Raw genomic sequence first — 288358 nt, 5'->3', positions numbered from 1 at the left:
TCATAAACTAAGTTTTATCATTGGATCTAGGTGTGCATATGTTAAAAAAAAATCCCTCCTAAATCAGGGATTATTATTAGTTTTCAAAACTAACGATCAAATGAACATACGTTTTCAAAAACGAGGGTTTTCAACGAAACTCACACTCATATATACACATGTATATAATTTTATTGTGATCAAGGAATGAACAACTCATGAAAATTATAAACATCAGAAAAAAAAAGGGGGAGGGGCTTACCGGTCGGCGGCCGGACGGATGATCGGCGGTGACTGCTAGCGGCAAAGTTCCGGCATTTTTTTTACTTTCTTCCTCTGCTCGAACGTGAAGGAGATGGAGAGATCAAGGTCCTGGTCATGAGGTGAAATAAAAAAAAAGGTTTAACTCCTTTTATATCAAATTTTATTTCCAAAACCTAATTTCACGAGGATTTCCTTATTGGGCCCAGCCCGTGAATCCTAAACGACCAAGGTCCCGTCGTCCAAACCAGCGGTTCAACACCAATTTATGCTCATCGAATGATGCTATATCATGCCACTGGGATCTTCATTCAAGTCATGGTATGCTCGCACTATCAAAATCCGGTAACTTCTTGACTTACGACTAAGTTCAATTACTTATATTGTTTATGACTGGAAAATCACCATTCAATGTTGACTGAGGAACACGGCTTTCCTCACTAAGCATGGGACTTAATGTAGATGGTGGATTTTCGACAAAGGCTAAAATCGTAAACCCATAATTATACGAACTCCTGATCCAACAATCAGATGTGAGTATTGAGACACGGGTCTCTTATCGAATCCTATGACTGAGAATACTTTCTCTCGGAGTACATGCAAATATGTAGTCTCTCGGCTGGACAACGACATATCTCATGAATACTGAACACTTCAGTAATTATTTCTATATAGAATCACGAGATTGACGGCTCCTAGATAGCTTGCTCTGCTAGTATAGAGCGATAACGTCTTCAGGATACAAACAACAAGTTTTCCCTGACTATATAAAGGATATGAAGCTCCAGCAAGCTCATGTCAGAATAATTAATGCTCATAGACAGCTTGCTATGCTAGTATAGAGCCATAAGTTAATTATTCCTAAATTCTTGGATTCATCCACTGAATTTCCGAAAATATTCATATATTTTTGCAGTATTTCGTTACTTCAATCTATGGTTCTTCCCAGCAGAATTCCATGGGTTAGTAATAAATATTCAACGCACGGAGATCTGAGCTACCTCTGAGTAAGCCCCGGCTCAAAGGGTGCAAGTGTACTCAATGATGATACACTAACAATCACCGTACGAACGAGTATTTCAAAATACGACGAAACGATGAACCTATGCAAAATAGAAAAGAAAATAATAAATAATTAAAATATTGACCAAGACGCCAGGGGATTGGGCTCATCGACCGGCCGTCTGTGCCGTGGCCAATCCCATGCCAGTTTTATATTTTATCATATTTTTTGTTATTTTCCTTGATCTTATGAAAATCCTTTCATTTGAACAAATATCCCTCGTTTTGAAGAAACTCCTCAGTTTCATGGTGCATCCTTCGCACGAAGGAAATAATACAAAATTGGGAAAAATATCGTGGGGCCGTGATTGTTGGCCAACCGGCCATGCCTTGATCCCGGCCGGCCCCATACCTCGTGGTTCCTCATTATTTTATTATTATTTTCCTAATCTCATGAAAACTCCTTCATCTCATGGTATTTTCACAAATCCATGAAAAATAATATAAAATTAGGGAAACTCGTGGAACCGGGCCTCAGCCGGCCGGCCATGCCCTAGACGGTCCCACACACCCCTTTATTTTATTATTATTATCTTAAAGGTTTCCTTCATCCCATGAAACTCCTTGATTTCATGGTATTTCTCTCAAATTAGGAAAATTCCTTCAAATCATGGAAAAATACACAGAAAATACATAAAAATTAGGGAAACTCGTGGGAACGGTCGCAAGCCGGCCGGCCATGCCCTTGCCGGTCCCACACTCCCTTATTTTTATTATTTTAATATTAGTTGCTTCCTTGATCCCATGGAAACTCCTTCACTTCAAGGAAATTCCTTAATTTCAACAAATTCCTTTATTTCATGATATTTTCATAAATTCATGAAAAATAATATAAAATTAGGAAAAGCACCACCGGACTGTAGTCATTGACCGGACGGACATGCCTTGGCCTCAGCGGTCCCACGCTTCATCATTCGTTCATTTTATAATTATTTTCCTTCATCTCATGAAGTTTCCCCAGTTTCAGCAAAACCCTAATTTTGTCATATTTTCCGCCAGAAAATATCAAAATTCTCAGGACTGAGATACAGACACCATGGAGACGTGAGCATGTTACCTTGACCGACCAAGGTTGGCTCTTTGGCTTTCAAGGAGCCGGTCCCACGTATTTTCACGATTTGACCTAATTTGCGCAATTGCACGTATTAGGTCTAAAACTCTTCCAAATAATTTTGGAATTTCATGGAGTGATCGTCATTCGATCCCACGACCATCCAGGGATGGTTTCATGACCCCTTGGTCGGTCCCTCACCTCTTTATAATTAATTAGGTTTTATCACCTAAGGCTTAGACGAGCATTTTTCGAATAAATGATTAAACCAGCATTTAATCATTCTTTCATCAACAAATCACCAAATCTTCAAGAGACCTTGGTATTTGCTCACAAGAGCATATGGGAACTACATGGTCAATCCATGATCCCATGTAACCGAACCCTCCTTCGTCCCATGGTTGATTTTGAAATAAATCATCAATTGGTCATCAATTGATCAAATTAGGGTTTCTGAGTCTAAGGATCATAATTCCAGATTCGAGCACTAATAACTTTACGACGATCTCATGATCAGTATTCTTATTAATTATGCTCGGTTCAACTACCAGTATTCTAATTAATGTTTTATTTTGGTCATGTTACCAATAATTCATCAGAAGAGCAACACTTGCTCAGATGAGAAATATTTGCTCAAACCAAGGAATATTGATTCAACCTTCAATATTCAACAATTCATCGAATGAGCAATACTTGCTCACCTCAACTATCAACGTGAGAATTATACCTCTGTCTCAACAGACACGTTCAATTCATGAGCTTCAGAACATTTTGCAAAATCATGTTCAACTGAGCAAATACATGGACTCATCGTCCCATAAAGTCATGAAGTCAACAACTGACTAATTAACCACGAGACGTCAATCGTATCACACGGGGGATATCAACTAGGGTTTTGGTTTGGCGGTCTACGACACGTGTGTTCATACACACGATGGGAATATGAGCAAGTCGTGCAATCAGTTGAAGGAGTTAACAAAGTAGTGGATGGAAAATCGACCAAGTCTCCGCACGATGAGCAACTGGTTTCAAACAGTATTTCCATTTCCCCACTGTTTGATTCCATCAACTGTCACACTTCATGGGATCATGGTGTCTACAATTCCAGCAATATAAATAAGTCTCTGAAATCATGATTGGATATACAAGAATCTCACGTCTCATAGACAACACGAGATCAATACCTCATCAATTGAGCAATTACTCTCAACTGAGCAACTTCAATCATTCAGAACTTATCTTATTCAGAATATATAACACACCCACAATCTTTGATTACCATTGATTCCACACATTTCCCAGCTTCCCTCCTACAGATCAAACCATCTTCTCTTGTGACCGAATTTACTCTGGAACGGCCATTGTATTGGTTTAGGCCGGAGTACTACATATTTATCTCTCGAATTCAAAGCACTCCCTTCTTGCAGTGCATCGGTGTGAGGTTGAACATTTCGCTCGGTTCAAGGAGTCTCCTCCGTACCGTGGTCTCCTCAATTCCGTAAAAACCAGCAAATCGTTTTGCCCCATCCACAAGAAGATTTACTAGATGTTAAGACCTTTGAAGAATTCTTTATCGTCCCCGAACTCCTTGTCGTCAACAACCATTGGAACATAAGGTTCATTAAGGTAGGAGTTTATACCAATAAACCTTCTTGGCTGATGTTGTCGAACCAAGGCCTTCTGAATCTCATGAGTCTTATACACAAAAGCATTTATTTGTTGAATCTCCTTTCGCATTTCCTTCAACTCTTCAAGAACACCGGAAAACTTCTGAGAGTTTGAAGGAATGACTCTTGGCTTCCTCACATTCCTTCTTTTTCTTTTCAAGGTAGGAGATAACGGAGATTTTTCTTTTTCCTTCATGATTGATGGCTTAACAATCATATTAACATCTTTTCCATCGGAAAACATCATGCTTGGAGTATCCATAACGAATGGGTTTGTGAGAGGAAATCACAAATTGAACTCAATAAGTAGTCTTGAGATAAAAGAGGTTTTGAGGAAGGAAAAAGGAATGTAGGGTTTCGAAACCCTTAAACAGGTTCGTACACGTCCAACTCACAACTCTATAAAGAGTCGAATTGTCGATAATAACCCTCCTTTGTTGATAGACAGGAAGAACAAAAACTAAGAAAAGAAGAAAGAAAACTTTTCCTAAAGCCTGAGAGGTACAAAATCATTGTCTCTTTTGATCAGGCACATGAGACAAGATTTCCAAATCAACACAATCAAGTTGTGTTGAAGTGAACAACAATTTGTTCACCATTTTCCTCTTGAGAGGAATCCTCAGACTTCTTTCTATCAAAACGACTTGACCATACTTTCTTCTCTAATGGTCTTGGTTTATCCTTGGAAACTAACTTCTTAAACGAAGATAAGATCCTACATACCTCAGCGGTCTTCTGAGCAAGTTTAAGCTTCCTTGCTAAATGATTTGCTCTTCGTTGAACTTTGTTGACGTGCCTCAATTGGTGTTTGTACTTGTAACACCTTGAAAGTTCATGACCCTTTAGAGAAAAATACGAACACGTCAAACTAAGATATAAATCAGGCTTCTGAGATGTGTATGCAGCTAGACACATGGTGGAACCTGAAACATTACAAACAGAGTTTCCAAGAAATGGGTCAATTTTTTCTTCCAGATTAGTTGGATTATCTTCTGAAAGAATATTGAGATTGATGTATGTATTGCTACATTTATCAAAATCAATATTTTCACCAAGAAGTGCAAACTTGATTTCTCGTCTTCATTAGAATCATAGCTGTCAGACATTTCATCAAGAGTTGCAGCAAGACCTTTGTTCCCAGTGTATTTTCTATGATTTGGACACTCGTTTGCAAAATGACCAAATCCTTTACACTTAAAGCACTAAGGCATATCCTCATCATCAATCTCATATGTTTCCCTGTTTTTAGGAGGAATACGATTATGATGTTTAACTGATGCTTCAGGCTTATCTCTAGAGAACCGTTTACTTCTCTTCAATAGAAGATCTCTAAACTGTCTTGTGATCATCGAGACTGACTTGTCAAGATCTTTATCTGATGAATCTATCTCAGAATGATCATTTTCAGAGATATACACTTTTTTACTCTTATCAAGTAATTTAGTGTCCTTTTGTGCTTTGAACGCAACATCCTTAGTTTTGGATGAATGTTCGTGATCAAAGATATTAAGCTTCCCAACCAGCGTATTTCTGGAAAGATTATCAAGGTTATTTCCCTCAACGATGACATGCTTCTTGGAATCGTATCTAGATGGCAGCGATCTGAGAATTTTCATCACAACGTCCTTTTCAGGAATAGTCTTACCCAATGCAAAAGATGCATTAACAATTTCAGACACTTTGTGATTAAACTCATAAAATGTTTCTTCATCTGCCATACGAAGGTTTTCCCAATCGGAATTAAGGTTTTGAAGCCTAGCTTCCTTTTCACTGGAGTTACCTTCGAATACGGTTTCCAAGATATCCCAAGCTTCTTGCGACTTAGTGCAATTAGTCACATGGTGCTGAATATTTGGGGTAATGGCATGTATGATCGCATTTAAACCGTCGGAGTTTTGCTTTGCAGCAAGTATCTCAGCAGGGCTGTATTCGCCAATAGGTTTGGGAACGTTTACATCTCTAGCTGCCACAACGGGAGGATCATAACCATTAACAACATATACCCATGATTGAAAATCACGCGCTTGAAGAAAAGCTCGCATAGCAATTTTCCACCATAAGTAATTTGAGCCATCGAAGACTGGTGGTACGTTAACTGAGATAACACCTCTGTCCATAGAGTCAGATCGCTACAAACACAGACTTGTAAGGTCTTGAACGTGTTTGCCTGCTCTGATACCAATTGAAAAATCGGGGGTCTAACAACCACACCCAATATTTCGCTTAGCAATATGTATGGACAAACTCCAATATACTTTTATGATAATCAACTAGACATTTAGACTTAATCAATGAAAATTATATCAAAGAGTTTTATATCTCAATCTCTCGATTTGATCTTTACTCAAGCAAATAGAAATCTGCGAGTCTTTCAAAGAGAGATAACTTGGATGGTACCAAAGACCAATATCCAAGTGTCAATCAATTTAAATCAACAACCAAAAAGGTCGGATATTCTAATTGATTGAACAACGCACAACCTGTGATATTTCAATTATATAAACAAATATAATGCGGAATAGAAATAACACAAACACTAGAATTTTGTTAACAAGGAAACCGCAAATGCAGAAAACCCCTGGGACCTAGTCCAGATTGAACACACACTGTATTAAGACGCTACAGACACTAGCCTACTCCAAACTAACTTCGGTCAGGACTGTAGTTGAACCCAAATCAATCTCACACTGATCCAAGGTACAGTTATGCTCCTACGCCTCTGATCCCAGCATGATACTGCACACTTGATTCCCTTAGATGATCTCACCCACAACTAAGAGTTGCTACGACCCAAAGTCGAAGACTTTAATAGACAAATCTGTATCACACAGAAAAGTCTACGATAATAGATAAATCCGTCTCCCACGAATATACCTACGAGTTTTATCCCGTCTTTTGATAAATCAAGGTGAACATGAACCAATCAATAATACCAAACTTATATTCCCGAAGAACAACTTAGTATTATCAATCACCTCACAATAAGCTTAATCGACGCATTAAAAAAAGATATTGCGGAATCACAAACGATGATACGAAGTTTGTTTGTGATTACTTTTATATCTTGCCTATCGGAGATATAAAATCTCAAGCCAATTATTTCAATTGTACTCGTACGATAGAAGATGCAAGATCATATCACACAACTACGATAAAAGTAGTATCGGTCTGGCTTCACAATCCCAATGAAGTCTTTAAGTCGTTAACCTGGTTTAGAAGAAGAAACCAAAGGTTAAAGGAGAATCGACTCTAGCTTAGCACAACTAGTATCACACAGAATGTGTAGGGGATTAGGTTTCCCAGTTGCTAGAGTTCTCCCTTATATACACTTTCAAATCAGGGTTTGCAATCAATGTTAGCTTAGTAACAAAGCATTCAATATTCACCGTTAAATGAAAACCTGATTAGTTTCAAGATAATATTTCTCAACCGTTAGATCGAAAACTTAGCTTGTCACACACAAATGAAATGTCCAATTTTGGGTTTATGAACCGTACCCAAACATTAACATTTGTTGGTTCAACAAGTTAACCAAATGGTTATCCATATGATTACTCTCATATCAACCTTATTCTTCTTCACCATAACTAGTTCAAATGACTCAAATGAACTAGTTATAGAGTTGTTCAATTGCAAGGAAATCTTATGTAACTACACAAGACACAATTGAAGCAAAATCAGTTTGATTCACTCGAATCGGTTCATGAAATTTATAGCCACGGTTTGCAAAAGCATTCCTTAGTTTATTTAAACATTAGTTCAAGAACGACCGACTTTAGATATAACCTGCTCAAGTTCGCGGACTGGGTTCGCGGACTTAAGCTCATGGAAGGAGTACACAAACTCCAGCAGAAAATATCGAGCCGAGAAGTTCCGCAAGTTCGCGGACTTGGCTCACGCCACTTCCATTTCTCTTGATCAACAAAGTTCGCAAACTTTGGTTCAAGGAATAAGGATTTATACATGTATGTGTTTCCACAACAATGCTTATATCCTACCAATGGTTATGTAATCTAAACTCTCATTTCAATCATTGAAACATTCTCAGAGAACGTTATACAATAGTTATTCACAGACCATTTTTCGTCAGAGCAATTTTCAAAGTGATTGAAACATAACATGACTTTCATCACTTGGTATAGATGAATTCGGCTAAAGTGAAAGCTTACCAACACACATTTAGAGAAATAGATAGGCGAGATAAACTCGGCTCGAAATAGAAAATGTGTATAGTGAAAGTCTATATATCAAACAACTTTTGTCTCAAGAGTAGGAGATAGAGTAAATAGACTTTTGAGTGACAGATAAGTTCAAGTCTCCACATACCTTTTAGTCGATGAAGATCCACCAGTTCCTTGAGTAGTCCTTTGTCTTGTATGATGATTGCCATGGAGTCTTGAGCTCAACTACACTTTCTATCCTAATCCAAGACCTTTAACTATGTAGGCTAGTAATCAAGACTTACTTTTTATATCTTACCTATCGGAGATAAATCTCGAGCAAATCTTAGAGAAGATAGTACTCAATACGATAGAAAAAGTAAGATCTGAACATACAACTACAGAGAAAATAGTTGGATCTGGCTTCACGAATCCCAAATGAAGTCTTCAAGTCGTTAACCTATAATTGTTTTGGAAAAACCTAGGTTAAAGGAGAATCGACTCTAGTCGCAACTAAGACACAATAAAGTGTCGGCATTAGGTTTTCCAGTTGCTAGAGTTCTACCTTATATAGTCTTTCAAATCAGGGTTTGCATTCAATCAAAGCTAAGATAGCTTAGTAACAAAGCATTCAATATGCACCGTTAGACGAAAACCTGATTTAAGATTCAAGCTAAGTATGCTTAAAACCAAAGCAATATCTCTCCACCATTAGATATGGGTAACCGTACCTAAACGTGTATATTGAGTTGGCTCAATAACAGTTAACCGAAGTTAGCCATATGAACATCTTTGTCTTAACCACATTCATCTAACACTTTTAGATCAACTATGATGATCAATCAATCATGAAAGATATTAAAATGAATCTAATTGTGTTTTACATGGAGTTGTTCAATTGTTCACTATTTCACAGAAATACATATGAACCAATTGAAACAAAATCATGAACATTAAGCCACGGTTTGCAAAGATTGCATTCCTTAATTCATAAACGTATTTGTTCATGAGTATGAAAAACATACTTAACCTATTTTAGAACTTAAACCACTAAGTTTGCAAACAGGTACGCAAACTATAGCTTTCGGACTTTGGTCTTGTCCAGCTGTTTGCAAATGGGTATGCAAACAGCAGTCCCGGACCTAACTCAGGTAGAACTGTTCACATACTAGTATGCAAACAAGATTTCCCGGACTTTAAAATTTAAAACCATTCGTATACTAGGTATGCAAACAAGGTTTCCAGACTTGAATCATACCAAAACAGTTTACATACTAGGTACGCATACTGGTATCCAGACAAAGATTTTTGTTCTGAACGCCCATTTCAATCATTGAAACATCCTTAGAAGACAACAATAGCTGTCTCACACAAACTATTATCTTATAAGTAATTTTCAAGTGATCTAATGATCAATACGAAACATTCCGAGTCGACATCAAATGATTGTCTCACACAAATCATGTAAGATGTTTCAAGGCAATTTCCACATGATCATCTTTTGACTTATTATTTAGTTTCCAACAAATAAATTGTTTCCAACTAAACTCGTTAAGAATATGATGAACATAGCTAAAGAAAAAGCTTCCAACACATATTCCGAGAAATAGATAATCGAGATAAACTCGGCTCGAAATATCAAATGTGTATAATATAAAAGTTTATATAGCTATACGACTTAGTCTCATTAGGAGATAGAATAGAATAGACTTCTGAGTGATAGATAAGTTTTAGTCTCCATATACCTTTTGTTGATGAAGTTCCTTGAAGATCCCCTTAGTAGATATTCGTCTTCAATCGATGACCACCGTGAAATCTAAAGCTCAAGTACACATTCTATGCTAATCCAAGACATATGTATAAGTAGACTAGAAATGAATACTATAGTTTTGATCAACTAAATTTGACAAACAAGCTTGAGATAGCAACGATTGCGAGTTCGACCGAGCAGTGCTCTAACAGGTTATTTCGGTAATCAAAGTTTAGATTGAACTAACCAGACAAAGGAGTTTATTAGTTTAAATGGAAAAGCCTTTGTCAACAAAAAACGTATCTTTATAGCAAAGATTGAGTGGTTACCAAACACATTCTTCTTGTGTTGTTTGGAATACGGTCCAAAGAACTTGCTATTCACGTGCGTGACTCTAGAAGTCGAAGGCACAAGGATGCTGAGGAAACTAAGTACGCAAGGGTAGTCTACTTGGTATCAACTATACGAAGTTGGTATTAGATTTTGTATAGCGGCTTAATTCTGAGAGTATTCAAAACTGAACTAGGCCCCGGGGGTTTTTCTGCATTTGCGGTTTCCTCGTTAACAAAATCTTGCTGTTTCCGCATTATAATTGTTATTATAATTAAGTAAATTACACATGAAAATGCGGGGGGTCTAACAACCTCACCCAATATTTCGATTAGCAATCTGTATGGACTAACTCTAATTCACTTTTAAGAGAATCAACTAGATAGTCAGACTCAATCTTACTTTGACGAAATGTCCTCTAAGAATGTTTCAATGGTTGAAATGAGAGTTTAAATTAAATAACCAATGATGGATATAAGCATTGTGTGGCAACACATATATGTATAAGTCCCTTTTATTGAACCGAAGTTTGCGAACTTTGTTGATCAAGAGAACCGGAACAAGAGCCGCGAACTCAGTCTGCGAACCCAATCCGCGAACTTGCGGAAGTTCTCGACCCGAGAAAATCTGCTGGAGTTTGAGAACTCCTTCCGGGAACTTAAATTCCGCGAATTAAGTCTGCGAACTTAAGCTGGTTATATCTAAAGACGATTGTTTGTGAACTTATTTATATTAACTAAGGAATGTTAAATACAAACCGTGGCTATATAATTCATGAACCGATTCGAGTGAATCAAATCGTTTTTGTTTCGATTGTGTCTTGTGTAGTTATATAATATTTCCTTGCAATTGAACAACTCTCTAACTAGTTCATTTGAGTCATTTGAACTAGTTATGGTGAAGAAGAACATCGTTGATATGAAAGTGCTCATATGGCTAACCATTGGTTAACTATTGTTGAACCAACAAATGTTCATGTTTGGGTACGGTTACATAAGCCCAAAATAGTACATTTCATTTGTGTATAACAAGCTAAGTTTTCGATCTAACGGTTGAAAGATATTAGGTTGAATCTAATCAGGTTTTCATCTAACAGTGAATATTGAATGCTTTGTTACCAAGCTAACATTGATTCCAAACCCTGATTTGAAAGACTATATCAGGGAGAAATCTTGCAACTGGGAAACCTAATCCCCACACCTCTTGTGTGATACTAGTTGTATTAGCTAGAGTCGATTGTCCTTTAATATGGACTAGGTCCAACTAATATTTCTCAACCGTTAGATCAAAAACGTAGCTTGTCACACACAAATGAAATGTCCAATTTTGGGTTTATGAACCGTACCCAAACATTATCATTTGTTGGTTCAACAAGTTAACCAAATGGTTAGCCATATGATTACTCTCATATCAACCTTATTCTTCTTCACCATAACTAGTTCAAATGACTCAAATGAACTAGTTAGAGAGTTGTTCAATTGCAAGGAAATCTTATGTAACTTCACAAGACACAATTGAAGCAAAATCGGTTTGATTCACTTGAATCGATTCATGAACTTTATAGCCACGGTTTGCAAAGCATTCCTTAGTTTATTTAAACATCAGTTCAAGAACGACCGACTTTAGATATAACCTGCTCAAGTTCACGGACTGGGTTCGCGGACTTAAGCTCATGGAAGGAGTACACAAACTCCAGCAGAAAATCTCGGGACGAGAAGTTCCGCAAGTTCGCGGACTGAGTTCGCGGACTTGGCTAACGCCACTTCCATTTCTCTTAATCAACAAAGTTCGCAAACTTTGGTTCAAGGAATAAGGACTTATACATATATGTGTTTCCACAACAATGCTTATATCCTACCAATGGTTCTGTAATCTAAACTCTCATTTCAATCATTGAAACATTCTCAGAGAACGATATATAACCGTAATTCACAGATCATTTTTCGTCAGAGCAATTTTCAAAGTGGTTGAAACATAACATGACTTTCGTCACTTGGTAAAGATGAATTCGGCTAAAGCGAAAGCTTATTAACACACATTTTGAGAAATAGATAGGCGAGATAAACTCGGCTCGAAATAGCAAATGTGTATAATGAAAGTCTATATATCAAAACGACTTTTGTCTCAATACTAGGAGATAGAGTAAATAGACTTTTGAGTGACAGATAAGTTCAAGTCTCCACATACCTTTTAGTCGATGAAGATCCACCAGTTCCTTGAGTAGTCCTTCGTCTTGTATGATGATTGCCATGGAGTCTTGAGCTCAACTACACTTTCTATCCTAATCCAAGACCTTTAGCTATGTAGGCTAGTAATCAATACTTATAGTTTTGATCACTAACATTGACAAACATGCTTGAGATAGCAACGCATGCGAGTTCGACCGAGCAATGCTCTAACAATTATTGTGATTTCACATAGCTATGTCCAACATTTTCATCTTCATGTTTTTAGATTTATTGGTTTAAATTCTAAAATTGTTTGGAAGATGATTTTTGCAGTATTAATCTTTATGGTTTTATATATTGCAATTTTTTATGGGATATGTGTTTTTGCGTCCGTGAACTGTGATTGTCCCATACCTTGTCGAAAGTTAAGTCCTTTATATGTCGATATGCATGTGTCGATAAAAGAAGGAATGAACTTTTGACAAATACAAAAGTTAAGCCTATTATGTCAATTATTGATGGAAGATAGGTTAAAATCTTTTGTTTACAAGGATTATGTCTATTGTATGTCATTGTGCAAATGGTGATGGAAAATAGAATGAATCCTTGCTTATTCCACGGTATAAGGTCGATCTCCGATCCACAATTTGTGTGCATATACTGTGTTATTCCATAAGGTGTCTTATGTTAAGCACTATCGACTGAGTTATTTTTAGCTTAGTTGTTGCTCCGTGAGGATCTTTATGTCGAGCATGTTCAACTAAATTAATCATCCTCGTTTGGTTATTTAGTTGTTGCTCCGTAAGTTCTCTTATGTCTAGCATGACCAATTAAATTGATTACTTCTTGTGATTAATCTAATTGAGTATTTTTGAGTCTCCATAAGTTCACTTATGTTGAGCATTTCCGATTGAATTAATCATGGGTTCTCTTGTGGTTAATTTAATTGAGTATTTTGGATTCAAATTCATACTTGTATGTAATTTGTTATGTCCAAGGAAATCCTTATTTTCTTTTGAAATTAAGGTCGCTCTTGTTGTTCCTTTGGGAATGACATATTATGGGGGAGAGTTCTTAATTGAACTTGTGCTTAATTGCCAAATCTTTGTAGGGAGTGCGGATGTGGAATATTATAGGGGTTATCTTGTATCTTTATAAAACTCCTTGATGAATGCATTTAGCTTCGGCTATATGATTGCATCTAAATAATATGATATGTGCTTTCTTTTGGTCATGAAATGTCTCTTTCAGAAATTTCATTAGGATCCCGTTTTCGTACCTTTGCCAATTTTATTGACAAAAAGGGGGAGAATTAATATGTAGTTCACACTACAAATACATATGGTTTTCAGATCATTATGTAAGGGGGAGTGGTTTCCATGTAGATGGAGTATTGACTAAGGGGGAGTGATACATATCACCATAGTATTGTTGTCGAAGTTGTGATGCAATTGAACTTTGATACTATATAATGATACTATGACACTGTATAACAATGATTGAGAACTCTTGTTTTTCTCGTTGTTATAGATACGGATTTTCAACAACGATGATGTTGAACTTACAACCTTTGGGATCATTGGAATACTTGGAAGTGACGAAGATTTCGAGTAATGTTGAAGATTAGGCATGTGGAATAGGAGCTACAAAAGTTAATTCATTTATTTTTGTATTCCATATGTATTGATAGTTTTGTCACTAAAATTGACAAATGGGGAGATTGTTAGAGTATTGCTCGGTCGAACTCGCATGTGTTGCTATCTCAAGCATGTTTGTCAATGTTAGTGATCAAAACTATAAGTCTTAATCTCTAGTCTACTATAGCTAAGTCTCGGACTAGGATAGAAAGTGTAGTTGAGCTCAAGAACTCCATGGCGATCATCATACAAGACGAAGGACTACTCAAGGAACTGGTGGATCTTCATCGACTAAAAGGTATGTGGAGACTTGAACTTATCTATCACTCAAAAGTCTATCTACTCCATCTCCTATTTTGAGACAATAGTCGTTTTGCTATATAGACTTTGATTATACACATTTACTATTTCGAGCCGAGTTTATCTCACCTATCTATTTCTCGAAATATGTGTTGGTAAGCTTTTGATTTGGCCAAGTTCATCTTTACCTAGTAACGAAAGTCATGACACGTTTCAATCACCTTGAAAATTGCTTACTTTGACGAAATGTCCTTTAAGAATGTTTCAATGGTTGAAATGAGAGTTTAGATTAAATAAACAATGATGGATATAAGCAACACATATATGTATAAGTCCCTTTTCCTTGAACCGAAGTTTGCGAACTTTGTTGATCAAGAGAACCGGAACAAGAGCGGTGAACTCAGTCCGCGAACTCAATCCGCAAACCCAGTCCGCAAACTGGCGCAAGTTCTCGACTTAAGAAAATCTGCTGGAGTTTGAGAACTCCTTCTGGGAACTTAAGTCCACGAACTAAGTCTGCGAACTTAAGCTGGTTATATCTAAAGACGATTGTTTGTGAACTTATTTATATTAACTAAGGAATGCTAAATGTAAATCGTGGCTATATAGTTCATGAACCGATTCGAGTGAATCAAATCGTTTTTGCTTCGATTTTGTCTTGTGTAGTTACATAAGATTTCCTTGCAATTTAACAACTCTCTAACTAGTTCATTTGAGTCATTTGAACTAGTTGTGGTGAAGAAGAACATGGTTGATATGAAAGTGCTCATATGGCTAACCATTGGTTAACTATTGTTGAACCAACAAATGTTCATGTTTGGGTACGGTTACATAAACCCAAAATAGTACATTTCATTTGTGTATAACAAGCTAAGTTTTCGATCTAATGGTTGAAAGATATTAGCTTGAATCTAATCAAGTTTTCATCTAACGGTGAATATTGAATACTTTGTTACCAAGCTAACATTGATTGCAAACCCTGATTTGAAAGACTATATAAGGGAGAACTCTAGCAACTGGGAAAACTAATCCCCACACCTCATGTGTGATACAAGTTGTATTGGCTAGAGTTGATTCTCCTTTAACCTTAGGTTTCTTCTTGAAAACCAGGTTAACGACTTAAAGACTTCATTGGGATTGTGAAGCCAGACCGATACTACTTTCTCGTAGTTGTGTGATCTGATCTTGCTGTTCTATCGTTTTCAGTACAATCGTAACGATTGGCTTGAGATTTATATTTCGATAGGCAACATAGAAAAGTAATCACAAACATCTTTGTCTTATCGTTTGTGATTCCACGATATCTTCTTTCGCCGCGTCGATTAAGATTATTGTGAGGTGATTGATAATACTAGGCTGTTCTTCGGGAATATAAGTCCGGTTTATCAATTGGTTCATGTTCACCTTGATTTATCAAAATACGGAACAAAACTCGTAGGTATTTCTGTGGGAGACAGATTTATCTATTCTGTAAATTGTTTTGTGTGATACAGATTTGTTTATTAAAGTCTTAGACTTTGGGTCATAGCAACTCTTAGTTGTGGGTGAGATCAGCTAAGGGATTCAAGTGCGTAGTATCCTGCTGGGATCATAGACGTAAGGAGCGCAACTGTACCTTGAATCAGTGTGAGATTGATTGGGGTTCAACTACAGTCCAGACCGAAGTTAGTTTGTAGTAGGCTAGTGTCTGTAGCGACTTAAGTGTGGTGTTCAATCTGGATTAGGTCCTGGGGTTTTTCTGCATTTGCAGTTTCCTCGTTAACAAAATTTCTGGTGTCTGTGTTATTTCTATTCCGCATTATATTTTGTTATATAATTGAAATATCACAGGTTGTGCGTTGTATCGATCAATTGTGAAATCCAACCTTGGTCGTTGATTGAAAATTGATTGATCCTTGGATATTGGTCTTTGGTACCATCCAAGTTTATTATCCTTGTATTTGATAAAGACTCGCAAATTCTTATTTGCTTGAGTAAAGATCAAATCAAGTGAGAGAGAAATTAACTCCTCAATATACTTTTCTCTAGATTGAGTCTGACTGTCTAGTTGATTCTCTAGAAAGTATATTGGAGTTTGTCCATACAGATTGCTAAGCGAAATATTGGGTGTGGTTGTTGTACCCCCTTATTTTTCAAATATAGCCACTGTTTGCAAAGATTGCGTTCCTTATAATTTATTGTTTTAAGTTCATGAACTACCGATTTGAGAAATAACCAGCTTGGGTACGCGTAAGGGTATCCGTACCTTAGCTACCGGAATTGAGTTGGTTTTTGGTTTCCAAAATCAACAAAAATTTTCAGGTAGAAAACTTTCGCCAGTACGCTTACGGGTACGTGTACCTAAGGTGACTGGTTTATGAGTTCATAAACTCCAAACTCAGCAGAATTTTCCGGGAGGAAAACTTCCGCCAGTACGCGTACGGGTACGCGTACCCAACCTGTCTCCTTCAACAATACCGTATGCACACATATGCTCACACTTGGTTTCCGGTACATGGATTTATACACTAATGTGCGAACACACGATATATGCTTATATCCATAGATGGTAATCTCAACTCTACATTTCAATCATTGAAACATTCTTCTATGATGTTATAATAGTCTTTATTCACAACTATCGTCATCAAAACCATTTTCAAGACTGAAACGCCATCATGACTTTCATCACGGGTAAAGATGAAAAATGGTTAAAGCGAAAGCTTACCAACACATATTTCGAGAAAAAGATAGGCGAGTAAACTCGGCTCGAAATAACAAATGTATATGTATGAAAACTATCATACTTATACGACTTTTGTCTCAAGAGTAGGAGATAGAGTAGATAGACTTTTGAGTGATAGATAAGTTCAAGTATCCACATACCTTTTAGTCGGATGAAGTTACACTGCTTCCTTGAGTAGTTCTTCGTCTTCGTAAGATGATCTCCATGGAGTCTGGAGCTCAACTATACTTAACTATCTTAGTCCGAGACTTAGATATAAGTAGACTAGAAATCAAGACACATAGTTTTGACAACTAAATTTGAAAAACAAGATTGAGATAGCAACACTTGCGAGTTCGACCGAGCAATGCTCTAGCAATCTCCCCCTTTGTCAATTTTAGTGAAAACTATCAATACATATGGAATACAAAATAGATAAAACTTTGTAGCTTCTCGTCCACATGCTTGATCTCCTTGGTGCTTCAACATTACTCGAAAACTTCATCTTTTCCAAGTACTCCCATATTTCCATAGATGTTCAGTTTAGCATCATAGTTGTTGAAGATCCGCAGCCATAACAATGAGAAAACAAAAGCTCTCGATGAATTGTTTTTGGAGCTTTTCATGCCACGATACATTTCTAGTACGGTTCTACCCATTTCGTTATCACCAACCTCTTCTCCGGCTTCTTCTCCCTTTGGAGGAGGGATGAAACTTAGATGCTTCCAAAATGGATCAATGTCACTTAAAGGAATTACACCATGCTCGATCATTGTTATACAATGTCACAGTAGTATTACACAGTATCAAAGTTCAATTGTATCACAACTTTGACAACAATACTATGGTGATATGTATCACTCCCCCTTAGTCAATACTTTCATCTCAACATGAAAACCACTCCCCCTTACATAATGATCCGGAAACCATATGTATTTGTAGTGTGAACTACATATTAATTCTCCCCCTTTTTGTCAATAAAATTGGCAAAGGTACAAAAACGGGATCCTAATGAAATTTTCATGGAGACGCTTCAAGACTAAAGAAAAGTACATATCAACTTTATTTAGATGCAATCATAAAGCCTAAGCTAAATGTATTCATCACGGAGTTTATAAAGATATAAGATAACTCCTCAAATATTCTACAACCACACTCCCCATAAAGATATGGAAATTAAGCGCAAGTTTAAAAGAACTCTCCCCCATTTGATGTCATTCCCGAAGAATAACAAGAGCGACCTTACTTTTACGAGAAAAGAAAAATTTCTTTGGACACCAAAAACCATAAAATGATTTTGTATCCAAAGTTCTCAATTAAACTAATCACAAGAGAACCCATGATTAATTTAATCGGAATACACAACCAAATTAACCACAAACGAGTCTATGATTAGTCTAGTTGGAAATGCTCACATAAGAAGACTTATGGAGCCGCACATTATATACATAAAATATGGATCAGGGAAGATCAATACTGCAGAATAGACAAGGATTCATTCTATTTTCCATCACTATTTGCACAATGACATACAATAGACATAATCCTTGTAAACAAAAGACTTTAACCTATCTTCCATCAATAAATGACATAATAGGCTTAACTTTTGTTTGTCAAAAGTTCATCGATCTTGTATCAGTACATGCATATCGACATATGAAAGAGATAACTTTTGACATCGTATGGGACAATAATAGTTCACGGACGCAAACACACATATCCCATAACATATTGCAATATATAAAACCATAAAGATTAATACTGTAAAAATCATCTTCCAAATCAACTTTAGAATTTAAATAAATAAATCTAAAAACATTGCAAGATGAAAAACGTTGGACATAGCTATGTGTACTCACAATAATGGCTATTACAAACCCTAGTTATCCTTCTTAAACAAAACAAGAATAAAAATTCTCTTAAGAAGTTTCCTAGACAAATAAAACTCTATCCAAGACGTGTTATAAGATTTCGAACATAACCAAGTTCCTCATTAGCTTCCTTCATCTTGATCCTCACGAACTCGAGATTCCTTTTAGCGATCATGAATTGTTCTTTTAGAACCTTAAAATTTTGAAGAAGATTTCCAACCAGTTGTTGTGACAATTGAACTGGTTGCTTGTCTACATGATCAATTGCATGATAGAAATTTATAAGAACAGGGTTCTCACAAAACTCAACAATGTTATTTTTTTCATTCTCAACTTCCTTCTTATACCCTTCCATAGTTTGCACCTTTGTCTTCTTAGGAGACTACTTCGTTTACCTAACTAGTATATACCAAGAAAATATATATATATGAGATACATATAGGAAAACCCTAGGGTTACCCGAAACTGTCGCTAATGGGCCAGGTACGCAAACGCCCACAGTTATGAACCAGGTTCAAAAACCGTCTAGGCACATGAGCCTTATAAAAGGCTTTGTCGGGGAACTTTAAATCAAAAGAAGGAGCACTGAAAAGTTCAGTGTTTCAACAAAGCATGGTTTTCTCAAGAGTTCTTATGGATCAACTATGCTTCATTATGAAAAGGAGTCTAGAGTAGAATTATACTTAGAAGGAATCAATTTAAAGAACCAAACGAAAAATACAACAACCATTTTTTTCAAGACGAGATGCATCTTGACCTCTATGTGCATCCTCATAAGATTGGAACAAGAATGCACAGTAAAAGCTGGTCAAGTTGTAGACAGAGCATGTAGCTCATCATCATTTCCCTTCTCTGAATCACAAAGAGGATTAACAGGATTAATTTCAAAGGAATTATTACAAGGAGAACAAGACATACCTGAAGATGCTTTCTTCCTTAATTTTTTTTGATTTTTCGCTTGAGATTGTTTACACTGGTTCTTAAATCTGAAGCATGATTGTTGATGTGAATGTGATCGAAATTCGATACTTTGGACACATTGTGATCCTTGCGAATAGATGATATTCCTTCCTTAATTGAACTATCCTTCTTCCTTTGACGTTTTTTTCTCTTTACTGGAACATCAAACATCTTAGTTGTCCATATGACATTCTTTCCTCCATGATTGTAGAAGGGGTTAGTATCATATGTATTACTAGGAGAGACTATGTTCTCAGTATGGAGAGAAACAGGCTTGATTACTTCCTTAGATATCCATATGAGAATATTATGAAGTTTTTCATTCCTTATCCGAAAACGACATTTCCGTTCAACGTGACCCTTGTTTCCACAATAATAGCAGTTGAAGGTAGTGTTTTTAACGGCTTTCCTACGCCCTGTCTTCGAAGAATGAAAATCTTTCTTTACAGGTACATTAACTGTAATAGGTGATTTTTTATATAGCAAGTTGTTATTAGCACAGGCAAAATTGATCTTCCCAGTATTTGGAGCGTCTATTCCTTTATAGCCCAGACCACGTGTATCACGATGTTTTTTACATGCTCCTAACATGGAAGATAATTTTGTAGCGCTAGTGTTGAATCTCTTCAGATTCTCTTCTAGTGATTTTACCTTGCTGTCAGTTGTAGATAAATCATCCTTCAATTGTTTTTTTTTTGGCAAGAAAAAAGCATTCTCCGTCGTTATAATATTTCTGTTGAGAGTCATACATTGCCTCAGATTCAGCAAGTCTTTCTTTCAACATACATAAACTTTTCTGAAGTTTTTCACATTCAGCAATATTTAAATGGACTTCTTCATCTCTATCTTTAAGGATTGATTGTAAGAGATTACAGCCACTATCATATCCTTTAAAGAATTTTTTTAGTTTCCTGTTTTCACGACAGAGAGGAAACATATATTCTGCCAGGTAGGCAGTTGATCTTTTTTTTCTATGATATCGCCAAAGAGTATAATATATTATGAGACTTCTTCATCAATACTTGGTCCCTCGTATGAGTCGCTTTCATCTGAAAGCTCAACCAGTTGTACATCTAGGCGATTTTCCCAGTTGACAATGGTTCCTGACAGAGGGGAAGATATGAGAAAATTGTTCGGAGTCTCAGAAATTTGAACAGTATCTAAAGGATTCTGATCTGGTTTTGCGAAGTCAGATATATCACTGTTGTTCATAGAGTCAGATTGCTACAAACACAGACTTTTGAGGTCTTAAAAGTGTTTGCCTGCTCTGATACCAATTGAAAATGCGGGGGGTCTAACAACCTCACCCAATATTTCGATTAGCAATCTGTATGGACTAACTCTAATATACTTTTAAGATAATCAACTAGACTGTCAAACTCAATCTTAATAAAAAGTATATCAAGGAGTTAAGATCTCTATCTCTCGATTTGATCTTGTTTATGGGTGAAAACTATTTCTGCTGGTTTTGGTAATTTGGGGTATGTGGATGAGAAATGAATCTAAACCCTAAACAAATGCACTGGACGGGAGTGCTTGTGATTCGAGAAATCAATCTGTACAACTCCGCCTAAACCAAGAAATGGTCGTTCCAGACTTGCTTCGGTCACAAAGTGAAGGAAATGGGGTTGATCTTAGGGAGGGAAGCGAAGAAGGTGTTGAGATTGTAAAGGTGTTGGCTGTGTATGACTTGTATCATAAAGCTGGACTGGCTTGCAGAATGTAAGATATCAGTTCTGGTGTTTGGATACGATTGTATCAATACTTGGTTTCTGTTGTCTTGTTCTGTTTGAAAAATAGGGAGGAGAACCTATTTATACAAGTCATTAAGCCTAACCCTCGGCTCTCGTGGGAAGTGGAGGAAGTGGAGTGATGGAGTAGTGGAGTTGCGTGTGTTAGTGTCACACGATCAATCTTGCCCACTTCTCCCATCATCACTAACCGTCCATGTCTTCCTGACACGTTCTTATGATGGCGTGTTGTGCGCTGCACGCTGTAAACCGCCAGACCAATACTCTAGTATGTATCCCCCAGTTTGTGACATGATTTATGTCTCGAGTGTGTGGATCGTGGGACCCACAGAAAGTAGCATGTGATGTTAGACTAAGTTATTTAGGAAGTCGATACTTATGAAATATCGTGTGAATTCTATGCATGTAATGCATTGAATACATTCAGCATATATGAAGCATCGCTGTTTTAAGGCTAAACGGAGTAAGTCGCGGATCAAGCATCTTAAAATAGCATCACGTCCAGCCATCTTCGAGTGATCGTTTGGAGGCTGTACAGGTAACCCCCTGACTTGGCCGATCACTTTGTGTGGAAGAGTGGTGGATGGTGATCGTGGTGATGCCTCACTGGTCGCCTGACTCTTGTCTTAGGCTGTCCGTCCAAGATGGAGAAGTTGGACGGACGAGATGACTTGCGACCCACATCTGCGACCGTCGGATTAGGTTTAGGAGGTGCTCAAACACCAACCTTTAGCTTGGTCGAATCCAAGCATGGGAGACGTTTTTGGCAGGGCCGATCAGGCATGCGTGTAGACGGCATGCTGGTGTAGGCACCTATACCTCACTGTCTCATGAAGGTGCAATCTAGACCACTGAATTTGTCAGGCAAAAAGGAACGGCTGAGATTGATTTGCGACAGAAATCTCAAGCCGCAAAGGCCGCGCGTCATGCCTACTTCGGGCGCGCGTTTCGAGACGACCAAGCCTGGTCGGTATTGGCCGATCAGTCAGGCGTGCAGACGGCGGGCTGGTGTACACTCTGTACCTCATTGTCCCATAGAAACGTGATATAAACCACTCAATTTTTCCGGCGAAGTTGAGTGGTTGAGATTGGTTTGCCATGCCTAGTTTGGGCGTGCGAATCGAGGCAACCAGCCATGGTATGCCTTGGCCGATCAGGTGTGGAGATAGGTGGGCCCACAGTGATCGTGTTCATACTCACCGGACCTGCTTAGTCTATTCCTGGGCCCTCCATTCGAGCATGAGAAAATTGACGCTCGTGATCGATTTGCGACACAAACCCTAATTAGGGTTTCTTGGACGGTCGTGTGCATGCATGTTTGGCTAACCGAAAACATGTGCTACATACCTCATCCGGAGTGGACGACCATGTGGGACCCTTGCTGGGCCGGTGGTGAGCATGGTGGTATATGTCCGACCACCTCAGGCTTGATCTAAGCCATCCAACCATGGTGGTAAAGTTGGATGGTCGTGATCAATTTTAGGTTTTTAGTGGACTTTTCTGCGACACTCAATTCTCCGCGCTGACCCAACTTCGGACAATCGTATATTGCAATCTGGTCAGGTTAGGGAAGATTCGGTCATGCAGGTAGGAAGAAGGTTCGCCGTCGTACAGGACAAGCTTTGTCCAACCGGTCATGGGATAATCTACGCCGTCCAACCATGCTGGTGAAGTTGCACGGTCGTGATGAATTTGAGACTGACGTAGGCGGTCTTATGTGCACGAGCTTTTCCAAGCTGCTCCACACCAGTCTGGATATCCCATTCTGGGCTGGCGTTTGGTGATTATTTTTTCAGGCGTGATTTTGCACCTATGTGGCCGACTTGCATGGTCATGATTATTTCCAAGACTGACGTAGACAGTCCAGATGCTCGATCGGGTTAGTATAACACTCCGAGAACTGCAGCCTGTACGGGTATTTCGTATACGCTTCATTATTAACGCTTGGAGATTCGTGTTGCTCTGCTGAGAGCAACACTCAGTCGTCATGCCGCACCAATAATGAGAGTGGGGCGGAATACAAGGCTGGTCATGCATTAATTGATAATGCTATAAGTTTACAGTGAGGAAGTATTCACCATTTTATTAGTGGCTTTATCCTTTGCAGGATGTTAACGCATAATTTTGGCTTTTACAATTTTAGCCTTAAAATGAAAATCTACCATCAACAGATCTATACTCAAACAAATAGAAATCAGTGAGTCTTTATCAAATACAAGAGATATAAACTTGGATGGTACCAAAGACCAATATCCAAGGATCAATCAATTTCCAATCAACAACAAAAGGTTGGATTTCACAATTGATCGATACAACGCACAACCTGTGATATTTCAATTATATAACAAAATATAATGTGGAATAGAAATAACACAGACACCAGAAGTTTTGTTAACGAGGAAACCGCAAATGCAGAAAAATCCCAGGACCTAGTCCAGATTGAACACCACACTGTATTAAGCCGTTACAGACACTAGCCTACTACAAACTAACTTCGGTCTGGACTGTAGTTGAACCATAATCAATCTCACACTGATTCAAGGTACAGTTGCGCTCCTTACGTCTCTGATCCCAGCAGGATACTACGCACTAGATTCCTTTAGCTGATCTCACCCACAACTAAGAGTTGCTACGACCCATAGTCGAAGACTTGAATAAACAAATCTGTATCACACAGAAAATTTTACAATAATAGATAAATCTGTCTCCCACAAATAAACCTAAGAGTTTGTTCCGTCTTTTGATAGAAATCAAGGTGAACAGGAACTAATCGATAAGCCAGACTTATATTCCCGAAGAACATCCTAGAATTATCAATCACCTCACAATAATCTTAATCGTATGGTAACGAAACAAGATATTGTGGAATCACAAATGATGAGACGAAGATGTTTGTGATTTCTTCTTATCTTGCCCTATCAGAGATATAATCTCAAGTCAATTCTTTCAATTGAACTCGTACGATAGAAAATGGCAAGATCAGATCGCTCAACTACAAGAGAAGTAGTTTCGTCTGGCTTCACAATCCCAATGAAGTCTTTAAGTCGTTAACCTACAGGGTCTCGAGAAGAAACCTAAGGTTAAAGGAGAATCGACTCTAGCAAAATCAACTAGTATCACACAGGAGGTGTGGGGAATAGTTTTTCTAGTTGCTAGAGTTCTCCCTTATATAGTTTTCAAATCAGGGTTTGCAATCTATGTTAGCTTGGTAACAAAGCATTCAATATTCATCGTTAGATGAAAACCTGATTAGATACAAGCTAATATCTTTCAACCGTTAGATCGAAACTTAGCTTGTCACACACAAATGAAATGTATTTCGTTTAGGTTTGAGTAACCGTACCTAAACGTGTACACTTAGTTGGTTCACAAATAATTAACCAATGGTTAGCCATATGAGTACTGTCATATTAATCGTATTCATATTTCTCATAACTAGTTCAAATGACTCATAAGAACTAGTTCAAGAGTTTTTCAATTGCTTAGGTCTTTATTCATAGACACAATTGAAAAAAAATCGGTTTGATTCATTTGAATCAATTCATGAACAATATAGCTACGGTTTGCAAAGGTTGCATTCCTTATAATTTATTGTTTTAAGTTCATGAACTACCGATTTGAGAAATAACCATCTTGGGTACGCGTACGGGTATGCGTACCTTAGCTACCAGATTTCAGTTGGTTTTTGGTTTCCAAACTCAGCATAATTTTTCGGGTAGAAAAGTTCCGCCTGTACGCGTACGGGTACGCGTACCTAAGGTGACTGGTTTATGAGTTCGTAAACTCCAAACTCAGCAGAATTTTTCGGGAGGAAAAGTTCTGCTAGTACGTTTACGGGTACGCGTACCCAACCTGTCTCCTTCATTAATACCGTATGCACACATGCACACACTTGGTTTCCGGTACATGGATTTATACACTAATGTGCGAACACACTATATATGCTTATATCCATAGATGGTAATCTCAACTCTACATTTCAATCATTGAGAAATTCTTCTATAATGTTATAATAGTCGTTATTCACAACTATCGTCATCAAAGCCATTTTCAAGATTGAAACGCCATCATGACTTTCATCATGGGTAAAGATGAAAAATGGTTAAAGCGAAAGCTTACCAACACATATTTCGATAAAAAGATAGGCGAGTAAACTCGGCTCGAAATAGCAAATGTGTATGTATGAAAACTATCATACTTATACGAATTTTGTCTCAAGAGTAGGAGATAGAGTAGATAGACTTTTGAGTGATAGATAAGTTCAAGTCTCCACATACCTTTTAGTCGGATGAAGTTCCACTGGTTCCTTGAGTAGTTCTTCGTCTTCGTAAGATGATCGCCATGGAGTCTGGAGCTCAACTATACTTAACTATCTTAGTCCCAGACTTAGCTATAAGTAGACTAGAAATCAAGACACATAGTTTTGACAACTGAATTTGACAAACAAGCTTGAGATAGCAACGCTTGCGAGTACGACCGAGCAATACTATAACAACACACATACGTTAATTCCTTGTCACTTGATATTGATCATATAGTCTTTCGATTTTATACCGTACCTATTATCAAGTGATCACTTTATTATCGTATTGTCTCAATTTTATATCCATAGACGATCACACAAAGTGAATACATAGTTTTCGTATTGTCTCGACTTTGTCCTTAGAGGATCACCTGGTATCAGACTTATAGGTTGATATTTAAATGATTGTGGTATATTTTGGTACCCTCATCTTTTCACATATCATTTTCGAATGATAACTAGCTGAGTCATGCTTGGTATGACGGCTTTCCACCATGAGTTCATGACAGTCGAGACTTCACTCAACAACAAGTGGAAACCTTAATTTTGGATCTTTTCTGATGAAAACCTCAATTGTGAACTTCATTTGCATCAAAATAGCAACTGAATGTGCAGAGGCTCAATCAAAAGCATAAGAGGATACTAGGCGTCACCTAGGGCATGCCTCAAGAGAGTGACGTGAAGAGTAGGGTTTAATTTCCTCAATTAAACCTTTTGTAGAAAAAACTCATGACTAGGTTTCCTTATTTGAGTCAAGCTCTTTTTTTTTGCTGGTATTTTCTTCTGATTTCTTTTTCTGAATTTGTTTCCTTATCAAACATCATCTTTTATTTAATTAAACTAGTCTACGACTCATGCGCGATACGTCTGCTATACCCATTCCAACTAAATTGAACTTTTCATTCGATATTTCTTCAATCATAAATACCCATTTACACATTTTGTATGGTTTAACATTTTCTCTTGTTTCCTTTTGTGCTGACCATTGCATTAAGCAACAAATTAAGAGACATTTTGCAGCACAAACGAAATGTCATCTACTGAACGGGGATCTGTAGAAGTTTCCATGAGAACATCAACATTTTCACGAAATGCACCCAATTAAGAGTATCGTTTTTTAAATTAGGAGCACATACATCAACGAATAACAAAATTGATTATGAAGGAAGTAGAGTACTTGAGCTACACTTAAAAGAAACACCGCAAATTCATGCTTTCTTGAACTGTTTGCTACTCAAATTCAATGAGTTTGAGTACTACTCTTTGTTATCTCTCCATTAAGATACTCTCCTGTGATTTTCTTGGATTTCATACAACATAAAGTAAGGTACCAAATGAGATATACCCAAATCAATTGCTTCATTGGGGTATTTTGTCAGATAAGTGCAGCTCATTCAACAAAAGTTTGTATTTTACACAGTTCAAGTTCAACATACAACCAAAGTTGATAGTTTAATGAAAGCACCATTTCATGAGAACCATTACATATAAACCCATTCAAAATTTCATGAAAAGAATTGAAGCAACTAAAGTCGACTAATAAACACGGAGGGGTATCCTAATTTTGAGGTGATTACCTGCGGTTGAATGCTAAATTTTTAGACATTGTGTAAAAAATGTAGCAGTGCTTGTATTAGTTTCCCAACTATTTATAACATATGTGCATCAAGGTGGGGTAGAAGTACCTGTATTGGTTGATTTATGAGCTCCAAATTAGGCTATTAATTGAATAACTTGATTGTGAAATCGATTTTATGTAAAGTTAGGTTAGAGTCAAACCGAGATTTCAATTGAAATCCTAAAAATTGAATTGAGGTTGGGTTAAAAGATTAAAATGAAATAGTGAAGAGCTGATTTGATTTTGTGTTTGATCTGCGGACGAAGAAGAAAGGAGCTGGGTTTTCTGTGTTCGATTTGGGGAGAAGAAGAAAGAAGAGAAAAGAGAAGTTTATACCCCTGATATTTTTGAAATTAGCCAAAAATTGTGCAGAAAAAAAAACGGAGGGGTAATTTAGTCGTTTCCTGTGAAACCGAAGAAAATGCTTCTTTTCTTTATATTAGTTATTAGATATGAGGTATGATCCATATACAATCTTATATGTACAATATCCATAAAAGATTGAACCAATTTTTCTTTAGAGTTCAAATGCCAATGAATTTGCACTCAATATTTTTATATTATAATATGTTCCTCTTGTTAAACTCTAGATTCCTACCAAAAATGAGCACCATCCGATATATCAAATTTCATCATCTACCGATTTTAATTTCCCCCTTAATTTTCAATGATTGATATTCAAAGTGGTAGATGGTGGTGTTATATTCTCGGATTGTGCTCATTTTTGGTACAAATCTAGAGTTTAACAAGAAGAACGTATCACTAAAATATTGGGCTCAAATGCATTGTCATTTGGACTCTAAAAAATTTAGTTCTATCTTGTATGGATAGTCTACATATAAGATGGACTAAGGATCCTCCCTCATTAAGTATTCTCTTTAGTTAATTAAGGTCTTCTTATGGAATCTCTTCACTTAAATCAAAACAATTTTATGTTTTGACTCAAATTCCTTACAGACAATCACCATTGCTGCAGAGAAGAAGAGGAAGAACACAAAACAACACAGATAAATAGTCGCAGAAAACGCTACCTATACTTTGAAATTCAATTATGTCGAATTTGCAACAATTTTGTTAGTATTTCTCTGTAACAGTGTGTTCTGTGACAATCTGTTATAAACACACTGCTTTACACCTTTTCTTCTTGCAAACACCTTTTTGAGCAATGAAATCATCTTTTGAGCGTATTTCCAACGTGAGGAGTTAAACCCAATCCTTGGGGCGATGGAGGAAGCTATTCTTTCGATAAAAGTGATATATCTCTATCTTAAATTAATTATAGCAATTCTATTATGATTTTTGTATTGAATTAAGAAAATTGATTATATGATTTTGATTAGTTAGTTGTATTTTCTCTTGATAGAGCATGCTTTCTTTAGGGTTTTGATGTTCTATGCTTGCGATTAACAGTTATTCTTTTGGAAATCTACATGTCTAGGCAATACAATGAGAATCAAATTGAATGTTGAGTTGCATAATTATTATTTTATTAAATCTCTAACATCGGCCAGTGGTGGAATCCTAGCCCCAGTTTCTCCAAAATATTCTCATCACATTTTTATTTAAGTTTGCTATATTTTTAGTTCTAAAATTAAGTTTAGAATCGGCTTTCACAAGTCTTGAACGAGCCACTTACTTACCACTTGTAAAAATACCATCAATATTTGGCGTTGGCGATGCAGACTTGTCTTTAGGTTTAGAATTTTTAATTTTTAGGTTTTTTTTTGTAGTTTTTTTTTTTGTTTTTATTTTATTTTATTTGTTCTATTTTAGGTTTTTGAGTATTTGTCTTTTCACTACAAATTTTGAATTTTGGAGCGAAAGAGAAAAGAAGTTGCCAAAGCTTTTGGTGGTCAATTAAAGAATTTGGAGTCAAAAAGACAAAGCGAAAAGAACGAAGCAAAAAAAAGATAAAGAATTTTATTTGTTTATTTTTTTTAGATTTTAGTTTTATTTTATTTTGTTAGATTTTTCTCTTTGAAATTGTATTAGGAATCTTTTATTGTTGTAATTTTCTTTTTCTTTTGCACTTTCTTATTTTGGACATTGGACTTTGGACATTATTTTTTTTTTTTTTTTAAACCCTAAGGAATGGTAATTAAATATTAAACTGCACAGGGAAGGACGACAATTACGATATTGCCTCGGCCCTTCGGGTTCGTACACTGATATAGGAGTTGGTGGCCCGAGTCGTCTTCAATGGTTCATCCCCCGTCTGGTATGGGAGGTAAGTTTTTCTAAACACCCGTGAATCCCCTGTCAGCGGGTTACTGTCTTCCTTCGTATGCATATATATTGAGGAATTGAGTACGGGTTTTAATTTTTAGTAAAGGGCAAGGCTTGGTCAAATCAAGATAAGGACTCGGATTTCATCACCGTTTTCTTCTTTCCCGCCTTAGGAACACGTAACCTACGCAAACCAAAGCCTTAAAATTTTGAACAGAACGAGAACGACAGGGTAACGAGCTTAGTAGGAGATTCGTTCAAAACACATATTGGTTGCTTTATTAAGCTTAACTCGAAGTTCATGATGATTACTGTAAGTTGAGCGAACCGCCTTGTAACCCAAGGAAGTATTTTGCCAGTGAGACCTGGGTATCAAAGCTCCAATGAGATTCCCTTGTCTCTATTTAACTTACTTTAATTCAGATTCATTCCGGAGAGGTTTACTGAAATTGTTACGAATTGCCTTTCGGAAGAATATAAGCTGGTCTAGAAACAATCTAAGGGAGCCATCATGCTTTTTGTTTGCTATAATCAATAGGCTTGTTGTGGTGGAGTCAGCCTTGTGTGTATTTCTTAGAAGGGTTTAGGAATTTTTTTCTTTTTTGTTTTTTCTAGTGTATGCAAGAGGTCATTAGAGACCGGGCTTGAACAAGAGACACTCTAGGTCATTTGATTAGTGAAAAACCTAGTAGTTCTTCTGCTGAAGACGGGGAGCTCGAAGACTCTTCTTTTGAGAGCCCTGTTTTTGGAAATTTCAGCTTTGAAAACTTGACACGTAGTGAATAAATTACTCCTAGTCCTTTGGTAGTGCTATAAATGGCAACTTTGAAATATTTGTGGAACCCAACTAGGACCTCTCGTCCGTCATGTATCAAGTTAGGTGAAACTGAGGCACATTATGAACTGAAACCTGGGACCATACAGATGCTCCCAATCTTTTTAGGGAAAGAAAATGAAAACCCCTATTTTCATGTAAGAGAATTCGAGAAAATTTGTAGTACCCTCCGAATTAAAAACTTAGATGATGATGTATTAAAACTTAGGTTATTCCCATTTTCCATAAGAGATAAAGCCAAATCTTGGCTATATAGTTTGCCCTCTGAGTCAATTGAAACCTATGACCAACTTACATCTACCTTTTTACAGAAAATTTTCCCTAGGCACAAAACATCGTCTATTACGACGCACATCTGTACTTTTGCTCAACAAGAGGGAGAATCTCTATACAGGTATTTGTAAAGGTTCAATGATTTGTTATCTCAATGTCCTCAAAATGGTTTAGAGAAGGTTAGGCTAGTTCAGATCCTTTATGAGGGTTTAGATTATTCGACAATTACCATGGTTGAGTATTTGTGTTCTGGTGGGTTTGAAAATAAAACTGTTGATCAGGCGATGACATTTTTGAATGAAATCTCCGATAAGATCCAACAATGGGAAAATAGTAGGGAACCCCAGAAAACAATTCTTCTAAGTAGAGGGAATGCCAATAGGGTAGAAGGATATTTTGAATCAGATGCCAAAATAGCATCCATAGCTAAGAGGTTAGAAGCTTTAGAACTGAGTCAAACTAATGGTAGAGTAGAGCCTTTTTGGGAAGTCCAGACTATTGAAGAGCAAGCCAATGCTCTTTATAACACTAGATTTGAGAACCATCAGAAGTTTGAACCATATTCAGAAACTTATAACCCTGGCTGGAGAAACCATCCAAACCTCTCTTGGTCTAAGGGCCAGAGTCAAGGTCAGTCTAGTAACTCTCAAGTTATTCCCCCAGGTTTTGCCTATACTAAAAATCCTTCAGGTCCAACACAGTTTCAGAGCCCTTCAGATAAGAAAATCATGAGTTTAGAAGAGTCTCTTTCCTTGTTAACTCAGAACACTATAGAATTTCAGCAATCGGTTGCACAAGGCTTAGATGAAAATAAAAAGATGGTCCAGGCTATTTTCGAGTTAAAAAATCTAGGTTGGTCTAATTGCTGAGTCTTTGAGATAAAGAGAGAAAGGAAAGTTCCCTAGTCAACCATAACCCAATCCTACAGAAGTTCATCAAATATCCTTAGCTGGTGAGAAATCATCAAACCATGTGAATTCGGTAACAACCCTTAAGAGCATTATAACGGTAGACAATAAGGTAGCCATGCCTAGTGAACATACTGTAGTTCCACCTTCTACTTCCCAAGAGGAGGAACCTGTAGTTGATAAAACTGAAACGATCTCTAAGGATTCCCAAGAAATTCCTGATAGGATTACCTTTGTGTCTATAGCCCCATATCCCCAGTTGTTAGCCCCAACAAAGAAGGAGTCGACTTTCAACGAGATAATGGAAACATTTAAGCAGGTGAACATCAACATTTCGTTGTTAGAAGCAACTAGGCAGATGCCTCCTTATTCCAAGTTCCTTAAAGATATTTGTACAAGAAAGTGTAAGCTTAATGTCCATAAGAAAGCATTTTTAGCTGGTCAAGTAAGTTCAATTCTTCTGAACCAAACACCCCCTAAGTATAAGGACTCTGTATGCCCACCATATCTTGTATGATTGGTATTCATGTAGTTCATAAGGCATTGCTTGACTTAGTAGCTAGTGTTAACTTACTCCCATACCATGTGTATACCCAGCTAGATCTTGGTAAATTGAAACCGACCAAAATGACACTTGCAATTAGCATATAGGTTTGTTAAAGTACCTCGTGGTGTTATAGAATATGTTCTTATTGAGGTTGATAGGTTCATATACCCAGTGGATTTTTTTGTTCTAGATACCCAGCCTGTTCAGGACCCAAGTGCTCAAGTACCGGTGATTTTAGGTCTCCCATTTTTAGCCATATCTAATGTTGTCATCAATTGTCGAACCGGACTTATGAACACATCTTTTGGAATATTGAAAAAGCGGGGGTCTAACAACCTCACCCAATATTTCGATTAGCAATCTGTATGGACTAACTCCAATATACTTTCTAGAGAATCAACTAGACAGTCAGACTCAATCTAGATAAAAGTATATCAAAGAGTTAATATCTCAATCACTCGATTTGATCTATACTTAAGCAAATGGAAATCTGCGAGTCTTTATCAAATAATAGAGAGATAAACTTGGATGGTACCAAAGACCAATATCCAAGTGTCAATCAATTTAAATCAACAACCAAAGGTTGGATATTCTAATTGATTGATCTTAACGCACAACCCGTGATATTTCAATTATATAACAAAATATAATGCGGAATAGAAATAACACAGACACCAGAAATTTTGTTAACGAGGAAACCGCAAATGCAGAAAACCCCCGGGACCTAGTCCAGATTGAACACCACACTGTATTAAGCCACTACAGACACTAGCCTACTACAAACTAACTTCGTTCTGGACTGTAGTTGGACCCTAATCAATATCACACAGATTCAAGGTACAGTTGCGCTCCTTACGTCTCTGATCCCAGCAGGATACTACGCACTTGATTCTCTTAGATGATTTCACCCACCGTGAATACCAATATTATGCGGAGCACGTGTTACGATCTCAGTGGTCGCACACAAGATATCTGTGTATCCCTCGCTATACAGAGAAATACGAGTGATAGAGGATACCTTGGTAGATCCACTTTATCTCGTCCCATGAAAGGATGCCTCGACGGCTAAGATGAAAGAAGTAAAAGCCTAGTCTATAGGGAGGCAGCTGGCGAAGGGACAAAGGTAGATGACATATCTAATCAGCATTAAATGCACAAATCTCTTATCTACATGCACAATCAAGGCACGTGGAGAGAGATGATGTGGCGGAACCTGATTGGCAGAGGCTGGCGGTGAACGAAGGTACAATCTGTACTAAGGCTGGGAAGTTCCCGAAGGAACGTGGGTCAGCTGAGGTGGGGAGAGTTCGACTGGAGAAAGCACGCGGCGAACGAAGGTACCATCTGTATTAAAGGTATATCAGGAAAAGATGGACCCAGATGCAGCAAAGATATACTTGGAGCATAAGGGGCTATAAATACCAAGCCTCACCAACAAACTAAGGGCATTCAATACCTAGGAGAGAAGATCTAGTCTTTATCTTATACCTCTTTAATGTTTGGAACTTAAGTATTTACTTCAACTTGAGTTCTCTCTATTACTTTGGGAAGCATTTAAGATCTTTGTAACCACCATGACTTAATACAAAGCAATCACTCATTACCCCGTGGACGTAGACGAAAGTCGAACCACGTAATCTCTTGTGTCTCATGATAACTTAGCGACATTTACATTATCTTTGTATTATTAGTTATTGTTGTGATCTTGAGTATCTTTTACTACTTCGCATTATCAGTTCAACAGAGGCATCAATACTACTTAGTATCTGATTCTCTGAGCTGTATACATTACGTAGACTATGGCAAAACGAGTAGTCACAGTTTAGCGCTAGAAGGTTTTGCTCACCAGTTTGAGTTTTTTTTTTATTCCCATTTACTTTACTTACGCATCTTCTTAAACGAAGAGATCTGAGTTCAACAACGATGAATTCACTCTCTAGTGATTGGTTCGTCCGTTGTTTTCGCAAGTTCTTTGATTTCATAGCCTCTAAAGACTAGCAATCTCACAGATCTACAAAGATTTTCACAAAAGCACACTCACAAAAGGTTAAAACTTTTGTTTTGTACTAAAACAACCTTTTCCGACAAAGCATCCTTTAGATCTGAGTACCTCAGAGTGCAGAGGAATCTCAGTGAGATTTTAAGGAAAAATATCTTTTAAAGCATTTAATAACCCTGTTTTTTGGGAGATCTGACACCTCTTTTTAAATTGGTTTTCAACGTTTAAGGCTATTTCTTCCAAGGGTGTTATAAAAATTTAATACCCGTCTTTCCAAACGTCATTTCGGTCCTTTTTCTGAAAAAAACTGCTTAGCCGCCTTCTGTGTCAGAGCATTAATTGCCACTTTTGAAGAAGGCACCCAAGTAGAAGATTTTTGTCGTTTTTCTGTGACCGCAGGATAACAAAAACCGAAGGCATGCAGAAACCAAATGATGTACCAACAAGCTCACGACCAACAGTCACACGAGGAAGATCTAAAAATCCATCTCAAGAAAATCAACGAACGGAAGCAAAGGACGAGCAAAGTGAAATAACACGAAGGACAATTGCTAACAAACCACATATTCCTGCTGAAGGGATGGGGCAAACATCGGGAGCTCAACCACTTTATAGCATGCCATTACCGGAGCATCCCAATGTCACGCAGCCACCTGCGACCAACGCAAGGTTACCCAGAAACTTAGTTCCTACGGGACGAGGGTTGGGAAACCTAACTCCAATCCAGATAGATACCGATGCACCGATCCTCGACGAAGAAGTGGAGGACTCTGAGGATCCGGCCGACAACACTCCTCAGGGTGGTGGAATCCACAATGAAGATCAAATGGCAGCACAAGTAGCAGCCTTGCTACTCCAAAACAAAGAGCATGAGGATGCAATGCACGTGATGGCCTAGGAGAACCAGAACCTAAAGGATATGTTAGACATACAAAGCGAAGGTTCCCAAACTCATCCTCCGCTAAAGAGGCGTGAGAACGGATCTATCTCAGGAAGACGAATGGTGGATCTCAACCCACCAAAGGCTAATCCAGCAGGGGGAGCCAGGAGGACACGCCACGATCCAGATGAGACGGATCCAACATACAATCCCTCTCAGTCCTACTACGATGAGGCATTTTCCAAAGATTCTCACAATGTGAACATGGTTATGGAGCAAATAGAGAAAATGCGGAAGGATATACAAGGACTAAAAACCGGCCACGCAGGTGCAAGACTAGAAGAAGTGTTACAAGAGGCGACCACATCTCCATTATCTTTTCGCATTTTGAGGGAACCCATCCCTCCGAAGCGCCCGGTACCTACGTTCCAGGCATACAACGGTACCTCAGAACCCGCAGCCCACCTACGGTATTACACCCGTGTCCTCTGATGTATTTTCAAATGTTGTTGTAGATAGTGGTAAAAACTAGGTTCTTTGGAACTTGTGAAGGTAACCTTTTTTTTAGATTTAATTAAATTGTAAAGAAAATAACAAAGTGATTGAAATATTTTTGGAGGAAACCGGGGCTAAGGATTTCACTTTTCTACCAATTAAATTGATATTTCTAATATTTATTATGCAAATTTTTCCTTTAAAATAATTTTAATTATTGCAAAAACTGATTTTTTAAAATAATAACTGTAGGTTAAAAGCATGGAATATCAAAAACTCTAAGTCAAGCATAATCCATCAATCAAAATAACAATTATTTAATAAAAATCTTTGGAAAAATCCTATATACTCAAGGCAAATAATTAAATAAATTTAATTTCATAAATAATAAAAATAGAAATTACCAATTTTTTTATTGGTGGAATTGCTTCCTCCGTCGCCCCAGAGAATAAGTTTAGCTCATCATGGTGTAATGCATCTCAAAATATATATTATTGCTCCAAAGTTGATTACAAATGAGTAAACAATGCAACAGAGAAATCGCAACAGCAGTTCCTGTTGCGAAGACGATGTTGAACTGTTACAGAGAAACAATTGGTGACGGAAATTAAAGTTTTGTGGTTGAATATGCTGTTGCAAATCGGATGAAGGAACCGTGGCCGATTCCTTGTTCTTCAGAGCAGCAACAACGTGTATTTTTGTCAAGTTTTCTCTTGATGATTTCGACCTCCTAAACTCCTCCAAACACTCGCTAACCCTCTCCCCTCTAATTTTACGTCTATTTATAGTTGTTTGGGACAAAAAATCCGACCATTGATGCAGTATAATCCTCATTTAATTCACTTATTATCGCTGCCCAAAAATAAACAATAATTGCCATTTTTAGAAGATTTTCACGTCAACTTCAGTCCATCACGTTCCCAATTGTCTTCTCGACGCCTCAGCACTCTCCCAACGCTAGTAGAACTCTCCCATGCACACAGGAACTCAAATTTTGCTTGCTTACAGTGCGTGTTGCTCTGTTTTGGTTTGGTGAATCGAACCAGAAATTTTAGCCAAAATTGACCGATTCCGTCACCCATACTGTGTTCCTCAACCTATATCACATCTCTATACCAAAATTCATCCATTGAATCGACCTACCACTACTTCATTTCTTCGATCGAAAATTCTGCTGTGCTGTGAACATTTTTCCCGCCAAAATCGATATTCAAATGAAGAAGAGGGGTGTCCCCCTATCCTGTCTTGGTGTCCCCTTAGTAATTTGGGCTGAAATAGTAATTCTTGGGTTGAAATAATAATTTTTCTGGTTTCCTCCGGGACGTTTCCGGTACATTTCTGGGGTGCCTTTAGTACTTTTCTCCGGGGTGTAAATCATCACTTTTTGAGCAACTCTTTCCATACAAGGGTATTTTCTCCAAAAACACTTAAACAAACATAAAAACACCATAATGAGAACAAATGGGTACTAATAAAATACATAAAAGAGATCAAAATAGACACATAAATGCGTCTATCAAATACCCCCAAACTTATTATTTGCTAGTCCCGAGCAAATCAAAACTACAAAATAAAATAGTGACCGAGTTAATCTCGGGAGGGTTTACCAGAGGTTTACCCACAAAACGTTTACTCCAGACCCTAGCTATCTACACAGAACCTTGGAAGGCACTAAAGAACCTCATTGGTTGGCATACTTATTGATTATGGGAGGAAGAACCCTGATGCAAAATTCCAATTGTTGTACACGAGTTTGCACTCAGCATACTAAAATTCATACAAGTGACAGAGCTCTACTAAGATAGTTGCACTATGGACATCATATTCGGAGTCAAACTAATCACATGATAAGATCAAGGAGATGGATATGGAAAAATGTAGATGGTTGAAAAGTGAACGGCGTTTCACATATCTGTCTGAAGGCCTCCGCCAAGATGAAACTAACCTAAATGATCGAGATACCGGTCTGACTAATATCAGCACACTGGCATATACAAGGGAACCAGTGGTCAATAATCCTAACTCTAGGTCAACACAACTGGCATATACAAGGGTACCAGTAGTCGACTTTATTAAACACACATTTATTTAAGAACTAACAACATGATTAGATCTTGTGGATCCAAGCGCATGTCTCTTGTCAGCAGATTACATGGTAGTTCCCGTGGATCCTGCATTCCACGCTTGTTTAGGCGACGGAGACAGGGAGAACACACACATATTGTTATCCAAGTGTTAGTATTTATTCCGTTTGGTCTATTGGTCTGGTCTAATTTTTTTTTTTTTTTTTTTTGTATCTCTATCACTCTATTCCATCCTAACAATGGTAACAACTTGAATCGTGTGCCCCACCAAGTCAGTTGAAATAAAAGAAAAATAAAAATAGAACTCGAAAAGGACTCAACGAGATATGGTGAACTATCATGTTATTCCTAACACCTGAGCTCTGTGCTTTTATGAATAGACTCTATAGATGTTTCCATCTAGTCAAATTGGTTCCTCAACTCCTAAAACCAAAATGCTTCCATCCACTTAGATTGGATAGTGCCCTCCTTAATAACGATAAATTTCTAGGCTCTGGAGTTTATTTATTGAAAAACGTTTCTTCCCCACCCCAAAACTTAAATCTAACATTGTCCTCAATGTTCTAAAGATAAAATTAAAAACAGGAAGAAAGAGAAACTGTTACCACTGGAGGGAAAAGAAAGGAAGGATATTACCGAATCACTTAAAGATGAGTGCGGGAGCCTCCCAGTAAATGCTAAATTTATAGTCATTAGCTAGACATCAAGTACCTCTCAAAGAATTACCACCTTCCGAAGTCGTATACCAATAATCGAAACAATTGTGGGTCCATAAGACCAAATAGAGCTAACGCGAGTATGAGACAACTGCACTGGATTAGAAAAATGAACAAAAGGAGTACGTCCTCATCCAAGGTTTCTGTCAAGACAACTGGGTTTGCATGATTGAATTTCATATGTGTGTCTCGATAACTAGAATCTTCCGCAAAATGGGTCTCTAATACCTGGGTTACCTCCTGGACAGTATCAGGAGGGTCGGGTTGCGGAGTCTGAACAGACTCTGGTAAAATCTCGGATGTACAAGACTCGAGTCCCAAGTTAGGGACTCGAATTAGGGATACTTGACGATCACTAGAACCATCACTACCCCCAAACTTAGGGTTTTCACTACCCTCAGTCAAACCTCTAATTATTGCTTGAATTTCCGGATCATCCCAGTCCTTAAAATACTCCAGAGATTCTTCTAGTTCACTACCCCCAAACTTAGGATCCAACTCAGGGGACTCTTTTAGGGTTGACTCGGAAGCTAGTAATGGTTCGAACCTATCTTTCCATGTATCAGTATCTAACACAGGAATATAATCCAATAAAGCATTTACTTGTTCAATGTTGCTATCATCATCGAAATTCAAGCCAAAATGGGATAGAAAACTCTCTAACGGATCTTCCGATACGATGTTTGGTAATGCCTCCTGATCTAAGGTTCCTATCATGTTCACTTATTCAATATATGTGTTATCTAGCTCAGAATGTAGCTTGTTCACATTAAAAATATTCATCTCAATAGTCATATTACCAAAAGATAGGTTCATGATACCATTTCGACAATTTATGATTGCATTAGACGTAGCCAAAAATGGGCGACCTAAAATCACCGGTATCTGGTTCTCCGGGTCAGGGACATGTTGGGTATCTAGGACAACGAAATCCACAGGATAAATAAACTTGTCGACCTCAATAAGAACATCCTCTATCACACTACGAGGGATTTTAACAGACCTATCAGCTAACTGGAGTGTTATCTTGGTAGGTTTCAATTCTCCAAGTCCTAGCTTTAAGTACACATGGTATGGTAATAAATTCACACTTTCTCATAAGTCAAGTAAAGCTCTTTCTACCCGGTATTTTCCTATCGTGCAAGCAATGGTAGGTGCACCTGGGTCTTTATACTTAGGAGTGGTGTTCTGAATAATCGAACTTGCATGACAAGCTAGAAAGGCATTTTTAGGGACACTAAGCTTTCGTTTTCGCGTACACATATCCTTGAGGAAATTGGAATAAGCCGGTAGTTGCCTAATTGCTTCTAATAGTGGAAGGTTTATAGTAACTTTCTTAAAAACCTCCATTATGTCATTGAAGTTGGATTCATTTTTCGTTGGTGCTAGCAACCGTGGGAATGGGGCTCTGGGAACGAAGTCAGGCTTAACAGGACCCTCATTGGTCTCTTTTGAGACTCTATCAGTCTCTTCATTATCTGGCTCAGTAGGGTGAACTACAGCATGTTCACTATCAGGCATGGCAACCTTGTTGTCAACTTTCTTTCCACTCCTAAGGGTTGTGACAGCATTCACATGATTGTACGATTTCTCCCCTTTGGGATTAGGCTCAGTATGACTAGGGAACTTTCCATCTTCTCTCTCACTTATAAACTTAGCTATTTGTCCTACTTGAAGTTTTAATTCGGCAAGACTTTGGGAATTATCCTTCAATTCTTGCCTAGTTTCTTGTTGAAAGCTCATGTGGTTCTTTGATAGCATTATGAGATTTTCCTCTAAGGCAGAGATCTTTTTCTCGGAATTGTTCTGAAACTGAGTTTGACCCGAAGAGTTCTTAAAACCAAATCCCGGGGGAGGCTGAGGATTACTAGACTTTCCTTGATTCTGATCCTTAGACCAAGAAAAATTAGGATGGTTTCTCCAACCTGGATTGTAGGTCTCTGAGTATGGGTCAATCTTCTGACGGTTCTCAAACCTAGCATTGTTATAGACAGCATGAGCTTGCTCTTCACTAACCTGACCTTCCCAAAATGAATTATCGGGCTCTATTCCATAACTAGAGACTTGAGAGGCTCTATTAGGTTCAACAAGGGACCTATTTTTAGACTGACCCATTTCCAAATCTTCTAACCTTCTAGACAAAGCAGCAAACTTAGCATCAGACGCAAAACTCGTATCTACCACATTGGTACTACTTCTATTGACCAAGAGTCTTTTAGGGGGTTCAACACAAGATTCCCACTGTTGGGATTTTTCAGCGATAACTTCTAAGAAGGTAAAAGCATCATCAGCACTTTTACTAGTGAACTCACCAGCGCACATAGACTCAACCATGGCTTTGGTCGAATAGTCTAAACCATCATAAATAATTTGTACGAGTTTCATCTTATCAAATACATGGTGAGGACACTGAGATATGAGATCATTGAATATCTCTAAAAATCTATAAAGAGACTCTCCCTCTTGTTGCACACTAGCACTAATTTTCTGCCTAATAGTTGCAGTTTTATGCTTGGGGTAGAATTTCATATAGAAAGTAGCAATAAGTTCCTTCCATGTTTCAATGGATTCAGATGGTAGGTTGTTCAACCAGGTCTTGGCTTTATCTCTCAAGGAAAAGGGAAACATCTTAAGTTTCAAGACTTCATCAGTAAGGTCTTTTATTCTAATTGTCCCATAAATTTCCTCAAAGTCCCTAATATGGAAATAAGGGTTCTCATCATCTTTTCCTAAGAATATAGGGATCATCTGGAGAATACTAGGTTTTATCTCTAAATTAGCCGTAGTGGCTGGCAATTTAATGCATGAAGCTCGGTTGGTCATAGTTGGGAACACGTAATCTTTCAAAGTTGCCATCGTTGGCACAACTGGAGTACTAGGGGTACTTTTGTCACTTAGATATATATTCTCAAAACTGAAGTTTCCAAAAACAGGGCTCTCAAAAGAAAAATCTTCGAGCTCCCTGCTTATCTCAGAAGAACTACTAGGTTTTTCGCTAATCAATCGACCTAGAGTATCTCTTTTCCAAGCCCTATTAACGAAATCGGGCATACACTAAAAAATATCAAAAAGAAATAAAAATCCTAACGGGAAGGTTCTAGCAATCACACAGCAGGCCGACTCGACTTCACCACAACAAACCTAGAGATTTCTAGCAAACAACAAGCATGATGGCTCACTTAGATTGTTTCTAGACTAGCTTCTATCTCTCGAAGGGGAATTCGTTACAGTTTGAGAAACCCCTCTGGATCAATCCGAGCTAATGTGAGATGAAACTGAGGCGAGGGAAGCTCAATGGAGCTTTGATACCCAAGGCCTCACCGGCGTTACAAGGCGGCTTGTTTCAACTCCCAGAAGTCATCATGAACTTTGAAATTGCTTAAAAGGTAACCAATATCCTTCGAAAATTTTTCCTAACAAGCTCGATACCCTATAGGTCTCTTTCTAATCAGATTTTAAAGCTTGGGTTCGCGTTAGGTTTTGTTCTCCTAAAGCGGGCAAGAAGGGAACGGTGATGAAATCCGAACCCTTATCTTGTTTAGGCCAGGCCTTGCCCTTTACTAGGAAAAAAAATACAGTCCAAATTCGTCCTCAATCAAATGAATCACCTTAAGGAATACAGTAACTCGCTTACAGGAGATTCGCGAGGGTTTCGATGGACTTACCTCCCGTACCAGACGGGGGATGAACCGTTATCGTATACTCGGGCCACGACTCCTATGCCGTGTGCGAACCCGAGGGGCCGAGGTGATATTGTAATCATCGTCCTTCCCTGCACACAGTTTGTATTTAACTACCCTTCTGTAGGGTTTTTAAAAAAAAAAAAAAAGTCCAAGACTCCAATCCAAAGTTCAAATAAAGTAAAGTGCAAAAGAAAAAGAAAAAAATAATAACCTAAAAAATATAAAAAAATCTCTCTCTTTTTTTTTCTCTTTTCTATATATAAAACAAAAAAATTCTTCTTTCGCTCCTTCCGCTTTAAGCTTTTCCTTCCAAGGTCCTTAGTACTCCACTTCGAACCTGCGAATCAAAATCAAAAAGAAATGTAAAAAGGAAAAAAAGAATAATGAACCTAAAAAAAAAAGATTCTACCTAAGCACAGGTCCGCGTCGGCGACGCCAAAAACTTGATGTATTTTCAAATGTTGTTGTAGATAGTGGTAAAAACTAGGTTCTTTGGAACTTGTGAAGGTAACCTTTTTTTTAGATTTAATTAAATTGTAAAGAAAATAACAAAGTCATTGAAATATTTTTGGAGGAAACTGGGGCTAAGGATTTCACTTTTCTACCAATTAAATTGATATTTCTAATATTTATTATGCAAATTTTTCCTTTAAAATAATTTTAATTATTGCAAAAACTGATTTTTTAAAATAATAAATGTAAGTTAAAAGCATGGAATATCAAAAACTCTAAGTCAAGCATAATCCATCAATCAAAATAACAATTATTTAATAAAAATCTTTGGAAAAATCCTATATACTCAAGGCAAATAATTAAATAAATTTAATTGCATAAATAATAAAAATAGAAATTACCAATTTTTTTATTTGTGGAATTGCTTCCTCCGTCGCCCCATAGAATAAGTTTAGCTCATCATGGTGTAATGCATCTCAAAATATATTATTATTGCTCCAAAGTTGATTACAAATGAGTAAACAATGCAACAGAGAAATCGCAACAGCAGTTCCTGTTGCGAAGACGATGTTGAACTGTTACAGAGAAACAATTGGTGACGGAAATTAAAGTTTTGTGGTTGAATATGCTGTTGCAAATCGGATGAAGGAACCGTGGCCGATTCCTTGTTCTTCAGAGCAGCATCAACGTGTATTTCTGTCAAGTTTTCTCTTGATGATTTCGACCTCCTAAACTCCTCCAAACACTCGCTAACCCTCTCCCCTCTAATTTTACGTCTATTTATAGTTGTTTGGGACAAAAAATCCGACCATTGATGCAGTATAATCCTCATTTAATTCACTTATTATCGCTGCCCAAAAATAAACAATAATTGCCATTTTTAGAAGATTTTCACGTCAACTTCAGTCCATCACGTTCCCAATTGTCTTCTCCACGCCTCAGCACTCTCCCAACGCTAGTAGAACTCTCCCATGCACACAGGAACTCAAATTTTGCTTGCTTACAGTGCGTGTTGCTCTGTTTTGGTTTGGTGAATCGAACCAGGAATTTTAGCCAAAATTGACCGATTCCGTCACCCATACTGTGTTCCTCAACCTATATCACATCTCTATACCAAAATTCATCCATTGAATCGACCTACCACTACTTCATTTCTTCGATCGAAAATTCTGCTGTGCTGTGAACATTTTTCCCGCCAAAATCGATATTCAAATGAAGATGAGGGGTGTCCCCCTATCCTGTCTTGGTGTCCCCTTAGTAATTTGGGCTGAAATAGTAATTCTTGGGTTGAAATAGTAATTTTTCTGGTTTCCTCCGGGACGTTTCCGGTACATTTCTGGGGTGCCTTTAGTACTTTTCTCTGGGGTGTAAATCATCACTTTTTGAGCAACTCTTTCCATACAAGGGTATTTTCTCCAAAAACACCTAAACAAACATAAAAACACCATAATGAGAACAAATGGGTACTAATAAAATACATAAAAGAGATCAAAATAGACACATAAATGCGTTTATCATCCTCGCCCATTGGGAAAGAGATGAGGTAGTACTTTGTAGGTACTTCCCTGCAAGCTTGACGGGATCAACATTGGCCTGGTATGACAATTTACCAGCAAACTCAATTGATTCTTTTGAGCAATTGTCTACGGTGTTCCTGGAGACATACATGTACAACAAATCAACAAAGGAAGGGTTAGATAGGCTATTTGGTTTAGCTATCGGACCCCGCGAAACATTGATGTAATACACAGATAGGTGGGAGAAGACATGCCAAGCAATCGGGAAAGTCAATCCAGAAATTAGCATTAATTGCTATAAGTACAGACTTGATAGGACCTCAGCCATCTTCCTGGAACTCCACAACCGAGCCCTTGATTCCGAAGGAGAACTTAACGTGGTCCAAGATCGCTACATCCGACTTGAAGAAATCCAGAAGGACAACCCCAGGGCGCAATCAAAGGAGAAAACAACTCCACAATGAACCAACTCTCTGGAACCAATTCCGGAGATACCTAAGCGACAAAACGAAGCCGGGGGCAGAACCAGCTCTCGAGACAAAAGATCCAAATACGGAGATGGCAAAAGAGGAAAATGAAGAGAAGAATTTGTAGACAAAATCTACAGGAAGTTGAATACAACGTTCTCTCACATTCTAAGCAAGAAAGGAGAAAAGTCGGGCTTTCCTTACCCTAATACTAGGGGAAAGCAACCAGACAAAACAAAGGAGGCCAAGGAATATTGTGCGTACCACCAATACTACGGGCTTACAACTGACACGTGCTACCATCTGCAGAACGTGATTCAGAGATTCATAGACGAAGGCAAATTCATGGAGTACGTACAGGTATAACCGGCTGAAACCGAGGTCGCCCCGAAGAAAAGGGTAGAATTACCTCAGGATGGCAAATACATCAATATGATCACTTTCTCCAGCGGAGATCAAGAAGAACTTCTCGAAGAGATCCTCGAGTTAGCACGAAATAGAAGAAAGCTAGAAACCCACGAGGTGTTCAAACTAAGCGGATCACCCACTAGCACTTGGAAAGAATGGATGGCCACGCCATTAACATTATCAACAAAAGACGTCAATCAGGAGTTCGAAATGCACAATGATCCACTTGTGATCACTCTTCCAATACATGGATGGAACGTTACGAAGGTCCTCGTTGACGGGGGAAACTTGTTAAATATATTGTTTTACGAACCCTACCTATGCATGGGTTTGACAACGGAGCAGATGGACTCTTCCACTTGCACAATATACGGTTTCAATGGAGCAGTCTCTAGACCAAAAGGAGAAATTGTCTTGCAGGTACATACAGGACCCTTAGTAACTAATACAAGGTTCTGTGTGGTGGAAGCAGCCTCGCCCTACAATGTAATCATGGGCAGACTATGGGTCCATAGATTACGAGGAACAACTTCGACATATCATCAGTACCTTCGATTCCCAACACCCATGGGTGAAATGGGAATCAAAGGTGACCATCAAGACGCAAGGCTATGCAATCTGGCAGAAGTCAGACTCAACGAAGAAAGAGCTGCTACCCAGCAGCACGAAAGAAAAAGACGAAAGGCAAACACTAAAGAAGTGAAGGACGGAGCCTTCTCAGTACCCGAAGCCACCTCAGTTCCGGAGACAAGCACCTCCGCCACTCCAGGGGCGAACGTCTCTGCCAAATGACAATTACAGAAAAGCACTCCTCAACATCCTCAGAAACAAACCTTCTCACCGGTGGAACCAACAAAGAAAATCAACATCGGAACGGAGGCGGAACAAAAAATGATCAATATCGGTACTTTACTTGAAGAGGAAGAGGAGATGCAACTACAAAGACTATTAAGGTACTACGCAGATGTCTTTGCATGGTCAATGGAAGAAATGCCTGTAATTGACCCGAATTTGGTCTCCCACCACCTTCGGCTCAAACCAGAAATACCACCATTCAAGCACCGCATCCGTAAGGTGTCAGACATCTACCACGAAGCGGTATAAAAGGAGTTACAAAAGATACTAACCACAGGATTCATACGAGAAGTCAAGTATCCCACGTGGATATCCAACATGGTGATTGTGCCAAAGAAAAACGGAGGCGTACGCATTTGCATCGACTTTAGAAATCTCAACAAAGCATGCCCCAAAGATAGCTACCCGCTGCCAAACATTGACCAACTGGTCAATGCAACAGAAGGTCACCAGAGGCTATCCTTCATAGTTGGATACTCAGGTTACAACCAAATCTCCCTTGCAGAAGAAGACCAGGAGCATAATGTTAGAGCATAGCTCGGTCAACCTCGCATGCGTTGCTATATCAAGCATGTTTGTCAATGTTAGTGGTCAACACTATAAAGTCTTGATTTCTAGCCTATTAGCTAAGTCTCGGACTAGGATAGGAAAAGTGTAGTTGAGCTCAAGGACTTCATGGTGATTCAGCGACAACGACGAAGATCTACACCAAGGAACCGTGGAACTTCATCAACAAAAAGGTATGTGAAGACTTGAACTTATCTATCACTCGAAAGTCTATCTATTCTTCTCCTACTTCTTATCATATAAAAGTCGTATGTTATATAGACTAGATCATATACACTTGATATTTCGAGCTGAGTATTCATTGCTTATCTTTACTCGAAATCATGTGTTGGTAAAGCGTTTCGCTTTGATCAGGTTTATCTTCACCTAGTGACGAAAGACATGAAAGTTTCAATCACTTTGGAAATTGCTCTGACGAGAAAGGTCTGTTGTTCTTCACGACTGAATATCGCCCTTTGAGAATGTTTCAATGATTGAAATGAGAGTTTAGATTACATAACCATGTATTCCTTGAACCGAAATTTTCGAACTTTGTTGATCAAGAGAAATCGGGATGATTGTGGAATTGGCTTGCCAAGTCCGCGAACCCAGTCAGCAGACTCAGTCCGCGAATTGACGGAAGTTCTCGACCGAGAATTTCTGCTGGGATTTCCAAAACTCGTTTGTGTGCTAAGTCCGCGAACTGGCGGAAGTTTTCGATCCGAGAATTTCTGCTGAGTTTGGAAAACTCAACCGATTAACTTAAGTCCACGAACTTGTTTATGAGCTTAAGAGGTTATGATCTAAAGATGTGCTCTGAACATGAAACATTAATTATTAAGGAATGCTTTATGCAAACCGTGGCTATAATGTTCATGAGCCGATTCTAATCGAACCGAATCATCTTTGTTTCAATTGTGTCTTGTGTAGTTACATAAGATCTCATAGCAATTGAACAACTCTTAATTAGTTCATTTGAGTCAATTTAACTAGTTATGGTGAAGAATAACATGATTAATATGAGATGCTCATATGGTTGACCTTTTGGGTTATCATGTTGAACCAACATACGTGTACTCGGTTGGGCATGGTTTTTCTCAAACCCAGTAAACGTGTACCCAAGTGTGTATGACAAGCTATGTATTTCGATCTAACGGTTGAGAGATATTGGCTTGAATCTAAATCAGGTTTTCATCTAACGGTGAATAGAGTTTGCTTTGTACCTAAGGCAAAACCCTGATTTGAAGGCTATATAAAGGAGACATCTAGCATTGAGAAAACCTAATCCCCACATGTATGTGTGCTACTAGTGCTCTCGCTAGAGTCGATCTCCATTAACTCTTGATTATCTTCTCTAAACTCGAGTTAACGACTTAAAGACTTCATTGGGATTGTGAAGCCATACCGATACTACTTTTATCGTAGTTGTGTGATCTGATCTTGTATCTTTTATCGTACGAGTACAATCGATTGATTGGCTTGAGATCGTGAGAGTTCTCCGATAGGCAAGATAAAGAAGTCACAAACATCTTCGTCTCACTGTTTGTGATTCCTCGACAATCCGCTTTTGTACTCAGGAAGGATTGTAAGGATTGTAGAGAGGTGATTGATTAATCTAGGCTGTTCTTCGGGAATATAAGTCCGGATTGTCAATTGGTTCATGTTACCTTGATTTTATATCTAAAGACGGAACAAAACCTAGGGTTTATCTGTGGGAGATAGATTTATCCTTTGGATAGACTTTTCTGTGTGAGACGGATTCGTTTATTATCAAGTCTGTGATTTTGGGTTGCAGCAACTCTTTGTTGTGGGTGAGATCATCAAAGGGAATCAAGTACGTAGTTTCCTTATGGGATCAGAGGCGTAGTAGTACAATTGTACCTTGTATCAGTGGTAGATTGGTAGGGGTTCAACTATAGATCAGTCTGAAGTTAGCTTGGAGTAGGCTAGTGTCTGTAGCGGCTTAATACAGTGTGTATTCAATCTGGACTAGGTCCCGGGGTTTTTCTGCATTTGCGGTTTCCTCGTTAACAAAACTTCTGGTGTATGTGTTATTTCTTTTCCGCAATATATTTTATATATTAGAAATAATACAGGTTGTGCGTTCGTGATCATCGACTTCTCTAATCCAACTTTTAGTTGTTGATTGTAGTTGATTGATCCTTGGACATTGGTCTTTGGTGTCGTCCAAGTTATCTCTCTTTGATAAAGACTCGCTATTGATTTTAGCTTGAGTAGAAATCAAATCGAGAGATTGAGATAATAACTCCTAGAGATACTTTTTATTTAGATTGAATCTGACGGTCTGGTTGATTTTCTAGCAAAGTATTTCGGAGTTAGTCCATACAGATTGCTAAGCGAAATATTGGGTGGTGTTGTTAGACCCCCGCTTTTTCAATTGGTATCAGAGCATGCAAACACACTAAGACCTCATCAGTTTGTGTTTGCAGCAATCTGTGGAGAGAATCTCATACGCATACCACCTCCTAAAGTTGTCAACTTTGTCAAGTGTCTCGGAAATACCTCAAAGGGTTACTCCTTAGATGATTCTTCCAAATCCCGAGGTAAGAAGAATGTCTCATCTTGTGTGAATCATTCTTCCTCCAATGAGACATTAGATATAATGGCTAAAGCTGAAATGGAGCTCACCAGAATTTTAAAAAATTCTACAGAGTTTGTTGATCTCAAAAATCATGTACAACTCATTGATGAATTTGAAAAGTCTATTGATCGTGAACAAGTGCTCTATGACATTATATGGTCTTTCTCTAAGGAAATTGAGAAACTTCTTCAAGAAAACAATATACAGCGTGAAAAGATTTGTGTTCTTGAAAAGCTGGTCAAAGAAGGCTCAATTAGAGAAAATTGTTTGATCAAGACGCATTCATCTGATCTAGACAGACTTCGTGTTGAGAAAGATAAACTTGAAGACTCACTTGCTTTATCCCATAGACAGTGCAAATCCTTGGAAAAGGAAAACTATGTCTTAATGAAAAATTCTTCTGTACAAAAAAATTCTCATGAGTTACTGTACAGAATGAAATTTTCTCCAGATGAAGATTGTGCCGAGAAAATTTTTCATAACTTACAATCTTCTCCGGTGGATATGAAGTTTAAACAAGTACCTGTTGTTACTTCTCCTCCACGAATATGTACCTTCTGTGGAAAAGGAAATCACTATGCTATCCATTGTTTTGTTAGAAAGAAACGTGTTTCTGAACTTTACAAGTTGCTTCTTTCTACTGTCAATGGAGTATATAGTCAGACGACTACTACCGTGAAGGTCCCTTTCACAGGAAACCATGCATCTTATAATGATCTCTCTCCTAGAAATAAACACAGGACAGTTGTAAATTCTTGTGCTTATAAGATTGAATCTCATAAATCTAAGTCTAGTGTGTGGAGACAAATTTCGGAAAATCCCCTAGAACCTATCTCTAGAGGTCATAGACTTTATTATCAGAAAGGTTTCTCTCATGTGATTCCCAGAAGGACTGCTAGTCACACCCTCTTTCCTGGAAGCTGCGGTGAAAGGACAAGAAGTGCTGAGAAAAGATATCCTAGAGGAAATTACAGCTATTCTCTCAAAACCAATGGTGAGACTATGTCTCCCTCTGCTACCTAACAACAGAATGGTCTATCCTTGTGTCTAACTTGAGAGATACAAGGATGAGAATTTGAGAGATGCTCAAGTTTTGTATTATATTGTCTCTAGTTTGTATTTCCCTTGTTGTAATGATCTTATCATTGTCACTTTGATCTTTTGATGGTGGAAGTTTTGGAAGCTGAACAATATACCTCTTTGGGGCCATTTGTTTTGTCAGCCCACGAACGCCCGTATCTCCTCAAGGAAATTTAAGGTTTCTAGCCAGGGTATTCACGAACATATATAAATCTTATCTTATATGTGGTTCATTTTTCTTCAGAAAGGAGCTCTATGGAAACTGTTCCCAAAGAAGAAGTTAACCCTATGGTTGAGGATGATCTCAAAGGATGTGATTCTGGTCAAGAGTTTATACGGAAGAAAATGCTTGAAAGAAAAGAATATAATACTTGGATTGGTGAATCTGTCAAGGATCTGATTCGTGTTCAGAATGAAGTTAAGAACGAACTGGCTAACCTTCAATTGCAGATAAACCAGTTTATTGATGGACAGGCGAAAACCCTTGGTACTCAGAATATCTTGATCATAAATCAGAAGAAAGTTATCCTTGATTGTGCAAAGGATCGTCATTATGCTCGCACCATTGAACGAAAAGTCAACGTTCTAACCTTTGAACATGGTGTCTCTACGGTCAACAGAGTCAAGGATATCAGTGACTCCTACTTTGATGAACCATTTCAGAGGTATGAAATCATCAAGGAAAACTAAGTTTAGTCGCCTAGTATGTCTTCTTTTTGGAATTATATGGAAGAATAACTAGTGCTTTGAATAGCGATGATTGTGACTACACATAGATATTTTTGTTTTCATCTTCTTATGTTATTTTTTAGGGTTATTGGTTTTAAATTCTAAAAATTTGGAGGATGATGATTATTGCAGTATTTTCTTGGTTTGTTATATTGCAATATTTTTATGGGATATGTATTGTTTGCGTCCGTGAACTTGAAGGTCCCATATTACGGTTAAAAGTAAAGTCGTTCATGAATTGGTATTCGTATTGATGAAAGGACGAATGGACTTTTGACATATACAAAATCTATGCATATGCAATCATGTATTTGATGGAAAATAGGATTAAATCTTTTGTATGACAAGGATAAAGTATATTATGTTGTTATGCATATAATGATGCAAAGATAGAATAGATCCTTGTATGTTATCCACGATATTGATCTTCATTGATCCATTTTATTATGTTTTACCGTGAAGGCTCCATTATGTGTCTTATGTTGAGAACCTTACAACTAAGTCGATTTTCCTTGGCTTTGTTGGTTGTTCCGTAAGATGCTATGTGTTGCGCGTTATGAACTAAATTAATCATCCTTGGTTATTTAGTTTTGTACTCCATAAGTTTTCTTTCTTATGTTGAGTACATGTGCGGTTAAGATGGTCATGTTCCATGATAATCTTAGTCGGGGTTCCATAATCTCTTATGTTGAGCCCAAAATAATTAAATGGATTACCTCGTGATTAGTTTGGTTATTTGTTTGTTTTCCGATTAGATTAATTATAGGTTCTCTTGTAATTAAGCTAATTGAGTTTTCATATATTCCACAAGTCCTTGTGTTGAGTATATGAATGGCTACACTATCATGTTCTATTGGTTAATGTAGTCACGTATTCTGTAAGGTTTTCCTTATGTTGAGTACTTGAACGGTTAAGTTAGTCACCTCCATATGATTAACTTAGTCGTAACCTGTTGCTCCGTGAGTTTACTTATGTTGAGCACTTTCAATTAAATTGATCACTTTTGTGGTTTTGATTTAATTGCGTATTCTAATTAGAATATTCATAGGTTTACTTGTGAGTATTTTGGTTGAGTTTTGGATATAAAAAATCATTCAAATGGTTTTTGGTGTCCAAATAAAAATCCTTCTTTTCTTTCGAAATTAAGGTCGCTCTTGTTGTTCCTTTGGGAATGACATCAAATGGGGGAGAGTTCTTTTGAACTTGTGCTTGATGGTAATATCTTGCGGGGAGTGCGGTTGTGGAATTTTATAGGGGTTATCTTGCGTCTTAAAACTCCTTGATGAATGCTGTTAGCTTCGACTATAAGATTGCATCTAAATTAAGATGATATGTTGTCTTTCTTTTGGTCATGAAATGTCTCTTGTGGAAATTTCATTATGAACCCGTTCTTATATCTTTGCCAATTTTATTGACAAAAAGGGGGAGAAATATTGTAGGTCACACTACAAATACATATGGTTTTCGGATCATTGTGTAAGGGGGAGTGGTTTCCATGATCGAGATGGAGTATTGACTAAGGGGGAGTGATACATATCACCATAGTATTATTGTTAAAGTCGTGATGCAATTGGACTTTGATGTTCATAATAATACTATGACACTGTATAATAATGATCGAGAATCTCGATTTCTCTCATTGTTATAGCTATGGATCTTCAACAACAGTGATACTAAACTTACAACCTTTGGGATCATTAGAGTACTTGGAAGGACGAAGATTTCAAGGAACGTTGAAGATTGGACTATGGAATAGGAGCCACTAAAGTTTATCTTTTTTGTATTCCATATGTATTAATATTTTTGTCACTAAAATTGAGAAAGGGGGAGATTGTTAGTGCATAGCTCGGTCAACCTCGCATGCGTTGCTATATCAAGCATGTTTGTCAATGTTAGTGATCAAAACTATAAAGTCTTGATTTCTAGCCTATTAGCTAAGTCTTGGACTAGGATAGGAAAAGTGTAGTTGAGCTCAAGGACTTCATGGTGATTCAACGACAACGACGAAGATCTACACCAAGGAAACGTGGAACTTCATCAACAAAAAGGTATGTGAAGACTTGAACTTATCTATCACTCGAAAGTCTATCTATTCTTCTCCTACTTCTTATGAGACAAAAGTCGTATGTTATATAGACTAGATCATATACACTTGATATTTCAAGTTGAGTATTCATTGCTTATCTTTACTCGAAATCATGTGTTGGTAAAGCGTTTCGCTTTGATCAGGTTTATCTTCACCTAGTGACGAAAGACATGAAAGTTTCAATCACTTTGGAAATTGCTCTGACGAGAAAGGTCTGTTGTTCTTCACGACTGAATATATCCCTCTGAGAATGTTTCAATGATTGAAATGAGAGTTTAGATTATATAACCATGTTTTTCTTGAACCGAAGTTTTCGAACTCTGTTGATCAAGAGAAATCGGTAGGATTGTGGAATTGGATTGCGAAGTCCGCGAACCCAGTCCGCAGACTCGGTCCGCGAACTGACGGAAGTTCTCGACCGAGAATTTCTGCTGGGATTTCCAAAACTCATTTGTGTGCTAAGTCCGCGAACTGGTGGAAGTTCTCGACCCGAGAATTTCTGCTGAGTTTGGAAAACTCAACCGATTAACTTAAGTCCGCGAACTTGTTTGTGAGATTAAGAGGTTATGATCTAAAGATGTGCTCTGAACATGAAACATTAATTATTAAGGAATGCTTTATGCAAGCCGTGGCTATAATGTTCATGAGCCGATTCTAATCGAAGTGAATCATCTTTGTTTCAATTGTGTCTTGTGTAGTTACATAAGATCTCATAACAATTGAACAACTCTTAACTAGTTCATTTGAGTCAATTGAACTAGTTATGGTGAAGAAGAACATGATTAATATGAGATGCTCATATGGTTGACCTTTTGGGTTATCATGTTGAACCAATATATGTGTACTCGGTTGGGCATGGTTTTTCTCAAACCCAGTAAACGTGTACCCAAGTGTGTATCACAAGCTATGTTTTTCGATCTAACGGTTGAGAGATATTGGCTTGAATCTAAATCAGGTTTTCATCTAACGGTGAATAGAGTTTGCTTTCTACCTAAGGCAAAACCCTAATTTGAAGGCTATATAAAGGAGACATATAGGATTGAGCAAACCTAATACCCACACGTCTATATGCTAATATTGCTCTCGCTAGAGTCGATCTCCATTAACTCTTGAGTTTCTTCTCTAAAATCGAGTTCATGACTTAAAGAATTCATTGGTATTGTGAAGCCAGACCGATACTACTTTTATTGTAGTTATGTGATATGATCTTGCATCTTCTATCGTACGAGCACAATTGATTGATTGGCTTGAGATCGTGAGAGTTCTCCGATAGGCAAGATAAAGAAGTCACAAACATCTTCGTCTCACTGTTTGTGATTCCTCGACAATCCGCTTGTGTAGTCAGGAAGGATTGTAGAGAGGTGATTGATTAATCTAGGTTGTTCTTCGGGAATATAAGTCTGAATTGTCAATTTTTTCATGTTACCTTGGCTTTATATCTAAATACGGAACAAAACCTAGGGTTTATCTGTGGGAGACAGATTTATCCTTTGGTAGACTTTTCTGTGTGAGACAGATTCGTTTATTATCAAGTCTGTGATTTTGGGTTGCAGCAACTCTTTGTTGTGGGTGAGATCAGCAAAGGGAATCAAGTACGTAGTGTCCTGCTGGGATCAGAGGCGTAGGAGTATAACTGTATCTTGTATCAGTGGGATATTGGTAGGGGTTCAACTACAGATCAGTCCGAAGTTAGCTTGGAGTAGGCTAGTGTATGTAGCGGCTTAATACAGTGTGTATTCAATATGGACTAGGTCCCAGGGTTTTTCTGCATTTTCGGTTTCCTCGTTAACAAAACTTCTGGTGTCTGTGTTATTTCTTTTCCGCATTATATTTTTTTTATAGAAGTAATACAGGTTGTGGGTTCATCGACTTCTCTAATCCAACTTTTGGTTGTTGATTGTAGTTGATTGATCCTTGGACATTGGTCTTTGGTACCGTCCAAGTTATCTCTCTTTGATAAAGACTCGCTATTGATTTTAGCTTGAGTAGAAATCAAATCGAGAAATTGAGATAATAACTCCTTGAGATACTTTTTATCTAGATTGAGTCTGACTATCTAGTTGATTCTCTAGCAAAGTATTTTGGAGTTAGTCCATACAGATTGTTAAGAGAAATATTGGATGGCGTTGTTGGACTCCCACTTTTTCACATACTGCGTTCTTTACCCCACGAGGCTTGTATTGTTATACAAGGATGCCTTTTGGACTAAAGAACGCGGGGGCAACATATCAGCGATTGGTAGATAAAATCTAAGCCGTGGATAGGTAAGATATTGGAGGTTTACGTGGACGATATGCTTGTCAAGAGCAAAGAGGCAAAACACCACATATCAGACCTAAGGAAAATATTCGAAAGCATGAGAATCTTTCACATGAAGGTAAACCCGGATAAATGCACGTTCGGAGTAACCTCGGGAAAATTCTTAGGATACTTGGTAACTAAGCGAGGAATTGAAGTGGACCCCGAAAGGGTCAGAGCAATAATGGAAATGCCATATTCACAAACACTAAAAGGAGTACAAAAGCTAAATGGAATCTTAGGTTTCATGGGAAGATTCATAGCAAGATCATCAGATAAATGCAAAGCATTTTTCGATACACTAAGGAAAGGAAGCAGGTTCATGTGGACCACAGGGTGCGAGCAAGCCTTCCAAAAAATCAAAGAATATTTGACTTCGGTACCCATCCTACAGAAGACGAATCCAGGTGAAATTATCACCTTGTACTTAGCAGCAACAAGCTACGCTGTGACCGCAGTATTGGTACGGGACCAAGGACAAGAAGAAAAACCCATATACTACATCAACAAAACACTCAGTGCAGCAGAGCATAATTATACCAAGGTGGAGCAGCTTATATATGCCTTAGTAGAGGCAACACAGAAACTAAGGATATATTTCGACGCACATACCACCCGAGTCTTCACAAAGGCTCAGATAAGTCAAATCCTCGACAACACAGAGAAAATTGGAAGGGTGGAAAAATGGAATGCCATGATCAAGCAGTTCCACATAATCTTTGAAACAAGGAAGGCTGAGAAATTACAAATCTCACCAGACCTACCTCTCAACGACGAAGCGGAGATAGATGACATCCCAGGAATAGAGGAAGACAAGCAAGAACCAGAAGACCTCTTGGAACCTCAGAATTCACGGCGGAGGGAGATATTCGTAGATGGCTCCTCCAATGGAGAGGGCGCAGGCATAGGGATTGTAATAACAACCCCTACCGGAGACCGGCTCATCTATGCATTCAGGTTAGAATTCGAACAATGTACTAATAACATCACAGAATACGAGACAGTCATACATGTTCTACGCTTGGCACAGGGGCTAGGCTAATCAGATGTCCGTTTGGCTAGTGACTCACAGTTAGTCATTAGACAAATCGATCTCAAATATCAAACTTTGGATCTAGTACTATCTTCGTACCTAAAGCTAGCACAGGAGCATGCGTCAAAAATCAACAACGTTACATTCAGACATGTCTGTCGAAAAGATAACAGACACACAGATGCCTTAGCATTCATATCATCGATGCTAAGGGACAGAAATACCACCTCCGTGCAAATTGGAAGGATATATGAGCCTTCGATAGAATGACCATTCTCAGGAGTTGACGAGGCTATGGTCGTTCAAACTCGAGCCATGGGAGAAGCTGAGAAAGAAGACGAAGAAGAGCCAGATAACGAAGTCGTAGAATCTGACAAAGATCAACCTATTTCGGACGAAGACAACGAAGAAAAAGCGGAGGATGATTGGAGGATTCCAATTCACTAATACCTTGACAAAGGTACCTTGCCAGCAGATGTCAAGGAGGCTCGGAGACTCGAATCGAAAGCAGCAATGTATAACATGTGTGATGGAATACTGTATATAAGGTCATTTCTTGGACCTCTGATGCGGTGTCTCACGGACTGAAGACAGAAGGATACTCCATGATATACACAGCAGAGATGCTGGAAATCACAGCGGAAGAAGGTCCTTGGCAGTCAAAGCCAAAATGCAAGGATATTACTGGACGAAGATTCCAAGAACATGGTTAGCTGTGAGAGATGCTAACGCTTTGCCAGGAAAATTAAAGCACCAGCAACGGAGCTCAACTCAGTCATCAGCCCTTGGCCATTTGTCAAGTGGGGGTTGATATTGTCGGACCCTTGATAGAGGGAACCTCGAAGAAAAAATACCTTATTGTGGCTACGGATTACTTCACCAAGTGGGTGGAGGAAAAGGCTTTGGCAAGAATTAGGGACACAAATGTCTTTAAGTTCTTGTTTGAACAAATCATATGCAGGTTCGGAATACCAGCCGCCATAGTCTCTGAAAATGACAAGCAGTTGCAAGGAAAGAACATAGATATATTTTTCGATACTTTCAACATTCAGAAAAACAAGACCACTCTTATATACCCTAAGAGCAATGGACAAGCGGAGGCGACTAACAAGACAATAGCGATGAACTTGAAGAAAAATCTAGGAGCATACAAGAAAAGATGGTGCGAACAACTGCAGAATGTCATATGGGCCTACCGAACTACAAGAAGGGCGGCCACGGGAGAAACTCCATTCTTGCTAACCTACGGAGCCGAAGCGGTCATCCCAACAGAGATAATACTTCCAACAACAAAAACAGAGGCATGAGAGAAGAACCTAACGACGGACCTAATGCTAGAAAATCTCGATGATCTTGAAGAAAGGCGGGAAGTGTCTTTGCAAATATGGTAAACTATCAACGAAGGCTAGATCGCGAATACAACAAACGGGTCATCCCTAGAAACTTTTTGGACGAAGAATACGTATTACGTCAGATACCACCATATCAAAGAAAGAAGGAGTTAGGCAAGCTAGCTCCGACGTGGGACGGGCCCTACATCATACACGACATCACTGGAAAAGGGTCAAACTACCTAAGGACCCTCAAAGGTGAAGTATTACAACACCCTTGGAATGCAATTTACCTAAAAAAGTACTACCCGTAAGAGAATGGTGATCACTCAAGAGAAGAAGGGAACGGGCAATAGCCCACCATGTTCTATCCCTGATCAAAGGTATTATGAACCTTATTAATCAATGCAAGAAACTTTTTGCTAAGAGAAAGTCAATTTTTGATTAGGTACAAATTGGGTTAGAATAGACACCCTCCGTCAGGATTGACGATGAGGCAAGGCAAGACATAACTGCACATATGTCAATACTCGGATCCTCGGAGTGATAGCTCCATTCATGAGGAAATAATAAAAAGCAAGATATCCCCTATAGAGATACCTTGTCGAAGTAAAGCAGCCATCGCACTGAACGCGTAGGGTTACAGGAAAACTATTGCCCACGTAGGATCCCTTGCCACCACGGTACCTTCTGGCCAAAGGATACTTAGGTAGGACGATGAATGTTCCACCCAAGGTTAAACATACCTTAGCACCTAGTGATGACTTGAATGTGCAATCATCTAGACACAACACGTCTACAAACAAAATATTCATGCAATAATATAAGTACAATAATAATGTTACCAAAATATGACTAACATGTCTTAAAAGTTGCAGATAGCAAAGATTCAAACCATCACGAAGCATTGTTTCAAGGAAAGGAGACGACACAAAGGCCCCTTAGCTGGGGGAACCATACAACAAAGAGTTCAGTTAAGATAGACTGGACACAACATGATCAAGGATAAGGGAGACGGGGAAAGACCACACCCTCAGCTTGGAGCTCGGCCTCTGTAAAGGAATCATTAATATAATTGATAGCCTACTTTTTAAACTGCGCATTCATCTGAGCAGACTCATCCGCCAAATCGAAAGCAGAATTTTGACGAAGCTCTGTCATCTGAGAACTAAGCGGATCGTTAGCTCGCTGGAGAGCCTCAGCCTTGAACTTAGCAGCAGCATCAAACTGACGAGATATCTCCAGCGAAGATATTTGGCCTTCAAGACGGTTGATCTTGTCATTTGCACCCACCAGTTGCTCCTGGAGACCTGCGAATACGAAGGGTGTAAGAAATAAGGGGAAGCAGCAAAAGATACAAAGGATGTTGCTGGAATATAAGGACCCTAAGCTACCTCCTGCATGGCTAAGGGATTCTTCTAAACTATGCTGAGCCTCAACAAGATCCACCTCAGCGGCCTCGAGATCTTCCACAAGGGTACCACGCTCAGTCAGGAGGTCATCAACATCTATCCGGAGCGAAGCATTCTCTGAGGATAGAACTTGGTAAACATTTTCTAACTCTTCAAATTTCTTGATCAAAGATGCATGAGACATGGAAGATGATGCCGAATCAGCCTCAATAAGTTTGTTCTTAAGAGAACAGACCTCAGAAGACAAGACGTTGCGCTCTGCAGTAGCCTTAGCTAAAGAGGCACAGGCATTTTCGAAATCTGCATGAAAATTTTTGCGAATAATTTCTTGGGTTGAGAGGCGTCTCTCAACTAAGGAAATATCCTCATTTTGCTTTAAAATGAGACTCTCCTTCCAATTAAGGGCTCCATCACATTCTTGACAAAGCAAAGCCATCTGCTTCACTAAATCCGAGTTATGAGCAGATTCAAGGGAAAATTGGGCCTCATTATGGACGGTTACGTTCATCAACCTATCATACTTCTTCTGATAATACCAAACATCGGAGGTTAACTTGGATACTTGGTCCCGGAGATATCTAAGCTCACCAGAGCTACCAGCTGGCAGGCGAAGGTTTTCTTAGGACTATACAACCGAACAAGAACAACAGCAAAGCTAAGAGAAAGAAGGAACGAACCTATGGCTTTGGAGGACTCAGCAGCCAGAGCAGAATCAGCAGCTTTACGCCCGTCCTCATAAACCTTAGCAGCATTATTAGCTCTCTCGAGTGCCAGCAAACAAACCTCCAAAGATCTTTGAGTTTTCCTCAGATCATCCTCCAACAAAGATACCCTAGCAATAGAAGCAGCGTCACTGGACGAAGGTTGTTGTGTGCTAACAAGGGCATATTATTGACGAGCACACTCTAACTGAGCACTCAAGTGAATACACTTATCCCTATAGAACTTCAACAAGGTGCATCCATCATCTATCTGTTTGCAAAGCTGCAAACAAAAGAATATAAGAATAGACGGAAAAGCAAAACAAATTGTGGAGCAGTAAGGTGGGAATCACTTACTGAAAACACTGAGAGGCGAGGAAGGAAATCAGCATAGGTGTCAATGAAAGCCTCCATATCTTGAATGCTACCCCTGCGGATTTCACCAAGGCTCCGGGTCAAAGAATAGATCCTTAGTCGAACGATACTGAGCAGACAGCACGTCCAACTGCGAAGCTACTTCAAAAGAGCTATCCAGATGATGACGATCGACCTTAGTAGAAAAATGACCCCTCGAGTCCCGCATAATGGATTAAAGGATTTCATCATCAGAACTACCAAGGCTCGAGTTCTCAGGAAGCTTACCCTTGCTAGACTCAGCAACAACCCCATCAATCGCTTGAGAGCGAACATAGGGCACGACTGCTGAACCCTCACCACGACGAAGAGACGGCATGGTGGATGAGATGGGAACCGAAGAAAAAGCTTGAGCGCCACCTAAGTCCATATCACCAGCAGAAGGAAGATTGCGCAGTACGGTCCAATCTGGTGACGAAGGCGGAGATCCAACAGCTTTGCTAACGGGGGCAGTAGAAACAGACTGAGCTCCCTAATGAGGTTGACGTAGCATTGAAGGATAAGATGGACAGTAAAATCACAACCTTCTTCTTCAGCTGAGAGTCTGAACTGCTAAACCTCACCACTGGGGTAACATCCTTAGCAAGGGAACCACTTGATTGAAACGAAGTAGCAGGAGACGAAGGAAGACTCTTGGAAGCTACAACATGCAATGCTCCATCAGGGGCAGATGACGAAGGCACCTTCGAAGACAAAGTGGGAGATGGAGCTTGAACACTACAGGGTTAACAAATAGAGCACCACCACCAGCTACGAGGTTCTCACCCTCTACTGAGCCAGCACGGATGGGACTGGGGTTATCCTTGGAAAAATCTTCCTCAATATCATCCAAATGAGGGTTGAGGCCAGTATCCTCAATGTCCTTCATATCTTCACCGTCCGGCACCTCCTCCCTAGCTTTGGGATCTTCATCCGATGCCTCAAGATCAATAACAACCTTTAACTTGCCCTTTCTCTTGGAGGACTGTGGAAAAACACAAGCGCCAGCTAAGGATCAGGGGCAAGTTACTAAGGAAACTACAAACACAAAGGTATGGCAATGATCCTTACCTCCGCAGGTGTTGGCGTAGCTGTTTCAGCCGAAGCCTTCCTTTTCCTAGTCCTTGTGGCTATGGAATTACCAGCAGAACCCGGAGTAGTCTTAGCAGCAGAGCCTGGAGCAGTTCCAGCAGAAGAAGCAGGGGCAGACTGCAAAAGAAAGCCATCTGAATATCAAACAAAGATATTAAAGCAAAAACCTTCAAACAGAAACGAAGGTTACCTCATGAGAAGCAGCAGGGTTGAAAACCCAAGGTTGATATCCATCATACTTCTCAGGAAAAGAAAGAGCCGTACGAGGGGCGTTGGGATCAGCAGTAGTAAAACCGCAGGCCCAAGGACCCACCACAAGAAGAGGAGGATGAGCCCAATGATCATCATGGTCAAGACGGATGCGATCAGATTTCGGAAAAGGTAGCCTAGCAGATTAAGGGATGACAGTCAAACCAGTCTTATCGATCTCCTCCAACAAACGAAGGTTATTACCTTCCCTGATTTTCTTAGCGGTCACATGGATACGACGACGGCCAACACTCCAAGGAAGAAGATTACTTTTTTGAATAACATCAGCATACGTAGCATTGAAGTTGGCAGGGGCATAGTCCTCCTACTTATACCTTCCATCAGCAAAGGGGTCATAAGACTTCAAAGTGGTCTTTCCCTTACTACGGTACCAGCTCTCACGAAGGTCACACCAGTATACTGCATAACTCCTAGGATCTGAGTCTTGTTCGTCGGGTCATCCCTGGTAGACAAAACGTCATAGTAGAAGGGATCCTTTCTACTAAACAAATGGAGGAGCATACCTGCGGCCAACTGGCCAACACTAAACAAGAGGTTATTCTCATCATAAGGAAAACTCCGTATCAGGTCAATTATTCAATTGGACTCGTACGATATAAAATGGCACGATCAGATCGCTCAACTACAAGAGAAGTAGTTTCGTTTGGCTTCACAATCCCAATGAAGTCTTTCAGTCGTTAACCTACAGGGTCTCGAGAAGAAACCTAAGGTTAAAGGAGAATCTACTCTAGCAAAACTAACTAGTATCACACAGGAGGTGTGGGGATTAGTTTTTCCAGTTGCTAGATGTCTCATTTATATAGTTTTCAAATCAGGGTTTGCAATCCAAGTTACCTTGGTAACAAAGCATTCAGTATTCACCGTTAAATGAAAAACCTGATTTAACCAAGCTAATATCTTTCAACCGTTAGATCGAAACTTAGCTTGTCACACACAAATGAAATGTATTTCATTTAGGTTTGAGTAACCGTACCTAAACGTGTACACTTAGTTGGTTCACAAATAGTTAACCAATGGTTAGCCATATGAGTACTTCCATATTAATCATATTCATCTTCTTCACATAACTAGTTCAAATGACCCATAAGAACTAGTTGAAGAGTTGTTCAATTGCTTGGGTCTTTATGAATAGACACAATTAAAACAAAATCGGTTTGATTCACTTGAATCAATTCATGAACAATATAGCCACGGTTTGCAAAGATTGCATTCCTTATTGATTTATTGTTTAAGTTCATGAACTTCCGATTTGAGAAATATAACCAGCTTGGGTACGCGTAAGGGTACGTTTACAATAACCACCGGATTTGAGTTTAGAAACTCAGCAGAAATTTTCGATAGAAAACTTCCGTGGGTACGCGTACGGGTATGCGTACCTAAGGTGACTGGTTTAACAGTTTGCAAACTTACAAACTCAGCAGAAGGTTTGAAAACTTCCGCTGGTACGCGTACGGGTACGTGTACCCAACCTGTCTCCTTCACCAATACCTTATGCACACACTTGGTTTCCGGCACATGGATTTATACACTAGTGTGCGAACACACTATATATGCTTATATCCATAGTTGGTTACGTAATCTCAACTCTACATTTCAATCATTCAAACATTCTTCTATAATGTTATAACAGTCTTTATTCACAACTATCGTCATCAAAGTTATTTTCAAGATTGAAACGTCATCATGGCTTTCGTCACGGGTTAAGATGAAAAGTGGTTAAAACGAAAGCTTACTAACACATATTTCGAGAAAAAGATAGGCGAGTAAACTCGGCTCAAAATAACAAATGTGTATGTATGAAAATTATCATACTTATACGACTTTGTCTCAAGAGTAGGAGATAGAGTAGACTTTTGAGTGATAGATAGGTTCAAGTCTCCACATACCTTTTAGTCGGATGAAGTTCCACTACTTCCTTGAGTAGTTCTTCGTCTTCGTAAGATGATCGCCATGGAGTCTGGATCTCAACTACACTAAAGTATCCTAAACCGAGACTTAGCTATAAGTAGTCTAGAAATCAAGACATATAGTTTTGAAAACTAAACTTGACAAACATGCTTGAGATAGCAATACATGCGAGTTCGACCGAGCAATGCTCTATCAAATATGACTACTGGGCTAAATGTATTTAATGTTATTAAGTCTTCTGAGATGGATGATTTAGAAGTGGTGAACATGATAAGAACTCTGGTTCCTGATCCTTTAGCCTGCACTATGTTTGATAATCCATTCTTTCATGAACCCTTCAGTGATTCGGAGGAGGTAACCATGAAGAACACCTTAGTTGATGAGCTTATGCTAGAGATTTTCTTTGATAATCCATTATATGATGATGTTGTTCGTTTAGATGACCAGTACCCAAAAGAAGCTAGTCATTGTGCTGACTTTATGGACCCTATAATCCATCTCATAGATTTTGGTCTATTTGAGGATATTGTTCACCCTAAGTTTGGGGGTAATGATGATTCTGGTGATCGTCAAGTGACAGACACATTTTTGTGTCTAATTTAATCTCAATATTATATATTGTTGGCACTCGATTTTGTACTAATTTTGGTATTTTATGTCTTTGTAGGTGTTTTTGGGCGATAAACATTTTTTGGGAAAAATCGGCTCGAAAAGTTATTAAAGGCGCCCTGAGGCCAAGTGTTATTCGGACTCTCACTGTTGGTAAAGGGGCACTCAATTACTAAGAGGCACCTTCTTCACTATTTGCACCCCATAAGGCAAGTGCTAAAGGGATACCCGTACTATATTAGGGGGAGGACATCTTCTTCCCAACTTTGAATTCAGAAAATGGCGGGAAGAAGCTTCACATGCTACAACAGAAGTAGGGTTCGCTTTCTAGACTGGAATTAAGAAGACTCAATGGCTAAAAATATTTGTGATGACTTGATTGGGCGTAACAGTCTTGGTTCGGGTCTTTGGTTCGGCTGCAAATGACTAAATAATCGTAGAGAAGAAAATACGGCAGGGTAGTTTTCTCGGGTGTTCTGGTAAGGATTGGAAGGAGATTTAACCGGAGTTTGACACGGGATTGGAACCATATTATCTTGTTGAGTATAAACAGGTATGGTAGGTCAACTGGATTAGAGAAATTAGGGATGTTGCGTGGACTTTCATTGAAACTGGGACATAAGAATATCGGGTTTGGCTTTGTGCTGCCTCGTGTCTTCTGTGTGTTAGTCTTTTACTGGACGAGTTTCTATCAATCCTAGTCGAGTTTTCCGAAGTATGGAGTGTGCCAGCAACAATCATCAGCATGCCGTAGATAAACCAGGAAAGAAATCCTGCAGCTTAAACGGAGAATATCGTTTATTGATTGCGGGGATATTTTGGGTTGCTTTGGCTATAAAAAGGAGTCTAGAGAATCAGAAGGAGGATAGAGAGAGTTTTGGGGGGGATAGAGAACATTACAGAGGCGTGAAAATCAAGTTGCAGAATCAGCATTGATGCTGCTGCATTTTCTGAAGAACACGAAGAACAAACTATCCACAACAGTCGTTTATCAGCAGTGATAACGACACTAAGAGAGGGTCGTAGAGCTACAGTAACAGCGACGGTTTCTTTGTGTCAATATTTATAATAGTGGGCTTGCAACACCATAAAAGTGTTGCAGTTTCCTGGTTTATTCAACTCGTCTCCTTTTCATCATTTGTAAACCATTTTTGAGCAATGAAATCTTATTCTGAGTGTGTTTCCATGATGAAGAGCTAAACCCATCCTATGGGGCGACGGAGGAAGCCAAGTTTCACAAATGTGGTAATTCTATTAATTATTTTTACGACTATTTGCACTATTATTCAATTGATTTATGAGTTTCATTGAATGGTTGTGATTACAATTGATGGGTCATGCTTAACTTAGATGTTTTGATGTCTCATGCTTTAGTTTACATTCATTACTTTCAAAATTCTAACTTAGGCAATAAATTAGAGTCAATGAAACTTCATCATACGAGCCATTATTGCTTAGAATTGATATCTGAACCACATGAGTGCGGAAATTTGGTGGAATCTTGAGCCCCGGTGAATTGATGGTTATTTTCAATGATGTTGTAGTAAAAGGTTCGTTGAGACTTGTGAAGGAAGATTTTTTTAGACTTAATTTTTATAAATAAAAATAACAAACTCAATAAAAGGTGTTGAGGAAGTTATGGAGAGACCGAGGCTCAAGATTCCACCAAATTTCCGCACTCATGTGGTTCAGATATCAATTCTAAACCATAATGGCTCGTATGATGAAGTTTCATTGACTCTAATTTATTGCCTAAGGTAGAATTTCGAAAGTAATGAATGTAAAACTAAAGCATGAGACATCAAAACATCTAATTTAAGCATGACCCATCAATTGTAATCACAACCATTCAATGAAACTCATTAATCAATTGAATAACAGTGCAAATAGTCGTAAAAAGAATTAATAGAATTACCACATTTGTGAAACTTGGCTTCCTCCGTCGCCCCATAGGATGGGTTTAGCTCTTCATCATGGAAACACACTCAGAATAAGATTTCATTGCTCAAAAATGGTTTACAAATGATGAAAAGGAGACAAATTGAATAAACCAGGAAACTGTAACACTTTTATGGTGTTGCAAGCCCACAGTTACAGAGATTGACACAAAGAAACCGTCGTTTTTACTGTAGCTCTATGACCCTCTCTTAGTGTCGTTATCACTGTTGATAAACGACTGTTGTGGATAGTCTGTTCTTCGTGTTCTTCAGAAAATGCAGCAGCAGCAATGCTGATTCTGCAACTTGATTTTCACGCCTCTGTAATGTTCTCTATCCCCCACAAAACTCTCTCTATCCTCCTTCTGATTCTCTATACTCTTTTTTATAGCCAAAGCAACCCAAAATATCCCCGCAATCAATAAAAGATATTCTCCGTTTAAGCTGCGGGATTTCTTTCCTGGTTTATCTCCGGCACGCTGATGATTGTTGCTGGCACACTCCATACTTCGGGAAACTCGACTAGGATTGATAGAAACTCGTCCAGTAAAAGATTAACACACAAAAGACACGAGGCAGCACAAAGCCAAACCTGATATTCTTATGTCCCAGTTTCAATGAAAGTCCATGCAGCATCCCTAATTTCTCGAATCCAGTTGTCCTACCATACTTGTTTATACTCAACAAGATAATATGGTTCCATTCCCGTGTCAAACTCCGGTTAAATCTCCTTCCAATCCTTACCAGAACAACCGAGAAAACTACCCTGCCGTGTTTTCTTCTCTACGATTATTTAGTCATTTGCAGCCGAACCAAAGACCCGAACCAAGCCTGTTACGCCCAATCAAGTCATCACAAATATTTTTAGCCATTGAGTCTTCTTAATTCCAGTCTAGAAAGCGAACCCTACTTCTGTTGTAGCATGTGAAGCTTCTTCCCGCCATTTTCTGAATTTGAAGTTGGGAAGAAGATGTCCTCCCCCTAATCCAGTACGGGTAACCCTTTAACACTTACCTTATGGGGTGAAAATAGTGAAGAAGGTGCCCCTTAGTAATTGAGGGCCCCTTAACCAACAGTGAGAGTCCGAATAACACTTGGCCTCCGGGCGCCTTTAACAACTTTTCGAGCCGATTTTTCCTAAACAATGTTTATTGCCCAAAAACACCTACAAAGACATAAAATACCAAAATTAGTACAAAATCGAGTGCCAACAATATATAGTATTGAGATCAAATTAGACACAAAAATGTGTCTGTCATCAAGTATCCCTAATTGAAGTCCCTAACTTGGGACTAGAGCTTTGTGCCTCTAAGGTATTACTTGAGTTTCTTCAACCTCTGCTACCTGATCCTCCAGATACTTTCCATGAGGAAATGCAGTTCTTTGCGACCTGTCATTCGGCCGAACCTTTTTTTCTAAACACTCATATAGAGCCCAGAGGGAACCCCAAACAAATCTAGTTGTATTGAGATAAACCCTAGATAAGGTTGTGCTCCGTTTGTTCATTTTTCTAACAAGATGGTAGTTCTATGTTTGTGTCAGCTCTATTTGGTTCTGAGGAACCGCAGCTATTTCGTCTATTGGTATATGACTTTGGAAGGTGACAATATTTTTTGTGGTCTTTGATGTCTGGATGAATACTTTAAACTTAGCACTCCTTGGGAGGTAAACCTTGCTCATGCAACACGGTAATATTCTTACTTTTTCCTTTCCTTCAAGTGGTAACAATTTCTCCTTGTTCATGCTTTTAATTTCATCTTTAGAATATTGAGGACAACGTTAGATTTAAGTTTGGGGGTACATGAGAAACTTTTAGTTTCATTTTAAACTCCAAAGCCTAAAAATTTGTGCCAATTAAGGATAGCACTAACCGATCTAAGTGGATGGAAGCATCTTGGTTATAGGAGTTGAGGAACCAATAAAAGCATCTTGGATGGAAGCATCTTGGTTATAGAGTCTATTCATAAAAGCACATAGCTCAGGTGTTAGAAATAACATGGTAGTTTCGCCATATCTCGTTGAGTCCTTTTCACATTCTGTTTTTCTTTTATTTTAAATATGTTTCTCTAAGTGATTTGGTGGGGCACATGCATCAAATTGTTACCACTGCTAGGTTGAAATAGAGTGATTGAATACCATAAACAAAAAGAAAAAAAAAAGAAAAAGGAAAAAAAGAAAAAAGAAAAAAGAAAGTTAGACTAGACCATCAGACCAACCGGAATAAATTCAATAAAATCGACCACTGGTTCCCTTGTATATGCCAGCTGAGTTGATCTAGAGTTAGGATTATCTACCAATGGTTCCCTTGTATGTGACAGTTGCGTTGATATTAGTTAGACCGGTATCTCAGTCCATTAGGATAGATTCGTCTTGGCAGTGGCCTTCAGACAGATATGGGAAACATCGTTCACCTTTGTTAGAGCATAGCTCAGTTGAACTCACCAAGCGTTAGTATATCAAGTTTGGTTATTATATTTTAGTGTGTCAAAACTCATCTGAAATCGCTTGATTATATATTAGAGTCAACTTCGTTTATGTTAGACTAGAAAGTCTAGGAATGTTGATACATGCAAGTATTACTCCGAAGACATGAAGAATGTGAAGAAGAAGCGAACTACAACGGAAACATCATCCTTCCTCTTGAGGTTAGTAATATTGACTTGAAATGTTTCATTCCTAACGTATCTTTCAAGTCGTGCTATATTGAAAACATAACTGCGAAGTTGTATATATTGTTGTAGATGGTGGATTTTCAACAAAGGGCAAAACCGTAAAATCATGAGGCATGTTTTTGACACGGCTTTCAGGCATGCAATGATTCAGATTTTATGAAGCCATGATGAATATGTTTTCGAAAAGCCTCCACTAGTGGAGCGTTCGATCCCTGGCATTTCGTCGTGCCCTCTGTGCAGAATAATGTATTTGGGCGGTTCTCCGTAGATTGAGAGCTTAACGCCTTTAGGACGTCGATGACACTCATTGTTCCCTGACTGCAGGAGAGAGACCCACCTACACATAAAAGAATAGTTGGGCGGCGGACGCCTTCAGGACGTCGGTGATACTCACCGTTCAATGATTATGTGGAGAGAGTGCATAGATTCAGGCGGTTCTCCGTAGATTGAGAACACTAACACCTTCAGGTCGTAAACAACGTCATGACTCCCTGACTGTGCACCATTCAGAATGGATGTGACGCTTTAACTGGCTAATATCTTTTCTGAAATAGATTACTTCTGCCGTGACATTCACTACTGAATTCCCAGAATAATCTATCATTGCTCCTATCCATGGTCGAATCCACGGCCTGATCCCATGGAATGGCAATAACATTGCTCCTATTATATGGTCGAATCCACGGTCTGATCCCATGGAATGGCAATAAAAATTGCTCAGATTCTATGATCGGATCCACGGCTTGATCTCATAAAATGGCAATAAAACACAACTGTGTTATCTCATTACTCCGATTTCATGACCGAATCCACTGATCTCATGAAATAGTAATGGATAATTTTAATTACTCTGATTCTATGGTCGAATCCACGATTCCATAGGGTGGTAATGCTCATTTTATTATTCTGAATTTGTAGTCGAATCCACAGCTGATCATATGAATTAATAATGAACAACTATTCACTTTATTTTCATGAATTATTCTTCACTGAATTTCATACATTAGTAATAAATACTCAACAACCGGGCATCTGGACCATCACTGAGTAAGCCCCACAAAAATGGTGCAAGTATACTCTATAATGATGCACGACTGAGCACCCGGATGCACGAACGAGCATCCAAAAATATGAAACAATGAAGAATTCTGCACAAAACAGGAGAGCGAAAATAATAATAAAATAATGAAGAATCGCCCATGGGTCGGGCCCGCTTGTCGGCCATGTGGCAGGCCTTGAAAGGTGTATAAAAATGAGCGCAATGAAAACGGGCCTACAGTAATACCGCAAGTGCACGGTCGTCGGTTGTAGCTCGTGCAAGTACGGGTCGATCCACAGAGATCGGGTGTGTTTTGGAGTGTTTAGCTAATTGGGTTCCTAGATTTGCTTTGGGCTTAGAAGCCTTTTGGCTTAAATTGGGCTTGAGTACTAATGGGTTTGAATGCCCTTTGAATGAATTGGGCTTAGTGGGTTTGTTAAAAATAAAATGAACTGAGCTTGGGCTCAGTTATCTTTGAAGTGCAAATGGGCTTTGGTTCTGGAAACTGGTTTGAGCGTTGGGCTTAACAATTCACTTGTGAGTTGGGCTTAGTAGTGAACTAGGCTTTGGCCTTAACTGGGCTTCAGAGGCTTTTGGGAGTGAACTGAGCTTTGGGCTCAGTTGGTTGGGCCTTTAGCCTTTGGTTTCACTGAATTGGACTTGGGCTCAGGAGTGAAGTGAGCCTTGGAGAGCAAAGCAAGCAGCAGGAGTGCAAGAGAGGCAGCAGCAGCTGAAGAAGCTACAGCAGCGACAGAAAATGCACAGCAGTGCAGTAGCAACAGAGCTGTAGCAGCAGTGCAGTAAATGCAAAGCAGAAATGCAACAGAGTTGCAGGTCAAACAAGTAGTAAAGAAAGTGCAAAACAGAAATGCAAGTAGTAATGCAGCAGTGCAGGTAAAGCAAATGAGAAGTGAAAGTAAAACAAATGAAAGAAAACAAGAAAGCAAAGTTAAACAGTAGAAGATGGAATTGTGGATGAGAATGAAGGTTGATGGCAAACTAGGGCATTGATTCCACCTCTTAACCTAGACTAAGTCGGATATTCCAATTGCAACCAAATTATCCTCCCAAGGTACTAGCTATCTGATTAGAGCATAACTAGTCTGAGGTTTGGACCATAATCAATTAACATGGGCTGCTGCACTTTCAATCACAGGGGTATCCTAACTACAATGTATGCCTGACATACAATGTGAGAGCAAAGTGATGAGAGGCCAAAATTGTAGTCTCCTACACAGTGGCATTAAGGTTTCATCTTCACCCTAGTGGTGAATTAGAACATGCTAACACCTAGAACTAAACAGGAACAATTACAAATGAACAGGCATTAAACTAACAACACATCAACAATTACACAACATCAAACACAACACAGTGAACAAGAAGAAATATGCAAATGATGAAAACTGACAATGAAATTAAAATCAAACCTAACCCAATTAGGGGGAAACTTGGCTAGTCCAAGAACAAGTTTTAACATCCTACATCACTTCCCTTTTATAGCTTACAAAATATCCAAACAATAAAATTAGGGTTTCCCCCAAATTACAAATTAGGGTTTTCACCCAATTAAAAATTACCCACTGATTTTGATGTCTCTGACCCAGGTTTTCTTCTTGTCTTCTGCTTCCTCTCCTGCGCTTCTTGTCGTCTCTGAAATACTAGCTCGAGACGTTTACAAATCCCACACCCTAGGGTTCAGAGGAAGAGGTGTGAGTTATGTAAAATGTCTAGGCTAGTAGAGGGATGGGTTTTGGGGGAAGGACGGAGCTGATGGAGGTGGTGGCAGTGATAGGAATGGTTGCGGCGAGGAGACAGAGGAGGAGGTGGTGTTGCAGAGCTCTGCAACTTTTTGGGAAGAAGGGGAAGAAGAGCTCGAGAGAAGAATGGGAGAAGGGTCTGTTTGTTTGGGGTGTAGGTGTTCGGTCGCTAGGGTGTGAGTCGGGATCATCTGAAGTTGATGAGCAGCGAGGAGATCCGTTGGATACTCAGTTACTAATTGAATCGAACGGCACGATGTAAACAAGCTCTGAGAGACCGTTGGATTAGGTGATACAACGAATCTGACGGCTCCAGATGGGGTTAGGTGCTGTAGTGTAAGGCGGAGATATCAAACTTTGATGAACAGCAAGGGAGCAACCGTTGGATTCAACTACCATCTAATCGGAAGGCTTGGAATTTCAGCGCTGTGGTGCTTGGCAGAGACTTCAGATTTTGATGATCTATGAAGGAGCGACCATCGGATGATGAGATGGATCCAATCTAACGGCTGAGAATGGAGGCGGGTATGGATATAGAAAATGGGTTTGGGTAAGGGTTTTGGACCTTGGGTATGCCAAGCCCATATCTTCTTTAAGAACAATTCTTCCTTCTTGAGCCCATTCCTAGCTTTTTGGACTTGTGCGCACCATTCTTTGCGGCTTCCTTGCGTAATTTCTTCCGGCTTTTCACCACTCTTCAGCTCTTTTCCGCTCCGCAAGTCATCCAGACTTTATTTATTACCTAAAAATTAATAAAAATATTTATTCTTGAAAACAATGAAAATACAGAATATGGGATAAAATGTAGAATTACTGCACAAAAGATGAGTTAAAATGCCAACAAAAAGGGATAAATATATACAATATTTGGCACTCATCAAATACCCCCAAACCTGAATTTTACTTGTCCTCAAGTAAAACAAAACTAAGGAAATCCTAACTATACCACTGTCGCTGGTCTCTCGAATGCATTTAGCGTATGCACTAAGCCTTTTAAACCACTAAGTGTCCCTAGTGGACGAGTTGAAGTCTCGTGAAGGTTTACCAGAGGTGTGCCTACAAAACCTAAGGACAAAATATGAGCTCAGATTCCATCAAATATGACATGTGCAAAACAGTTTAAGCTCACAGCAAAATGGAGATGTCAATCTAGCTATCGAAGGCACAATCCTAGCACTGATAACAAATAAGGACATGTGATAAGAGTGTAAAGTGTATCTACACATGTGTAAAGAAAGATCTGAAGTCATGACTACTAATCACCAAGAGATAGTTTCTCAGGCTAAGAACTGAGGTCGAAATCTAGCTAGCTGTCCGGACTTTACGAGAATTGTGAATGAGTTGGAGGTATTTCACAATTACTCGCGTTGTACATCAATGGCATACACCCTTCCTTGCTTATTACAATGAAACAACAAAAGATGACTATTTACATGACTCTTATTTACATTGACTATTCTCTTTTATTTTTGGAACAAGAGATGATGGAATTGATAAATACTTGATTTTTTTTTTTTTTGTATTTTTATTTTTTTTTCTTTTTTTTTTTCTGAATATATACATCGTTTTTTTTTTTTTTTTTTTTTTTTTTTTTTTTTTTTTTTGAACAAGGAAACACTTTTGATACATATACAAAAGGAAACAAAAGATTACATGACACTTTGCAAGAGGTAGCCCTTTTTGATGCACCCAGTTAAATTCGATGGTTGTCTTTCTTAATGTAACCTCCACCTTCTATCCCAACCAACCAAAGAACAAGCTAGTCAAGTTTCGTTCAGTATTCTAAAGTGATTGGCAATCGTAACTTCCTATCCAACACCTTGAAGATCGAGGCCATACATGTATTGGTAGATCGTGCGCGTGCAAATTCTTATCACTATGTGAATTGTGCTAGAATCAGGGTGCCTAAATATCTAGACTAAGACTCCTAATAAAAATACATATTTGCACAAGAGTCAACATTTCAAGGTAAATGAGCTCCGTTTTTTTTTTTTTTTGAATTTTTTTTTTTTTAATTTTTTTTTTTTTTTTTTTTTTTTGGAATTTTCAATTTTTTTTTTTTCAAAAAGAAGAAGTTCTTGTTTTCAATTATAGCATATTATCACGGTATCTACTCTATACCCCCAAACCTAAACTAAACATTGTCCTCAATGTTTCAAAATATGGAAAGAATTATAAAACAACATATGGAAAGGGACATGCTGAGTAGAGTAAAAGGAGAGAGAATACCCGATTTCGGCGAAAGCAGAATTAAAACTCCGTTATTCAAGGCAAAAATCCAACATATTTCAGCCGAGATCATATTGGATTATCAAAATATATACAAAAGGAACAAAAAGGTTTTTAAAATTTTATCTACTGGATTATATACACAAAAATTCACCATACACTAACAATCTAAAGAGTTGAGGATCAACCCAAAAGACGAAGTGTAGACATTTCAACAGCTTCACACAATAATAAGGAAAGAAACGCAAGTGAAACTGTGAAACAAAATGAGCTACCCCCAAACCTGGATTTTACAGAAGATATAGTTTTGAAAACAAAATCGCGCAGTTTCGGGGGTTCATCATGCAAAAGGTCTAGCTCGAAATGAACTGTGCTAGGGACGGGCAAACATGCTAATTCCAACTGTGGTTCCTCAAATGTATTATATTTGGAAGCAAAATAGTCCAAGAGGACTTGGGAAGCACACAGTTCCAAACCTAGGTTAGGAATTTTCAGAAAAATTGGTTTTACAATATTGGTACAAACCAAATCTAGGTTGGGTGGAAGGCCATCAGATTGTGACTTAGGTAGAAGAATAGGCATATTATTATCAATCAAATCAAAATCTTCTAACTCATCTACACATGTCACATCATGCTCACAATCATCAATCAAATTGCCAAGATCACAATCAGAATTATCAACATCATCAACAGATTTATTCTCATGTATCGGCACATCAGGGGAAACATCACATGGAATACTAGAAGAAATATCATGCATTAAGGTCGGGGCGGAGAAGCCTAATGTATTTGAACCAACATGTTCCACAATATTTTCATGTTCTTCTAACACATCATCATAATCATCATCATCATCATGATAGGAATTTTGCAATCTAGGATAATTTTCAATCCTAAGGTCGGAGCTATTACAAGAATAAAACTCTAATTCATGAGGGTGACTCATATCATGTGGTGTTGTTCCTGTTTCCCTAACGGATTCCCATTGATGGGTTTTTTCTGCAATCTCGGCTAAAAAATTCCATGCGTCATCCACAGATTTATCAATAAACTCACCATTACACATAGACTCTACCATGGTTCGAGATTTAAAGTCTAGTCCCTCATAGAGGATGACGACGAGTCTCCACTTCTCAATTCCATGGTGCGGACATTCACTCAACAAATCATTAAAACGTTCAAAATAGTGAAAAACAGTTTCCTCATCCAATTGGACAAAACAATTGATACTTTGACGAATAGCGATGGTCCTATGGTGTGGAAAGAATTTTTTGAAAAATAGATCTGTGAGTTGGTCCCAAGTGTTGATTGATTGTGGTCTCAAACCGTAAAACCATGTTTTGGCCCTTTCCTTTAAAGAAAATGTAAACAAACGCAATTTCAGAGAGTCTTCGGACATATGATCAGGTTGCATAGTCCGACAAATTTGTTCAAACTCTCTTACATGAGTATAGGGGTTCTCAGAATCGAACCCTCGAAATATAGGAAGTATTTGTATCATGCTTGCATTTATTTTAAAAGGGTTATTAGTTTGAGGTAAGACAATACATGATAATGGAATTTGTATTGATGGATACATGTATTCATGGAGAGCACGAGGTTGGCCCATTTTGAAATGACACAAAGCCCACTATTTGGTTTTAATGGGTTTTAAAAAAATTTGGTTTTTGATGGGTTTGGATTTTTGGGAAAAATTTGGTTTTGGTGGGATATAAAAGAAATTTGGTTTAAAATTGGGAGCAAAAGAAATTTTGGTTTTTTTTTTTTTTTTTTTTTTTTTTTTTTTTTAAATAAATAAAGAATAAATTTGGTTTTTGAAATGGGAGCAAGCCCACTGTGCAAGCCTCTGATGAAATGGAAGGAAGGCTGCGGCCCACAATCGGTTATCAGCTGGGTTTAAACCCAGAGTCCAAAATACAAGTCCAATGGAAAAATTTAAACAAGCCCACACAAAATAAATACAAGCCCACAAATTGAACAACAAGCCCAAAAATAAATTATTACAAACCCAAAATAGAAAAATAAAAAGCCCAAAAAATTGGGTTAATTATTACAAGCCCACAATTAAAAAATTTGGAAGCCCACAAGTTGGGTTCTCTCAATTGAATGGGTTTAGGCTTACCTTTGTAGCACAGCCCAGCTGCTCTGATATTGTTGCAAAAACCCAGTTGGGTTTTGGTTCTTTTCCTTGGTGGCGTCCCAGCAGAGGAAAAACAGGTTCAAAACAGCAGGTCCAACAGCAAATGAAATGAAGCAGATGCAGATGCAAATGCTATGACATGAAATACAAATTAGCTAATAAAAACACAGATAAAACACAGCACCAATCCCCGGCAGCGGCGCCAAAAACTTGGCAGGCCTTGAAAGGTGTATAAAAATGAGCGCAATGAAAACGGGCCTACAGTAATACCGCAAGTGCACGGTCGTCGGTTGTAGCTCGTGCAAGTACGGGTCGATCCACAGAGATCGGGTGTGTTTTGGAGTGTTTAGCTAATTGGGTTCCTAGATTTGCTTTGGGCTTAGAAGCCTTTTGGCTTAAATTGGGCTTGAGTACTAATGGGTTTGAATGCCCTTTGAATGAATTGGGCTTAGTGGGTTTGTTAAAAATAAAATGAACTGAGCTTGGGCTCAGTTATCTTTGAAGTGCAAATGGGCTTTGGTTCTGGAAACTGGTTTGAGCGTTGGGCTTAACAATTCACTTGTGAGTTGGGCTTAGTAGTGAACTAGGCTTTGGCCTTAACTGGGCTTCAGAGGCTTTTGGGAGTGAACTGAGCTTTGGGCTCAGTTGGTTGGGCCTTTAGCCTTTGGTTTCACTGAATTGGACTTGGGCTCAGGAGTGAAGTGAGCCTTGGAGAGCAAAGCAAGCAGCAGGAGTGCAAGAGAGGCAGCAGCAGCTGAAGAAGCTACAGCAGCAACAGAAAATGCACAGCAGTGCAGTAGCAACAGAGCTGTAGCAGCAGTGCAGTAAATGCAAAGCAGAAATGCAACAGAGTTGCAGGTCAAACAAGTAGTAAAGAAAGTGCAAAACAGAAATGCAAGTAGTAATGCAGCAGTGCAGGTAAAGCAAATGAGAAGTGAAAGTAAAACAAATGAAAGAAAACAAGAAAGCAAAGTTAAACAGTAGAAGATGGAATTGTGGATGAGAATGAAGGTTGATGGCAAACTAGGGCATTGATTCCACCTCTTAACCTAGACTAAGTCGGATATTCCAATTGCAACCAAATTATCCTCCCAAGGTACTAGCTATCTGATTAGAGCATAACTAGTCTGAGGTTTGGACCATAATCAATTAACATGGGCTGCTGCACTTTCAATCACAGTGGTATCCTAACTACAATGTATGCCTGACATACAATGTGAGAGCAAAGTGATGAGAGGCCAAAATTGTAGTCTCCTACACAGTGGCATTAAGGTTTCATCTTCACCCTAGTGGTGAATTAGAACATGCTAACACCTAGAACTAAACAGGAACAATTACAAATGAACAGGAGCATTAAACTAACAACACATCAACAATTACACAACATCAAACACAACACAGTGAACAAGAAGAAAAATATGCAAATGATGAAAACTGACAATGAAATTAAAATCAAACCTAACCCAATTAGGGGGAAACTTGGCTAGTCCAAGAACAAGTTTTAACATCCTACATCACTTCCCTTTTATAGCTTACAAAATATCCAAACAATAAAATTAGGGTTTCCCCCAAATTACAAATTAGGGTTTTCACCCAATTAAAAATTACCCACTGATTTTGATGTCTCTGACCCAGGTTTTCTTCTTGTCTTCTGCTTCCTCTCCTGCGCTTCTTGTCGTCTCTGAAATACTAGCTCGAGACGTTTTACAAATCCCACACCCTAGGGTTCAGAGGAAGAGGTGTGAGTTATGTAAAATGTCTAGGCTAGTAGAGGGATGGGTTTTGGGGGAAGGACGGAGCTGATGGAGGTGGTGGCAGTGATAGGAATGGTTGCGGCAGAGGAGACAGAGGAGGAGGTGGTGTTGCAGAGCTCTGCAACTTTTTTGGGAAGAAGGGGAAGAAGAGCTCGAGAGAAGAATGGGAGAAGGGTCTGTTTGTTTGGGGTGTAGGTGTTCGGTCGCTAGGGTGTGAGTCGGGATCATCTGAAGTTGATGAGCAGCGAGGAGATCCGTTGGATACTCAGTTACTAATTGAATCGAACGGCACGATGTAAACAAGCTCTGAGAGACCGTTGGATTAGGTGATACAACGAATCTGACGGCTCCAGATGGGGTTAGGTGCTGTAGTGTAAGGCGGAGATATCAAACTTTGATGAACAGCAAGGGAGCAACCGTTGGATTCAACTACCATCTAATCGGAAGGCTTGGAATTTCAGCGCTGTGGTGCTTGGCAGAGACTTCAGATTTTGATGATCTATGAAGGAGCGACCATCGGATGATGAGATGGATCCAATCTAACGGCTGAGAATGGAGGCGGGTATGGATATAGAAAATGGGTTTGGGTAAGGGTTTTGGACCTTGGGTATGCCAAGCCCATATCTTCTTTAAGAACAATTCTTCCTTCTTGAGCCCATTCCTAGCTTTTTGGACTTGTGCGCACCATTCTTTGCGGCTTCCTTGCGTAATTTCTTCCGGCTTTTCACCACTCTTCAGCTCTTTTCCGCTCCGCAAGTCATCCAGACTTTATTTATTACCTAAAAATTAATAAAAATATTTATTCTTGAAAACAATGAAAATACAGAATATGGGATAAAATGTAGAATTACTGCACAAAAGATGAGTTAAAATGCCAACAAAAAGGGATAAATATATACAATATTTGGCACTCATCACCATGCCCTAGCCGTGGCCGGTCCCATGCTTCATCCATTATTTTTCCTTATTTTTGTGGTTTTTATAAATTCATGAAGACTTCTCCATCTTAGCAAAATTCCTTATTTGTTCAAAACTCGTGAATTCTCCATGACTTCGTGGATTCACCAAATAATATTATAAAATAAGGAAAGGTGTGCGGGACCGGGCAACCCAGTCGGCCGGCCATGCCTGGGTCGTGGTCTGTCCCACACCTCAAAATCCTTAGCTTTTTATAATTATTCCCTAATCTCATGAAACTCCTTGTTTCAACAAAAACTCATGGATTCTCCATATCTTCAAGGATTCTCCGTAACTTCAAGAATTCACAAAATAATATTATAAAATAGAGAAAGGTGTGCGGGACCGGGAAACATGGCCGGACGGCCGTGCCCTAGTCGTGGACGGTCCCACACCTTGCAATCCCTAGTCTTTCATAATTATTATTTTTCTCAACTCGTGAAACTCCTGGGGTTTGAGCAAAATTCATGATTTCTTCATATTTTCTCAAATATTGCTCGAATCACGAAAAACCAAAAGCCAACATGGTCACATGACCGGCTAGCCTCTCACGACAATTTTAAATATTAAGATATTTTAATTTTAATATTTTCAAAATATTGATGAATTGAGCATACATGCTCACTCCAACAAAAAATCGAGAATTCTCAGTCAAGATGAAACTCTTCTGAAAATTCACGATATTGCTCAAAAGCGCATCAGAAAATACTGAAACTCTCAGTATGGAGACACTGACATCATGGAAACACGTGCATGCCTCCATGACTGACCAGGTCATTCCTAGGGATTGCACGAAGCCGGTCCCACACGTTTTCGCAATTCTGACCTAATTTACTCATTTGCTCATACTGGGCCCGAACTCTCTCCAACCAACTGGAGAATCCTCCAAACGACCAACAATTGGTCGCGCGACCACCAAGGGCCGTCCCATGCCCTCTTGGTCGGTCCCCATCTCTTATACCTAGGTTTCACCACCTAGTGCTGAATCCAGCAATATTTTCAGTAAATGGTGAAACCACCATCTAACCATTATTTTTCACCAACTCTCAAACTGCGAAACCCTGGTGCGTGCTCACTCGAGCACTGGGCGCCACATGGGCGTTCCTCATCCCATGTGGTCGGCCCCCATCATTCATGATCAATTTTCAGCAGTTCCCCAATTGATGGAGGATTGATCGAAAATTAGGGTTTCGAATAAACGCTCTGTGAAACCATCATTCTGAGCAATTTCGAACACTAATGAATTTATGTTGATCCACCAATCAGCATAAAAATTAATTATACAATATTCGGTAATCTACCAATATTTTAATTAATATTTTATTGGGTCACGTCATTAGTAAATAATTCGCCAAATCGAGCAATACTTGCTCAATTGCTCGAATATTGATCAATATTCAGCAACTCATCAGTAATTTGTCGAATTGAGAAATACTTGCTCAGTTGTACGACAGACTATAAAAAATCACTAATTTGGTGAATTGAGCAATGCTTGCTCAGTTGCTCATCAAATCCTCAATATTTAGTAATTCGCAGAATTGAGCAATACTTGCTCAGTCGCTCGTCAATAATTCATCAGTGAATCAACAGTACTGACATCCCTTCAGAGAACTACATGTTCAACCCGTGAATCGCTGAGCATTCATCATCCATGCTCGATTCAACGAAACTCAGACTCATTGTCAACAATTGACTAATCAAAACACGTCTGCCCTGCAGACTCCACGACTTGTGAGATATCAATCACGTCACAAATGGGGGGATATCACGTAGGGTTTTGGTTTGGCGGTCTACCGCACGTGGATTCATCCACAACGAGAAATGTGCGTAAGTCGTGTAAACGGTTTAAGGAGTTAGCAAAGTAGTGGGTGCACGATCAGAAGTCTCCACACGACATGGAACTGACTTTACCACGATCTCCCACTTTCCCACTCTTTCACTCAAGAAACCGTCACACTTACAGGGATAAAGGTGTTCACGACTCTGACAATATAAATAAGTCTCTGAAACCATGATTGAAGAAGAGGGACTCTCGTCTACGTAGAATTTCTCGAGCTATCACTCTCAGGAATTCATCAATCCATCAGAACTTATTAGAACTTATCAGTTCACCATTATTGTAGAAACCTTCAACACACCCACAATCCTCGATCATCACTGATTCCACACAATTCTCAGCTTCCCTCCTACAGATCAACCTATCTCCCTCTTTGCGATCGAATTGATTCTGGAACTGTCATTGTATTGGTTTAGGCCGGAGTCATACAGATTGATTTCTCGAATCTAAGCACCCCCTTTGCAGCGGTGCATCTGTGTGAGGATTAACATTTTGCCCGACTGAGGACTCTCGGCAGCACGCTCGTCTCTCCACTTCCCAAAAAACCGGCGAACCGTTTTTCCCCATCCATAATTATACATATTGTATAATACTCCAGCTATGTGGCATGGTCATATTTGTATGTTCATAGTATTAGGGAATTACACTATGAAGTATAACGCTTATCTTTTGAACTTCGTAGATATGACATCGACATAATCTTGTATATACTGTTATGATTACGTGAATGGGTTATGGTAAAGATTTCATCCTAGGAAACAATGTTTTACATTTGTTTAAAGGAAGTACATTCATGAACTTGTTTTATGAACCGAAAAGGGAAATCGTTAAGCTTATTGGTACAGCTATTTATTGCAAATCTTTGGATTACCAATATGTGTGAGATGGTAGAACTGATCGTAAATTTTTTATGTATCTTGGTATAAATAATCACAATGCCTGACTTATGATTTGGTATGACTAGTTTTTATTAATTGGTGTAACCGATCCTAAGTAATCACCATGAGATGGTATGATCGATATTTGTAATTGGTGTGACCGATCACAGAGTGTTGTGTAATCGATCCTTGTAATTGGTAACTGGTCTGGTAATTGGTGTAACCGATCCTGGTAACTGGTGTCACCGATCACAAGAAATACCATGAGAATATGGTAACCGGTCCTGGTAATTAATGTAACCGATCCTGGTAACTGATGTAACCGGTCTTGGTAACTGATGTGACCGATCACAAATATTTCCATATTGAGGTATAACCGATCCTAGTGATTGGTAGAACCGATTGGACCCATGTATGTGATTTGATATTTGATCAATCACATAGTAATCTTGAAATAGAGGTGAACCAATTCTAAACTTTTTTGGAAGTGTGGTATAACCGATTCCAAGAATGTAAATCCATGTAAATATGAATAAGGATTTACAGTGAAAAGATGTCAACATACTTTGAACACGTAGAATAACTCTTATTATTTATTGTTCAAAGATATTCCTTAGTACTCAAGGAGATCCTGTGCCGAAATAAATTGAGAATCTTTTAATTAAGGTTTTTGATTTATATGCTTTAATTACCAACAATTAAATGCATATCTCTAGAGAATAACAATTATTAATGTGCATTTACTAATTGAAGATTTTCTATTGAGAGATTTCAGAAATTTTGGACAAGCATTTATTGGAATTAGGAAAACCGAATTTTGTTATTCATTGCATTATCTTGAGAATATTTTCGGTTTTGGAAATTCCTTGGTGTCCAAACATCCTTGGTTTATAAATACCTAAGTTTGCATTTCTAGCAAACTATCCTAAGAGCCAAGCAAACTTCATTCTTGTTGTTTCTGGTGGAGCTATTCGGATAGATAATTGCATTTCTTACGACTGCTCGTTTAAAGAATTCTGTGGGATCAAGAAGCTCTACGAGTATCGTTGGTGGGAAACTAGATAATTGCAGTGTTATTAGTTTTAGATTCATTTGATTGACTAACGGTTGTTGAAACTTTGATTGCACCTAGTTTATTTATTCTTGAGAATCTTCTCTTCAGATATAAGATTCATTCAAACTAGATCGAAGTATAGACGTGATCTTTAGAACTGTTTGTATATCTAAAGACATCTTGTGATAATCCATTGTTAACAGACTTCGTTCTGTATATGATTGATCACAAGAGATTGAAGTGGTGTTGTGCAAGTTTTTATTGAAGATTAAAGAAGATTTGAAGATTTGAAGACGAAGAAGATTTTTTATTTAGTTCTCATATCTTTGTGTGTGCACAAACCTTGATCGGTTGCGATCCAACTAGAATCGGATTTATTCTATTGATTAGTTGCGTGAGATCGGAATTCTCAATATATATCTTTGAGATTTATTTTGATTGAGTGTGAATCTAAACTTGCTACTTTGGTAGTTATTGGATAGGTTGATCTAACCAGGAAAATAAGTTTATTGGATTAAACGGAAGAGCCTTTGTGTATGACTTGATATATCTTTTTTATCTTGAAAGAATCGAAAGAGTTGTTACCAAACAGATTTGTTGTTCCTTTACTGTTTGGGATACGATCCAAAAAAATTGCTAGAGTGCGTGCACTCATTGAAGTCGTAAGTGCAGGGATATTTAGGAAACTAAGTGAACTAGGGGTAGTTGCTTGGTCTCAACTATACGAAGTTGGTGTAGATTTTGTATAACGGCTTAATTCTGAGAGTATTCAATTCTGAACTAGGTCCCGAAGTTTTTATGCATTTGCAGTTTTCCTCGTTAAAAAAATCTTGATGTGTCTTTTACTTTTCTATTTCAGCAATTATAATTGTTTATTATAATTAAAAGTAAAATACACAAACGTTAACTCCGCATATACTTGATAGTGATCCTATAGAATTTGGTTAAGTCCGAACCTATTATCAAGTATCATACTTTGTTGTTGTATTGTCTCGATCTTGTATCCATAGTCAATCACACAAGTTATCTTGTTGTCTTATTGTCTCGATCTCGTATCCATAGATGATCACACGAAGTGTGAACCGATTTGTTGTATTGTCTCGACTCAGTCCATAGACAACCACTTTCGGTAGAGGACTTATAGATGGATAAATAAAAGATTGTGGTGCATTTGGGTACCCTCGTCTTTTCAACCTTAGTCAACATCTAAAACCATCTATGTTTTTATTTATATCTATCTTCTTAATCTATTCATGTGATTTGTTGATTCTGTATATTGATGTCCACAATGCGACTATCTGAGTAGAACTCTGTGACTTATATATGAATTTTAGTATGAGTGCAAACTTGTGTACATCAATTAGAATTTCGCATCAGGGTACTTCCTCCTATAGTCAATGAGAGTATGCCAACCAAGGAGGTTCTTTAGTGCTATTCCAAGGTTCTGCATAGGTAGCTAAGGTTTGGAGTAAAAGGTTTTGTGGGTACACCTCTTGTAAACCCTCCTGAGACTATAGCTCGGCCACTAGGGCCACCTAGGGGTTCAAAGGCTTGTTGCACACGCTAAGTGCAATCACGCTGCTTACCACAATAAGTTAGGATTTTATTTTCTAGATTAAATTTGCTCGAGGACTAGCAAATAATAAGTTTGGGGGTATTTTGATAGACACATTTTTATGTCTAAGTTATCCTCGATTTTCTGTATTGTTGGTACTCGATTTTGTACTGATTGTGGCGTTTTATCTGTTTGTAGGTATATTTGGGAAATAAACACTTTTGGAAAATTCGGCTCGAAAAATTACTTGGGGCACCCCCGGAGGACAGCTGTTAAATGGACCCCAGTGTTGGATAATGGGAACCTCAACTGATAAGGGGCACCTTCTTTACTTTTGCACCCCTGGATATTCACACCCCCATCTCTATTAGGGGGAGTGTCATCTTATTAGGGGGAGTGTCATCTTCTTTGTTTGAAAATGAAAATTTGGTGGGAAACTGTGCTTATCAACTGCATGATTTTTGTTCAGATTTTTGGAAGAGCCTTTGAAGAGTTAAAAATAAAGTAATTATATTATATTATTAACAGGGAAGGTGACGTGTTTGGGCAACAAAAATAAAGACCAAATATCCTTGAATTTGTTAATTATCTCGAAACAGGGAAATTGTTCTTCACAAGCTGCGAGATTGCTGGAAAAGGTTTAAAAGATATTCTATGAGATTTGTTCATATAATTTGATTAGGATTGACCTGTTTCCACTAAACAGAGGAGGTAATTTCGTTGAAATCAAAAGAGGAAGGATATTTTAGCGTTTTGAAGAAAACAGGGAAGTAAACTTACCGTATGAAATATTCACGGGATTTTCCGAGCTATTTACGGTAATTTCGTGTGACATGAGTGTGTTGTAATCAATATGTTACGTGTTTGGATGATGACTCAACGTGTTGAATGGAGTTAGGCAGCTGCATACGCGTGAGAAGATAAAACAGGGAGGAAAATATTCCCGATTTAATGGTTTTGACAGCAAAAAGATTTGGGAGTTTATTACGAAGACTTTTGAGTGTTGTGACTATATAAAGGCATGTTAGGACTCACAGGGATGAAACAGAGAGATTGGTATGGAGATTGAGCGAAAAGAGGAAGTTACAGACAATCACGGTTGTTGCAGAGAAGAAGAGGAAGAACACAGATAACATATATAAACAGTCGCAGAAATCGTTACCTATACTTTCAAAATATCTTTGTAACAATTTCTGTAACAATTATGTCGAATTCGCAACAATTCTAGTGTTTCTCTGTAACAGTGTGTTCTATAACAATTATATCTGTTACAAACACACTGCTTTATACCCTTTTTTTTTTCTTCTTGCAAACACCTTTTTGAGCAATGAAATAAACTTTTGAGCGTATTTCCAACATGTGGAGTTAAACCCAATCCTTGGGGCGATGGAGGAAGCTATTGTTTCGGTAAAAGTAATACTCCCTCCGTTTTAAAAAGACCGTCCTCTATTCCATTTTCATCTGTTTCAAAATTGTGTCCAGCTTCTATTTATATTCATACTAGGTCTCAACCCGTGCTGTAATGGCACGGGAAAGGATATGTGTTTCAAATGTATCCATCGATTCATACATGTCGTAATTGTCTGAGAAGAATAGACCCGATCGATCCAGGTCTAAATGTTTTGAGGATTTGGTTAATAAACATGTCCTTATCCTCGAATCTTTTATTATTGTGTATGTAAGTCATACAACCCTTTGGGACAAACATAGTTAATCTTTAGAGCAAATCCTATGGGCAGTAAAACATTACTTCGTTCACTACTTTAAAAAAAATATCATCGAAGGTCATTCACTAAACTTGTAACAAAACTAATAACACCTAAAATTACTTTAAAATTAATTAGATTAATCTTGCAAAATCTGTTACCATTAGAATTTAATTTTTCCCTCTGATATAAATTGTTGGGTTCCCAATCTACATAGATTTGTGTTTAATCATTTTTCTTAAAATTTAAAATAATATTCAATTCTTGATCCATTTTTTTTCTTGTCTCATTACCTATTATCATGATCTATTTCTCAAGCATGCATAATTACACGAAGTTGGGGAGAAATGACAAAAACAGAAATCATGGCAAAAAAAGGGAATAAAGAGAGATGTGAGAAACTAAATCGATTACAATTAATTCACGCGTAGCCTTGGATAATCCCATGAAGTAGGGGATAAATAATGACAGAAACAGAAACCATGACCAAAAAAAGGGAATAAAGAGAGATGTGAGAAAATGAACCGATTATAATTAATTCGCGTGTAGCCTTGTGTTTGGTCAATTTTTTTTTATAGATTTCATTTTTCTTCCTGTCCCGGACCCAGCAAATCTTAAAATCACAACATCTTCTTTTTTGGAAAAATCTGGCCTTTAAAAATTGTTTTAATTTTAAAAAATAAAAAATAAAAAAATAATTTGAAAACTAAAATCAAATTAAAACAAAACAAAAAAAATTAACCAAGGGTGACTAAATAATTTACCTATCTTAGGAGACTGTTTCTCACCCTACTACCACTACTTATTCCACCATCACATTATCGTCACCACTCCACCAGTCTCACCAATACCCACCACCATTATCCCCACCGTCGATCCACCACCATCACAACCATAAAAATATATTCATTTGATTAATTAAAGAAACATTTGTTATGAAATATCAATTGAACATTTATTATTAAATTTTAATTAAACGTGATCATTTATAACAGTAGATTTATGTTCTGCAAGTTAAATTTGAACGTTCTTTATCTGGCCTAGCTTTTCTAAATTTTGTTTTGTATTCTGGAAATATAATCAATTTTAAATTAATATTAAAAACTGTGATTTATTCGATCTGGTACTATAAATAGCTGGGATCCTATTTGGGTGATCCATCGGTCATGATCATATTGTCTTATATGATTTATTATCCTCCTCCAAATATTTGTGTTTTGTCCTTACCAGTTGTGCTAAAAACATCCAACTACATCTATCATAATAAAATGTTCCCATTTTGTAAAGACACAAAACTATTATTGTCCATTAATATTCACTAACATCCACCACCGTACGTAAAAATCAGCCACACCCACTATTTTTTCCACCACCAGTAATGTTACCACTTACCACCTCCACCACTCACAAATCCTCGCCACTGTTTCCACCACCAACTGCTTCTTTCACTACCACCATTAAAAAATATTAATATAATTTTTAATCGGGGTTACTGTAGTACAGTGGTAAAGCCATTGGGTGATGATATCAGTCACCTGAGTTCGAAACTCGCCAGCACCAAATTCTTTACTGATCAATATATACTCCCTCCGTTTCTAAATAATAGGCTTGTTTGTGTGTAAATTTGCACACAAACCTGCCTATTTTTTAGAAACAGAGGGAGTATATAGTTTTTAATAAACTTAATTATTTATTAATAAACATATGTATTTATTAAATTCATTAAATGAACATTTATCATGAAAAATTAATTAATCATTCATCATAAGCAATTAATATGATACTAATTAATAATGTATTTGTAATGGTTAGTTGAAAAAACCACGACCGTAGATTTATCCCTCCTAGACAAATCCTGGCCGCTCTTTATCTAGCCTAACTTAGCCAAGCTTTGTTTTGTATTATAGATATTTCCAATGAACTCTTTAATATACCCTTAAATTTTTTATACTCATAAATTTATTTTTAACGAGGCCCGATCTAAAATATTAAAGAAATTTGTATAATTGAGGAAACAAATATATCCTTCATTCCTTTTAAGAGAATATATATTTAGATCCAAAAATTAAATTCCTTATAAAGTTCCTACTTCATAAATTCAATATTTTTTAATTTTTTTCCTTTTATATTTCGTATTTATAGTCTTCCTAACAATTTTAGGTAGTTTTTCTTGTTTACATTTTTTATGAAAATAAAATAGGTAAGTAACTATGGGTAGTCAAGTAAAATACTATAGTCTCCTTAATATTTTGACAAAGTCAAAGCGGACAGTCTTTTTAAAACGGAGGGAGTATATCTCTATTTTAAATTAACTATAACAATTTTATTATGATTTTTGCATTGAACTAAAAAAATTGATTATATGATTTTGATTAGTTAGTTGTATTTTCTCTTGATAGAGCATGCTTGCTTTAGGGTTTTGATGTTCTATGCTTGCGATTAATAGTTATTCTTTTGGAAATCTACATGTCTAGGCAATACAATTAGAATCAAATTGAATGTTGAGTTGCATAATTATTATTTTATTAAATCACTAACATCGACCAGCGGTGGAATCCTAGCCCCTAGTATCTCTCATCACCTTTTTATTTAAGTTTGCTATATTTTTTAGTTCTAAAATTAAGTCTAGAATCTGCTTTCACAAGTCTTGAACGAACCACTTACCACTTGTAAAAATACCATCACCCCCGTAGTGAACATAAAAGGACTCCCTCCCTTAGGTCGGTCGTCCAATAAATCCGGTACATATTACAATTTGAATCGGCATAATTAGCCCTGGTTTTGAAAAATCTCCAATATTTTTGATTCCATGCAACCTGTATTAGAGCACTGCTCGGTCTAACTCGAAAGTTTTGCTATCTCAAGCTTGTTGATGCACAAAACTATATCTTGATTTTTAGTCTACTAAAGTCAATTCTCGGACTAGGTTTAGAAGTTGGTAGTTGAGTATCATACGTCACTGAATAACCCTCCAAGATTGAAGACTGAAAATCAACGAAGACATTTGGAAAACTTCATCAACAAGAGATATGTGAATACTGGACCATTCTATTTACTCATATGAATTACCATTATATATATAAAACTATATCGTATGACTTCTAGTATATTCGGTGTTGCAAAGAAGATGTTTCGAGTCAAGATTGTCTTGTTAAACATCTCTAAATATGATTCAAGCAATGGATGTTTATGCATCCTTAACAATTTTAGTCTGAAGCAATTTATTGTTCAAGTACTATGTTTGTGTTATATGGATCATTTGTAAATTTCCCAAGCAATGTTATTTTATATCCATGGAATTTGTGGATGTTTCAAAACATGAAAAGATAGTTTCAAGAACTTACTGAAATCTAGACTCAGGGTAGATACACGTACCTAGTATGCATACAATGGATATATGAGTTTCTGGAATGTAGGTAGGTACGCATAGTAGAGGTTCTGGATTCGTGAATGGGTATAGTACCCGTACCTAGTATGCGTACTGTAAAAGATGTGAGTTCGTGAACAACCTTGCGGTACACATACCTAGTACGTGTATTGTTTGTCCCTGAATTCAAAAACTGCTCATAGGTACGTGTACCGCTTCGCATACCTACCCAGTACGAATCAACAAGATGCTTATAGACTATTTTACAAAATATGTTTAGCATTGTTATGACTATCATAAGCACTTCTAAGACATCATTGGTCACTAAAACACTTTATGTTGGGAATCATTATTTAAGTCATAAGTGTTTAATGATATTTTTGGGGACAACAACTCTTTAATTAAGTTCGAAAGGCATATTTTCTAAGAACTATCAATACACGGTTCTGATACCATGACCATTATGTATATTCTTTTATGTGATTTCAAGACATATTTCTCACATGCTTATGTGGACTCCTCAAAAGAGTTTCATATAAACAAAGAAAGTGTTTACTTGCATCTCAAGTTATCTTAGATTGAATTCTAAACAATCCTCAGTCTTAAAAATCTATAAATAGAGAGACTCAAGTACCCGGGAAATTCAATCCCCAATACTTTTTTATCCTAGTTGTTTGCTAGAGTCGTTCTATTTAAAACTAGTGTTAGAGCATAGCTCGGTTGTACTCACCAAGCGTTGGTATGTCAAGTTTGGTTGTCATATTTTAGTGTGTCAAAATTCATCTAAAATCGCTTGATTATATACTAGAATCAACTTCGTTTAGGATAGACTAGAAAGTCTAGGAATGTTGAGACATACAAGTATTACTCCGAAGACGTGAAGAATGTGAAGAAGAAGCGAACTACAACGACAACATCATCCTTCCTCTTGAGGTTAGTAATATTGACTTGAATTGTTTCATTCCTAACGTATTTTTCAAATCATGCTATATTGAAAACATAACTGCGAAGCTGTACATACTGTACATATTATATAATACTCTATTGATATTACATGGTCATATTTGTATGATCATAGTATTAGGGAATTAGACTACGAAGTATAACGCTTATCTTTTGAACTTCGTATATATGGCATCGACATAATCTTGCATATACTTTTATGATTATCTGAATGGGTTATGGTGAAGATTTCATCTTAGGAAATAATGCTTTACATTTGTTTAAAGGAAGTACATTCATGAACTTGTTTTATGAATCGAAGGGGAAATCATTAGGCTTATTGGTACGGCTATTCATAACAAATCTTTGGATTACCAATATGTGTGAGATGGTAGATCCGATCGTAACCTTGTTATGTATCTTGGTATAATTGATCATAATGCCTGACTTATGATTTGGTATAACTAGTTTTTATTAATTGGTGTAACCGATCCTAAGTAATCACCATGAGATGGTATGACCGACATTTATAATTGGTGTGACCGATCACAGAGTGTTGTGTAATCGATCCTTGTAATTGGTAACCGGTCATGGTAATTGGCGTGACCGATCACTAGTAATACCATGAGAATATGGTAACTGGTACTGGTAATTGATGTAACCGATCCTGGTAACTGTTGTAACCGGTCCTGGTAACTTGTGTGACCGATCACAAGTATTTCCATATTGAGGTTTAACCAATCCTAATGATTGGTAGAACCGGTTGAACCCATTGATGCGATTTGATATTTGATCAATCACATAGTAATCTTGGAATACAGATGAACCAATTCTAAACTTGTTTAGAAGTGTGGTATAACCGATTCCAAGAATGTAAATCCATGTAAATATGAATAAGGATTTACAGTGAAAAGATGTCAACATACTTTGAACACGTAGAATAACTCTTATTATTTATTGTTCAAAGATATTCCTTAGTAATCAAGGAGATCATGTGCCAAAATAAATTGAGAATCTTTTAATCAAGGTTTTTGGTTTTATATGCTTTTGTTAGAGCACTTCTCGGTCGAGTTTAGTTGCCAAAACTATAAGTCTTGATTTTTAGTCTACTTATAGTTAAGTCTCGGACTAGGATAGAAAGTGTAGTTGAGCTCTAGACTCCACGACGTTCATTATACAAAGACGAAGAACTACTCAAGGAACTAGTGGAACTTCATCGACTAAAAGGTATGTGGAGACTTGAACTTATCTATCACTCAAAAGTCTATCTACTCTATCTCCTATATTGAGACAAAAGTCGTATTGCTATATAGACTTCGAATATACACATTTGCTATTTCGAGCCGAGTTTATCTCTCTTATCTATTTCTCGAAATATGTGTTGGTAAGCTTTCGCTTTGGCCAAGTTCATCTTTACAAGTGACGAAAGTCATGTTGATTATTTTAATATCTTGAAAATCGCTTTGATGAAAAATAGTGTGTGAATAACCTCTATTTAACATCCCCTAAGAATGTTTCAATGATTGAAATGAGAGTTTAGAATATATAACCTTGAATGGTTATAAACATTGTATGTGAACTCATACTTGTGTAAGTCCAAAATCCTTGAACTAAAGTATGCGTACTTTACTGGTTCAGGAAGTCCGGAAGCTAAGTCCGGGTACCCGTACTGCCGAAAGTTCACATCCCGTGAATTTCTGCTGGAGTTTGTGAACTGAAAACAAACTCAAACCGAGTACTTAAGTATGCATACCAGTATGCATACTTGAGTGTGTTATTTTCTAAAAATGGTTTATTCGTGAACTAAGACATATATAAACTAAGGAATGCAATCTTTGCAAACCGTGGCTATAATGTTCATGAATTGATTTGAGTGAATCAAAGTCGTTTTTGCTTCGATTGTGTCTTATATACTTTTGAGTCATTTGTTATGGTGAAGATGAATAAGGTTGATATGAAAGTGCTCATATGGCTAACCATTTGGTTAACTACTGTTGAACCAACTAAGTGTACATGTTTAGGTACGGTTACACAAACCTAAATGAACGTGCATTTCATTTATATATATCAAGCTAAGTTCGATATAACAGTTGAAAGATATTAGCTTGAATCTAATCAGGTTTTCATCTAACGGTGAATATTGAATGCTTTGTTACCAAGGTAACTTAGATTGCAAACCCTGATTTGGAGACTATATAAAGGAGAACTTTAGCCACTGGGAAACCTAATCCTCACACCTCCTGTGTGATAATAGTTGTATAAGCTAGAGTCGATTCTTCTTTAACCTTAGGTTTCTACCAAGACCCCGTAGGTTAACGACTTGAAGACTTCATTGGGATTGTGAATCCAGACCTAACTATTTTCTCTGTAGTTGTGTGATCTGATCTTGCTGTTTCTATCGTATTGAGTGCAATTGAAATATTTGGCTCGAGATTAATATCTCTGATAAGCAAGATAAAAAGTAGTCACAAACATCTTCGTCTCATCGTTTGTGATTCCACAATATCTTATTTCGCTAGTCGATTAAGATTATTGTGAGGTGATTGATATTTCTAGGATGTTCTTCGGGAATATAAGTCTGGTATATCAATTGGTTCTTGTTCACCTTGATTTATCAAAAGAAGGAACAAAACTCGTAGGTATTTTTATGGGAGACAGATTTATCTATTCATGTAGACTTTTTTGTGTGATACAGATTTGTTTATTAAAGTCTTCAACTTTGGTCGTAGCAACTCTTAGTTGTGGATGAGATAAGCTAAGGGAATCAAGTGTGTAGTATCCTGCTGGGATCAGAGATGTAAGGAGCGGAACTGTACCTTGGATTAGTGTGAGATTGATTAGGGTTCAACTAAAGTCCAGACCAAAGTTAGTTTGTAGTAGGCTAGTGTCTGTAGCGGCTAAATATAGTGTGTGTTCAATCTGGACTAGGTCCCGGGGTTTTTCTGCATTTGCGGATTCCTCATTAGCAAAACTTCTGGTGTCTGTGTTATTTCTTTTCCGCATTATATTTTGTTATATAATTTAAATATTATAGGTTGTGCGTTGAATCGATCAATTGGTAAATCCAACCTTAGCTTGTTGATTGAAATTGACTGATCCTTGAACATTGGTCTTTGGTATCGTTCAAGGTAATTTCTCTTGTATTCAATTAGACTCGCAGATTGTTATTTGCTTGAGTAAGTATTGAATCGAGAAATTGAGATATAACTCTTTAATATACTTTTTGTTAAGATTGAGTATGACTGTCTAGTTGATTCTCTTAAAAGTATATTGGAGTTAGTCCATACAGATTGCTAAGCGAAATATTGGGTGAGGTTGTTGTACCCCCCACTTTTTCAATTGGTATCAGAGCAGGAAAACACGTTCAAAGACCTTATAAGTCTGTGTTTGTAGCGATTTGTCTCTGTGGACGGAAGATTATCTCTTGCTGTTGTGCACACCAAAATGTCCTCCAAAGCTTTCAATTATGCCAAATGTCTTGGAATTACCTTAAAGGATAACTCCTTAGCTGATTCTTCCGAATCCCGAGGTAGAAAGGATTTTATATCAAATTTTAATAACATTCCCTCAAATGAGACATTTGACACTCTGTCGAAAGCCGAAAGGGATATCACCAGAATCTTAAAAAATTCGACTGTGGCTATTTATTTTCATAATCATGCTCAGCTTATTGATGAATTTGAGAAGTCTCTTGGTTAAGAACGGGAACTCTATAGTATAATTGAAGCCTTCTGCAACAATATCGAAAAACTTATTCAAGAAACTACCCTTCAGCGTGAAAAAATTAGCGTTCTTGAGAATATTATTAAAGAAGACTCAATTAGAGAAAAAAGTTTGATCGAGACGCATTCGTTTGATCTAAACAGACTTCGTGTTGAAAAAGAGAAACTAGGTGCCTCCCTTATTCTAGCCCAAGAACAGTGCAAATCCTTGAAAAAAGAAAACTCTGTTTTAATGAGGAATTCTTTTGTACCGATGATCAATTCTCAGACAAAATTACAGTACATGAAGAGATGTTCTCCCAAGGAAGTTTCTGCTAAGAAGTGTCTATATAACTTGCAATCTTCTAATAGGGATGTGAGTTCAAAACAGGCTCCTGTAAATGTTTCTCCTCCACGAACCTTCTCCTTCTGTAGGAAAAAGAATCATTATGTTCATCATTGTTTTGCTAGAAAGAAACAGATTTCTGATCTTCAAAATCTACTTTTATTCACTTTCGACAGAGTAAACTCTCTAATGACCACTGCAATGGATTTCATCCCTGCAGAAAAACGGGATTCTCATAAGATGGATTTCAATGGTCACTCAACTCAAAATCCCCACAGGAATAGTGTTTCCCCAAATGGTGCAAAATTACACATTCCCAGCATTTGTGAGAATAAGTCTGGTAATGTCTAGATGGTGGAGACATGTCTCTTCTAATTCTCTGGAACCGATTTCTAGAGGTCCTAGACTTAATCCTCAGAAAAATACTTCTGATGGATCACCTAACAAGGTTATGTTGAATTCTTATGGAATAAAAAATAACCGAAGGAGGATAAGAAATACCAGGTTCAAACCTTCAGATGGAGTTTACAAATCATATTTCAATACTCATAGTGAGATTACATCTCACTTGACTGCCTAATCACATGCATTCTTATTCTTGTATCTAACTTGAGAGATGCAAGAATGACTTTTGGGAGATACTCAAGTCTGCTATAGTTTTACATCTGTATTGTGTTTGACTATACTGTTTTTTTTAGTGTGAAAGTAGTCAATTGACTCCTTGTCGCTATGTATCTCACTCTTATGCTCTTATTAATTTTTAATTATTAAGTCATGATGAAGTGGGATATATGAAAACATAAGTATTTTGTTCTTTTTGAATCTCATCTGTTCTGATCAACCAGTCCAGGAACGTCCGTGTCTCTCTTGGGAGTTTAGGATTTCCACAAAAATGGCGTCACTCTCTTGCTTAAAACACACACACATATATATATATAATATTATTTTAACCTCTCTAATAATATAAAAAAGGGGTATGGAAAACTCCTCAAGACCTCAAGAAGTTGTGAATCTTGAGATGGAAGAAAACTCTAAAGGATGCGATTTTGTTCAAGAACTTGTCTTGAAAAGGATGAAGGAAAGGAAAGAGTACAACTCCTGGGTTGGAGAATCTGTCAAGGATGTATTTCTTTTTCAGAATAAATCTAGGGTTGATGATGCGTCGTAACCACAACAAATTAATTAAGATATTTCCCGCTAATTAACTGGTAATATAGAGGTAGTAAGAGATCGTTCCCACAGAGAGTTATGTAATTGATAGGTTATTTATATTAGAAAATCAAAACAAAGGGGGATTGTTTAAAAGTCAAATAAAAAGAAACAAATAATGAAAAGATGATCAAGGAGTCCTTCGTCGTTACCAAACATTGACTAAATATTATACTTATCAATCTTCATTAGAACCATTCATCACCAACCGTAGGAAAGCAGTTAGAGCAGTGCTATCCCCAAAGTCCCTCTTGTAACCGGATACCGAAGCGCTCACATATCAAGTTCTATCCAACTGAACCACCAAGTAGTAGCGCACTCAAGGCGTAACCCAGCCGGAAGCTTTAAGTTATGTGAACTTAGGTTGATCCTAACAATTAGACTCTTAGCGCAAGGTCCACTTACTAGTGTTGTCTTCACACACGATTGCTCCACAGAATCCCTCTGCGAGGTCTCACGTTCTCTACTTGTTAAGGATTATTCAACAATTACACGAATATCCTAACCCTTTACTAGCAATAGAATGATCAATAGATTAATCTAGCGTGCACTCCAAACAATCTAGTTAATCAATCATAAACCCTAATAATAATGAAAACAAACGATGATGTGATTAAAACTCCGAATAACTTGTATTAAACAATAAAGATCACGTCTAGAACATTGAATTCCTCCTTAATCAGTCAAAGGTTTAGCTACACATGATTACAAAAGAATGGGTTCCTCCTAAAGGGGTAAACCCTAGGTTTTGATGTAGAAGATGTAATATGTGAGATAGAGATGTGTCTCCCAAGGTGTCTAGCTCCCTTCTTAATTTCTTGAGGGTCTTCTTATATAGTGCTCACATGGTCTAGGGTTTAGAACCCGTTCGGGACCGCGTATTCCTTGATTTAGAAGGCCAAACTCGTGCCAAATACCTTAGTTACGGTTGGGTTCAACCCGGACGTAACTCTGATAATAAAATTGTGATAAAACTCCCAGAGTTACAGTTGGGTCTGGACCTGGCCGTAATTCTTCCTGTATACTTTTTGTCTTTCGCCATTTCGGTCGTAACTTCTTCATCCGATGTCCGATTGACCTCATTATTTTTGGTTTGTGTTCGTGTCGTCGTCCTCTATAACATAAAAATGACCAAATATTCATATATCTTCACTTAATTTTACGGTTGGGTTGTACCTAGCCGTAACTCCTTGTGCAAATTGTAGTAGAAATTCTTCTCTTTTACGGTTGGGTTTGGGGATGCTTTTCCCAACCGTAAATTTTCCTGGAACTTGTATCCAAGAGTTGTCTTTGCACCTTAAAACTTCTTCTTTTCATGCGGGAATGAACTCCTTTCCTCTTATCTTCTTTTAACTCCATTTCCATTGATTTCGGATGATTCACCTGTTATGACACATAAACTCAAAAGTAATCATAATAACAAGTAATATGCAAGAATTATAGCTCAAACAAGTACGAAATTGACACTCTAAACATGTAAATTAATGACCTATCAAATTCCCCCACACTTAGCTTTTGCTAGTCCTCGAGCAAACTACGTAAATAAATACAAAAACTCCATGTCGTTGAGGATACAGATGTACTTAGCAAATGCAACATGCCTTTAAACCCCTAGGTGTCCCTAGTGGACGAGTTATAGTCTCGTGAGGGCTTACGAGAGGTATACCCACAAAACCTACTCCAACTTCAAAGCGTTCCATCTTCCCAAGCATCCAAAGAGCTATGAGGACATAGAGTTTCTGCATGCTAGTAATAAGAAGTTAGAAATACCAAAAAACATATTCTCATTCTTAAATGTTGAGTGAGAAATAACCACACCATAATGAGAGAACGCGTGTTTGAGAGCGATCAATAAGCATTTCGCCTCGACTTCTGCCTCACTTAAAAGGATTTTATGATAATTGCACTCAATAAGACGGATTTTATGGGTCTCACATGTGTGCAGGTAGGAATGAATGGAGAATCCTACACACGTTGAATGGTGGGAAGGAAACCTTCCGAATTATTTCTGGAGACTCCACAAAATCGTGGAAAATAAAGATATTTTTCTGATGATCTCTAAGAAAGGAAATCAACCATTATTATTGAGGATGGGAGCACTTACCACCTTCACATCTGATTGCAATGATGATAACACCACTCTCACAGCATCCAATAGAAACATAGTCTTCAGCTCGTTTTCTTCATCTTCTTGGTCTTCGGTCTTCAACTGTTGATGATAAACTCTTGAATTTCGTAGAACTTCGACAATTTGTAACTCTTTTCCTCAAATTTCTTGTTGCTTGAAACTTCTTTATATATTTTTCTTCCCCATGGCCTTATTAAATAAACAAAATAACAAATTTTTCTCGTTTTTTTTTAAGACAAGAAAAATAATACAAAAATAACAATGAAAATGGCCAAGGTGAAGTACTTTACCGCTTGATTCTTCACAACTTGTATTGTCTCTTATCATAAACTTCAATAACTTTCATCTTTTGATTTTCTTCGCTACTTAAACCTTCAATTTTGATACAGAACTCCGCCCTTATGTGTAAGTCTTCAACATGTATATAAAAATATGCTCATTGTATGTTGCTTTACTTGGATATGAAATTTTGCTCTTCCTTGTATTGTTGCTTGTAAACCTCAAACGTCTTCAACTTCCCTTGTAGATTTTGGTGTCGCTCCCTTATTGATGATGTTGGTGTTTCTATGGAACTGTTGTTGGTGAGAGAGAGAATGGTGCTTGTTAGAGCATTGCTCGGTCGAACTCACATGCGTTGCTATCTCAAGCATGTTTGTCAAGTTTAGTTGTCAAAACTATATGTCTTGATTTCTAGACTACTTATAGCTAAGTCTCGGTTTAAGACAGTTTAGTGTAGTTGAGCTCCAGAATCCATGGAGATCATCTTACGAAGACGAAGAACTACTCAAGGAACCAGTGGAACTTCATCCGACTAAAAGGTATGTGGAGACTTGAACTTATCTACCACTCAAAAGTCTATCTACTCTATCTCCTACTCTTGAGACGAAGTCGTATAAGTATGATAGTTTTCATACATAGACATTTGCTATTCGAGCTGAGTTTACTCGCCTATCTTTTTCTCGAAATATGTGTTGTTAAGCTTTCGATTTAACCACTTTTCATCTTAACCCGTGACAAAAGTCATGATAACGTTTCAATCTTGAAAATAGCTTTGATGACGATAGTTGTGAATAACGACTGTTATAACATTGTAGAAGAATGTTTCAATGATTGAAATGTAGAGTTGAGATTATGTAACCAACTACGGATATAAGCATATATAGTGTGTTCGCACATTAGTGTATAAATCCATGTGCCGGAAAGCAAGTGTGTGCATATGTGTGCATACGGTATTGGTGAAGGAGACAGGTTGGGTACGCGTACCAGCGGAAGTTTTTGAACCCAAAATTTCTGTTGAGCTTGTAAGTTTCCAAACTTTTAAACCAGTCACCTTAGGTACGCACACCCGTACGCGTACCCACGAAAGTTTTCGACCGAAAATAACTGCTGAGTTTCTAAACTGAAATCCGGTAGCTATGGTACACGTACCCGTACGCGTACCCAAGATGGTTATATTTCTCACATCGGAAATTCATGAACTTAAAGAATAAATCAATAAGGAATGCAATCTTTGCAAATCGTGGCTATATTGTTCATGAATTGATTCAAGTGAATCAAACCGATTTTATTTTAATTGTGTGTATTCATAAAGACCTAAGCAATTGAACAACTCTTCAACTAGTTCTTATGAGTCATTTGAACTAGTTATGTGAAGAAGATGAATAAGGTTAATATGGAAGTACTCATATGGCTAACCATTGGTTAACTATTTGTGAACCAACTAAGTGTACACGTTTAGGTACGGTTACTCAAACCTAAATGAAATACATTTCATTTGTGTATGACAAGCTAAGTTTCGATCTAACGGTTGAAAGATATTAGCTTGGTTAAATCAGGTTTTTCATCTAACGGTGAATATTGAATGCTTTGTTACCAAGGTAACTTGGATTGCAAACCCTGATTTGAAAACTATATAAAGGAGACATCTAGCGACTGCAAAAACTAAACCCCAGACCTACTGTGTGATACTAGTTGGTTTTGCTAGAGTCGATTCTCCTTTAACCTTTGGTTTCTTCTTGAGTCCCTATAGGTGAATGACTGAAAGACTTCATTGGGATTGTGAAGCCAGACGAAACTACTTCTCTTATAGTCGAGCGATCTGATCTTTCCATTTTCTATCGTACGAGTTCAATTGAATAATTGACTTGAGATTCTATATCCGATAGGGCAAGATAAAAAGAAATCACAAACATCTTGTCTCATCGTTTGTGATTCCAAAATATCTAGTTTCGCTACCATACAATTTAGATTATTGTGAGGTGGTTGATAATTCTTGGTTGTTCTTCGGGAATATAAGTCCGGGTTATCAGTTGGTTTCTGTTCACCTTGATTTTATCAAAAGACGAAACAAAACTCTTAGGTTTATCTGTGGGAGACAGATTTATCAATCATCGTAGACTTTTCTGTGTGATACAGATTTGTTTATTAAAGTCTTTGACTTTGAGTCGTAGCAACTCTTGGTTGTGGGTGAGATCAGCTAAGGGAATCAAGTGCGTAGTATCCTGCTGGGATCAGAGACTTAAGGAGCGCAAATGTACCTTAAATCAGTGTGATATTGATTAGGGTTCAACTACAGTCCAGACCGAAGTTGATTTGTAGTAGGCTAGTGTCTGTAGCGGATTAATACAGTGTGGTGTTCAATCTGGACTAGGTCCCGAGGTTTTTCTGCATTTGCGGTTTCCTCGTTAACAAAATTTCTGGTGTCTGTGTTATTTCTATTTCGCATAATATTTTGTTATATAATTGAAATATCACAGGTTGTGCGTTAAGATCAATCAATTAGAATATCCAACCTTTGGTTGTTGATTTAAATTGATTGACACTTGTATATTGGTCTTTGGTACCATCCAAGTTTATCTCTCTAGTATTTGATAAAGACTCGTAGATTTCCATTTGCTTGAGTATAGATCAAATCGAGAGATTGAGATATTAACTCTTTGATATACTTTTATCTAGATTGAGTCTGGATGTCTAGTTGATTTTCTAGAAAGTATATTGGAGTTAGTCCATACAAATTGCTAATCAAAATATTGGGTGAGGTTGTTAGACCCCCACTTTTTCAGTGCTAACTGCAAATCAAACTACAAGAAGGTGGTTTTCATCTATAGACGTCACCCTCATGATTGACAAAATTAGCACTCAAGAAATCAAAATAGTGCTTCTGTTGGTGGGAGGTTGGGTAGCTCACCATTCTACCCAGAATTAATGTACGGTGACACACACTCAAAAGAAATCTCTTTAGTCAGCTACAAAGAAATCTGGTCGGGTGCCTCAGTTGATATGAAAATAGGTAGTCTCCACTAATGATTGATCATCAACTCTAATAATGCATTTCTCCCTGCTCCTAATTTGCATCACCGACATGATTAAATCCATTATTTAACACTCTAACAAGCAAGAGATCCGAACGTAGTTCCCTAACACTTCCAAGTTCAGTTATGTCGGTCAAAATTCTCTATGTAAACATACCTAGAAGTATGCTAGCGACTCTAAAATATCTACAAGTTGGAGTTTTTTTTTTATGCAATATGTACAAATTTTTTGAAAAACTCTATATGCAAAATATCCAAACACTCCCCCACACTTAAACTTTACACTGTCCTCAATGTAATTGACTCGTCCTAAGTAAAATCAAGATGGGAAATCCTAATATGATATGCAAAAAAAAAATAAAAAAAATGATAGAAAATACAAAACTTATGGGTTGCCTCCCATTCAACGCTTAGTTTAATGTCCTCAGCCTGACTCGCTGGTTATCGTCCATACACCAACAATCTGAAAATTTGGTAGTCTACCCCGACAACAATCTGCAATTCTAATAACAGCTTCATGAAAATATTAGCACAAGATATAAATATTGAAGCTATCACTTTATTGAAGTTTCCCCCACACTTAGTCTTTTTTACACTCGGAAGTGGATAAAGAACATAAAACATGGGTACTTCAAAAGGTTCTTCAGCATGACGAACCTGCAAACTATTAGAATCAAACACATCAAGTGGTGGATACTTAAAAGCAAAATAATCCGTTAAAACTTTGGAAGCACATAACTCCAATCCTAAGTGAGGTATTTTCCTAAAAGATGGGTTAACAACTCTTTGAGAAGCTACTTCAATTGGATGGAAAGGATCAACAGATATAGAATTACGCAAAGTATTAGACAAACCTTGTATCGAATCCTCATCTTTTATCTCTATTGAATTATTTACCTCAAGTATATCGTGTTCCTCTATCGAACTTTTAATTTCTGCTTCAACCGAAATCTCAGCATCATTATATTCATTGACAAGCTCAATTGGGTCTTCCACGACTTCAATCAATTTCGTTTCATTCTCAATCATCTTCTCGTCAATAACCTCGTCATCATAATCAGAATCATCTCCTAGGAAGTCTAGTTCATTGGTGCATATCTTAAAATCATTGTTTGAGTATGTTACACCATTCATAACAACGGTCATGTATTCTCCTCCTTTTGAATAGGCGAGTGATCGTTATAATGATCCGGAGTTGGAATAACTTTACCATCATTGCATGAACTTTCTAAAAGTTTCTCATCTTCATCAGAATCTTCGTCAACCTCATAATCTTCACTATTCCAACGGTACTGGAATTCCATTTTTATGGCTTTTTCAATTTCTTGAAGAGTCTCCTTTGATGCTCCATCTTCTTCCAGTTGATTGTATCTCTTATAAAGTTTTCTGATGTTTACGCGTTTTCTATCATTACTCACGATAGAATACCTAGACCGCAACCCTTCCCTTTGAATAGGTGAAATATGAGCAGTATGAGTAGGTTTGGTTACACTATCATAAGTTTTTAGTTCAAAACTCTCTGTCATCTGCACATTACTAGAAAACAATTGATCAGAAGCATAATTATCCTTCCATCCTCGTGATTGTTCACTCACATGCCTGTCATAAGGTTGTTGACATGTATGAGAATGTCCATAAGGTTCAGTGGGATATTGATTATAGCCAAAAGATTGGTTTGGATTATACCCATAGGATGGTTGGTAGTTGTTATGAGATTGAAATCCATATTGATTACCACTGTCATATATCTGATCTTGTGCTTCGTACATGTTATTTCCGTAAGGAAACATGACGACTCACAAGAAAGAGAAAATCAAAACAAAAATAAAATCTAAAAACAAAAACAAGCTAAACAAATAACAAATCAATTAGCAACTGCTCCCCGGCAGCGGCGCCAAAATTTGATGCGTCGTAACCCCAACAAATTAATTAAGATATTTCCCGCTAATTAACTGGTAATATAGCGGTAGTAAGAGATCGTTCCCACAGAGAGTTGTGTAATTGATAGGTTATTTATATTAGCAAAATCAAAACAAAGGGGGATTGTTTAAAAGTGAAATAAAAAGAAACAAATAATGAAAAGATGATTAAGGAGTCCTTCGTCGTTACCAAACGTTGACTCAATAATGTACTTATCAATCTTCATTAGAACCATTCATCACCAACCGTAGGAAAGCAGCTAGAGCAGTGATATCCCCAAAGTCCCTCTTGTTACCGGATATTGAAGCGTTCGCATATCAAGTTCTATCCAACTGAACCACCAAGTAGTAGCGCACTCAAGGTGTAACCCAACCGGAAACTTTAAGTTATGTGAACTTAGGTTGATCCTAACAGTTAGACTCTTAGCGCAAGGTCCACTTACTAGTGTTGTCTTCACACACGATTGCTCCACAGATTCCCTCTGCGAGGTCTCACGTTCTCTACTTGTGTAAGGATTATTCAACAATTGCACGGATATCCTAACCCTTTACTAGCAATAGAATGATCAATAAATTAATTTAGCGTGCACTCCAAACAATCTAATTAATCAATCATAAATCCTATTAATAATGAAAACAAACGATGATGTGATTAAAACTCCGAATAACTTGTATTAACCAATAAAGATCACGTCTAGAACATTGAATTCATCCTTAGTCAATCAAAGGTTTAGCTACACATGATTACAAAAGAATCGGTTCCTCCTAAAGGGGTAAACCCTAGGTTTTGATGTAGAAGGTGTAATATGTGGGATAGAGATGTGTCTCTCAAGGTGTCTAGCTCCCTTCTTAATTTCTTGGGGTTCTCTTATATAGTGCTCACATGGTCTAGGGTTTAGAACCTGTTTGGGACCGCGTATCCCTTGATTTAGAATCCCAAACTCGTGCCAAAAACCTTAGTTACGGTTGGGCTCAACCCGGACGTAACTCTGACAAGAAAATTGTGATAAAACTCCCATAGTTACGGCTGGGTCCGAGTCTCTTGGACCTGGCCGTAATTCTTCCTATATACTTTTTGTCTTTCGTCATTTCGGCCGTAACTTCTTCATCTGATGTCCTATTGACCTCATTCTTTTAGGGTTGTGTTCGTATCGTCGTCCTCTACAACATAACAATGACAAAATATTCATATCTCTTCACTTCATTTTACGGTTGGGTTGGACCTAGCCGTAACTCCTTGTGCAAATTGTAGTAGAAATTCTTCTCTTTTACGGTTGGGTTTTGGGATGCTTTTCCCAACCGTAAATCTTCCTGGAACTTGAATCCAAGAGTTTTCTTTGCACCTTACAACTTCTTCTTTTCATGCGGGAATGAACTTGTTTCCTCTTCTTAGCTCCTTTTAACTCCCATTGATTTCGGATGATTCACCTGTTATGACACATAAACTCAAAAGTAATCATAATAACAAGTAATATGCAAGAATTATATGTCAAACAAGTATGGAATTGACACTCTAAACATGTAAATTAAGCACCTATCAGTTGAGTTTGCAAATCTTCAACTGCAAATAAATCAACTTATTGATTAGTAGGCCAAAATCATTGATAATCAAAACACCTTGATCAGGAATCAGAAGAAGCTCATCATGGACTGTGTCAAAGCCAGACATCTTGCCCGCGTTGCTGATCGAAAATTTAATGTTCTAACTCATGAACATGGAATTTCTATCGTCAAGAAAATCAAGGACATCAGTGATACCTTTTATGATGGGCACTTTCAAAGGTATGAAGTTATCAAGGAAACTTGATTTTCTCTTTTTGCCTAGGAAAACTTCTTATGAGAATTTTATTCTTGTGTTTTTTATGAAGAATAAGTAGAGTTTGGAATAGCCATTATTGTGATTACACATAGCTATGTCCCACGATTTTCATATCCAATATTTTTAGATTTATTTGCTTAAATTTTAAAGTTTATTTGGAAGATTTTGTAGTATTAATCTTTATGGTTTTATATATTGCAATTTGTTATGAGATATGTGTGTTTGAGTCAGTGAACTATGATTGTCCCATATGTGTTCAAAAGTTATCTCTATTATGTCAGTATGAAAGTATTGATAAAGGATAGAATGAACTTTTGACCAACAAAAGTTAAAGCCTTTTATGTCATTATGCATATTTTGATGAAAGAAAGGATAAAACTTTTGTTTACAAGGATTAAGTATATTATATGTCATTGTGCAAATAGTGATGGAAAATAGAATGAATCCTTGTATATTCCGCAGTATTGGTCGATCTCCGATCCACACTTTTGTGCATATGTTGTATTGCTCCGTAAGTTCTCTTATGTTGAGCATTTCCGATTAAATTAATCATGGGTTCTCTTGTGATTAATTTAATTGAGTACTTTGGATACAAATTCATGTTTCATGTGATTTGTTATGTCAAAAAAAAAACCTTCTTTTCTTGTGAAAGTAAGGTCGCTCTTGTTGTTCTTTCGGGAATGACATTTTATGGGGGAGAGTTCTTAATTGAACTTGTGCTTAATTGTCAAATCGTTGTGGGGAGTGCGGCTGTGGAATATTATAGGGGTTATCTTGTATCTTTATAAACTCCTTGATGAATGAATTTAGTTTCGGCTATATGATTGCATCGAAAAAGTTGATATGTGCTTTGTTTTGTTCATGGAGTGTCTCTATGGAAATTTCATTAGGATCCCACTAGTTTTCGTACCTTTGCCAATTTTATTGACAAAAAGGGGGAGAATTAATGTGTAGTTCACACTACAAATACATATGTTTTTCGGATCATTATGTAAGGGGGATTGGTTTTCATGTGAGATGAAGTATTGACTAATGGGGAGTGATACATATCACGATAGTATTGTTGTCAAAGTTTTGATACAATTGAACTTTGATGATGTGTAACAATACTATAACAATGTGTAACAATGATTGAGAGCTTTTGTTTTCTCATTGTTATGGATAAGGATCTTCAACAACGATGATGCTGCATTGAATATCTTTGGAATCATTGGAGTACTTGGAAGTGAAGAAGATTTCGAGTAATGTTGAAATACCAAGGAGATCATGCATGTGAAAGAGAAGCTGTAAAGTTTATTTATTTTGTATTCCATATATATTGATAGTTTTTTCACTAAAATTGAAAAAGGGGGAGATTGTTAGAGCACTGCTCGGTTGAACTCGCAAGCGTTGCTATCTCAAGCTTGTTTGTCAAGGTTAGTTGCCAAAACTATAAATGTCTTGATTTCTAGTCTACTTATAGCTAAGTCTCGAACTAGGATAGAAAGTGTAGTTGAGCTCTAGACTCCACGGCGTTCATCATGCAAAGACGAAGAAATACTCAAGGAACTGGTGGAACTTCATCGACTAAAAGGTATGTGGAGACTTGAACTTATCTATTACTCAAAAGTCTATCTACTCTATCTCCTATCTTGAGACAAAAGTCGTATTTCCATATAGACTTCGATTATACACATTTGCTATTTAGAGCCGAGTTTATATCGCTTATCTATTTCTCTAAATATGTGTTCATAAGCTATCGCTTTGGCCAAGTTCATCTTTACAAGTGACGAAAGTCATGTTGATTATTTCAATATCTTGAAAATCGCTTTGATGAAAAATAATGTGTGAATAACCTCTGTTTAACATCCTCTAAGAATGTTTCAATGATTGAAATTAGAGTTTAGAATATATAACCTTGAATGGATATAAACATTGTATGTGAACTCATACTACTGTAAGTCCAAAATCCTTGAACTAAAGTATGCGTACTTGACTAGTTCGGGAAGTCCGGAAGCTAAGTCTGCTTACCCGTACGCGTACTGCCGGAAGTTCACATCCCGTGAATTTCTGTTGGAGTTTGTGAACTGAAAACAAACTCAAAACTTGTACTTAAGTATGTGTAGCGGTATGCATACTTGAGTGGGTTATTGTTGATGGTGGATTTTAGTTCAGGGATAAAATTTTAAAACCAGTATTCTTATGCGTTGTCACCCTGCAAAGGGAAAAGCCGATCAAGAAGTGATGAGCGCAGAAAACCTCTTCACTTTATTTATTCGAAGAAATTCAATAAATTCACAAAATTTACCCAGAATGGTGCATGCAACAGCAATCCCAATATTCTGTGAATTCTTTAGCATTATTAATTAATGCATGATTTGCCTAGTATTTCCTGTGTTGTTCCTAGACGAATTCTCATTATTAGCATGACATGACGACTGAGTGTTCACTCGCAGAAGAGTAACATGAATCTCCAAGTGCCAATTTTGAGATATGAACGAAATGCCCGTACAAGCTTCATCACTCTCTGACAAATAGAATTTCGAATCGATGCGAAACAGCTCGATCGAATGTATTTAATTTCCTTAAGGAAAATATGGACTGTCCATATCAGTCTCAGAAACAATCACGACCACGCAAGTTGACCGCATGATTTAACTAGCCTAGCTGAACCCTAGCAGGAGTAGGCGATCACTGTGATGACCACCGGTGGGCCCGCCTATGCCCTAGCCGGTCGAACACCACGCTATACCCCTAACGCCTGTCAAACGCCTTCCCCAAAGAGGGATGGCCGCGTTGCTTTGGGGAAGGCTCAAACGAGCAAGACTGCTCAAAGCAGTCTTAAAATCATCATGACCGTCGAACTTCACCAGCCTGATTGGACGGATTAGATCATCCCACGGTTGATCAGTGAAGCGCTAATGCACACATTAACGGGCCCACTCCTCACCCACCTGATCAGTTTTCTCACGACCTAGCCCTAGAGCAATGAACACTTGCTCGAAGTGTGGCTGACGTGATGCTTAAAGGGTTGTGGAAATCCCACTAGCGTCTTAAATCGATCACAACCACCCAACTTCGTCAGCATATTTGGATGGCTTAGATCACGCCTAGGACCATCGGGCAGCAACACATAAGTTCACCGTTGGCCCAACATGGGCCCACACGGTCGGTCTCCCCAAAAGATGAGCATATCCTTCCAAACCGTTTGGCCAAAGTTGCGCACGCGTGACTGATCCAAAACCCTAATTAGGGTTTGCGTCATTACATATATGTCGCAGTTTTATCACGACCATCCATCTTTGCCAGCTCGGATGGAGGGTATAGATATAGACTAAGGAGGTCCAGAGAGCATCAACATGATCACCGTGGGTCCACCTGCGCATGTAACCGGTCGGTCAAGGTGGACCATGGCCAGGCGCCTCGAAACGCGCGCCCAAAGATGGCATGCCATGGCCCCCTAAAATCCTTTTTGGCGAAGGATTTCTTTCGCAAATCGATCACGACCACTCGCCTTTGTCGGAAAAATTGAGTGGCCTAGATCGCACCTCCGCAAGACAGAGTGGCATGGACTTGTACAGCGGCAAGCCGTCTACATGCAGGCCCGGTCGGTCCCACCAAAAACTTTGTCCATGCTTTATTTCGGTCAAGCTAAAGAGTGATGCTTGTGCACCTCTTTAAAACCCTAAAATCCATCAACGGTCGCAAACATGTGTCGCAGATCATCTCGTCCGTCCAACTTTTCCAGCTTGGTCGGACAGCCTAGGCTAAGAGTTAAACAGCCAATGAGGCACCTTGGTGATCACCGTCCGTCACTCTACCACAAGGAGTGATCGGACAAGGGATGTCCCACCCATGCGGCCTTCAAACGATCACTCGAAGATGGTTGGGCGTGCAGCTATTTTAAGACGCTTAATCCGCGACTTACTCCGTTAAGCTTTAAAACAGCGATGCTTCATACATATTGATTGTATTCGATGCATTACATGCATAAAGTATACACGATATTTCATGAATATCGATTTCCTAAATAACTTAGTTATTTAACCTAGAACCATATGGTACTTCCTGTTGGTCCCACGTACGATCCACTCATTCGAGACATCAAACATGTCACAAACTGGGGGATACTTACTGGGGTATTGGTTTGGCGGTTTACAACGTGCGGCGTGCAACGCGCCCATATATAAGAACGTGTCAGGAGGTATGGACGGTTAAGATGATGAGGGAAGTGGGCTAAGACGTGATCCTGCAATCACCTACACGACCCCACTACTCCATCACTCAACTTCCTCCACTTCCTACGAGATGAGGGTTTGCGCTCAATGACTTGTATAAATAGGTCCTTCGCTTATTTCCAAACAACACGAAAAACACAGAGAAATCAAGTGTTGTCACAGTATCCAGAAAACACCCAGAACTGATAGCTTACATTGTGCAAGCCAGTTCAACATTCTGATACAAGTCATAAACATCCAACACCTTCATAATCTCAACACCTTCTTCGCTTCCCTCTCTAAGATCAACCCCATCTCCTTCACTTTGTGACCGAAGCAAGTCTGGAATGCCCATTTCTTGGTTTAGGCCAGAATTGTATAGATTGATCTCTCGAATCAAAAGCACTCCCGTGCAGTGCATTTGTTTATGGTTTAGATTCGTTTCTCATCCACACACCCAAATTTACTAAAACCAGCAGAAATAGTTTTCACCCATAAACAATTGGCGACCAGAGTGGGAGATTAATCTCTCGGTTGTGAAGTCAATTTCTTCAATACCCAATCCCATTTGGCTGATTCAAAATGGTTGGTCTTAGGACTCCCCCAACAATTTCAAATCCCGGTCGAAGTTCCTCCAATGAAGATACCCCTCTTTCCAACGGTATATCTGGTGGTGCAACCAGAAGAATCCCAACATTGATCGAGTTAGCACGGGTGCAGGAGATTTACACGAAGAACTTGGACCTGATCAAAGAAACAATAAACGGCATACTCGATCTCCTCGTCAAGATAACATCAAATATGAGCGGTTCTCCTGTCACAGATATTTCTACACTGGGGACTGATCCTCGCAACGATCCTCCTCAATTCAATAGTTTCACTATGAACCAGAGGCCAGTGGACCAGGAAGCAGCTTCTCTAGTGGAAAGTTTATGCGAACTTTTGCACCTCTTGAGGAATCAGCGGGCGAAGACGTTTGCTGCGATCAACCAGATAGCCCTAAACGTGCATTTAACTCATTTGCGTCCATAAGCCTCGAAAAAACCAGAGATATCTGTGAATAATGACACATTTAAAAAAGAAGACATGATGACGGAAGAAGGTCACAACCGGGCCCTACACGTTACTGCACGCATCAAGGATTCAGATTTCAAAAGGGATCTCATCGACACGGGAGCATCTTCGAATATGATTACTCTCAAGACACTTAGGACGTCCAAGGTTCGCCCAAGCAAGATCGTGCGACAGCCTACCACGATGACAGACTTTGAAGGAAACCAAACCAACACGTACGGGTATGCCAATCTGAATTTATCTGTAGGGCCCGTCCAATCAAAGGTGAAATTCGAAGTCATAAAAAAAGAGCCGGACTACCATATGATACTGGGGAGACCATGTCTTCATGACAATAGGATCGTCCCCTCGAAGTATCACCAATGCCTGAAGATTATGCTCAATAAAGAAGTCGTTTGTATTCCTGCATCATTGTCCCCTTATGCACCAATATGTGGAGCGGAATTATTTGAACCAAGAGAAGCTCTGCGGGAAGAATCAGACAAAGTTCATTGCACCCCACTCCCCACGTGGGCATCAATCCAAGAAGAGGACCGACTTGCATCATTGAAGGATAAATCCCACGATGCATCTTTGCCGACAAGACGTACCAATTCTTCTTTATCATGTGAAGCCACGACCTACGCTCACACTAAGAGGGAGCGAACTTTTGTGGTGAACCGTGATCAGAAAGGGAAAACCGTGTACCTGTTAGCAATTAACAGGGGAGACTGTTACCCAGTCTCTCCGCCCAACAGAATGCTACAACAACGACGAGTCACAAGAAGAAGTGCTAGATGCTCCAAGACAGCTGCATGATGACACCAACTCCACAACTGATGAGCTCGAAATTGTTAACATCGGGAATGAGGAATCTCCTAGGCCTATCTCCATCAGCTCAACCTTGTGTACGGATGAACGCACGAAGCTCGTGGAACTTCTCAAAGAGTACCATGACATATTCGCTTGGACGTATGAAGAAATTCCCGGTTTAGATGAAAAATTGGTCACCCATCATCTACATGTCATACCTGGATCTAAGCCGGTTAAACAGTCTCCGAGGAAGTTCAGACACAAGGTAGAAGAGCAAATCAAGACTGAGATTCAGAAGTTGATAGCTGCTGGCTTCATCAAACCCATTCATCATCCAACCTGATTAGCTAATGTGGTTCCGGTAAAAAAGAAAAATGGACAGATCAGGTATTGCATGGATTTCAGACTTGAACAGATGCTGCCCCAAATATGATTTTCCTCTACCTAACATCGACATGTTAATGGATGCCACCAGCGGACACGGCGTGTTCTCCTTCATGGATGGATATAGCGGCTACAATCAGATAAGGATGTATGAGCATGACACGAGTAAGACAGATTTTCGAACTCCTCTCGGAAATTTTTATTATACTGTAATGCCATTTGGTTAATTCCGGTGCAACGTATCAACGCGCTATGACGGCAATCTTCCACGACATGATGCATAAGCAAGTTGAAGACTACGTGGATGATATAGTAGTCAAATCAAAAGCTCGGGCGGCCCACACAGGAGTCTTACGACAAGTGTTCGAAAGGTGACTACTGAGGGAATCAAAGTGGACCCATCCAAGACCCAAGTTATCCTCACGATGCTGCCTCCGCGAAAACGAACTCCAAAGCTTCATGGGAAAGGTGAACTACAGTTTTATACCTGGTTTATCCCAGCTTGTTGCTTCATTCACCCCTTGCTGAAGAAAGGAGAAAGTTTCGTCTGGACCGCACTACAATAGGAAGCGTTTCGGAAGATTCAACGAATATTGTCATCTCCAAATCATCATAAATGGTTCGCCTATTATGTCAGCCCGGACGAGAGCGAACGCGGACATCTTCAGATACTGGAGCCGACACCTCAAGGGAGCAGCCTCAAGAAGATAGCGATGTCCGCATCATCATGTCGAGAAAGAATCCGCAGCTTGGGCGAATCACTCTGTCAGGCTTAAGAAGAATGCTTCAACGAAACAGCGAACATCCAAATAATTATGTCAAGAGGTCCCGAATTCAGGCACTGGAGGGTCACGATCCAAATGTGACTGAACAACAAGTGGTGTAATTGTGCATCAATAGGATGGTACATGTCTATCGTGCTTTTTCGAAGAACCTGCGCTTTCAGACATCCTCTGAACTCCGTGAAGCTGTTAAACGCTCAGTTGCGACGGCACCTGCCCTGCTAGAAAGAACAAGCCTGCCAGTAATGAAGAGCCTCATGATGTTCGTGGAAGCATACATCTCACCAACAGGCAATACAACCTTCAACCTTCTATAAGCAGTTTCGCTGAAGCAGCAAGACGAAAACCACCGAGATACAACATCCTGCGCGTCCAAAATCGCCAAGTCCAACTCCAGTACCACATCCACGACTGCCATAATGATGAAACAAATCCAAGATATTTCATATCTGTATCGACGGCAAAAACATCAATGAGAGACGCTTTCAGAATTTCGTCTCCCGTAGAAGAAGTAGTTGCGTTACCAAAGGAGATTGCACCCGGGACTTAAGAGAAACTTCCCTACTCCTCAAAGACATGATCTAAAGATGATAATGGCAAAGGAGTGTGACTAGGGACTGCTTAGCACTTCCCATCTCAAAGATTTTTAATTTAGAGAGATGCAAGCACGCTATCATTATGATTCCAAGATATCCAAAGACGAGGATATACTTAAGAGAGCAGACATATTGTCAAAGACCAGTGATGTTCCTGATGTCTATGAAACGCAATGCAGACGTAAAGACGACCTCATGAACCCAGCGTGACAACGTCTATCAAGTCGAAGGCTCAGTAGATACTCGTGGGCAGGGGACTGTCTCTCTATTTTTCATTCCATGAGGCAACATCAAGGAAGCCATCGATCCATCATTAGCTTTTCCCTCTAATAAAGAGACAAGCTCTACCACTATATGAAGACTGCCAATCCCGAGCTTCACCATAGCAACAACCACTACGGATAAAGGTAATCCGAACTTCTACATATTTTATTTTCCCATGGAGAAGTAATAGAGTCACGGAGGCGAGATGGCGATATCTTTAGTATGGTAAACCCACCGATCATACAAGATAGAACCATATAAATCACACTTGGGGACTGAGGCTCAACATGAAATTCCTACGCCGTCAGTCAAGGACTTCTTCAACACAAGAGAGATGGTCAATCAAGAAGCATGTAATTCGCAAGGGGAAGTCAAACTGAAGAAGAAGCCGCTTCAACGCTCCCTCCAGCAGAAGCCGCTTCAACGCTCTCTCCTGAAGAAGCCACTTCAACTCTCCAGAAGAAGGCGCTTCAACTCTCTCTAGAAGAAAGCGTTTCAGCTCTCTCGCCATAAGAAGCTGCTTCAAAGATCTCTCCTGGACCGCTTCGACATTCGATCCAGAATCTGCTTCAACGCTCTCTTCAGGAGACGCATCGACGTTCGCTCCGGAAGCTACATCAACGTTCTCTTTGAGTCGAGGATTACGACCTCGTCATGAATAGTTGGAGAATCCAACCAACCATATGCCTAATCTACATAGAGACAACCGACATCATGCTAGGGGAACGCTCACCTGGACGCCTCTTGAACGTGACATGCTCCAAGGACAGGACGACCCATCTTCCTGGTAACATCTAACTTTGTCTCATAATTTTTATCTTTATTTTTCACCATCTAATGCCTACCCCACAATAGTGCAACCATTATGTGCTATGCAGGGGACTTAATGTTGATGGTGGATTTTAGTTCAGAGCTAAAATTATAAAACCAGTATTCTTATGCGCTGTCACCCTGCAAAGGGAAAATCCGATCAAGAAGTTATGAGCGCAGAAAACCTCTTCACTTTATTTATTCGAAGCAATTCAATAAATACACAAAATTCACCCAGAATGGTGCATGCAACAGCAATCCCAATATTCTGTGAATTCTTTAGCATTATTAATTAATGCATGATTTGCCTAGTATTTCCTATATTGTTCCTAGACGAACTCTCATTATTAACATGACATGACGACTGAGTGTTCACTCTCAGCAGAGTAACATGAATATCCAAGTGCCAATTTTGAGATATGCACGAAATGCCCGTACAGGCTGCATCACTCTCTGACAAAGAAATTTTGAATCGACGCGAAACAGCTCGATCGAATGTATTTAATTTCCTTAAGGAAAATCTGGACTGTCCATATCAGTCTCAGAAAATATCACGGCCACGCAAGTTGACCGCATGATTTAACCAGCCTAGCCGAACCCTAGCAGGAGTAGGCGATCACTGTGATGACCACCGGAGGGCCCGTCTATGCCCTAGCCGGTCGAACACCACGCTATACCCCTAACGCCTGTCAAACGCCGTCCCCAAAGAGGAATGTCCACGTTGCTTTTGGGAAGGCTCAAATGAGCAAGACTGCTCAAAGCAGTCTTAAAATCATCATGCCTTCCAACTTCACCAGCCTGGTTGGACGGATTAGATCGTCACACGGTTGATCAGTGAAGCGCTAATGCACACATTAGCGGGCCCACTCCTCACCCACCTGATCGGTTTTCTCACGACCTAGCCCTAGAGCAATGAACGCTTGCTCGAAGTGTGGCTGACGTGATGCTTAAAGGGTTGCGGAAATCCCACTAGCGTCTTAAATCGATCACAACCATCCAACTTAGCCAACATATTTGGATGGCTTATATCACGCCCAGGACTATCGGGCAGCAACACATAAGTTCACCGTTGGCCCAACATGGGCCCTACACGGTCGGTCTCCCCAAAGGAGGAGCATAGCCTGCCAAACCGTTTGGCCAAAGTTGCGCACGCGTGACTGATCCAAAACTCTAATTAGGGTTTGCGGTATTACATATATGTCGCAGTTTTATCATGACCATCCATCTTCGCCAGCTCGGATGGAGGGTATAGATATAGATTAAGGAGGTCCAGAGAGCATCAACATGATCACCGTGGGTCCACCTGCGCATGTAACCGTTCGGCCAAGGTTGACCATGGCCAGGCGCCTCGAAACGCGTGCCCAAAGATGGCATGTCTTGGCCCCCTAAAATCCTTTGCGGCAAAGGATTTCTGTCGCAAATCGATCACGACCACTCACCTTTGCCAGACAAATTGAGTGGCCTAGATCGCACCTCCGCGAGACAGAGTGGCATGGACTTGTACACCAGCAAGCCTTCTACACGCATGCCCGGTCGGTCCCACCAAAAACTTTGTCCATGCTTGATTTCGGTCAAGCTAAAGAGTGATGCTTGCGCACCTCTTTAAAACCCTAAAATCCATCAACGGTCGCAAACATGTGTCGCAGTTCATCTCGTCCGTCCAACTTTTCCAACTTAGTCGGACAGCCTAGGCTAAGAGTTAAACGTCCAATGAGGCACCTTGGTGATCACCGTCCGTCACTCTACCACAAGGAGTGATCGGCCAAGGGATGGTCCACCCATGCGGCCTCCAAACGATCACTCGAAGATGGTTGGGCGTGCAGCTATTTTAAGACGCTTAATCCGCGACTTACTCCGTTAAGCTTTAAAACAACAATGCTTCATACATATTGATTGTATTCGATGCATTACATGCACAAAGTATACACAATATTTCATAAATATCGATTTCCTAAATAACTCAGTTATTTAACCTAGCACCGTATGCTACTTCATATGGGTCCCACGTAAGATCCACTCATTTGAGACATCAAACATGTCACAAACTAGGGGATACTTACTGGGGTATTGGTCTGGCGGTTTACAGCGTGCGGCGTGCAACGCGCCCATATATAAGAACGTGTCAGGAGGCATGGACGGTTAAGATGGTGAGGGAAGTGGGCTAAGACGTGATCATGCAATCACCTACACGACCCCACTTATTTCCAAACAAGTGATCGTGATCGTGGGCTAAGACGTGATCGTGCGAGATGAGGGTTTGCGCTCAATGACTTGTATAAATAGGTCCTTCGCTTATTTCCAAAGAACATGGAAAACACAGAGAAATCAAGTGTTGTCACAATATCCAGAAAATACCCAGAACTGATAGCTTACATTGTGCAATCCAGTTCAACATTCTGATACAAGTCATAAACATCCAACACCTTCACAATCTCAACACCTTCTTCGCTTCCCTCCCTAGGATCAACCCCATCTCCTTCACTTTGTGACCGAAGCAAGTCTGGAACGACCATTACTTGGTTTAGGCCAGAATTGTATAGATTGATCTCTCGAATCAAAAGCACTCCCGTGCAGTGCATTTGTTTGGGGTTTAGATTCGTTTCTCATCCACACACACCCAAATTTACCAAAACCAGCAGAAACAGTTTTCACCCATAAACAGTTATTTTCTAAAAACGGTTTATTCGTGAACTAAGACATATATAAATTAAGGAATGCAATCTTTGCAAACCGTGGCTATAATGTTCATGAATTGATTCGAGTGAATCAAAATTATTTTTGCTTCGATTGTGTCTTATATACTTCTATGAGATCTAAGCAATTGAACAAGTCTCTAACTAGTTCTTTTGAGTTATTTGAACTAGTTATGGTGAATATGAAAGTGCTCATATGGCTAACCATTTGGTTAACTACCGTTGAACCAACTAGGTGTACACGTTTAGGTACAGTTACACAAACCTAAATGGACATGTATTTCATTTGTATATAACAAGCTAATTCGATCTAACGGTTGAAAGATATTAGCTTGAATCTGATCAGGTTTTCATCTAACGGTGAATATTGAATGCTTTGTTATCAAGGTAACTTAGATTTCAAACCCTGATTTGGAGACTATATAAAGGAGAACTCTAGCAACTGGGAAACCTAATCCCTACACCTCCTGTGTGATACTAGTTGTATAAGCTAGAGTCGATTCTCCTTTAACCTTAGGTTTCTACCGAGACCTCGTAGGTTAACGACTTGAAAACTTCATTGGGATTATGAAGCCAGAACCAACTATTTTCTCCGTAGTTGTGGGATCTGATCTTGTTGTTTCTATCGTATTGAGTGCAATTGGAATAATTGGCTCGAGATTAGTATTTCCGATAGGCACGATAAAAAGTAGTCACAAACATCTTCGTCTCATCGTTTGTGATTCCGCAATATCTTGTTTCGCTAGTCGATTAAGATTTGTGAGGTGATTGATATTTCTAGGTTGTTCTTCGGGAATATCAGTCTGGTATATCAATTGGTTCCTGTTTACCTTGATTTATCAAAAGATGGAACAAGACTCGTAGGGTATTTCTTTGGGAGACAGATTTATCTATTTCTGTAGACTTTTCTGTGTGATACATATTTTTTTATTAAAGCATTCGGCTTTGGGTCGTAGCAACTCTTAGTTATGGGTGAGATCAGCTAAGGTAATCAAGTGCGTAGTATCCTGCTGGGATCATAGACGTATGGAGCGCAACTGTACCTTGGATCAGTGTGGGATTGATTGGGGTTCAACTACAGTCCAGACCGAAGTTAGTTTGTAGTAGGCTAGTGTCTGTAGCGGCTTAATACAGTGTGTGTTCAGTCTGGACTAGGTCCCGGGATTTTTTTGCATTTGCGGTTTCCTCGTTAACAAAACTTCTGGTGTTTGTGTTATTTATTTTCCGCATTATATTTTGTTATATAATTGAAATATCGTAGGTTGTGCGTTGAATCGATCAATTGGTAAATCCAACCTTAGGTTGTTGATTGAAATTGATTGATCCTTGAACATTGGTCTTTGGTATCGTTCAAGGTAATTTCTCTTGTATTCAATTAGACTCGGAGATTGTTATTTGCTTGAGTAAGTATTGAATCGAGAAATTGAGATATAACTCTTTAATATACTTTTTGTTAAGATTGAGTCTGACTGTCTAGTTGATTCTCTTAAAAGTATATTGGAGTTAGTCCATACAAATTGCTAAGCGAAATATTGGGTGAGGTTTTTGTACCCCCACTTTTGCAGCTTTAATTACCAACAATTAAATGCATATCTCTAGAGAATAAAAATTAGTAATGTGCATTTACTAATTGGAGATTTTCTATTGAGAGACTTCAGAAATTTTGGACAAGCATTTATTGGAATTAGGAAAACCAAATTTTGCTATTCGTTGCATATCTTGAGAATATTTTCGGTTTTGGAAATTCCTTAGTGTCCAAACATCCTTGGTCTATAAATACCAAAGTTTTCATTTCTAGCAAACTATCCCAAGAGCCAGGCAAACTTCATTCTTGTTGTTTCTGGTGGAGCCGTCTATTCGGAGAGGAAAGTATCCTACTTAGGTGAAATCGCTTACAACCGCTCGTTTAAAGACTTCTATGGGATCATAATCTCTACGAGTATCGTTGGTGGGAAACTAGATAATTGCAGTGATATTAGTTTTCGATTGATTTGATTGACTAACTTTTGTTGAAACATTGATTTCACCTTGTTTGTTTATTCTTGAGAATCTTCTCTTCTGATATAAGATTCACTCAAACCAGATCGAAGTATCGACGTGATCTTTAGAACTGTTGTTAGATCTATAAACATCTTGTGTTAATCCATTTTTAACAGACTCCGTTCTGCGTGTGATTGATCACAAGAGATTTAAGTGGTGTTGTGCAGGTTATTTGAAGATTAAAGAATATTTGGGGACGAAGAAGATTTCTTATTGGTTTTCGTATCTTATTGTGTGCACAAACCTTGATCGGCTGGGATCCAACTAGAATCAGATTTATTTGATTGATTAGTTGCGTGAGATCGGTATCACTTTATAGTTTCTCTTTGAGATCTATACTGATTGATTGCGAATCTACACTTGATTATTTCGATAGTTAAAGTTAGATTGATCTAACCAGGAAAAAGAGTTTATTAGATTAAATGGAAGAGCCTTTGTGTATGACTTGAGATATCTTTATCTTGAAAGAATCGAAAGAGTTGTTACCAAACTGATTTGTTGTTCTTTTACTGTTTGGAATAGGAAGAGCATGGATACTGAGGAAACTAAGTGAACTATGGGTAGTTGCTTGGTCTCAACTATACGGAGTTGGTGTAGATTTTGTATAACGACTTAATTCTGAGAGTATTCAATTCTGGACTAGGTCCCGGGGTCATTTGCAGTTTTACTCGTTAACAAAATCTTGTTGTGTCTTTTACTTTTCTATTTCCGCAATTATAATTGTTCATTATAACTAAAAGTAAAATACAAACGTTAACTTCGCATATACTTGATAGTAATCCTATAGAGTTTGGTTAAGTCCGAACCTATTATCAAGTATCATACTTCGTTGTTGTATTATCTCGATCTTGTATCCATGGTCGATCATACAAGTTATCTTGTTGTCTTATTGTATCGATCTCGTATCCATAGACAATCACACGAAGTGTGAACCGATTTGTTGCATTGTCTCAAATCAGTCCATAGACAATCACTTTCGGTACAGGACTTATTGGCGGATAAATAAAAGATTGTGGTGTATTTGGGTACCCTCGTCTTTTCAACTAGGTTTCCTATGACAAACATAATTAGGTTTACGACTTAAAGACTTCACTTGGGATTCGTGAAACCAGGTACGACTATCTTTCCCTTGATAGTTCGTGTATCCCGATCTTGTTCATTATGTTATCGAGGTTTTAGTAGTCTCTTTCAGGGACATAACAGATAGAAATCGCAAAGTTCTCTTCGTCCCAGACTTTGTGATTCCTCATTTTAGCTATCTAAAACTCTTCTTAATTGATCGATTTAAGGTTATTCTTGGGAGGTGGTTAATAATCCAGGCTTAGAGTTGCACAAGAACCGACCCATCAAACCGAAACTGCCCGCACCCGATGCAACCGTGGGTTTTTAAACCGAATTCGCCCATAGTGGCTTAGTATATGGTAATAAATCTAAAACCCCGATATAGATGGTTCGGTTTATGGTTTGATGTTAAAACCGACATAACCCCTCCCTAGTAAATCCATAGTTATAGTCGTTAATAAAAATTAATCCTGGCCCTCCAATTTTTTATCCCCTATAATCTAAAACATGTGTATGGGTATATGAATGATCAATGAATATATGGAAAGTACAAATATACACATTATAGGTGAAAAACTAGTAGGAAAATATGAAGTAGTCTTGCCACGGAACATATGGCAGGTACATTTTTTTTAATTTTCTTTTTACTAGAACCTTAACCAGGTTAACCCGCATTGAAACCAAAAACCGACCAACCCGTATCAGGCGGGTTTAAACCTGAACCGAAAATAAGTCGGGGAAGAGTTGGTTTTTAATTATAGGTACTGGCGATTTGGTTCTTGATTCTTGGTGATACCCAAACCAACCTCCAATTTGCAGCTCTATCCAGGCTTCTCAGCTAACTGAGTGCAAGTGTTCCACATTTGTGGGGTTTGCTAGCTTTGTATGTTGCAAACAAATTTGCAAGCCTTGATTTATAGATCTAAAGGAAAATTAAATAGGCTTATCTTCTAGAGGAAGATTGGTATGAAAAGCCTTCACTTAGCTGAAGCAATTCTTGGGCTATAAAGAACTCTATCTAAGGGAATCAATTGTGTAGAGCCTTGCGAGGTTCAAGAGACGTAAGGAACATGACCGCAATTGAATTTCTTGGAGGGTAAATTCGGTACCAACTACATTCCAGTTTGAAGTCTGATAGTAGGCTAGTGTCTATAACGACTTAATGATGTTCAAATATGGAAGAGGTCCCGAGGTTTTTATGCAAAGGCAGTTTTCCTCGTTAACAAAGCTGTTGGTGTCTTGTGTGTTTTATATTTCCACATTATATTATTTTATATTTATAATAGGAATAACAGAAGTAGTACATAATCAATTCTAGTAGATAACTCCATATTAATTATGATTAATTAAGAGACTCGTTCTTATTGAATTTGTATCTTGAAAGACAAATTACAAGTTTCATACTTGGCAGAATTCAGATTCAATTATTTGGATACGACTAGATTGATCTTGGATATTGATTTTTGAGATCATTCAAGTACTCTTCTAAATAATCAGCCTCACGATTATCTGAACTTTTCAATTGTGAAGAATTATAGATGTAAACACTATATACACATTGTCAAGGATCATTAAATTGGTCTACTTGGAATTATATTAGGTTTTGTCCATACATGTTACAAAAAGAAAAAGTTGGTGGTGTACTTGGCACCTTCTTCTTTTCATCTGGTATCAGAGCAGAAAAACACCTTTAGACCAAATAAGTATGTATTTGTGGCGATCTGAATCCACGGACAAGAGTGCAATCTCTATAAACGTACCACCAGCCTTCGGTTGCACAAATTAATTATGGTGAAAAATAGTTGTGTGTTCATTTTTACAAGCCCATGACTTTAATACAGGATTCTTGTTGTAAAGAGCTATAATGAGCCAACAGCTACAAAAAGGCAGAAGAACTGTTGCAAAACAAATAGTTGATTTTAGAAATGATAAAATCAGTAATGCTAAGCATAATTTTGACGGACTAAATGCTATCATGCATTCCACAAGCCAAGGCCTTCAACGTCATGTTTTTACGTGCACTACATCGAAACAAGCTTGTGGTATGTTAGAAACTATACTTCAATGGAATACTGCAGAGAAAGAAGCAAGGCTTCAAAACCTAACTTCTAACTGGAAAACCTTCATATGTCACAAGTTTTCCAATATAGTATATGCTTGTCATGCGCTAGGAAGGATTATTCCTAAAAGGGACATTATGATGAAAATTATGAAATCTTTGCATGCTCGGTACGAGTCTAAGAAACATGCCATCACTGAGGGAATCGATTTTACAACACTTTCCAGAAGCATCCTCGTTGGAAAGTTAAAGATCTTTGATCATGAACAGCAAAAAAAAGATGGAAAAAATGTTTCCCTCGAAAGTATTGAAGAACTTGACAAAAGCGAAAGTGTTGTTATCTCTGAGAAAGATCTTATTGATGATCATGAATTATCATATGAGGATCTTGAAAATTCCGTATATCTTATCACAAGACAGTTTAGAGACCTTCTTAGGAAGAGAAATAATTATTTTTCCAGAGTAAAACCCTCATCGTTAGATAGGCCACATAGTCTTTTCCCTCTTAAAAATAGGGATTCTAACGATAGTGATGATGAGGATATGCCTCAGTGCTTCAAGTGTAGAGGATTCCGTCACTTTGCTAATGAGTGTCCAAATCGCTGAAAATACCCTGACAACAAGGATTTTGCTGCGAACCTTGACGAGACATCCGATCATTATGATTCAGGGGAAGATGTTTCAAGCGTAGCTCTCTTGGTTAAAGCTGTCAACTTCAATGATTGTAGCAACACTCATGTTAATCTTGACAACTTCCTTGATGATTCTTCATCAAACACTTTGGAGGATACAATTGACTTTTCACCTACTTATGAAAACTTTGTTGTTCTATTGTGTTGGCTTAGAAAATGGTGATATTCCTGAATCTCTCTCCAACTGGACATGTCCTTACTATACTAATGAAGGTCACGAACTCAAGCAATGCTTTAAGTACAAGCAAAAAGTAAGATATTCAACAAACTAAAGCGGATGGCTAGTGATGTGATCTCAATAATGTTGTAGTAAAAAGGTTCGTTGAGGCTTGTGAAAGCAATGGATTTTTAGACCTATACAACTTAAAAGTAAAGAAAACTTATTACAAAATTGACTTCAAGATATTAGAAAACAACCAAGACACTGATTTCACTATTACACATGAATAAATTATGGTAAACAATCCAAAACTCTAATTATCTTTTAAGACTCTTATTTCTTAATTCACAAATAATCTGGAAAATTCTCAAAAATTAATTGTATCCCTAAGCATAGATTATCTAAACAAAGCATAACCTATCTAATTGAATCACAACTAATGAAGAAATTTTTTGCAAAAAATTAAAAACTCTGCAAAAGCAGTGATTGAGTGAATTATAAATTATAAATTAGAGGAAATAAATGATTACCAATTATTCATGCGTAAATAGCTTCCTCATTGCCTTGGTTGTGGGAGAAATTAGCCTCTCATCATGTTGGAAACACGTTCAAAAGTTGATTTCATTTATGCTCAAAGATGGGTTTACAAATGATAAAAGTGTGAAAATAATTAAAGTTACAGAGAATGATATATGTTGACTGTCGCTGTCACTGTAACAAATAAGACTGTCCTGCGACAGTCGCTGAAACTGTAGCTTTTAAGACTGTTTTGTAACAGTCGTAATCACTGTAGCATAAACGACACAAGGGTGTGTGTCTTATGTTCTTCGTGTTCTTCAGCAGCAGCAGAAAATTGGCAGCTCTGTAACTTGATTTTTTTCGACTTTCTGGTGCTCTAAAACTCTCCCAAACTATCCTGCTTGTCCGAATTCAGGCAACTCTATTTATACTCACAGGACCCATATATCTCGTTGTGAATGCAAATAATCTTCCAAATCTTCTCATTAACGCTCGGGAATAATTCCATTTGTTTCTCTTCTACATGCGCCTGTAGGTGTCTAGCACACACCAACTCAAAGCAGCACGAATCAGAATATACTGAACATGCTTCTTCCGCAAGATTTCTTTCCAAAACAATCAACCAAAAACCCGAGATATCCTCAAGATACGTATCTTCCTCTGTTTTGCTTAATCTCGTGTAAATCTTCTTTATATTCAAATTCAAGGCACGTACCTCCCCTGTTTAGATAAAACAGGGTCAAAGCAATCCAAACACTGCAAGAATCTCGCTAAATAACTCCACAAATTCTCACGGAATAAATGCAGGAGAAACCCGAGCTTGCTTCCTGTTTTGCTTCCCAACGATTATCCAGCCCAACTTAACTCAACCGAACACCCATACCAGCATTGTATACCCAAAACAGGTCTAAACCATGAGAATCAGCGATTGAATCTCATTAAATCCCGTCCAAATCACAAACCCTAATCTGGATAGATGCTGCTACATTTTCCCGCCAAAAATATAATTCAAATGGAGAAGATGATCTCCCCCTAATCCTGTACGGGCGTCCCTTTAGCACTTGCCTTATGGTGTGTAAATAGCAGCTGGTGTGCCCCTTAGTAATTTGATGCCCCATAATAATGGGTTGCCCCATATCCAAAACTGCGAGTCCGGATAACATGTGTCCTCCGGGTGCCTTTAGCAACTTTTCGAACCGAATTTTCCAAAGATGTTTATTGCCCAAAAATACCTACAAACACACAAAAAAACCATAATAAGGACGAAAACGAGTACTAACAATACGAAACATTGAGGACAAATTAGACACATAAATGCATATATCAGCTAGTTGTTTGAAAATTGTGCTTCAATTGTTTCAAAAGTCAAAATCAATCCAAGGTATGTAAGAATGTTCCTTCTTATCTTAAAAGTTTGAATGATTCTATAGAAAATGATAAAACTAAAGGAAATAAGAGATCTAGATCTAAACGATCAATGTAAATGGACGTTGACAACCCTATGTGGTGACCTAGTGGTGAGATCATTAATGGCCACCTCAACATAAATTAATTGTGTTGAAATGTGCATTATTGTCTCATGTGCCCTCAAAAATAGACAAGAAATATGCACAATAAGGGCTTCGGGTCAAAGTATACGTAGTTTGTGTCTTGAATACTATTACTTGTATTTTCACCTTTTTGATTCTTATTGGTTATAGTGTGGGAACTCTAGGTTTGATATCATTTGTCAACTGTAGCCATTAAAAAAAACTGAGAATAACAATAGTTCATTGAATCTAGTCCAGGGTATGCTCTTGCATCAAATCTGGTTTTTCACCCAGTTACACGACTGGAATGTTTATTCTACATACATCTTCAAAAAGTTTATGACTTGATGCTAGCACATCATAATAAAAAGTCCAAAACGTAAAATGACTTGATGTGGATACCAATTAATTAATCTGATGCTCTCAGTATAGAATTATCCTCGCCTATCTGACTCCTAAGAAAGATACGAGAACAAGATCCATGAGAATTTTTACTTGACTAGCTAAGATTCCATGCATGCTCTTAGAAATCTAACCATACAAATTGGTATAAACTTAAAAGTTCTGGCATGAGTTCATAGGTTTCATACTCTTGAGACACATGCCATTCTCAATTTACATATCTTCCCTCTTCACTACCTTTCAAATATTGGCATTGAAAAGACGTTCCCTACAAACTTTAAGGAAAGATAAAATTGAATTTTCATCATTTTAGCTTGAAAGCAATATTCTAGTTTGTGAACAGAATCCTTAAGCTTAAGAACTCCTTCAGTTCCGAAACTTCACACGGTTTCTCAGTCTTCCTTTTCTTGTGTCTCACTATTTTTGGAATTCTTCCAAAAGGGTTGCTTATGAAGTGTTATATATATGTGCCCTTGTGAACACAAGCTCATATTAGTAAGAACTCTGGAGCCTTCAAACACGATCTCTTCTAATGAGACTTGTATTCCTATGGTTGTTGATAATCTCACAACTATGAAAGAAAAATAGAAGCCCTACCCTAAGGACAAAGATTCTCTCTTTAAAATGAAGAAGAAAAATATGAAGAAGCCAAGAGTAAATTTCTCTAACCAACAAATATTCTGCAGAAATCGTTTGAGATTCAAGAAACACTTGTCAAACAACAACCTAATAAGTTTGAAGGAGTTAACACTCTTATTCGTAAACCCTATGTTCTAATGCCGGTTGGTGACAGCGAGTTCGGAAACAATGAAGAATTATTTAAGGATATATTTATTAGGTAACTCCTTATAAGGACTTATTCTTATTGTTTAAGGAGGACAACTAGAGTTTGAGGTAGCATATTATGTGGTTACACTAGATATTTCAAACAATAACATCTTGCATGTTTAAATTTTATTTTGGAAGACGACTCGCGGTTACCTAATTATATGGATTACATATATGTATTGCTTATTTTGTCAGATTTGTTCTTTGCTATCATATTTTTGGTGATTGGAACAAACATCTCATATGTTCTCATAGGTTAAGCTCTTAAGTCTCTGTGTTCGTCACTAGCTAAAAGAGAAATAAACTATTTTGAGAATTCCAATATTGATCTTCCCAAATTACGCTTTTTGTGATTATATTGCATGGGACTCCATAAGATGTTCTTAGTAACCGACTTTCCACCTTGAACGGATAACTGGTAGGGTATAAGTTCCATAACTTTAATCTCTACGTCTGTATATGGCTAGAGAAGATAGAATTCTCATATTGAGTCATATCGCATAAATGGTTCTCTTTGTTCCTAACTAACCTAGAGAATAATTTGTGTCGATGATTATTTTTCTCACGAAAATATTGTGTTTTAGTGCCTCTAACATTAAGTGTTATTTTTAACTTATTTGTTCGTAACTGGCGAGAAGAGAGAAAAATTTGGATACAAACCTACTTTGTTCTTAACTGTCGAGTAAATCTGTTAGTGTCCAAAGAAAATCATTCTCTTATGATTAGAATAAGATCGCTCAAATGGATTATCTCCAACTCTGTCTCTCCCTCTTTCTCACTCCTTCTTCTTCTTCAACAAAGCCATCGAGAACAACCCTTCTCTGCTCAGATCTGAGTAGTTTTCTTCACTATTTCTTGTTTTCTAGGTTGGTTAGTAGTTTTAGCTTAGTTTTTATCATGTTTTCTACTTATCCACACCAAATGGCGGTTTTTGGTTACTGGTATTGTGTGTACCCTATGTAAATTATAGGAGGCAAGGGTCATCCCAAGCTGCCAGCCATAGCCCTGGCTACAACTACGGTCACAGTTAATATTTCATGTGCAAACTTATCTCGTAAACCCTATGGAAGACTCGAGAAAGTTCTAGAATCAATCTGGTCATAGGTCATAGGTTGGATAAGTAACATGGGCGGAGATGTCGCAATAGAGCCTTCTTACCTATAGACTCTTTTAACTTATAAAAGGATGACAAAAATCCTAACAAAGGTATGCCTCCAAACCCTAAAAACTCTATGCTAACTTGAGCGTCGGAGGGCTTTTTGCACGTATCCCCATTCCATTTATCAGGAGGAAAAGATCGAGCATCAACTTCAATTGAGATTTTTTGTGGCGAAGATCAATTTTTGCCCAAACAGGTATGTTCTTCTTACTTTGCATCCTCTTATTTTCGATCTAAACTCATTGTACCCTCGATCTTTAATTAATGAAAAAAAAAATGAATTATCTCCCGGTTTGCTTATGTCATATAAGTATCCAAGTATCTTTTTCAAATTAAAAAAAAAAAAAAGAGTACCTAAATGATTGACCACGGTGCCCAAATAAGCACACGTGCGGAAAATGAAGTTGATGAATACTGTACAGCGCATATAGCAGCAATGTGACAGATGAATTTTCTAGAACAGAAGATAGAACAGAACAGAACAGAAGAGGAGACCCTCTCTGAAACACTCTGAATCTGATGGCTACTCCTCTGCTTCTGAGAGGGATTCCATTACTTCGTCTACAACTTGAGACTAGAAACTTACCCATTAGATTCTTAGCACCATTTTGGAAGCCTTCATTTTGTACAGCCATCAAAACATCAAATTTTCATGATAATGTTACCACCACCACTCTTTTAACTGATGATAACAATACTACCACTACTGATACTAGAGATTTGCCCAATTACCCTAGATGGGATAATCCAGATTTTAGGCATTGGAAAGATAAGGAGTCAGAAATTCTTAACGATATTGAACCCATTATTCTTCTCACTAAAGAAATTCTTCACTCAGACAGGTAATTTTTGTACCCAACTTCAATTAGAATGGATTGTTTTGAAAAACTTCGTGGTTTTGAATGAGAAAGTTTGAATTTTTAGTGGTTAAGGATGACCTATATCTAGAATTTTGTTATGTAGTTTGGCATGCGGATAATGTAGGGTTTTGTGCATAACATGTAGATATTTAATTGTGATATTTCTCATTTGCTGTTCTTGGATGTAAGAAGCATAAATTTGAGCAACATATATGTATTTTTGGGCTTATGGTAAATTTTGCTTTGTTTGATATAGCCATCTGTGTGATAGTAAAGTCTTCTGTTGGTACTCACTTAGTAACTTGTAATACATCTACTCGAAAAACTAAGCTGGCTACTAGCACCAATCGAAGTTTGAAATAATTATTGTATGTACATCACATTCGGAGGGTTGATTATCAGTATCACCTGCTCAGCATTTAGGTTTATAGATATATAGCCTCTACAAATGCATGATTTGATGCGACAGCCAGTGTTGGTAAGAACTTTGTTTTTGGAATTCTAGGAGGTCTCTACTTGCTTATGAATGGAAATGCATCATTGCATCTTACAAAATAGACTGCAGTAAAATTTTCATATGTTTGAAGTTTAAATACGCAGATGTTCACATATGTTTATGAAATAGTCAGCTACATGCTGCTTCCTTTTGAATCTGTTGGTTTGCAATGTCGAGACTGGCAGCAATGTCGATTCCATGTTATTCAAACTTCGCTGAGTACATACCAGAGAGCAATTGTGTTATTCAATCCAATTTTGTTTTGATTAAGTAGGTTTACTATGAGGTATCAGACTAATATGTTGAAATTCCAACAGCGGATTAGGATGCTATCCAATTATCTATACTTGTAAAGGTACTTTGGATTTTCTTACCCTTTGAAGCCGCTAGTCCTTATCTGATCAATAGCGGTTTCTTCAGTAAGTCATCCTTGACTCCTTGCATTCTGCCTTGAATTGTTGATCTCATGCATGAACAGTTTATTCCGTGAAATGATTATACAATTATCTGTGGTTTAGTAACTATCTTATCCAAATTCAAAGATGCATAGCCAAGAGTCTGGTTCGATGGCTCTATACAAATTACCCGTTTTTGATCTTTTTCTCAAGACTCATCCGTGATTAGTTAACCACCTCAAATCTAGTTTGGCTTTTGGAGCCAATCTATAATATTCTTGATTTCTGTCTAGAAATCTTACTTTATGAGTGGTTACTTGGTGCCAGGTATATGGATGGGGAAACCCTATCGGCCGAGGATGAAAAAGCTGTGGTAGAGAAACTTCTTAGTTATCATCCACATTCTGCTGATAAAATCGGCTCCGGACTCGATTCCATCATGGTATGCTGCGGCATCTTGTAAATCTTTCATAAAATATTTCAACATTTCTTGGTACAGGTGAATCTTGTGCTGTCTATACACTGTACATGCTTCTGCAGGTTTGAGCATGAGGTTTTTATTAGCTGTGTAAGTGTCGCACAATCCACATGGAAACTCAAGTGTGCTCTATGACTGTATCTGCTAGGAATTTCTCCTGTTAAACTGTACTGAAAAATGAAACAAATAAAACAAAAATTAAAAAAAATGTTGTGCATAAGGAGTCTGCAACTCCACTGTGCTTTTGTATACTCCACTTTGGATACTGACTCATATGCAACTATTTACATGATGCTTTATATTGACTTGACTAGAGTAAGAGCAATAAGCCATTGATGCACATACGAGAACCATACTCTTGCTGCTGTGAATGCCACTGTAATTTCCCTCTATGACGTTGCATGTGCCATATTGTTACACATAATACTTGCAAATTTTTAAACAGCATGTCCTAGAGTACCAACCATTTCCCAGTGTTGGACTTGGCGACCTTCTACTAAGCCGATGTGTCAGGGTTACAGGGGTTTGTGTCTGCTTCAAGTAGTTCCACATTACCTGATGAGAGATGTGGTTAAGATTCTCAGTTTTTGACCTCATTTCTTGTGTTGCATGAGGCCCATTTGATGTGTTCTACAAAAACCTATATTGCGAGCAATTGCAAAGCTGAAACAGTATCAGGTGGCACTGGGAGAGGGTTGTTAAATTTACTTCACTCGTGGCCTGCTTGATTTTTTATTTTCAAAGAAAATTGAGGTTGTCTTCAGAGAAACATGAGTGTCAGAACATTAGTTTATGTTGCTCTTCTTCACTTGAACTGCTTTCTAACTTTGGTATTGCTTACCTCCTCTATATCAACCTATCTGTTAGTAGATTCTCTACTTGATTCTATGTGCAGTTGATTATGTTTTTTTTTTCCTTTCGTCAAAATAAATCTGCAAAAAACTGAACACCTGATATCTAACAAACTCTTTTCTACTTGATAGGTAGACCGACATCCACAGTTTAAGTACTCGAGATGCTTGTTTGTTGTCCGAACAGACGGTGGATGGATTGACTTCTCCTACCAGAAGTGCCTCCGTGCTTACATTCGAGATAAATACCCATCATATGCAGAAAGGTTCATTAGAGAGCATTTCAAACGTACCAGTACCTAATGGCTGATAGGTCTTCCGCCTTATCTAAGAAGAAAGGTTATATGCAGCAGAGATTTAGTTCGCTGTTCGACCAAGTGCAGATGTTCCTGTTATTGGAATGCTGAATCCCAAAAATGCTAGGTATTTGAATTGAATCGTGGCAGCCCTGCACTGACTGCTTAAAATGAAAAGCCTTGCTTATTAAGGACCTACGAACGTCATCGAATGAGCTATGATCTGATACTTGTGTAAAAAACACCATCTTTATCCTCAGATTTTCTATATACCTGTAAGTTTACTTGTGCTATAACTGTAAACAGTTCTGTTTTTATTCTCTCTTAAGTCGCTAGGTTCGTTTTGTAAAATATGGCCATTGCGCTGTTCAATTGCAGTGTCACAAACAAGATGTACTTACTACTTAGCAAGGTGAAATTTTACTCTTACTGTATTGTATTCCACGCAATTTTTTTCTTTTTTCTAGGTGTGGTTTTTTTTTGGTTCGCATGGAATTGTTTTCCATGTAGGTTTTGTGGATTCCACTGAATCGAATAAACTTATTGCCATAATGGTTCGGAGAGCCGTAGTAGACATAACACCAGAATTTTCTTTTGCAAGCTGCGGCAGAGTTTGCAAATGCAATTGGGCTGCAAATTTGTTATTCCTTTGTGTTGATTCAGGATCTTAATTCTTTCATATCCTGGACAGATTTCTACCTGTTGTTATGGAAAAACGTTCTTCTAGGGACTGAGCAAGATCACTGAGACAGGTATTGGCTGGGGCAACTGCTCCGTGCAGGGCAGTCTTTGGAAAAGCTAGGCGGTCGCTTAAACCTCGAATACTATTAGAAGCCCAAAATGTTGAACATTCCGAGTCTCTGACATGGTAGTAATTATAATTAGTATAGAATATGTCAATTTTGTTATGTACAGTGCAGAAACTCTTAGCTGGAAGATCAATTAAACTTAGGTCGGCCACCGGCGGTGGTCGTCTTGCTGTCTACCTAAAGTATTTAAGTATGTGTAAATGTGATGGTATAACTATCAGCCATTAAACGTTACACTGTGCATGAGTGTCACACCACGTCCCTACACTGGTATGATTAACACTGGTCGACTGAGTAAAATGGGTCAGAGACTCAGAGGTGTGTGCGTGAGAATCAGGAAGCTCTTAAGAGTGGGCACAGCAGATGACTTTGACTAAAAAAATGACAAGTCCTGATCAACAATAAGGGAGACATGGTATGATAGTTGTGTGTTTTTGGTGATAATTTGATGTTCGGTAAAAGATGGAAAAAAAAGTAAGAAATGATTATACGACTAGATCGAGATAGTTTTGATAGGCTGGTTTTTAGTTGACAGTGGGTTTGTTTCGCTACAGATGACTATTGGGGCTTAAAGCAAAAGCCTTGAAAATAGGAGCAGTTGTTTTTTTGCTCGGGAAGTAAACATTTGATCTTCTTATCAGGATCTGCATATGGTTCGAATCGCGTTGGTTAGTGCCCATCAAAAATGAAGTACTACTATTGTCTATTGAACAGTTTCACTCTTCATTCTAGTAGAGTGGTGACGACTGTCGGAAGCCGATATGGTAGCTTTAGTTAGAACTTAAAGAGTTATATTTAATATCCAAAATCACTTGAAATGAAATCAATCTTGATTATTAGTCTAAAACACAAGTTGATAATAGCAGTTCCCATCGGAACTGCGAAAATTGTTATTAGCCGAACCATGTACGAGTAGATAAATAAATGCGCTTTTCCCCTATGGGACAAGTAACTCGCCGACAGAGAAGAGAGACATAGCATATGTGAGGACGCGCGACATAACAAGAGTCATCGGCTGTTGAATAAGTGCCTCCAACAGGTTACCTGCCAACGATATTTTTAAACACTATAAATTTATTTATTTCAATCATTTTCACCCTACTCCATATTTCTTAACTTCTCTAAACAAAATCTTTTATTTGTTCTCTACAATTGTGAAAGGACAATAGTCCCACATGGATACAATCCGCTTAATTAATTTAAATATAATACGGAAGGACCGCTCCACCGATTACCAATTGGTTTTGCCCGCGGACTTTAACATGGTATCAGACCCAAGTCCCAGACTCATATCTGCGTACGTCAGGTGTAGGCCGAATTACTGGCCGAAGTGTTTATCCGATTTTGTCACTTGTATATTTGGGGTGTAGGTCGATACTGTACTGACCGAGGTGGTACTGACCGAGGTGGTCACTCACCTGTACAGATTTTGTCACTTGTACATTCGGGGTGTAGGCCGATACTGTACTGGCCGAGGTGTTACACCCCGATTTAGTCACTCACTTGTACACCTGTTACCGATTGACTGGTTACTCGTACGTAGGTCCACGTGGTAGGCCGAGTGACTGGCCTTACACGTGAGGGAAGTGTGAAAGGACACTAGTCTCACATCGCTAGAATCCGCTTAATTAACTTAAATATAATATGGAAGGGCCGCTCTATCCATTGCCAATTGGTTTTGAGTTGGATGCCCGCCGACTTTAACAACGATTCTTAGTAAAACTAGCTTACAAAATAAATAGCACCACTTTAAGGGGAAAAAGAAAGCATAAAAATGAAGTAACAAAAGTCGCTTGCAACAGATGTCAATTGCGAACAAAATAATGTCCTAGAGTCTGGTTTACCAAATTCAATTGTTGGTTTAGAGTGAATTCAAGTCATATGTTAGTACGTCGAGACCGGTCAAGATATCACGTAATGAAAGGCGGTTACAAAGAATTAGATATTGTTTATTTATGCCTATCATGTCCAGTCCGAGAGAGAGCAGATAGATATCCTTGGCATCAATTTTACTTCATAAATTCCAAAAAGCACTCCAACGTAATTGTTCATATATTGCTATAAAAGTGGTGGCTTACGATACAAACATTTCATTTTAAAATTGGTACGATTCAAAATTATTTTTATATGCATATGATGTCAATTATATTATCTTTTAAAAATTGTTTATTAAACCAAACAATTAAAATCCTGTCGTTGTTTTTATAGGAATTACCCTCCTTGATCTGTATTTTATTTGTGGAATATCAAGTGGTGCAGGAGTCCATATCATTTAAGCAAAATGAATGGTTGGTAAATGAAAATTGGAAGACGACTCTTCCATTGTTTTTGCAATCTCTCATACAAGCGGATCATAAAAAGTTGAAAGGAGATAGAATACACTGTTCAACGTTGAAGGCTTTCCTACAATCAAAGGAACGTTCAATTAATGAAGCGGAATATGATGAAATCGAAAAAGTGTTTGTGCTATGTTTAACGGGCCAAACATTCTTTCCTAACTCAACAAGTGCTTCAAAAGTTGGTTGGCTTGAAGCGTTACAAAATGCGTGAGGCGTCATATCATGATCATGGGTCTGTAATTTTGACAAAAATATACTTAAGCCTCAATACAACATTCATAGGCAGCACAAATTTTTATGGCATCCGGGACATCATAGAGATAAATGTATGAATTCTGCTTTTAAAATTGAGTAATTTTTTTTTGGTAAAAACAAAGTTAAAAACTAATATATTTTTTAAATACTAAATCATGAACTTATTTTCAGTACTGGTGGTATAACTATTTTTGTGCTAGTAAACCATCTCTTATTGACAACACCCAAAGAGTTCAAATAGTGGACATGTACATCAAGAACAACTGGCAAAAGAAACCCTAGTAGAATGCTTTCCATTCAAAGAGTTGCCAAAATGATTCGTCCTTAAAATGGTTTCGCTGAGTTTGCAGATTATGAGGTGCAACATATTCTTCATTATTCACCAAGAAGAGTTATTTTATTCAACTTGATATCGAACTATGTTGTTATGCATCTAGGGGAAAGGCTTATTTTCCAGTTACAGAGTACTAAGAGCCATTAATCCCCCAAGAAAAACCCACGTCTATGCTCATATTATAACATAAGCCATGGAAACGATCTGATGAAAACGACAAAATGAATATTACAGAATCACAATATCTCAAATGGTGTCAGACAACTGCAAAGCTGGTAATTGGTGTTAACATTAGGCATATGTATGGATTTGGTATGTCGAGGTTAGCTCGGATCGGCAGCGATAAGTCAATCATTCTTACCCAGAAACCTCTATAAAAACCCCGCGCAATGGCTTACCCCATAGATGGAAGTTATTCATTTTCTTCATCAAATATGCCTGAAGTAAACCAGGGGTTGCCAAGTATACCTTCACAGGGGATATAATCACGATCCCAATAGTTTCGGCAACTATCGAACGTGCTTATCGATTAAGATTCATAGTTGCAGCCATTAATTTCACTTTTCATTTTATGCCTCTATAATTTTAAATCGATTCAAATCACAAAATCGAAACCTTATGAAAGAATTCTAAAACCAAATCACCACAAGGAAAACTAGACAAAAAACTTGAAAACCCTAATTTTTCTCTGTTAAGTCCACAAAGACGAAGGTGGTTCTAAATCTCAAAAACCCTATAAAGGCCAAAAGAAAAGTGGGAATTGAATAAATATCCTTTGTTTTAGTGGGCCTTCATAAATATCCCTATCAACAATATTTATATCCTTCCATCTTTAAGAAGAATATGATTTTATTAATAATCCCACAAATATCCTCTAGACATTAATAATTCCATAATACTTTTCAATTTTAGATCTGAAACTTTCTCTCTTCTCCTCATCATCACCTCCGCCTTCACCATCTTCTCCACCTCCTTTTCTGCCGGACTGAATTGTGATGATGGTGGTGGAAGAAATCAAATCGCAACCACAACCAGCAACGCCACCACCATTTCAGAGTCATAGAAAAATATTTTAGAGAGAAGATTTTTAAGATCGAGAGGGAGGGATCTTCAATTGAAAATCAAACCAAACCCAGCACCACCGCCATCTTCATCATCGCCACCTCTGCAAATACTCCCACCTTCGTCGCCGCCAACTGGTTCAAAATTCAATCGATAAGTATCAGGAACAAGGGATGAAACCTCCTTCTTCTTCTACGATTGATTTTTAAAATCAGATCTGAAAAGACGAGGGTACCCAAATATACCTCAATCTAAAACTTTTCGACCTATAAGTCCTTTCTCCGAAAGTGATTGTCTATAGACCAAGTCGAGACAATACAACTAATCGGTTCACACTGCGTGTGATCGTCTATGGATACGAGATCGAGACAATGCGACAACAAGATAACTTGTGTGACTGACTTTGGATACAAGATCGAGACAATACAACAACGAAGTATGTTTACTTGATAAAAGGTTCGGACATAACCAAACACAATAGGATTACTATCAAGTAAATATGAATTAACGTTTGCGTATTTTACTTCTAATTATAATAAAAATAATTATGATTACGGAAACAGAAAAGTAAAAGACATGGCAAGATTTTGTTAACGAGGAAACCGCAAATGCAGAAAAACCCCGGGACCTTGTCCAGAATTGAATACTCTCAGGATTAAGCCGCTATACAAAATCAAACCAACTTCGTATAGTTGATACCAAGCAACTAAACCTATAGTTCACCTAGTTCCGTCTGTATTCCCACGCCTCCAACTTGTAATAAGTCACGTAATTGGAACATTTCTTTTGGTTCGTATTCCAAATAGTAAAGGAACAACAAATCTGTTTGGTAACAACTCTTTTCAACCAAGTTAAGTGAGTTCGACAAAAGGCTCTTCCGTTTATCCCAATAAACTCCTTTGTCAGGTTCTTAGATCTATCTAATAACAACTACCAAAGTAATTGTCAAGATTTTGCAATCAATAATCACAAAGAATTGTATTGATGTCGATCTACTCAACTTATCAATCCAATCTATCACAAGGATAAACCGATTATAGTTGGATCCTCTTTAACCGAAACAAGTATTGTGCACACCAAAGATTATGAACCCAAATCAGAAATCTTCTTCGTCTTCAAATCTTCTTATATCTTCAATAAATACCCACACACAATCAACTTGAATCTCTTGTGATCAATCACACACAGAGCGGAGTCTGTTAACAATGGATTATCACAAGACGTCTTTAGATCTACAAACAGTCTAAAGGTCCCTGTCCAAACTTCGATCTAGTTTGAGTGAATCTTATATCAGAAGAGAAGATTCTCAAGCATAAACAAAGAGGTGCAATCAAAGTTCAACAACCGTTAGTCAATCAAATCAATTGAAAACTAATAATAAACCACAATTATCTAGTTTCCCACAAACGGTACTAATAGAGCTTATCAATCCCAAAGAAGTCTTTAAACTGAGCGGTCGTAAGAGATTTCGCCTAATTAGGTTAATTTCCTCTCCGAATAGGCGGATCCACCAGTAACAACATAACTAGGTAGTTTTGCTGGCTCTGAAGATTAGTTTGCTCGAAATGCAAACTTTGATATTTATAGACCAAGGAAATTTGGACACCAAGGAATTTCCAAAACCGAAAATATTCTCAAGATATGCAATATATTTCCAAATTCGGTTTCCATAATTCCTGGAAATGCTTTGTCCAAAAAATGACCGAAAATCTCTTAGAAAATCTCCAAACAGTAAATGCACATTACTTATTTTCATTTTCTAAAAATAAAATTAAATTTGAGTCACCCTGGTCGGAAGAAGAAAGAAAAAACCTTAATTGAAAGATTCTCAATTTATTTTTTCAATCCGAGATTTTCCTTTAGCTATTAAGGAATATATTTGAACAATAAGATATGCGTTACTGCACATGTTCAAAGTATGTCGACATCTTTACTTTGTAAGTCCTCTTTCATACTTACAATCTTGATACCGATTTGCCACACTTCCAAACAAGTTTAGAATTAGTTCATATGTCTTTCAAGAACTATGTGATTGATTAAGAACACTCAATCACCAAACATGGGTTTCACGGTTCTACCAAAACATGTTTCGGTTCTACCTCCATGTGGGTACTGGAATTAGTCACACTAGCTTTCCAAAATTCGGTTGACTAGGTACTAGGATCGGTTCCCACATATATATGGTATCTAACTTGTATTTGTTGCACATGTCCATATGATCGGTTCCCAATATCTAAAAACGTTTTGCACATGTTCATAGGATCGGTTCCCAATATCTAGAAACTTGTTGCACCTCTTACAAGGATCGATTCCCCTTTGTGATCGGTTGCACCTCTTACTAGGATCGGTTCCCCTTTGCCTAGAGTTAGTCATACCAATTACAACAAATCGATCATACCATCTCAGGTGATTACTTAAGATCGGTTTCACTAATAAAAGTCATACCAATACAAATGTGAATAGTTTTACCAAGAATATAAACAAATCATGAGCGGTTATACTAATCACACATATCGGTAATTCAAAAGATATGCAATGAATAACAATACCAATAAGCCTAGCGATTTCCCTTTCGATTCACAAAACGAGTTTATGAACTTACTTCCTTTAAAAGAATGTAAAACATTGTTTCCTAGGATGAAATCTTCACCTCATACCCATACATAATCACAATAGCATTCAAACGATTATGTTGATGTCTTATATACGAAGTTCAAAAGATAAATGTTATACTTCGTATTGTATTCCTTAATACTACGTCTACCTAGAGTATAATCATGCATGCTTCACAGTTATGTTTTCAATATGCACGACTTGAAAGATACGTTAGGGAATGAAACAGTTCAAGTCAAATATTACTAACCTCAAGTGGAAGGATGATGTTGTCGTTTTAGCTCCTTACTTCTTCAAGTCTTCATGTAATACTTGTAATGTCTCATATCCTGATACTTTCAAGCTAACCTATACGAAGTTGACTCTAGTACATAATCAAGCGACTCTTTAAATGAGTTTTGGCTCACTAAAATATGCCAACCAAACTGGACATACCAACGCTTGGTGGGTTCAACCGAGCTATGCTCTAACAATCTCCCCCTTTGTCAATTTTAGTGACAAAACTCTTACATCATATGTATAAACAAATTACAAGAATTCATTACACATACGCTTGATTCGCGAATTCAACAGAACAATAACCTGTATACATTCAATCCATAAATTCCGTTGTTGACATAATAATAACAAAGGTAATACTCCCCCTAAAGGTAAGATAGGTATATTTTCAATCCGCGCGTCTTTGTTATTCTTTTGTAGTCCATATAACTACAAGTATCATATGATATGCTACTCCCCCTTAGTCTATGCTTTACTCTTTCGTTAGATAAAACGTTTAAGCACCAACGTCCTTTCCCTTAGTGATACCAATCAATATAAATCAATACCAATATCACTTGTTTACTCCATATATTTCTCCCCCTGTTTTTCACAAAATGACAAAGGTACGAACAAATAAAGGACAAACCGAAAGGATCTTCCAAATCTCACAAGACTCGCAACCTATAGAGTTAAGCACGAGGGTTCCACACACCATTTTTGATAACCAATATCAAAACTGAAACTACAAAGTAATATTGTTTTGATATGTTACCAAGGAAACAATTGCCCGAAGCAATTTTCCTTAATAGTTTAGCAAACCAAAAATCGACTAAGTACTTTAGTTCCTTTGCTAAACCGATTGTACAAATACAATCGCTTATTCAATAAGACCAAAATAAAGATAACTCTATTTTTCTCATCAGGTTCTAATTATCCATATAACTTAGACCTTTCACTTTTAAATAAGACAAGTACTAGGTTAGTTAACTGATAGACGCATTTATGTGTCTAATATAGCTCATTTGTATATATTGTTAGTACTCGATATTGTACTTATTTGGTTATTTTATGTATTTGTAGGTGTTTTTGGAAAATAATCTCTTGCGGCGAATTTGGCTAAAAAATGGTTTTTGCGCCCGTGGGAGAAAATTACTATACGGACTCTCATTTTGGATAAGGAGTAACCTAACTACTAAGGGGTGACCCATTTCCAGGCATCTGCTAAAGGGAGACCGGAACTGGATAGGGGGAGGTCATCTTCAAAGTTTCAAAACTGGATTTTGGCGGGAAAAAAGGCAGCAGCGTCAACAGTTTTGGATCAAGGATTTGAGCGACCTAGCAGGCGATTCAATGGGCAAATTTGGTACCCAAGGACTCTACAAGACATAAGGAACCTGTTAGAATCGATTTGACCCATCTAATTGGGCTGAATAAGTCAGAAAATCCACACAAAGTCAAGACAGTGCACACGGTCCCTGTTTAGGGTTTTGAATTGGTTTGAAAGATTTGGGAGATATTCTTGCGTGGAATATACTTCAAAACAGTTGAGTTCAAGTCAGAGAAGATTTTGGGAGCAATATAATAGCTCACAGACGCATACAAAGATCGACAGATGGAATTATTGTTCAAACTGCACGTGAAGAATAAGAGATTTATTCTTGAATTTGATCGAGTCTCTAGGGAATCTGAAGGCTATATAAGTGTTGGTTTACATCAAAGAAAGGTTAGAAACCTTTAGGAGAGAGTTTAGAGTCGATGAGAGCCTAGGAGAAGCAATTATAGAGGAGACAACGCTGCTGCTGCTGCTGCCATTAAAGCTTCTGAAGAACACGAAGAACAGACTCGCAGAGTCAGTCGTTCTTCAGCAGACTTATTTTCATACCACTGTTGTTGTTTCACAGCAGTAGATAGTTATCGTTTACAGCAGTCTTAAATTACCATACCCCTTTGTAACAGTGGCGCTGTAACACCATTACAGCGTTGCAAATTTCTGTTTCATCTTATATTCATCAATAAAAACACCTATTTTAGCCATGAATTCATCTTGTGAGTGTGTCTTTGGGATGAGGAGCTAAACCCATTAGCCGAGACGACGGAGGAAGCCATTGGTCCATATTGATTGGTATAATTCTAATTTTATTATTTATTTGCAATATTATTATTTGATTATTTGCATGGAATTGAATTTAAAATATTAGTTTTTATTGAATAGTTGTGAATTATTTTGATGAAGCATGCTGGGTTTTAAAAACTTTTGATGTTTTATACTTTGTGATTACAATTATTACTTCAAAAATATATTTGAGGCAAATATTAGAATTATTTTTAAAGATAGAATTGCATGAATATTATTTAGAATTTATTATTTAATTGGTTAATGGTGGAATCCTAGTCTTGGTATTTTCTCTAAAGGTTTGAACTATTTTATTTATTTGCCTGTTTAATTTAAATCTAGAAAAATTGTTTTCTTCACAAGTCTGAAAAGACCCTGTTTTTACCACTACTACAATTACTATTTGAAAAACCATCAAATTTTTGGCGCCGCCGACGCGGACCTGTGTTTAGTTAGCATTTTTTTTTTAGATTTTTATTATTTTTATTATTTTTGTTCTTCTTTACGTTTTTGGTTTTTTTTGTTTCCTTGCAGATTTTTGAAGATTGGAGCGAAAGACAATTTTGCCAAAGCTTGTGGTGATTTACTTAAAGTTTGGGAGCGAAAAGCAAAGCTAAAGGAGCGAAAGAAGAAGAATTTTATTTATTTATTTTGATAAAAAGAGAGAAAAAAAAAAGAGAGACATTTTTTTTTGTAATTTTTTTTTATTAGACTTTCTTTTCTTTTGTATTTTTTTTTTTTTATGGACTTTGGACATTAATTTTGGGACATTTTTATTTTTATTTTTAAACCCTACGGAAGGGTACCCTTAAATATAAACTGTTTGCAGGGAAGGACGACGATTACAATATCGTCTCGGCCCCTCGGGTTCGCACACGACATAGGAGTCGTGGCCCGAGTCGACTTCAGCGGTTCTTCGCCCGTCTGGTACGGGAGGTAAAATTCTAAACACCCGCGAATCTCCTGCAAGCGGGTTACTGCACTCCTTAAGGTGAATATATGTTGAGGACTTGAATATGGACTGTTTTTAAATTCCTAGTAAAGGGCAAGGACTGGACCATATAAGATAAGGGTTCGGATTTCATCACCGCTCCCTTCTTGCCCGCCTTAGGAAAACGAAAACTAAAGCGAACCTAAGCCTAAAATTTGGACTAGAAAGAGACCTATAGGGTATCGAGCTTAACAGGACAATCATTCGAAAAATATTGGTTACTCTTTTAAGCACACCTTGAAGTTCTTGACGGTTACTGCGAGTTGAATGCGTGACTGCGCCGCATTGGATCGGTGAGGTTTTGGGTATCAAAGCTCCATTGAGCTTCCCTCGCCTCGATTCAACTTGCTTTAACTCGGATTGATTCCAGAGGGGTTTGCTCAAATTGTAACGAATTCCCTTTCGAAGGATTAGAAGCTGGTCTAGAAACAATCTAAGTGGAGCCATCATGCTTGTTGTTTGCTAGAAATCTTTAGGTTTGCTGTGGTAAATTCGAGTCAGCCTGCTGTGTGATTGCTAGAACCTTCCTGTTAGGATTTTTATTTCTTTTTGAATTCTTTTTAGTGTATGCCCGATTTTGTTAGGGCTTGGAAAAGAGATACTCTAGGTCGATTGATTAGCGAAAAACCTAGTAGTTCTTCTGATTTAAGCAGGGAGCTCGAAGATTCTTCTTTTGAGAGCCCTGTTTTTGGAAACTTCTGTTTTGAGAATCTGTCTCTTTGTGAGGAAGTACCCCTAGTACTTCTGTTGTGCCAGCGATGGAAACTTTGAAAGATTACATGTTCCCAACTAGGACCAACCGAGCTTCATGCATTAAATTGCCAGCCACTACGGCTAATTTGAGATAAAACCTAGTATTCTTCAATGATCCCTATATTCTTAGGAAAAGATGATGAGAACCCTTATTTTCATATTAGGGACTTTGAGGAAATCTGTGGGACAATTAGGATAAAGGACCTTACGATGAAGTCTTGAAACTTAAGATGTTTCCCTTTTCCTTGAGAGATAAAGCCAAGACCTGGCTAACAACCTACCGTCTGAATCCATAGAAACATGGCAGGAACTTATCGCTGCCTTCTATATGAAATTCTACCCTAAGCATAAAACTGCAGCTGTTAGGCAGAAAATTAGTGCTAGTGTGCAACAAGAGGGAGAGTCTCTTTATAGGTTTTTAGAGCGATTCAATGATCTCCTATCTCAGTGTCCTCACCATGGATTTGATAATATGAAACTTGTACAGATTATTTATGATGGTTTAGACTATTCGACCAAAGCCATGGTTGAGTCTATGTGCGCTGGTGAGTTCACTAGTAAAAATGCTGATGATGCTTTTACCTTCTTAGGAGCTATCGCTGAAAAATCCCAACAGTGGGAATCTTGTGTTGAACCCCCTAAAAGACTCTTGGTCAATAGAAGTAGCACCAATATGGTAGATACGAGTTTTGCGTCAGATGCTAAGTTTGCTGCTTTGTCCAGAAGGTTAGAAGCTTTAGAAATGGGTCAGTCTAAAAATAGGTCCCTTGTTGAACCTAATAGAGCCTCTCAAGTCTCTAGTTGTGGAATAGAGCCCGATAATTCATTTTGGGAAGGTCAGTTAGTGAAGAACAAGCCCATGCTGTCTATAACAACTCTAGGTTTGAGAACCGTCAGAAGTTTGACCCATACTCAGAAACCTACAACCCTGGTTGGAGAAACCATCCTAATTTCTCTTGGTCTAAGGGCCAGAGTCAAGGCCAGTCTAGCAATTCTCAGCCTCCCCCAGGTTTTGGTTTTAAGAACTCTTCAGGTCAAACCCAGTTTCAGAACACTTCCGAGAAAAAGATCTCTACCTTAGAGGAACTCTCACTATGTTAGCAAATAACCATGAAATGCTAACAAAGAACCACATGAGCTTTCAACAAGAAACTAGGCAAGAATTGAAGAATAATTCCCAGAGTCTTGCCAAGTTAGAACTTCAAGTAGGACAAATAGCTAAGTTATAAGTGAGAGAGAAATGGAAGGTTCCCTAGTCATACTGATCCTAACCCAAAGGAGAGAAATCGTACAATCATGTGAATGCTGTCACAACCCTAAGAAGTGGAAAGAAAGTTGACAACAAGGTCGCCATGCCTGATAGTGAACATGCTGTAGTTCACCCTGCTGAGCCAGAAAATGAGGAGACTGATAGAGTCTCCAAGAGACCAATGAGGGTCCTGTTGAGCCTCACTTTGTTCCCAGAGCCCCGTTTCCCCAGCTGCTAGTTCCGACTAAGAGGGAGTCCAACTTTAATGATATATTGGAGGTTTTTAAGCAGGTTAATATCAACCTTCCATTATTAGATGCAATTAGGCAGATTCCCTCTTATGCCAAGTTCCTTAAGGACTTGTGTACGCGAAAGCGTAAGCTCAGTGTCCAGAAGAAAGCCTTCATAGCTAGTCATGTGAGTTCTATTATTCAGAATACCACTACTCCTAAGTATAAAGACCCAGGGTCCCCTACCATTTCTTGTACAATAGGTAAGTACCGTGTTGAGAAAGCGTTGCTTGACTTAGGAGCCAGTGTGAACTTACTGCCATACCATGTGTACCTTAAGCTAGGACTTGGTGAGATGAAACCTACCCAGATAACACTCCAGTTAGCTGATAGGTCCGTTAAAATCCCTCGTGGTGTGATCGAGGATGTTCTTATTGAGGTCGACAAGTTTATTTATCCAGTGGATTTCGTGGTCCTAGATACCCAACCTGTCCCCGACCCAGAGAACCAAATACCTGTGATTTTAGGTCGCCCATTCTTAGCTACGTCTAATGCGATCATAAACTGTCGAAATGGTATTATGAATCTATCTTTTGGTAATATGACTATTGAGCTGAATATTTTTAATGTAAACAAGCTACATTCTGAGCTAGATAGCACATGTATTGAAGAGGTGAACATGATAGGAACCTTAGTTCAGGAGTCATTACCAAACATCGTACCGGAAAATACATTGGAGAGTTGTTTATCCCATTTTAGCCTGGATTTCGACGATGATAGTAACATTGAACAAGTAAATGCTCTGTTGGATTCTGTTCCTATGTTAGATATTGATATATGGAAAGATAGGTTCGAACCATTACTAGCTTCTGAGTCTATCTTAATACCTTATTTAAAAGAGCCTCCTGAGTTGGAGTCTAATTATACATTTTTAGGCCCACCCGAGTCTTTCCCTGTGATTATAGCCTCCGATTTGGATAGTGATCAGGAAAGTAGTCCAGAGACCGTGCTTCAAGAAAATAAGGAAGCCTTAGAGTGGACCATAGAAGATATGAAGCAAGCTGAGGATGAACCACCTGATTATGACTTAGAGAAAGCAATTGACCTTTTTCAAGAACCCGATGGTCTAGAAATTAGGAACATTGTGACTAGTCATTGTAGAGGCACCCAAAATTCTAAGTTTGGGGGTAGAGATTGTCAATTATCCCCAATAGAAGTCCCTAACTTGGGACTCAAGCCTAGTGCATCTGAGGTATCGCTTGAGTGTATTCAGACTCCACAACCTGATCCGCCTGATAATGTCCAGGAGAAAATCCAAATGTTAGAGACCCGTTTTTCGGATGAATCTGTTTGCCGAGACACTCATATGAAGCCCAAGTGGGCACCTCAGATAAATCCAGTTGTCTTGCGAGAAACTTTAGATCAGGTTGTGCTCTATCTGCTCATTTTTCTGATCTTGAGCATTTGTCTCCTATTTGTGGCAGTTCTATTTGGTCTTATGGACCCACAATTATTTCGACTATTGGTATACGACTTTGGAAGGTGAAATTTTTTTGCGGTATTTGCAGGTCTAGCTAATGACTATAAATTTAGCATTTACTGGGAGGCTCCCGCGTTCATGTGATACGGTAATATCCTTCCTTATTTCTTTTCCCTCCAGTGGTAATAGTTTCTCCTTGTTCATGCTTTTATTTTCATCCTTAGAACATTGAGGACAATGTAAGATTTAAGTTTGGGGGTGGGGAAGAAACACTTTTTGTTAGCTTTTAGTTGCAATAAATAAACTCCAGAGCCTAGAAATTTATGCCTATTGAGGATTGCACTAACTAATCTAAGTGGATGGAAGCATTTTGATTGTAGGAGTTTGAGGAACCAATCTGATTAGATGGAAACATCTAAAGAGTCTATTCATAAAAGCACAGAGCTCAGATGTTAGAAATAACATGATAGTTTCACCATATCTCGTTGAGTCCTTTTCACTTCTATTTTTATTTTATTTTGTTTTTAAACTATGTTTCTCTAAGTGATAGGTGGGGCCCACGATTCAAGTTGTTACCAATGCTAGGGTGAATTAGAGTGATTGAGATACCATGAAAAAAAAAAAAAAAAAAAAAAGTTGAAAAAAAAAGAGATGAAAAAAAAAAAAAAAAAAAAAAAAAAAAGATGAAAAGAAAAAAAGAGATGAAAAAAAAAAAGAAAAAAGAAAGAAAGAAAGAAAGAAATTGAGACCAGACCATTTGACCAAAAGGAATAAATTCAATAAAGTCGACCACTGGTACCCTTGTATATGCCAGTTGTGTTGACCTAGAGTTAGGTTATCGACCACTGATACCCTTGTATATGCCAGTGTGTTGATATTAGTCAGACTAGTATCTCAATCCATTAGGATAGGTTCATTTTGGCGGAGGCCTTCAGACAGATATGGGAAACGTCGTTCACTTAGTAAACATCAAAACCATCTATGTTTTTCTATATCCATCTCTTAATCTTTCAATGTGATTAGTTTGACTCCGAATATGATGTCCATAGTACAACTATCTGAGTAGAGCTCTGTCACTTTATGTGAATTTTAGTATACTTGAGTGCAAACTCGTGTACAACAATTGGAATTTCGCATCAGGGTACTTCTTCCTGTAGTCAATAAGTATGCCAACCAAGGAGATTCTTTAGTGCCTTCCAAGGTTCTGCGTAGATAGCTAAGGTCTGGAGTACAGGTTTTGTGGGTATATCTCTGGTAAGCCCTCCCGAGACTATAACTCGGCCACTAGGGCCACCTAGGGGTTTAAAGGATTATTGCATACGCTAAATGCAATCGACGATGCCTGCGACAGTGAGTTAGGATTTTATTTTGTAGTTTTGATTTGCTCGGGACTAGCAAATAATAAGTTTGGGGGTATTTGATAGACACATTTATGTGTCTAATATAGCTCATTTGTATATATTGTTAGTACTCGATATTGTACTTATTTGGTTATTTTATGTATTTGTAGGTGTTTTTGGAAAATAATCTCTTGCGGCGAATTTGGCTAAAAAATGGTTTTTGCGCCCGTGGGAGAAAATTACTATACGGACTCTCATTTTGGATAAGGAGTAACCTAACTACTAAGGGGTGACCCATTTCCAGGCATCTGCTAAAGGGAGACCGGAACTGGATAGGGGGAGGTCATCTTCAAAGTTTCAAAACTGGATTTTGGCGGGAAAAAAGGCAGCAGCGTCAACAGTTTTGGATCAAGGATTTGAGCGACCTAGCAGGCGATTCAATGGGCAAATTTGGTACCCAAGGACTCTACAAGACATAAGGAACCTGTTAGAATCGATTTGACCCATCTAATTGGGCTGAATAAGTCAGAAAATCCACACAAAGTCAAGACAGTGCACACGGTCCCTGTTTAGGGTTTTGAATTGGTTTGAAAGATTTGGGAGATATTCTTGCGTGGAATATACTTCAAAACAGTTGAGTTCAAGTCAGAGAAGATTTTGGGAGCAATATAATAGCTCACAGACGCATACAAAGATCGACAGATGGAATTATTGTTCAAACTGCACGTGAAGAATAAGAGATTTATTCTCGAATTTGATCGAGTCTCTAGGGAATCTGAAGGCTATATAAGTGTTGGTTTACATCAAAGAAAGGTTAGAAACCTTTAGGAGAGAGTTTAGAGTCGATGAGAGCCTAGGAGAAGCAATTATAGAGGAGACAACGCTGCTGCTGCTGCTGCCATTAAAGCTTCTGAAGAACACGAAGAACAGACTCGCAGAGTCAGTCGTTCTTCAGCAGACTTATTTTCATACCACTGTTGTTGTTTCACAGCAGTAGATAGTTATCGTTTACAGCAGTCTTAAATTACCATACCCCTTTGTAACAGTGGCGCTGTAACACCATTACAGCGTTGCAAATTTCTGTTTCATCTTATATTCATCAATAAAAACACCTATTTTAGCCATGAATTCATCTTGTGAGTGTGTCTTTGGGATGAGGAGCTAAACCCATTAGCCGAGACGACGGAGGAAGCCATTGGTCCATATTGATTGGTATAATTCTAATTTTATTATTTATTTGCAATATTATTATTTGATTATTTGCATGGAATTGAATTTAAAATATTAGTTTTTATTGAATAGTTGTGAATTATTTTGATGAAGCATGCTGGGTTTTAAAAACTTTTGATGTTTTATACTTTGTGATTACAATTATTACTTCAAAAATATATTTGAGGCAAATATTAGAATTATTTTTAAAGATAGAATTGCATGAATATTATTTAGAATTTACTATTTAATTGGTTAATGGTGGAATCCTAGTCTTGGTATTTTCTCTAAAGGTTTGAACTATTTTATTTATTTGCCTGTTTAATTTAAATCTAGAAAAATTGTTTTCTTCACAAGTCTGAAAAGACCCTGTTTTTACCACTACTACAATTACTATTTGAAAAACCATCATTAACTGGCATTCCTTGTTAAGGCATTCGATTAGACTTGAATAACCGAAACCTCCACTTTGATAAGTCTAACTAAGATCAGAATTAACTTAGTTTCTATTATCCGGAATCTAATTGGACTAAACAATTCATCCCGAAAACCTTTTCTTTTGTTAAGCCATAAACAATTCATACAAACCAAATAAATCAACTTGCATAATTATTTACCTCAACCGGAAGCAATTGAAACAACATAGACATTAAAGCACCGCAATTGCACCGAAATTTTGTAAGCCTAAACGATTGATACCAAACAATAAAGCAAGATAACAATAGTTTTTATTAACCGGAAATAATTGAATCACACACACATCCATACACAAACAATGGAATAAAATATCAATTGTACCGAAATTTTGTTTAAGCAAAAGCAATAAATATACGAAATAAAATCAGGTTTTTCTTAAACAGGAAAATGATTAACTGACAAAGTCGTTACCTCAAAATTCACATCCTCTTCTCCAACAATGTTTGCATCTTATTTCCAGGGAGAATTGATACCGAAATATCATTATGTTATCATCCTTATGCAAAACAAAAGAATAACAACAACCAACCTTTACTAGAGAAAGGTTGAAAACCGGTTTTAACTATTGCAAGCAAAAGTTGAAACCCCGAAACACATATGTTTTTATGCTAAACCAAACGATTCAACATATTGTGACTTTTTCACATATTGTTTCAATCAGAACCCCTCATGATCCTTTGATAAATCCTACCAGCATGGACTAGAACTTAATCCTGCTAAATCAAAAAATCACCCAAACCATAAGGGTTCACAACATATGAGATCGAATATTAAGGTCATGAAAACCGAAATCAAACATCCCATAAACATACATAGCAATAATATAAAGCATTCAAGCACATGCTACGTAATCATAAACTATCACAAGAAAAATTATAACCAAATAATTTTATTCATAATAAGATAGTTTTATTCATAATAGACTTTATTGAAAGGAAAAGCTACTGTCTATTTTAATTGCAACTCAATTATTGGGAAGAACATTATTTGTGACCAAGTGATTTTTGAAACCACCAAGCGTTCCTATGTCAAGTTTGTTGCCATATTTTAGTTCCAAAATTCGAAGATGCTTGATTTGATTACTAAAGTCAACTTCGTTAGGTTAGACAAGGAACACAGAAATTTTGAGATTGGCTCATGTTGCTTATGAAGATCCTTAAGACGTATCGACATCAATGAACACATCATCCTTCAGTTGGAGGTTAGTCACACAGGCTTGAGTTGTTCAACTTCTATCTAGGTTTGTTTCAAGTCAGTTTATATTGAGAACATAACATACAAAGTATAGTTTGTTTACTTGTCTATTGATGAATTGGTCATTCTATGATCAAAGTTTCAAGGAAACATATATTAGTTATTTTGTACAACTTTAGTATATCTAGTTAATACTAATTGGTATAATTGAGGTAACACTAATTGGTAATTCTTAATTTTTTTACTGTGTGGAATTTTCGGTTGAATCGTTACCTTGGAATTGTGTTTAACTACTAAGTTTAAGGAAGTAAACTTTTGAATGTTTCGTAGTTGAATAAGTGATTCAAATTATTTTTAGTAGGACCGATACCTTAAACAAGGATCTCTACTAGGATCAATCTAAAATACCTTTAGCTGCACCGATTCCTAAACAAGGATCTCTTATAGGACCGATCCAAAGGATCTTTATTATGATCGATCCTATGGATCTCTAATAGAACGGATTCTATATAACCAAAAACATATTTTCGGTTTGTCTACTATCTTAGGTTTTATGTAGATACTGAAATGTGATTTGGTTAAAAAGAAAAGTTCATATGATGTTGACATTGTAATTGAACATATGCTAAACTATTATTGCTTAATGTTTCAAGTATTTTTCTTGATACTTAAGGTGATATCCCGAATCCGAAATATTCTGATATCTTTTAGATATTCGAATTTATATTCTTTCGACATCCCAGAGATAACATATCTCTGGTTGCTATATTAATAAATTATATGTTTAGCTAATATTAGTTGTTATCCAAGAGGGATTTTGGTACATGAGTTGGATTACAGTTGAAACTTATCATTGCATATCTTTAGGATTTTCGGATATGGTAATTTCCGTGTTGTCCAAACCTTGGTCGTTACACTATAAATATTTGAGATTTTTATTCTTACAAACTCATCCAGTGACACAATGCCTAACCGTTTATGTTGGAAGCCAACTCGTAGTATTTACATGCTCGTTGATAGAGGAGAGTAATCTAATTAAGTGAAACACCTTAAGTGGCCTTGTTTAAAGTCTTCTTTAGGATCAAGAAGCTTTTAGTAGTACTGTTGGTGGGAAACTAACCCGTATTGTTATTTTAGTTTTCAGTTATTGATTTGATTGAATAATGATAAAGTTGAACTTGATAGATCTAGTTTGTTTATTTTTTGGTCCTACTGTTTAATTAGTAGAAACCAAGTTGTTTATCCAGGTAATTTGAAGATTGAAGATTAAAGACAACAACACTTTTCTTTTTGGTATTATGATCTTTGTGATACTTCTTGCATACTTGATGGTATGGGATCTGAAAAAGCTACTTATTATGAATGTCGGACTTGTTGAAAATATTGGTAAAATTTGTTAGTGGCTTTTCTTCGAAAATTGCTTGATTAGAGCTTGTCTACTGAGATAGATTCTATGGTCTTTGTCTTGGTATTAATCTTTTGACTAAAGGAGTTTATATTGTTAAAACTGAAATTCCTTTATACTCAACTACATCTCTAGTCTACCCAGGTTGGATGATACACAGTGAGGTGGTTACTGAAACAGGTTATTCCTTTATTGTTTCGGTTACGATACAAATGAGTTAAGATAGTGGAAGTCTTCAAGGCAGGTGAAACAAATTTAGATAGTGGACTCTATCTTGGGATTCACGTACGTAGACCATATTAGTTGTAGGCGTTGGGATACTGCAATGAGTAACTAGGACTAGTTTACTTGGTGTCAATTATACGAAGATGCGGTAGTCAATTTGTATAGCGGCTTAATTATGAGAGTATTCAAAACTGGACTAGGTCCCATGTTTTTGCGCCTTGCAGTTTTCCTCGTTAAAGGAATCTTGTGTACCGTGTGATTTACTTTACTTTCGGATTATATAGTTTGTCTTTATATATATAATTAAAGTAAAGACACCTGTACGTTAATCAAATACTTGGTGCGATCCAACAGATTTGTTCGATTTCGAACTTACGTTATACTAAGTGTACATCTCGATGATATTGTCTTTTGACATTTATTGTCTTTATAATATTAAACAAGGTATGTTTGTAATAGGCTGATATAGAAAAGATTGTGTTGTACTTGGTACCCTCGTCATTTCACAAGACGAATTTGATGAAATTAAGCACGGATGACAGGACAACACCAACAACATTTAAGATTAATTCTGATTAAGATGACACAAATGATAATGGAACTAATACAATTACTTTTGTTTATTTGTAATTTTAAATTCTGATGTCATAGTTAGTTTAAAATTCAATGTAATCCTTAGTTTTAAATTCAATGTAATATTTAGTTCCAATTTCAAATCAAAAAAATTGAATTACATAAACCAATTTACATTAATATGACCAAAAAAATGAAATAATAACTATAAAGTAAAACAAAAGATCAAAAAATCCTATGAGATTCTTCTCCGGGATTCATCTCAATTGCGCGCAGTGAGATATTCCCTTAGTCTTAGATTTAAACCTTTGTTTTAAATTCTTTCTTTTACCATTCTACACTCTCTTACGGGCACATAATGAAGAGATTAAACTTATTTCCCCAAATCTTTATTTGGATAACTTGTCCATTTGGTATCCCGTAGGGTCTCCTCGATTACCATATTATGCAAAATGATGCAGGTGAGCATAACCCTACTTATTTCTATTGGATTAAACGAACGATATGGTTCACAAATTATACCGAACTTCCTCTCCAAAGTACCAAATGCTCGTTCGAAATACTTCATGCACCCAATCTGCTTCTTGTTAAATACCTTCTATCACGGTTCCCCTTGTGATCGAGTATCTGACAGTAAGCTTGAAATACCACGTTGAATACTCTTTCTGAGAAAATACCCCTTATTATAGTTATTGTTATTGACAGATGAAATTTACAGCTGGAGGACTTTCATGCTTCAGTTATTCAAACAAAGACTGAAAAAACGGGGGTCTAACAACCACACCCAATATTTCGTTCGGCAATCTGTATGAACTAACTCCAATATAATTCCAATAGAAGCAACTAGACAGTCAGACTCAATCAAGGAAATATATCCAAGAGTTATATCTCTTTCTCAAATCAATCAGCAAATCAACAGGATGGAATCCGTGCACTCATTGGTATGAGAATAACTTGAACGTTACCAAAGAGCAACGTTCAAGTGTCAATCAATTTATATCAACAACCAAAGGTTAGATTTACCAATTGATTGAACTACGCACAACCTGTGATATTTCAATTATATAAACAAATATAATGCGGAAAAGTAATAACACAGACACCAAAAGTTTTGTTGACGAAGAACTCGCAAATGCAGATTAACCCCGGGACCTAGTCCAGTTTTGAACACCACACTGGATTAAGCCGCTACAGACACTATCCTACTACAAGTTAACTTCGAACTGGAATGTAGTTGAGCCCTAACCAAGTCTCACACCGATTAAGGTACAGTCGCGTTCCTTATGCTTCTGAATCCCAGCAGGACTCTACGCACTTGATTCCCTTAGATGATCTCACCCACAACTAAGAGTCGCTACGATCCAAAGTCGAAGACTTATAAACAAATTTGTCTCCCACAAATAAGTCTATTCTAATAGATAAATATGTCTCCCACAGAAATACCTATGAAGTTTTGTTCAATCTTTTGATAAATCAAGGTGCACATGAACCAATTGATAATCTGGTCTTATATTCCCGAAGAACAACCTATAATATCAACCACCTCATAATAACTTAACTATATGGTAGTGAAAGAAGTTATTGTGGAATCACAAAGAATGAGACGAAGATCTTTGTGATTACTTTTTATATCTTACCTATCAGAGATAAATCTAGAGCAAATCTTAGAGAAGATAGTACTCAATACGATAGAACAAGTAAGATCTGAATACGCAACTACAGAGAAAATAGTTGGGTCTGGCTTCATGAATCCCAAATGAAGTCTTCAAGTCGTTGACCTATAATGGTTTTAAAAAAACCTAGGTTAAAGGAGAATCGACTCTAGTCGCAACTAGTATCACATATAAGTGTGGGGATTAGGTTTTCCAGTTGCTAGAGTTCTCCCTTATATAGTCTTCAAATCAGGGTTTGATAGCTTAGAAACAAAGCAATCAATATTCACCGTTAGATGAAAACCTGATTTAAGATTCAATCTAAGTCTGCTTAAAACCAAATCAATATCTCTCCACCGTTAGATGGTCTTAGCTTGTTACACACAAATGAAATATACCTAATTTAGATATGGGTAACCGTAACTAAACGTGTATATTGATTTGGCTCAATAACAATGAATCGAAGTTAGCCATATGAACACTTTTGTCTTAACCACATTCATCTAACACTTCTAGATCAAATATGATGATCAATCAAACATGAATGATAATCAAATGAATCTAATTGTGTTACTCATAGAGTTTTTCAATTGTATATATCTCTTAGAAGTATACAAGACACAATTGAAACAAAATCGGATTTGATTCATGATTGTACAAAGTACTTATAGAAGAATCAATTCATGAACATTAAGCCACGGTTTGCAAAGATTGCATTACTTAATTTATAAATGTATTTGTTCATGAGTATGAAAGCATATTTAACCGATTTTAGAACTTTAACCACTAAGTTTGCAAACGGGTACGCAAACTGCAGTCCTGGACCGTAACTCAGGTAGAACAGTTCGCATGTTGGTATGCAAACTTGGTTCCCGGACTTTAACAGTTAAAACCGTTCGCATGCTGGTATGCAAACTTGGTTTCCGGATCTGAATCATACCACAACAGTTTGCATACTGGTATGCATATTATGTTATATCCAGACAAAGGTTAATATGTTCTGAACTCCCATTTCAATCATTGAAACATCCTTAGAAGACGACAATAGCTGTCTCACACAAACTATTAGCTTATAAGTAATTTTCAAGTGATCGAATGATCAATATGAAACATTTCAGTCGACATCAAATGACTGTCTCACACAAATCATGTAAGATATTTCATAGCAATTTTCACATGATCATCTTTTGACTTATTATTTAGTTTCCAACAAATAAAGTGTTTCCAACTAAAGTCGTCAAGAATAATGATGAACATAGCTAAAGTAAAAAGCTTTCAACTCGTATTTCGAGAAATAGATAAGTGAGTTAAACTCAGCTCGAAATATCAAATGTGTATAATATATAGTCTATGTAGCTATACGACTTAGTCTCGTTAGGATATAGAATAAAATAGACTTCTGAGTGATAGATAAGTTTTAGTCTCCACATACCTTTTGTTGATGAAGTTCCTCGAAGATCTCCTCAGTAGATCTCCGTCTTCAATGGATGAACGACGTGAAGTCTAAAGCTCAACTACACATTCTATCCTAATACGAGACATAGCTATAAGTAGACTAGAAATCAAGACTTATAGTTTTGATCACCTAAACTTGACAAACAAGCTTGAGATAGCAACGCTTGCGAGTTCGACCGAGCAGTTGTCTAACAAAGATGATTTATGCAAAATAAATGTCGTTATTGGAAGTCGGGTATCCAAAAAGAAGCGTGATATACCAACAATCATAAGAAGCCACCGCTTCTAGAACAATATATGGTTTTTAATAATGGCCCTTAAACTTACCTTGCCAAACATAATGACATACTGCCACACCGAATGCATGCAATCAGGGATACCTAGCATTCCGAGAAGGCCTCTCTTTGCATTTTCAGCTAGTAGTGGGTCAACATTGGTAGGCTTCTAAAAGGTCCTAAAAATTATCCCCGGCCAAAAACTTGGTGGGCCCGGAGATATGTATAAAATTAAGCGCAATGAAAACGCGGGCCTACAGTAATACCGCAAGTGCACGGTCGTCGGTTGTAGCTCGTGCAAGTACGGGTCGATCCACAGAGATTGGGAGTGTTTTGTTGTTTCTAGCTATTTTAGGTTCTAGCTGCTATTGGGCTATGAAGCCTTTTGGCTTAAATTGGGCTTTGAGTATTAATGGGTTTGATAACAATAAAATGAACTGAGCTTGGGCTCAGTTAGTCTTTGAAGTGTAAATGGGCTTTGGCCTTAAACTTAGGCTTTTGATTAAGCCCACAGTTGACTGAATTGGGCTTTTAGCCTTAATGAAATGGGCTTCAGTTTGTACAAACAATGGACAGTGGGCTTAGAACTGAGCTTGGGCTTTTGGGATTGTTATGAGCCAAGCTCAGTTGCAGCAGCAGCAGCAGCAGGGGAGGGGAAGAAAACAGAGAAGCAACAGAGTTGCAGGGCAGTGGAATAAGAGAAGCAACAGAGTTGCAGCAAGCCAAGGGAAGTAACAAGAAAAGAAGTAGCAGCAATAGCACAAGCAAGGAAGAAAACAGCAAACAAAATGAACATGGAAGTGAAAGTAAAACAGTGGCAGAAACAAAGAACAAAGCAAGATGAACCAAGGCCTAAGGCCAAGGGCAAGGGTGATAGTGAAACTAACAGAGCAAGGCTAAGGCAAGAATACAGGCAAACAAAAATGGAATGGCAAGATAATCAGCTTGCTATGAGCACTGATTTCTTCCATTGCACAATCAGCACATTGCATCCTAAGCATACAAAAGGAATGGCAAGATAATCAGCTTGCTATGAGCACTGATTTCTTCCATTACTCAATCAGTTCAATGCTTCAAAGGTAACTAGCCTAGCATTCCATCAAACTAACAGCAAATTAAACATAACAGTTGAGCTAGACATGGCACTAACATGACAAATTAAAATTAAACAGGAACACATTAAACAGGAATTGATTGGAAATTAAAACTGAACATTAACAGAACAAAGTAACAATTAACAATGGATAACAGTTAACAGAACAAACATCAACAGGATATGAAAACAAGAAATTAAAACATACACATTTAACATATGCAGTGAAATTGAACAGAACACATTGAAGAGGAAAACCTTAACAGAACATAGTTCTGGACACTGGCTAGTCCAGCATGGTTTTTACAACACACCCATAGTTCCTATTTATAGTCCACAACACAATTTCCCTAAATTACAAAATTAGGGTTCTTCCCCAAAAATCAGTTGAATTAGGTTTACCTAATTTCTTTGAAATTGATCCTTGAAATCGTCGACCCATGCTTTGTAATTGCTTCCTGACCTCTTCTCATGCGCCAATTGCAACTCTAGGTTACCTAATTTATCAGTTTTTCACGCCTAGGGTTTCAGGCAGAGAAGCGTGAAAAAATGAGAAAATAGGGAACTAGAGGGCTAGGGGGGAGATGGGTTTTGGTTGTTGGGTGATAGGGTGATGATGGTGGAGGTGTAGTGGTGGCAGTGAGGGTGAAGAAGGTTGGTGGCGGAGCTGGTGGAGTTTCTGCAGAGGTAGGTGATGGAGGAGAGGGTCGACTGTTTGGGAGAAGGGGGGTGTTTGGGTAGGTGGTATAGGTTCGGTTGCTAGGGTGTGAGGCGGATCCACCGAGTCTTGATGTTCTGTGACTCTGAGCTGCGAGATGCGAAGATGGTAGGTAGATCGGACGGTGATGCGGAGGCAAGCGAGGAGCGACCGTCGGATGAAGGGATACAACGAAACGAACGGTGCTAGATTAGGTTCGGTGCTGTAGTGTAAGGTGGGGATATCAAACATTGATGCACAGCAAGGGAGCGACCGTTGGATTCAACTACCATCTAATCTAAAGGCTTGGAATTTCAGCGCTGTGGTGCTTGGCAGAGACTTCAGATTTTGATGCTCTATGAAGGAGCGACCGTTGGATGCTTCTGAGAACTGATCTGATGGCTGAGAATGGAGGCGCTTTTGTGTGTAGAAAATGAGGTTGTGCGCACCATTCTTCGCGGCTTCCTTGCGTGATTTCTCCCGGCTTTTCACTACTTTTCTGCTCTATTCCGCTCCGCAATTCATCCAGACTTTATTTATTACCTAAAAATGCAAAATTAAGTAAGAAAAATATTTATTCTTGAAAATAATGAAAATACAGAATATGGGATAAAATGTAGAATTACTGCACAAAAGATGAGTTAAATGCCAACAAAAAGGGATAGATATATACAATATTTGGCACTCATCAAACATCACCTTTCGTTGGTTGTTGTAAAAAATGTGGACCAAAATGGTTGATGACAGTTTCGCAAAATATATTGATATTTCGTGTGTGTTTTTTATTTGTCATACAAAAGTACTCATCACATGCATCCATTGGCATACAATAACCTAGAATCCTTAGGAATGCAGTGATCTTCTCATACATTTCATGCATCAAATTTATAGTCGAATTTATGGTTTACCCGAATTTTTTTTCTTCCAATAAACCTAATAACCAAGTGTTGTGGCATACGGAAGCGACGTTGGAAATCTTAATCAGAGTACACACATCCGTTGGTAAAATAATCACCCATCATTTATTGATTTCCTTCCTCTCGAAATCTCCACGTATATATATATATCTTATTGTCAATACTGCTCTTGCTTCTGGAGCTCGTGGTACTTGACTCGTGTATAATTGTATCATGGTGTTGGTCATCGTTCTCTCATCATCTGAATCTTCATCTACTTGATCCAACTGATGCATCCACGCCTGCTATTGTTGGAGAAAGAGAGTAGCACAACTATGTTTTTTCGTCATTTTGAAAATCAGGATGCATAAGAGAAAAGAAATTATTGATCGAGACAACTGAAAACAAGTAATTTATTGAACAAATTGGATGAGTTTAGAAAGTAGATAGAAATTGTGTGTGTTAATTGGTGAATGATACGAGATTTATATAGGTTAGATGGAGATATATCCGTTGGATAACGACTGAAAAAGTATTCATTGTTATTAAAGATTGAGATGATCGGCTCTAGTTGCTCCAACAATGGGTTTGTGTTGCATCGAGGCTCGACTCAGCCTGGAACGAGTTTCCCAGCTAAGGCCGATTAACTCAAATATCACTGATATTTCTTTTTTTCCACTGTGAGAAAATGAATTTGCCTTCCCACGTGGACCATCAAAAATATTATTTAACCAATCTCCATTGGATTTGCTTTTACGGGTGTAAATTTTGAGGGTTTATTCACGTTGTTGATAGATTGAGGGTTTATTGTGGATCCTCTTTGCTTCGTATGTACTTATGTTTTGCTCTGTATTTATTTTTCCAAGTCAGAAATTATTATTTTATTTTATTTTGATGGTTTGCCTGGAAAGGCTACAGAAAAAACAAAGAGAACAACAATAAGATTGAGAAACAAATAGAGAGAAAAAAACCAAACAACTGCACTTAGAAGAGGGCTAATGCAGTTGGGGATTTGGGGAGATATCCAAAGATTTTGGACATGATGCTGAAGAGCATATCCTGCAAGAGTATGCACATCTGAATTAACATCTCTTAGCGTGAAAGTAAAGCTTGCTGAAAGAAGAGAAGATGAATACTTGATTTCTTCTATAAATCTGCTAGTTCTCCAGGTTATACGACGAGCATCATATGTGATGGCCTTTGACAACCACTTGACAGTCCCCCTCAATAATCACCTTACTGAAATTCATCCTTTGAGCCAGGGAGATAGCCAGTAAAAAACCTTGAGTCTGAGCTGCAACCGGACTAGAACAAGTAGCAGCAATAATTTCACTACACAGGTAAAAACCTCTCCAAGTCCTGGCAATAGCAGTACAATAACCAACATCATCTTTAACTGTCGCATCAACATTAATCTTTATCGTGTCTGGCGAAGGAGGAATCTATTGTGTAACTTCCGAATGCTGAACTGACTGATTAAAACACCTGTTTTCTTCCCTTCCAACACCATAATAGTATATAGCATTAAACCAGTAAAGACCATCATTGAGAGTATCTTGAATATTGGCGGTTTTATTTTCATGAATGACCTTGTTTCTGGTTCTCCAGATGGACCATACCAAAGAGGCACCCAAGCCAGAATTGTTAGATTTTGACACAATCTCATCCATTTTTTTCATCGGCATTGAAGAAGCTTACTAAAAGTAAGCAAAAAACAAAATCCCACGACACAAATATTGAGCATATACTCAACTACCGAATCTCAAAACCGAAAAAAAGAAGGAAAAGAAAAAACAGGCATACTTAATTTATGTAAAACTGACCTAATTTGACATAACACTATAAGATAAATCCCTTGCATAGCTTCATGGTTTTTGCACCAGTAGAAAGTTTTTGACTTGTTTTATAACTTTGTTCACATCTAAAATTTTACTAAAAAAAACCCAGCAATTCTAACGAAATGCTGGAAAAACAACGAAAGAAACCGTCCCCTCGCAGATTTTTTTTTTAAAAAAATTTGTGGTCCCTAATGGGCCCCGTCCCTCGGAATTTTAGCAAGGGGCATGTATCTAGTGATTTCATTTTCATTGTTTTTCTCTCGGTTTATTCAGGCTTTTTGTAAAACAGGTTTAGTCAGGCTTTTTGTAAAACAAATATTGTTTTCAAAGACATAGGGGTTGTTTGGTAACCATTATTTTAATGGATTATCAGTCCATAATCCATTATGCAGATTATAATGGATTATATATGTGTTTGGTAACCATTATAATAATTGCTTATTTTAATCATAATTGAAAAAATCCATTGCTTTCATAGACAGGAAAAAGTTGTTTTGAAAATTTATTATAATCAATTATTTTTTTCAAATTGAATTTTTTCTTCTTATTTTCTCTAAAGGGGTATTTTGCGTTTCCTCCCCTTTAAAGATAGCTAATTATCGTTTCCTCCCCAAATAGATTCAAATTAGTGTTTCCTCCCATCGTTAGGTTTTCCATCCACTGCGCGGTTAGCTGAGTCGGCACCTGTGCACGCGTGGCAGAAATTGTACGCGTGTCAAACAAAATTACCAAGATACCCTCATTTTTTGGTAAATTAAATTAAAGTCACAATCTGAGTCTTCTTTCCTGAAACTGAAACTCAAATCACTTGTCTGCATTTTCAATGGCAACACAACATCACCAGCAACTTCGTTAATTCATAACACCCCATTCATCATAACAGCACAATCTTATGTCCCCCAACCTCATCTCTTTCTCTACGTCAAACCTTCAAAAAACCCTAACTATCCATCTGTAATTGAGCACAACAACAATCAAACCCATATCCACCCTCTAAATTCATCTAATTCAGCTCTAAATCACCAGATCCATCTTCTACCAAACTACATCATCATTCCATCGATTCTCCAAATTCAATTTCTCGTTCTCCAGTTCGACTCAAACCCTAGACAGAACCATAAAACCCAAATACCCAAATCAATCTTAGCACCAAACCCTAACTCTTCATCTGCAACTTCATGTAACAATCCCAATCAAAAGAAAATACTGGTTAATTTTGATTCCACTGTATGCAAAGCTATTGAACAAAGGTTTTAATTAATTCGCTCAATAATTTAAATAGGTTTACTGCCATTAATGGTGATTGGAAATGTAGTACAGATTGGGGGAAAGTTTCTTTGGATTGATGTCTCTGCCGTAATTGAAGATGATTCGTGAAGATGAAGAGTGGGTTTGATCCGAAACTAAATTTTACAACAAGGTGGTGCCGAGATTACAAGAAGTTTTTGGTTGAGCATTAAACAGATTGATTGATAGAAACTGAAGTTAAGGTTTGAATTAGTATTCTGAATTGGGGATTTTCCAGTATTGATGGTAACTTTCAATGGGTACTGATAGTGTTTGGAATCTGAGATGAGACAGATGGATATGGATCAATATGGATCAAAGTTGTAAGAGATGAAGCTACAACAATGGAGATGAAGCTACAACAATGAGATAGGGTTTACAGAGAATAAGAAATTGGAAATGAGCTGAAGATGGGTTTTTGGTTGAATCTGAACACCAGCAGCTCGAGTTGGTAGATGGTGAAATTAGGGTTCTGTGAAGGTATTGTGAAATGGAATTGAGGGTCGTGTTACAGAAAAACAATTGATTTAATGGGTTTGAGATGTGAAGAATTAACAGAGAAGGTGGTGGTTGCGGCTACAGATGGGTGTGAACTGGTTTAGTGGAGGGTATTTTGGGATGGTGAAAAAACACGTGTACAGTTTCTGCCACGCGTGTATAGGTGCTGACTCAGCTAATCGCGCAGTGGATGGAAAACCTAATGATGGGAGGAAACACTAATTTGAATCTATTTGGGGAGTAAACGCTAATTAGCTATCTTTAAAGGGGAGGAAACGCAAAATACCCCTTCTCTAAACTATTAAGAGAGAAACAAAAAAACAACATAGTACTAAAAAAATATCCTAGATCATTGTTCTTTCCTCTCTTTTTTTGAGATCATCATTTTAAGATAATCAATTATTTCAAAAAAGTGTTTGGAAAAATCTACTTTGAAAATGATTATATCAAAATCATTTATCAATATACGATTATATGTAATCATAAATAGATAATCATAAATCTTATCAAACAAGGTCACATTGTCATCCATACATTAGCAACCGCAACGTCAAACCTGAATAATGAAATTAAAAGGAAAAAGAACATCATCATCAATCTCACACACACGCGTATAAGGCTATATGGTTATGTCATGCTCATGCATGTTGAAGCTAGGGAGAGAGATGATTAAAGAATGAATATAGGATGCAGCAGATTGGTTTATTGTTGCCCATTACCTGCTCGTCGTTTACTATTTTGATCAGCTTTTTCTTTTCCGTACCATGCATGCTGCTTATAAGTAGAAGTTAAAGAAGTTGTTGAATGAAAAATGACCAAACATACATGGGAACTTGGAAACATATGCCATTTGGTTTGAATTTTCTTTTTCTCTCTTGTGATATAAATAAGTTGTACGTATCCTTTTCCTTTTACGTAAGAAAAGAAGAGGAGAATAGTGTTCGAGATCTCTTTATGTTTTCCCTTACCTTTGGATCAAATCATGATCTAAGAGAGATCATAAAGTAAGAGTATATGTTATTTGATTTTTGGTGGTCCAATGATCGATAAGAAGTGTTGAAACGTACCTGTGTTCGTATGATAGTATAATAGCGAATCATATTGGGACGTGGGAGCGAGCACAATGACTCCTGGGGAACTCAAATCTCGATAAAGCGAAAGAAAGATGGAACAGAAGAGCCCAAAAAGAGATAGAAATAAGCAACGTTATAAAAATGTTCTGAGCATTCCCGGAAACAAGATACTACCATTCGGGAACTGAGACAAAAGGAAAAGTTTAGGTAATCAAAATAATATATCTTGGAGCTCTTGACTTTATATAAGCGAAGATTCTTTTCGTGAGGAACGTTTCTTAGTTTAAGAAAGTATAGATTTCTAGAAGATTCAAATGTTGGCCTATGCAAAGGAGGTCCTCACTCTACGGATATATGCCAGTATACTACTGCTATATACATACACATCCGGCCCACGCTTCTAAAGGTACTACTGGTAGTCCGGTACACACTATTGACGCAATTTTCAAAATCAAAACAGTGTGTCCCCATAGGAGATATTCTACGTGAACCTAGTCGAGTTGGCCATAAAAATGTGGACCAAGCAAATCCGTGCGATTTTATAAAACGGGACCAGTTTACACCTTCAGTGGCCAGTTTGATTCATTGTGATCCCAACTTCTGTTACAAGTAGACCACCAGATGGACACAGTAGGCTATCGAAGGACTAAGATCAATTCGGTTTGACCGTTCGGATGGATACATTCTCCTCAGGGTTGACAAATACTGATTTTGAAACCATCACACCGGTGGGTGAAGGTATCCATATCACCATATTGAGAGATACGTCTGGTTGGAGTGATAATTTAAATCTAGTCAAACAATCAGGGTCGATGTTAAGCATATATTGACGCTCATTTTCAAAATGCACCAAGGTATTTAACATTTTAACTAGCTTTGAAGCAATGGAACCCCGTGGTCCCTCATCCTAGTCTCCCAATCCAAGACTAGATACCCTATGTGTCCACTCAGATTTTCCATTAGAACGTCCTGGTCAACATATGTGCCTTTCTCTTTGTTTTTTGATAAACATATCTTCTCTTTGTTCTCGAAGGCGAGCATGCCGTTCCCCAAGAAGCAAATCAATATATAATATGCTTTGCTGTGTTTAGGTATGTGGGTTTAAGGTTTTTAAATGGGAGAGATGGTGAAAACTGTAGCAGAAAGAGGGAGCAATATCCGTCCACTCCATGTCCTTACTCAGACACCAAATGTATACATTTAACAAGGAAACCCGAATCTAAGAAGGTGAAAAGGATCTGTTTTGAGGGGGTTAGTTCCCTAATAAATAATGACTTGATTCTTAGAAACCTCAAGAATACACTGAAGCCTCAAAAACTTAATCACGACTCCTATTATAGTTTTTTTTTTTCTTTTCTTTTTCTTTTTCTGAAGTATATATTATAGCTTTACTGGTATATTAATTCCAACAAATTGATAAAAAAAATGTTTTTGAAATAAATGACAAATTATGAAAACGAAAATGCTAGCTCAGTCGACAGAGAACCCCATAAAAAATACCGACTGAAATTAGTGGTTGAGTCTACTTTTCGACATTGTATATCCTAATGATAGAGGGATGTCTAGACATCGGATCCTATCTCAAGAGTTTCTCGAGGGATATTTCGTGGCAGGTGTATCATTGCTCTTCTTATGCAAAAGATTAGTTGATTTTTTTTTTGCAATTTTCTACGTTCCTTAACTTCGTAAATGCTTATGTAATCCTGCTATTAAAAACGAAAACAAAACAAACGAATCCAAAATATTATTGTGAAAATTGAATTATTGTCCCTCCTTCTGATGGGCCTTCACAAATATCCCTAACAGACTTCACAAATATCTCTAGTGGCATAATTGAAATTACAATAAAAAAATAGTTTTCATAATCTCATTTTTAACCTTTATACCTTCTTCTGCTTCTTCTTATCTTCTTTATTTCTCATTCAGAGAAGAAACAATCGAGCTCACCACCATCTCCATCGCCTCCATCGCTCTCACCACCACCATATTCATCGTTCCTATCACCACCACCATCTCGATCGCCTCCACCACAACTAGCAACACCAATAGTGATATTTATTATTAGAGTTGATCAACATATTCGTTTTATTTTCAGATCTGATACAGAAAACTCAAGACCTGATTTTGATTCATATTTTAGTTCATCCGATTCACACAGATTGAAAGATCTGATTTCGATTTTGGTAATTTCGAGTTGCAGATAAGTTTTTCATATTCGGTTCATCGAAGCTCAAGACTGATTCAGTTCATATGTTCATCATTTTGGTTGCATATAATTTTTACTGGTAACCTAATAGCTTTGTTTTCATCTCAATTTTCGTATCTGATTCATAATTAGAGTCTAGATTTACATTAATCTCATCTTAATCTCGCTTGTGAGCTAAGAATTTTGAAAATTTTCACCAAACTTTTTCTAGGGTTCTTGGTATTGGTGTTGCAGTGTTGTTGTTGCTATGGATGTGGTGATGGAGGTGCTATAAAGTTTGTGTTTATGTTTTTTATTGAATTGATGGTTGATGGTGGTGCTGAGTTATTGAGAGAACAACAAGGATCGGTGATGTTATTGGTGGAGGAGTTGCAGGAATGGGTGTTGCTATTGTTTATATGTTTTTATGGGATCAATTATTATTGTTGACCCAATTTTTATGGGATCAACTACGGTTGTTGATCCATTTATGGGATCAACTCCTGTTGTTGACCCAATTTTTTATGGGATCAACTACTGTTGTTGATCCCATTTATCGGATCAACTCATGTTGTTGACCAATTTTTTATGGGATCAACTACTGTTGTTGATCCTTTCAACTCCTACTGTTGACAATATTTCCTTTGGATAAGTATAATCATGCTTGTAGTTTAAATTATGTAATTTTCTTCTAATGTTGAACTTGTGGTGCAATGGTAGCATGACTGACTCCATGTCAGATGATGCGTGTTCGACTCACGCCAAGTTCACTATATTTACATGGATCAACTTTCATTGTTGATCCAATTAGGGAATTAACAACGGTAATCGATGGTAGTTGATCCCCTAAATTGGATAAACTTCTAATGTTGATCCTTTTTTTGTTGATACAAAAAATCTGAACCAGTGGCGGCGGCGGCCAACTAGTGGTGGTGGCGGCGACGGACTAGTGGTGGTAGAATATTAGTGGTGGTGGCGGTTGGTAGGTGGTGGTTGTTGAACGGTGGTGGTGGAATGGTAGTTGAATGTTGGTGGTGGTGATGGTGGTGCTAGTGGTGGTGGTGAAGTGGTAGAGGAAGAAATTTGTTCCGTTTTGAAATAAAAAAAATTTATATGGGTGAAGGCATTAAGGTAATCTAATTTTAAAAGGATAAGGTTATTAAAAAGTATGAACATATTTATTGTTGTATGAGGATATATTTATTGGGTTTTAAAAGTAGGAACATATAAATAATGTATCCTATATTATTTTGTGGCCGCATTTTTGATTTATAAAGATCATAAATAAGATTGTATTTTGTGGCTTCATTTTTAATTTCTAAAGATCATATGTAAGAATGTAACGTGCCTGGGATATATCATATCTCCTTAATTTTATGTATATACGTTTTCAAATCTTATGTTTAAAGATTAAAAAAAAATATAACGGTATTTTCTTTTTCCATGATTTTATGGGGCCAAGGATAATTTAGGGATGCAAATATTAGAATATGCATGGATTTTCACTTAATTTATAAAATATTATACGGGGCATGTGATCCTACAAACACATTAGGGATAAATAATTTGGTCAGCATTATTGGGTTTTTATTAGGGTTTAATCCTATAATTATATTAGGGAGTCTTGTTGATCATGTCTATTAGTAGTAACATCAATACTAGGAAAAATCTTTAGTGTAAATTAAAATTCTGAAAAAGCAGACTTGGAACTCGCCAAAACTCGGAAAAACCAAACTTGTAACTCGCTATACTCGGTATATGCGGAGAATTAAAGATTGTCTCGGCAAACTAGCGAGTATCGCTTGGAAATCGGACTTGTGAACGATTTTAGCTACATAGGCAAGTGCTCCCACATAAAATATATGAATTCATGCTTTCATAAGTAAGTGTCGATTGATATTTTTCGACGATCATTTCCTTAAATATGAAAACTTTCGATAAATAATTTTACGGCATTACTCGATAGTAAACAATAACTTTCTTGTTAAATTTGTTTTCTTATTATTCATAAATTCCATTATATGAGTAAGTACTGATACAAGATTCTTAGGGAAATTCCAAAATTCATTCATTAGATCGCACGATGGGATGAACAAACAACAAAAACGTATAGCCAAACCAAACCAATATAGTATTTAATGGTTTGTGCATCGAGTTGCAACATTTGTCGCGAGATAAATGTTCCCACACAACTTGCATCGCTCAATAGCGCCCGCTCAGACGTCCAGGGTGCACGACTCGTAACGATGGCGCCTCGCCAAAGCCAAAGGCACAAAATATGTGAGCGCTTACACTTAATTAATCTTTTTATAGTCGCTTTTCGTGCCTATGGCGAGGAAAACACCAAAATCCATGATCTTTTTCTTGGCAAATTGGACGCGGGTGAATTTTTGAAACACGCAGTTTACACGAATCGGACGCGTAAGCAATATCGCCCATCCACTAACACCTGACCCTATTGATTAGGGCTTATCTTTTCTCTCTAGAGAACTTTATTACCCGCTTTCCCCGTTCAACTATTTCTTCCCTTGTTCTCTCAGGAATTTTTGTTTTTCCCGCATTAAATCTTCATTTATTTCGTTTGTGAGTAGAAAATTTTCATCTTTTTTCTCTATAAAAAATTCCTTAAATTTTGGCAACCCAAAAGTGTAGTTTAGTATGGCCCAGGCTTGAACATTTTTTTAGCCCCGGCTTAAGCCAAATATCTACACACAAAGTATAACCTAATATAAATTAGGTTATATCAAATTATGGATTTGGACTTCTTTAGGGGTGGCTTCGGTCAGGAAAAGCCTGGCTGTAGTTCTGTCCCTGCTCCCCATGACGTGACATTAATCCAAACCTTCGATCTCAAAATGGTAAATTTTTGGCACTCCTGGTAGGTCTTAGACTCTAGATGAACAATCATGAATCAATATTTTTTGGTCACATCATTGAGGAAATATTTAGAAAATAAAAATGAATTTTCTCTAAAAGAAGAGCAAAAATCATAGTCGAATCACCGATTAGAACCGACTCGTTATATATTTCTAAGTCGGTGTAAAATATTAAATATCCCTCTAACAAAAGTATATTGACCGAGTCAGGAGGATATCTTGCATTTTTAGCATGCATTCTGATACAAGACTGTGTGCGTATGTAGCTATGGGAAAAGTCTATAATTTGGACAATTAACATAGTCCAGATATAGGACAATTAATCCAGACCTTTGATCATTCTCATCTTCATCCCACTACCAATCCCAATGTTAGAATCATTCCCCTCTTCACCGTTAAGATTGTGACACTTATTGTCCAAATTTTGGACTAGTCACGGTTGGACTAGCTGTAGCAAGGTCGCTATGAAAATAGTCTATAACTTGCACAGCTAACATAGCAAGGTCGGTAACTACGTATCATTATCAGTGGGTTTCCGTATTATACCAAGTTACCAACATGCTCGTATATACGGTACTTAGAACCGTGGATCAGATAGAGTAGTGAGAGTGTTCTCGAATCTAGAACGTTCATGTACGGCGTATGCCGTATGATTCAGTCTATACGACAGAGGCAGACAAGACGGAAACAGTATATTAATCGTCCTCTCTCACTCTCTCTCCACAATCTTTTAGTTGAACACTTCACTTTCGTGTGATTCTCTCGCTTCACTCTTCACAGATCACAGTTCACACTGTGTAAGACTTCTGTTTTCGATGTCAATACAGGAGAGTAGGTTGTGTAGACCACTGTTATAACTTCTACTCGTCTTGTCTTTTTGTATGACCGAGGCTAATTACTTCCTTCCATTCCATTCTTTTCATTGTTTCATAAATTCCATCAAATAAACATTTTTTATATCACAACAAATATTCACTGTTCCAATGTACTATTTAATTCGTACACTATGTATGTAATTAAGGACCGCATTAATCTCTAGTCTCAACTATTATTAATCATTTCTTCATCATTGCGGGTCATAACCATTCATCAGTAAGCTGAAAATTAGAATAGGACAGTTCTACCATACCAGTAGACACTAGCTAGTGTTTTTCATTTGTCGTGAATTGCTGTTCAGCTGCTTCAGCACCACCATGAGTTCATCCTAACTATACTAGTTGGAGCTCAACTAAGCCAAGGATATGTTTAGGAACACGTCGCCGAGATTCGAGAGACAAGTGTTTGGTTGTTTCACGGAGGTCTCTTTCTAGACCGGGTTTTTGCATGCCATTTTACACTGTACCAAGTATTTTAGGTTGCTGTGAGAATAAGTAACAATAAACCTGGGGAGATTGAGGTACACCTAGATTAATTAGAGTATATATCCATTTTAAATCCATCCAAGGTATTATGTTAAGGGGTGTCTAAAAAATGCTAAAAGACCAAATTGTCCTTACTATTTTCATCCAAATTTAGACCCTGTCGACTAAAACTAACACCTAAAGCTTATCAAAACAAAAACAATTTTCAAAATCTATTGAAAACTCTACATGATGAAATCTATTTAAAACTCCAACACCCAGATTTTGCTGTTATTCGTAAGAATGTTAAATATTTTGAGAAATGCACGGCTCATGGTTTGGTTTTGAGACACTTGCCTTTACCACCTCAGGGGAATTAGGTGATGGTTTCATAGACTTTCTGAAGCGTTTGCGCAATTATATGGCTAGCCATGATGCTGATGTTCGAGTCAGAGAGTTTTTTTTCATAGGCTAGGCGTAGTTTTTCAAAAAGGTGTTGGAACATAGCTTGTTTCTAGGCTTCCGACCAATTTATTACCGGATGATAGTCTCGGTTGTAATTCTACTATTATACAATGATCTTAATTATCACTTGGTAAATATTCATTCTCGTTGAATAATTAGAAAAAAAAATCAAAATGAAACAAAAAATACATTCGGGATTTGAGATTGGGTATGATTTTGTACCCAATCTCAAACTGAGTATGTAATACCCAATCTCAAACCTTTTATTTCACATTTTTATCAAAAGTCGACAGGGTATCTTTTTGTCGACGTTGTCGACTAATACATGATTCCACAACGCCGGTAGGGTATTTTTTGCCGACCTTGCCGACTAATACATGATTCCAACAACACCGACAGGGTATTTTTGGACGACCTTGCAGACTAATACTAGTCGGCAGCTTCTTAGGTCGAATATCATGACGAGTTTTCATCTATGAAATTAGCATTTACAGGGTCGTCACGGTATTCATCCTTATACCTTGTCGACTATAATTTAGTCGGCAGGTTATGAAATTAATACCTTGTCGACTAATCATGCATTTCTAAACACCTTTCTCTGTATGTCAAAAATCCTATAGTCGCCAGGGTATTTTTTTGTCGACCTTGCCGACTTTTCATACTTTCAGAATTGAAAATGTTGATTTCTTCTGTAATTTTGAGTACGAAATCACTCAGCAGCTTTGCAATTCCCTTTGTAAAAGTGTTTGGCTAGTATGGTTTCATTTCCGTTACAAAAAAAAATCTCAAAAAAAAAAAAAATCCTCAAAAATCATAACACATAAGCCATGAGTTCAATCCAAATAATACCTAATTTGAGAATTTTAATTCAACTAATTAACTAAATTAATTAACCTAAACACATTATTAGTGTTAATTAAGCAAGGATATATTAGGCATTTTGAAAATATATGGTTAAAGGTTGTCCTCTTTTACTTCAAATGACCCAGGTTTTGTCTCATTAGGTATACCCCAATTAATCTGGGTATCCCCCAACCAAGTCAGAAAAATAAAGTTCTATGGCTGTTCGTGGATACCTTCATAATTGACGGGGAAAAGTATTTAAGATTGGGGAAGGATCCGATGACATGGTTAGAATGACATTATCATGACATGGTGACACCTTTTTTTCTAAAAAATCTTAAAGACGATGAATTTGAAGTTAAGATTTTGGTGACATGTTCCTCATACAATACTCTACATTCCTACCAAAAATGAGAGTATTTTGAAATACGAAACTTCACCATCCATAAATTTTAATTTCAGCCGTTAATTATCAACGATCGATATTCAAAACGGTAGATGGTGGTCTTATACATCTCGGAATGCTCTTATTTTTTTTGTTGGAGTGTATATACTTATAAGAAGAACATCTCACCAAAAATTAGCTTTAAATTCATTACCGGTTGGATTTGGTAGAAAAATGGCGCTAAAATGTCAAGATTATGTCACTCAAACCATGTCAATGGATCCTACCCCTTAAAGATTATGTTAGATGTCAAATTCACGACAACATGTATTCAACGAATAAAAGTATTTATATTTGGGTGAGGTCTACCATTTTTTTCACGCATCTAGATTAAAAGAATAAGGGTATTTAAACTAGGTAAAAGTACGAAATTATCCTCACTATTTAAGACATAATTTCAAACTTTGTCATTTTAGATTTGAAACCTATTCAAAACCTTTCAAAACTGAATTCCATTCATATTATTTCCTTCACAAACTAAAACTAAAAGCTAACTACATCAGTCGATTCTAACCAGAGTGATCGTGTAAGGACCTTCAAGCTCGTCAACGCTATTAGATCAGTCAAGAGACGACTAAGCCGCTAATGACTCGATTAAGTAGAGACGAACGTTGATTATTAGAAATTAATCTAACAACTATCTAGATATTAAACTAGCATCACTAGATAGATCTCAAAAAGTTATGCACAATGGACTACTCAAACGTGTCATTCGGATACCGGACGAAGCAGAAAACATCGGATTCTCGTGAATGGCAAAATCGTAATTTTCCTTTAGACGACCTGGCTGCCCTTATCCGTTTCTCGGGTGCCGTTAACATTTTATTTGGCCTTATACCTAGTCGACCCAGAAGATAAGTTCGCATCTTTCTTTTCTTCGTTTCATCTTTTCGTTCTTCATTGTCCTTCATCCGATAGAGATTTGAGAGATTAAATTGAGTCTTGTGATCGTGAGGGTTAGGAAAAGATCAAAATGTGATTGTTGGTGATGGTGGCGATGTTTATTGAGTTCGGGAAAGAAGAAACTGATGTTGTTATAATCAGAAAGCTAGGGTTTCCACGTGGGTTCAAGATATGGAGGAGTTGATTAATTAAAGGGGGATTTGAGTAGATGGTGATGCAAAACGAAAGAGGTTGGTGTTTAATCGAAGTTCTGAAGTTGATTCGGTGATGCATCGATGAGCTTGTTGAAGTTGTTAGTCGTGCTTATTAGTCAAGTCAGTTAATCGAGTCTTTAGCAGTGAATAAGCCCTATTGTTCAGGGTTTCAGTTGTTGATTGAGTCTGTCAGTAGAGTTACCAGTAGCACCACTACTTAGTCGTGTCTGTTATGATCCTATTTTTTGGTTCTTGTAAAGCTATTTAAAATCCAATCTCTGTTTTGCTATCAATAACAAGCAATACAGCTTTTTCAATATTTCTGGTTTCTAGATTTGGTATCCAGAGCCAGCACGAGCTGGTTTGTGAGAAAACAACAGTCTTTCTCTTAAGTGTGACTGTTTTTGAGCGTGAAGTGTGAGAAGCAGTAGCTTTTCATTCAGTGATTTGAGTGAGAAATATCCTTCTGGAGTTTTTTGAGTGACACAATTAAGAATGGAAACAGAAAGCAACTTTGTTCAACCATCAATTCCAAAGTTTGATGGGTTTTATGATCATTGGTCCATGTTGATGGAGAATTTTCTAAGATCGAAAGAATATTGGAGTATTGTAGAGGAAGGGATTACAACTGCAGCAACAGGAGGAAAAACAACAGATGCACAATTGAAGGAGATCAATGACGCAAAGCTGAAAGATCTGAGGCGAAGAACTACTTGTTTCAGGCTATTGACAGAACTGTCTTGCAAACCATTCTTGACACTGGATATGCCAAAGCCATTTGGGATTCAATGAAAAAGAAGTACCAAGGAACATATCACATTCAACGTGCACAATTACAGGCCCTCAAGAGAGACTTTGAGGTGCTTAGCATGATGGCAGGAGAATCGGTGAATGGTTATTTCTCTCGCACGTTAACCATTGTCAACAAGATGCGACAGCACAAAGGCAAGGTTAGTGAAGAAGATGTTGTTGAGAAAATTTTAAGGTCCATGACTCCAAACTTTGCTTATGTAGTTTGTTCAATTAAGGAATCAAAGGATCTTAGTACACTTTCAATTGATGAACTTCAAATTAATTTGTTGGTTCATGAACAACGTATGAATGCACACGTTGAAGAAGAACAAGCCTTGAAAGTTACATATGGTGAATCTTCAAGAGGCAGATGACGTGGTGGATTTCGTGGTCGAGGAAGAGGAAGCGTACGGCACAACTTTGATAAGTATGCAATTGAATGTTTTGGGTGTCACAAACTTGGACATTTCCAGTATTAATGTCCACACAAGACTGATGAGAAGGCACACTACGTCGAGACAGGAGAAGAGATGTTGTTGATGTCCTATACAGATGAAGCAGTGAAGGATCATGATGAGGTATGCATGTGGTATCTCGATTCTGGTTGCAGCAATCACATGTGTGGAGAGAAGGAGCTATTCTCAACCATGGATGCAGACTTCAGAGATACAGCGAAGTTGTGTGACAATTCAAGAATGAAAGTAATGGGAAGGGGCAGTGTTGTTATTATGGTAAATGGTATAACTCAGGTTGTCATAGGTGTGTTCTATGTTCCAAATTTGACAAATAATCTACTGAGAATTGGACAACTTGCAGATAAAGGTTTGATAATAGTGATTGAACGAGGAAGATGCGAGATATATCATCCTCAGAGGGGTCTGATCACAGAGATTTCAATGTCCTCCAATCGAATGTTCAAGTTATATGAAAACGTAAAGCGAAAAGAGCAGATGTGTTTTTCTGTTACTGCAGATGTTGCTCAACTGTGGCATCAACGATATGGTCACCTGAATCGTAAAGGTCTGAGAACACTTCAACAGAAGGGGATGGTGAATGGTTTTCCTTCACTTGGAGACATGACAAAGGTGTGTGAAGTATGTCTACTTGTCAAACAATACAGGTTGCCTTTTCCAAAAGAAACCACATGGAGAGCAACACAAGTTCTGCAGCTCATACATGCGGATATATGCGGACCTATCAAACCTATATCCAACAGTGGAAAAAGGTACATCATTACTTTTATTGATGATTTTAGTCGTAAGACATGGATATATTTTCTTATTCAAAAGTTAGAAGCTTATGATACTTTAAGATGTTTAGAAGTCGTGTTGAGAAAGACAAAGGCATGTCTATTAAGGTTCGTCGTACTAATCGTGGAGGGGAATTCACCCTAAGTGAGTTTAATAAATTTTGCAGCGACAATGGCATACAAAGACAACTCACAGCTGCATACACTCCACAACAGAATGGTGTTGCAGAAAGGAAGAATCAGACTATTATGAATATAGTCTGTAGTTTGCTTGTTGAGAAGCAAATTCCAAAAACTTTTTGGGAAGAAACAGTGAACTGGGCAATACATGTGCTGAATCAAAGTCTTACAGTTGCTGTGAAGAATGAAACTCCAGAGGAAGCTTGGAGTGGAGTTAAACCATCAGTCTATCACTTTCGAGTCTTTGGATGCATCTCTCATGCTCATGTACCTGATAGTAGGTGCACTAAAATCGACAACAAAAGCATGAAATGTGTTCTTCTTGGATTCAGTGAAGAATCAAAAGCATATCGACTATATGAACCAATCTCCCAAAGAATCATAGTAAGTCGAGATGTTGTCTTTGAAGAAGATGGTTGTCTACAGTGGGACAAGGAGTATGAGCAAGATGTTCTTGTTGACTTAGAATGGGAAGATGAAAAATATGATGCAGTTGTTGCAGCTAATGGAGGTGCGTAAATTGCAGCAGGCAGTTCATCAGTTGTTGTAGAAGAAGAACCAGCACCTGATGCATCCCAAGTAACTCAAGCTTCAGTTCACATCAGAATGTTGCGACAAGCTCCAGTGAAAGCTCACCATCACCACAAGTCAGAGAAAGACGACAACCTATATGGATGAGGGATTATACAAGTGGAGAAGGACTCTCATATGAAGAAGAAGATGCATCATTCTTTGCAATGATGGCCACATCCACAGATCCAGTTCATTTTCAAGATGCTGTCAACAATGCGTCTTGGAGAACATCCATGGATGCTTAAATTGCTGCCATTGAGAAGAACGATACTTGGGAACTGATCACTTTATCTGTTGGTGCAAAGAAGGTAGGGGTGAAATGGTTTATAAAACAAAACTCAATGAACGTGGTGAAGTGGAGAAACTAAAAGCTCGATTAGTGGCAAAGGGATACACTCAAGAATATGGAGTAGACTACATTGAAGTATTTGCACCATTTGCTCGTTTGGAGACAGTGAGATTGGTTATTTCGCTTGCTGCTCAAAGAGAATGGAGTATATATCAACTTGATGTGAAGTCAAACTTTCTGCATGGTAAGCTCAATGAAGATGTGTTCGTTGCTCAACCTCCTGGATACACTGTACAAGGTGAAGAAGACAAAGTATACAAGTTGAAGAAAGCCATGTATGGACTCAAGCAAGATCTACGAGCCTGGTACAGTCGTATAGAATCGTACTTTTCCAAAGAAGGGTTTGTAAAGTGCCGTTATGAACACACACTCTTCATCAAAGTAGAAGCGGCATGTAAAATTTTGATTGTGTGTGTTTACGTTGATGATCTTATATTCACTGGGAATGATGAAAGACTTTTTGATGAGTTTAAGAACTCTATGATGTAAGAGTTCGACATGACTGATTTTGCCAAGATCAGTCATTTTCTTGGAATAGAGGTAATGCAGAAAGCTGATGGATATTTCATCTGTCAAAAGAAGTACATAGAAGAAATACTTGAGAAGTTGGGGATGGCTGGTTGCAACTCAGTCCTTAATCCAATTGTTCCAGGTTATCAACTTCACAAAGATGAGCAAGGAATAAGGGTTGATAGCTGCCAATACAAACAACTGATTGAGAGAGTCTCATGTATCTAATAACCACACGGCCTGATGTCATGTTCGTGGTAAGTCGTTTGAGCAGATTTATGGATTGTCCTACTGAACTCCATTACAATGCAGCTAAGAGAGTTCTGCGATATTTGAAAGGGACAATAGATTATGGTATTCTCTACAGGAAGGGAGGAGATGAGAACTTAGAAATCTATGCAGACAGTGACTATGCAAGTGATGTGGATGATCGCAAGAGCACATCAGGTTATGCTTTTCTAGTGAGTTCTGGAGTTGTGTCTTGGTTATCGAAGAAGCAGGCTATATTTACATTGTCTATAACTGAGGCAGAGTTTGTTGCAGCTGCTGCAACTGCAACACAAGCAGTATGGTTATGGAGAATCTTGGAGTATTTGAGCCAGATGCAAAGTGGTGAGCATACAATCATTCACTGTGATAATAGTTCAACCATTTCCTTGTCAAGAAATCTTGTTCTACATGGCCGTTGTAAGCATATAGATGTCAGGTTTCACTTTCTTCGCGATCTTACAAATGATGGTGTTATCAAACTAATTCACTGCCCCAGTCAAGATCAAGTTGCAGATATAATGACGAAGCCACTGAAGCTGAATACCTTTGTAAGGCTTAGTGGCTTGATGGGAATGAGCTCTGAAGCAATACTAAACTGAACTCCAGGTTTCAGTTTAAGGGAGGAAATGTTGAAGTTGTTAGTCGTGCTTATTAGTCAAGTCAGTTAATCGAGTCTTTAGCAGTGAATAAGCCCTATTGTTCAGGGTTTTAGTTGTTGATTGAGTCTGTCAGTAGAGTTACCAGTAGCTCCACTACTTAATCGTGTCTGTTATGATCCTATTTTCTGGTTCTTGTAAGGTTATTTAAAAGCCAATCTCTGTTCTGCTATCAATAACTAGCAAGGGTTTCTCAAGATGAACTAAAGGTTCGATTGGTAATGAATAAGAAGAATTAAGGATGGGTTTGGTCTATTGAGGAACGAGGTGAAGTCAATTAAATGTTGAAGTTGTTCTGGGGAAGAATTGAAGAAATTAGGGTTTGTAAAGAAAGTCAGGGAAGATGAAATTGGCGATGGTGAAGTTATTATGAGTATTGAACTGGTTGGAGCGTGAGCATAATGGTTTAAGGTAATTGCTTCTCTAAATTGTTTTAGTAAAGTAATTTAATCTTTTGATTTAGTATATTGAGTTTTATTGATTATCTATTGTGATGATATGAAGATGGTTTAAGTATCTTGTATAATTCACACTAGAGAAGGTTATGAAATTTAATAGTAATGATGTTGTTGAAGTTTTAAAGCTAGAACTGTTATGGTTGAATAGTGAAACTGTTTTTTGATTATATGAATGAGTTGTTGCAGATTTTAGTGGTGATTCTGTAACGGTTGTCTGTTGTGTGCTGTTGTGAATAAAAGAAGGGACTTGAATTGTTGTGGTGTTACTTGGTTGAAGTTCTGAAAGATACATATATAATTTGGTAGAGTTGAAGTAGTGACTAAGTGTTGTTTGAGTTGTTATTGATGCATGGGAAGATGAGAATGTTCTTCATGACAAGAATTAGTTTGAAGTTAGGATGGCAGTATGTTTGAACTATAGATTAAATGGAATGTGTTGTAAAGATTAAGAGAAGTGTTTGTAATTATGTTGAACTGAATTGCGGATAGGAAGTTGAACTTGAAACTGTTTGTGTTGAATGTTAAGAATAGTGGTGTTTCTTATGAAGATTGAATGAAATGGGGTATGGATATGGTGGTAGAGGTGAAAGTGCAGACAATGTATGAGTTGATGTTAGAAGTGCCTGAGTTAAAGTTAATGTATGCAGTTAGTGGTTAAATGGTGTGTTGCAGTGAGTTGTTATGTGATAGAAGTATTGGAATGATGATTAGGTGAAGTTCCATGTCTTGTAGTACAGGTAAAGTAATGGAACTGAGATGATATTGAATGATAACTACTGCTATTGATGTTCCAATTGTAGAAATTTCCAAAGAAGAACTATTGCAATTGCAGGTAGGCATAGTTTGCATTTGTATTTGAAATTCAAAGTTTGTTTAAGAATAAATGTATAATTTTAGTTTGGTAGATTTGAAATTGTACGAAGTAGAGTTGTAGTTTTCTGCAATAGAAGTATACCTATTAGTCATCTCAGTCAGTTTAGCTGACTCGGTGTGTCTGACTGAGTTGAATCAGCCGACTCATAATCGGCTCAGTAAGCCAAGACCAGGTTTGACCTTGACCGAGTTGGACTATACCTTTGACTGTTGACTCTGAATGTATTAGTTGACCTGACCTTGACTCTGTTGATTGACGTTGACTGTTAGTTGACCCTTTGACTATCAGTGACCATTAATTGACCCAGTTGGTTCAGACCTTGTGTAATGGGCCGGTGTCGTAGGTCGTGCCGGATCAGGCCCATGGACTTGGGTTTAGAGTTAGTTTTCCTATTTTGATGTTTTGGATCCCTTATGGTCCGAATTAGCTTTTGGTTCCTTCTACAAAGTTGTAGATCTTCTTAAGACTTGTCTAATGGACTATAGAATCAATATAGTCGGACCAGTAAACTCTTAGTTATGCTAAGGGTAGAGAATGAGTTATCATAAATGGGTTTAGAACCATTAGATGGACTTGTTATGAACCTTGTATGAGCCTTTTGGCTAAACTCTTGTAGTGTCTGTGTGATTAACAGTTAGTCTTTATTAACAACGATCGATGTAAAGGATGAACTAGTGGATCGTAGATCTTGAGGCGGGCATGGCTTGTCACAATTCAGGTGTGAACTCTGTAACTTTCTTGTAATCATTAAGTTTCTTTTCAACAGTGAGCATGATGTGCCTTTACTTCTTGTGAGCATAATTGTGTGTAATTGAATGGTGATACGTTGTCCTAGGCACAACAAATTACTAAAGATATTTCCCACTAATTAACTGGTAATATAACGGTAGTAAGAGATCGTTCCCACAGAGAGATGTGTAATTGATAGGTTATCTGATCAGCAAGATAAAGTAAATAACAAAGGGGGTTTGGTTGTGAGATAAATAAAAAGACAATAATAAAGAAAAGAGATGATTAAAGAATCATTCGTCGTTACCAAGCGATAGCAGAATTAGAATACTTATTTATTTTCTGTTAGAACCATCCATCACCAACCGTAAAATAATAGCTAGAGCAGTGTTATCCCCAAAGTTCCTTATGTAACTGGATATCGAAGCGCTCGCATATCAAGTTTTATCCAACTGAACCACCAAGTAGTAGCGCACTCAAGGTGTAACCCAATCAGAAGCTTTAAGTTATGTGAACTTAGGTTGATCCTAACAGTTAGACTCTTAGCGCAAGATCCACTTACTAGTGTTGTCTTCACACACGATTGCTCTACAAAATCCCTCTGAGAGGTCTCACGTTCTCTACTTGTGTAAGGGTTATTCAACAATTACACGGATATCCTAACCCTTTACTAGCAATAGAATGATCAAATGATTAATCCAATGGTACATTTGAACAATCTAGAAATTAGTCATAAACCCTAAATATAGTAAAAACAAATGATGATGATAAAAACTCTCAATAGATTTGTATTAATAATAAAGCTTTACGCTTAGAACATTAAATTCATCTTTAATCAACAAAGGATTTAGCTACTCATATTACAAAGAAGAATAGGTTCCCCCTAAAGGGGTAAACCCGAGGTTTTGATGTCGAATAAATCCTAGATTGTGATATGAGATGATAATGATCTGGAAGGCATGTACCTATTTATATAGGTTTACATTTCTTGGACTTCAAGTATCCTAGTCGGTTTAGGAACCCGACCCGAAACTATGAAATAAAGACCCTAACCGTGAATTTTGACCTTCACCAGTATACATAACCGTTTGCATACTTAAATTTCAGTTAAATCCATGGGAACTAAGTATGCATACCCGTTTGCATACTGAAAATCCGTTTGCATACTTTTATGTCTTCGGTATTCGATAAAAAGCTTGTTTTGCCCACAACTTCTTCGTCCGAACTCGGAATGACCTCATTTTTTTGCATTCTTTTTATATTTCAATTCTATTTAATATGTTGATGATAAACCCTTAATTTTAATGAGTTAATCTCGGTCTTTGGCCCGTCTCTTGATTTTGAGAGATTTGCTCCTTTTCGTCGCACTTCTTCAACTTCTCTTGGACTTGGGAACTTGGATACTTGGAATACTTCTCTTGTTAGATACTTTTAGAAATTTGTAGCTCGTTTTCTGGTGATTCACCTAATGGAGACAAATAGGAAAAAACAAGAGTAATAACACAAATACATGCAAGAATAATAGTTAAAACAAGTATGGATGGACACTAAAATCATATGAATTATGCACTTATCAAATGGGCATGAGTTGCAATATGGTTACCTAGTATCCCCGTGATGATATTTTTCAATTGAGTTATAGTAAGATGATTCGTTCACTCAGATTTATTGAGAATTTGTTTTAAGACTTAATAAAGAAAATAAGGAAAAATATATATACACAATTTGTCATAAGATGAAGAGACGCTGAGACGCAGGATTCTACTACTTTTCATATTATTATGGTTCAGTCATTAACTCTAGACAATATAGCACAAACAAAAGAAGTTGTGACTCTAGTTCTTTGCCAAAAATAGATTTCGTAAAATATTATTTGTAAGTTAAAAGCATGACGCAACTAAAGTATTTAGAACTAAGCATGCGGCATCTAATAAAATAACAAATAATTAATAGAAATCATAAAGCAATTAAATCTATGCAAAAAGTCAATAAAAGAATTAATTCATTTACCACAATCATGAAAGGTTGCTTCTTCCGTTGTCCCAGTAATGGGGTCTAGCTCTGCATGGTGAAAACACACTCAAAGGAATTTTCATTACTCAAAAAGGTGTTTACAAGGAGAAAATGGAGAAATAATTCAAAATTGGGTTTGTTTAAACCAGAGAACTATTGTTGCTCTAAGACTGTCTCCTGAACTACGACCCTCGGCTGTGGGTCGTTACCACTGTAGCATAAACGAGTGTCCTTAGGCGTCCAATGAGTGGGTCGATGTTCTTCGTTTTCTTCACAAAAGCAGAAATGGTGGTTTCCTGCCACTTGATTATCTCGAATTTTTGATGCTTTGCAACTCTCCCAAACTCTTCACCCCCCCTTCTATGACATCCCAACACTCTTTAAATACTCGACAGGGCCTCATTAACTTCTCGAATCTTCTCCAAATCTTCCACATAACTTCGGCAGTAAAGAAAATATACTCCCCGGAATATCTTTCCATATTCGACTTTGTCGCGCGTCTGAATGGTGTTGACACATTCCGACAGACTCAGTCAACATCCAGCACGAATCCAACTTCCTCCAGCCACAAGCAGAACTCCAAAAATAACTCGGAAAATCCTGAGAATAACTTAGGTATGTGCATATACCCTGTTTCACCAAATCCACGTATTCAACCAAACTTTTTCGAATCTGATGCAATTATCGGTCCTGTTTAGCTGCAACACGCCCAATCCAATCGATTGTATCACTTGAATCTTCCTATAAATCCTCCAAATCCAAAACAGGGATTATTGGGTTTTAAAAGCTGCACTGCCATGTGTTGCTTCCACACGATTTTCCATCCAAACTGAATCAATTCTGACGACCATACCATGCCTGTGATGCCCAAACAAATCTTCCCAAACAATTTCAGACGTTGAGTCTCACTAGAACTTGATCAAAATTCGAACCCTAATCTGCAGTCGAAGAAATCTTTTTTTCCCGCCAAAATTCAGTTCAAACGAAGGGGATGAAGGTGCCCCTTAACCAGCTGCTTGGGTGCCAATAACAAATGGGTGTTGTGGACAAATTTGGGCTACATATAGCCCTGGGTGCTGAAGATGAATTTGGGCTACACATAACCATGGGTTCCCCTTATCCAAATCTGGGATCCGTATAGCAAATGTTCTTCGGAGGTGTCCCGAGCAACTTTTCGAGCCGAATTTTCCAACAATGTTTATTTCCAAAAAGTACCTATAAACACACAAAACACCATAATAAGTACGTAATCGAGTACTAACAATACGAAACATTAAGGACAAATTAGACACATAAATGCCTCTATCAAATACCCCCAAACTTATTATTTTCTAGTCCTCGAGCGAAACTAATAATAAGAAAATAAAACCGAGTTAATCTCGGGAGGGTTTACCAGAGGTGTACCCACAAAACCATTACTCCAGACCCTAGCTATCTATGCAGAACCTTGGAAGGCATTAAAGAGTCTCCTTGGTTGGCATGCCTATTGACTACAGGAGAAAGTACCCTGATGCGAAATTCCAATTGTTGTACACGAGTTTGCACTCAAGCATACTAAAATTCATATAAAGTGACAGAGCTCTACTCAGATAGTTTCTGTACATCATTACCGGAGTCAACCAATCACATGGAAAGATTAAGAAGAAGGATAAAGAGAAAAGATAGATGGTTTAAAGTGAACGGTGTTTTCCATATCTGTCTGAAGGCCTCAACTGGCAAATACAAGGGGACCAGTGGTCGATAAACCTAACTCTAGGTCAACACAACTGGCATATACAAGGGCACCAGTGGTCGACTTTATTCCTGTTGGTCTGATGGTCTGGTCTTAATTTATTTTATTTTTTTGGTGTCTCAATCACCCTATTTCACCCTAGCAAAGGTAACAACTTGAATCGTGTGCCCCACCAAATCACTTCAAAAAAGAATACAGAAGGATTAGGATTCAACGAGATATGGCGAACTACCATGTTTTTTTTTTTAATTCTAACACCTGAGCTCTGTGCTTTTATGAATAGACTCTTTAGATGTTTCCATCTAATCAGATTGGTTCCTCAACTCCTACAACCAAAATGCTTCCATCCACTTAGACTGGTTAGTGCCATCCTTAATAAACACAAATTTCTAGGCTCTGGAGTTTTTTTTTTTTTTACTGCAACTAAAAAGGTTCTCCCATACCCCCAAACTTAAATCTAACATTATCCTCAATGTTCTAAAGATAAAATTAAAAACATAAACAAGGAGAAACTGTTACCACTTGAAGCAAAAGAGTTAAGGAAAGATATTACCGTGTTGCATGAGCATGGGTTACCTCCCAAGAAGTGCTAAGTTTAAAGTCTTCAGCCAGACATTGGAAGAATTAGTCACCTCGTAGAATCATATAGCAGTAGCCGGAATAATTGTGGGTCATCTGGATCAAAAAGTATTACCCACAAGAAGAGGAAAGTGCAACAGACCAAGAAGATACCGAACATACCCTCGCGTAAGACAACTACATCTAGTTGTGGTTCAGGTTCAGGCTCTATAAAAGGGTCTAAATAAAAAGCTTTCATCGGTTGGATTTCCTCAAAGCTAAGATCCGGTTCGGGCATTAGAGTCTGGAAAAACTCAACTAAGAACTTAGAAGCACATAAAAACAACCTGAAGAATTGGGGATCCTCTAAGTCAATTATATTTGACTCACACAACTGACCACAATTAAAGAGGTGGTCTTCCTTAATAAAATGTGTCGACCCTAATATCCTAAAGTAATTAGGTTTAGTCTCAAAACTTAATAACCGACACATCTGAAAATCATATGTTCCCACAATTGGTTGAAACTTTTTTGGTGGGAAAACAAAGTCAATCTTGGTATCATAGCCTGGGTTAACCACATCAACCAGAGGATGGGTTTCTAACAACTGAGCTTCTTTCTGGACATCATTAGGTTCGGTAAAACATGTATGAAGATAATCTTGTAAGATGGTTGAGGCATAAATGTCAAGTCTCCCAAAAGCAGAAATGGTGGTTTCCTGCCACTTGATTATCTCGACTTTCTGATGCTCTGTAACTCTCCCAAACTCTTCACCCCCCTTCTATGACATCCCAACACTCTTTAAATACTCGACAGGGCCTCATTAACTTCTCGAATCTTCTCCAAATCCTCCACATAACTTCCGCAGTAAAGAAAATATACTCTCCGCAATATCTTTCCATATACGACTTTGTCGCGCGTCTGAATGGTGTTGACACATTCCGACAGACCCAGTCAACAGCCAGCACGAATCCAACTTCCTCCAGCCACAAGCAGAACTCCAAAAATAACTCGGAAAATACCGAGAATAACTTATGTATGTGCATATACCCTGTTTCACCAAATCCACGTATTCAACCAAACTTTTTCGAATCTGATGCAATTATCGGTCCTGTTTAGCTGCAACAAGCCCAATCCAATCGATTGTATCACTTGAATCTTCCTATAAATCCTCCAAATCCAAAACAGGGATTATCGGGTTTTAGAAGCTGCACTGCCATGTGTTGCTTCCACACGATTTTCCAACCAAACTGAATCAATTCTGACGACCATACCATGACTGTGATTCCCAAACAAATCTTCCCAAACAATTTCAGACGTTGAGTCTCACTGGAACTTGATCAAAATTCGAACCCTAATCTGCAGTCGAAGAAATCTTTTTTTCCCGCCAAAATTCAGTTCAAACGAAGGGGATGAAGGTGCCCCTTAACCAGCTGCTTGGGTGCCAATAACAAATGGGTGTTGTGGACAAATTTGGGCTACATATAGCCCTGGGTGCTGAAGATGAATTTGGGCTACACATAACCATGGGTGCCCCTTATCCAAATATGGGATTCGTATAACAAATGTTCTCCGGAGGTGTCCCGAGCAACTTTTCGAGCCGAATTTTCCAACAATCTTTATTTCCAAAAAATACCTATAAACACACAAAACACCATAATAAGTACGAAATCGAGTACTAACAATATGAAACATTGAGGACAAATTAGACACATAAATGCGTCTATCACCCCGCAGGGAGTGTGTATGGTTTCCCCGTGGCTCCTTGATAAGTCTTATTCAGCACGGAAAGTGTAAATATTATATAGCACGGGAAGTGTTAATAGCTATGTCAGCACGAGAAGTGTAAATAGTATTACTTTTTATTTTATATGGTAAATTTATGTTTAATTCAGCACGGGAAGTGTAAATATTACTACGGGGTATTTGGGGAAAACGGTCATATGCATAGCATAACTATTTGATTTTAGAGATTATATTATCGACTGCTAAATATGTATTTGTTTCCTGAAATGCTATATTTTTTCCGGTGTTATGCTTGGTGTTTGGTGTAAAATGTGTTAATTGCTTTTTTTATATTGTTACACTTAAATTGTTTATGTTTTAGTAGCATGTTAGTGATTACTTTGAAGTTATTAGTTTCCATTGGGCACCCCTTTGGGATGATGTGCTCACTCGTTCCGACTTCAGTTACAGTAGTCAGAAGAGATGGTGCGCTTGAAGATATCCGATTTTGTAGCTTAAAATCTTTTAGCGATGTTAGAGATGTTGTGTATCTTTTATACTATACATGTATTCGTTATTTATACTGTAAAACAACACATTATAATAATCATATCACGGGATAGATTCCTATTGAAATAATGTCAGAGTATATGGGTTTTTTTCTGGGATTAGCTTATGTAATCGAGATTCTTAAGATCTTTATTCCAGATTTGCTGCTTCAATTAGTTGTAATCTTATTAGGTAAGCAGGTAATTAGGTAGGGGCGTCACAGATCGACTTAAAGGAAATTTCATCTTTATTTAATTATTATTTTTTTCAAACTAAACATCGTCGATTATAATTCATTACTCTTAATACAAACAATTTTGGGTTTCTCTGTTTAACCATAATCGGTCGACGTCGACCATGTCCATATAGACCGATTCCTATGACGATCTTTAGATGTTCAAGAGCACGTCAACTATTAATTCTAGACAAATATAACTCATACAATAAGAAAATATTGATTTTGATTGTTTACCAAGGTAGATTTTTAAAACATTAGATGTAAATTATAATCATGGCGCAACAAAAGTACCTAAAACTAAGCATAAGCCATCAAATAAGATCACAAATAATTAAGAAAAATCATAAACCAATTTTGATTAGTGCAAAAAGCCATAAAAGAATTAATCAGAATTACCACATTGATGAAATTTGGCTTCCTCCATTGTCCCGGAGACGGGGTCTAGCTCCACATAGTGAAAACACTTTCCCAATAATTTTTCATTTGCTCAGATGGTGTTTACAGAATGAAAAGGAGAAAACAATTAAAACAGGAAAATTGCAACGCTTTATAACCGTTACAGATCGACTGTTACAGAGGATGTATTGCAAATTCAAAATAAACGTCGCAAATCAACTGTTACGACAACTGATGAAAAATGACGGTTCTCTGCGACTGTCTGTTGCTGTCAAATGTTTTTTGTGTTCTTCTTTACAACAGCAGCGGAAGAAATTTTCTGCAACTCGGTTCAACCTCTCTGTTTTACCCCAAACTTTCGATTTCGCTTCTCTATCATTCCAACAACCTATTTATACATAACAGGGCCCCCAATAACTCCAGAATTCTTCAACATCTTTGTTTTACCCACAAAACCTCTATTACAAACCTTAGCTACCTGTAAAGAATCTAGGAACAATACCAAATAATCTTCTTAGTTGGCATACTCCCATTAACTATAGGAGGAAGTAGCCTGATGTGAATCCAATTGGTGTACACGATGCAGTCAAGCGTACTAAAATTCATACATAAGTGACAGAGCTTTACTCAGATAGTTGCACAATGGACATCAATATCCTGAATCAAACAAATCATATGAATAGATTAAGAAGATGGATATAGAGATGAATCCTAATGGACGTCAATGCCAAGATGAATGGTAACTATAATATCAACACAACTAGTACATATAAGGGTCCCAGCGGTTGATAATCCTATTCTAAATCAACTTAGATGGTAAATATAAGGGTCACAACGATGGATTTATTTATTGAATAATAATAATGATAGTTTTTTTGTTTGTTCTTTTTAAGTTTTATAATTAAAAACATGATTAGATATTTCAGAAGTGCGTGCTTCTTTCAGCAGAGTACATGGTAATTCAAAAGGATCATGTATTCCACGCTTGCTTAGGTGACGAAGATAAAGGTAACACCCATATATTGCTATCCAAGTGAGAATCAAATTCTTTTACTAGTATGATTGGTCTTTTTTTTAAAAAAAAATATCTCAATCACTCTACTTCATCCTAGCAACGACATCAACATATAAAATTTGCAATAATAAAAACAGAACGTGAGATGATGACGACTCCGAAATACGATGAAAATTTCCATGTTGTATCCAATACCCGAGCTCTGTCCTTTTATGAATAGACTCTTTAGTTTGAGTCCCTTAACTCCTCCAACGAAGATGTTTCCATCCACTTAGATTAGTTAGTGTTATCCTTAATTGACATAAGCTTCTAGACTCATGAGTTTCATAATGCCACTAAAAGTTTCCCCCATACTCCCAAACTTAAATCTAACATATTGTCATCAATGTTATAAATATGAAATTAAAATCCCGAACAAGGGAAATCGCTACCACTTGGAGAAAAGGAAATAAGAAAGGGTATTACCGTATCACATGAGCATAGGTTACCTCCCAAGAAGTGCTAAGTTTAAAGTCTTCAGCCAGACATTGAAAAGAATTAGTCATCTCATAAAATCATATATAGCAATAGCCGGAACAACTATGGGCCACGATCTGAATCAAAAATTGTTATCACATATAAAAGGAAACTGCAACGGACCAACAAAATGAACAGATCAAGTTTTCTGTTTAAAAAAATTATATCTTGTTGTGGCTCAGGTTCATGCTCTATAAAAGAGTCTAACTAATATGTCTTCATGGGCTGGATTTCCTTATAATAACCTGAATAATTGTGGATCCTCAAAGTCAATCATAATTGACTTACATAGTTGACCATAATGGTGGTCATTCTTAAGCAAATGTGTCGTTTTAATCTCCTAAAGTCATTAGGCTTAGTCTCAAAACTTAATAATTGACACATGTGGAACTCATATGTTCCTGTAAAAACCTCAAAATTGATGAAGGGTTACAAGGAGACTAATCCCAATATACAGTACAATTCTCTGAAAAGCTCTGTCTGTCTCTGGAGGATTAGCCTCCTTTTATAGGCAAAGCGTGACATTAGGATGCCTTACGCGTATGCCCTAGTACCTTTTCTGACAAGACTTTCATGATTAGTCATACACATGTTATTTACAATAAGGTTTATTTAGACAACCACTAATCATTTTGTACAGGGCAACCCCATATTTTCCACGTCATTGTCAATGTTGGCTTCGGTTTTGCATCATCTGAAGCCCCCATTCTTGCTCCTTCGACTGTGTTAAATCCGAATGTTTATAGTTGTAGAAAGATATTTGGTGGGAAGACAAAATCAATCTTGGTATGATAACCTGGGTAAACCACATCAACCAGATGATGGTTTTTAACAACTGAACTTCTTTATGGACATAATTAGGTTCAGGAAAACTTGTATGAAGATAATATTTTAAAATGGTTGAGGCCTATATGTCAATTCCCAAGTGAGGGATCTTTCTAAGAGTTATCGGTGAAGCACATGGAGAATGATACTCACCCTCAAACTTAGAGTTTTCAGTTTTTCTAGTTAGACTAGTAACAATTTCCCTAATTTTTACATCGCCAGACACCTAAAAATGGACAATTCCTTCTTTTAAATTATATCAGGCGGTGCATCCTTATTCATCTTTACGAGTCTATTTTTTATTTTCTTTCCTCCAAACCATCATCACAATCATATAAAGGATTATCAGATAAAGTCTCTAGCAAAGGCTCATCAACTAAGGTGTTAACTATAGTTACTTCCTCCGATTCATTGAAAAGTTCATCAAATACTGGATTGTCGAAAATATTGCAGGCTAAAGGATCACGAACTAACAGTTCATCGTCTAAAACAGTGGTATATCTAGTCAAATCCTCATCCTTTTGAATAGGTGAATAATTATTAAAATTATTAGGATATGAACTATGAATAACATTACTTTCATGAAACTCAATTGGAGTAACAAATTTTTGATCACTAAGCCTACACATTTCGAATTCTTCATCAGTACTATCCTCATCATCATAATAATATGAAGATGGTCGAACCTTATCTAAACAAGTAGTGTTACCAATTCTTACCTCGTCATCTTGGTTAGATGAATAATAACCATCCTCATTTTCAAGGGTGAAATTGGAAACAATGTATTGGAAATTAAGATTATTTCGATCAATTCTTTCATTCGTCTCAGCTATCTGCTTAAGGGTACCTTCTAAAGAGCTATAGGAGGAACGCTTACTTCCTTTATAAATAAGTCAAACCTATGTGTCGACTCAGTTAACCACTTAAGAAACTCTTATAGAGAAATTGAAGGATCATAAAAAGTATTATGTTGCAACCATTTGATTATATCCTTTTAAGATGGGGGAACTAGCACTATAATAATCCTTATTTTCTGTAGTTGCGGTTTCCTCGTTAACAAAACAACTGGTGCCTTATATTTTTTCCTTTCCGTATTATATTGGTTATCTTCATAATAAGAATAGCACAAGCAGTACGTATTCAATTCTAGTAGGTACGTCCATATTAATTGTGATTGATTACGAGACTCGTTCTTGTAAATTTCGTATCTTCAAACATAGATAACAAGTTTCATACTTGGTAGAATTCCAATTTGATTATTTGGAAACAACTAGATTGATCTCGGATATTGAGATTGTCCAAGTACTCTTCTTAACAATCAGGTTCACAGACTCTTGAGTCTAAACTTTCTATTGAGAAGAGACAGAGATATAAACTTTATATACATATTGTCAAGGATCTTTAAATTGGTCAACTTGTTATTGTATTAAGTTTTGTCCATACATGTTTCCGTGGTATACTTCGTACCCTATCCTTTTCAGAGTCATTGAGCTCAGAAGCAATTAAAATACCATCATTAATTTTGTTTTCATAAACAAAAACAGCTTGATAGTCAGAAAATATAGTTGAAACAACTAGTTTTGATCATTCAACAAGTAGCCTGAAAATAATTTTATACCACCAATTAAGCTACTAGGTCCAAAGTTGTGAAGAGACTAAATTTTACGAAACACCGCAAATGTTGTTTTTGTGTGTGTGGAATTTTGTTACAAGGAATGAAGATTGTTACTCGGATTATGTATGAAAAGTACGTGAATTGTGATAATAAGAATAATTTGGTCCAATTAAACAAAAATTATGAATCACTACTTTGTTAGCGAGTCGACTGTACCTTGCTTGGATAAAACAATCTCTCTGAAAGAAAAAAAAAGACTAAAACCTTAGAATACTTAAACCTTGTCCTGCTCATAGCATATCATCTCAGCACAACCCTTTCAACTTTTCAATCTCCATTACCTTTTAATTTGTTATTTTTCTTCTGCGTTTAGGTTTTAGTTTATTATTTAATTGCAGTTATTTTTATTTTGGTGGGTTGGGATCGATCTTCTCTTACATCAAGAATACTCTTAACTCCACAGTCTTTTTCAAGATCTGCAAATATCAATTTCAAAACTGATTTCTGATACCAATTCTGACCTCCAACAATTTTAGATCGATTTCAGCATTATTTCAGATACAAGTATGACCTTTGCTACTTTGTTCTTGTCATAAACCTTGAGAAACGACTGGATGTCTCTATGATTCTGACATTTCTGCTATATGCAGATTGGTTAATAGGTTTGGCTTTATTTCTGAACCACAAATGACCTTTTAACCTAGTTAGTTTACCTTTTATCCAGTTAATTTTTTTTTATCGTAAGTTGCTTTCATGTTTGTAAGATCGTACCGGATCCTGTTTTAGGTTTTATATTTAATACTTGTATAATTTACTTTAAAATGAAAAAAAAAAAAGATCAAACCCTAACTCGCTTAGTGTAATAGTCTAATAGAAGTCTTTTTTATATTTTCTCATTGAGTATTATAGGAGCCAGAGCATGAAGGATCTCGAGTTTGACCTACCAGCTAATAAGTGATGAATTGTAAAACAAAATGTAATTTCCCCAAAATTGTTTTTTAAAATCATTTAAGTTTCAAACATAAATATAAAAACAGAAGTAGAGAGTAATGTTCGAAATAACTTTTCATCCTCTCATTAAAGACTTGTATACAAATATAGTCATAAACCGTTCTTTTCCTAGCACTAAAAACAAATAATGTACATAAAAACGATATCCATATAAAATCTCTGTTTTTGGTGAAAATTCAGAAAGAAATATGCATATCACATTGATATCTAATTAACGTATTAACCTTTTACAGTAAAAAAAATCTGAAAACTAATAAAGAAAGTCGTAAACAGAATCCCAAAAACAATGACTAGTCTTTCACTACTTTAATATTAATCCTTTTGCATCTCTCTTTCACCTAAAAACTACACTCTGTTTTACGCAGTGTCTCTTTATTTTGTTTTCTCCGTTGTTTTCATGGGGTCGGGCTCGGTTTGTGTGCCCCGTATTACATTCCTGCCCGCCAACGTTACCTAATTAATTAATCATAAATCATACTTAATGCTCCATGATTTAAATATTTGTTGAACCCCAAAATTTAAATAAAGACCAAAATACTGTAAGAAAAAATACAGTGTAGGCGTGAATTCCTCTTTGTTACTGTCTCTCTCCGTGTCTCATCACCAAAGACCCAAGTATAATCCTTTTTTTCTCATTTCTCTGTCTCTATCTCTCTTCTCAAAAGGAAAAGAGTGAGCTAGAGAGACTGGGAGAGTGAGAGATTAGTTCTTCTGTGCTGCTTCTTCTGCTTCTGTAATGAAGTAATGAGCAAAAGATCAAACTTCTTCTGCCCAGAAGAAGCTGGAAATGGATCAACACCAACTCCTACATAGCAATCTGGTCGATTTACTTTTCTGTGAAGAAGAAAGATTTGAAGACGAAGAAGAACTAGAAATAAATAATGATTTTAGAAAGAACCCATCTTTGTTTTTGCTAGAACAGGATATGTTTTGGGAAGATGAAGAACTAATATCCCTGTTTGCTAAAGAACGAGAGACTTATAATGTAATCATTAGTAATCTTGAAACTCATCAGCTCCCATTCCTTGGATCAGTTCGTAAAGAAGCAGTGAAATGGATATTAAGAGTCATTTCTCATTATTCATTTTCTCCACTTACTGCTATTCTTTCTGTTAATTACTTAGATAGATTTCTCTCTAGTCATCATTTTCAAAGAGAGAAACCATGGATGACCCAACTTGTTGCAGTTTCTTGTCTTACTCTAGCAGCTAAAGTTGAAGAGACTCAAGTTCCACTTCTCTTAGATTTCCAAGTATGTAAAATCTGTATAAAGTTTTGTTTTTGATTCATCTGATGATATCTTTCTCATTATCTCATTATCAAATCTGGGTGTTTGTATAGGTTGAAGAATCTAAGTATATCTTTGAAGCCAAAACAATCCAGAGAATGGAGCTTCTGATTCTTTCAACACTTCAATGGAAGATGAATCCAGTAACTCCTATTTCATTCATTGATCACATTATTAGAAGACTTGGGTTTAGCAACAATCTACATTGGGAATTCCTCCGAAGATGTGAACATCTTCTTCTGTTAGTAGTTGCAGGTAAAAAATTAGACCCAACAAAAAAAACCATCTTTTTTGCGGTAAAACTGTTTTCTGACTGTTTTTTTCATCATTTTTGCGTTTCAGATTCCAAGTTTTTTCGTTACCTTCCATCAGTATTAGCAACTGCAATAATGCTTCACGTTATTGACGAGGTTGAACCTGAAAACCGAATGGAATATCAAAACCAACTCATGACCGTTCTAAAACTCACAAAGGTTTGTCCTTTATTCATCTCATTCTTTGCCATTTTCAATAGAAGCTGATCTACAATTCGAATTCATCTAATCTGGATTCATTGATTGATTGATCACATTGCAGGAGGATGTAGAGGAGTGTTATCAATTCATAATGAAATGGGCATTTAGCTGCAATGGCAATAAACGAAAGTATGGATCATCAATTCCATCTAGTCCAAATGGAGTCATTGATGTATCATTCAGTTATGGTTCAGATAACTCAAATGAATCATGGGCAATTGCTACTCCATCAGTTTCTTCATCACCAGAACATCATCTTCCTCTGTTCAAGAAAAGCAGAATTGAAGATCAGCAAATGCGATTACCATCTTTCAACAGAGCTGTTGTCATTGATGTTCTTAGTAATAGTCCTCTTTAAAACTTCCCTCTAGCTTTTGTTTATGATCTTCTTATTAATCATTTCCTAATTAAAGCTTAAATTGCCCATAATCTCTGCGTTTCAATAGAAAGCCATTATCTGTAATGGATCATAAAATGAGAGATAACTGGCATTTTACCCCTTTAATGAGACTTAATGAGAAGTTATGATGATCTAATAGATACAATTAAGAAATGAAAAATAAATTATAAATGTGGTAGTATGTTGTCATAAATTGTAGCAATAATTCCTTGTTTTTGTTATGGTAAGATCTTGCTGTAGGGGCTTTAATCACTCTGTATAAAAGCAGAATTGAATTGAAACCGAATAGTACAATGGGGTTACGAGAATATCTTAGAGATGGAAACTTTGGAAGATATGATGGAAGAAAAGGCGAACAGAGATTCGTACAAAACTCTGGATAATAATTAATATTAGTCAATGGAGTCAAAACAGCTGGATTTTTTATACTAGATTAACCAAAATCTCATCTTAAAAATGTTTTTAATCTAACGGTCTGACTTCATACACGAAGATTCTTCCCTGCTGACAATTGAAATGCTGTTCTTTTTGACTTCCCAGTTCCTACTTCCTACCAGGCAACGAAATTCAAAAACTACATATATTTATTGATTCCCCCTTGGTGAATTTCACCAGTTAACTTCACCCCTCGACTGCTCAGTTTGTATTTGCTAGTCCAGTAACGCGCATCAGCTTAACTTTTCCATCCAAGTCTTAAAACTTTCATATTCCACGGTAACTGCGCCAGCGGCCCAGCAGCGTCACTGTGCCTGCCGGGCCGGGAATTCAAATCAAAAAAACATACACAAAGATTTGTCTACTGCCTTGATTTGCATCTTACTATGATTGATCTTTTCGATCTAAAACAACCTCATTGCTGTTATTGGCAACATTACTTTCACTTAATTTTTTGATAATCCCATTTTTTCTCTTTTGTTATTATGTCTGCCACTTCGGCTTTCTTGTTTGGTTTCTAGTTGTGTAAATAACTTTAGTTGGCTTTGACCTTTGGTAAAAAAAAAACAGAGTCTCTTGCCCTACCTACCTCTGAATCAAAATTTCTTAACAAGATGTGACCTTAAACTTTCCTCGACTCCACCACGTCATATTATGTTTCGGTTTTTCTCTAATCTAGTAGACGTAGTAGTTACACAGTGTCAGTCCCCAGTCCCCACTAGATCTTGGTCTTGGCTACAAGTTAATACTATAATTGAGTAATAAAGTATACTAAAATAGTGAATTAATCATATGATTAATGGAACCCACAAAGATGATTTTGTTTGTGTTCAATTGGACTTCTCTGCTTGGACACAAACTGTTCTTATTAACCGACACTTACTACAGTTTTTGCATTTCGTTTCTTCTCCAACTACTATCTTAAACTTATTATTAGATTTTTAGTTTTTTTTTTCAAACTTGATTTCCCCGGGTTTTTTAGTTTTAAAATGTCTAGTACTCTTGGATAAATTACAAAACAGTACCAGGGGTTAGTCGTGGGAGAGTTTGAGAGATTTTAATGGAGTTAGCAAATCTCCTATTAGTCGTGAGAGAGTTTGTCAAAATCTTTTAAAATCTCTGTTAGTGGTGAGAGATTTATAGGAAGTTTCTAAAACTACCTCAAAATCCCTTAAACTCTCTGTTAGTGGTGAGAGATTTGATTAGAATCTTTTAAACTCCCTGTTAGTTGTAAAACACTAGAGTCATAGGGAGTTTATAATTTGGGGGAGTTTGAGGGAGTTTCATGATGTTTTTGTGCTTGGACAAAATCTCTCAAAAAACAAGAGATTTCTGGGGAGTTTGGGTTAAACCCCCAAAATTGCCTAGACTCTCTCACACTCCCTAGAGATTTAAATACATTAAAATCTCTCAAACTCTCCCACAACTAACCCCTGTACATGTCGTCTCCTTCATGACGCTTATTCTAATTATAGATGGAGGTGGGGTATGGACAATAATACATCATTTATTCCAGTCTTAAATTGTTTCTAGATTTGTGATCGAATTAGTCAATCCTATGTTCTTACTTCCAATAGTATTCTGTTTCAAACAATGGCTCCGATAAACAAAATCCAATCACGGGGCTTTGTTGTAATGATGCATGATTGTCGTGGTAGGTTAAATGATGCACACAGAGATGACGCAGTGGAAGAAGTATAAGGTATGAGTGATTTTTTTTTTTTTTTAGCCCACCCAAAAAAAAAAACAAACAAAAACCATGATAAGTCCAATGATGTGCATATTGTAAATGCATAATTTGGGGTTTCCCTTTTTTTCTTTTAATCTTCCATTTATTAAATATATTTGATGTTGTATTAGAGAATGAGGTTGTCACGCCTTTGTACCTCTATCTCCGATTTTCCGTGAATACTTTTTTCTCTCTCCTAAGATGTAAGATCAAATCTTTTATGTGTATTAGTCGAACCAAAACAGTCTGAATCCTCGAAATTGATAGCTTGGAGGTATTACTATCTTAGAATGGCAGAGAAGATTTTGATCTCCGTCAAATCATATAGAGATTTTCTTTTTCGACTATTTACAGCGGTGGTAAATGATCAGTTTATTTGGGTTTGTAGTTGGATTCTTTTGATCGGTAAATCCAGGAGTATTTCAGCTTCCAAGACCATCTGAGGCTTAGTTTGATGTACAGAAAGTAACAAATGGTTAATATCTAAAGAACCAATTGAAAAATAGTCATTGCAATCTGCAATTGGGGTAGCATTAACTTCCATGACTTGTAATTTTAATTTATTTTCATCCTGATCTAACTAGGATGTAATTAGATCAGGATATTTTAATAGACGAATTGTAATCTCAGTGATTTGCTATTTGAATCTATGGATTGTATTAGTTCATTCATTCTTGTCTGTGAACAGTTTAATTGGTTAAATTAATGGTGTAATTGTACTTGTATGTGCCGTGTTGCACAATGAGGAACAAACTACTGAGATCACACCACCTAATAGCATGTTGCACAATGAGGAACAAACTACTGAGAATCACACCACCTAATAGTTTCTGATTCTTTGCTATAATTTGTCCATTCCTAATTTCCTATCATTATAACATCATCTTCAGTAACGTTTTTGTTCATGACTCACTTACCTACCAGGATTAGTGAAATGAAAATCCAAAGTATTACGAAGCAAACAATAAAACCCATACAACTTCGCCTCCATTACTGAGCCTTCATGAGCTCGATTAGTATTACCATTGACTTCATAAAATTCCCATAAAATTCCTCCAACTCCATACTGTTAATAGGGGTTTTTGAAAAGAAGAAGAAAACCGGTCACCATTCTTTCTTTTTTTTTTCTGTTTGTTTATTAACGAAGATACAGAAGACTGTGTATAGTTATTTTTATTTTTTGAAAATCCAAGGTAGAAAGGTGTTAATGAAGATATAGAAGACTGTGGGTTCAATTTTTAATAATTTAAATATACTTTAAAACAAAAAACTCAGAAAAAATGGGAAAACTAGAAACCACTTGTGAAACGTGGACCAATCTCAACAACAGGAACGTGCACCCCGGTTTTGGAGGGGTGCACAAATTTGCACTCATCTTTTTACGTAAAATTACATAAATCTTAATTACTTGGTATATTCTTCTTAAAGGCGGTACGAAGAATATATAAGGTCGCCCTTAACGGTACTCCACATAATTAAGAAATCCACATAAAGAAGAAGAATCTGTCAAGTAGCACCAAACTCTGATCCTCCTAATGATTCAAACAAGCTGTGATTCATTGATTAATAATGTATTTAGTAGATGCAATTAAGAAATGCTAATAAAGTTTTTTCTGACATACTAATGGTATGTTTGACTAATCTAGTTAACATTTTGACAAGTACAATGGTGGGTATGAATTATGAAACCAAGCTAACCAACTTTGAAGACCCCAAATACACAAGAGAAAAAAGAAAAGAAAAAAAGGTTAAAGGCAGAGAGAGTAAGGCAGGGGAGGGAGTTGAATTCAAAATATATTTGAGTAAGAAGTGGGAACAATGGCTTTTGATTTTGTGGGGTATTTTTTTTTTTTCTTTATAGAAAGAGAAAAGAGGGTGCAAGAGAGGAAAAAAAAAAGAGAGGAAGAGATGCTACACCCAATAATTGTGGAATTATATGATGGGGTTGGGGTTGGGGGTTAGGCTTAGCTCTTTTGACCTCCCCTCCCCTTCCTTGATGTACTAGCAGAACCTCCACTCCCCCCTTCACACTCACTGAGCTGAGGTCTATTAACTTTCCCACTGTTTTATATCATACAGCCTGTAAAAGCTAAAAAAGACAAAGAAAGAGTGAAAGTGTAAGAGAGATATGATGCGAGTCTTTTCTTTCTCTAATTTAGTTTAAGCAGAAACTGAGAGTGTGCAGCGCAGGCAAAGGTTTTGGGGTGGAGAAAATGTGTTTCTCCCCTCTTTTCTATGCAATAAACAGCTTTGCAGTGCAGCCTCTATGTCAATGGGGTTAAAAACTTAAAATAAAGCCAACATTGAAAGAGAAAGATAGAATTCATAATTACTGGACGGTAGACATTCCCCTACTCTCTTTAATTTCCTTGTCCTTTTCTTTTAGTAATAGCTGCTCATCACTTCTTTAGATGCATTTATACTGCTCCTATTTGACCCTTTTTTACTCTCTTGATTTTTGCTTTTTATTTATGGCATTTGTCTCCATTTACCAATGCCCATTGTTATCTTAATCTAGCTAAAAATGTTGTTGGGGTGATTGACTGATATAGAGTTGAACTTTTTTACGTGGTTCATTTAGTTAATATAGGCTTATAGCACGTTGAGTGTTTCTGGGTTTTTTCCACAAACAGAAGTCAATATCAAAAGTTTGAAGTAAGATTATTTTATTTTACTACAAAAAGTTAACTTCTTTGCTAGAAATCATTTTGAAATTATACAGTCAAGAAGTTAATTTTTGACTTTTTAATTTTCAGCAATTGAAAAATAATTTCTAAGTGTGCATCAAAAAATATACTACTCCGGGGAATGTTTGAAATGTTTATAAACCCAACAGTTACATCAGGGAAGTGCAATACCGGGGACAATGATTCAAATAAATACTTTTTCGTATAATTTCGGTTCATTTTTATGGCTGATCTTAAAAAAAAATGAAGGGGCTAGTCAGGGATGCGTTGTCCACAGTGCATATGATTATGATGAGACGTCAACAAACAGATTCAGCATCAGCAGAGTTTACATGCATTCCTCTCACGTGACTAGAGTTATTGCATAGTCGTCCTCTCGAAACAGCGAAGACTGAGTTTCTTATAAGGGCCCCACTAAATGTTATGAAGCCCAAGATTGATATCCAGTGGGCCCTGTTTTGATACTACAGTCTTCAAATTAATTGGATTTGGGTTGCTGGCACTGAGAATATGGACCAAATATTAACTCTTCAACAAGAACAATTCAAAATCGTGGGACCAAAGTGCATATCTCTTAAGCACCTGAATCTCACACTAAACTAAACCTGATTAGCTTCTGGTCTCTCTATGGTTGATGATGATTAACAACAAGTAATGACACTACTTGGGTTTGTTTCCCCACCTATGGTATCGTCCGTCATTCATCATAAAAAGAGAGACAGATTTTATGTACCAAGTGGTGGTCCTAAATAAATAAATTCATGGAAGGTTTGGTTTGAAACACTGTTTTTTTCTTCTCCTACCTCTGTTTGGGAGACAGTAGATAGGGGTTAGTAGACCTGTCTTTGTAGGCTGCAGCTGAGCTGCAGGGCTCTCTAGAATGTCCCGTTTACTTTGTTGAGTAGATAAAGACAATAGGAGGTTGTTTTAGCCCTTTTAGGGGACCAACTCCTTCGAAATGAAATGAACGCAGATCACACTGACTCGACTTCCCGCCTCTGATATTTTCAACTGCAAAGGGTTAAACCTTTATTGATGTTTACGACGCCCCCCCTGTTTCCTTTCTTCATCTTAGACGCGTCATATGCCAAGTGAAGTCGGCAAGTTTGTTTCATAAAGCTACAATTTACAAGTTACACTTGCAACCAGGACCACGCTATTTTAACTACGTCTGCTCTTTTGGTTCCGTCATGATTCAGTCTGCGGCGTCACCTAAACTTGATTCAGTCTTATAAGGAGGCCAAGGGAAGCAGCATCGGAAATTGATAAATAGGATTGTGCGTGATAATGCTGAGTGAATATTATCGCTAATCTGGTGAGCTTTTGCTTTGTTGTGACGAGGCATCTCGTGGTAATCCCGGAGTTGCTGAGCAGGTAACGTACATGAGAGGAGCCGATTGCAGCATCGCTGGTGATCAATGCTTGGGTTTGGGACTCATGACCAACTACATGGCAGAAGAAATGGCAGAAATGTTTTCCGATTGCAGGATTGGATGGGCTGTTGATGCTGTTTAGGATTATGGGTTTGGGCGAGAGCCCAAGGATGAGTTTGATCTTATTCCACATCAGAAAACCAATTTGCAGGACGCGCAAGGTAACCGAAAAATTGTGGATAAAAAAACAGTGTAACACTCACTTTCCCAGAAATAAAGATGAACATAAATAGGAAGCCATGAAAGTTTTCTTTATTGCATTGGGTACAAATGACTTAAAAGAGTGAATGATTTCATGATTACAGATAGTAGTAACATCACTTTGCGATTTCTTACATATACAAATACCCACCAGATCCCCACAACAGTATTAGCATTTGAACTATATGATACATATATAAGAGATCTTTTTCCTATGCTAGTCTGTATACAGACTACTGTTTGAGTGCAACATTGAAGCTCATACAGACTACTGTTTGAGTACAACATTCAAGCTAATAACCGGATAATAGATGAACAACATTAGCATACCAGTCCGAAAGTAGGAACTTACGGCATCAGAATGCATCTTAATGGAGATCCCTCCGAACCAACCAATCTAAGAGGTAAGCAATGCACAGTATATAGCCCAGCGTCGATATCATCTAGTTTCAGGGCTTCCACAAGAATGATGTTCTGAAAGATTTTGGAAGCATTACAAAATCACATGATACTACTTGGGAGCAAAATATATAGTGACCATTTTTAAAATGCCATGCACATTTATATACTTCTGAAAGAGAGAAATCACAGCACAAACAAACATACTGATTAAGGTATTTCGAGGTGGTTATTTTCTCTTTTGAGTAAAAGTCGTCCTATTTTTCTCCATACAAATAGAGGTCTATTTTGTTCACGTTTACATACTATTATCCACTAGTGGCATAGACTTCAAGGTTCAGGGTAGAAGCGATATTTTAATCATATTTCAGTCGTAATAAAAGAAACATTCGACATAGATTACTGAGTTATAGTAGATAATTCTTTATCAGATTAGAAAGAAGTCAAATTGGAGAAGAATATTTACCCTGCTTTTAAGAAAGACACGATGAGCAGTTACCAAGTCGTCAAATGAAGCAACGGATAAGTAATCAGTTCCTAAATCAAGTGTCACAGCAACAAGCATATTCGTCAGTTTTGGAGACTGGAAGAGCCAAGATAATAACAAAGCCAGACCCAGAAAGAGGCAAAGATACTATGAAGTTGAGTAACTCATAGCGCAACATACAAATTTACATGATGCTATGTTTAAACGATAGTTTCTATTTAGTGATTGAGCTTCAATTGTACAAACTGACATAGAATCATACTTTGAATTAATAAACACACCATTTCAGCTATCAGTAGTGAAAGGAGATCAAGGAGTTCAAGAAAATTAAAGACCAATCACAAAACTGGACCCAGAAAAAGGTTAACATTTAGATTTAAGCCGCACACTGATTATCCATGAGTGTGCAAATTTCCAAACTATTTGATACACTATTCAACTAAGATGATTGGCATCTAATAACAGAACCGAGACACATCATACCGTTTTGTTATTTACTAAGCATTTCAGTATATATCTTACCAACCATCTGGATATCAGTGTGATCTTTTAGCCACTGTGCTCCATCCTCCGTGAAACCAACATAACTGCTGTCGAACTTTTTCCACATAAGGAACCTGTAACAAATCATTAAAGTAGCCACTGAATCACATAACGAGGACTGAGGAATGATGGTATAGGCTTATTATTGACTGAAGTTCCTAGCTTACACCACTATTTGTATTTTGCTATGAAAAAAATCAGATTACACGTTGTGTTCTAGTTTAATGACTTCCATTTTAGATGAAACTTGTCCATCTGAACACAAGTTTCACATACCTATGCACAGTTTCCAATTTGCTTTTTGTTGAAAGAATCACAGTCTCTAGTTTATTGACTTAGATTCATGTGAACCACGGATAAGTGGACCCTCTATTTTCGCAAAAGCCTATATATACTACCTCAATCTTCAGCTGTATCATGGCTCGAGAAAATTATTTGATATTTTTGCTTAACAGGTGACCACTAGTTCACAATCACGGGAACATTAAGCTATTAAAAGATAGACATAACACACCTGTCAGTGTTTAATGTTCTGAATAGCACGCGACGCACTCCTCTTGGAATATGCAACGACTTCATAGCTTCAGCTGTTAGAATCAAGCGATCAATAATGGATGTCCACAAACATGCAGCAAAGACACCAAAACAGCAAATACCAACTAACTCATTTTGAGGTTAGACCAGAACTTACCAGTAATGTTCATATTTCTAGGAACATCCACCAACAGTGCAGGACCTATTACAATCAACATTCAACAGCATAACAGGTATAAGTAGCCACATAAATAAGCTTGTATAGCCAAGAAAAGCAAACTTATACTGATGAGTTCTGCATTCCGCTCCCCAATAAGAGACCCTAGTTAAGTCTTGAAGCAGAGATTCTAAATAAAAGGGGATGTCAGGCCAATGACCCATGCTCATAGGTTAGGTTTTTCTGCTGTCCTATTTGAAGAACAAATATGTACTGCCATGAATACGAGGTTTTGTCATGGGGAACTAATTTTAAGCAATCAAATTCAGTGAATTGATAGTTTGGCTACTTAGAAATGAACTTGTAGAATTGAATTCTATTTGCAACCGTAAATTCAATTCAACTATCTTAGAAAAACAGAAATGGATATCTTAGAAAAATAGTCAAACATATTATAAATTCAACTATTCAAGTAATGAAACAGTATACCATTGAGAACATCCAGATCGAGTGCATCAATATCAAAACAAGCATCAAAATAGTTTTCGTAGAAGTGTCCAGGTGCATCAACATGAGTACCAGTATGAACCCGCAACTTCAACTCAGAGACGTTATACAAAGAACCATTTTTCATACTTACTGCAAGCTGTAAGAGCTGACCCACACTTTCAGTTGATCCAAAATTTGGTAAATCAGACCTCATTTTATGAGTGATATCAATTATCCTTCCATTTCCAAAAACTTCTTTCTTTGGTGGGACTATTTTGCATTCACCTCCATAGCTAGGATACGCTTCAATTGGTGATGCTAAGGAAGAAGACGACGAAAAACCGAGGATAAAAACGATATAAACGGTGCATATCAGTATAGAACTCCACTGAACCTCCATTATCGTCGAGCTCTATTCTCTTCTGTCTTTTTTTTCTTTTTTTTTTCTCCTTTTATTTTTTTTCTTGTTTCTTTGTTTCGTTTTGACACGACTTTTTCAGTCAAAGGAGGAGTTCTAAAATGTCTGCCGGCGTGAAACGAATGAATATTGTCATTCCACGTCAAAATAGTTAGGTGGCAGTTGGTGTATGTGTTTCGTTTCGGACGACAAAACCCAACTTTGCACATACGGGCTCGAGTAGCAAGTCTTGCAGCCAAACAGATATGAGCCTATGAGGTGAACTGATGATTAATGGGCTGGAAAATTAGTTATCACTCTCTCAGCGTCGTGTAAAACCTGTTTTGAGGCATAAAAGGTAATGACAAAATAGAGTCATTATGTGGTAAAATTAGTAACCCTTTATCAATCCTATTTTTATCAAGACCATAATGCCCTTATTTCACTAGTGTTAATGATAATAATTAGAATATAATATTAATTAGTGTGAAAGATAGAAAAATAGAAAGAAAAGGAGAATTTTTATTAATGTGTGTAACAAGAAGGGAGAATACAACCTCTATTTATATAGGCTAGACATAAGGGCATCCCGGTAATAAACGGGATTTACCCTAGATATTATTAACATAAATAAACGTTTATAACACTCCCCCTGATGACCACTGTGTCTAAGTCACAAAAATATATCAGGAAAATCAAGAGAGAAAAAAACCTGAAATGTGTGAGACTCAGAACAATGTTGGACACGCATATGCTGCCTCATTAAAACCTTGACAAGTAAACCCAGCGGGACAAACCTTGGCGAAGGAAAGAGTACAACGCATTTAAGTCCTAATGATGCTCCCCCTGATGGATACTTCAGCGAAATCTTGGCCTACAAATCTTTAAGTCGACGCATTCCAATCTTGTGAACTAATTTCTTGAATGTAAAAGTTGGTAACGCCTTAATGAAGAGGCCTGCTAGATTGTGGCTTGAACGTACTTGTTGGATATCAATTACACCATCATTCTGTAGATCATGTGAGAAAAAGAACTTTGGACTGATGTGCTTTAATCGATCACCTTTGATAAATCCTTCCTTTAGTTGTGCAATGCAAGCAGTATTGTCTTCGTATAAATTGTTGGTGATTCTTTAGTTGAAAGAAATCCACATGATTCTTGAATATGGTGTATTACTGACCTTAACCAGACACTCTCACGGCTTGCTTCATGGATTGCTAGTAGTTCAGAATGATTTGTAGATGTAGCTGAAATTGTTTGCTTCACTGACCACCAAGATATAGTTGTATCTCCATAAGTAAACAAATACCCAGTTTGTGATCGTCCTTTGTGTGGATCTGAAAGATAACCTGCATCTGCGTACCCAATTAGTTTTGAATTAGATTCATAAAGGTAAAATAAACCTAAATCAATAGTGCCACTAAGATAACATAATAAGTGCTTGGTTCCATTCCAGTGTCTTTGAGTTGGAGCAGAACTGTATCTAGCTAACAGATTAACTGAAAAAGCAATATCTGGCCTTGTGCAATTTGCAAGATACATAAGATCACCAATTGCACTTAGATATGGCACTTCCGGATCAATAAGTTCTTCACCATCTTCTTTAGGTCGAAATGGGTCTTTATTCACGTCAAGTGATCTCACAGCCATAGGGGAACTCAGTGGATGTGCTTTGTCCATATAAAATCGTTTTAAGACTTTTTCTGTATAAGTAGATTGATGGACAAATATCCCATTTGAGACATGCTCAATTTGTAAACCAAGACAATACTTAGTTTTACCAATATCTTTCATCTCAAGTTCCTTCTGCAAGTAAGCAGCGGTTTCAGTGAGTTCTTTTAAAGTTCCAACTTAGATCATCAACGTATACTGCAATAATAGCAAACCCAGAATTGGATTTCTTAATGAAAACACATGGACAAATAACATTATTGGTATATCCCTCTTTCAATAAATATTCACTAAGGCGATTATACCACATTCTTCCAGATTGGTTTAGTCCATATAGAGCTCTTTGAAGTTTTATTGAGTATACACTACGATCTTTGGACTTGTCTGCTTCAGGCATACGAAATCCCTCGGGAAGTTTCATATAAATGTCACTATCAAGTGACCCATAAAGATAAGATGTAACTACGCCCATAAGACGTATTTCAATCTTTTCTGAAGCTGCCAAACTAATAAGAAACCTGAATGTGATGGCATCCATCACTGGAGAATAAGTTTCTTGATAATAAATACCTGGTCTTTGTGAAAAACCTTGTGCAACGAGTCGAGCTTTATATATCACAATTTCATTTTTCTCGTTATGTTTTCGTACGAATACCCATTTGTGTCCGACAACTTTTACATTTTCAGGAGTTACAACAACAGGACCAAAGACTCCACGTTTACTAATGAGTTGTACTCTGCTTGGATTGCAACCTCCCACTTAGGCTAATCTTTTCTACGACGACATTCTTCGATAGACCGTGGTTCAGGATCATCAATATTTTCAATGACATCCAAAACAACTGTAAAAGCAAATTTACTATCAGGAATAATTGTATTCATATCCCAGTTTTGTCTTGTACCAACATAGTTTACAGAGATCTCATTGTTTTGAGGTACATGTGCCTCTTCAGGTGCAATTTGTGTATCAATATTTGATTGATCAATCAATGTTTCAGAGTGAATAGCTTTTCCCCAAATGCCAACTACTGATCTCTGTTTTCGCGGAACTAAATCCTTTGCACCAAGAGGTCTTCCACGCTTTAAGTGTATCGCAGACTGATTATCATGATGTCCTTCTGGGATACTTACTCTCGCAGGAGTATTTGCAGTAGGTATATGTGATTTTGTTACCTTACATGTATCAGTAAATGCATCAGGCATTTGGTTTGCAATATTTTGCAAATGTATGATTCTTTGAACCTCAAGTTCACATTGTTTTGTACGAGGATCAAAGTGGGCTAATTATGGCGTATTCCATGAAATTTCACGGCGTTCCTCAAGTTTTGGCTTATCTCCCCCTAACGACGGGAAATTTGATTCATCAAATTGACAATCAACAAATCTTGCTTTAAAAACATCTCCTGGTTGAGGTTCTAATACCGAATGATAGATGAAGAGTCATAGCCAACATATATGCCGAGTCTACGTTGAGGACCCATTTTCGCTCTTTGTGGTGGAGCAATGGGAACATACACAGCACAACCAAAAGTTCGAAGATGAGATATATTTGGTTGATTCCCATATACGAGTTGTATAAGTGAGTATTTTTTATAGCTGGTTGGTCTTATACGGACCAGTGCTGCATCATGTATTATTGCATGACCCCATGCCGAAAATGGCAAGTTAGACCTTAAGATTAATGGTCGGGCAATCAATTGTAAGCGCTTAATAAATGATTCCGCTAAGCCATTTTGAGTGTGCACGTGAGCGATGGAGTGTTCAACATCAATGCCAATTGACATGCAATAATCTTTAAATGTTTTAGAGGTAAATTCACCAGCATTATCAAGATGAATAGTTTTAATAGGAAAATATGGAAACTGAGCTTGTAACTTAATAATTTGTGCAAGAAGTCTTACAAATGCAACAGTACGAGTCGAAAGTAAGCAAACATGTGACCAACGTGTTAAAGCACCAATAAGAACCATAAAATAACGAAATGGTCCACACGAAGGGTGAATTGGTCCACATATATCACCTTGAATTCGTTGCAGAAAATTAGGTGATTCGATGCCAACTTTCATTAATGATGGCTTAATAATCAATTTTCCTTGATAACAAGCGATGCATGGACAATCATTAAATGATAAGACTTTTAGTCTATTTAGAGGATGACCATATGAGTTTTCAATAACTCGACGCATCATAGTTGATCCTGAATGACCCAAACGGTCATGCCAAAGTTTAAAAACACCGGGATCAGAAGTCTTAGGATGACTCACAACATGTGATTCTATTAGGATAGTGTGATATAATCCAGAAGACAGAGATGGAAGCTTTTCTAGGACTTGTTTCTTACCTGCGACGATGGCAGTAATGCATATATACTCTTTGTTAGCGTCGTTTGTTGTCTCAATATGATACCCATTAGTACGAATGTCTTTAAAACTCAACAAGTTGCGGTTAGATCTTGTTGAAAATAAGGCATCTTGGACATGGATTTTTGTACCATTAGGGAGCATTATCGATGCTTTTCCATGTCCCTCAACAAGATTAGAAGTCCCTGAAATTGTAGTGACATTGGCCGTAGATTACGTTAAATGGGAGAAAAACTTTTTGTTACGAAAAATTGTATGCGTTGTTGCACTGTCAACAAGACATATATCTTCGTCACTTGTTTTCGGCTTTCCATTAGCAATATCCATATCCCTTTAGAAAAAATAAAAACAATAACATAAGTTATGGAGAATAAATACTAAGAAAATGATTTCATTACTAAAGAGAATTTCAATAACTAATACATTAAAATTAACTGCCTAAAAGAAAAACAATCTCTAAAAAAAATATGACAAAACATTGTCACTTATGCAAACCAAAAATACTACTCAATCAACTAAAAAGAACTGATCATAAAACAAATAAACTCAGACATCCTTAAGGAAGGAATCCATGTCTTCAATCTCATTTCCATTATTCTTGAAGTCAGAAATATCAAGATGCGAAATATCCATTGGTATGTCATATTGCGCAAAATTGGTTTCAGCCTTCTTTTCCTTTCCTTTAATAGACGCTTGATAAAGGTCAACAAGGTGCCTTGCAGTACGACAAACATTTGCCCAGTGCCCCGGTGAACCACAACGGTGACAAACACTTTCATGGTGCTTTGAATGACTTTGCGAGCTTTTGCCTTTGTGTTTTGGAAACACGTTCTTCTTCCCCTTATGATAATGGGAATTATTACCAGCCTTCTTCTTGAAGTTGGGCTTTTTAGGACCTAACGAACGTCCCTGTTCTTTCCCACGGCTTTCAGCTGCATTGACACGACTAGTTGTAGCGTTCATCTCTGGAGCAACTATTGACATGCTGGGTGACTTTGATGGTTCTTGAGTAATAACTCATTATTCTGCTCAGCTACTAGAAGGCAAGAGATAAGCTCTGAATATTTCTTAAACTGCCTTTCACGATATTGCTGTTGGAGCAAAATGTTTGAAGCATGAAAGGTGGAGTAAGTCTTCTCCAAAAGATCAGCATCAGTAACTATTTCACCGCATAGTTTTAAACGAGAGACAATTTGAAAAGTGCTGAATTGTATGCACTTACACTCTTGAAGTCTTGGAAGCGCAGATGCATCCACTCATACCTTGCACGAGGTAAAATCACTGTCTTCTGATGATCAAAACGATCTTTCAGCTCTGTCCACAAAGTATATAGGTCTTTCACCATAAGATATTGGGACTTCAAAGCCTCGTTAAGGTGATGACGGAGAAAAATTAAGGCTTTCTTGCGATCCTCAGGGATTCTTTGTTGTTTTGAACAATAGTGTTTCCCAAAGTCTCGGCACTAAGGTGCACTTCTGCATCCAAAATCTATGACAAATAGTTCTTTCCAGTAATATCAAGGACCATGAAGTCCAGGTTAGAGAGTATAAAATAAAATAAAAATATCAAACATGGCACAATAAATAATAAAATAAAATAAAATTATTGGTTAGTCGGCATAGCCAGACATGACCAATAAATTGGTGAAGCACGTATATAAGAAGAAAAAAAATAATAATAAAAATAAATTATTGGTTAGACGGCATAGCCAGACATGACCAATAGGAGAAAATAAATGAATAACTATTGGTTAGACGGCATAGCCAGACATGACCAACAAACGTTATTACAAGCGATAATTGTTCAGGAAGATATATTAAAAAAAATAGTGCATGTAGCATCCTCCACAAATAAAAATTGAAACAAAAGTTATATACCAACCACTCTCAATAACGATGAAAGTACTGGCATATTAATGTCTGTACACTGCGGATTCTAAAAAAATAAAAATAAATAAAATAAACAACTTTTATGGAAATATATGGATATTTTCTTTTATATTATTACATGAAACTAGTTGGAAGCCTAACAAGCTAAGCTCAACGACATACTATTACATTAATTGAACAGGTTGTTGTGCTAATCTACCAGCGAGCCTCGTGGGTAACCTAGCCAAGAGAGCCGAAACGGCGGGAGGGGGGCTGAGATTGTGTCACAAGGAGGGAAAACTAACACTACCTTCCATGTTAATTCCTGCAGTATTACGCCATTAGGAACTCGAACCTGTGACCTCCTAGAGCGCATTAAATTTTGGGGAACGGGGATGACCAGCTGAACTAGAGGCCCCTTTTTTGAAAGAAGTTTTAGTGCTTTACGTTTCCTGCTCCATTTGTCTTGGAGTCTTGGACTTATGTGGGTGTGAAAAATATGACTACATTATTTGTAATATATCTTCACGAGTCCCGAAGGAACACAAAAGTAAATTTATTAAAATAAATAAATAAACAAAAGAACTTGGTGAACTCTGTTCTTTGACTGTACAGACATAACAGCCATAGAGCTTAGAACGCATGACCAACAGCGATACAACTATTATCTATTGATTAGATAATATGTGTTCGTATATGCTCTTTGTATACGATTACCGACTTGACTACCAAAAAAAGAAAAATTCAAACCGATAAACGAAAGAGAAAAATAAAAACGATACAAAAGAGAAAAAAAATTGTTTATAGTTCCATGTACAGTTTTCAGAAAGTTGCTCAAAAGCTTACACCTTCACGTGCCTAAATGATTAGGCATCCAGTTGTGAAAACATAAAGAAAAATAATAATAATTAAAAAAGACACCCAATCGTACTGTATTGTTTTGTCTACGGGAAGGGACAAACCGACAGGGTACAGAGATCTTAAAAAAGAATAGATAAAAGTGAACTGCTCAAGATCAAACGAGAGAAGAAGAAAAATATATTAGGTTTAGAAAAAGCATGTACCGGCGCTCAGTTGATGGAGCTGCGTAACTGATGAGGTAGTGAGAAATTTAGAGAAGGAGAATTCTTATCAATGTGTGTAACAAGAAAGGAAAATACAACCTCTATTTATATAGGTTAGACACAAGAACATCCTGATAATAAATGAAATTTATCCTAGATATTATTAACATAAATAAACGTTTATAACATTAATGATTACTGGTTAATATCAATGATTATATAGTCTAAGTTTCAAATTTTTTTTTTTAAGATAGTTAGGTTAGGGTTTGTTAAAGAAGAAAAATAAGAAATTAGGCTATTGAGATTTGCTGAATTAATAGATAATTAAGGTTTGTTAATATAGAGGTAGACTTCTAAGCGAGGTTTAATGTCCTTTTCATAAGTTAAATTTGTCAAAAAATTGAATTTTTACAACCTGGATATACTGACAGATGAACGGTTCGGCCGATAACTTGTCAGCCGAATCTATGTTTTCTGAAAATATATCTAGGTTCGGTTGACAAGTTATCAGCCGAACTTCACTCTGTAACTAACGAATTTAGGTTCGGCTGATCCGAATAAACAACTGAACAAACGAACTAAGTGTGTTTTTTAATAAAGTGAAGTTCGACTATCATTTTCATGTTTAATTATTAGCTGAACCGTTCTTCTGAAACATAAAAAAAAAAAAAACATTTAAAAAAAAGGAAGAACAAAGATCTGGGTTCCAATATGCGGATCTGAAGCTAAATCTCTGTGTGCAACGCTCACACGACTCATTTTAATCAATGATCAAAGATTTATGAATCAACAATTAATCACCAACGAAAAATAAAATCAAAACTGTTTGATTAATGATTAAATTAGGTAAGGAATGAAAATGATTTTTTATTTTGAAAATAATTTTGGATTTTGGTTAGTAATTTAAAATGATTTTGGTTAATAATTTTGATTCATGTTTTAACTTTAGGTGAATGGTATTTAAGTGATTTAAAATAATTAAGGGTAACTTACTAATCTACCCACTACTAGAACACCCCTTATAAACCCATCTTAAATAGGAAAATGGTTTTGTATGCCTCAAAACAGGTCTCTGTTGTGTACTAAGGGATGCCTCGTAGTGTTGTGTACCAAGGGTAGCCCTATTTTGAGTCCCCAGTATTGAATAGGAATCAATCCCTCCCCTAGGCATTTCAGTATTTTGTTTTGAGGGATACATAATGATAGTTTTTAGAGCTGCACAGGAATCGGAAAACCTAGAACCGGACTGAAATGAATTATGAACTACAGGTAATGGGACTAAAATTCAGAACTGGTAGATTAGGGGTATACCAGTTCCAGTCTCATTTCCTATCGTACATGTACCCAAAAATTAATCCTACACGTTGCTTTAGTCTAATTTAGTTGTCCATCTTAGGAATCTAGTTTTATCACTCTTCTTAATCTATTATATTCTTCATCACAGTCACAGCCTCCACTGTCACTCGCCATTACAACCACTAGTATGAACAAGAATTGGCTTCCTTACTTAATTTAGGGTACATGATATTACTGACATATAGAGTTACAATGGGGGTGCCTAAAGGGGTTTTCATACTGACACAAACAACTATCCTTTACATCCTCCCACAAGGTGAACGGGGGAAACATATAGTGAAAACATGTTACATAAAGCTCAAAAACAAGAAGAAGCAAGGCCTTTCGTGAACACATCCGTAAGTTGAATATAGGTGGAAATATGATGAACAATGAGACTCCCATGGGTGATACATTCATAAACAAAGTGATAATCAACATGAATACCCTTTGAACGTGAATGTTGTATTGGAGTAACAACCAAATAAGTAGCACTGATGTTACCACAGTATAAGTAACAATAAGTAATAATCTAAATGATATCGGCAACAATGGTGGATAAAGCTAGGTATTCTGGCTCGGTACTGAATTTAGAAACTGTGGATTGTGTCCGAGAACCCCCAAGAAATCAAGCTACCACCAAGAAATATACAATTGTTTGAGGTTGACCAAAACTTATCTGGATCACCTACCTAATACGCATCTGAAAAAGTCATTAACTGATGTAGTTTGAAAGTGGTAAAATAAGATTCGATTCTCAGACTTGTGAAGGATAATATTTTTTTAAGACTCAGACTCTAATAAAAAAACTAGAAAACTCAAAACAAAGTTGATACCAAGATTATAAAAAGCACCGAGACTCGGGATTCCACCAAAAAGCAATAAAGTGATTTCATCCAATCAATATTCATGCAATTCTTTACGTTCAAAGTAATTCTAATATATTGTATGTAATATAATTTCAAAGTAATAATTGTAATATAAAGTATGGAGCATCAGAAGTATTAACCTAAGCATAACCCATCAAAAGAAATCACAATCATTCAGCAAAAATCAATGATTCAGTATTAGTTCAACCCAAATAATCATAAAAGAAACTGCAAAAATCAATTAAAATATAAATATACCACTTTTGTTGAAACAACGACTTTCACTGTCGCCTCAGCAAAGGGGTTTATCCCCTTATATTAATCACTTGCTCAAAATAATAGTTCATGGCTCAAAAGTGTACAAGGAGGTGAAAACAATACAAAATAGAGAATCTGCAACGCTGTATTGGCATTAAAGACATGAGTGTTGTAGAGAAACAATTGCTAACTACAGATAGGTGTTGTTGCGACTGTTCTTGATAGTCAAATGTTCTTCGTATTAAACACAGCAGCAGCAGAAAACAATTCATGCAACTCGATTTTCTCTTTGTTCATTTATAAACTTCTCTATGTTAGAGCACTGCTCGGTCGAACTCGCAAGCGTTGATCTCTCAAGCTTGTTTGTCAAGTTTAGTTGTCAAAACTATAAGTCTTGATTTCTAGTCTACTTATAGCTAAGTCTCGGATTAGGATAGAAACTTTAGTTGAGCTTTAGACTTCACGGCGTTCATCGATTGAAGACGAATAACTACTAAGGGGAGCTTGTGGAACTTCATCAACAAAAGGTATGTGGAGACTTGAACTCATCTATCACTCAAAAGTCTATCTAGTATATCTCCTATTTGAGACAAAAGTCGTATATCCATATAGACTTCGGTTATACACATTTGATATTTCGAGCTAAGTTTAACTCGCTTACATATTTCTCGAAATATGTGGTGGTAAGATTTCATTGGGATTGTGAAGCCAGATCCAACTATTTTCTTTGTAGTTGCATGTTCTGATCTTGCTATTTTCTATTGTGATTGAGTACTATCTTCTCTAAGATTGGCTCGAGATTTAATCTCCAATAGGCAAGATAAAAAGTAGTCACAAACATCTTTATCTCATCGTTTGTGATTCCACAATATCTTTTTTAGCTACCATACGATTAAGATTATTATGAGATGATTGATATTACTAGGTTGTGCTTCGGGAATATAAGTCTGGTGTAACAATTGGTTCTTGTTCACCTTGATTTATCAAAAGACGGAACAAAACTCATATGTATATCTGTGGGAGACAGACTTATCTATTCAATAGACTTTTCTGTGTGAGACAGATTGGTTTATCAAGTCTTCGACTTTGGGTCGTATCAACTCTTAGTTGTGGGTGAGATCAGCTAAGGGAATCAAGTGCGTAGAGTCCTGCTGGGATTCAGAGGAGTAAGGAACGCGATTGTACCTTGATCATTGTGAGATTGGTTAGGGCTCAACTACATTCCAGTATAAAGTTAACTTGGAGTAGGCTAGTGTCTGTAGCGGCTTAATACAGTGTGGTGTTCGAATCTGCACTAGGTCCCGGGGTTTTTCTGCATTTGCGGTTTCCTCGTTAACAAAACTTCTGGTGTCTGTGTTATTTCTTTTTCGCATATTTTCTATATAATTGAAAATATCACAGGTTGTGCGTAAGTTCAATCAATTGTGAATCCAATTTTTGGTCGTTGATTAAATTGATTGACACTTGGATATTGGTTTTTGATATTGTCCAACTTTTGCTCGCAAATTCCTATTTGTTTGATTGCAGATTGGATTGAGAAATAGAGATATAACTCTTTGATATGCTTTTCTTAAGATTGAGTCTGACTGTTTAGTTGATTCTCTTGAAAGTATATTGGAGTTAGTCCATACAGATTGTTAAGCGAATATTGGGTGTGGTTGTTAGACCCCCGCTTTTCCAATTGGTATTAGAGCAGGAAAACACGTTCAAGAACTCATAAGTCTGTGTTTGTAGCGATCTGACTCTATGGACAGAAGTGTTATCTCTATAAACGTACCGCCAGTCTTTGATGGCTCGAATTATTTATGGTGGAAAATTTCTATCCGTGCCTTTCTTCAAGCGCGTGATTTTCAATCATGGGTATATATATTTAATGGCTATGATCCTCCGGAAGTTACAGAAGGCGATGTAACTGTTCCAAAGGATATTGGTAAATATGATGCTGCCAAGATTCTTGCTGCAAAGAAAAATTATGACGAATTAAATGCTATCATCCATGCCATTACCCCATATCTTCAACACCATTTGACTACGTGCAGTCGGTCTAAAGATGCGTGGGATATCTTAGAAACCGTATTTGAAGGGAATACCTATGAAAAAGATGCTAGACTTCAAAACCTAAATTCTGATTAGGAAAACCTCTATATGGCAGATGAAGATTCATTTTATGAGTTTAATCACAAAGTGTCTGAAATTGTTGATGCATCTTTTGTGTTGGGTAAGACTATTCCTGAACAGGACATTGTGATGAAAATTCTCAGATCATTGCCACTTAGATACGATTCTTAGAAACATCCCATCGTAGAAGGAAATAACCTTGATGCGCTTTCCGAAAATACTCTTATTGGAAAGTTAAAAATATTTGATCTTGATCAGAACACAGTCAAAACATCTGTGTTCAATGTTGTGACCAACATAAGCGAATCTTCTAACTTTTCTTGGGCTGATGAATGTTGTTCCAATTGTTATAGCATTGCTTGGTCGAACTCGCATGCGTTGCTATCTCAAGCATGTTTGTCAATGTTAGTGATCAAAACTATAAGTCTTGATTTCTAGCCTACATAGCTAAAGGTCTCGGACTATGATAGAAAGTGTAGTTGAGCTCAAGACTCCATGGAAATCATCATACAAGACGAAGGACTACTCAAGGAACTGGTAGATCTTCATCGACTAAAAGGTATGTGGAGACTTGAACTTATCTGTCACTCAAAAGTCTATCTACTCTATCTCCTACTCTTGAGACAAAAGTCGTTTTCATATATAGACTTTCATTATACACATTTGCTATTTCGAGCCGAGATTAACTCGCCTATCTATTTCTCGAAATATGTGTTGGTAAGCTTTCGCTTTAGCCAAATTCATCTTTACCTAGTGACGAATGTCATGTTATGTTTCAATCACTTTGGAAATTTCTCTGACGGAAAATGGTATGTGAATAACAGCTGTATAACGTCCTCTGAGAATGTTTCAATGATTGAAATGAGAGTTTAGATTACATAACCATTGGTAGGATATAAGCATTGTTGTGGAAACACATATATGTATAAGTCCATATTCCTTGAACCAAAGTTTGCGAACTTTGTTCATCAAGAGAAACGGAATGTGGCGTGAGCCAAGTCCGCGAACTAGCGGAAGTTCTCGACCCGAGAATTTCTGATGGAGTTTGTGAACTCCTTCTGTGAGCTTAAGTCCGCGAACTTGAGCAGGTTATATCTAAAATCGGTTGTTCTTGAACTCATGTTTATATAAACTAAGGAATGCTTTTGCAAACCGTTGCTATAAAGTTCATGAGCCGATTCGAGTGAATCAAACCGTTTTTGCTTCGATTGTGTCTTGTGTAGTTACATAAGATCCAAGCAATTGAAAAACTCTATAACTAGTTCATTTGAGTCATTTGGACTAGTTATGGTGAAGAAGAATATGGTGGATATGAGAGTGATCATATGGCTAACCATTTGGTTAACTATTGTTGAACCAACAAATGTTAATGTTTGGGAACGGCTACATAAACCCAAAATTGGACATTTCATTTTTGTGTAACAAGCTAAGTTTTCGATCCAACGGTTGAGAAATATTAGCTTGAATCTAATCAAGTTTTCATCTAACGGTGAATATTGAATGCTTTGTTACCAAGCTAACATTGATTGCAAACCCTGATTTGAAAGACTATATAAGGGAGAACACTAACAACTGGGAAACCTAAACCCCACACCTTACGTGTGATACTAGTTGCATAGATAGAGTCGATTCTCCTTTAACCTTTGGTTTCTTCTTCTAAAACCAGATTAACGACTTAAAGACTTCATTGGGATTGTGAAGCCAGACCGATACTACTTTTCTTGTAGTTGTGTGATCTGATCTTGCATCTTCTATCGTTACGAGTACAATTGTAATAATTGGCTTGAGATTTATATCTCCGATAGGCAAGATAGAAAAGTAATCGCAAACACTTCGTCTCATCGTTTGTGATTCCACAATATCTTTTTTCGTTGCGTCGATTAAGATTATTGTGAGGTGATTGATAATACTAGGTTGTTCTTCGGGAATATAAGTCTGGTTTATCAATTGGTTCATGTTCACCTTGATTTATTAAAAGACGGAACAAAACTCGTAGGTATATTCGTGGGAGACGGATTTATCTATTACCGTAGACTGTTCTGTGTGATACAGATCTGTTTGTTAAAGTCTTCGACTTTGGGTCGTAGCAACTCTTAGTTGTGGGTGAGATCAGCTAAGGGAATCAAGTACGTAGCATCCTGCTGGGATAAGAGGAGTAGGAGCGTAATTGTACCTTGGATCAGTGTGAGATTGATTGGGGTTCAACTACAGTCCATACCGAAGTTAGTTTGGAGTAGGCTAGTGTCTGTAGAAGCTTAATACAGTGTGTGTTCAATCTGGACTAGGTCCCGGGGTTTTTCTGCATTTGCGGTTTCCTCGTTAACAAAATTATGGTGTCTGTGTTATTTCTTTTCCGCATTATATTTTTTTATATAATTGAAATATCACAGGTTATGCGTTGTTCAATCAATTAGAATATCCTACCTTTTGGTTGTTGATTTAATTTGATTGACACTTGGATATTGGTCTTTGGCACCATCCAAGCTATCTCTCTAGTATTTGATAAAGACTCACATATTTCTATTTGCTTGAGTATATATCAAATCGAGAGATAGAGATATAAACTCTTTGATAAAATTTTATCTAGATTGAGTCTGACTGTCTAGTTGATTCTCTAGAAAATATATAGGAGTTTGTCCATACAGATTGCTAAGCGAAATATTGGGTGTGGTTGTTGTACCCCCACTTTTCAATTGGTATCAGAGCAGGCAAACACGCTTAAGACCTTATAAGTCTGTGTTTGTAGCGATCTGACTCTATGGACAGAGGTGTTATCTCAATTAACGTACCACCAGCCTTCGATGGCTCTAATTACTTATGGTGGAAAATTGCTATGCGAGCTTTTCTTCAAGAACGTTATTTTCAGTCATGGGTATATGTTGTTAATGGCTATAATGCTCCCGTCGTGGCAGTTGTAGATGTAAACGTTCCCAAGCCTATTGGTGAATACACCTCCGCCGAGATAAATGCTGCAAAGCAAAACTCCAACGGTTTGAATGCCATTATACGTGCCATTACCCCAAATCTTCAGCACCATGTGTCAAATTGCACTAAGTCGCAAGAAGCTTGGAATATCTTAGAAACCGTTTTTGAAGGTAATGCCAGTGAAAAGGAAGCAAGGCTTCAAAACCTTAATTCCGATTGGGAAAACCTTTGTATGGAAGTTGAAGAAACATTTGATGAGTTTAATCACAAAGTGTATGAAATTTTTAATGTATCTTTTGCATTGGGTAAGACTATTCCTGAAAAGGACATTGTGATGAAAATTCTCAGATCGCTGCCATCCAGATACGATTCTACGAAGCATGCCATCGTTGAGGGAAATAACCTTGATAATCTCTCCAGAAATACGCTGGTTGGAAAGCTTAAGATCTTTGATCACGAACATTCATCCAAAACTAAGGATGTTGCGTTCAAAGCACAAAATGACACTAAATTACTTGATAAGAGTAAAAAAGTGTATATCTCTGAAGATGATCAATCTGAGATAGATTCATCAGATGAACATCTTGACAAGTTAGTCTCGATGATCACAAGACAGTTTAGGGATCTTCTGTTGAAGATAAGTAAACGGTTCTCCAGAGATAAGCCTAAAGCATCAGTTAAACCTCATAATCGTATTCCTCCTAAAAACAGGGAAACAAATGAAACTGATGATGAGGATATGCCTCAGTGTTTTAAGTGTAAGGGATTTGGTCATTTTGCAAATGAGTGCCCAAATCGTAGAAAATACACCGGGAACAAAGGTCTTGCTGCAACTCTTGATGACATGTCTGACAACTATGATTCTAATGAAGACGAGAAATCAAGTGTTGCACTTCTTGGTGAAAATATTGATTTTGATAACTGTAGCAATACATACATCAATCTCAATATTATTTCTAGCACATGAGATCTGTTATTTTATGAATATACTCTTTAGTTCGGGTCCGTCAACTCCTACAACTAAGTTGTTTCCATCCACTTAGATTGGTTAATGTTATCCTGAATTTGCACTAGTTTCTAGACTGTGGAGTTTATTTATTGCTACTAAAACTTAAAAAAATTTCCCTTACCCCCAAACATAAATCTACCATTTTCATCAATGTTTTTAATGAAAGAACAATGCCAAAAGTATAAGTAACAAGAGAAATTAGTAAAGAAAGAAGTCAGAAATATAATAGCGTAACAATCCTTCTACGGAGAATGAAAGTTTTTCCCTTACCCCCAAACTTAAATTTAAAATTCCTCAATGTTTCTAATGAAAGAGCAATACCAAAAGTATAAGTAACAAGAAGAATCAGTAAAGAAAGAAGTCAGAAAGATAATACCTGGCTGAAGCGTAACGAGAAAAAGTAATAAAAACCTAAAAAACAAATAATAAAAACCAACAAAAAATTATATATAACATACAACCGCCTTGATGGTCAATCAAGGTAAACATGGTCCTCCATATGGACCTCTTCAACATTACCTATAGAAAAAGGCTCTAAAAAGTGATTCAATCTCCGATCGCTAACCTTTGAAGAGCTGCTACCATCTGGTGTCTCAATTTCAATAGCGCCTTGAGGAAAAACAGTACGAACTACCAAAGGACCGGCCATCGAGAACGACATGACTTTCTTAAAATATTTATACCATGCATAAATTTCGTTTTGTTTTTAAACTCCTTAGCATTACTGTATGAATCTCTACAAATTTATTCCAACTCACTGAGTTGTAGCTTTCTGTGTGCTCCTACCTTGTCAAGTGAAAAATTAACTTGTTTAACAGTCAAATAGGCTCTATGCTCTAACTCAACAAGAAGATGGCATGCCGTGACAAATACTAGACGATAAGGTGGCATCCCAATGAGGGTCTTAAATGCAGTACGGAAGCCCATACAGTATCCGTAAGCCTTGACGACCATTTTTTCCTATTAGGATTAACTGTTTTCTCTGTAATACACTTAATTTCCCTGTTTGAGACCTCTACCTCACCACTAGTCTGTGAGTGATATGGGTTAGTTACTTTGTCAGTGATACCATATTTTTTAATTAAAAGTGCAAACGGTCTATTACAAATGAGTGACCCTTCATCACTGATTATAGCTCGCGGTGTACCAAAACATGTAAGCATATTATCTTTCAGAAACTGGACTACGATCTTGTGGTTATTTGTTTTACACGGAACCATCTCAACCCACTTAGGTACATAGTTTACATGTACAAGTATGTAAAGATAACCAAAAGAATTAGGAAATGACCCATAAAATCATGCCCCACACATCAAAGACCACAATCACTAAAATATGGTTCAAAAGCATCATATTTCTAAGGAAAATGGTCCCTAACTTCTGGCAACGCTCACGAGAAAACACAGTAACTATGGGAGTCTTTAAACAATAAAGGCCAGTAGAATCCACACTGCAATATCTTAGCAGCAGTCTTCTTAGCACTAAAGTGACTTTCACAAGCATGATCATGAAAAAAATGAAATAATACTGGACTTGTCACTCTCAGGTACACATCTCTTAATAATCTGATGTGGAAAAATACTTAAACAGATAAGGATCATCCCAAAAGAAGCGCTTAACCTCAGCTAAAAATCTAGAACGATCTTGCTTATCCCAATGCTGACGCAATTAACCATGAAAAGGCGAGGGTACCCAAATATACCTCAAGCTAAAACTTTTCCTACCTATAAGTCCTTTCTCCGAAAGTGATTGTTTATGGACTGAGTCGAGACAATGCAACTAATCGGTTCACACTTCGTGTGATCGTCTATGGATACGAGATCGAGACAATACAACAACGAAGTATGTTTACTTGATAAAAAAGTTCGGACTTAACCAAACACAATAGGATTTCTTATCAAGTAAATAGGAATTAACGTTTGTGTAATTTACTTTAATTATAATAAAACAATTATAATACGGAAAATAAAAGTAAATGACACAACAAGATTTTGTTAACGAGGAAACCGCAAATGTAGAAAAACCCCAGGACCTTGTCCAGAGTTGAATACTCTCAGGATTAAGCTGCTACACAAAATTAAACCAACTTCCTATAGTTGAGACCAAGCAACTAAACCTATAGTTCACCTAGTTCTGTCTGTATTCCCACGCCTCCAACTTATAAATAAGTCACGTACTTGGAACAATTCCTTTGGTTCGTATTCCAAACATTAAAGGAACAACAAATCTGTTTGGTATCAACTCTCTTCAACCAAGTGATGTGAGTTCGACAAAGGCTCTTCTGTTTATCTCAATAAACTCCTTCACCAGGTTCTTAAATCCATCTTATGTTCAACCACCGAAGTAATTGTTAAGATTTTGCAATCAATACTTTTAATCACAAAGAATTGTATTGATGCCGATCTACACAACTAATCAATCCAATCTACCACAAGGATAAACCGATTATAGTTGGATCCTCTTATACCGAAACAAGTATTGTGCACACCAAAGATTATGAAACCAAAATCAGAAATCTTCAATATCTTCTTTGTCTTCAAATCTTCTTAGATCTTCAATAAACACCTGCACACAACAACTTGAATCTCTTGTGATCAATCACGCACAGAACGGAGTCTGTTAACAATGGATTATCACAAGATCGTATTTAGAACTAACAACAGTCTAAAGATCCCTGTCGAAACTTCGGTTTGAGTGAATCTTATATCAGAAGAGAAGATTCTCAAGCATAAACAAACTAGGTGCAATCAAAGTTTAACCACCGTTAGTCAATCAAATCAATTGAAAACACAAGATAAACCGCAATTATCTAGTTCCCACCAACGGTACTAATAGAGCTTCTCAATCCCAAAGAAGACTTTAAACTGAGCGGCCGTAAGAAATTTCGCCTAATTAGGTTACTCTCCTCTTCGAATAGGCGGCTACACCAGTAACAACACAACCGCGGAAGTTTGCTGTCACGAAGGATTAGTTTGCTAGAAATGCAAACTTCAAGTATTTATAAACAAGGAAGTTTGGACACCAAGGAATTTCCAAAACCGAAAATATTCTCAAGATATGCAATATATTCCAAATTCGGTTTCCATAATTCCTGGAAATGCTATGTCCAAAATAATGACCGGAAATCTCTTTGGAAAATCTTTAACTAGTAAATGCACATTACTAATTCTCATTTTCCTAAAATAAAATTAAAAACCTTAAATAAAAGATTCTTAACTTATTTATATTTCGATCCTGGGATTTTCTTCCTTTAACTATTAAGGAATAACTTTGAACAATAAAAGATAAACATTACAGCACATGTTCAAAGTATGTCGACATCCTTACTTTGTAAGTCCTCTTTCATACTTACAACCTTGAAACCGATTTTCCACACTTCCAAACAAGTTTAGAATTGGTTCATCTGACTTTCGAGAACTATGTGATTGATCAAGAACACTCAATCACAAATCATGGGTTTAACGGTTCTACCAAAACAAGTTTCGGTTCTACCTCCATGTGAGTATTGTGCATAGTCACACTAGCTTTCTAAAATTCGGTTGACTAGGTACTAGGATCGGTTCCCCACATATATATGGTACTAACTTATATGTGTTGCACATGTCCATATATCGGTCCCCCTTTCTGCTAAAAACTTGATGCACCTCATACAAGGATCGATTCCCCTTTGTGATGTGTTTCACCTCTTACTAGGATCGGTTCCCCTTTACGCAGATTCGGTCATACACAAATCACAAACTCGATCATACCATCTCAAGTGATTACTTAAGATGGTTTCACTAATAAAAGTCACACCAATACATAAGTCAGGCCTTTGTGAATAGTTTTACCAAGAACACAAACGAGTCGTGAGCGGTTATAATCATACATATTGGTTGTTCACAAGATATGCAATGAATAACAATACCAATAACGCATGTCGATTTCCTTTTCGATTCGTAAACAAGTTTATGAACTTACTTCCTTAAAACACATGTAAAACATTATTTCCTAGGATGAAATCCTCACCTCATAGCCATAAATAATCACAATAGCATTTAAACGATTATGTCGATGTCTTATCTACAAAGTTTAATGGTTAAGCAATAAACCTTGTATTGTATTCCTTAATACTATGTCTATCTAGAGTGTTCATGCTTCACAGTTTTGTTTTCAATATGCACGACTTGAAAGATACGTTAGGGAATGAAACAGTTCAAGTCAAATATCATTAACCTCAAGTGGAAGGATGATGTTGTCGTTGTAGCTTCTTACTTCTTCACTTCTTCAAGTCTTCGCAATACTTGTAATGTCTCATATCCTAATACTTTCAAGCTAACCTATACGAATTTGACTCTAGTACATAATCAAACGACTCTTAAAATGAGTTTTGATTCACTAAAATATGACAACCAAACTCGACATACCAACGCTTGGTGGGTTCAACCGAGCTATGCTCTAACAAACCACTAAGAAGATAGTTCATTATATTTGCATACCAAGGTAATTGAGTAACAAAGAACTGTTGTTCATCAGGAAAGCTATCCCTTACAGGAGGGGAATCATCATGGGGATCCACAACAAGCCTAGACAAGTGGGTTTCTATTATATTTTCTGCACCCTTTTTGTCTCTAATATCTAACTTGAATTCTTGTAACAAAAGGATCCATCTAATCAATTTATGTTTGGAATCCTTCTTGGACAAAAGATATTTCAAAGCTGCATGATCAGTAAAGATTACGACCTTAGAACCTAATAAGTAGGATTAAAACTTATCCAAGGCAAAAACGATGGCTAAAATTTACTTCTCGGTAGTTGTATAGTTCAGTTGTGTATCATTCATATTTTTGGTAGCATAGTAAATCACATGAAGTAATTTTTTTTCTCGTTGACCTAACACAACACTTATGGCATAATTTGAAGCATCGCATATAATATCAAAGGGTAGGTTCCATTTAGGTGCCCGGACTATGGGGCGGTAGTGAGTAAAGTCTTAAGCTTCTCAAAAGCCTTTAAACAAGCATCATCAAAGACAAACTTAACATCTTTTTCAAGTAAATTGCAAAGAGATATAGAAATCAAGCTAAAATTCTTAATGAATAGACGATAAAAGCCTATATGCCCTAAGAATGACCTAATTTGTCTTACGGTTTTTGGGACCTGTAAAGTCTTAATAAGGTCAGCTTTGGCCTTGTCTACCTTTGTACCCTTTAAAGATACGATATGCCCTAAAACAATTCTCGACTTAACCATAGTTGATAGTGGATTTTTGACAAAGGGCAAAAGAGTCATTTCGGGAAAATTTTGTAGACCATGGGTGAAATTGTAATTTTCACATCAGGGGAAAAACGGTCATTTTGTTATTCGAAATAAAAAGTCATATTCATCAAGTTTTGGACACGAGGCAAAATAGTCATTTCGCCAAAGTTTTAATGAAAAGGACATAACAGTCATTTTGAGATTTTTCCCTCAGTACATGGTTGTCATTTTGTTTTAGTGCTACGTTCCCCGACTTAAATCCTAAATCTTACCCGACATCCATGTTCATTCTCATCTGAAGTGTCTGATCAAGCTATGCATGAGGATACCTGATTAAGAACATCATATCTATGTTAACAAGACCAGTAGTGCCATGGACACGAGAATAATAAAATTTAACAATTTTGTGTCAACACACAAAATTTGGTTTTATTCAATTTTGTGCCAATACACAAAATTTGCTTATTTCAACCAATTTTGTGTCAATCCACAAAATTTAATTATTTCACCCAATAACGTGCAAGCACACAAATTCGGGTATTTTGCTCAATTTTGTGTCAACACACAAAACTTGATTATCTTACTCAATTTCATGAGAAGACTCAAATTCATGAGAAGACATGAATTTCTCTATTTTTGCTCAATTTGGCGTGAAGCATAGTATCTTGACTCCTATTGGTCGTAGGCTAGCTTGCCCAAGCATGGAGTGAAGACCTTCCATGATTGGTTGCAATAAAACCCTAATCATGGTCGAAGAATAAATAACATGTGGAATGAGGGTTAACCATAATTGCTTAAGTCAGTCACGCATTGGTTCTAACCACCCTACTTGGCCGGCTTCCCACCTTCAGTGATAGACCAATCAGGTCTCACGAAGTTCACCTGTCACCCCTCTTCTATTTTGTCCAATCAGAACGCTCGAAGTTGACCTGACAAATTGGTCGGCCATCCCTCTTTCACACCAAACAATCATATCTCTTCAAATTAGTCTGCTTCACAAGTCACATGTCCGACCGATCATATCTCGTCAGCTTGGTTGGCCACCCTCTTTTCCTTACGACCAATAATATCTCTTTAACTTGGTCGGACGACATCCAAAAGGCCACCCAAGGTTGGCCGAACAGCGGGGAGCAAGTGGTAAAAAATTAAGTATGATTTATATACCAAAAGTTTCGTATGTATATCTAGTATAACATACTAAAAAATCACATATATCAGATGGACGATTTAAAAGATACATCTTAAAGAACGATCTAGGTCATGACTGAAAACTGACAGAATTCCTCCTAAATGCTTCATGAGTTTTTACTGTCGGGATGTTTTCACCTTCTAAACAAGCTCAAAACCTAAAATTTTCAGCGCAAAGAGATAGGAAATTCTAATCTGATCAGAATGATGGGGTCAACTAACAAAATCGGAGTTCGTATGAAGATTCTACAACAGTTTTAGTGAAGGGTCTCACATTTGAATTTTCTGACTACACAAATTCATACATTAACATAAGTTTTCATTCTCTCTTTCATTCAAGAGGTGTGTTAATGCGATTATGAGACCATATGTCCTGCCGCATATGCATGACTACTTCCATGCTCATATCTCTTTTTCTCCATTCTTTCATGACCACCTATCACTTCTCGTTGATATCATGAAAAACAGTGCTTGACTTACTCAACAGCCATGTTCGGCATCACCTGTTCATCCAAGCATGCCAACGCTGATTGACACATATGAACTCTCATAACTTGTTTAAGACTCTCAAGACTTGACATAAGGCCTAAGTAAATATATATTAGTCCGCCTACTCCATACGAGCCTCACCAGTCTTGTCAGACTCATCAAGACTTGTCAGTTACGTCTAGACAAACGTGATAAGTCACCAGTGAGCCTGACTATGCAAGTTGACTTCATATTAGATTATTATTTTCTGCTAAAATCACACGAGATATCAAAGATGTCATAAATGGGGGGATGCTCATTAGGTATTGTTCTAGCGTTCTATGACAATACAGTGTAGCAATACACCCATTATGAGAAGCGGGAAGTTGATGAGTAGAGGAGTAGTTGGTGTGCAATCGTCAGTCATCCCTCAACAATAGGGACAAGGTTTTCACCACTTTACCACAGTCTCCATCTTCTCACTTCTTCACGACTTCCATTTCCTATGAGATCAGGGTGTACATTTATGACTTGATAAGAATAGGTTCTTCAATATATTCAAAATGGATAATCATGATCACAAGTATCTAGAAAAATACAGAGAACTTACAACTTATCATTTACAAGCGAGTTTTATCTTCTGATACACAGTCCTAAACAACCACACCTTACAAAGTCTATCATTCTGATCCCAACACTTCCTTTACTTCCCTCCCTAAGATCAACCCTTCACCTTCCTTTGTGACCAAAGCAAGACTGGAACGTCCATTTCTTGGTTTAGGCCAGAATTGTACAGATTGATCTCTCGAATCTAAAGTACTCTTGTGCAGTATTTGTTTAAGGTTTAGACTCGTTTATCATCAACCTACCTCTTTTAACCATTTTCACCAGAATCAGTTTTTGCACACCAACAACTATGAAATGACATTTTTCTTAATTAAGCATTAAATTCTTTTCCTTACACCTAGACAACACTAATGTCAAATGATGAAAGCATTCATCAAAAGATGGATCAAACACTGGAAAAATCATCCATAAAAACCTCTAAGAACCGTTCTACGATGTTATAAAACATGCTCATCATACACCGCTGTAAAGTAGCAGGTGCACTACACAACCTGAAAGGCATGCGTTTATCCACAAAGGTACCAAAGGTACAGGTAAAATTGGTTTTCTCTTGGTCTTCTGGGGTAATAACGAACTGATTATAGTCGGAGTAGCCATCTAAGAAGCAATAATGACTATGTTCAGATAGCCGCTCTAGCATTTGGTCGATAAAAGGAAGGGGAAAGTGATTCTTCCTTATAACCTTGTTAAATTTTCTATAGTCAATATAGACACGACATCTCGTGGTTACTCGAAAGGATTAACTCATTGTTGTCATTATGGACTATAGTGATACATGATTTCTTAGGAAAAACATGATCGGGGCTGACCCACTTACTGTGTGAAATTGGGTAGATAATACCCGCATATAACAACCTAAGCACCTCAGTTCGAACTGCTTCTTTCATGTTAGGGTTAAGTCGACGTTGCATCTTCCTAGAAGGTTTAATTTGGATCGGGGATGACCCACTTACCGTGTCATCCTCTAAATAAAATTGTTAGAGCACTGGTTGGTCGAACTCACAAGTGTTTCTATATCAAGCTGGTTGTTAAATTTAGTTTTCAAAACTATATCTTGATTTCTAGTCTATAATTAGTAAGTCTCGGTCTAGGATAGTGGATTTGAGAAACGAGCCAGTCATCATTTGTGTTCTACCGTTTGAAGGAGAAGATCAACCGAAGCTTTTGGAGAACTTCATCGACAAAAGGTAAGTGAAGACTGAACCACCTATTTCTCAAGTTATATTCACCATTCTATCTTTGAGACGATTTTCGCATAACTAATTAGACTAGCTTGCATAGACAAAAATTTTGAGTCGAGAACTAATTATTTAGTTTACGAATTTCTCGAAATATAATTAAAAATACGGGGGTCTAATAACCACACCCAATATTTCATTCGGCAATCTGTATGGACTAAACCTTAATAATATTCCGAGAGTAAAAACTTAATCAAAGAATAATACTAAAGAGTTTATCTCTTTTTCTCAAATCAATCAGCAGATCAAACAGATAGAAATCTATGAGCCTGATTAATGTGAGAAATACTTGGACGGTACCAAAGACCAATATCCAAGATCAATCAAAGTCTTATCCAAAAAACAAGGTCGGATTTATCAATGATGATTGATTAACGCACAACCAATGATATTTCAATTATAAAGATAAACAATATAATGCGGAAAAGAAATAACACAAACACCAAAAATTTTGTTAACGAGGAAACCGCAAATACAGAAAAACCTTGGGACCTAGTCCAGAATAAACACACACTGATTATAAGTTGTTACACCAATTTCCTAATACCTATTCGGACTAGATGTAATACCTGCTTCAGCTGTATTCAAGCACTTCCTAGCAGAATACCGATTCTCTTTAGGAATTCTTCTCGTAAAACTTCTAGAAGAACACAAATTCTCTTTAGAAGTTATTCTCGAAAATCTTCTGGCAGAACAAGGTTCTCTTCAGAAGCACTCTCAAAAATATTCTAGCAGAATGTTAGTTCTCTTCACAAAACACCGATTCGATTTCCCTTTAGATATGAATCAAGGTTTTGGAAATCTTGTGTTTGTTTTGAGAAGAACAATTACTAGGTAAAAGTAATATCAAAACAAACTTGTAGATTAGGGTTTATTATACTCTTCGAAAATGGAAGACAAACCTAATTATTCTACAACAAGAACAACTAGAAAAAAAATCTAGAGATATCTTTTTTAAAACTTCTTAAGGATTTTTACGAGTTACCTTAATCGAAGTTTTCTTTCTAGTTCCGATTTCGACTAACAAGTGTTCGTATACGATCGAGAAATGAAATCTATCAAAACCTAGGATTTATGACCAACAACTCTTGAATGGTCTTATATTAGAAGAGAAGACCTTAGAATATACAAGAGGTGAAAAACCTAGATTACAAGTTGTGTAACTATCACGAAGATTATTTCTAACTCGGCTTTGTAATCCCAAAACAAAGACTTTTATCTCACTCTTGTTCACGAAGAATAGAAGACATAGAAAACAACCTTATGAAGCTTACACCAATTTTCCAAAGGGGATGAAAAAATTGTAGCACTCACGAATTTATGGTGAACAAGGTAGCTTGAAAGCTAAGCAAAGCTATTTTCCTTTTTCAAGACTCTCCTAATTTTTGGAGTCTTTCCTAAGTTACAACTCTTGCCAAAATAATTAAATAAATAGTTAATTTAGCAAATATTGTATTTATCTGAATAAATCACAATTTATCTTAGGAAGGAATTAAAAGATATCACAAACACTTTAATATGGTAATAAAATATGTTTGGATTAATAGCTATCTCGCCTAGATAAGGAAACATCAAAAACTTGACTAAAAAAGGCTTCTAGTCACGTAATTTGGCTCAAGTCCGTGAACCGTTTCAAACAGTTCATGGATTGTTTCCTACTAACGAACTGCAACAGTTACAACAACACTTATAATTGTTACTTTAATAAATCACTCATGACTTCATCGTTATAACTCAGAATTGAATGATTCTTGGCTCGTTGAATTCGTAATCTTGTTTACTATGACATGAGAACCTTTCCAGGGATAAAGGTTATTGTTGTCATAAAAGTCGTGGCTCAAATAACCTCGAGTATATATACATAAATGTACATTTACCGTCATAGGAATTGTTCCATAGTGTGAGCATTTATTTCGATAGATTAAAAGGTAGAATTGAACAAGAATGCAAGTGAAATCAATTACCACATACCTTTGTTGATGAAGTCCTCGTTGATGTCTTCTTGTAGTCTTCAATCTTCATCCAATTCAAGAATAACTCTTCTTAGACTTAATCTAGTCTGAAACTATCTTTGGTATACTAAATCAAGAATGCGTTTTGGCAACTAAATTTGACAACTAGCTTGACATACCAACGCTAGTGGGTTCAACCGAGCAATGCTCTAATAATAATGACTAAGATTAATGAACATTTCTTCATACTTGATCAATTTCGGTGGGGAACAATTTATTATTCGGAACCAAATCATGATTCAAGTTTATCATTCGAAAATAGCCTGGAACAGTAATAAGCGTCATTATTATTTATTCAGGAATATTTCGAATTGATTTAGAGAAATATAGAACTACTATATTCGGAATACAAGACAGTGTTATCAGTCTTACAAACTGAGAAAACTATTATATGTCTGAAGTCGTATTACATGTATTCGTACACGTAGCGGGGTAGCTAACTATATATCGACTGTCAGATTTGTGTGATATGCATATTCGTATGTACATCATGGGAAAATATGTTTACATGTATATTCGTATACAAACAATTATAGAACTGTGGTAAGGGAACCGAGTTATAATAATCAAACCGGTATGTAAGCCAAAGCAGTTATATATTCCAGAACCAGTTTAGTACCCAAACCGGTACGCAGGCTGAATGTTCTGTGAACTACGGAACCGGCAAAGGTATAAAGTTTGCAAACCGGTACATGAACTAAAAAGTTCTGTAGACTCTGGAACTTTGAGTTGATTCAAAGTTTTCAAACCGGTACGTGAACTGAAAAGTTATGTAGAATTCGGAACTTCGTAATTGCATAAGTGTGCAAACCGGTTTATGAACTGAAAAATTTCCATAGACTCAGGAACTCAGTAATTACATATAAGTTCGCAAACCGGTACGCGTACTGTGACTCAGACTATTCACGAACGATTCAAGTTGTACCTTGTACATTTACAAACTATATCGATCATGATTCAATTGCAATTAAATTATTTCTATGCAGTAATTTGTATTTGACCATTCGTCTAATCAACACTAGGCTCAATTGATCACATGATTGTGACTCATATCTTAGTGAACATGAAAATGAGTGTTAAGCTTTTAAGTTCAAATCGACTAGTTTTTGCTACCATGTTGAACATAGTCTATATACACGGTTCGGTTACGGCTTACCTAACCATATTGTATATCTTGTATATGTGATTAAGATTAAAAGATTTCTTCTAACGGTGGATATTGTTTGCTTGGTTCCAAAGCTATCTTAGTTTATACCTAGAATAACATAGGCTTTGAAGTCTATATAAGGGGAACTCTTGGCAACTTGGATCTTTGTATCCCGACACTACTTTTTGGTGTGTCCTAGTTGTATCTAGAGTCGTCCTCTTTAGAAACCCTTTTAGGGTTTAGCGACTACAAAGACTTCACAAGGATTCGTGAAGACATGTCCAGTTATCTTTTATCTTGATAACTCGAGTATCCTGATCTTGATTGTTTGTAGAGCTTTCTCCAACGATCAAGATAGATTGTAATCAACCGAGTCTCTTCGTCTTATACTTTGTTGATACCACAAGTTTTATACTTGTGAGGTGAGTAATAATCTAGGCTGCACTCCGGGTTGCATAAGTCGGATTTTGAGTATAACCAGATTTTTGTCTAATTAAGTTGTTATCGATTTCCATCACTTGGATCTATCGTGTCATCTGATCATCCGTTTAGATCGTAAATCAGAAAATAAATTATAGGTTTAATATGTGGGAGGAATATTTGGTTTAAAGTCTTCAATTGAGGTTGAAGCAACTCTTAATTTTGGGCGAGATCAGCTAAGGGAATCAATTGCGCAGAGTCTTGTGAGATTCAAGAGGCGTAAGGAGCGCGACTGTACCTCAATTGATGGATTTCCTTTGAGAGCTCAACTACATTTCAGACCGAAGTTAATTGGTACTAGGCTAGTGTCTGTAGCGGTTTAATACAGTTTGGTGTTCAATCTGGACTGAGTCCCGGGGTTTTCTGCATTTGTGGTTTCCTTGTTAACAAAACTTCTGGTGTCTGTGTGATTTCTTTTTCCGTGTTATATTGTTTATCTTTATTTTAAATATCACAGGTTGTGCATTGATAAATCACAGTAGCTGGGTCCAACCCTGTTAGTTGAAAAAGTCTTGATTGGTCCTTAGACATTGGTCTTTGGTACCGTTTAAGAACTATCTTTGTAAGTTAGGTTCACGGGTTCAATTCTGTAAACGTTCTAACAAAAAGGGAGAGAGAGGGAGATATATAGGGGATTTCCTTGATTGAGTTTTTACTCTCGGAGTTGTGCTGAGTTTGTCCATACAGATTTTCTAAGAAAAAGTTGGTGGTGTATCTTGGTACCCCCTGCGTTTTTAGAATCCGATGCATACAAACAGTAGGACTCGTACCCTTAATGTCTGCTATGGTCCACCCTAAAGCTTCCTTATTGTCTTGAGGCACATCCACTAGCCTACTTTACGGATCACTATCCAAGTCGGAAACAAAAATTACAGGTACAGTCCAGATGGGCCTAAAAACACATACTTCAGGGTATGTGGTAGTGGTCTAAGTTCCAACTTATGAGGCTCTTTTATAGAAGGAATTATTATTTTTTTATAGGAAAGAAGATACATTAACAACTTAAATTAAACTAGATTTACATAAGAAGAGTATTTCATGAGATCTCCAAACTCGTGAGAGGAGACTCGATCCGCTGACCTCCTACTTGAGAGTCAGGCTCCTGGCCAACTGGGCTAACCCCTGATGGTTGAGAAGGAATTAAGGTACACTTGGAAACTAGTAGTGGTTCGAACTTAGATCTCCATCCATTATTAGTGTTTATCAAAGGGGCGGAATCTTACAAAGCGTTCACCTCATTAATCACACTATCATCTTCAAAATCAAACCCAAAATGGGCTAGTCATTTCTCTAATGGATCTTTTAACATATTTGATAATAACTCGTGAACTAGTGTTCGTATCATGTTTACCTCTTTAATGGACAAGTCATCTAAATCAAGAAGTTGCTTACAAATATTGAAAATATTCAGCTCAATAGTCATATTACAAAAAGACAAATTTATAATACTATTTCAACAATTTATGATCACATTGGATGTAGGTAAAAATATGCAACCTAGAATCACATGTATCAGGTTTTTTGGGTCAGGGACAAGTTGGGTATCTAGGATAAAAAAATTCACAGGATAAATAAAACTATCGACCTCAATAAGAACTCCACTATAACACCACGAGGAATTTTCAGACCTATCAGCTAACTGGGGCGTTATCTTGGTAGGTTTCATTTCACCAAGTCTTGGCTCAAGGTACATATGGTACGAAAGTAAGTTCACACTGGCTCCTAAGTCAAGTAAAGCTTTTTTACCCGGTAGTTACCTATTGTGCAAGAAATGACAGGGGAACCTAGGTCTTTGTACTTAGGAGTTATGTTGTTCTGGATAATCGAAATTACATGACTAGCTAAAAGGCTTTCTTATGTACATTAAGCTTTCGCTTTCGCGTGCCATTAGGAATTTTGATTAGAAATTATGGAAAATTATTACTAGCTATGTGCTTCATTCCATGGCCGTTTATAACTGGACGTGTACGGTTATTAAGCAAGTTGAGCGGGCCATTAGGAATTTTTTATCGTCAGGTGTTGCTGAAAAACGTAAGTACTTCACGGTCCTTTATGAGGATTTGTGTTGTTCGCGGCGAGAAGGTGGCCTTGGCCTCAAGAAATTGGTGGATGTAAATAGAGCTATGCTTATGAAGCTGTGGATCTCTATTCGGGATTCAAACAAGATTTGGGCTAGATTCTTGCGGGTGAAATACTTCAAGTTGAATGGCAATTTGATTGATTATAAATTGGGTTCTTCGGTTTTTCCAGGAATTAGAATGGTTTACAATTTTGTGAAAAAGCACACACGCTCAATTATAGGTAATGGTGCTAATACTTCGTTATTTTTTGATAATTGGTGCGGGGACTTTTCTATCGCAAGGAGGCTTGGAATTTTTTCCAAAGGTATGAATGATTACAAGGCTAAGGTGAGTGACATAATTGTTGATGGTGATTGGGACATACCTTCGAGTTTGAAAGATATGATGATTCGTTGTAACATTGATGTTGATAATCTGCCGCTTATTGCTGGTGGGGATGATTACAAAATATGGGACTTGGATAGCAAGGGCGTTTTTTCAGTTAAGTCTGCAAAGGCTGCTATTAAAATGTCAGCTGAAGTTTTGCCAATTGCAGCACTATTTAATAGACAAGTTGTGCAACCTACTTTGAGTGTGCAATATTAGAAAATCTGGCAGAAGCAATGCTGTGCAATTGAAGATAATGTTATCAAGAAGACTGGTAGAAGCATGGCTACTTTTTGTCGGTTGTGTAGGAAGATCGAAGAAACTATGAGCCGTGTCACTTGGCACTGTCGAGTGGCTAAGAGAATTTGGGCTTGGGCTGCAAATTTTTTTAATCTTTGGCCAAAGGAGGATTTGGTAGCCTCTTACAAGGTTGCTAAAAGACGAAGTAGGACGATTAAGGATCTGTGGCTGGTTGCAAACCTTGCAATTACCACAGAGCTCTGGAAGATGCGCAACAAGGTTTTCTTTGAGGAATTTCGGTTGCACGTGCTTAGTTTTAAGGGCAGAGTGTATCAGGTTATTCGTGATAACTCGATTCGAATGAGGGGCCATATGTACAACACGCAAGAAGATTTGCGCATCTTGAATTATTTCAGGGTGCAACATAGATCTAGCAAGTTTTCTACTCCAAAAGCGGTTAGTTGGTTACCTCCTAATCCTGGAGAAATTATGATCTGTTGTGATGGTGCTTCTCGTGGCAATCCTGGCCTAGCTGGAGCTGGTGTTACCTTCAGGGATGCTAATTCTGCGGTCCTTGGAGTGCTTTCAGTTGGCCTGGGTTTTCAAGCCAACTATTATGCGGAAGTTTGTGCTGTGATTTATGGAGCATTGCTTGCTAAGAGATGGAATGTTAAAAACCTTTGCATCTGTTCAGATTCGATGAGTTGCATTCAAGATTTTCAGTCGGGTGAGCTTCCTTGGAAGCTTGTTACGAAGTGGAAGATTGCGAGGAGCTTTTATGATAACATTCGCTATGTGGATAACTATAGGGAAGTTAATTTCTCGGCTTATGCTTTGGCCAAACAAGCTTGTTTGTTGGCTGAAGATGTTTTTGAGTTTTATGAGGGTAGGCCAGACTTTCTTCTTTCTGTGGAGTGTCCTGGAGAGGTTTATTTTCGTTTTAAATAGGTTAGACTAATGTTGGCCAAACGAATAACACTAGTTTAATCTCGTCCCTGTACAGTTTTGTTTTTTTAATTTTTATTGACCGAGTAAAAAAAAAAAAAGCTTTCGCTTTCGCGTACATATATCCTTAAGGAACTTGGCATAAGCAAGAATCTGCCTGATTGCATCTAATAAAGGAAGGTTTATGGTAACTTTTTAAAACCTCCAATATGTCATTAAAATGGGATTCGTCCTTGGTTGGTACTACTATATGTAGTCATGGGGCTCTAGGCACAACATCATGGTTATCAGGAACCGTATTGGCATCATCATAGACTTTATCAGTCTCCTCAGCTGCTGATGGTCCTGAGGGGTGAACTACAATATGTTCGTTATCGGGCATGATTACCTTATTGTCTACCACTCCACCACTACTGAGGGTTCTAATTGAGTTCACTTGATTGAACGGTTTCTCTCCCTTAGGATTAGGATTGGTTTGACTAGGGAACCTTCAATTCTCTCTCTCACTTAGAGTCTTAGCTATTTTATATACTTGAAGTACTAACTTAGCAACAGTCTGGGCACTAGGTTGAAAATTCTGCTAGGTTGACTGTTGAAATCTAAGCCGACTCTTTGCTAACAGATTAAAAGTTTCCTATAAGATGGTTATTTCTTCTCTGAAGGGTTTTGAGAGTAAGTTGGCTCTATTGGGTTCTTGGGATAACTAAACCCTGGTGAAACTTGAGGATTACTAGTCTGACCTTGATTTTGACCCTAGGACCATGATAAGTTCAGATGCTTTGTCGATCCGGGGTTATAGGTATCTGAATATGTATAAAACTTCTGACGGTTATCAAATCTAGAGTTATCATAAAGAGCAAGGGCTTGCTCTGCACTAATCTGTCCTTCCCAAAATGAGTTACTGGGCTCTATTCCACAACTAGAGACTTGAGAGGTTCTAATTCTGTCACCGGTTTCAACAATAGACTTATGTTTAGACTTACACAATTCTAAAACTTCTAACCGTCTAGGTAAGGCAGGAAACTTAGTATCCGACTCAAATCCCGAGTCTACCATATTGGTGCTACTTATATTTACACAAAATTGGTTAAAAAGACCAAAATCAACAATTCCTGGGTGAAAAGGACATTTAGATTATGATACCGTTTAAATGGACAAAAATGTAAAAATAGCCAGGATGTAAACAGTTTCATCCTACCCATTTTCAAATATTTTTTCTTATTTTTTAATTTACATCAGGATGCATCCAGTTTACATCAGGATGCATCCAGTTTCATCCTTGCTATTTTTTAAGTTTAAATCAGGATGAATCCAGTTTCATCCTTGCTATTTTTTTGGTGTCCATTTCACCCATAATAATTTTTACTCGTCCATTTGAACCATGTTTTAAAAATATTTGCACAAATGAATCATTTTTCGTTATATTTACCAAAAATCTTTTTGGGAGTTCTACACTATTTATCACTACAATGCATATCTAAGGTTGTTTGGGATCACTTGTTAGGTTATAGTCATGTCTATCGGCCCCCTGTCGTGTGCGGTGATGTTGTGCTAGCGTGTTCCTCACGGTGAGGTCCCAGAACACCAAATTTGTTTCTTGTGCATGCTGCTTATGCGTTGCATTGCATTATTGCTGAGGCTATTTACTTGTTCAATCATCAATCGCGGCTCCGGATCGTCTATGCCCAAACTTCTCTGCAACTCTGTACCTGCCAATGAACGGACGCCACGTGTTCGGTTTTCAACATACCAAAATCAGAAAATTTAAGTATATTAAAGTTGTTAAAATTAAAAGATTTCCCGGAGATAAAACTGGAAAATGTTTATCCTCACTGAACTCTCTCCATACTGTATAGTCTTCAGAATAATTGAAGAACACTTTTCATCTTCTTCAACATTTTCAATCTATTATTGTTTTGTTTTAGTTTTAAATACATATGGAGCCTGGTAGAAATCGACTACTATAACTATAGTGAAAGAACTCCTTACCACTATATAACCAACACGCATTAGTTAAAATGTTTCACTCGCTATCTATATTTGTTCTTTCTCTCCTTGGCTGATAGTCTTTTATGCCTCCTTCATTGCAGCCAAATGACTTTGGGAGATTGTTTTTTCTGTTCATAGTATTAATTGGAAGGATGAGTTTTAGCAAACATATCACGTAGCTGCTCTCTTCGTTTTCACTTTTACTAAAATCAAACTTGAGTGATTTAAGTAAGGAGAGTTATGTGTTGAGATCACTGCGTATAGAGTCCTTCAGTTTGACACACTCGAACATTTTCCATAACCATAAATCTGGTACCGTATGAGTGAGGAGATATTTGAGGGAGAATAAACATTTTTCATTTTTATTTCCGTAAGAATCTTTTAATTTTAACAACTTTAATATACTCAATTTTTCTGATTTTGAAATGTTAAAAACCGAACATGTGGCGTCCGTTTATTGGCAGGCGCATAATGGTAGAGAAGTTTTTGGTGTAGACGATATCTCCGTGAGAATCTTTTAATTTTAACAACTTTAATATACTCAATTTTTCTGATTTTGGAATGTTAAAAACTGAACATGTGTCGTCCGTTTATTGGCAGACGCATAGTGGTTGAGAAGTTTTTGGTGTAGACGATATCTCCGTGAGAATCTTTTAATTTTAACAACTTTAATATACTCAATTTTTCTGATTTTGAAATGTTAAAAACCGAACATGTGGCGTTCGTTTATTGGCAGGCGCATAATGGTAGAGAAGTTTTTGGTGTAGACGATATCTCCGTTAGAATCTTTTAATTTTAATAACTTTAACATACTCAATTTTTCTGATTTTGGAATGTTAAAAGCAGAATATGTATCGTCCGTTTATTGGGAGGCGCATAGTGGTTGAGAAGTTTTTGGTGTAGACTGAGCCATCAATCGCATCTCTAAACTCTTAAAGTTGGTGTATTGGTGCGTGATCTCATCGATTTGATGTCCACTAGCAAACCACCAACCGATGAGACTAATTCGGATGCTTTCAAGCATACGCATCAACTTATGGGTTATAGGGTCCCACGGTATCTGTAACCCTCAGGATTCTCTGAAACGAGAATCTTTAGTAGGTAGATTCTACAAAATTCGATATATGATGGGTATCTTGTCAGATCCCTTAGCGTGTCATGTGAGAAGCGAAGTGTGTTAAAGGTACACAAACGCTGTCTGCCAGGATTTATGGTCTAAATAGACCAAGTCACCAAACCACTATGTAACGAATTGATAGGCCTTTAGAATCGTGATCTTGGCTCCATACGTCAATGCTTTTTTTTTATTAAGGTAAGATTTAGTGAAATGACTGTTGTAGGACACTTGGGTTACACTCTCGTATCTGACATAAATACTAGTCATGTGCTGATCACTTGGAACTCGAAAGATATACACGGCTGAATCGATCACTTGGAACTCTAAAAATAGACAAAGCTGATTTGGTCTCTCCTTGACGAAGATATTTATATAAATGATGATTTTAAATTTTGATGAATTACGACGGAGCTACATGTATATCGATTTGCGTGTTTCCTAATCGGTTTGATTCTAGCATTCTGGATGTGAACCTTAGTTAACTAATCTGATCCATCCCGGATGAAATCCGTGTGGACTGATTTACGTATTCCAGCAAAACAAGGATTAGCTACAAAATTTGATATAGAAAGCCTTGGTGGAGATGACGAGGAATCGATGTATTCGACAATAATCACATGAGGTGATAACGTTTGATCATTTTTCTACGGTTGATTGTCTGTGACTTGGTCTTAATTCATAGGCTTACAGCCTTACACTGATCATCAATCTTATCAAACCACCTTACATACAACCGATAAGTTTGTTATTTCGAAAGCAAAAAATCATGTCCTGTCCTATGACGACTTATAGCTAAGCTCCACGAAAATGTCATTAAACATTACCATGTCAGGACCCAGGATTCCAGTAATCTAGGGTGTGGGTCCTACTTGGTTTGTTCCGCCCGCCAAGACGCTGCGCTCATGGTAGGTTCCCTTTTGCTAATGGATCCAATACTGCACGTGATGTTATTGGTTAAGGAGTGGAACTTCGTTTTGACAATTTTGCCCTTCTGAATGGTGTTGGTGCTCCCAGTTGGGCTCCGGTATCTCCGGTAACATTGGGATTTAGACGTTATCAAAACCAAAAATATTCAGAGTATGCATTCTCAGGCTCAGCAATAGGTAAGCTATAGGGGTGAAAGCGTCATTAGCTTAAATTTTATTCTTAACATAATTTCCGAGCCTATAAAAGCAAGTAATTAAACCTCAAACGAGAAATTAACAAGCTGGCAGTGTAGAAAGACGAAACAAGGTCCCGGAGTTCAAATCAAAGTTAAATCCAACTTATAGTGTGTTTCAATTCCGAAAGAAACTGACCCTATAAATAGTTAAGAAGCACCATTCTGGTTTTGCTCATCAGAGAAGGCAAAAACAAAAATTCAGTTTAGAGAAAGAGAGGAGAAAAGAGAAGAAGAGACAGAGAGAATGGGTCGTTGGGCAATAGCGGTTCATGGAGGCGCTGGTGTCGACCCTAACCTTCCTGCACAACGTCAAGATGAAGCCAAACAGCTTCTTGCTCGTTGTCTTAATCTAGGAATCTCTTCTCTTCAATCTTCTCTTTCTGCCATTCATGTTGTCGAACTCGTCGTAAGATTTTTCTCCGCTAATCTTTTTCTTTTTTTTTTTTCATTTCTAATGCATGCAGGATTCATTTTACAAAGATATACAGAAAAGGGGCAAACTTTCTCATTTTGGCTTTGGTTTTATAGGTGAGGGAGTTGGAGAGTGACCCATTTTTCAATTCAGGACGTGGATCGGCATTAACAGAGAACGGAACGGTGGAGATGGAAGCAAGTATAATGGATGGGCCAAAGAGAAGATGTGGAGCAGTATCGGGATTAACGACTGTTAAAAATCCAGTATCACTTGCTCGTCTTGTTATGGACAAATCTCCCCATTCTTATCTCGCCTTCTCTGGTGCTGAAGCTTTCGCCAAGCAACAGGTAAAATTCGATTCTATTTACGCCTCCCAATTCGTATGGTCAAAAATGATGGTTGATTTTAATTTTATTAACGTCGGACGGCCATTAGTTGAAATCAACTGGTTGGAATTACACCTTGGCTGTGGTTTCTAATTGGAAAATTCCAAACTCTTGGGAAGCACAGTACAGTATTTACTAACACGCATGTGCTGGAGTGTTTTACTCGGGCGGGCAGTAATTTTTTTTTTTTTTGGTACTGTGCCTAACATGACTAATTAAACGTGACTGATTGATTTGCATATGTTGGGTGATTAGGGTGTGGAAATGGTGGACAATGACTACTTTGTCACTGAGGAAAACTTAGGGATGTTGAAGTTGGCTAAGGAAGCAAATGCTATTGAGGTATGTCAGCTCTTCTCTTTCTCTTCTTGGACTTTATGTATCTGGTGCACCAGAAGCGGGTAGAGCACTAGTCTTGGTGAGAATACACAGATTGTTATGCCGAGTTAGATTTTTACTGTGTTCTGAATCAACTCAAAGCTGTCGGCCGGTCAAAATTCAATTGATACTGGTCATCTATCAACGAAAGAAAAATATTTAGACTGCCAGTCAGAGAGATAAAACCCCATATGCTATCCTGCTGCTTCATGGATACAGTTCCTTTATTACAATCAGAAGACTTTTTTTTTTCCAACCAACATCCTCATGCTGGTGTTTTTTCTTTGGCTGTGAGCAGTTTGATTACAGAATCCCATCCTTGGGTCTAGGGACATGTAGTGCTGGTGCAGGAGCAGCAATTGACAATGGTCTACAAATGAATGGTCTTCCAATCAGCATCTACGCACCCGAAACAGTAGGCTGTGTGGTGGTCGATAGTGAAGGTAGGTGCGCAGCTGCAACATCTACAGGTGGTTTGATGAACAAAATGACAGGTCGAATTGGCGACTCTCCCTTGATTGGTTCTGGAACTTATGCTTGCAATATCTGCGCTGTTTCTTGCACTGGAGAAGGCGAGGCCATTATCCGTGGGACTTTGGCTAGGGATGTTGCCGCGGTCATGGAGTACAAGGGATTAGGTCTTCAAGATGCTATTGATTTTGTAGTGAAAGAAAGGTTGGACGAGGGAAAAGCCGGTATGATAGCTGTTTCAAGCAATGGAGAAGTGGCATATGGATTTAATACTACTGGAATGTTTAGGGGCTGTGCCACTGAGGATGGGTTTATGGAAGTTGGGATTTGGGAGTAGAATAACAATAAAAGCACCCTTGTAATCCTTGTCTTTGTTCAAGGACTTTATTAGAAACATAATTATAAAATAAAGTTGTACCTAGGTTAGATCTCAAATACATGTTGCAATAGCTTTCACCATCTTTTCTCTGCAAGAAAAACGTAAATGGGATTTAGATTTGAATCTTTGTTTTAACCATCAATTTAAGAAAATGAGCCACTTACTAAAAGCAGCTTCTGAGGGCTGCAGGTGGAAACTTTCTCACAGTCCGGCCACCTAAAAATTGAACTGCATTCCGCATTTTGCAAATTCTGTATACCTGTGATGTCTGGCTGCCTAAAATCCAAAGGCAATTCTTTGCACAAAATCGGGTCTTCTCTTACTCGGCATCCGAAGCAGCAACCCTGTAATCTGTAGCTCTGTAACTGCTTTACAAAACCTCGCCTGAATTGAAGCTTCACTAATGGACTCAACCTCAACTGCAACTTTTCTCTTTTTAGATAACGGAGACATCTGCAACTTTCGCTTACCTTTTTTGGTATTACTTGGAGGAAGAATTATAGCCTTGAATGATTGAAACCAGTCATGGAGATTGATCAGATCACCATGTTCTTGAGCCAACTGATAGATAATTGAGGTATCATTCATTGATGGTAACAGAGATTCTTCGCTCTTGTTACCACAACAGCAATGGAGGTAGGTATGAGAATTGAGGAGATCAACTTGAATCATTTTCCTTGGATCTCCGATTAAAGCTGATTGCAGTATATCCTTACTGTTAGAATATGGGCATCCAACTCAAAACCAATTGGCAATGAGTGGAGAGGCCCAAAGGATTATAAACCGCACGATCTAAGATTGCCCAACAATGTGGAACTAATAACCTCAACACGCCCCCTCACGTGTAGCCTCGTTGGGTCTAACACGTGGGTAATTAAATCAGGTGACGCGGAGTATAACCTCGTTGGGTCTAACACGTGGGTAATTAAATCAGGTGACGCGGAGTATAGCCTCGTTGGGTCTAACACGTGGGTAATTAAATCAGGTGACGCGGAGTAAACGCGCGGTCAAAGACTCGTCGAAAATAGCCTGCTCTGATACCATGTTAGAATACGGGCATCCAACTCAAAACCAAATGACAATGAATGGAGAGGCCCAAAATATTATAAACCGCATGATCTAAGATTGCCCAACAATGTGGGACTAATAACCTCAACACTTACTTTTTTGGGACTCTTGCTTTCACCTGGGGATGTTACCTTCCTGGGTGAACCTATCTTACCCTTTCTTGGACTCTTGATTTCACCGTTAGATGCTGGAGTCCTGGGTGAACCAATCCCGTCTTGTTTATTACTCTTGCTTTCACCATCAAAATCCTGACAGCAACTCTTCCACTTTGACATTTATCTCTGGAATCCCTTTTCAGTGTGTTTTCTCAAAATATGAAGCAATTGAGATAATTGTGCCGGCGGGAGATCCTTTTATCCTACGTACTGCCTGAGATATGAAACCTGTTTTCCGCTGACCAAAACATTCTTCACTATGCAGAAAAATACCACTTGAGGAATCCTTTACCCGATCTTCAACAACACCAGACTAACGATTTGGATCAAGCGCCTCACAAAAAATATCAAATAGTTTTATCATGTGAAACTTCCCAGCTTCAAACAAGCACAAAACCACATAACTCCATGTTGGGTGCAATAATTAAAATAAAGGAAAAATCAAATAAGCAAAAGTTATTGATACTTATCTCCTTTATAATGGAATTGATCGATTGACGAAACGAACGAGCTTCTCATATCTCCACAACAGCAACAAGGCAAAATTTTTGGAAAAACAGAGTGAGTCATGTGTTCAACACGTAGCCCTTAAGACATTAGCGCCCGGCTACACTCAAGAGTGATGTTATAGCCCTCACAGGACGGATATCTCCAGGATAAAACACCCTATTACACCTACTACTAGCATATGTAGTAGATGCTCAACTTGAGCTTGGCAACTCCGAAAAAACCGTTAAGGAAAATCGCAAACTCTTAAGAAACGCTATAAAATATTTTCCCTTAGGGGTCCCTCTAAAATATAGAGCAACCCCTTTCCCATCGATTTTACAAAAGTAGTGAATTTCTTTATATAATGGAATAAAAAAATTTAAGAAGTGGAAACTCCACAATGTGGGACTAATAAGTTTATATAGTTTCTTAAAACTACTAAAAATTGGAAACTCCACAATGTGGGACTAAAAAGTTTCATTCACAAAAGAAAACAATAAATTATAATTTTTTTATTAAAACTTTAAAAAATTATTTTTTTATTAATCGTTTTCCAACAATCCCCCACATGAATGAAAACTCAATAAAACATGAAAACACAGATAAATCTTGGTAAATCAACATCCCAACCTCACGATCCAAACAGACTGATCGTGCAAGTGTTGAAATCATACTAGTCATTTCGACGTCCTCTCCCTCACACAAAAGTGTGTTGACCCCAGGTCTTACTATGGATTGCATAAATCATAATAATATTGAGAGCTTTCATCTTTAGTTCTCACATGGTGAGACTATAGGTATCTTTCACCAAAGTGAAAAAGCATGAACTAGTGAACCCTTAGTGACCTTTAGGTCCTAAGTTCCAGTAATACCAAAACCATCAAAACGAAAATCACATAAAAAGCGCAGGAAATACCATTTTAGGCAGAGGTGTCCATGAGGTCTTGAACCTTTGCTTAGTGAGATATTACCGGAATTACTTGCTAGAGACAGTGAACTATGTCTTGAACTGCTAGCATTTGATGTAATTCGCGATAACAACCACGGGTGATATCTCCAAGATTGCTGCCAAGCTCGTGCCGTTTTGTCCAATTTGGCCCTGGACATATCCTGTTTCTCAGAATGCTCTAGAGAATCAAAGCTCATATTCTCATAGGAAGCGGCCCACTTCCTCATTCAGATAGGTGAGTTTCCATAAAGAGTGTTACTGCTACACCCCACTTCAATCTTAAATTGAAACTATAGAACTCATTAAGACTTCTTAAAAGTCATCCTTCACATGCAGTCACACTATCACGTCTACACCATAGGGAAGGGACAGAGAATAAAATTCTCTGATAGTGTTTACCTTTACCCACCATAAATTAGTTGTCTCATTCGAAACCTTGATCTTGGGATCTCCAGTCAGCAAGGTTGAGTATCCTTCATGGCAAGTTTAATTTATGAGCTTAAGCCCCATCCCCTTCGATGTGTTTCTAACAATCTCTTGGATGAACCTTTCGTCAAAGGTTGCGCGATATTCTCCTTGGACTTTATCCAATCAATGGAAATAACGCCAATTGAGATTAGTTATTTTAGCTTTAGCTATTATAGCTTGGCTAACACTGTATAGATATAGCTGGCACAGGCCTATGCCAGAGAGGAATGTCTTCTAAAAAGCATCTTAGGCACTCCCCCCTCTCGTGCTTTATCTACTCAATACTCTCAGATTCCATAATGAATTGAGCAATATATGTTGTTTGAAATCTTCCAAAACAAACCTTCCTGCTAGAGTGAAACATATCCACTCGTAGACTTAGACTCCTCTGAGTCAACTATCCAGTTTGCATCACAAAGTCTCTCAAGGACAGCAAGATACCTTTCATAAATCAAACAAAAGGTAATAGAGTATTTTAGGTACCGTAATACTCTACTAAGTGCATCAATTTCTTGCTCTGGAACAAGTATATCTACTTAACTTACTCACATATAGGCAATGTCTGGACTTACAGTTCATTAAATTCATCAGACATCCTATAACTCTTGAGTATTCAAGTTAAGATACTCCTATCCTTTTTTCTTGAGTCTACAAGAATAATCGTACGGAGTACAAGCAGGCTTACAATCACACTGATTGTATCTCTTAAGCACAAATTCAACATAGTGAGAATGACTAAGACTACATATGTTAGATTATTTTCTAATCCTCATCCCTAAGATTACATCAACAGGGCCTAAGTCTTTCAAGTCAACGTTCTCATTCAGCGCATGTTTTTAGTGGAATTAATCACATCTATGTTTGTATCAAGTATAAGCATATCATCAACATACAATCACACATGCATCCTTAACAAGTTACTTGTAAATATACTTGTCAGATTCATTAACTTAAATCCACTACACATTATCACATGATCAAATTTTCCATGTCACTGTTTACGTGCTTATTTTATAAACCATATAAAATTTTGTTCAACTTACAAACTTTGTCATCATAACCTTTCACTACAAAGTCCTCAGGTTGGTCTATGTAAATTTCTTTATCTAATTCACGATTTTAGAAAAGTTGTCTTAACATCCATCTGATGTATCTCTAATTTGTTTATGACAACAATAACAATTAGCATCTCAACGTAAGTAAATCTCGTCACATGTGAATAAGAATCAAGGAAATATACACCTTGTTTTAGTTTATAGCCTTTACCTACCAACTTAGCCTAATATTTTTCTACAGTTCCATATACCTAATGTTTCCTCTTAAAGACTCATTTACATCTCATGGTCTTACTCTCTGGAAGTAAACTATAAACCTCCCAAGTCAGGTTCCGACGGACTGAGTCCATTTCACTAAATGAAGCTTCTTACCAGAATGGGGTTTCAGTAGATATCAAGGATTCCTTACAAGTCCAGGGGTTAGACTACGCTAGGCATGTTATGAAGTCGGCTTCATAAGAAGTCTCAAGTCTAATTGTTTTACTTCTCTTAGGCTCAACCTTAACTTCATCTTCCTTTAAGATAAGTTATGACTATTTGAAAATAAACCTAGGGGATCAACAACACATCTCTAATGAGGTACAGGTTTAAGAATAAACATGTTCAAAGAACTCAGCATCCCTATATTATGTAATAGTATTCACAACAAAGTCAGAAAAATCACACCAAAAGTATGAAAAATCAGAACACACAACCAAAAATCTATATGTAGAAGTATACTCAGCATACCTTATATGAAGACACAATCACCATTTTCGGTTTCTATCTAGTTCTTCTAGGAAGAGGAATGACAATCTTAGTCAAACACCCCCACACTTTGACATATTCATAAGAAGGTCATCTACCTTTCCATAAATCATATGGAGTTTCATTTGATCCGTTAGGGTACTATATTCAGGATATACTAGTTAAGAGGACTTCCTCCTCCCACAAGACCGCAGGTAATCCTGAACTAATCAACATGGTAATTATGATCTCCTTAAGGATACAATTAATATGTTCAAGGCTTCTAATTGGTTATCAACTTCAAGTTTATACATCTTAAGGCTTCTAAGGCATCATCATTATCCCTAAGCAATTATACAAGATAGTACCTCGTACAATCATCTACGGAAGTTATAAACCATCTTTTACCATAGTGGTTTTGGGTTGAACTCATGTCAACTAGACCTAACTGAATTAATTCTAAGGGATTAGAATTACTATGAACATTTATGCTAAAAGATTTTATAGCATATTCATTTCACGTTTGTGTTCAAGATCCAAACTAAATTTGGGTACGAAGCCTATGCTAGGAAGTTTATACATTGACTTATAATTTTATGGTTCCAAGTCTACCATGCAAAACATTCAAAGACACACAAAAGAAAGCACAAGAATCAACTATGTTCACTTCATCAGATTTTCCTTCAAACTTATATAGACCCTAAGTCCTATAACTGTTGCCTAACAAATCAATACCCTTAGTTATAACAAGTTTTCCACATTTAATTAAGATCTTCAATCTTTTACCATCTTCAAGAGAACAAGATACAATATTATTTCATATGCTTGACATGAAAACTTCATTCAGTGTGAGAATATTACAGATATGAACTTATGCTCGACCTTTCCCTTTTATGCAACCTCTGTCGCAGATGAGTTACTCATATAGAGTTTCTCGACATCCCTTATCCTCTGATAAGAGGTGAACAAGTCTCTGTTTCAACAAACATACTTAGTGGCTCCAGAATCCACCCACCAGTCTCTCACATTGGTTATTAAAATAACTTCCGACATCATGTCAATGAACTCGTTCTAATTTGTTTCAACTAAATTAGCATTAACTTTTTACTTATTAAGGTTTTATGTTGTCTACACTTTACTGCCGTATGGCCAGGAATTTTATAAACATAACAATCACCTTTAATTAAAGTAATGCCGGATTCAGTTTTACGAAACATACCTTTCTTATGAAGACTAGCTTAGAGTTGTGTTTGATGTTCTCGCCTTTGTCAGCTTTGGAAGACTTGTGTTTATCCACATGCGCCTGGTAGCCATGTTCCTTTTCAATTTCATGTCAAATCTTCGTTTATACTCTGACCACGGACACGGTAATTTCCCAATCACCTAATACACCACATCTCACAAACCTTAGTTCCGAAACGGAAGATAAAATATGAGTTTTGAAGATAATATCTAGATTTACAAACTTCGTTTGAACCACCATATCAAAAAACTCATGATTACCCCATAAAAAATACTTTAGTTAACAACAAAAGTTTGCCCGTCAGAATTTTTAAGGAACATTTGTCTGTTTTGTAAAATATCAAAAATATACTTTTACAACTCCAAAAAATCTGAAATTTTACGTGGGTAACTATCAGGATGTCTACTAAGTTGTGTCAAAAGGGTTCATCGAAATTCCTTCTAGGTTAAGAGATAATCTCGAAACTCTACAGCTGACCAAAAATATTGTTTTTGTTTTTCACTCCACAATTAACATCCATGATTCACAAACCAACCAACCATTTTCAATTATTACAAATTATAATGTCTTAAGATTGTTGGGTGCAATAATTAAAATAAAGAAAAAATCAAATAAGCAAAAGTTTTTGATACTTATCTCCTTTATAATGGAATTGATCGATTGACGAAACGAACGAGCTTCTCATATCTCCACAACAGCAACAAGGCAAAACTTTGGAAAAACAGAGTGAGTCACGTGTTCAACACGTTGCCCTTAAGACATTAGCGCCCGGCTACACTCAAGAGTGATGCTATAGCCCTCACAGGACGGATATTTCCAGGATAAAACACCCATATGCTAGTAGATGCTCAACTTGAGCTTGGCAACTCCGAAAAAATCGTTAAGGAAAATCGCGAACTCTTAAGAAACGCTATAAAATATTTTCCCTTAGGGGTCCCTCTAAAATATAGAGCAACCCCTTTCCCATCGATTTTACAAAAGTAGTGAATTTCTTTATATAATGGAATAAAAAAATTTAAGAAGTGGAAACTCCACAATGTGGGACTAAGAGCATCCACAGTCACGACCAAATTTGGGGACTATACCCAAATTTGGTCTCAAAACCAGCCGTAATGGAACGGACTAAAACTATATTTAGTCGAGATAATTAGGGTTTGGGACCAAATCTGGTCGCCGACCCAGACTAAAATCAGTTATAGTGGGACGGGGTTATTATGAGCGTATGAATCCAGACGGGAGTATAGTGAGCGCTTCACACCGGGCGTATGTATAAAGAACGCATGATATTGGGACGGATGTATAAAGAGCGTATGAATGAGGCGTATTTATAAACACCGCCGGACCAAACGGATGTAATACATACGCCCCAGACCGAGCGTAATTGTATTATAAGTCCCAATGGGACGCTGTTTTAATGTTCGCCTGGTTGGGGCGCTGTTTTAATGTGCGCCTAGTTGGGACGCTGTTTTAATGTGCGTCTGTTCTAAACACTTTAGCAATTTGTTCTAAACACTTTAACAAATTGTTCTAAACACTTTAGTCAATGAACTGTGGGGCATTACATGATTATACCTAATAACATTTTAGCAATTACTAATCAAACCCACTAATTAAACACATCTCACCAGGTGCATTTTGTATCTCCGTCCCACCCAGACGCTCTTTATATCTCCGTCCCATCCAGACGCAATTTCTATCTCCGTCCCACCAAACGCACTTTCCATCTCCGTCCCTTGTCCGGCGTAAATTATACCTACGTCTCAATCAAGCGCGCATTATACCTCCGTTTCATTCAGACGCATATTATAAACACGCTTCATCAAGAAACGTGGATATAAGTTCCGTCCCGCATCAAGCGTGGGTATAAGTTACGCTTCACCAAATTTTGGTCTACTCCCATTGTGCTTGAACACACAGAATACCAAATTTTTTTGGCTTTTAGTCTGGCTTTTGGTATTTGGCCCGTTTCATGACTGTGGTTGCTCTAATAAGTTTATATAGTTTCTTAAAACTACTAAAAATTGGAAACTCCACAATGTGGGACTAAAAAGTTTCATTCACAAAAGAAAACAATAAATTATAATTATTTTATTAAAACTTTAAAAAATTATTTTTTTATTAATCGTTTTCCAACACTCCAGTCTTTCCGCAAGCTCTTCACCGGTGATAAACCAGAAACCAAAGTTTCAGTGCTCATACATGAGAAGTCATCTATAAGTTTATAAGATGGAAGATCAAAAGCACACTTGTGCATTTCTTCGGGCAGCGATTCACACATTTCCATCCGGAAACTATGACTATCTTCACTTAAGAAGCCTTCACATAAGAAACTTAGAGGTTCCATTAAGAAATGTTTAGAGCAGGCAATCTTTAGAGCCCTAATGAAAGATGTAACTGTTCCATCTTGCCTTAAAAAGTAATTTCTCAGAAAAACAGCCACCTTATGGCCAATGTCAAACCCCGTGCAAAATTTGACAAGAAGAGCCTCCATGATTGAATCCATTCTCTCAGATGGGGAACCTAAAGTGAACTTACATGGCGAGAGGTATTGCAGTGCATTGGATGTAAGTAACTTCTTAGGAGCATCGATGGTTGTTGCAACTCCCATTGTTAAGATGACTGGAATCTTTATCACCCACTCTCTCAAAATTAAGATGAACTCAGATAAAACACACCCGTTGCATCTTTCCATATCATCAATGATCACAACTATGGGATATCCCTTGTTTTCTGGTTCAGAATACCATGACGCTAAGATACTTATATCGGCTGTATCTGGAGTAAACTTAATCAACTGCCTCTGCAGGCTTCTAAGACACCCGCCAATTCCGCTCTTGGCAGTGAAGTCCATTGATGAAAGAGTAACCACGTGAAAATCATGAGATTTCAAATGCATGGCGAGTTCTTTAAATGTCAGCAAATCATCAACCAACACCACATTTTTCGTCATCACAAGACCAGTAAAAATCTGTTTGCATGTGATATCTGTCAGTGGAGGGTATGAATGTAGGCCACCAGGGGTTCCAGCTGATTTGATTGAAGAGAAAGACTCGCAAACCCATTGGTGAATCACATCAAGTACACTGATATTGATGTTCAACAAAACATCTTTGATAGTTCTATCAATCTTCGACCAAACAAAATCAAATGCCTCAAGACGCACCTCGTCATAATCATCTTCTCCCACTTGCTTGGTTTCCTCTGATTTGTCTGCAGCTTTAGGAGAAGATAGGGATGCTAACTTGCTCCCGGTCTTTCCAGTTTCAGAAGTTTTTCTACTTCCTTTTCGAGGCAATGCCTTGTGCAGAACAAAGAAAGGCTGAAGATTGTTTTTCCCATTGTCGGCAATTGGAGATGCAGGCGGAGAATCTAGACTTTCAGACTCCATGGATGCTGTTGGAAAAGACTTGTTATTCAGTGCATGAGGGGAAATAACTAGTAAACACCATTAACCATCCATAAAAAAATAACGCAAGCCGTGGATAAATAAGAAAGCCTTCCGTAATTAATTACTAGTGAAATCGCAAGTGCGCCTGCCAGGCTGCCACGCATACCTAATGCTTTAACAATCCAAAACTACCAGAGTGCAATTTTGTGCACAACAAAACAACCTTATTGGTTGTTTCTTAACGAGCGTTTATTTATATGAAAAATTGTTTTCTCTTTTGTTTTAATTTAATTTTAACCATAAAAAAGGTAAGATTATCTTTCCATTACCTAAAATATATCATGTTCAGAGAAAGATAAGGGAAGAAGAAGAACAATCTTATTAGGAGGTTAGAGTAGAAGCATTACATATTTTCCTTTATATACAACCCTAGGAATCTAGTTGGACCGCACATTCATGGGTCGTAGGCCCTGTAACACTCCCCCTTGTGCGGTTCAATAACAAAACAAAACTTTATACATAGTGCTTCACATATAGTTCTTCAAATGTCGTCCTCTTCTTGATGACTTGTGACGAAATCAATTGCCTCATTAAAACTTTGACAAGGAAAAATCCAGTGGGACGAAACCTTGGTACAGCTATTCACATGTAGTCTTCACATGTTGTCTCGTATTTTACATGTAGTTCATCACATGCAATACGATCTTCAAAGATCGACGAGTCTAAGTTAATTGCCTCGTTAATACTTCGTCAGGGAAACCCAAAGGGACAAAACCTGAACTAAAGAAAAAGAGTACAATATTACGTAAACGTAGAACATAGTTAGACTTGAATATGCCGCCTCATTAAAACCTTGACAAGGAAAACCCAGTTGGATAAAACCTTGACGAAGGGAAAATAGTACAACCAGACAGATGCAAGTAAAGGTGACCCGTTGCAGATGACCACTTTGCTTCGTTGAAGTTGACTAGTTGTTTCACAACTTCTAAGGCAGAAAATCCTCGTGGGAAAGACAATAGCCTTAGATTGGAAATTACATTCCCGGTGTTTGTTGTTGTTGTTTCATTAAAACCTTGCCGAGTAACAAAACCCTGTAGGAAAAAGTAACATCGGTGAAGGAAAATAGTTCAACACACCATTAGATGCCCCCCCCTGTTGTCAGACAATTTTCATTAGTCTAATGCAGTCAAAAGAAGTTTATCACACTTTACTTTGGTGAGTTGAAATGTATATAAGACCATGTTGTTGATTCTGGAAGTTATGTTGCTTAACATACTATCACGTTTCATTTCTTTGATTCAGATATTTTCAGTAATATCCACGCGATCTTTATGTCTTCAACGTTCAACATACTTGATGTTTTTAGTGTTGTCTCGCTAAAAACCTTGTCGAGTAACAAAACCCTTTGGGAAAAACTATTCTCGATCGAAGGGAAAAAGAGTACAACATAACTTCAATTTCGAAGTAAAATATGTCGACATCATATCCTTGGATCCTCCCCCTGATTACTTTCAGAGTTATTCCAGACAGTTCCTTTAGTCATGTACTTTTCGAAACTGAATATCAATAATGACTTAGAAAATAGTCTACCATATCTCCCCCTGACTACTTTCGTTGGAGAAGAGATTATTGTTCTTTCATAATCATCAACCTTTGGATTGCACTTTCGTTAGCATTCCTTTTTATGTCTTTGCAGGGATAATACAAGTTTATGTCAATGGTTACCTTTAAGTACATGATTACATTCACTATACCATTCCAATGACATTGCGTTGGCGCTGAGCTATATCTAGCTAACAAATTCACTGAGGATGTAACATTTGGTCGAGTATATTATGCTAAGTACAATAATGCGTCTATTATATTTAGATAAGGAAAGTTCATCTTTGGAGACAACTTCGTCATCTTCCTTTAGACGAATTGGTCATTTATGTACATTTGAAACTCGACTAATCATGGGAGTGCTAGCAGGATGCATATCCTTGTTAAATTGCCTGACAATAGAATATGCAAACTGGTGGAATAATATACCACAAGCTCGGTCTTATAGTACAGAACATAGATAAGATCGAGATTTCCCAGGATTTTCATCTCAAATCCAGATTTTAAATAGCTTGTAAGATCTCTTATTCCATTAAGAGTACTTATCATGTCCATATTGTCGACACAAATAGCTATAATTCTGAATCAGGAACTTATTTAATACGCACGGCACAAAAAACCTTACTTGTTTATCCCTTCTCAATCAGATAGTCACTTAAACGGGTATACCACATCCGCCTGATTGTTTAAATCAATAAGTGAATGTTCCAGTGTAACTGAAAACACACTCCGTGGTTTAGAGTCATTCGACTTGGGAAGCAAAAGGCCATCATGCACTTTTGCAAATATCTTCTATCTCTTGATTCTTTCAGAGATACGTAACAACCACATACATATGCTGCATTTCAAGTATTTTTGAAATTACCAAGCTAACTAAGTAGCGGAACACTATAAAGTTCATTACAAGAGAACAATTCCAGGGCTTTGTGAGAAACCTCGCGCCACAAGGCGAGTCTTTATACTTTAAGGCTGCTTTCTTCTCATTATGCTTTGTGACAAATTAATCATGTATGTCCCACAGGCTTTATACTAGGTTGGTTAGCACTACCACACCAAATACCTGTATATTTGTCAAAGAACTAAGTTCTACCTGTATTGCATAGGCCAAATACGCTATTTATTTGAAATTAATCAAAATAAAGCGTGGTTCGATCTCAGTGTGCTCTACTTCTTGAGCAACTATTTATGGATTATATCATCAATGTGCATGCATGATCCCTCCGTTGACTCATGTGCATTCCATAATCCGTTAGGATTTCATTTTTCTCTAGAATCCTTTAAAACTTCGGAGCGTCCTACAGCTTGATTCATGGACATAGTCAGAGACAATCTTATGAGATGATTTATGATGACATAAAATAAGTTGTGCCATCCTCACCTATTTCCTTTCTAGGTGAGGATTGATCGAACTTGGTGGTCTCTCCATCTTCCTTTATGGAGCCACGGCCTCAACTACACTTCGTGGAAGTGTAGTTGCAACACCTAAGTTTATGGTGTACCCCATACTGAGGATTTCTAACCTTGTAGAAATATTTTCAGTTGGTATGTGTGATCTTGTCACTTTAGGGACATCAGTGTACATTCAGAAAATCGATTATCTTTTGTCAATTCACATTTACATTTGTGGAGTACAAGAATCAATATGAGACACAGTGGGAAAACACCACGACAATTGCTGTCGTTCCCTTAGAGAATACGTTTTCTTATCTCCCCCTAACGACAGGACGACTGTCTCATTAAAATGATAACCCGCAAATCTAGCGGTAAGAGATCTCCTGCCAAAGATTTTAAAAATGCGGATAATTGTTGGGAACTCGTTTCCAACATAACTACTTAACATTTTTGAAGACCCATCATAGTACGATGTGGAATCGTAATGGCACATGTATAGTACGACCAAAAATGCGTAAGAACACAAATGTCAGGCTTAAATCCAGTTACCAACTGGTACGCAAAAAAAGACTAATATTGGGGTCTAAAAACTATTTAAGTAAAGATGCGCGTAATATTGCAGATCCCCAAAGCAATAAAAGGTAGGTTAGTACGCATAACCTATTCCTTAGACATCATCTGTAACATTTGATGGTAGTCTGTGCGAGACCAATGGGTATAAGGTGCTTTACATTAATCCTATTAAACATGCAATATTCATCAAATCCTTTTGATGTACACTCGCTAGCATTTAAAATGGGTGGTGAGCCCTAACATGTATTTTTAAGTACTAGTAGTTTTCCATACGCAAAATTTCTTGGAAACTATAACTAGTCCAAAATGTCAAAACATCCACAAGAGCCATAAGTCACTTTAATGGTCCGCATTCTATATGGATATTTTTCTAAATATCAAATTGTTTTCCTTGTAATATGGATTGTTTACCATTTGCATCTTAGGATGGTCTCGATCCTGTTTTACTGAAGGCTTTGTAAAATGAGTGATATGCTTTCTTATTTAAAAGCGTGGGTGGGGGGAGGGGGGGTGCATCTAGTACTTTAGAAAACACTTATTGAGAGATATGCCGTCACTTTGCATTCCGTCAATCTGTTTCCCATTTTCATTCACTCAAATAAAGTGATATTTGTATGAGTTCTTTCAAAACAATCATCATGTCACAACCAAAGTTGCTTTATGGTTATGCCCAAAGCCTGTATGAGTCAGTTCCTAACATTTCATCGTCGAAGTCAATATGGATTCAATAATCCAAATATTATAGTGAATTACATTTCACTAGGTTAACTCATTAGTTTCTCTAAAATATATTTCCTTCCAAATATATTAGAGACTAAGAAAGATGCAATCAATTACATTCTCATCATTGTGATGTTCCACATGATATCCATTTGCACGGTTTACTTGAGAATTTAACAAGGTGTGATTATCTCTTGGTACATATAGAGATTTTGCGACGTCTTTGTTCTATCTTGAAAACAAATTTTTGAGCAATGCTGCGCTCGATGATCCAATCCTCGTAGTCACGTTATAAGGAGATAGTTCAACAACTAGTTTAAATTCCTTAAATTAGTGGAAGAAAAACAACTATCAGGTAGACATTTGGGTCTTGAGAGTTTTAATAAGTTGTGTCGCCTTATTACGTAATACAAGTGGGATTCAACTCAAAGTACTTTAGAGTGAATATATATTACGTTTCACCCAATATATATCAAGTGCTTTAGAGAATTTATGTCTCATGTTTTCATTCCATAAGTGCACACATTGGATCTAGTTCAACTCAATAAGATAGTCAATTGGCCCGGCAAAGTTCTTATTGCCATTAAATTTGAGGTGAAAATTGATTGTTACTATGATACACACATTACATTGTATATACCAGTACCTATGACCAGGTGCATTTCCAAATCTTTCACTTATGATGGGAGCTACAGTTACATTTTAGATAATCCCATATTCGGTTGATACTTGTGTATTGGTGTTATTACTACCGAAGATAAAAGTAAATCTTTGTCTCATGATACATATGTCCCTTTTCACATGCTTTATATGAGTCAATACGTCTAACCCTCATTACTTCGGGGTTCTTTCCATTTTTAATTTTGCTACATTTAGCTTAATTTGATAAATTTCTTTATCTCAATAGGCCAAGAGAATCTCATTTTGAATGTCAACCATTTACTTTAGGTTGAATAGATTACTAAATATAGTGAATCTCTTGTTGATACTTTAACATATACTGGTTCATTAGTTTTGATGAAATAGAAAAAATGGAAGAGGGGGGGAAAATCTGACTCATATCACTTTTTGTGAGTTCTTCCACAAAAATTGGGACGCATGTGTAGACATAAAGTTGTATGAAGGAATAAATTCCTTTTTATTTTTGAAAGAAATGAGTTCCACCTCAAATACACAATAATGATGCTCAAGTACTTCTGAGTCCAAAATGTCATTTTTGAGTCGAGTTGGGTCCAACTGGAAAAAACCTTACTAAAAGAAAACCATAACCCGATTAACGACCAAATTACGATAATCCAGTTAGTAGTGTTAACTCGTTAAGGTCATAACGTGTTCAAGGCCCATGAAGAGTTACATGCCCATTTAAAAAAGGTAGTAGTGCAATTTAATGTTTTGGTTTCACAGGAAATAAAACAAACAATTAAATGACACCGTTTTTAAATAAATGTGATATTTATACGATGTAATTATAATTATTATTCTAATTGTATATGTGCATGAATGTATTCGTGGAAACTAAATTGACTTGCATGAATATATTTTAATTATTATTGTTTTAATTGTATTTACATGTGCATGAATGTATTTAACTAAATATTTATATCTATATTTGACTTTGCATGAATGCATGAAAATCTTTTATTACTCTTATGTATGAGTGGAAGGTTATTATGGTTATTATATATTAGTTACCATTAATTAATTCATTTATTTATTTATTTTTCATTTTTAATTTAACATGTATATTATTAATTAACTATATTATTATGGAATTTTTTTTAATTACCATGTATATTATTAATTAACATTAATTCATTAATTAGTTCAAACTGCTAAAAAAAATGTTTCATTATAATATTCATTTTTATAAGAATACAAACGTTACAAAATTAATAGAACAAAATTTATGAGAAAAATGTAACAACACACAATAATTATAGTAAATAAACATCACAAAATCATAACTATACAAGATTAAATGAAATCTAACATATTTGGCGTTACACAAAACAGTTTTGAACAAATCAATTAAAACATTCCACATACAAATACAAACAAATCATCACTCATATTAACAGTACAGACATCGACCAAATTTATAAACAAATAATACGTACATAATATGAATATGGCATATACATGACTAGATAAAATTTAACCTATTTCATTGACACACAGACAGAAGACTTTCATATACTGATAAAAGAAAATTAAAAAAAATGTTAAAAAAATGAGTCTTTGTTGCTATTATTATTATTATTTTAAAATAATAATGGAATGAAAACATATGATATTATTTATATACACCAAACAACATTATTAAGTATGGATTATATATATATCAATCAATATCAAACAGGACAAAGATCTGATGACGCATCTAAAAAAAATTGAAACAAAGAACAAACAAAATCTTATGATTACACTATATATATAATATAATAGTCATAGTATGTCAATCAATCGTAGCATGGTTTTATATCTCATAGCATGGAAGACAACATCTAGTGGATCATATCTCACTAACAAATATAAAATAATAAACAAAAATAATAATGATAAAACTATTCAACCAATCACTGCACAAACAAACAAATATATTATAAAATATATAATCTCCCACTCAATAAAATCAGTACAATCAGATTAATCACGTGCAATTTCATCACACAAACATAACAAACGGAGGTGGGATGGGAGAAAATGTAAAAACGGGTTTAGGTATATCTTATGAGTACGATTGAGAGAGAATAAAACAAGAACAGAAGTACCGAGTATGATGAATCTCCCTGAGGTAGAATCCACCGATTGAGAACAAAACAGATATACAAATCCAACTTTTTTTCTCGGTATCCGGTTTTGATGTTATTGATTGAGAAGTATAAGATCAATCGGAAACAAAATTCTTAGCAGCAGGGTTAGAGCTCGTTGCTGATAACGTTTTGTAATAGAAATTATAGGTGAAACAGAAAAAGATAAGGGGAAGAAGAAAAACAATCTTATTAGGAGGTTAGAGTAGAAGCATTACATATTTTCCTTTATATACAACCCTAGGAATCTAGTTGGACCGCACATCCATGGGCCGTAGGCCCTGTAACATCATGGTTATTTTCTTCTATTTTTCTCCACATATTCATGTTATGTTGATCATTAGATTCATCCTTCTTTTGTACTTTATAATCATCAAGAATTAACTAATAAATGTAAACAGATGTAAATCAGTTTTTCGCTAAATATAAAAAAATCCTTAATTGAGAAAAACCTAATTTTCTTTGATCTACAAGTTTTAATCCTTGCCTAAATCATATATTGTAATAAATAAACTCAAACTCTTTTCTCTTGGATCAGTAGACATACTGAATCATTCTATACTTTTTTTTTGAAGGAAACATATATTAATTTGTATTAATCCTCAAAGAAATTGAGACGTTGCATAATATTTTTTTTTTTGCTGAATCACAAATTTTATTAAAGCAAAAAAACTGAAGTCACAAACAGGACTGACCCACGAACTTACAGGACAGACCCAACTAAAAAGAAAAAACTAAAACAGACTTACAAGGCCCAAAAGAAAAAAAGTCCAACAAAAAAGTAAGACTAAAAATACACAGGACAGAGGAGTTCAAAAACTCCTAGATTGTCAGATACTCAATCTCTGTAATAAGTAACATGAGGCATTTCAACTTGAACTAAAGAACTTGGCCTTCCATTATGAATTATAGTTAAACCTTGAGACAATTCAGATCCATATCTTGCTAAATTTTCAGCAGAAAAATTAATTTCTTTGTGACAGCTATCAAATTGGATTTCAGACAGTCTGCTTGTTGATATTAACCATCTTGTTCTCAAATACCAAGGAACCATACCTTTTCTGAAGGATTCCATTACTGTGTTGTCAGATGATCTAATTATGATCTTGTTACAATGCATTTTTATAGCCCACTCAGTAGCACAAACAACTGCAACAGCTTTAGCAATAAAACCTGTAGCCAAACCAATAGCTCCAGATATTGTACCAATGACCTGACTTTGATGATTTCTAGCAATAATTCCATATCCTGCAGCACCTGGATTGCTATTTTCCACACCTTCACAACAAAACAAGATATAATCCATGCTTGGACTTTTCCACTGACATTCCTTCAAGGTTTTAAAACTAACTTTAGAATTTTCTAACTTGAAAAATTTCAGAATATTTGAATCATAGTTAGACCTCCATTGTGTTCCATTCATTCTATGACTACCATAGAAAACCAGTTGCAGAATTCTTCTTTTAAATCTTTCTAAGTTTGGACTAATACCTTCATGGATCACTTTATTTTTCCGAAACCACAATTCTCTTAATGTGGCACAAGATGCTGTAATCCAAACTTGCTTCACCAATGAACTTTTATGCTCAGCAAATTGAAGAATGTCATCTAATGAAGTAGGAGTTGGAAAATTAAAGCTTTGAACTAACCATTGCCATATCAGAGTGCTAAAACTGCAAAGCCAAAGGAGGTGTGCCATGCTGTCCTGATCTTGATGACATATACAACATTTAGAAGCTAGAGAATACCCTTTATCTACCATCTTTTGATCATCCATATAAACTCCTTGTATTATCTTCCAGATGTTACTGGGAATTCCAGGGTGCAAGAAAGGTTTCCATATTTGATTGGGCCATAAAAATTTAGGTTCTTTGAATCTTATCTTCTCAACATCAGCAGCAGTATTGAAAATTCCTTTCACATCACCACACCACACAAAAGTATCATTTTCACCACTTATAGAAGGTAATGAATTAGGAACGATACCTTGAAGATCAGTGGGAACACACCATTTACCATCTTTAAGTAGATCCTTCACCTTCAGATTTAAGTTATTCTTCACAATGACATTGTCACTAAATATCACAATTAAAGGCTCATTTCCAATCCAAGTGTCAAACCACACTGAAATTTTATTACCATCACCAATGCACCATCTTATGTAATTTTTGAGTTTCATCCATGCCCATTTCAAACCTGGCCATATAGAAGATAGTTTCCATTGAGTACTCCAAACTCCATTTTTATCTTTGTATTTGACTTTAAAGAATTTAGCCCAGTCTTCTTCTGAATTCAGCAAATTCCACATCATTTTCATCAAAAATGCTCTATTAGTGATTCTCAATCTTCTTATACCCAGACCCCCCTCATTAAAAGGTGTGCACACCTTGTTCCAGTTCAAAGTATCATACTTTCTCTCTTCACCATCACCAGTCCAAAGAAAATTCCTTATAATTCTTTCACAAATTTTAATAATGGAAGCAGGCCATTTGTAGACAGACATGTTATAAATAGGAATGCTACATAATACAGATTTAATAAGGACCAATCTGTCATGAAAAGACAACAGTTTACCTTTCCATGCTGCCAAATATCCTTGCATCATCTCCACCATTGGCCAGACAGTATCACTTTTAACTCTCCCTGGTTTCATCACAACACCTAATATTTATCTGGAAAAGATGTGAGCTCCATTTGCAACAGATTTGATATTTGAGATTTTCTAAAAGGAGTGCACCCATCCACAAAGCACTTACTTTTCTGCTTATTTATCAATTGACCTGAGCTGTCTTGATAACATTTGAGCAAACTAAGAAGAGATTCTAAACTGTTTTTTGATCCATTACTAAAGATGAAGACATCATCTGCGAAAAACAGATGAGTAGGATAAACCCCTTTTCTAATTACCATTGGTTGTAACTTTCTTGTTTCAACTAACTTAGTTAACCCTCTGCTCAACACTTCTTCCATCAATATAAATAATATAGGAGATAGTGGATCCCCTTGCTTTAGACCCGTTTCCATAGAAAAAAAAACCCTTGGTCCCCCATTAACCATGACTGAAATTTAGGCAGAAGAAAACAAGACATGAAGCCAAGCACACCAAGATTCTGAAAAACCATATCTTTGAAGCACTTGAAATAGAAAGTTCCAGTTAACAGAGTCATAAGCTTGTGATATATCAAGCTTAAGTCCTACATTACCCCCTCTTCTATTATGCTTTATTTCATTGACCAATTCTGAGGCTAACATCACTTGCTCATGAATATTTCTCCCCCTAATATAAGCTGCCTGCTGAGGAGACACTAACTTTCCCATCAAACTGTTCATTCTAGTAGCAAGAATTTTAGTAAAAACTTTGAAACTAAAATTACTTAGGCCAATTGGCCTGAACTGACCTGGCTTCTTAGCATTTTGAGTTTTGGGCAATAGCATTAGAAAGTTTGAGTTAAGACCTCTTAGAATGTACTTTCTCTTCCAGCAATATTGAATGGCTTCTACAAAGTCATTATGAATAATATCCCAACAAGATTTGTAAAATATACCTGAGAAGCTATCAGGTCCTGGAGCACCATATGCATTCATTACCCATACTGCTTGCTTAATTTCACTTGAATCAGGAATCTTGTCAAGATTATTTTGATCTTCTTCAGTAACTAATTGAGGAACAACCTCTAATAAAGTTTCATCAATATTGACTTCTTGATACTGGAATCTTTTGTGAAAGAATTCAACAAGGATATCAGCAATTCTATCTTGGTCAGCAATAACATTACCTTCATCATCCTCCAATTCACAGATCATATTTTGGGTTTGTCTAATCTTGATGCTTGTATGGAAAAAATTAGTATTGGCAGATCCTTCTTTTACCCATTGAATCCTTGACTTCTGCTTCATCATAATACTATGCTGGACTTCTCTAGAATTCAAATCATTCTGAGCCATAACTAGATCAAAAAGAGCATTTTCATCTTGAGGATTGTCATATGAAATTAACATTTTTTCTTGAACTAACTTTTCTGCTTCTTTGATTTTAACTTGAACATTGCCAAAGATATTCCAATTCCATTCTTTCAGAGCTGCTTTTAGTCTCTTGAGTTTCATCATAAAAACATAAGCTGGATATCCAAGAATTGGCATTGCCCAAGACTCATTTACCATTGGAATAAAATCAGGTGAAATCTCAGAGGAACATTTTTTGGTTTAGGGATATTTGCACAACCTCCCATTAAAGGTGAGTGATCAGAAACCACCCCGATTCCTACTTTATACCCCCAATCAGCATACATTTGAAGCCATTTCATATTGAAGAGAGCTCTATCCAAGTTACATAAAATTCTTTTGCTACCATACTGAGAATTAGACCAAGAGAAATCCAAGCCTACTTTTAGGAGCTTGAATGAGTTCACAATCACTAACGCATTCATTAAAATCCAAAATTGATCTTCTTGAAGGGGATTACCACCAACTTTTTCATCCATAGACAGAATGACATTAAAATCACCTATAATCAACCAAGGCTTGTTTAATTCACTAATCAACTTCATCTCAGACCATAAAAATCTTCTTTGCACCAGCTTAACATGAGCATGAACACTAGACACTAGTACATTACCCACCTCCACTGTGATCATTTGACTAGTAATAGAGACAACAGAAGGAACAACTATAGAATTGCTCCAGAATAACCATATATTACTTTTGTGATCAGCTGTGGAATTGTGAATAACCATACTCTGCATACCTGGCAGGTTTAATTTACTGCAAAAAGAGGAAGTGCACTTGATTTTTGGTTCTACAATCCAAATTAGGGTGGGACTAAAATTCTTGACTAAGCTAAACAACTTTTGCTGGGCCCTGGCTCTCCTAAGACCCCTAATATTCCATAAAAGATTTTCATGGTTTTGGATGGGGGTTTGAAACCCCTTTTCCAATATTTTTCCTAAAGTTATACTTATTTGGTACTTGTTTAGCAGGTGCAGTTATTGAGGAGGAACTGCTACTAGCTGTATTCACCGGTTGTTGTAACTTTTTTTTCCCAGAAGAATTCACCACTGAAGTCCATGTAGTAAATGAGTTTACGCTGCTATTTGAATGAGCTTTCTGTCATACTTTCTTCATTCCTGTTTGAATCTTCCTATATTATTTGCTCCATTTGATTGAGAATATTAAATCTACCACTGCTTAAATTAACTACTTCTGGAATAGATTGAATTGAGGGAAAAACTATATCTGTAACTACTAAATCTTCTATCAAAGTATTAGCAATAAAAGTAGAAGAAGAAGTACTCACCTGCACCACTTCTTTGTCTACATTAACATGACAAATATCGAAAGGAACATGAGAATTGACTATATTAGGAGAAATAGGGGTACCAACATAAGGAGATTGCTGCTGCATAATAGGATTTCCATTTTTAGGATTACCGGCCTTTGAATTTTGTTGCAGATTACTATTGTTGCATGTATTGCCATTACCTTGTTTATTAACTTCACTTGCAGATTTATCTCTTCCTCTTTCTACTCTGCATTCAGTTACTAAATGACCAAGAAACTTACAGGTAGAGCAGTATTTTGGACAGTCTGGAATTGAAATATTCTGAAAAAAACCCTCCAAACTTTGTTCCAATCCAAATTTTACTTGGAATATGCTTAGCAAAATCAACCTCAACTAAGACATTTGCATAATATCCTACCTCACATTTATCTGTTGCAGCATCAAGTTTTACAGGAGTACCAAATTCCCTGCAAATTTTAAAAAGAATCTTCTCATTCCAAAATTCAAGACCAAGACCTGGAAATCTTACCCAAACCATAGCCCTTGATGTTCTTTGATTTTCAGGTCTAAAGTTAGATATCCAATTTCTTACTTGTAATACTTGATAGTTACTTCCCATTTCCCTTCTTTGATATATTGACGATCTGCAGCATTATCCAATTTGATAGTGAAAAAACCCCTTCCTAATGGAATCATTTTGCACTCTCCTTTTAACTTCCATAGTTGGCGAAGAATAATAACAACATCAACAAATTTAATTTGTTGTAGATTTAATCTGCCTATAAGTGAGAATCTCCATGGATCTAAACTTTATTCAAATAGATCCTCAGGTAAATCTATAGAAGGAAAACTTTGCGAAGAACTTTCATTATTTAATCCTACCATTTTGACCTTATTTAGATCAACTTCTGCGGTTTTAGGATCAGAATCCATGAAACCACCTGAATTAATACTGTTTAATCATGAAGGATTGACTAGAAATAGTTGTGATTAATGTTTTTCACCTGAGAATTGATGAAGTTGAACACCGAAAACGAAAAAATTGAGAAGAAAATTCGCCGAGTTGATCGCCCGAGTTGCAGAGCCCGACTCGCTCGATTCCTTGTCAAGGCTAGTGATTATTCTCAACGACGTTGCATAATACAAAAAGGAGGTTCATCATGAACCCACCATCTGCTTTGAAAATTTGAAATTTCAAATTGAACTAAGTCATGAGAAATTGAATTTGCATCTCTGCAAACAGCTGTGAAACTACTCTCACTGAACTCCTTAATGCGATCTTGAATTGAGAGAACAGTGGAATGAATACTCCATAGAATATCATTCTTGCTCCCTATAATGGGTTTAGGAATGTCTTCAGCATCCCATTATATAATGATCTTTGATCCTTGTATCCTTCTAGCCAATTAAATTCCAAGGTCGTAAGCTTTAGCTTCTGCAACCATCGATGAGAAAAAATCAAAACAAAAAGCTCTTCTACCCAAAGACGAGTCCGTTGCTATAGCCGATGCAGCACCTTTGTCATCTGAATAAGCTGCATCTACATTAATCTTTATGAAACAAAGAGGAGGAGCTTTCCATTGATAAACATTCTGCTGATGAATTGGAACTGAAGAACAATGATTTAAGGCATGGTGTAAATCAAAATTCTTGAAATCCTGTAAAGCTTTATGGATGCACAAAGACACAGATGGTTGTTGATTATTAAAAACTTTATCATTCTGTGTTTTCCATATATTCCACAATATGAACGAACCAAGGTTTAACATTATTCCTTGATCAGAATGGCTTAACCACAATTGAATAATATCTATCGAAGAAGAGTCCACTGGAATGACGATATGCAAAGAACTAGCTTGAAACACTTCCTTTGAGAACTGACAGGAGAAACAACAGATGTTGAACAGTTTCTTCTTCGCAGTTTCAAAGAGAGCAAACATTTGAAATATGAGAATTGAACTTTGTTAAATTGTCGTAGACTGCCAAACCATTATGAAGAACCTTACAGATGAATGTATTAATTTTTGGTTGGATATCCATCTTCTTCCAAAAATATTTCCAGGGAAAGGAAGAGATCACTGAGGTTGTTGCCACATTGTCTGCAAGTACTTTATTGTTGGGGTTTTGTTCCGTATACAAAACCATATGGCTGAAATTGGACTTTAGGTGACAGTTTTGGAAGCACAAACATTGATCTAATGTTGTCAAAACCGTGGATAAAACCCTATTTCGGGTTTGGAATGTCTACAAGGTTTGTTTGGATTAGGAAACTTGTATGACGGTTTGTGGGAGTGTTTTCCAAGTTTAGGGTTTCCTAATTAAGGTATGAGTGTATTTTTAGGAGTTCTAAGACTTGGGGATCAAGGATTTGTCTACTATATAAGAGGACTTATATTGTGAGTAGAAATTAATTCTCTAGTAGAATCCTCTCTCTTTATGAGAGTGTTTGGGTCACTACTATTGTGTCCTACAATGGTTGGTGATGAGGCAAAATCTATGTGAGAAGAGTGACTTGTAGTGAGAATGGGTATGGGAGAAATCTAGGGTTTCTAGGGCTCATATGGGAAAAGCTAGAATTCATTATGTTCTTCATGTTCTTGTCTAAAGTCGAAGCAACCATGGCGGTTGAGGTTTATGGAAGAAGAAGAAAAAAGGAAGAGGTAAACTCTTCGTAATATGTCTTATTGTTTCTAACGTTAAGCGCTAGTGGGTTACATAACTAGTTGATTATATAAAGTGTCGATGTAATAACTTATTATGATAATGAAGAGTCCCGGGGTGGATTTGGTCGTGGATGTAGCCTACAAAGGCGAACCACGTAATCTTTGTGTCGTGTGTGATTGTTTATTTTCGTATTGATTATGTATTCGTGCTAGTATTATCATATCATGCTAATCTAAAGATGTAAGTGAAGGATTCGAGTTAAGTTATCTAAAGTAGGATGTTTCATGCAACGTACTTTTATGGAAACATGCCGGTTCGAGATTAACGTAACCTCGGTTTCCCGACATTTATAACTAATTTTAATCATTTTATACTTTAACCTTATTTCTAGGGATTATCCATTTTTAATCGCTTTTCATTTTATGTTTATAGTCAAGTTAATCACTAATTTTCTTTGAGTAAACTTTTAATCATAAATTATAAATAAACTGATCATTTGAGGGTTTTTTTTTTTTTTTGACATAGCTATATAATTTATCACGATGATGAGCTAATGAATGATCATCACGTTCTTTTCCGAAAACAAAATAATCACCACACTGTATTTTAGATAATAGGGAAATATTATTTATCCTCTTACCTTTTTAAGATATAAAATTAATTAAAAAGTAATGATTTAATAAATAGTTAACCATCCGTTTAAGAAAACCAATAAAAATACTTTGTTACGTGCACACTCTTTGAAGGAGTGTGCACAAAATTGGACTCAAACTGCCGTAACATACAAAAGAGACAACCGCATAAATGATACACAAATACCTTCAAATCTATTAATATTTATGAAAGTAGTCGTGTGATATATTTATGTTTAACAATCAAATTACTGAACAATCTTCAATAATCAAATTACTAAACTTGGTGTTCCATAGCTGCGGCTAGTAGACATAAGTCTACTACTGGAGGTGCAGATTGCAGACTGCGTGACTAATCTATTGTATGTACACCTTTCATCATCCACCACATGTGTAGAAAGAGACACGTGGAAGGCATGCAAAACAAGATATCAAAACATGATAACAAGCATCTCATCAGAAGATTCCACCGGTCAGCAGATCTGACGGTCAGGGACAGAGGATCACAGAGGTATGATGGCTTAGAGGAGCACCAGATAATACCCCTTGGGTGTTAATACACCCAATCCCGAGGAAGATCATAGATCAACGGCTGAGAGGAAGCTTTACTGACACATATGTGACCATACAAAGAGACACTTGTCTGACACGAGCAGACATCCATCTACCCGCATTAAATACCAAAGAGATATACACGTGTCAATCAGCTCGTGGAAGAGGCGAGGATAACCCTTTGTACTCAAGCTCAGGCCGCAGCATATGCCGAAGACCTCTGCGTAATGGGAACAAAGCACAAGAAGATAAGATTACAACGGCACCTCAAAAGTAGGACCCACGTTCCAACCCTATAAATACCCCTCTCCACTAAGAGAGAAGGGGTCGACCAATTCAGAGAAATTATAGGAGAATAGAGGAGAGAGAAATAGGAAGAGTAAGTAATCCCCCTATTTACGCAGACCTATGTATACTCTAAAGTCATCCAACTACCTTTGTAATCATTCAATACATAGTGAAACACCAGCCCCGTGGATGTAGGACTTATTGACGAACCACGTAAATCTTTATCTTATTTACATTTCAGCACTTTACATTCAGCGTTGAACTTCATGTGCTTTACATTTATACTTGATTCTATGTTTATTCCTTGATACGAACATTATTTATGATAATATTCGACTAGACAATGATAAGCTCGAAGGCTTTGAGTCGATGAATCGATATAATCATCCCCTTTACACATACGACGTACAATTTTAGAATTAGAATGTATGTGAATATTGTTTGTGAACACGTGGATGGCTTCGTGATTTATGTGTTCACAATCTGGCGGTAGAAACAGGGACTTTGTCCCGGTAAAAGATTTATCTTATCCTGTGATTTCACCTTAAACGCGCATTATGGTTGTCCCCTTTTCTGGGTTCAGCGTGCTTTCAAAACCTTTTTTATTCTGTGTTCATGGTCTTCATTTTCACAAACACCATTTGAAAGCAGACAAATCCACGGCTATCTATCACAGATTTGCACGTGAGGTGTTTTCTTTTAAAACTAAGACTTAATAATCCAGATTCATGAGTTCTCGCTACAGATCTGCCTTTTCAAGAGTTTTCCTTTTCAAAAGTAGTCTGAAAACAAGGTCCATGATTGTTTATTAGAGGATTTGTATTGCGAAAACTAGACCGATGGAGTCTTTATGTTTCTGTTTTATTAAGGCCCTTGGGCAGCTCATTTCCTTTTATTCCGCAAATTTTGCGGATACGAGCGGAACTAACCCGATCCTCGTGGATATCTTTGGTTCTCTTTATTTATTCCCCTATGCAGAAAAGGACTAAAAATGGAAAAGATACTAGAGGCAGGAAAAACCAAAGCCTCATCAAAAGAGACACCGAGGATTACCCCGGTCATGACCCGAAGCAAGCAGAAAGGAGACAAAGCTAAAACAGCTACTCAGAGGCAGGATGCTGCGGAAATCACCTCGCCTATGAACACTAACTCCATTGCAGCCGCGGCTCTCAAAGAAGCAGCCACAAAGAACAACGCAACTGTTGCGGCCCTCCAGGCTACAGAAGCTAACAAGACTTTGGTTTCAAACCAAATCCATCAACAAAGAGAAGGGGTGGCAGAATCTATAACACATCAGCCCGCACATCCACCAGTCTTCGGAATGCCGTCAACCAACGGTCAGAATCAAACCATACCAGTGGTTTTAGTACCGCGGGTGGAAGCTCAACCGAGGGGACCAAACTTGGAGATACCAACAATTGAAGATGATCCTCTACCACCCTTAATACACACAGTAGACGAAGGGGGAACTATGGCCGTAGGGGTACAAGCCGGAACTCCCAATCAGGGATCAAACAAGTCCCACCGACTGATGGTAGAGCTCGAAGAATTGAAAAAGAGCCAGCAGGTCTACGCAGATGCCGTAGCTCTTCTGGCCAGGGAGAACCAAGACTTGAAAGATAGGATTGCCCAAAGCACGAAGACTAGCCAACAACTGGACGAAGCAAATTCTAAGCACCAGAGCCTAATCGAGACCGAAGAATCATCCTAGCAAACGCCGCTAGGGGAAGCAGTGCATCCGATCCGGAATATGCCGCCGAAGACTTAGACTATTATGACAGTGAAGTTCGAAGAAAGAAACGCTCAACTGAGCATGAGAACGTGGGACATTACCGCGCAATGGAAGAGCTGCGTGATGAGATGATGGCTGAGATCAGGCAGTTAAAAGCCAGACAAGGCGGAGGAAGGCTTGAAGAGGTGATGAAGAGAAGCTAACTCCACGCCCCTAACTCATCGCCTGGAAAATACCCCCATTCCGTTAAAGTGCCTGTCCCAACTTTTGAATGCTATGACGGATCCAGTGATCCCGCGGCACATATCCGGTATTATAATCGTATCTTAGCCCGATGGAGTCAAAACGACGCCGTCCTCTGTAGGTATTTCCCATCAAGTCTGAAGGGATCGGCTTTGTCTTGGTTTGACAACCTGCCACCTGATTCCATCAACTCCTACGATCAACTCGCAGAGAAATTCTTGAGAACCTACATGTACAACAAAGCTGTCAACACCGGAATGGATAAACTTTTTTCTCTGGCAATTGGTTACAAGGAGAACACGAGGGAATACACCAACAGATGGCACAAGATCTGCCAAGCCATAGGGAGTGTGGATCCCGTAGTAAGCATCAACTGCTACAAGTGGGGATTAGACCGAATGAGTCCACTATTTGTTGAGATCCACGGAAGCGTACCTAAGACAGAAGGAGATCTTCGAATAATTATTGAGAAGTATGCTCGTCTTGAAGAAATCCAGCGTGAGAACCCGAGGGCACAAACGCAGAGGTCTCACCGTACCAATTCCGCAGAACAAACCAGCGGGGCCAAAAGAAATAGCTCAGTGGAACGACCGCACGAAGATAGGAAGGAACGAAGAGATGAACGACGAAAAGACGATCGAAAATTCGAAGATCAGGTTTACACGAAGCTCAATGCTAGCTACGCTCGGATCTTGCGAGAGATCAAAGGAAGGGAAAATTTGGAGTGGCCGTGGTCTAAGGGAAAACAGCCCCCAAGAGACCGAGAAGTCTAAAGATTACTGTGAGTATCATTGCTTCAATGGACACCAGACCGAGAAATGCAAAAACCTCAAAATAATGATCCAAAAATTGATTGATGCTGGCGAACTCAAGCAATACATACGAAAGGAGTCACCGAGGACAGATCCAAACGAACCAAGCAAGTCCAACTTCCAGAGGGAAACCGCACAATCAACACCATCTCGTGTTCCGAAGCCGCAGGGCCCTCACTTACCGCAGATAGGAAAGAGGCTACGAAAGCAATTCGAAGACCACTGCGAATTATATAAGATTGATGGCGTAGAGGTGGACGAGCACGAAGAGTGGATGGACGCACCTATCATCTTCGATACTGAAGATATCGAAGAAGATATGGAAGACCATAACGATCCCTTGGTCCTCACACTACCAGTGGCCGGATGTAACCTCAAAAAGATCCTCATCGACGGGGGAAGCTCAGTGAACGTTCTATTCTACGACGCCTTCAAACGGATGAAGCTCCATGATGAACACTGATGACTCTTATTACACCATCTACGGGTTCAACGGAGCGCCCACAAAGCCATTGGGAGACATCGTGTTGCAGGTGAACGCCGGGCCCATGAAAGTAGAAACACGATTCAGCGTGGTAGACGCCCCATCCCCCTATAACGCCATTATTGGACGAAAGTGGGTACATAAACTCAAGGGAGTGGCAGCAACTTACTACCAATATCTCAGGTTCCCTACCCGAGGGAGTAATGGAAATCAAGGGAGATCGGGTCTCTGCAAAAGAGTGCCAGGCCACTCAGGATCGTATCAACAACGAACAGGAAGAGCAGCGAAAAACCCGAAGGATCAAAAATAAAGAAGCTGCGAAAGAAAAGGCCATAGACCTGTTCCTCAAGGAAACCGCAGGGAAGGGCTTGACAAAAGATGATAATGTCCTTAACACAGAGGCAAGTACTTCAGCAGCCAACGAAGGACAGAAACATACCAAATAGCAATTAAAGAACGTCCCAGTCCTTGGGGACCCGAAGCCGGTGTTCACACCAGTGGAGCCCGTAAAAGAAATCAACATAGGAACGGAAGAAAAACCCGAAGATGATCAAAGTAGGGACCATAATGGACGAAAAAAGAGAAGATTCCTTAACCAAATTACTTAAAGAATACGCGGATGTATTCGCCTGGAAGTTAGGAGACATGCCGGGGATTGATCCAAAATAATCCAACACGAGCGCGCATCAAACCAGGCACGCCACCTTTCAGGCAGAAAATAAGAAAAGTTGCACCAGAGTATCATAAGGCAGTAGAAAAAGAACTTCGGAAACTACTAGAAGCAGGCTTCATCAAGGAAGTCAAATACCCTACATGGATCTCCAACATGGTCGTCGTTCCTAAGAAAAATGGAGGGGTTAGGATATGCATCGACTTTACTAACCTCAACAAGGCATGTCCAAAGACAGCTATCCCCTACCGAGCATAGATCAACTGGTTGAAGCAGTGGAAGGGTACGAAGAGCTGTCATTCATGGACGGATATTCTGGTTACAACCAAGTAGCCCTGGCAGAAGAAGATCAACTACACACACATTCTACACCCCGCATGGCCTTTATTGCTACACTAGAATGCCCTTTGGACTTCGAAACGCAGGGGCAACTTACCAGAATGGTCGATGCTATCTTCAGGCCATGGATTGGTAGTACCCTAGAAGTCTACGTTGATGACATGCTCGTCAAAAGTAGGCTGCGCAAAGATCACCACCAGGACCTGAGAGATATTTTCGAAGCAATGAGGAAACATCACATGAAAGTAAATCCAGAAAAATGCACTTCGGTGTCACCTCAGGGAAATTCCTCGGATATCTGGTAACAAAAAGGGTATTGAGGTAGACCCCGCGAAGATTCAGGCCATAGTGGAAATGCCATCTCCGAAGAATTTAAAAGAAGTGCAAAAGCTCAATGGGTCCTTAGCAGCCTTGGGCAGATTTATTGCCCGATCCTCGGACAAATGCAAACATTTTTTCAATATTCTCAAAAAAGGGAGTAAGTTTGAATGGACCGCAGAATGCGAAGAAGCCTTCCAAAGAATCAAGGAACACCTGGCTTCAATTCCAATCCTGCAGAAGCCTGATCCTGATGAGGTTTTGGCATTGTACATAGCAGCGACAGAAGACGCAGTTAGCGCAGTGTTGGTCAAAACCAATACGAAGATAGAACAACCTATCTATTATGTCAGCAAGACCCTCAATTCTGCGGAAAGGAATTACACGAAGATCGAACAACTCATCCTGGCATTAGTATGGGCTACTCAAAAGCTGAGAACCTATTTCCTAACTCACTTCATCCGCGTCCCATGCAAAGCACCACTGGAAGCAGTCCTCAAAAGCGCGGGAAAAGTAGGTAGAATAGCCAAGTGGAACACCCACCTGGACCAATTCAACATCATTCATGAAATTCAACATTCCCAAAAATCCCAAGTTTGGCGGATTTCTTAGCAGACCTCCCCCTGGACAACGATGAAGAGATTAGGGGAATACCAGAAGCCGACGAGAGGAAAGCAAGGATCCAGTTGATGTCCTCGAACCCGCGAGTCAAAGACAATGGGAAGTCTTCGTTGATGGTTCCAAAAATAAGGAAGGGGCAGGAATAGGCATTGTCATCACCACCCCAACTGGAGAAAGGATCGTACAGGCACTCAGGTTAGAATTCAAAGAGCATACTAACAACATCGTCGAATACGAGGCAGTCGTACATGCCCTCCGCTTAATAGATATGGGGGTAACTGATGTAAGACTGACAAGTGATTCGCAGCTTGTCATACGGAAAATAGGGCTCGAATACAATGTGTACGACGACACCCTCTCAGCTTACATGGCCTTGGTCCAAACATTGGCATCACAAATTCCGAACATCAAGTTCCGGCACTTATGCAGAAGGGATCTCAGGCACGCGGATGCCCTAGCATATATATCATCCATGCTGAAGGACAAGAGTATCGAAGCTATCAAAATAACAAGGGTATACGAGCCTTCGATTGCACACAATTTTCCTTTGCTACAAATCAAGATACAGAAGAAAATATCGAAGATCAGGTGGGAGAAGACATCCGTGACGATTTTGACGAAGAAGATATCCTGTCAAGAGCAAATCAAGACGAAGATTTCAACAACGAAGATGATTGGAGAATGATGATCCATGCGTTTCTCAAGGATGGAACCTTACCCGCGGATCACAAACAAACCAGGAAAATACTCTCCAAAGTAGGAAGATATGATCTTCGGGATGGGGTCCTGTACAAGAAATCTTTCCTCGGACCGTTACTACGTTGCTTATCCAGGAAAGAGGGGCATCGAATTCTAAACGACATCCATTATGGTGACGCAGGGAATCATAGCGGCATGAGATCACTAGCCGACAAAGCAAAAATGCAAGGATATTACTGGCCCACAATGATACAAGATGCTGCAAGAATGTCCCGACGATGTGAAGAATGTCAGCGTTTCGCCAAAAAGATACACGCACCAGCAACAACGTTGAATTCTGTGGATAGTCCGTGGCCATTTGCAAAATGGGGCATAGATATCGTTGGGCCTTTCATCGAAGGATCAGGGAAAAGACGATTTTTGATAGTAGCCACGGACTACTTCAGTAAATGGGTGGAAGCCAAAGCCTTAGCCAGGATCAGAGACGTGGACGTGTTTACTTTCATATTCCAAAACATTATTTGCAGGTTCGGCATACCAGCGGAAATCGTGTCCGATAATGGTAAACAATTACAGGGGAAAAACATAGACATGCTCTTCGACACTTTCAAAATAAGGAAAAACAAGTCCACCCCCATATACCCTCAAAGCAACGGACAAGCGGAAGCTACTAACAAGACCCTCGCCCTTATCCTCAAAAAGCAATTAGACGAACACAAGGGGCGATGGTGTGAACAACACAATGTATTATGGGCATACAGGACAACACGAAGATCTGCCACTGGGGAGTCCCCATTTCTCCTCACTTATGGAGCTGAAGCAGTCATCCCAACAGAGATCCTCATGCCAACCACAAAGACCGAAGCATGGGAGAAAAATCTCACAACAGACATGATGTTAGAGAGACTGGACGACCTGGAAGAAGGAGGGAAGCAGCATTGCAAAAGATGGAAAATTATCAACGGAGATTAGCGAGAGAGTACAACAAAAAGGTTAAGCTTCGAAATTTTGTAGAAGGGAGTATGTGCTAAGAACAATCCCGCAGTATCAACGAGAGAAGAAATGGGGAAAGTTAGCACCTACATGGGGAGGACCTTTTATAATACACGACATTGCGGGAAACGGTTCCTACTATCTTCGCAATCTGAAAGGCGAGGTCCTCCGGCACCCTTGGAATGCTAAATGGCTCAAACCGTACTACCCATAGGAGCAGCGCGCAGCTTTGCATCTGCGTGAAGAATACCAGAAGAAGAAGGCAGCGTAACCGCTTTACATGTTTCTATCTCTGGACGAGGAGTAGCAGGCCTCAACCTATCAATCAAACAAACTTTTTGGGAAATCTTCAAGCAAACGAAATGGTCAAAAGGCCCGCTGGGTGAACGCATGTACATTACATAATAAATTAACAATATTGGGGAAAGTAGTTAATCTACAATCTCTCAGGGCTCCCCTATCAGTGTCTATGAGTGTAAGACCAGGGGGAAGGCACCCAGCAGAAAGAGATACCCAACCAATTTTAAGGCAGCGGGTCGACGGAATGGGTGCATGTAAATATTTCAAATAAGCATCCATATCCTAGAACGCTGCCTCCCCCCACCGTTTGGGAATCCTCTGGCCCAGGATTCGCCAGCGGGGTGACAGGTCTCAAGACGATCACGAAGGTATTTACCTTCGGTGTCGCACCCAAACACTCTCAACTTTTTACAAAGCAAGTTATTTCTAGTTTAACACTTCACAATACTTAAAATAAAGATGAATTGATAACGCAGGTATGCCAAAAGGATGATCCATTTCATAAAGAGTTGATTACAAGTTCAGCAAATAAGATAAAGCAGGAAACACATCAAAAAATGATCCGAAATTATATAATCAACAAGGATCAACTTTCTATGACTAATAAAAGAAATCTACTTGGACGATACAGCTCCATCAACAGGGTTGTCTCTGCGAGATGAAGGTACGCTACCACCTGAAGAAGGCCCAGAAGAACCAGGCAAGGGCGCGGGAAGGGGACGACGCGGATAATTCTTGACAAGACCATGTTCGACTTTAAGATCAAGTTCAATCTTATCTAGGACTTTGTTGGTCTCTTCAGCCAACTGACATCGAGCTTTATAAGTGATAACAGCGGTCCGCTGGTTGGCCTGAGACAACAATGCAGATAGGCGTTCCGCCTCTTTGGAGGCAATCTCCGCTGCTTCCTCACGAGACGCGGCCAACCCTTTGAAATAGTTGGCTTGTCCTTCCTGCTGCACTAAGGCAGATTGAGTTTTTTTAAGCTCATCATTTGCTGCGTGAAGCTGTCCCTCGAGTGCTGAAAACAAGAAATACCAAGGGGTTAAAACGAAGAAATAACAGAATCACACTCGATAAAACGAGGTTATACCTTCGACATTAGCCGAAGCCTCTTCATACTCATTAACAACTGCGTCCCGAGCCTCATCAAGAAAGTCATATTCGTCGGATAGTTTCTTATAATCCGTTTGAAGGTTCGTAAGAGCAAATTGACTCGCGTCTAAGTCTACCTGCTTCATTGAATCCAAGTGACGAAGATGGTTGACTTCGTCATTCATCTCCCCCATCCTTTTATGGAGTCGATACACATTCACTTCAAGATCTCTTTCAGATTCCACTTGGCGAGCAACATCAGCTCGAGACGCTGCTAGGGCTTTACTAAGAGCACCAACCTCAGCCCTAGCATTATCTCTTTCCTCGGAAAGATGCAGCATACTATCCCTAACCCCGGGGCCTAAGAAAGAACGAGCCTGTTGTAACTCTCCTTCCAAAAAGCGCACTCTAGCCTCTAAGTCCGAAGCATGTCCTCGAGCATCACGCAGGTTGTCACGCGTCCATAGCAGCGTACCATTAAACAACAACGGTCATGATTGTACTTATTTTGCATATCAACCATCAGTGTTCGCTTTTCACGCCACTCAGCTGCTAAGGCGTTGTGCTCATCAGCACGAGCATTCCACTTTACGGCTTCGCTTTTCAACTTACCCACCAACTCTGCAATGCGGGATTTCTGTCGTTCCCTTTCTTTCCGAAGCCATATGAGCTCGGGGACTCCACCCACTGAAGATAGGGTGGGGACTGAGACAGAACACCAAAGTACAAATAGGGAATCACGAGGAGTAAAGACCAATAAAAATACGAACCTGTGAGGGACGATACATTTCTGCGAGCTTGCTCCAATTCGTTGCGGACTATAGCAAGTTCCGAACGGAGACTCTCCTCGGCATTACCCAGCCGCTCCTTTTCCTTCAGGCGACCCTTCAGTTCACTTATTTCCATCTCGGCCGCAGATAGTTCTTCTTCTCTATGACGAAGCTTAGCCTCCAACTTTAAAGACTTTGCTTTAAAGAATTGGTATAGAACATGGTTACAATGTTCGCTCCTCATCATCTATGTCACAAACACAAACATTATTATACCCAAGGGATCGGATATCGCGAAGAATACAATGTTCGTATATCATGAGGGAATCAGTACAAGGATTTACCTCTAAGACACGCTGCTGGGGAAAACCGTATTGGTACCCATCAGCTATGGCCATCATATCAGCAACAGAGGAGGGAGGGTCAACCACTAGGTTAGCTTCTGAAGCTCTCAGATTCTTCTCCCACATCTTAGCAACGCGGACTTCAGAAGACACTTGCATCATATGACGAGTATAAGCGTCAGAATTCTTCTCACCGGGGACCACTGGGGAAGGGTTGGGGACGAACATCAGATTTTTCTTCTTAAGCCAAGCCAAAATAGAATCTTCGCCTTCAGGCATTAGCGAGTAAGGGAAATCCTCTGAACGAGATTCAACCGCAGACTTCCCTTTGTCTGTTCTCCCCTCACTCGCGCAAGTCTCGACATCACCAGCCTCAGTATGACCACCGGCGTTTTCAACCTGCTGACCGGTGACATCTTCTTTACCAATATCCCCAAGCACATCCCAATCATCATTTGGGGAAAGCAATGAGAAGTCTTCGGCATGACCCATGGAAGCATTCACATCAAAGGATTCCCCCGCGGAATATATCCTACCAAAAGAAAATTCAGGGGAAATAACGGGCAGAGTACCCACACCAACAATATTATCGCCAACAGGGGCAGATCCACCCCCGCCAGTACCACCAACGGCAATATTACCCTCAGACTCACCATCACCACCCGCGGCAATTCCTTCTTCACCATCACCACCCGCGGCAACTTCTTCTTCACCATTACCACCTTCGTCATCAGGATGAGAAGTGTCGGTACGCTCTTCTCCATCGGACATTTCTTTATCCTTAGCATACCCTTCGTTTACAGGACTCGTAACCTCCTCATAAACCTCAGCCTCACCGGTAACCACGGTAGAAGATTGTTTGGGTCCAAGTTTCTTCTTCTTAGACACCTACAAACCAGTACACATCCCCACAAAGGCTCATTTCTTCCTCACTTCAAAAATGAAAATTATTTCAAGCAAGGAAAAAGGGGCAAATAGAATAGAGAATATAAGAAGAAACTATACCTTGGCAGCAGCAACACTCTTCGGTGGATGGGTAGCACCAGAACCCTCCTCCTCATCTCCATCAACGACATCAAGAGCGTAAGGAAAATTCATGCCCGCGAAATTCGGACGCCAAGGACAGAAATCTCCATAACGAGCAGGAGGAGTTTCACGAGGCTTGCTGTTTTCAGAAGGACGCCAACCGCGCGGACCAGGAATCCAACCATAAGCCCAAGGACCAACTACCTCAATAACAGTAGCATGCCATTCATAATCATGGTCACGATTAATCCTTTCACGAGCAGGAAAGAGTTTCCGTTTAGCAGATCCCTCAGTACTAGGAACATACTTCAGCTTGGCATCACTCACCTCACTCAAAAGACGAATTTCACCACGGGGAGCAGCAATATTACGAAGACTAACACTCCACGGCTTACGGTTTCTACTGTTGACATAATCCCCAAAGGAACTGTTAAAATTCTGAGGAGTGTACCACTCTCTCTCAGCAGGATTTGGAACATAGCAGGTCATCATAGTCTCTCCCTTGCTTCACAGGTAACATTCCTTCAGTGAACGAAGATAATTCCCAGATAGTTGTGACATGGAACGATTATGAGTGTTTATGGAAGAGCCTTCGCGACTAGCCAACACGTCATAATAAAAGGAGTCACCCGACTTATATAGGGGCAACATGAGACCCGCCTCGAAGGCTCCAACCGTAGTCAATAGATGAAACTCGTCAAACTGATACTTAGCAAGGAGCTCGTAAGTGATATCATCGTCATGGGCATAGAAGCGAACCTCAAAAGCTTGAAGCTCATGTTTTTCCTTGAACATCTCAAGATCAATATGCTTGAAAGTGACCTTCTTCTTACCAACTGAAACGCTGCGTATCACGAGGACAGTTTCTTCTTCGTTTGCGGAATCAGAAGTAGGACTCAATTCCGAAGCTTTCCTTTTAGAAGGAAGATTTTTAGACGGATCATCTCTCGACATAGTACCTTTGGAGTACTTCCCTTTGAAAGAAACCGTGGGAGGAGGCGGCAAAGATTTCTGCGGAGACACTGAAGGAGGAGCCATAGAACGAAGGGGCGGAACATCCAATGCTTCATTACGAGGAGGAGGAGCCCGTGTACTCCTAGAGTCATCACGAGGGGGAGCCTGCGCACTCCTAGAATCTTCACGAGGACGAGAAGGGGCACGGTTAACAGTATACCTAGACCCAGAAGGACCCTTCGGCACATCCCCTTTCTTAGTAGGCATAACCTTCGCACCAGAGGAAGATGCAACCCTATGACCCCGAGGATCCGATTGCGAATACTTGTAAGGACCTTCCCCAAGTGGAGATCTGTCAGAATCTCGACGCGGAGGAGATCTTGGCGGACTAGACGGCGGGGTTTGGTAAGGAGCCCGCGGACGATCAGACATGTCTACAAGGAAACACAAAAACAGTTTAGAGAAGAATACGAGGAGATCACTAAAGATCAAAAACCCCATAATTGATGGTTCATCCGGATAAACATTAAAAACCCTAAGAACTAAAAATAACCAGAAATACTCCATCAAACTCCAGGGATAATACTTAGATACAAACTCACAAACTTTGTAACAAAGAACAGGAGCAAGCATATATGCTTCGACATGTGTGTTCTTCATCACAAAGCCAAGAATACAACAGCAGGAAACAAACGGGTAGATACATAGATAAATCAATGATGAGCAGCTAATGAAAAACCCCATACCTGTATAGAAGAGGACAACAAGCACCAACCATAATCGAAGAAAGGAGGATCGGAGATATCAAAAGCTAGTTGTCTGCGATACAGGGGCAACAACAATCGAGAGCGAAAGAGACAGAAAATTGAATGTTGTTATCTTCCTCATAAAAATGACGATAATAAATGACTAAAGAACAAGAATAGAAAACAAGAAGAGGATGAACACTGACAAGAAGATGATAAAAGTTTTTTTTCACATTCTCTTTCCTATTTATGAAGCTAGAGAAGACAATAACTGTCCCTCGTACCAAGGAGCAGTTATGGGGAAAGTTAATGCAAAGTGGGAAACGTGCCCGTATTTATAGAGGAAGTTATTTCAGGAGAGATAAAACGTGTAGGACGACCTTTCTTCTTCTAAATTGAAAAATGCGCCCAAGTCAGAAGAAGAGGGGCAAATTGTATGTACACCTTTCATCATCCACCACGTGTACAGAAAGAGACACGTGGAAGGCATGCAAAACAAGATATCAAAACATGATAACAAGCATCTCATCAGAAGATGCCACCGGTCAGCAGATCTGACGGTCAAGGACAGATGATCACAGAGGTATGATGGCTTAGAGGATCACCAGATAATACCCCTTGGGTGTTAATACACCCAATCCCGAGGAAGATCCTAGATCAACGGCTGAGAGGAAGCTTGACTGACACAGATGTGACCAGACAAAGAGACACTTGTCTGACACGAGCAGACATCCATCTACCCGCATTAAATACCAAAGAGATATACACGTGTCAATCAGCTCGTGGAAGAGGCGAGGATAACCCTTCGTATTCAAGCTCAGGCCGCAGCATATGCCGAAGACCTCTGCGTAATGGGAACAAAGCACAAGAAGATAAGATTACAACGGCACCTCAGAAGTATGACCCACGTTCCAACTCTATAAATACCCCTCTCCACTAAGAGAGAAGGGGTCGAACAATTCAGAGAAATTATAGGAGAATAGAGGAGAGAGAAATAGGAAGAGTAAGTAATCCCCCTATTTCCGCTGACCTATGTATACTCTAAAGTCATCCGACTATCTTTGTAATCATTCAATACATAGTGAAACACCAGCCCCGTGGATGTAGGCCTTAGTGCGGAACCACGTAAATCTTTATCTTATTTACATTTCAGCACTTTATATTCAGCGTTGAACTTCATGTGCTTTACATTTATACTTGATTCTTTGTTTATTCCTTGATACGAACATTATTTATGATAATATTCGACTAGACAATGACAAGCTCGAAGGCTTTGAGTCGATGAATTGATATAATCATCCCCTTTACACATACGACGTACAATTTTAGAATTAGAATGTATGCGAATATTGTTTGTGAACACGTGGATGGCTTCGTGATTTATGTGTTCACATCTATAAATTCTTTGAGCACATAGTAACACCAAGTTGTTTTATGTACACCAAGAACTCATTAAATAAAACAAGTTAAGAGCATGTATCAGCAAAATCCCTTGCAGATTTTAGTTATATGAGTTGATTTGGTTAATTGTAGACTTGGAAGCGAATGTAAGTCGGCAAAATCCCTTGCAGATTATGTAACCTCCTAATAGCCATATGACCTACCATACATGTATGCGGCTTGTGTGATTCTCATTTTTAATAATTAAAAAAACATGCAATAAGAGTTTCTAAGAGTTGTTGCATAGACAACTATCTAATTTGGATTTGATGCTCTTCGATAAAATATTTACTACATCCATCCATTACTCACTACATCCACATTATGATGAAAAGATGAAAATGCTACACTAAATATTGAAAGGTTTCTTTTAAATATATCCCACTCATTTATTAACCATGACCCATTTAAAAGCTTAAACTAACCAAACAAACCTTTATAAATATTCGACATAGCTTACGGAATTATGTATAATTATTATATATAGTCCATAATAATAAGATAATCATTAAATCTCTAAAATAACATCAACAACACCAAAAAGATAAAAAAAAAAAAGAAGAAGTTAGTTATCTAATCAAATTTATGAAAGATATTTGACATAATTAATGTTTTTATAAGAATAATCAACACCCTCAATCAATTTTAGTATAATCATGATTGAGAAAAAAAAGAACATCGTCTAATAGATTTTTTCTTTTTATAGATTATGTTTATGGAGTTCCAGGAGGATGGTCCTAGGAAAAAAATTAAAACCTTAGTTAATTCCGTTTTAATTGAAGTTGTTGTGGAATTTTTTTAAGGGAACAACTAGAATATTCACCCCGATGAATTTTGATGTAATCATGATTAAGAAAAATCTATTTTAGAGAAAATAAGAACTAGAGTTTATTTTGTTTTGGGGAAAAAAGTAAGATTATAATTTTTATATAATTGTTTAATTTGTGAAATTTGTGAGAATACTAAAGGAACAATTATAATTAATTTTAAGTATGATTAAGAAAAAATGTTAGGGTTTATTTTGATTTTGAGTAAGCTGGATTTAAGTTTAATTGTTAGAAAAATTTTAGTTTGCAAAAGTTAGGGTTTAGTTTGATTTTGAGTAAGAAGGATCTAAGACTTGTTTGGTTTTTCATTTTATCGTTTGGTTTTTCATTTTAACTTAAATTTTTTGGCTTTTGTTAATAAAACTGTGGGCTACATTTAAGAGAAGCCATATTGAAAATGGAATCATCATTGAATAACAAACCGTTCAAAACTATTGATAAACATAAGCAAATTAAATATGAAACTCAAATACAAAATCCCTAAAATTTACAGAACCCTGGAATTACATATTATAGTAGGAGACGATTTTAATATGGGGAAAGTGCATACCTAATCAAATAAGAGTAAACGTTCGATTCAATTGTAGATCTCCGCCATTAATTATTCAAAATACAATCAAAGATTCAGTTTGGGGATTTTAGGAGTTGGGAAGAGAGCCGAGAGAGAAGAAGAAAAATGGTGGAAGAGAAAGAAAAAAAGAAGTGTATAATCAAATAATACTGCTGTTTTGTGTACCAAGTGAATGCTCAGGTTAGATACTTAGTACTGTAATGCAGAATCCAACATAGACCTATCTTTTCCTTATATTGTCGTAAAGTTATCTTAGTTAACGATTAATACTGCTGTTTTTTCACAATGTATTAATACTGCTGTTTGTGTACCAAGTGAATGCTCAGGTTAGTACTTAGTACTGTAATGCAGAATCCAACATAGGCCTATATTTTCCTTATATTGTCGTAAAATTATCTTACATCATCTTTGTTTTTTCCTCTATGCAGAGGCTAACCTCTATTAGCCTCTATATAGTGGTGGGTCCCATTTATTTGGTGTTTGTTTTTTCCACTACCTCTACAAAGATAGAGGCAAATCTCTATCTATATAGAGAAAATCAAATATCACCAATGAGGTGCTATCTTTGAGCCTCTGCCTCTATTAAACCTCCAAATGACTAATATATCCTCGAACAAACTTATAATGTCCAAAAATAATTCCTTAATTTAAAATCTAAAATTTTACATGTTTCAAGAAAAGTGATACTTTCGCCCGTTTCAGAAAAAGGGATATTTTCGCGCTGTTTCAGAAAAAAGTGATATTTTGCTCCGTTGCAGAAAAAGTGACACTTTAGTCCTGTTTCAGAAAAAGTGATACTTCCCCCGTTTCAGAAAAAGTGATACTTTCACGCCGTTTCAGAAAAAGTGATATTTTTGCCCCGTTTCAGAAAAAGTGATACTTTCGCATGCTTAAGAAAAAGTGATACTTTCGCGCTGTTTCAGAAAAAGTGATATTTTTGCTCCGTTTCAGAAAAAGTGATTTTTTCCATGTTTCAGAAAAAGTGATATTTTTGCCCTGTTTCAGAAAAAGTGAAATTTTTGCCCCGTTTCAGAAAAAGTGAAATTTTTGCCCCGTTTCAGAAAAAGTTATGTTTTTGCCGCGTTTCAGAAAAAGTGATTTTTGCCCTGTTTCAGAAAAGGTGATTTTTTTTTTCCGTTTCAGAAAAGGTGATTTTTTTTTTCTGTTTCAGAAAAAGTGATACTTTCGCCCGTTTCAGATAAAGTGATACTTTCGCCCGTTTCAGATAAAGTGATATTTTTGATCCGTTTCAGAAAAAGTGATATTTTTGCCCCGTTTCAGAAAAAGTGATATTTTTACCCCGTTTCAGAAAAAAGTTATACTTTCGCTCCGTTTCAGAAAAAGTGAACATCTTTGGTTGTATTTTCTAATACATTTTTTTCCTTTTGGAATTTTTGAACATCTTTGGTTGTAATGGATATTCATGGATTTTTTGAATATTATAAGGGTAAAATGAGAAATATATAAAATTGGGTACACAATATAGAGTTGTTAGATAGTGGTCAAACAAACATGATTTTAAGAGAGATTATATAGTGATATTTATATAGATATAGAGGTAAACCTCTATATAGAACACTCTACCTATATAGATGAAAAAACAAACGTGTTGTTAGTTAACGATTAATTCCAACATTTTCGTTTAGTAAATCACCCAAATAGGCATTTTCCCGCCAAAACAATGACCACGTCATACGTGCCTATGTTAGCACCTCCTCCTCCCAACCAAAACGATGACCCCGCAGAAAACTTCCAGTTATTGCTCGGATTTGTGTAGTGCAGGATTTGTGTAGTGCAAGTAGTTCTTGGCAACTGAGACCATTCAAAGATAAGACAACAGCATTGTCTTTGCAAAAATTTTGACCGCCTTTATAAATATTTTCATGAGACAATAAAAATACCCCTATCTAATTATAAGTCCAACAGGGGTCCATTAACATTTTCTCACTTTACAATTTTACTAATTTTCAATTAGTAAATTAAAATTTTGTTTTTAGAGAGCGAGAGCTAGGAAGGAGAAGATTTCAGAGATTGTTTCAAATTTTTGTTTAGGTTTTTGATCTCTTCCTCTTCTTCTTGATCCATACTATATCTTGATCTTTTTCTTCAAATGGCGAACGCCATGAAGTCTAATGCTAAGCTACACACTTCTGTCCTAAGTCCGAGACATGACTAGTAGTAGACTAGAAATCAAGATATAGTTTTGATCAACTAAAATTTGACAACAAGCTTGATATGGCAACACTTGTGAGTTCGACCGAGAAATGCTCTAACAATCTGTCTCTGAACTTGTTATTTAAGAATGTAGCGGGGCCAACTGCATTCTTTTGTTTCAGTAACTTCTTCAACTCTTCACTCTCGATAACCCTCTTCATCTTAAATATGATGGCAAAATATCTTGTTTCTAGATAGCACTCACAAGCAGCTGCAGATTTTCCAAATTTGAAATTCTTTGTTTCCTTGTCGAATGCACTAACAAGCAGCTGCATTGCAAGGTTGATTGTTTTTAACCACTTATAAGTCGCTAGCTTGTTGATGTCATCTGTGTCGAATGTGCTGAAGAAGTCCCAGAATGGAGAGGCCTTTAGTGCTATCCCGTTGATCGTCTTCTTCTCATTTGCGGCATCTCCTACTTCAAACAGATTGTGTAAAAAAGCACCCATTTCAGCCAACAACATCAGACATGATTTGAACTTGGTTTCTTTCGCCATGCATACATGCAACTCATTCATTAATTTTTCTTTTTATTATATAATCAATCAACTTAATTATATTGAAGCATACAACTCAACTCAATGTTTTTTTTTTTCTGCCTTTAAGGACTTTCTTTGGTTTGCCATCTGCGGCTACTTCTTCTTCTTTCTCCTATGATTCTTGTACACCTTCTTCTGAATCTCCTTGTTCTGATTCTGAGTCTTCAACTATGTTCTTCTTCTTCTTTATCGTTGCTTTATTTATCTTCTTGTTCACCTTCTTTCCTTTGTTTGCACCAACTTTTTCAATCTTTTGCGGTTCTCCTTCTTCTTCTTCTTGTGAATCCTCTTGTCTTTCTTCTTCTGAATCTTTTTGTTCATATTTTTCTGATTCTGCAGTTATGTTCTTCTTCTTCTTCACCTTTAGTTGTTGTTCATTTGCAGATGTATTCTTGTTCACCCTCTTTCGTTTGGGTGCTGGAACCTTTTTAATCTTTTGTGCTTCATCTTTTTCTTGATTCTTCAGTTTAAACCGTGGTGATCTCCTCATATCTTTGCTCATCTTATTTCAAACAACAATAATAGTTAACATTCTTAAGCAATAATAGTTAACTGGTAAAACATGTCTCTTGATTATTGGATCAATTAATATTGTAGGTCCTTCTCATTGGATCAACTACTGTTGTTGAAACCATTTTATGGGACCAACTATTGTTGTTGATCCTACTCATGGGATCAACTACTGTTGTTGGCACCATATATTTTTTGCTTGTCACACTTCATTCATTAATTTACAATCAAATCAAAATCATTAATTCATAACTAGGAAGTGTTTTCTATCTAAATGATTTGACTAACTCCCACTCGACTTATAACTTTGCGATTTCAGAACTGCATCCACATGAAAATGCATACAAGTAAAGCATGTTAGAGGTGTTTTCCTCCCTCAACAACATAAATTGTAGATACATTATGTTCCAAATGAGTTTCACAGAGTTTCAAGCATAGTGATAGTTAGTAAAACCAAAACCTAAACTGAACTAGCATTATATTTCATTGAACAAAAAGCTACTTCTAAGTAACAAGATCACATATAGTAACAGTTATTGTTGTCAGCTTTTGTTGTTGATACCATTTTATGGAATCAACTACTATTTTTGATCCCATCTATGGTGTAACATTAACATCAGCAGCAACAACAACTATTGTAGAATCAACAAGCAACACAGCAACAACATGTTTTATGGGAAACTACTGTTTTGGCCCCATTTATGGTGTAACATTAGCATCAACATCAACTGAAACATAACTATTTTAGCATCAAAATCAACTGAATCATTCTTGACTTTCGACAACAACTGTATAACTAACATGCAAATAATGAAGAATACACACACACACATATACGTTTCTTACCTTTATCATTTAGATTTTCCCCCATTTTTAGCAACTGGAACGACTGAAAACAGCCTACAATAACCTAAAAACAAAATCCAACAGTTAGATACCAAATCAAACTAATTAGTAATCGACAACAAATTATTTCAGAAAATGAAATCTGAAAATAATATCTTATTTCAAAATACTCACAGATCAAAATCTTAATAAATCAAAATCAAAAACAAAATTGTCACAGACCATAGTAAATAAAAGATTTAAATCATATTTATTTTTTCCCTAGTTTTTATCATTTTTGTGAGATGAATTTTGATTTCTTCAATCTAAAAGAAGTTTATGTACGATTCAGTTTATAGATCGACGATCTCTTTTTCGGTTTTGATTTTCAGTTTCTCAGAATCAGTTTCTTCAAAGCGAGAAAAGCAGAGGTGGACAGAGAGAAGAACGTGATGATTACAAACGACTACTGCAGTAAATGACACGTAACTTCATAATCCTACATTATATAGAGGGGTACTTTAGTAATCTGACATTTCGGGATTTTCAGGGAAGGGTATAATTATTTTGGTGGAGGGTATATTTGTTGGGTGTTACAAATAGGTGTATTCAATTAATGTACCCTTTTGCACAACCATTCTATCATTTACATCTAATTCAATTAGAAATTGAGTACATCAAAAATAACACGACTTATAAAAGGGAGATACCGCCTTGGCGGGACAGGACTGATACCATTTCATATAAGACAAAAATTTTGAGCAATCCTGGTCGTCAGCTTTGTTCATATCTCCCTCAGTAGTTTTAATAACAACCCATATAGACCATGAAAAATTGCGGATCTACATGTACTTGCACAAGCTATCTTGACGCTCATGCATGCATTTGTGGTGATACAATTTCAGGTATATTAGTAAAGGTGAAAAAACGGGGGTCTAAAAACACCACCCAATATTTCGCTTAGCAATCTATATGGACTAACTCCGAAATACTTTGCTAGAGAATCAACTAGACAGTCAGACTCAATCTAGATAAAAGTATATCAAGGAGTTAATATCTCTCTCTTGTTTTTGATATTACTCAAGCTAATAGAAATCAGCGAGTCCTAATCAAACACAAGGAATACTTGGACGGTACCAAAGACCAATGTACAAGGATCAATCAATATCAATCAACAACCAAAGGTCGAATTTCCAATTGATGATCACAAACGCACAACCTGTATTATTTAAATTATAAAGATAAAAAATATAATGCGGAAAATGAAATAACACAGACACCAGAAGTTTTGTTAACGAGGAAACCGCAAATGCAAAAAAAACCTCGGGACCTAGTCCAGATTGAATACACAGTGTATTAAGCCGCTACAGACACTAGCCTACTCTAAGCTAACTTCAGACTGGACTATAGTTGAACCCCAATCATTCTCCCACTAGTTCAAGGTACAGTTGTACTCCCTACGCCTCTGATTCCAGCAGGATACTGCGCACTTGATTCCCTTAGCTGATCTCACCCACAACTAAGAGTTGCTGCAACCCAAAATCGCAGACTTGATAATAAACAAATCCGTCTCCCACAGAATAACCCTAGGTTTTTGTTCCGTCTTATGATATGAAATCAAGGTGAACAGGAACCAATTGATAATCCAGTCTTATATTCCCGAAGAACAGCCTAGATTAATCAATCACCTCTCAACAGTCTTACTTGTATAAACAAGAGGACGTCGAGGAATCACAAACAATGAGACAAAGATGTTTGTGACTTCTTTATCTTGCCTATAGAAGAAATCTCACGATCTCAAGCCAATCAATAAGATTATACTCGTACGATAGAAGATGCAAGATCAGATCACACAACTACGATAAAAGTAGTATCGATCTGGATTCACAATCCCAATGAAGTCTTTAAGTCGTTAACCTGGTTTTAGAGAAGAAAACCAAAGGTTAGAGGAGAATCGACTCTAGCGAGCGCACTAGTATCACACAGACGTGTGGGGATTAGGTTTTCCCAATGCTAGATGTCTCCCTTATATAGTCTTCAAATCAGGGTTTTGCCTTAGGTACAAAGCAATCAATATTCACCGTTAGATGAAAACCTGATTTAGATTCAAGATAATATTTCTCAACCGTTAGATCAAAAACTTAGCTTGTCACACACACTTGAGATATACGTTTACTGGGTTTGTGAAAACCGTTCCCAAACATGTACGTATATGTTGGTTCAACATAGTAACCCAAAAGGTTAACCATATGAGCATTTCATATTAACCTTGTTCTTCTTCACCATAACAAGTTCAATTGACGAACTAGTTAGAGAATTGTTCAATTTCTATGAGATCTTATGTAACTACACAAGACACAATTGAAACAAAGATGATTCGATTCGATTTGAATCAACTCATGAACTTTATAGCCACGGATTGTATACTGCACTCCTTAGTAATTTAAGTTTCATGTTCAGAGCACATCTTTAGATCATAACCCACTCAAGTTCGCAAACAAGTTCGCGGACTTAAGACAACCGGCAGAGTTTTCCAAACTCAGCAGAAAATCTCGTCAAAGAGACTTCCGCCAGTTCGCGGACTGAGTTCGCGGATTAAACATGCAAACGAGTTTTTGGAAATCCCAGCAGAAATTCTCGGTAAGAGAACTTTCGTCGGTTCGCGGACTTGGCAAAGCCAATTCCTCCGGTTTCTCTCAATCAACAAAGTTCGCAAACTTCAGATTAAAGAATAGGACTTATGCACATATGTGTTACCACACAATGCTTATATCCATCATTGGTTGTATAGACCTAAACTCTCATTCCAACCATTGAAACGTTCTTAGAGGACGTTATATAGTTGTTACACTATTTCTCGTCAAAGCGATTTTCAAAGTGATTGAAACATTATGACTTTCGTCATTAGGTGAAGATAAACCTGATCAAAGCGAAATGCCTTACCAATACATGATTTCGAGATATAGATAGGCGAGATATACTCGGCTCGAAATATCAAATGTGTATGATTCAGTCTATATAGCATACGACTTTTGTTTCATAAGAAGTAGGAGATAGAATAGATAGAATTTTGAGTGATAATAAGTTCAAGTCTCCACATACCTTTTTGTTGATGAAGTTCCACAGTTCCTTGAGTAGATCTTCGTCGTTGTATGATGAATCTCCATGAAGTCCTTGAGCTCAACTACACTTTTCTATCCTAGTCCGAGACTTAGCTATGTACACTAGAAATCAAGACTCATAGTTTTGATAACTAACATTGACAAACATGCTTGATATAGCAACGCATGTGAGGTCGACCGAGCTATGCTTTAACAATCTCCCCCTTATCAATTTTAGTGACAAAACTATTAATACATATGGAATACAAAAAAGATAAACTTTAGTGGCTCCTATTCCATAGTCTAATCTTCAACGTTCCCTGAAATCTTTGTCCTTCCAAGTACTCCAATGATCCCAAAGGTTCTAAGTTTAGCATCACCGTTGTTGAAGGTCCGTAGCTATAACAATGAGAGAAATCGAGATTCTCGATCATCATTATACAGTGACATAATATTATTATGTAACATCAAAGTCCAATTGCATCATGACTTTAACAATAATACTACGGTGATATGTACCACTCCCCCTTAGTCAATACTCCATCTCACATGGAAACCACTCCCCCTTACACAATGATCCGAAAACCATATGTATATGTAGTAGAACTACACATTAATTCTCCCCCTTTTTGTCAATAGAATTGGCAAAGGTACAAGAACGGGGTCCTAATGAAATTTCCGATAAGAGACGTTTCATAGACTAAAAGAAAAAATACATACTAACTTAATTTAGATGCAATCATAAAGCCGAAGCTAAATGCATTCATCAAGGAGTTTTAAGATACAAGATAACCCCTATAAAATTCCACAGCCGCACACCCCGCAAGATATTACCATTAAGCACAAGTTCAAAAGAACTCTCCCCCATTTGATGTCATCCCGAAAGAACAACAAGAGCGACCTTAATTTCGAAAGAAAAGAAAGATTTTTAATTTGACACCAAAAACCATAGTAATGATTTTCTATATCCAAAACGCAATCAAATTAATCACAAGTAAACACATGATTAATTTAATTGGAGTACGCAACTAAATCAAACCACAAAAGTGATCAATTTAATTGATTATGCTCAACATAAGTAAACTTACGGATCTACGACTAAGTTAATCATACGAAGATGACTAACTTAATCGTTCACATACTCAACACAAGGAAAATCTTACGGAATATACGACTACATTAACCAAT

At 37.4% G+C, this 288358-nt stretch overlaps 10 protein-coding genes across 10 annotated transcripts in view; 5 read left to right on the top strand and 5 right to left on the bottom strand.

Annotated features, from left to right (window-relative positions):
• LOC113359770 (fibrinogen-binding protein-like) overlaps positions 1–19295 on the bottom strand; it is a 20596-nt gene extending 1301 nt beyond the window's left edge. Inside the window, exon 1 of the mRNA XM_026603350.1 lies at positions 19047–19295. Within this exon, the coding sequence (XP_026459135.1) occupies positions 19047–19295 (249 nt within the window). The remainder of the gene's footprint in view (positions 1–19046) is intronic.
• A 107476-nt stretch (positions 19296–126771) lies between these two features.
• On the top strand, positions 126772–130116 carry LOC113356887 (protein DCL, chloroplastic-like). Its single transcript, XM_026600121.1, has 3 exons — positions 126772–127153; positions 128390–128504; positions 129524–130116. Exons 1-3 carry the CDS (start codon positions 126831–126833, stop codon positions 129692–129694), a joined length of 609 nt encoding a protein of 202 aa, XP_026455906.1. The 5' UTR covers positions 126772–126830; the 3' UTR covers positions 129695–130116.
• A 41286-nt stretch (positions 130117–171402) lies between these two features.
• On the top strand, positions 171403–171780 carry LOC113359767. The gene has a single exon (XM_026603349.1). It carries the CDS (start codon positions 171403–171405, stop codon positions 171778–171780), a length of 378 nt encoding a protein of 125 aa, XP_026459134.1.
• An 18235-nt stretch (positions 171781–190015) lies between these two features.
• LOC113361501 (cyclin-D3-1-like) lies at positions 190016–191835 on the top strand. Its single transcript, XM_026604735.1, has 4 exons — positions 190016–190699; positions 190789–190990; positions 191078–191208; positions 191312–191835. Exons 1-4 carry the CDS (start codon positions 190235–190237, stop codon positions 191606–191608), a joined length of 1095 nt encoding a protein of 364 aa, XP_026460520.1. The 5' UTR covers positions 190016–190234; the 3' UTR covers positions 191609–191835.
• A 6324-nt stretch (positions 191836–198159) lies between these two features.
• LOC113356886 (cyclase-like protein 2) lies at positions 198160–201224 on the bottom strand. Its single transcript, XM_026600120.1, has 6 exons — positions 200745–201224; positions 200256–200300; positions 200079–200151; positions 199544–199638; positions 199001–199071; positions 198160–198609 (listed from the first exon to the last, which is right to left on the bottom strand). The coding sequence occupies exons 1-6, from the start codon at positions 201142–201144 to the stop codon at positions 198484–198486; spliced, it is 810 nt and encodes a 269-aa protein (XP_026455905.1). The 5' UTR covers positions 201145–201224; the 3' UTR covers positions 198160–198483.
• Positions 201225–205718: 4494 nt separating this feature from the next.
• On the bottom strand, positions 205719–206156 carry LOC113359766. The gene has a single exon (XM_026603348.1). The coding sequence runs from the start codon at positions 206154–206156 to the stop codon at positions 205719–205721; it is 438 nt and encodes a 145-aa protein (XP_026459133.1).
• Positions 206157–231745: 25589 nt separating this feature from the next.
• LOC113359765 lies at positions 231746–232656 on the top strand. Its single transcript, XM_026603347.1, has 2 exons — positions 231746–232553; positions 232652–232656. The coding sequence occupies exons 1-2, from the start codon at positions 231746–231748 to the stop codon at positions 232654–232656; spliced, it is 813 nt and encodes a 270-aa protein (XP_026459132.1).
• Positions 232657–237067: 4411 nt separating this feature from the next.
• Positions 237068–239080, top strand: LOC113356885 (probable isoaspartyl peptidase/L-asparaginase 2). The gene is made up of 4 exons (XM_026600119.1): positions 237068–237322; positions 237445–237678; positions 237973–238059; positions 238394–239080. Exons 1-4 carry the CDS (start codon positions 237161–237163, stop codon positions 238901–238903), a joined length of 993 nt encoding a protein of 330 aa, XP_026455904.1. The 5' UTR covers positions 237068–237160; the 3' UTR covers positions 238904–239080.
• A 1401-nt stretch (positions 239081–240481) lies between these two features.
• On the bottom strand, positions 240482–248486 carry LOC113359764 (origin of replication complex subunit 3-like). The gene is made up of 2 exons (XM_026603346.1): positions 247232–248486; positions 240482–240570 (listed from the first exon to the last, which is right to left on the bottom strand). Exons 1-2 carry the CDS (start codon positions 248484–248486, stop codon positions 240482–240484), a joined length of 1344 nt encoding a protein of 447 aa, XP_026459131.1.
• Positions 248487–258649: 10163 nt separating this feature from the next.
• LOC113359763 lies at positions 258650–259723 on the bottom strand. Its single transcript, XM_026603344.1, has one exon. The coding sequence runs from the start codon at positions 259721–259723 to the stop codon at positions 258650–258652; it is 1074 nt and encodes a 357-aa protein (XP_026459129.1).
• Positions 259724–288358: the final 28635 nt, after the last annotated feature.

Source organism: Papaver somniferum, chromosome 3 (assembly GCF_003573695.1).
Source record: "Papaver somniferum cultivar HN1 chromosome 3, ASM357369v1, whole genome shotgun sequence".
NCBI lineage: Eukaryota > Viridiplantae > Streptophyta > Magnoliopsida > Ranunculales > Papaveraceae > Papaver > Papaver somniferum.
Note: the sequence above shows the minus strand (reverse complement) of the source record. Positions and strands in the feature narration are given on the sequence as shown.

Coding starts and splice junctions, on each gene's coding strand:
- LOC113356887 (XM_026600121.1), top strand. CDS start 126,831: ATGGCTACTCCTCTGCTTCTGAGAGGGATTCCATTACTTCGTCTACAA. Junction 127,154..128,389: donor GAAATTCTTCACTCAGACAG/GTAATTTTTGTA, acceptor ACTTGGTGCCAG/GTATATGGATGGGGAAACCC. Junction 128,505..129,523: donor CCGGACTCGATTCCATCATG/GTATGCTGCGGC, acceptor TCTACTTGATAG/GTAGACCGACATCCACAGTT.
- LOC113359767 (XM_026603349.1), top strand. CDS start 171,403: ATGAAAAAGAAGTACCAAGGAACATATCACATTCAACGTGCACAATTA.
- LOC113361501 (XM_026604735.1), top strand. CDS start 190,235: ATGGATCAACACCAACTCCTACATAGCAATCTGGTCGATTTACTTTTC. Junction 190,700..190,788: donor CACTTCTCTTAGATTTCCAA/GTATGTAAAATC, acceptor GTGTTTGTATAG/GTTGAAGAATCTAAGTATAT. Junction 191,209..191,311: donor CCGTTCTAAAACTCACAAAG/GTTTGTCCTTTA, acceptor ATCACATTGCAG/GAGGATGTAGAGGAGTGTTA.
- LOC113356886 (XM_026600120.1), bottom strand. CDS start 201,144: ATGGAGGTTCAGTGGAGTTCTATACTGATATGCACCGTTTATATCGTT. Junction 200,301..200,744: donor CGATCTGGATGTTCTCAATG/GTATACTGTTTC, acceptor TGATTGTAATAG/GTCCTGCACTGTTGGTGGAT. Junction 198,610..199,000: donor GTGTCTTTCTTAAAAGCAGG/GTAAATATTCTT, acceptor AAAATCTTTCAG/AACATCATTCTTGTGGAAGC.
- LOC113359766 (XM_026603348.1), bottom strand. CDS start 206,156: ATGTCAATAGTTGCTCCAGAGATGAACGCTACAACTAGTCGTGTCAAT.
- LOC113359765 (XM_026603347.1), top strand. CDS start 231,746: ATGGCTACTTTTTGTCGGTTGTGTAGGAAGATCGAAGAAACTATGAGC.
- LOC113356885 (XM_026600119.1), top strand. CDS start 237,161: ATGGGTCGTTGGGCAATAGCGGTTCATGGAGGCGCTGGTGTCGACCCT. Junction 237,679..237,972: donor AAGCTTTCGCCAAGCAACAG/GTAAAATTCGAT, acceptor TTGGGTGATTAG/GGTGTGGAAATGGTGGACAA. Junction 238,060..238,393: donor AGGAAGCAAATGCTATTGAG/GTATGTCAGCTC, acceptor GGCTGTGAGCAG/TTTGATTACAGAATCCCATC.
- LOC113359764 (XM_026603346.1), bottom strand. CDS start 248,486: ATGGAGTCTGAAAGTCTAGATTCTCCGCCTGCATCTCCAATTGCCGAC. Junction 240,571..247,231: donor CTTGCGGAAAGACTGGAGTG/TTGGAAAACGAT, acceptor CAACATGGAGTT/ATGTGGTTTTGTGCTTGTTT.
- LOC113359763 (XM_026603344.1), bottom strand. CDS start 259,723: ATGCCAATTCTTGGATATCCAGCTTATGTTTTTATGATGAAACTCAAG.